At 40.9% G+C, this 288,358-nt stretch overlaps 4 protein-coding genes, 1 long non-coding RNA gene and 1 pseudogene across 13 annotated transcripts; 4 read left to right on the plus strand and 2 right to left on the minus strand.

Annotated features, from left to right (window-relative positions):
- The first annotated feature begins 1,382 nt into the window (after positions 1 to 1,382).
- Positions 1,383 to 131,334, plus strand: Adgrg4 (adhesion G protein-coupled receptor G4). Its single transcript, XM_087601038.1, has 22 exons — positions 1,383 to 1,969; positions 65,510 to 71,419; positions 73,424 to 73,518; positions 75,133 to 75,197; positions 76,659 to 76,697; positions 77,868 to 77,921; positions 79,579 to 79,742; positions 81,630 to 81,762; positions 83,888 to 84,006; positions 92,676 to 92,892; positions 94,163 to 94,325; positions 102,105 to 102,239; positions 107,895 to 108,014; positions 110,107 to 110,152; positions 111,627 to 111,730; positions 113,060 to 113,181; positions 114,349 to 114,617; positions 118,943 to 119,021; positions 121,473 to 121,753; positions 126,676 to 126,784; positions 128,890 to 129,044; positions 131,055 to 131,334. The coding sequence occupies exons 1-22, from the start codon at positions 1,429 to 1,431 to the stop codon at positions 131,243 to 131,245; spliced, it is 9,111 nt and encodes a 3,036-aa protein (XP_087457164.1). The 5' UTR covers positions 1,383 to 1,428; the 3' UTR covers positions 131,246 to 131,334.
- On the minus strand, positions 73,845 to 105,959 carry LOC147998377 (uncharacterized). Of its 6 annotated transcripts, XR_015646783.1 has the most exons (6): positions 105,770 to 105,924; positions 83,724 to 83,904; positions 81,931 to 82,060; positions 77,566 to 77,653; positions 76,595 to 76,737; positions 73,845 to 75,273 (listed from the first exon to the last, which is right to left on the minus strand). It is a non-coding gene; the product is annotated as an uncharacterized LOC147998377 (long non-coding RNA). The 6 variants fall into 6 exon arrangements; XR_015646785.1 differs by lacking the exon at positions 81,931 to 82,060 and having other exon boundaries at positions 105,770 to 105,959; XR_015646786.1 differs by lacking the exon at positions 81,931 to 82,060 and having other exon boundaries at positions 105,748 to 105,951.
- Positions 131,335 to 173,600: 42,266 nt separating the features above from the next.
- Positions 173,601 to 199,116, plus strand: Brs3 (bombesin receptor subtype 3). Of its 2 annotated transcripts, NM_001433933.1 has the most exons (4): positions 173,601 to 173,833; positions 193,581 to 193,953; positions 195,498 to 195,849; positions 197,305 to 199,116. In NM_001433933.1, exons 1-4 carry the CDS (start codon positions 173,824 to 173,826, stop codon positions 197,716 to 197,718), a joined length of 1,149 nt encoding a protein of 382 aa, NP_001420862.1. In that variant the 5' UTR covers positions 173,601 to 173,823; the 3' UTR covers positions 197,719 to 199,116. The 2 variants fall into 2 exon arrangements, with proteins under 2 accessions (NP_001420862.1, NP_690058.1); NM_152845.2 differs by lacking the exon at positions 173,601 to 173,833 and having other exon boundaries at positions 193,400 to 193,953.
- A 3,104-nt stretch (positions 199,117 to 202,220) lies between these two features.
- On the plus strand, positions 202,221 to 216,402 carry Htatsf1 (HIV-1 Tat specific factor 1). Its single transcript, NM_001108259.1, has 10 exons — positions 202,221 to 202,422; positions 202,611 to 202,852; positions 204,204 to 204,384; positions 204,715 to 204,762; positions 205,168 to 205,322; positions 206,587 to 206,750; positions 209,179 to 209,278; positions 213,293 to 213,382; positions 214,166 to 214,303; positions 214,812 to 216,402. The coding sequence occupies exons 2-10, from the start codon at positions 202,667 to 202,669 to the stop codon at positions 216,078 to 216,080; spliced, it is 2,331 nt and encodes a 776-aa protein (NP_001101729.1). The 5' UTR covers positions 202,221 to 202,422; positions 202,611 to 202,666; the 3' UTR covers positions 216,081 to 216,402.
- Positions 207,594 to 207,876, minus strand: Hmgn4-ps5 (high mobility group nucleosomal binding domain 4, pseudogene 5; annotated as a pseudogene).
- Positions 216,403 to 242,322: 25,920 nt separating the features above from the next.
- Positions 242,323 to 270,386, plus strand: Vgll1 (vestigial-like family member 1). 3 transcript variants are annotated; one of them, XM_087600354.1, is made up of 6 exons: positions 242,323 to 242,532; positions 244,208 to 244,297; positions 246,440 to 246,681; positions 266,892 to 267,308; positions 269,117 to 269,167; positions 270,200 to 270,386. In XM_087600354.1, the coding sequence occupies exons 3-6, from the start codon at positions 246,468 to 246,470 to the stop codon at positions 270,256 to 270,258; spliced, it is 741 nt and encodes a 246-aa protein (XP_087456480.1). In that variant the 5' UTR covers positions 242,323 to 242,532; positions 244,208 to 244,297; positions 246,440 to 246,467; the 3' UTR covers positions 270,259 to 270,386.
- Positions 270,387 to 288,358: the final 17,972 nt, after the last annotated feature.

Raw genomic sequence — 288,358 nt, forward strand, 5'->3', positions numbered from 1 at the left:
CCAGGCAATTTGGAGGGTCTTAAGCCCATGCCTATAGTGACACACCTACTTCAAAAGGCCATAACTCATAATAGTGCCACTCCCTGGGCCAAGCATATAAAACCATCACAACTGGACCCATTAACATTCTATCACAGGGCTCATAAGACCTCCCTCTTCCCAGAGTAGTTATAGACTATTAAAAGTTATACAGAGAGTGAGTTGAATTCCTCAGTGGTATAGACACTGGTGCATTGTCCTCACTTGAATAAATATATCCCATGTACTCATGCACACAATCCTTATTAAATGGAGTGGATTTGCAGAAAATAGACAGGAAAGTAGGGAAGGAACTGAGGATAAAAAAGATTTGGTGGGAGGGGGAAGTAGATAAGAGAGGATAATGGAAACTTAGAACAAGGAACCATTATAGAAGAATAAATAAAAAAGAGTACCATTGAGATGTTTAAGCGATGTTTGGGGAGACTCTGTGAATGCCATCTCACTTAGTCTTCGAATATTCTCAAAGACCTTGAAGGTAGGGGTTATCTGGTATGGATTCTAATGTAAATAAGTGGTGGCTCCTTCTGGAGGCAGATGCATAAATAACCCTTTTCATTCCAAATCTTCATTTTTCCCAAGCAAACACTGAGGCCAAGTTCAGAAAGCTGATGAATGCCAGAGCCAGACCTCCCATGCTGTTTGTAACTGGTTCTGTGGATTCCTTGAGGTCTTTAAGTCTATGTGGGCCTCAGAAAGGATATGCAAGGATGCCATTGGGTCGAGCTATGTCTACTATTCCTGAGGCCCAGCAGACACCCCAGAGCTTCTGTGTTGTCCAGTTATGCAGGCTGCAATCCTTTGTCAGGGCTGCTCAGTGAGAAGCAGTCTCCAGAGGCAGAAGCAATCTGTAATTTGGCCCAGAAAAAGGCATCTGAGAAACAAGTTGCTATTGCATCATGAATGTAATAAGGCAGTTAGGTGGGTGGAAATAATTCTCTTTTGATTATATGCATGAGGATTGTGAGCAAATTTGAAGTCTGGGCTGCCTTCCCTCAGTCTTCTCCTACCACTAGCCATTTACTATCAACTATGTCTTCAAATCGTTCAGCTGGTGTGTGCTTGGGGGACACTAAGCTAACTTTTCTTATTAGCCCAAGCAAATATAATTAGGGAGAAATTCTCCTGCCAAAGAATCACACGTCAATGTCAATGTCAAATAGAGATGATTTTTGTGTATCTACCATTTCCTTATTTGCATCAAGACTGACTCATAATTTTATTGTACAATTTGACTATACTGCCAAAGATGATAGAAAAAAATTAACTGAAATTTCATTTGTTTTCTCTTTTTCTTTTCTCCAAATTTGGACAGATTCACTTTCACTGAAAGGAAAAAGGCTGGATTTTTATGGAGAATGCGAGACATATGTCAGCCTGGCCAACACCATGCCAGAACTCAGCCGACTCACAGCATGTATTGATCTGATATTGATGACTAACAGCTCACATTACTGGATGGCCTTCTTCTATATTACTAATAACACTCTCCTGGGCAGAGAAGATATAGACCTTGGACTTGCAGGAGACCATCAGCAGCTGATACTGTACAACCTTGGCAAGACCTTTTATGTCAGTTATCGCCTGATTCCGTTTCATTGGCATACCCTCTGCTTGGTATGGGATGGTGTGAAGGGCAGATTAGAGCTCTTCCGGAACAAGGAAAGGATACTTGCAATAATGGATCAGCCACACAGTTTGTCTCCAAATGGGACATTGGTCTTGGGGCACTTTCGGAGGAATGGAGAGGGCCAGATTAAAACTGTGGTACCTCGCTTTACAAGCAGCCTCTATTACTTTCAGCTTTGGGACCGCATCCTGGAAAATGAGGAGTTTATGACATGTTTATATGGAAATGTAGTTAGTTGGGAAGATGATGTTTGGCTCATCCACAAGATAAGTCCAACTGTTGATAGGAGACCGCGCTGCTGTGAGTAACTTCACTTTTTTTTTTCCTCAGCGAGAGTAGAATTGGTATATCACAGCTCTGCTCACAAACAAGGCTAAAATTATCCATTCCTAGATCAAGGCTCTGCCTTCCTCCAAGGTGCCCAAGGTTCCCATCATTTTGCCACCTGCTTTTTGATGTAGAGGAAAAAACTTGTTTTCTTTTCCCTTTTGTTTTAATACAACTTCAAACTCATAGGCAATATATAAGAACAAGAAAATGTATAGATTAATTTCCCACACTTGTTAATGGTTAACCCTTTCCACTCACAGGCTTTGTCATTCTCCCCGTCCTCATCTTGGTCCTTAATTTTCCTGCTATGCACTTTCTCCTCTCTCTTTCTCTGCATCTCTCTGTCTGTAACACACATGCACTCACATGCATATGCACACACACACCCTCCATATCATACCCTTTATTTGTTTTTGAGTCATTTGATCATATGAAGAAAGCATAATTCCTAATTATTACCATTTGTCTCAGAGTGTGCTCCCCAAGGATAAGGAATTGTCTTAACCATATCACAATGGACAAAATAAAAAACTTGAACATGGCTACAACATTAAATTCCTAGCTGATCTTAAAAATTTAGTCAATCATCTTAATTTCCCTTGTAACTATGCTTTTTGCTTGGCATAAGATTTGTTTTACAGCCATTCATTGCATCTAGCTACCAAGTCTATTTAGATCCCCAGTCTTTCCCCCCTTTTAAAAACCTAGGCATTTCTGTTGTGTAGTCCAGTTGTTTTGTAGATCATGTATTAGTTTGGATTTGTTACTTCTTTGGTAACTAGATTCTCGCTGTGCATTTTTGGTAAGAATACTGCCTTCAGATTTTGTCTCTGGAAATGGATTGTCTTTTTCCTCTTCAATTATTAATTTCTATGGAGGTGCTTGGAGACAATGTAAATGCCCTCTAATTTAGCTTCCACCCAATAGTTTTACATTATAATCATGGCTCTTGCTTAGATCACTCACAACTAGGATGGTGGTAAAATGATGATGGTAAAGTTTCACATTAGCTTCTGTTTATTCCATTTAAGGGAGACTTCTTCCAAATTATTTAACTAATTCATGTTTATTTATGTAGGCATGGAATTATAGATTCAAGTTTTATTCACTAGGTTTTCACCTGTTAGCATTGTTTATTTTGATATGACAATTGGTCCATATTTGGCCAGTGGGAACCCTTCAATCTGGCTCCTGTACCTTTGACACATTTCATCATTCTTTGCACATTTTCTGGCCTTCTGGGAAAAGAAGAATACTGCAGGTTCATTTTGTATTTTTTTGTGTGTGTTCAGCCTAAGAATTAGTCATTTTGCCAAGGAGTCTTGGTTCCTTTTGGTGAAGACATGTATATATATATACATATATGTATATATGTATATATATATAAATTGTGTACGTGTGATTGTGATAATTTATTATTTTGTTGGTTTAATGATGTTAATCAAAGTCTTCTTGGATATATATATATATATATATATATTTTCTCGATACAATGTCATTTTCCTTTCAGTTTTCATCATGACCAATAGCCTGAAGTATAGATAATCAGTGACAATAGAATTTTCCACATTTCTTGAAATGTGTGTGTTTTGTTCTTTTGATTTTGGGGGCCAGTTACAGAAAGAATGGTACCTAGGTCTAAACCCAGTAATGTTCTCACATGTTGTGGGGATATTATTTCCCCAGTAGTCTGGGTACTAATTGGGTTAAAGACAGAAACACATTGCACTGGGGTTCTCTTTCTTTGACACTAGTGTAGAAGAATAGAAAAAGTTGAAGACATTGATTTCGTTCTCATTGTTGGTCTACCTCTTTTTTGAGGCTTTCCAAATATAGGAGACTAGTTCTAGCTGACTCTAATGACAAAACTGAGTTAGACAGTGAGAAATCATGCCTGAATAGCCTATGCAATGTAGTTTAAAGTAATGTTACCTTTGTTCTAAGGAACCAGAAGTCTAGCCCTTAGAAACACACAAACTTTACAGCAGCCTTTGAACATAATTGAGCCTTCCCCTCCCTCACCATATGGCTGATAAGTAACAAAGTCTAATTGCTGGTAAGGTTCTGTACAACCCCCATTTATTTTTCTTTCCTGTATAGCTTTTAATATGCACCCCACAATCTTGAGCTGATTGAGTCCTAGTGGATAAAATATTCCAACATAATAAACAGAAGAAAAACATTACTGAAAATGACAATTAAGCAAGAGTAGAACATGTTCTCTCTACTATTCATGATTTTACAAGTGTTCTTTTTAAACCTTTGAATAGAAGGTCCTAAGCTGAGGGCCAGAGTAGCCTAGACTGAGTTGAAAAGGCCCTTGAGGTCCTCTAAAGCAGATTTTTCCCTTGAAGACGGGGGCTCTAGTTTCGAATCCATTTTAATAATATTGGCTGCTGCCCTTTACTAAGTTCTTATCAAGGACAGGATATTTTAAAGATGAGAAAAGAGAGGTTACAAGCATTTTCTAAGGTCACCAGTCATGTAAGTGGTGAAGCTGGCATTTGTAGAGAACTGTGTCTATTCACAAGATCCATGTATCTTTCATTCTTACACTATGCAGGGCTGTCTAAGGCAGTGGTTATCAACTTTCCTCATGCTGTGACCCCTTAATAGAGTCATCATATTGTGGTGGCACAACCAAAACATTATTTAATTGCTACCTCCTAACTGTAATTTTGGTGGTTATGAAATAATACAATGCAATTATTTGTGTTTTCTAGTGGTCTTACATGACCCTGTGAAAAGGTCGTTTGACACTTCCCAAGGGGTTGTGATCACTGGTTTAAGGAGGCTATGACACCCTCTTACAAACTTATATGGTCTTAGGGGCTTCCTTTATAGGGAATTTCTGGTGCCAATAACCCACCTGTGGGAATTAGGCAAGCAGCTCGAGTCACTGCCATCCTCATTAGTAAAGGCAGAGTAATAGAATAAAATGTCTATTTCTCTTTTGACTGTATGACAGCTAGGAAAATGGTGGATAAGTATGAGTGATTACAACATGCCTAGCCTTAGCTTTTGTCTAATAAATTGCTATTTATGGTCCATAGAAGGATTATGACCCTTAAAAATAAATTTTAATGAGCTTATTACTAGGTTACAAATCTCAATAAATCTATTTACACATAAAATATATACATATATATTTATATTCATGAGGACAAGGCTTTGAGAGAACATGTAACAGAAACCACGAACTCTATCTGGGTTTAAAGAACAAGTATTCATGACAGTTGAAGATAACTCAGGAATATTTAAACAGCATGGTGATATATGTATATGGTTTACCAGTACAGATTGGTGATATTTCAATTTCAGAAAATGTGGAGTTCCCTGATTATTTTGGGGGTATAGGCTGAAGGATATAGTAAAGGCCCACAAATTCAAATCATCTGATGAACCTTTTGCTTCTAGTTTTTTTTTCCTTTCACCAAAGTTCCATGATTTTTAAAAAAGTAATAAGTGGTGACAGAAATCCTTGAAGCAACTATAAGCACCAACGAGAAACTTCAGTTCTCTTAATTCCCATCCAGACACATGACGTAAAAAAGAATCTGTTCTAAAGTGTGAATATATGAAGACAACGAGTCTTCCAAAGATATAGAAATCAAATTCATCTTAGTTATGTATTTGAGAATCTCCTCTATTGAACAGAATGAAATTATATGAATTGAGTCCATCGTGGGAAATGTACAGTCTATTAAAGGCAGAGTAGTCCTCCATCTGTGGAGGCATTGATTTGTTGAGCTTTATCAATTGGTAGAATGTTCCATGTGCCCTGGATTACTTTATGAACTGTCCGTTCTTGAGAATATGCAGAGATGGATTGTATTGTCCATGCACTTTCTAAAGGCCTTTGTTTGCCTCACATTAATCCCTCTATCCAATTATCAGTTATCATACGGACAATTTTGTGGTGATGGGCTCTGCTGCTAAGAGGCAATTTGGTCTTGCCCTTGTACATCAATTCTGTCTGCTATCCCTTTACATCAGGAAAGATAAGCATGAAGAGTTTGTAGTTCACTTTGACCTCCCTTATTGGTATTCTCCTGTACAGGGTAACATTCTATAGATTTCCAGATGGAGTCTGTAGCCTGTCTCTCTCACACAAGATTCATTTTTCTCATTTCCTTACTTGAAAACTGAAATCAAGCACAATTTTGGCCAGCTTCTTATTATTCCAAGATACTCATTTTGGATTTTCATACCTCATGGGTAAATCTGTTTGTGGCAGTTTCTGGTCACCATTAGTTCTCACAAATCTAATCAACACCTTGAATTATATTTACAGAGGTCGTGATTGAAAAAAAAAGCCAGATGCAGTGTGTGAGTTAGAACAACACACAGATTTAATATGAGTTGATATATCCAAATCACAACCAGAATTTGGTATCTTACTAAATGTTCTACTTAATATTCTGTTGGCAGGTACATCTGCCACAAAATGCCTCATAAATATTCAGCTACTCTATACCTCTGGTCTCCAGCTCCAAATGATTATACTAACACAATTTAATCCAGAGTGAAAGAGCAAATGACAATTAAGTCCATGGGCCCCTGTGAATTTGCGTGGATTATCCGTACCTTAACATACAGTGAGGCTCATGGACATAATGTATGAAGTGCTCGCTTATTTATAAAAAGAATCAGAATGAGGGTGAAAAACTAGGGAGGCTGGATCCCATGGATTTTGGGGTCCTTGCAGTATGAGGATATTTGATATCACTATACTACCTGGGCAATATGAAACTTCATATTTGCTCTGTATTTAGAAATTATTTATTTGTTTATTTATTTTATGTGAATGCCAGTTTTGCTTGAATGCATTTCTGTTACTATGTGCATGCCTAGTGACCAAGGAGGGCTGACGAGGGCGTTGGATCCCCTGGTAGAGTTACAGATGGTTGGGAGCAGCCATGCGGATACTGGTAATTGAACCTGGGTGCTCTAATCCATGGAGCCATCTTCCCAACCCTACACTTTGCTTTATTTTTCACCAAAACTTTTAATGAAAGACTTGTAGATTGCAGTGCAGCTGGAGATCCCTGGTGTGCCTTGTTGCTTACCTTAATGGCTACAATATCTAAGACTTCAATATAAGAAAAGGGATACTGATGTTGCTCTAATGGATCGGTATGTTTCCGAATTCTCTAGTTACACAGTACATATTTATGTGTGCTTTGCTATACTCACCATTAGAGTCAAATTTGAGTAGTTTTTTTTTAAAGACTGGTTTATTTTATGTATGTGAGTACACTGTAGCTGTCTTCAGACACACCAGAAGAGGGCATCAGATCCCATTACAGATGGTTGTGAGCCACCATGTGGTTGTTGAGACTTGAACTCAGGACCTCTGGAAGAGCGGTCAGTGCTCTTAACCACTGAGCCATTTCTCCAGCCCCAAATTTGAGTAGTTTTATACTATACACCTTTCTCATGCCGAACTTTTAATAACTGTACCCAGCTCCTGTCTATCCTTGACCACCACACATATTTTTCTCAAGTCTCTGTCATTTGATAATGATGTCCTATATTTATAATTTTTTGTCATCTTCAAAACATAAAAAATATGGGGCTTGAGAGATGACTCAGCTCTTAAGAGACAGGGCTGCTCTTATATAGGACCTAGGTTTTGTTCCCAGCACTCACCTCGTAGCTCAATAATTATCTGTAACTCCAGTTATGGGGAATCCATTGCCCTCTTCTCACCTGCGAGGGTAGTGGGTATGCATGCAGTGCACAGACATTCATGCAGACAAAGCACCCATACACAGAAATAAATTAAGACATAAAAATAAAAATACTTATGAATGCAATTCTGCAGCATGTGGCCTTTAAAGTGTGACCTCCCCCAACCACAGGCTCTCTGTGGAGTATGTGGTTATGTGTATTCACAGTTTGCATCTTCTTTGTAGATGGTGCGGATGGTTCACAGATGTTCTCCTAACCTTTGAACTTGTGGAGAATACCTGGACTGATTCCAATTTGGGATATTATAAAAATGTTCTGGGTGTTTTGTATAGGGTTTGTATAAATCAAAACTTTTGTTCCTCTGTGGTTAAGTGCTTACTGCGGCTTGTGGACCATATGGAAGTTACAGGTTTACTTTTATAAAGAACCGGTGTACAGGTGGACATTCATTCCTACCCACAATGGCCGAGTAACCCAGTTTCTCTGCATCCTTGACAGCATTTTGTGCTGCCTATATGAATCATGTTTGTAAATGTGTAGTGATATTTCATATAGCATGCTTTTCTTTCAGGGGTGGAATCTAGAAAATGGTCCAAATGAAAATAGAAGTTGGCTATTAGAGAGGAAGAGCAGGCCCAGAAAGAGGTGGGGTAGGGTCATGTAATAAAGGGGCAAATATGATTAACATACACTATATGCATGCATAAAAATGCTATGATGAAAGCCATTACTTTGTACATTTTTGGCAATAAAATTAAAGAAACATCTTTGTCAAATAGTTCCAACATCTGATTCCTCTTGATGTTAGTATGACTGTCTTTTTCCTCATTCTTTTTTTTTATTGGATATATGTCTTTATTTGCATTTCAAACATTATTCCCTTCCCTGGTTTCCTGTCCATAAGCCCCCCCATATTCTCCTACACTGGGGGGTCTGAGCTTGGCAGGACCAAGAGCTTCCCCTTCCACTGGTGCCCAACAAGGCTATTTCTGCTACAAATGCAGTTGGAGCCCAGGGTCAGTCCATGTATAGTCTTTTGGTAGTGGTTTAGTCCCTGGAAGCTCTGGTTGGTTGGCATTGTTGTTCTTATGGGGTTGCAAGCTCCTTCAGCTCTTTCAATCCTTCCTCTAATTCCCCAAGGGGGTGTGTGTCCCATTCTCAGTTCTGCTAGCATTGACCTCTGTATTTGACATGCTCTGGTTGTGTCTCTCAGGAGAGATCTATATCCGGTCCCTTTCAGCATGCATTTCTTAGCTTCATCAATTTTATCTAGTTTTGATGGCTTTATATGTATGGGCCACATGTGGGGCAGGCTGTGAATGGCCGTTCTTTCAGCCTCTGTTCTAAACTTTGCCTCAATGTCCCCTCCTATGAATATTTTTGTTCCCCCTTTTAAGAAGGAGTGGAAGCATCCACACTTTGGTCATCCTTCTTCTTGAGCTTCTTTTTCCTCTAATTGGGTTCTAATTGGGTTTGTGTCCTGGATGTTTTGTTAACGTGTGGAGAGTCTAGGTCTTATTAAAATTTTTAATTTCATCAGGTAGTTCTTTAGCACACAAGCCTTAATCTACCTTTGCGTGCTATACTTCTAACTACGAATTGACTTTTTGAGTCTCTGCAGTGTTACTTTGTCTTACATTGTTTATTATGTGACTCAGTGGCTCCCATTGGTCCTTGGTGGTGCTGCCTGTTCGAGAAACATAAACGATTCTCCTCAGGAAGGGCATCCAGATTATCTCAGAGTGGGGCTGGGTGGTGCTATGATTTATTGGTGATGTCTCATGATTTAGCTTTTCCTGTGTCTCTGAGAAAAACGAAGCCTTCCATCAAGCTCCCTGGGCTATGCCACCTGCTGCTCCCGGGTCTCTATTGCTTGTCTCTGAGTGGGGAGAAAAAATGTATGGGCTACAGAGACAAAGAGTCTCAGAGCACTTGGAGCGATTGGCTCCATTGTTCCTCTCTTTTTGGGTTTGTGTTTCTCTATGGGTACAGACACTCTTGGGGCAATGGGAGAAAAGGTCTTCCCAGATCACGTGCTATTAAACAAGTGCTTACTGGCGAGTCAAGGGAACTCAGTCCTGACAGGAGCAGAGAGCTGTTTTTTGGCTGCTTATTTGGATGCCCAGTTACTTTCCTCTGCCGATGGTGTCGGGCTTGCAGAATTTTGATAGAGAGTCTCCTATTTGGTCCAGAACGAGAATAAACCTACCTGGACTATATTCTGTTGCTAAAAAAACTATTGGAACCATGTAACTGCATTATCTACTTAAAATATTGCAAAAACGGAGCTTTTAGCAACAAGGGAAAAAAAGACCACTTGTTTGTCTAATGATGAATTGGTAGGTGCTGACCAGGCTTGCTTTCTTAAATCTTAGTCCAAATGCCTCCTAATTATTGTTGTAGTTGTATGTTCCTAATGCTGTGGCCCTTTAATACAGTTCCTCATATTGTAGTGACCCTCAACCATAAAATTATTTCATTGCTACTTAATAACTCTAATTTTTCTATGGTTATGAATTGTAATGTAAATGTCTGATATGCAGGATATCTGATATGTGACCCCTGTGAATGGGGCCGTTTGATTCCCCAAAGGACTTGTAGTTGTACTTAGTGGTGAGGTGCAGGGGAAAGCGATTCTACGTCATCTTGTTCAGTTGAGAAATGTGCCTTTCCTTTAATACCAGTTGTCAGGAAGTAGAAGTTCATGTGTGTGTGTGTGTGTGTGTGTGTGTGTGTGTGTGTGTGTGGACAGCATGTACCAAAATGAGGGATCTGACATGGTTAGCATTGTAGCTGCTTCAATCACTTGCGAAATTTTATTTCTGAGCAGGACACCCATTATATTCAATGGCGATAAGTATACCATTTAGAGGCCATAAGAAAAAATCTTTACCACAAGGAGAAAAGAGACAGACTTGATGAAGTGGAAGTCCTGTAAATTTAACATCTCTGGAATGATGGCTATAGAGAAAGTCTGCACTGCTTAATTTAATAAAACACAAAGTACACGTGGATTAGGAGCACCAATGAAATTATCGAAGCGGTTTATGTTCACAATCAGCTCATATTACACGCTAATGACCCTGAACACATTCGATAACCCATTGTCACAGATTGCTAGACTTAGCAGTTGAAAATACCAGAGATTGTCTAGGGAATAACACTTCTTATATTGCTCTATTTTAACCATGGAAGTTTGTGTTCGTATATGTCAGAAAAATCTCCCAAAATCTCCCATTCAATCTTTTTGATGTGAAATCCACCCCCTACCCAGGATGACTGCTATATCAATCCTCCATTCTTAACAGAGTCCTGTTTTAAACAGCTATTGATATTTGATTGGTTTCTATGGGAGATACGAACAAGTTTAAGGTGGATATTGTTCCAGGGAATGGCTGTAATTTGAGCTCCCCATTGGCTTTCAATTCCTGGGCTAGCAAGTTCACTGTAATGTTTTAGTTTAGCAGTGTGATTCCCTCCTTTGAAATGTATATCTTCAGCTATTTGGATGATTGCTGTTTTTTGTCCTTTTCAGCATTCTAGAACTTAGCTTCTTAGTATCGGTGGTTGTTTCTCCTTGGTTATTTTGAATACAATCTTTGTATTTCTTTCTCTTGGCTTTGAAATATTTGGGGGGCACGCATTTAGGGGTGCTAGTGTATCCTTCCTCTTTCTCTGTCTCTCTGATCTTTTCTTCTCCCAGTATTTTCATCTTTTATTATATATGTATAGATGCATATAGTTTTTGTATCTATAAAGAATTCTAGGACTCACAAATGAGAGAAAAGGTGTTGTATTTGTCTTTCCTTGCCTTACTTATTTCCTTTAATACGATGGTCTCTGGTTGCATTCATTTGTCTGCAAAGGACATAATCCTTCGTTAAGGATAAATAGAACTCCATTCTGCACATATAGGATGTTTTCTTTATTCATCCATCACTTGGCAGGCACTTAGCCTCATTCCACAGCTTTGCTATTATAAATAGTGCTATGGTGAACAGGGGTGTGCAGATGTATCTGTGGTATGCTGACTCGGATTCTTTCACGTAATACATAGGCATGGCAGAGCTGGTACATATTTTTTTAGCTTTTTTTATTGGGTATTTCTTTATTTACAATTCAAATGTTGTCCCAGTTTCCTGTCCATATTCCCCCCTTCTTCTATAAGGGTGTTCCCCTCCACATCTAGCTCCTTCCTGCCCCCCACCCAACATTCCCCTACACTGGGGGTCTAGCCTTGGCAGGACCAAGGGCTTCTCCTTCCATTGGGCCAACAGGGCCATCCTCTGCTACCTATGAGGTTGGAGCCCAGGGTCAGTCCATGTATAGTCTTTAGGTAGTGGTTTATTTCCTGGGAGCTCTGGTTGGTTGGTATTGTTGCTCTTATGGGGTTGTAAACCCCTTCAGTTTCTTCAATCCTTTCTCTAATCCTCCAACAGGGTCCCGTTCTCAGTTCAATGGTTTGCTGCTAGCATTCATCTATGTATTTGACATGCTCCAGATGTGTCTCTCAGGAGAGATCTATATCTGGTTCCTGTCAGCATGCACTTCTTAGCTTCATCCATCTTACCTAGTTTGGGTGGATATATATATATATATATATATATATATATATATATATATATATATATATATATATATATATGGGCCACATGTGGGGCAGGCTCTGAATGGCCGTTCCTTGAGTCTCTGCTCTAAACTTTGCTTTCATATCCTCTCCTATGAATATTTTTGTTCCCCCTTTTAAGAAGGAGTGAATCATCCACACTTTGGTCATCCTTTTTTGAGCTTCATGTGACTGTGGATTGTATCTTGGGTAATTCAAGCTTTTGGGCTAATATCCACTTATCAGTGAGTGCATACCATGTGTGTTTTTCTGTGATTGGGTTACCTCACTCAGGATCATATTTTCTAGTTCAATCCATTTGCCTGTGAATTTCATGAAGTCATTGTTTTTGATAGCTGAGTAGTATGCCATTGTGTAGATGTACCACATTTTTTGTATCCATTCCTCTGTTGAAGGGCATCTGGGTTCTTTCCAGCTTCTGGCTATTATAAATAAGGCTTCTATGAACATAGTGGAGCATGGGTCTTTGTTGTATGTTGGAGCATCTTTTGGGTATATGCCCAAGAGAGGAATAGCTGGGTCCTCAGGTAGTTCAATGTCCAATTTTCTGAGGAACCTCCAGACTGATTTCCAGAATGGTTGTACCAGTCTGTAATCTCACTAACAATGGAGGAGTGTTCCTCTTTCTCCACATCCTCGCCAGTATCTGCTGTCGCCTGAGTTTTTGAGCTTAACCATTCTGACTGGTGTGAGGTGAAATCTCAGGGTTGTTTTGATTTGCATTTCCCTTATGACTAAAGATGTTGAACATTTCTTTAGGTACTTCTTAGCCATTCGGCATTCCTTAGCTGAGAATTCTTTGCTTACCTCTGAAACCCATTTTTAATAGGGTTATTTGTCTCCATGCAGTCTAACTTCTTGAGTTCTTTTTATATTTTGGATATTAGCCCTTTATTTGATGTAGAATTGGTAAAGAACTTTCCCCAATCTGTTGGTTACTGTTTTGTCCTAACAACAGTGTCCTTTACCTTACAGAAGCTTTAACATTTTATGAGATCCCATTTGTCAATTCTTGATCTTAGAGCATAAGCCATTGGTGTTTTGTTCAGAAAATTTTCCTCAGTGCCCATGTGATTGAGACTCTTCCCCACTTTTTCTTCTATTAGTTTGAGTGTATCTGGTTTGATGTGGAGGTCCTTGATCCACTTGGACTTAAGCTTTGTACAGGGTGATAAGAGTGGATCGATTTGCATTCTTCTACATGCTGACCTCCAGTTGAACCAGCACCATTTGCTGAAAATGCTATCTTTTTTTCCATTGGATGATTTTAGCTCCTTTGTCAAAGATCAAGTGACTATAGTTGTGTGGGTTCATTTCTGGGTCTTCAGTTCTATTCCACTGGTCTCTTTGCCTGTCTCTCTACCAATACCATGCAGATTTTATCACTATTGCTCTGTAATACTGCTTGAGTTCAGGGATAGTGATTCCCCCAGAAGTCCTTTTATTGTTGAGGATTGTTTTCACTATCCTGGGATTTTTGTTATTCCAAATGAATTTGCAAATTGCTCTTTCTAACTCTATGAAGAATTGAGTTGGAATTTTGATGGGGATTGCATTGAATCTGTAGATTGATTTTGGCAAGGTAGCCATTTTTACTATATTAATCCTGCCAATCCATGAGCATGGGAGTTCTTTCCATCTTCTGAGATCTTCTTCAATTTCCTTCTTCACAGACTTGAAGTTCTTGTCATACAGATCTTTTACTTGCTTGGTCAGAGTCACACCAAGATATTTTATATTATTTGGAACTATTGTGAAGGGTGTCATTTCTCTAATTTCTTTCTCAGGTTGTTTATACATTGAGTAGAGTAAGGCTACTGATTTCTTTGAGTTAATTTTATACCCCAGCCATTTTGCTGAAGGTTTTTTTTTTTTCAGGGTTTTTTTTTCATTTTTTTTTTATTAACTTGAGTATTTCTTTTTTTTTTTTTATTAACTTGAGTATTTCTTATATACATTTCGAGTGTTATTCCCTTTCCCGGTTTCCGGGCAAACATCCCCCTCCCCCCTCCCCTTCCTTATGGGTGTTCCCCTCCCAACCCTCCCCCCATTGCCGCCCTCCCCCCATAGACTAGTTCACTGGGGGTTCAGTCTTAGCAGGACCCAGGGCTTCCCCTTCCACTGGTGCTCTTACTAGGATATTCATTGCTACCTATGGGGTCAGAGTCCAGGGTCAGTCCATGTATAGTCTTTAGGTAGTGGCTTAGTCCCTGGAAGCTCTGGTTGCTTGGCATTGTTGTACTTTTGGGGTCTCGAGCCCCTTCAAGCTCTTCCAGTTCTTTCTCTGATTCCTTCAATAGGGGACCTATTCTCAGTTCAGTGGTTTGCTGCTGGCATTCGCCTCTGTATTTGCTGTATTCTGGCTGTGTCTCTCAGGAGCGATCTACATCCGGCTCCTGTCGGTCTGCACTTCTTTGCTTCATCCATCTTGTCTAATTGGGTGGCTGTATATGTATGGGCCACATGTGGGGCAGGCTCTGAATGGGTGTTCCTTAAGCCTCTGTTTTAATCTTTGCCTCTCCCTTCCCAGCCAAGGGTATTCTTTTTCCTCATTTAAAGAAGGAGTGAAGCATTCACATTTTGATCATCCGTCTTGAGTTTCGTTTGTTCTAGGGATCTAGGGTAATTCAAGCATTTGGGCTAATAGCCACTTATCAATGAGTGCATACCATGTATGTCTTTCTGTGATTGGGTTAGCTCACTCAGGATGATATTTTCCAGTTCCAACCATTTGCCTACGAATTTCATAAACTCGTTGTTTTTGATAGCTGAGTAATATTCCATTGTGTAGATGTACCACAGTTTCTGTATCCATTCCTCTGTTGAAGGGCATCTGGGTTCTTTCCATTTTCTGGCTATTATAAATAAGGCTGCGATGAACATAGTGGAGCACGTGTCTCTTTTATATGTTGAGGCATCTTTTGGGTATATGCCCAAGAGAGGTATAGCTGGATCCTCAGGCAGTTCAATGTCCAATTTTCTGAGGAACCTCCAGACTGATTTCCAGAATGGTTTTACCAGTCTGCAATCCCACCAACAATGGAGGAGTGTTCCTCTTTCTCCACATCCTCGCCAACATCTGCTGTCACCTGAGTTTTTGATCTTAGCCATTCTCACTGGCGTGAGGTGAAATCTCAGGGTTGTTTTGATTTGCATTTCCCTTATGACTAAAGATGTTGAACATTTCTTTAGGTGTTTCTCAGCCATTCGGCATTCCTCAGCTGTGAATTCTTTGTTTAGCTCTGAACCCCATTTTTTATAGGGTTATTTGTTTCCCTGCGGTCTAACTTCTTGAGTTCTTTGTATATTTTGGATATAAGGCCTCTATCTGTTGTAGGATTGGTAAAGATCTTTTCCCAATCTGTTGGTTGCCGTTTTGTCCAAACCACAGTGTCCTTTGCCTTACAGAAGCTTTGCAGTTTTATGAGATCCCATTTGTCGATTCTTGATCTTAGAGCATAAGCCATTGGTGTTTTGTTCAGGAAATTTTTTCCAGTGCCCATGTGTTCCAGATGTTTCCCTAGTTTTTCTTCTATTAGTTTGAGTGTGTCTGGTTTGATGTGGAGGTCCTTGATCCACTTGGACTTAAGCTTCGTACAGGGTGATAAGCATGGATCGATCTGCATTCTTCTACATGTTGCCCTCCAGTTGAACCAGCACCATTTGCTGAAAATGCTATCTTTTTTCCATTGGATGGTTTTGGCTCCTTTGTCAAAAATCAAGTGACCATAGGTGTGTGGGTTCATTTCTGGGTCTTCAATTCTATTCCATTGGTCTATCTGTCTGTCTCTGTACCAATACCATGCAGTTTTTATCACTATTGCTCTGTAATACTGCTTGAGTTCAGGGATAGTGATTCCCCCTGAAGTCCTTTTATTGTTGAGGATAGCTTTAGCTATCCTGGGTTTTTTGTTATTCCAGATGAATTTGCAAATTGTACTGTCTAACTCTTTGAAGAATTGGATTGGTATTTTGATGGGGATTGCATTGAATCTGTAGATTGCTTTTGGTAAAATGGCCATTTTTACTATATTAATCCTGCCAATCCATGAGCATGGGAGATCTTTCCATCTTCTGAGGTCTTCTTCAATTTCTTTCCTCAGTGTCTTGAAGTTCTTATTGTACAGATCTTTTACTTGCTTGGTTAAAGTCACACCGAGGTACTTTATATTATTTGGGTCTATTATGAAGGGTGTCGTTTCCCTAATTTCTTTCTCGGCTTGTTTCTCTTTTGTGTAGAGGAAGGCAACTGATTTATTTGAGTTAATTTTATACCCAGCCACTTTGCTGAAGTTGTTTATCAGCTTTAGTAGTTCTCTGGTGGAAGTTTTGGGATCACTTAAATATACTATCATGTCATCTGCAAATAGTGATATTTTGACCTCTTCTTTTCCGATCTGTATCCCTTTGATCTCCTTTTGTTGTCTGATTGCTCTGGCAAGAACTTCAAGAACTATATTGAATAAGTAGGGAGAGAGTGGGCATCCTTGTCTAGTCCCTGATTTTAGTGGGATTGCTTCAAGTTTCTCTCCATTTAGTTTAATGTTAGCAACTGGTTTGCTGTATATGGCTTTTACTATGTTTAGGTATGGGCCTTGAATTCCTATTCTTTCCAGGACTTTTATCATGAAGGAGTGTTGAATTTTGTCAAATGCTTTCTCAGCATCTAATGAAATGATCATGTGGTTCTGTTCTTTCAGTTTGTTTATATAATGGATCACGTTGATGGTTTTCCGTATATTAAACCATCCCTGCATGCCTGGGATGAAGCCTACTTGATCATGGTGGATGATTGTTTTGATGTGCTCTTGGATTCGGTTTGCCAGAATTTTATTGAGTATTTTTGCGTCGATATTCATAAGGGAAATTGGTCTGAAGTTCTCTTTCTTTGTTGTGTCTTTGTGTGGTTTAGGTATAAGAGTAATTGTGGCTTCGTAGAAGGAATTCGGTAGGGCTCCATCTGTTTCAATTTTGTGGAATAGTTTGGATAATATTGGTATGAGGTCTTCTATGAAGGTTTGATAGAATTCTGCACTAAACCCGTCTGGACCTGGGCTCTTTTTGGTTGGGAGACCTTTAATGACTGCTTCTATTTCCTTAGGAGTTATGGGGTTGTTTAACTGGTTTATCTGTTCCTGATTTAACTTCGATACCTGGTATCTGTCTAGGAAATTGTCCATTTCCTGAAGATTTTCAAATTTTGTTGAATATAGGTTTTTATAGTAAGATCTGATGATTTTTTGAATTTCCTCCGAATCTGTAGTTATGTCTCCCTTTTCATTTCTGATTTTGTTAATTTGGACGCAATCTCTGTGTCCTCTCGTTAGTCTGGCTAAGGGTTTATCTATCTTGTTGATTTTCTCGAAGAACCAACTTTTGGTTCTGTTGATTCTTTCTATGGTCCTTTTTGTTTCTACTTGGTTGATTTCAGCTCTGAGTTTGATTATTTCCTGCCTTCTACTCCTCCTGGGTGTATTTGCTTCTTTTTGTTCTAGAGCTTTTAGGTGTGCTGTCAAGCTGCTGACATATGCTCTTTCCTGTTTCTTTCTGCAGGCACTCAGCGCTATGAGTTTTCCTCTTAGCACAGCTTTCATTGTGTCCCATAAGTTTGAGTATGTTGTATCTTCATTTTCATTAAATTCTAAAAAGTTTTTAATTTCTTTCTTTATTTCTTCCTTGACCAGGTTATCATTGAGTAGAGCATTGTTCAATTTCCACGTATATGTGGGCATTCTTCCCTTATTGTTATTGAAGAGCAGTTTTAGGCCGTGGTGGTCCGATAGCACGCATGGGATTATTTCTATCTTTCTGTACCTGTTGAGGCCCGTTTTTTGACCAATTATATGGTCAATTTTGGAGAAAGTACCATGAGGAGCTGAGAAGAAGGTATATCCTTTTGCTTTAGGATAGAATGTTCTATAAATATCCGTTAAGTCCATTTGGCTCATGACTTCTCTTAGTCTGTCGACATCACTGTTTAATTTCTGTTTCCATGATCTGTCCATTGATGAGAGTGGGGTGTTGAAATCTCCCACTATTATTGTGTGAGGTGCAATGTGTGTTTTGAGCTTTAGTAAGGTTTCTTTTACGTATGTAGGTGCCCTTGTATTTGGGGCATAGATATTTAGGATTGAGAGTTCATCTTGGTGGATTTTTCCTTTGATGAATATGAAGTGTCCTTCCTTATCTTTTTTGATGACTTTTAGTTGGAAATTGATTTTATTTGATATTAGAATGGCTACTCCAGCTTGCTTCTTCTGACCATTTGCTTGGAAAGTTGTTTTCCAGCCTTTCACTCTGAGGTAGTGTCTGTCTTTGTCTCTGAGGTGTGTTTCCTGTAGGCAGCAGAATGCAGGGTCCTCATTGCGTATCCAGTTTGTTAATCTATGTCTTTTTATTGGGGAGTTGAGGCCATTGATATTGAGAGATATTAAGGAATAGTGATTATTGTTTCCCTTTATATTCATATTTGGATGTGAGGTTATGTTTGTGTGCTTTCATTCTCTTTGTTTTGTTGCCAAGACGATTAGTTTCTTGCTTCTTCTAGGGTATAGCTTGCCTCCTTATGTTGGGCTTTACCATTTATTATCCTTTGTAGTGCTGGATTTGTAGAAAGATATTGTGTAAATTTGGTTTTGTCATGGAATATCTTGGTTTCTCCATCAATGTTAATTGAGAGTTTTGCTGGATACAGTAACCTGGGGTGGCATTTGTGTTCTCTTAGGGTCTGTATGACATCAGTCCAGGATCTTCTGGCCTTCATAGTTTCTGGCGAGAAGTCTGGTGTGATTCTGATAGGTCGCCCTTTATATGTTACTTGACCTTTTTCCCTTACTGCTTTTAATATTCTTTCTTTATTTTGTGCGTTTGGTGTTTTGACAATTATGTGACGGGAGGTGTTTCTTTTCTGGTCCAATCTATTTGGAGTTCTGTAGGCTTCTTGTATGTTTATGGGTATCTCTTTTTTTAGGTTAGGGAAGTTTTCTTCTATGATTTTGTTGAAGATATTTACTGGTCCTTTGAGCTGGGAGTCTTCACTCTCTTCTATACCTATTATCCTTAGGTTTGATCTTCTCATTGAGTCCTGGATTTCCTGTATGTTTTGGACCAGTAGCTTTTTCCGCTTTACATTATCTTTGACAGTTGAGTCAATGATTTCTATGGAATCTTCTGCTCCTGAGATTCTCTCTTCCATCTCTTGTATTCTGTTGGTGAAGCTTGTATCTACAGCTCCTTGTCTCTTCTTTTGGTTTTCTATATCCAGGGTTGTTTCCATGTGTTCTTTCTTGATTGCTTCTATTTCCATTTTTAATTCCTTCAACTGTTTGATTGTGTTTTCCTGCAATTCTTTCAGGGAATTTTTCAATTCCTCTCTGTAGGCTTCTACTTGTTTATTAATGTTTTCCTGTGTTTCCCTAAGTGTGTTCATCTCTTTCTTGAAGTCCTCCAGCATCATGATCAAATATGATTTTGAAACTAGATCCTGCTTTTCTGGTGTGTTTGGATATTCCATGTTTGTTTTGGTGGGAGAATTGGGATCCGATGATGGCATGTAGTCTTGGTTTCTGTTGCTTGCCTCTCGCCATCAGATTATCTCTAGTGTTACTTTGTTCTGCTATTTCTGACAGTGACTAGACTGTCCTATAAGCCTGTGTGTCAGGAGTGCTGTAGACCTGTTTTCCTCTCTTTCAGTCAGTTATGGGGACAGAGTGTTCTGCTTTCTGGCGTGTAGTTTTTCCTCTCTACAGGTCTTCAGCTGTTCCTGTGGGCCTGTGTCTTGAGTTCACCAGGCAGCTTTCTTGCAGCAGAAAATTTGGTCTTACCTGTGGTCCCGAGGCTCAAGTTCGCTCGTGGGGTGCTGCCCAGGGGCTCTCTGCAGCGGCAGCAACCAGGAAGACCTGTGCCGCCCCTTCTGGGAGCTTCAGTGCACCAGGGTTCCAGATGGTCTTTGGCTTTTTCCTCTGGCGTCCGAGATGTGTGTGCAGGGAGCAGTCACTTCTGGTTTCCCAGGCTTGTCTGCCTCTCTGAAGGTTTAGCTCTCCCTCCCACGGGATTTGGGTGCAGAGAACTGTTTATCTGGTCTGTTTCTTTCAGGTTCCTGTGGTGTCTCAGGTAGGTGTCCTGCCGCTCCTGGGCCCTCCCCCAAGGGAGCCCAGAGGCCTTATACAGATTCCTCTTGGGCCAGGGATGTGGGCAGGGGTGAGCAGTGTTGGTGGTCTCTTCTGCTCTGCAGCCTCAGGAGTGCCCACCTGACCAGGCGGTTGGGTCTCTCTCTCACCGGGTCTGGGAGCAGAGAGCTGCTGCGGGCCGGGATCCGAGGGTGAAGGTTTTTTTTTTTTTAAATCAGGTTTAGTAGTTCTCTGGTGGAACTTTTTTCTTTTCTTTTCTTTTCTTTTTTTTTTTTTGACAGACACAGAAGAATTTCATTTTCTTCTGAAGGAAACTTAGATAACAGCACGAATTCCATGAGAAAGGTGACACAATGGGAGGGTTGGACAATTTTTTCCAGTCAGCCCTCATGAGACAACTGCTAAGCTGAATTGGCACCTAGAAGCATTGGAGCCCACATCCCTCTGCTCCAGGACATCAGTGCTGCCTTTTGAACCGATTCTTCCTTTTCACCTATGTTTTCAGTTTAGTGGGAACTTAGAAGAAGTCACACTCAACTGACGTGCTCACCTGTCACTCATGCTGGGCGTTCCGACCTCGGGGTGTTGGAGAGCAAACGAAGAGACATGCTCACAGTTCTTTAGCCCATCATGATGCTCTGTGATTTTCTTAAGCTGGGTGAATCTGACAGTGCTGGCTTTTTCTTCTACGCTGTTAGCAGTGACATAGAATCCAAACCACCGCAGAACTTTGATCCCCATCTCCAGAGTCTGCATGAACCCCACCTTTGCCCTCAACTCTCCTACACAGCGTTTTCTCTCCCCTTTCCCTGCCACCTTGTGTCTTCCTTCCGAAAACTGCTCCCCAAGAGTGCAGAGTACTATCAGGGTGTTGTTTGTTTGTGGGTTTTTGGTCCTCACAGCTTCAGGGAAACATTCTTGCTCATCTCTAGTTCCTGGCAGTGGACTTGACAATCAACCTGTGTTTAGTGAAGTAAAGCATGGAAGATTTTTAGTGTTTCTCATGCCAGGAAATAGAAAAAGAGAGCAAGGTAAAAAATATCCCATGGCAGGCATCTCAGGATACAAAGATGGCTTTTGTTGGCGTCCTGAAACTTCTTTAAGAATTCCCCTGGATTGTACACCTTTGTGGTGTCTGCTCCTGGCCATCAGACCCAAGAAGACTTCTTTCTATTTCAGTTTGATCCATATCTCTACTTTCTTTTCTGTCTCCTCTGTTCTTTTTTTTTTATTAACTTGAGTATTTCTTATTTACATTTTGAGTGTTATTCTTTTCCTGGTTTCCAGGCAAAAATCCCCCTAATGCCTCCCCCTCCCCTTCTTTATGGGTGTTCCCCTCCGCATCCTCCCCCCATTGTCGCCCCCCGCAACAATCTAGTTCACTGGGGGTTCAGTCTTAGCAGGACCCAGGGCTTCCCCTTCCACTGGTGCTCTTACTAGGATATTCATTGCTACCTATGAGGTCAGAGTCCAGGGTCAGTCCATGTATAATCTTTAGGTAGTGGCTTAGTCCCTGGAAGCTCTGGTTGCTTGGCATTGTTGTACATATGGGGTCTCCCGACCCCTTCAAGCTCTTCCAGTTCTTTCTCTGAGTCCTTCAACGGGGGTCCTATTCTCAGTTCAGTGGTTTGCTGCTGGCATTCGCCTCTGTGTTTGCTGTATTCTGGCTGTGTCTCTCAGGAGCGATCTACATCCGGCTCTTGTCGGTCTGCACTTCTTTGCTTCATCCATCTTGTCTAATTGGGTGGCTGTATATGTATGGGCCACATGTGGGGCAGGCTCTGAATGGGTGTTCCTTCAGTCTCTGTTTTAATCTTTGCCTCTCTCTTCCCTGCCAAGGGTATTCTTGTTCCCCTTTTAAAGAAGGAGTGAAGAATTCACATTTTGATCATCCATCTTGAGTTTCATTTGTTCTAGGCATCTAGGGTAATTCAAGCATTTGGGCTAATAGCCACTTATCAATGAGTGCATACCATGTATGTCTTTCTGTGATTGGGTTAGCTCACTCAGGATGATATTTTCCAGTTCCAACCATTTGCCTACGAATTTCATAAAGTCGTTGTTTTTGATAGCTGAGTAATATTCCATTGTGTAGATGTACCACAGTTTCTGTATCCATTCCTCTGTTGAAGGGCATCTGGGTTCTTTCCAGCTTCTGGCTATTATAAATAAGACTGCAATGAACATAGTGGAGCACATGTCTTTTTTATATGTTGGGGCATCTTTTGGGTATATGCCCAAGAGAGGTATAGCTGGATCCTCAGGCAGTGCAATGTCCAATTTTCTGAGGATCCTCCAGACTGATTTCCAGAATGGTTGTACCAGTCTGCAATCCCACCAACAATGGAGGAGTCTTCCTCTTTCCCCACATCCTCGCCAGCATCGGCTGTCCCCCGAGTTTTTGATCTTAGCCATTCTCACTGGTGTGAGGTAAAATCTCAGGGTTGTTTTGATTTGCATTTCCCTTATGACTAAAGATGTTGAATATTTCTTTAGGTGTTTCTCGGCCATTCGGCATTCCTCAGCTGTGAATTCTTTGTTTAGCTCTGAACCCCATTTTTTATAGGGTTATTTGTTTCCCTGCGGTCTAACTTCTTAAGTTCTTTGTATATTTTCGATATAAGGCCTCTATCTGTTGTAGGATTGGTAAAGATCTTTTCCCAATCTGTTGGTTGCCGTTTTGTCCTAACCACAGTGTCCTTTGCCTTACAGAAGCTTTGCAGTTTTATGAGATCCCATTTGTTGATTCTTGATCTTAGAGCATAAGCCATTGGTGTTTTCTTTAGGAAAATTTTTCCAGTGCCCATGTGTTCCAGATGCTTCCCTAGTTTTTCTTCTATTAGTTTGAGTGTGTCTGGTTTGATGTGGAGGTCCTTGATCCACTTGGACTTAAGCTTTGTACAGGGTGATAAGCATGGATCGATCTGCATTCTTCTACATGTTGACCTCCAGTTGAACCAGCACCATTTGCTGAAAATGCTATCTTTTTTCCATTGGATGGTTTTGGCTCCTTTGTCAAAAATCAAGTGACCATAGGTGTGTGGGTTCATTTCTGGGTCTTCAATTCTATTCCATTTGTCTACCTGTCTGTCTCTGTACCAATACCATGCAGTTTTTATCACTATTGCTCTGTAATACTGCTTGAGTTCAGGGATAGTGATTCCCCCTGAATTCCTTTTATTGTTGAGGATAGCTTTAGCTATCCTGGGTTTTTTGTTATTCCAGATGAATTTGAATCGCTTCTCGGCCTTTTGGCTAAGATCAAGTGCAGATGAATTTGCAAATTGTTCTGTCTAACTCTTTGAAGAATTGGATTGGTATTTTGATGGGGATTGCATTGAATCTGTAGATTGCTTTTGGTAAAATGGCCATTTTTACTATATTAATCCTGCCAATCCATGAGCATGGGAGATCTTTCCATCTTCTTAGGTCTTCTTCAATTTCCTTCTTCAGTGTTTTGAAGTTCTTATTGTACAGATCTTTTACTTGCTTTGTTAAAGTCACACCGAGGTACTTTATATTATTTGGGTCTATTATGAAGGGTGTCGTTTCCCTAATTTCTTTTTTTTTTATTTTTTTTATTAACTTGAGTATTTCTTATATACATTTTGAGTGTTATTCCCTTTCCCGTTATCCGGGCAAACATCCCCCTCCCCCCTCCCCTTCCTTATGGGTGTTCCCCTCCCAACCCTCCCCCAATTGCCACCCTCCCCCCACCAGTCTAGTTCACTGGGGGTTCAGTCTTAGCAGGACCCAGGGCTTCCCCTTCCACTGGTGCTCTTACTAGGATATGCATTGCTACCTATGAGGTCAGAGTCCAGGGTCAGTCCATATATAGTCTTTGGGTAGGGGCTTAGTCCCTGGAAGATCTGGTTGCTTGGCATTGTTGTACATATGGGGTCTCAAGCCCCTTCAAGCTCTTCCAGTTCTTTCTCTGATTCCTTCAACGGGGGTCCTATTCTCAGTTCAGTGGTTTGCTGCTGGCATTCGATTCTGTATTTGCTGTATTCTGGCTGTGTCTCTCAGGAGCGATCTACATCCGGCTCCTATCGGTCTGCACTTCTTTGCTTCATCCATCTTGTCTAATTGGGTGGCTATATATGTATGGGCCACATGTGGGGCAGACTCTGAATGGGTGTTCCTTCAGTCTCTGTTTTAATCTTTGCCTCTCTCTTCCCTGCCAAGGGTATTCTTGTTCCCCTTTTAAAGAAGGAGTGAAGCATTCACATTTTGATCATCCATCTTGAGTTTCATTTGTTCTAGGCATCTAGGGTAATTCAAGCATTTGGGCTAATAGCCACTTATCAATGAGTGCATACCATGTATGTCTTTCTGTGATTGGGTTAGCTCACTCAGGATGATGTTTTCCAGTTCCAACCATTTGCCTACGAATTTCATAAACTCGTTGTTTTTGATAGCTGAGTAATATTCCATTGTGTAGATGTACCACAGTTTCTGTATCCATTTCTCTGTTGAAGGGCATCTGGGTTCTTTCCAGCTTCTGGCTATTATAAATAAGGCTGCAATGAACATAGTGGAGCACGTGTCTTTTTTATATGTTGGGGCATCTTTTGGGTATATGCCCAAGAGAGGTATAGCTGGATCCTCAGGCAGTGCAATGTCCAATTTTCTGAGGATCCTCCAGACTGATTTCCAGAATGGTTGTACCAGTCTGCAATCCCACCAACAATGGAGGAGTCTTCCTCTTTCTCCACATCCTCGCCAGCATCGGCTGTCCCCCGAGTTTTTGATCTTAGCCATTCTCACTGGTGTGAGGTAAAATCTCAGGGTTGTTTTGATTTGCATTTCCCTTATGACTAAAGATGTTGAATATTTCTTTAGGTGTTTCTCGGCAATTCGGCATTCCTCAGCTGTGAATTCTTTGTTTAGCTCTGAACCCCATTTTTTATAGGGTTATTTGTTTCCCTGCGGTCTAACTTCTTAAGTTCTTTGTATATTTTCGATATAAGGCCTCTATCTGTTGTAGGATTGGTAAAGATCTTTTCCCAATCTGTTGGTTGCCGTTTTGTCCTAACCACAGTGTCCTTTGCCTTACAGAAGCTTTGCAGTTTTATGAGATCCCATTTGTTGATTCTTGATCTTAGAGCATAAGCCATTGGTGTTTTCTTTAGGAAAATTTTTCCAGTGCCCAATGTTCCAGATGCTTCCCTAGTTTTTCTTCTATTAGTTTGAGTGTGTCTGGTTTGATGTGGAGGTCCTTGATCCACTTGGACTTAAGCTTTGTACAGGGTGATAAGCATGGATCGATCTGCATTCTTCTACATGTTGACCTCCAGTTGAACCAGCACCATTTGCTGAAAATGCTATCTTTTTTCCATTGGATGGTTTTGGCTCCTTTGTCAAAAATCAAGTGACCATAGGTGTGTGGGTTCATTTCTGGGTCTTCAATTCTATTCCATTTGTCTACCTGTCTGTCTCTGTACCAATACCATGCAGTTTTTATCACTATTGCTCTGTAATACTGCTTGAGTTCAGGGATAGTGATTCCCCCTGAATTCCTTTTATTGTTGAGGATAGCTTTAGCTATCCTGGGTTTTTTGTTATTCCAGATGAATTTGAATCGCTTCTCGGCCTTTTGGCTAAGATCAAGTGCAGATGAATTTGCAAATTGTTCTGTCTAACTCTTTGAAGAATTGGATTGGTATTTTGATGGGGATTGCATTGAATCTGTAGATTGCTTTTGGTAAAATGGCCATTTTTACTATATTAATCCTGCCAATCCATGAGCATGGGAGATCTTTCCATCTTCTTAGGTCTTCTTCAATTTCCTTCTTCAGTGTTTTGAAGTTCTTATTGTACAGATCTTTTACTTGCTTTGTTAAAGTCACACCGAGGTACTTTATATTATTTGGGTCTATTATGAAGGGTGTCGTTTCCCTAATTTCTTTTTTTTTTATTTTTTTTTATTAACTTGAGTATTTCTTATATACATTTTGAGTGTTATTCCCTTTCCCGTTATCCGGGCAAACATCCCCCTCCCCCCTCCCCTTCCTTATGGGTGTTCCCCTCCCAACCCTCCCCCAATTGCCGCCCTCCCCCCACCAGTCTAGTTCACTGGGGGTTCAGTCTTAGCAGGACCCAGGGCTTCCCCTTCCACTGGTGCTCTTACTAGGATATGCATTGCTACCTATGAGGTCAGAGTCCAGGGTCAGTCCATATATAGTCTTTGGGTAGGGGCTTAGTCCCTGGAAGATCTGGTTGCTTGGCATTGTTGTACATATGGGGTCTCAAGCCCCTTCAAGCTCTTCCAGTTCTTTCTCTGATTCCTTCAACGGGGGTCCTATTCTCAGTTCAGTGGTTTGCTGCTGGCATTCGATTCTGTATTTGCTGTATTCTGGCTGTGTCTCTCAGGAGCGATCTACATCCGGCTCCTATCGGTCTGCACTTCTTTGCTTCATCCATCTTGTCTAATTGGGTGGCTATATATGTATGGGCCACATGTGGGGCAGACTCTGAATGGGTGTTCCTTCAGTCTCTGTTTTAATCTTTGCCTCTCTCTTCCCTGCCAAGGGTATTCTTGTTCCCCTTTTAAAGAAGGAGTGAAGCATTCACATTTTGATCATCCATCTTGAGTTTCATTTGTTCTAGGCATCTAGGGTAATTCAAGCATTTGGGCTAATAGCCACTTATCAATGAGTGCATACCATGTATGTCTTTCTGTGATTGGGTTAGCTCACTCAGGATGATGTTTTCCAGTTCCAACCATTTGCCTACGAATTTCATAAACTCGTTGTATTTGATAGCTGAGTAATATTCCATTGTGTAGATGTACCACAGTTTCTGTATCCATTCCTCTGTTGAAGGGCATCTGGGTTCTTTCCAGCTTCTGGCTATTATAAATAAGGCTGCAATGAACATAGTGGAGCACGTGTCTTTTTTATATGTTGGGGCATCTTTTGGGTATATGCCCAAGAGAGGTATAGCTGGATCCTCAGGCAGTGCAATGTCCAATTTTCTGAGGATTCTCCAGATTGATTTCCAGAATGGTTGTACCAGTTTGCAATTCCACCAACAATAGAGGAGTGTTCCTCTTCCTCCACATCCTTGCCAGCATCTGTTGTCCCCTGAGTTTTTGATCTTAGCCATTCTCACTGGTGTGAGGTGCAATCTCAGGGTTGTTGTGATTTGCATTTCCCTTATGACTAAAGATGTTGAACATTTCTTTAGGTGTTTCTCAGCCATTCGGCATTCCTCAGCTGTGAATTCTTTGTTTGGCTCTGAACCCCATTTTTTTTTATTTTTATTTTTATTTTTTATTAACTTGAGTATTTCTTATATACATTTCGAGTGTTATTCCCTTTCCCGGTTTCCGGGCAAACATCCCCCTTCCCCCTCCCCTTCCTTATGGGTGTTCCCCTCCCAACCCTCCCCCCATTGCCGCCCTCCCCCCATAGACTAGTTCACTGGGGGTTCAGTCTTAGCAGGACCCAGGGCTTCCCCTTCCACTGGTGCTCTTACTAGGATATTCATTGCTACCTATGGGGTCAGAGTCCAGGGTCAGTCCATGTATAGTCTTTAGGTAGTGGCTTAGTCCCTGGAAGCTCTGGTTGCTTGGCATTGTTGTACTTTTGGGGTCTCGAGCCCCTTCAAGCTCTTCCAGTTTTTTCTCTGATTCCTTCAATCGGGGACCTATTCTCAGTTCAGTGGTTTGCTGCTGGCATTCGCCTCTGTATTTCCTGTGTTCTGGCTGTATCTCTCAGGAGCGATCTACATCCGGCTCCTGTCGGTCTGCACTTCTTTGCTTCATCCATCTTGTCTAATTGGGTGGCTGTATATGTATGGGCCACATGTGGGGCAGGCTCTGAATGGGTGTTCCTTCAGTCTCTGTTTTAATCTTTGCCTCTCCCTTCCCTGCCAAGGGTATTCTTTTTCCTCATTTAAAGAAGGAGTGAAGCATTCACATCTTGATCATCCGTCTTGAGTTTCGTTTGTTCTAGGGATCTAGGGTAATTCAAGCATTTGGGCTAATAGCCACTTATCAATGAGTGCATACCATGTATGTCTTTCTGTGATTGGGTTAGCTCACTCAGGATGATATTTTCCAGTTCCAACCATTTGCCTATAAATTTCATAAGGGCATTGTTTTTGATAGCTGAGTAATATTCCATTGTGTAGATGTACCACATTTTCTGTATCCATTCCTCTGTTGAAGAGCATCTGGGTTCTTTCCATTTTCTGGCTATTATAAATAAGGCTGCGATGAACATAGTGGAGCACGTGTCTCTTTTATATGTTGAGGCATCTTTTGGGTATATGCCCAAGAGAGGTATAGCTGGATCCTCAGGCAGTTCAATGTCCAATTTTCTGAGGAACCTCCAGACTGATTTCCAGAATGGTTGTACCAGTCTGCAATCCCACCAACAATGGAGGAGTGTTCCTCTTTCTCCACATCCTCGCCAGCATCTGCTGTCACCTGAGTTTTTGATCTTAGCCATTCTCACTGGTGTGAGGTGAAATCTCAGGGTTGTTTTGATTTGCATTTCCCTTATGACTAAAGATGTTGAACATTTCTTTAGGTGTTTCTCAGCCATTCGGCATTCCTCAGCTGTGAATTCTTTGTTTAGCTCTGATCCCCATTTTTTAATAGGGTTATTTGTTTCCCTGCGGTCTAACTTCTTGAGTTCTTTGTATATTTTGGATATAAGGCCTCTATCTGTTGTAGGATTGGTAAAGATCTTTTCCCAATCTGTTGGTTGCCGTTTTGTCCTAACCACAGTGTCCTTTGCCTTACAGAAGCTTTGCAGTTTTATGAGATCCCATTTGTTGATTCTTGATCTTAGAGCATAAGCCATTGGTGTTTTGTTCAGGAAATTTTTTCCAGTGCCTATGTGTTCCAGATGCTTCCCTAGTTTTTCTTCTATTAGTTTGAGTGTGTCTGGTTTGATGTGGAGGTCCTTGATCCACTTGGACTTAAGCTTTGTACAGGGTGATAAGCATGGATCGATCTGCATTCTTCTACATGTTGCCCTCCAGTTGAACCAGCACCATTTGCTGAAAATGCTATCTTTTTTCCATTGGATGGTTTTGGCTCCTTTGTCAAAAATCAAGTGACCATAGGTGTATGGGTTCATTTCTGGGTCTTCAATTCTATTCCATTGGTCTATCTGTCTGTCTCTGTACCAATACCATGCAGTTTTTATCACTATTGCTCTGTAATACTGCTTGAGTTCAGGGATAGTGATTCCCCCTGAAGTCCTTTTATTGTTGAGGATATCTTTAGCTATCCTGGGGTTTTTGTTATTCCAGTTGAATTTGCAAATTGTTCTGTCTAACTCTTTGAAGAATTGGATTGGTATTTTGATGGGGATTGCATTGAATCTGTAGATTGCTTTTGGTAAAATGGCCATTTTTACTATATTAATCCTGCCAAACATGAGCATGGGAGATCTTTCCATCTTCTGAGGTCTTCTTCAATTTCCTCCTTCAGTGTTTTGAAGTTCTTATTGTTCAGATCTTTTACTTGCTTGGTTAAAGTCACACCGAGGTACTTTATATTATTTGGGTCTATTATGAAGGGTGTCGTTTCCCTAATTTCTTTCTCGGCTTGTTTCTCTTTTGTGTAGAGGAAGGCTACTGATTTATTTGAGTTAATTTTATACCCAGCCACTTTGGTGAAGTTGTTTATCAGCTTTAGTAGTTCTCTGGTGGAACTTTTGGGATCACTTAAATATACTATCATATCATCTGCAAAGAGTGATATTTTGACTTCTTCTTTTCCGATATGTATCCCCCTGGCCTCCTTTTGTTGTCTGATTGCTCTGGCTAGAACTTCAAGAACTATATTGAATAAGTAGGGAGAGAGTGGGCAGCCTTGTCTAGTCCCTGATTTTAGTGGGATTGCTTCAAGTTTCTCTCCATTTAGTTTAATGTTAGCAACTGGTTTGCTGTATATGGCTTTTACTATGTTTAGGTATGGGCCTTGAATTCCTATTCTTTCCAGGACTTTTATCATGAAGGGGTGTTGAATTTTGCCAAATGCTTTCTCAGCATCTAATGAAATGATCATGTGGTTTTGTTCTTTCAGTTTGTTTATAAAATGGTTCACGTTGATGGTTTTCCGAATATTAAACCATCCCTGCATGCCTGGGATGAAGCCTACTTGATGATGGTAGAAGATTGTTTTGATGTGCTCTTGGATTCGGTTTGCCAGAATTTTATTGAGTATTTTTGCGTCGATATTCATAAGGGAAATTGGTCTGAAGTTCTCTTTCTTTGTTGGGTCTTTGTGTGGTTTAGGTATAAGAGTAATTGTGGCTTCGTAGAAGGTATTCGGTAGTGATCCATGTGTTTCAATTTTGTGGAATAGTTTGGATAATATTGGTATGAGGTCTTCTATGAAGGTCTGATAGAATTCTGCACTAAACCCGTCTGGACCTGGGCTCTTTTTGGTTGGGAGACCTTTAATGACCGCTTCTATTTCCTTAGGAGTTATGGGGTTGTTTAACTGGTTTATCTGTTCCTGATTTAACTTCGGTACCTGGTATCTGTCTAGGAAATTGTCCATTTCTGGGAGATTTTCAAGTTTTGTTGAATATAGGTTTTTATAGTAAGATCTGATGATTTTTTGAATTTTCTCTGAATCTGTTGTTATGTCTCCCTTTTCATTTCTGATTTTGTTAATTTGGACGCAATCTCTGTGTCCTCTCGTTAGTCTGGCTAAGGGTTTATCTATCTTGTTGATTTTCTCAAAGAACCAACTTTTGGTTCTGTTGATTCTTTCTATGGTCCTTTTTGTTTCTACTTGGTTGATTTCAGCTCTGAGTTTGATTATTTCCTGCCTTCTACTCCTCCTGGGTGTATTTGCTTCTTTTTGTTCTAGAGCTTTGAGGTGTGCTGTCAAGCTGCTGACATATGCTCTCTCCTTTTCTTTCTGCAGGCACTCAGCGCTATGAGTTTTCCTCTTAGCACAGCTTTCATTGTGTCCCATAAGTTTGGGTATGTTGTACCTTCATTTTCATTAAATTGTAAAAAGTTTTTAATTTCTTTCTTTATTTCTTCTTTGACCAGGTTATCATTGAGTAGAGCATTGTTCAATTTCCAAGTATATGTGGGCATTCTTCCTTGATTGTTATTGAAGACCAGTTTTAAGCCGTGGTGGTCCGATAGCACGCATGGGATTATTTCTATCTTTCTGTACCTGTTGAGGCCCGTTTTTTGACCAATTATATGGTCAATTTTGGAGAAAGTACCATGAGGAGCTGAGAAGAAGGTATATCCTTTTGCTTTAGGAAGAATGTTCTATAAATATCCGTTAAGTCCATTTGGCTCATGACTTCTCTTAGTCTGTCTACATCTCTGTTTAATTTCTGTTTCCATGATCTGTCCATTGATGAGAGTGGGGTGTTGAAATCTCCCACTATTATTGTGTGAGGTGCAATGTGTGTTTTGAGCTTTAGTAAGGTTTCTTTTATGTATGTAGGTGCCCTTGTATTTGGGGCATAGATATTTAGGATTGAGAGTTCATCTTGGTGGATTTTTCCTTTGATGAATATGAAGTGTCCTTCCTTATCTTTTTTGATGACCTTTAGTTGAAAATTAATTTTATTTGATATTAGAATGGCTACTCCAGCTTGCTTCTTCTGACCATTTGCTTGGAAAATTGTTTTTCAGCCTATCACTCTGAGGTAATGTCTGTCTTTGTCTCTGAGGTGTGTTTCCTGTAGGCAGCAGAATGCAGGGTCCTCGTTGCGTATCCAGTTTGTTTTTTTTTTTTTTTATTAACTTGAGTATTTCTTATATACATTTCGAGTGTTATTCCCTTTCCCGGTTTCCGGGCAAACATCACCCTCCCCCCTCCCCTTCCTTATGGGTGTTCCCCTCCCAACCCTCCCCCCATTGCCGCCCTCCCCCCATAGACTAGTTCACTGGGGGTTCAGTCTTAGCAGGACCCAGAGCTTCCCCTTCCACTGGTGTTCTTACTAGGATATTCATTGCTACCTATGGGGTCAGAGTCCAGGGTCAGTCCATGTATAGTCTTTAGGTAGTGGCTTAGTCCCTGGAAGCTCTGGTTGCTTGGCATTTTTGTACATATGGGGTCTCTAGCCCCTTCAAGCTCTTCCAGTTCTTTCTCTGATTCCTTCAATGGGGGTCCTATTCTCAGTTCAGTGGTTTGCTGCTGGCATTCGCCTCTGTGTTTGCTGTATTCTGGCTGTGTCTCTCAGGAGCGATCTACATCCGGCTCCTGTCGGCCTGCACTTCTTTTGCTTCATCCACCTTGTCTAATTGGGTGGCCCTATACGTATGGGCCACATGTGGGGCAGGCTCTGAATGGGTGTTCCTTCTGTGTCTGTTTTACTCTTTGCCTCTCTATTCCCTGCCAAGGGTATTCTTGTTCCCCCTTTTAAAGAAGGAGTGAAGCATTCACATTTTGATCATCCGTCTTGAGTTTCGTTTGTTCTAGGGATCTAGGGTAATTCAAGCATTTGGGCTAATAGCCACTTATCAATGAGTGCATACCATGTATGTCTTTCTGTGATTGGGTTAGCTCACTCAGGATGATATTTTCCAGTTCCAACCATTTGCCTACGAATTTCATAAAGTCGTTGTTTTTGATAGCTGAGTAATATTCCATTGTGTAGATGTACCACATTTTCTGTATCCATTCCTCTGTTGAAGGGCATCTGGGTTCTTTCCATTTTCTGGCTATTATAAATAAGGCTGCGATGAACATAGTGGAGCACGTGTCTCTTTTATATGTTGAGGCATCTTTTGGGTATATGCCCAAGAGAGGTATAGCTGGATCCTCAGGCAGTTCAATGTCCAATTTTCTGACGAACCTCCAGACTGATTTCCAGAATGGTTTTACCAGTCTGCAATCCCACCAACAATGGAGGAGTGTTCCTCTTTCTCCACATCCTCGCCAGCATCTGCTGTCACCTGAGTTTTTGATCTTAGCCATTCTCACTGGTGTGAGGTGAAATCTCAGGGTTGTTTTGATTTGCATTTCCCTTATGACTAAAGATGTTGAACATTTCTTTAGGTGTTTCTCAGCCATTCGGCATTCCTCAGCTGTGAATTCTTTGTTTAGCTCTGAACCCCATTTTTTAATAGGGTTATTTGTTTCCCTGCGGTCTAACTTCTTGAGTTCTTTGTATATTTTGGATATAAGGCCTCTATCTGTTGTAGGATTGGTAAAGATCTTTTCCCAATCTGTTGGTTGCCGTTTTGTCCTAACCACAGTGTCCTTTGCCTTACAGAAGCTTTGCAGTTTTATGAGATCCCATTTGTCGATTCTTGATCTTAGAGCATAAGCCATTGGTGTTTTGTTCAGGAAATTTTTTCCAGTGCCCATGAGTTCCAGATGCTTCCCTAGTTTTTCTTCTATTAGTTTGAGTGTGTCTGGTTTGATGTGGAGGTCCTTGATCCACTTGGACTTAAGCTTTGTACAGGGTGATAAGCATGGATCGATCTGCATTCTTCTACATGTTGCCCTCCAGTTGAACCAGCACCATTTGATGAAAATGCTATCTTTTTTCCATTTGATGGTTTTGGCTCCTTTGTCAAAAATCAAGTGACCATAGGTGTGTGGGTTCATTTCTGGGTCTTCAATTCTATTCCATTGGTCTATCTGTCTGTCTCTGTACCAATACCATGCAGTTTTTATCACTATTGCTCTGTAATACTGCTTGAGTTCAGGGATAGTGATTCCCCCTGAAGTCCTTTTATTGTTGAGGATAGCTTTAGCTATCCTGGGTTTTTTGTTATTCCAGATGAATTTGCAAATTGTTCTGTCTAACTCTTTGAAGAATTGGATTGGTATTTTGATGGGGATTGCATTGAATCTGTAGATTGCTTTTGGTAAAATGGCCATTTTTACTATATTAATCCTGCCAATCCATGAGCATGGGAGATCTTTCCATCTTCTGAGGTCTTCTTCAATTTCTTTCCTCAGTGTCTTGAAGTTCTTATTGTACAGATCTTTTACTTGCTTGGTTAAAGTCACACCGAGGTACTTTATATTATTTGGGTCTATTATGAAGGGTGTCGTTTCCCTAATTTCTTTCTCGGCTTGTTTCTCTTTTGTATAGAGGAAGGCAACTGATTTATTTGAGTTAATTTTATACCCAGCCACTTTGCTGAAGTTGTTTATCAGCTTTAGTAGTTCTCTGGTGGAACTTTTGGGATCACTTAAATATACTATCATGTCATCTGCAAATAGTGATATTTTGACCTCTTCTTTTCCGATCTGTATCCCTTTGATCTCCTTTTGTTGTCTGATTGCTCTGGCTAGAACTTCAAGAACTATATTGAATAAGTAGGGAGAGAGTGGGCAGCCTTGTCTAGTCCCTGATTTTAGTGGGATTGCTTCAAGTTTCTCTCCATTTAGTTTAATGTTAGCAACTGGTTTGCTGTATATGGCTTTTTACTATGTTTAGGTATGGGCCTTGAATTCCTATTCTTTCTAGGACTTTTATCATGAAGGGGTGTTGAATTTTGTCAAATGCTTTCTCAGCATCTAATGAAATGATCATGTGGTTCTGTTCTTTCAGTTTGTTTATATAATGGATCACGTTGATGGTTTTCCGTATATTAAACCATCCCTGCATGCCTGGGATGAAGCCTACTTGATCATGATGGATGATTGTTTTGATGTGCTCTTGAATTCGGTTTGCCAGAATTTTATTGAGTATTTTTGCGTCGATATTCATAAGGGAAATTGGTCTGAAGTTCTCTTTCTTTGTTGTGTCTTTGTGTGGTTTCGGTATAAGAGTAATTGTGGCTTCGTAGAAGGAATTCGGTAGGGCTCCATCTGTTTCAATTTTGTGGAATAGTTTGGATAATATTGGTATGAGGTCTTCTATGAAGGTTTGATAGAATTCTGCACTAAACCCGTCTGGACCTGGGCTCTTTTTGGTTGGGAGACCTTTAATGACTGCTTCTATTTCTTAGGAGTTATGGGGTTGTTTAACTGGTTTATCTGTTCCTGATTTAACTTCGATACCTGGTATCTGTCTAGGAAATTGTCCATTTCCTGAAGATTTTCAAATTTTGTTGAATATAGGTTTTTATAGTAAGATCTGATGATTTTTTGAATTTCCTCCGAATCTGTAGTTATGTCTCCCTTTTCATTTCTGATTTTGTTAATTTGGACACACTCTCTGTGTCCTCTCGTTAGTCTGGCTAAGGGTTTATCTATCTTGTTGATTTTCTCAAAGAACCAACTTTTGGTTCTGTTGATTCTTTCTATGGTCCTTTTTGTTTCTACTTGGTTGATTTCAGCTCTGAGTTTGATTATTTCCTGCCTTCTACTCCTCCTGGGTGTATTTGCTTCTTTTTGTTCTAGAGCTTTTAGGTGTGCTGTCAAGCTGCTGACATATGCTCTTTCCTGTTTCTTTCTGCAGGCACTCAGCGCTATGAGTTTTCCTCTTAGCACAGCTTTCATTGTGTCCCATAAGTTTGAGTATGTTGTATCTTCATTTTCATTAAATTCTAAAAAGTTTTTAATTTCTTTCTTTATTTCTTCCTTGACCAGGTTATCATTGAGTAGAGCATTGTTCAATTTCCACGTATATGTGGGCATTCTTCCCTTATTATTATTGAAGACCAGTTTTAGGCCGTGGTGGTCCGATAGCACGCATGGGATTATTTCTATCTTTCTGTACCTGTTGAGGCCCGTTTTTTGACCAATTATATGGTCAATTTTGGAGAAAGTACCATGAGGAGCTGAGAAGAAGGTATATCCTTTTGCTTTAGGATAGAATGTTCTATAAATATCCGTTAAGTCCATTTGGCTCATGACTTCTCTTAGTCTGTCTACATCACTGTTTAATTTCTGTTTCCATGATCTGTCCATTGATGAGAGTGGGGTGTTGAAATCTCCCACTATTATTGTGTGAGGTGCAATGTGTGTTTTGAGCTTTAGTAAGGTTTCTTTTACGTATGTAGGTGCCCTTGTATTTGGGGCATAGATATTTAGGATTGAGAGTTCATCTTGGTTGATTTTTCCTTTGATGAATATGAAGTGTCCTTCCTTATCTTTTTTGATGACTTTTAGTTGGAAATTGATTTTATTTGATATTAGAATGGCTACTCCAGCTTGCTTCTTCTGACCATTTGCTTGGAAAATTGTTTTCCAGCCTTTCACTCTGAGGTAGTGTCTGTCTTTGTCTCTGAGGTGTGTTTCCTGTAGGCAGCAGAATGCAGGGTCCTCGTTGCGTATCCAGTTTGTTAATCTATGTCTTTTTATTGGGGAGTTGAGGCCATTGATATTGAGAGATATTAAGGAATAGTGATTATTGCTTCCCGTTATATTCATATTTGGATGTGAGGTTATGTTTGTGTGCTTTCATTCTCTTTGTTTTGTTGCCAAGACGATTAGTTTCTTGCTTCTTCTAGGGTATAGCTTGCCTCCTTATGTTGGGCTTTACCATTTATTATCCTTTGTAGTGCTGGATTTGTAGAAAGATATTGTGTAAATTTGGTTTTGTCATGGAATATCTTGGTTTCTCCATCAATGTTAATTGAGAGTTTTGCTGGATACAGTAACCTGGGGTGGCATTTGTGTTCTCTTAGTGTCTGTATGACATCAGTCCAGGATCTTCTGGCCTTCATAGTTTCTGGCGAGAAGTCTGGTGTGATTCTGATAGGTCTCCCTTTATATGTTACTTGACCTTTTTCCCTTACTGCTTTTAATATTCTTTCTTTATTTTGTGCGTTTGGTGTTTTGACAATTATGTGACGGGAGGTGTTTCTTTTCTGGTCCAATCTATTTGGAGTTCTGTAGGCTTCTTGTATGTCTATGGGTATCTCTTTTTTTAGGTTAGGGAAGTTTTCTTCTATGATTTTGTTGAAGATATTTACTGGTCCTTTGAGCTGGGAGTCTTCACTCTCTTCTATACCTATTATCCTTAGGTTTGATCTTCTCATTGAGTCCTGGATTTCCTGTATGTTTTGGACCAGTAGCTTTTTCCGCTTTACATTATCTTTGACAGTTGAGTCAATGATTTCTATGGAATCTTCTGCTCCTGAGATTCTCTCTTCCATCTCTTGTATTCTGTTGGTGAAGATTGTATCTACAGCTCCTTGTCTCTTCTTTTGGTTTTCTATATCCAGGGTTGTTTCCATGTGTTCTTTCTTGATTGCTTCTATTTCCATTTTTAATTCCTTCAACTGTTTGATTGTGTTTTCCTGGAATTCTTTCAGGGATTTTTGCGATTCCTCTCTGTAGGCTTTTACTTGTTTATTAATGTTTTCCTGTGCTTCCCTAAGTGTGTTCATGTCTTTCTTGAAGTCCTCCAGCATCATGATCAAATATGATTTTGAAACTAGATCTTGCTTTTCTGGTGTGTTTGGATATTCCATGTTTGTTTTGGTGGGAGAATTGGGCTCCGATGATGGCATGTAGTCTTGGTTTCTGTTGCTTGGGTTCCTGCGCTTGCCTCTCGCCATCAGATTATCTCTAGTGTTACTTTGTTCTGCTGTTTCTGACAGTGGCTAGACTGTCCTATAAGCCTGTGTGTCAGGAGTGCTGTAGACCTGTTTTCCTTTCTTTCAGTCAGTTATGGGGACAGAGTGTTCTGCTTTCGGGCGTGTAGTTTTTCCTCTCTACAGGTCTTCAGCTCTTCCTGTGGGCCTGTGTCTTGAGGTCACCAGGCAGCTTTCTTGCAGCAGAAAATTTGGTCTTACCTGTGGTCCCGAGGCTCAGGTTTGCTCGTGGGGTGCTGCCCAGGGGCTCTCTGCAGCGGCAGCAACCAGGAAGACCGCGTATCCAGTTTGTTAATCTATGTCTTTTTACTGGGGAGTTGAGGCCATTGATGTTGAGAGATATTAAGGAATAGTGATTATTGCTTCCCGTTATATTCATATTTGGATGTGAGGTTATGTTTGGTTGATTTCATTCTCTTTTTTTTTTGCCACGACGATTAGTTTCTTGCTTCTTCTAGGGTATAGCTTGCCTCCTTAGGTTGGGCTTTACCCTTCATTATCCTTTGTAGTGCTGGATTTGTAGAAAGATATTGTGTAAATTTGGTTTTGTCATGGAATATCTTGGTTTCTCCATCTATGTTAATTGAGAGTTTTGCAGGATACAATAACCTGGGCTGGCATTTGTGTTCTCTTAGGGTCTGTATGACATCAGTCCAGGATCTTCGGGCCTTCATAGTTTCTGGCGAAAAGTCTGGTGTGATTCTGATAGGTCGCCCTTTATATGTTACTTGACCTTTTTCCCTTACTGCTTTTAATATTCTTTCTTTATTTTGTGCGTTTGGTGTTTTGACTATTATGTGACGGGAGGTGTTTCTTTTTTGGTCCAATCTATTTGGAGTTCTGTAGGCTTCTTGTATGTCTATGGGTATCTCTTTTTTTAGGTTAGGAAGTTTTCTTCTATGATTTTGTTGAAGATATTTACTGGTCCTTTGAGCTGGGAGTCTTCACTCTCTTCTATACCTATTATCCTTAGGTTTGATCTTCTCATTGAGTCCTGGATTTCCTGTATGTTTTGGACCAGTAGCTTTTTCCGCTTTACATTATCTTTGACAGTTGAGTCAATGATTTCTATGGAATCTTCTGCTCCTGAGATTCTCTCTTCCATCTCTTGTATTCTGTTGGTGAAGCTTGTATCTACAGCTCCTTGTCTCTTCTTTTGGTTTTCTATATCCAGGGTTGTTTCCATGTGTTCTTTCTTGATTGCTTCTATTTCCATTTTTAATTCCTTCAACTGTTTGATTGTGTTTTCCTGGAATTCTTTCAGGGATTTTGGTGTCTCCTCTCTATGGGCTTCTACTTGTTTATTTATGTTTTCCTGGAATTCTTTTAGGCATTTTTGCGATTCCTCTCTGTAGGCTTCTAGTTGTTTATTAATGTTTTCCTGTGTTTCCCTAAGGGAGTTCTTCATGTCTTTCTTGAAGTCCTCCAGCATCATGATCAAATATGATTTTGAAACTAGATCTTGCTTTTCTGGTGTGTTTGGACATTCCATGTTTGTTTTGGTGGGAGAATTGGGCTCCGATGATGCCATGTAGCCTTGGTTTCTGTTGCTTGGGTTCCTGCTCTTGCCTCTCGCCATCAGATTATCTCTAGTGTTACTTTGTTCTGCTATCTCTGACAGTGGCTAGACTGTCCTATAAGCCTGTGTGGCAGGAGTGCTGTAGACCTGTTTTCCTCTCTTTCAGTCAGTTATGGGGACAGAGTGTTCTGCTTTCGTGCGTGTAGTTTTTCCTCTGTACAGGTCTTCAGCTGTTCCTGTGGGCCTGTGTCTTGCGTTCACCAGGCAAGTCACTTGCAGCAGACAAGTTGGCCTTACCTCTGGTCCCGAGGCTCAAGTTCGCTCTCGGGGTGCTTCCCACGGGCTCTGTGCGGCGGCAGCAACCAGGAAGACCTGCGCCGCCCCTTCTGGGAGCTTCAGTGCACCAGGGTTCCAGATGGCCTTTGGTGTTTTCCTCTGGCGTCCGAGATGTATGTGCAGAGAGAAGTCTCTTCTGGTTTCCCAGGCTTGTCTGCCTCTCTGAAGGTTTAGCTCTCCCGCCCACGGGATTTGGGTGCAGAGAACTGTTTATCCGGTCTGTTTACTTCAGGTTCCGGCGGTGTCTCAGGCAGGGGTCCTGCCACTCCTGGGCCCTCCCCCACGGGAGCCCAGAGGCCTTATACAGTTTCCTTTGTGGGCAGGGGTGGGCAGTGTTGGTGGTCTCTTCCGCTCTGCAGCCTCAGGAGTGCCCACCTGACCAGGCGGTGAGGTCTCTTTCCCACGGGGTCTGGGAGCAGAGAGCTGCTGCGGGCCGGGCTTGAATTCCTTTTCTTTCCAGGACTTTTATCATGAAGGGGTGTTGAATTTTGTCAAATGCTTTCTCAGCATCTAATGAAATGATCATGTGGTTTTGATCTTTCAGTTTGTTTATATAATGGATCACGTTGATGGTTTTCTGTATATTAAACCACCCCTGCATGCCTGGGATGAAGCCTACTTGATCATGGTGGATGATTGTTTTGATGTGCTCTTGGATTCGGTTTGCCAGAATTTTATTGAGTATTTTTGCATCGATATTCATAAGGGAAATTGGTCTGAAGTTCTCTTTCTTTGTTGGGTCTTTGTGTGGTTTAGGTATAAGAGTAATTGTGGCTTCATAGAAGGAATTCGGTAGTGCTCCATGTGTTTCAATTTTGTGGAATAGTTTGGATAATATTGGTATGAGGTCTTCTATGAAGGTCTGATAGAATTCTGCACTAAACCTGTCTGGACCTGGGCTCTTTTTGGTTGGGAGACCTTTAATGACTGCTTCTATTTCCTTAGGAGTTATGGGGCTGTTTAACTGGTTTATCCGTTCCTGATTTAACTTCGGTACCTGGTATCTGTCTAGGAAATTGTCCATTTCCTGCAGATTTTCAAGTTTTGTTGAATATAGGTTTTTATAGTAAGATCTGATGATTTTTTTGAATTTCCTCTGAATCTGTAGTTATGTCTCCCTTTCATTTCTGATTTTGTTAATTTGGACACACTCTCTGTGTCCTCCCGTTATTCTGGCTAAGGGTTTATCTATCTTGTTGATTTTCTCAAAGAACCTACTTTTGGTTCTGTTGATTCTTTCTATGGTCCTTTTTGTTTCTACTTGGCTGATTTCAGCTCTGAGTTTGATTATTTCCTGCCTTCTACTCCTCCTGGGTGTATTTGCTTCTTTTTGTTCTAGAGCTTTTAGGTGTGCTGTCAAGTTGCTGACATATGCTCTCTCCTGTTTCTTTCTGCAGGAATTCAGAGCGATGAGTTTTCCTCTTAGCACAGCTTTCATTGTGTCCCATAAGTTTGGGTATGTTGTACCTTCATTTTCATTAAATTCTAAAAAGTCTTTAATTTCTTTCTTTATTTCTTCCTTGACCAGGTTATCATTGAGTAGAGCATTGTTCAATTTCCACGAATATGTGGACATTCTTCCCTTATTGTTATTGAAGACCAGCTTTAGGCCATGGTGGTCTGATAGCACGCATGGGATTACTTCTATCTTTCTGTACCTGTTGAGGCCCGTTTTTTGACCAATTATATGGTCAATTTTGGAGAAAGTACCATGAGGAGCTGAGAAGAAGGTATATCCTTTTGCTTTAGGATAGAATGTTCTATAAATATCCGTTAAGTCCATTTGGCTCATGACTTCTCTTATTCTGTCTACGTCTCTGTTTAATTTCTCTTTCCATGATCTGTCCATTGATGAGAGTGGGGTGTTGAAATCTCCTACTGTTAGTGTGTGAGGTGCACTGTGTATTTTGAGCTTTAGTAAGGTTTCTTTTATGTATGTAGGTGCCCTTGTATTTGGGGCATAGATATTTAGGATTGAGAGTTCATCTTGGTGGATTTTTCCTTTGATGAATATAAAGTATCCTTCTTTATCTTTTTTGATGACTTTTAGTAGAAAATTGATTTTATTTGATATTAGAATGGCTACTCCAGCTGGCTTCTTCCGACCATTTGCTTGGAAATTTGTTTTCCAGCCCTTCACTCTAAGGTAGTGTCTGTCTTTGTCTCTGAGGTGTGTTTCCTGTAGGCAGCAGAATGCAGGGTCCTCGTTGCGTATCCAGTTTGTTAATCTATGTCTTTTCTTTGGGGAGTTGAGGCCACTGATGTTGAGAGATATTAAGGAATAGTGATTATTGCTTCCCGTTATATTCATATTTGGATATGAGGTTATGTTTGTGTGCTTTTCTTCTCTTTGTTTTGTTGCAAAGACGATTAGTTTCTTGCTTCTTCTAGGGTATATCTTGCCTCCTTAGGTTGGGCTTTACCATTTATTATCTTTGTAGTGCTGGATTTGTAGAAAGATATTGTGTAAATTTGGTTTTGTCATGGAATATCTTGGTTTCTCCATCTATGTTAATTGAGAGTTTTGCAGGATCCAGTAACCTGGGCTGGCATTTGTGTTCTTTTAGGGTCTGTATGACATCTGTCCAAGTTCTTCTGGCTTTCATAGTCTCTGGCGAAAAGTCTGGTGTGATTCTGATAGGTTTGCCTTTATATGTTACTTGACCTTTTTCCCTTACTGCTTTTAATATTCTTTCTTTATTTTGTGCGTTTGGTTTTTTGACTATTATGTGACAGGAGGAGTTTCTTTTCTGCTCCAATCTATTTGGAATTCTGTAGGCTTCTTGTATGTTTATGGACATCTTTCTTTAGGTTAGGGAAGTTTTCTTCTATGATTTTGTTGAAGATATATACTGGTCCTTTGAGCTGGGGGTCTTCACTCTTTTCTTTCTTTTTTTTTTCAGCTTCTTTTTTTTTTCTTTTCTTTTTTTTTATTAACTTGAGTATTTCTTATATACATTTCAAGTGTTATTCCCTTTCCCGGTTTCCGGACAAACATCACCCTCCCACCTCCCCGTCCTTATGGGTGTTCCCCTCCCAAACCTCCCCCCATTGCCACCCTCCCCGCATAGTCTAGTTCACTGGGGGTTCAGTCTTAGCAGGACCCAGGGCTTCCCCTTCCACTGGTGCTCTTACTAGGATATTCATTGCTACCTATGGGGACAGAGTCCAGGGTCAGTCCATGTATAGTCTTTAGGTAGTGGCTTAGTCCCTGGAAGCTCTGGTTGCTTGACATTGTTGTACTTTTGGGGTCTCGAGCACCTTCAAGCTCTTCCAGTTCTTTCTCTGATTCCTTCAACGGGGGACCTATTCTCAGTTCAGTGGTTTGCTGCTGGCATTCGCCTCTGTATTTGCTGTATTCTGGCTGTGTCTCTCAGGAGCGATCTACATCCGGCTCCTGTCGGTCTGCACTTCTTTGCTTCTTCCATCTTGTCTAATTGGGTGGCTGTATATGTATGGGCCACCTGTGGGGCAGGCTCTGAATGGGTGTTCCTTCAGTCTCTGTTTTAATCTTTGCCTCTCCCTTCCCTGCCAAGGGTATTCTTTTTCCTCATTTAAAGAAGGAGTGAAGCATTCACATTTTGATCAACCGTCTTTAGTTTCCTTTGTTCTAGGGATCTAGGGTAATTCAAGCATTTGGGCTAATAGCCACTTATCAATGAGTGCATACCATGTATGTCTTTCTGTGATTGGGTTAGCTCACTCAGGATGATATTTTCCAGTTCCAACCATTTGCCTACGAATTTCATAAACTCGTTGTTTTTGATAGCTGAGTAATATTCCATTGTGTAGATGTACCACATTTTCTGTATCCATTCCTCTGTTGAAGGGCATCTGGGTTCTTTCCAGTTTCTGGCTATTATAAATAAGGCTGCGATGAACATAGTGGAGCACGTGTCTCTTTTATATGTTGAGGCATCTTTTGGGTATATGCCCAAGAGAGGTATGGCTGGATCCTCAGGCAGTTCAATGTCCAATTTTCTGAGGAACCTCTAGACTGATTTCCAGAATGGTTTTACCAGTCTGCAATCCCACCAACAATGGAGGAGTGTTCCTCTTTCTCCACATCCTCGCCAGCATCTGCTGTCACCTGAGTTTTTGATCTTAGCCATTCTCACTGGTGTGAGGTGAAATCTCAGGGTTGTTTTGATTTGCATTTCCCTTATGACTAAAGGTGTTGAACATTTCTTTAGGTGTTTCTCAGCCATTCGGCATTCCTCAGCTGTGAATTCTTTGTTTAGCTCTGAACCCCATTTTTTAATGGGGTTATTTGTTTCCCTGCGGTCTAACTTCTTGAGTTCTTTGTATATTTTGGATATAAGGCCTCTATCTGTTATAGGATTGGTAAAGATCTTTTCCCAATCTGTTGGTTGCCGTTTTGTCCTAACCACAGTGTCCTTTGCCTTACAGAAGCTTTGCAGTTTTATGAGATCCCATTTGTCGATTCTTGATCTTAGAGCATAAGCCATTGGTGTTTTGTTCAGGAAATTTTTTCCAGTGCCCATGTGTTCCAGATGCTTCCCTAGTTTTTCTTCTATTAGTTTGAGTGTGTCTGGTTTGATGTGGAGGTCCTTGATCCACTTGGACTTAAGCTTTGTACAGGGTGATAAGCATGGATCGATCTGCATTCTTCTACATGTTGCCCTCCAGTTGAACCAGCACCATTTGCTGAAAATGCTATCTTTTTTCCATTGGATGGTTTTGGCTCCTTTGTCAAAAATCAAGTGACCATAGGTGTGTGGGTTCATTTCTGGGTCTTCAATTCTATTCCATTGGTCTATCTGTCTGTCTCTGTACCAATACCATGCAGTTTTTATCACTATTGCTCTGTAATACTGCTTGAGTTCAGGGATAGTGATTCCCCCTGAAGTCCTTTTATTGTTGAGGATAGCTTTAGCTATCCTGGGTTTTTTGTTATTCCAGATGAATTTGCAAATTGTTCTGTCTAACTCTATGAAGAATTGGATTGGTATTTTGATGGGGATTGCATTGAATCTGTAGATTGCTTTTGGTAAAATGGCCATTTTTACTATATTAATCCTGCCAATCCATGAGCATGGGAGATCTTTCCATCTTCTGAGGTCTTCTTCAATTTCTTTCCTCAGTGTCTTGAAGTTCTTATTGTACAGATCTTTTACGTGCTTGGTTAAAGTCACACCGAGGTACTTTATATTATTTGGGTCTATTATGAAGGGTGTCGTTTCCCTAATTTCTTTCTCGGCTTGTTTCTCTTTTGTGTAGAGGAAGGCAACTGATTTATTTGAGTTAATTTTATACCCAGCCACTTTGCTGAAGTTGTTTATCAGCTTTAGTAGTTCTCTGGTGGAACTTTTGGGATCACTTAAATATACTATCATGTCGTCTGCAAATAGTGATATTTTGACCTCTTCTTTTCCGATCTGTATCCCCTTGATCTCCTTTTGTTGTCTGATTGCTCTGGCTAGAACTTCAAGAACTATATTGAATAAGTAGGGAGAGAGTGGGCAGCCTTGTCTAGTCCCTGATTTTAGTGGGATTGCTTCAAGTTTCTCTCCATTTAGTTTAATGTTAGCAACTGGTTTGCTGTATATGGCTTTTACTATGTTTAGGTATGGGCCTTGAATACCTATTCTTTCCAGGACTTTTATCATGAAGGGGTGTTGAATTTTGTCAAATGCTTTCTCAGCATCTAATGAAATGATCATGTGGTTCTGTTCTTTCAGCTTGTTTATATGATGGATCACGTTGATGGTTTTCCCTATATTAAACCATCCCTGCATGCCTGGGATGAAGCCTACTTGATCATGGTGGATGATTGTTTTGATGTGCTCTTGAATTCGGTTTGCCAGAAATTTATTGAGTATTTTTGCGTCGATATTCATAAGGGAAATTGGTCTGAAGTTCTCTTTCTTTGTTGGGTCTTTGTGTGGTTTAGGTATAAGAGTAATTGTGGCTTCATAGAAGGAATTCGGTAGGGCTCCATCTGTTTCAATTTTGTGGAATAGTTTGGATAATATTGGTATAAGGTCTTCTATGAAGGTTTGATAGAATTCTGTACTAAACCCGTCTGGACCTGGGCTCTTTTTGGTTGGGAGACCTTTAATGACTGCTTCTATTTCCTTAGGAGTTATGGGGTTGTTTAACTGGTTTATCTGTTCCTGATTTAACTTCGATACCTGGTATCTGTCTAGGAAATTGTCCATTTCCTGAAGATTTTCAAGTTTTGTTGAATATAGGTTTTTATAGTAAGATCTGATGATTTTTTGAATTTCCTCTGAATCTGTAGTTATGTCTCCCTTTTCATTTTTGATTTTGTTAATTTGGACGCACTCTCTGTGTCCTCTCGTTAGTCTGGCTAAGTGTTTATCTATCTTGTTGATTTTCTCAAAGAACCAACTTTTGGTTCTGTTGATTCTTTCTATGGTCCTTTTTGTTTCTACTTGGTTGATTTCAGCTCTGAGTTTGATTATTTCCTGCCTTCTACTCCTCCTGGGTGTATTTGCTTCTTTTTGTTCTAGAGCTTTTAGGTGTACTGTCAAGCTGCTGACATATGCTCTTTCCTGTTTCTTTCTGCAGGCACTCAGCGCTATGAGTTTTCCTCTTAGCACAGCTTTCATTGTGTCCCATAAGTTTGGGTATGTTGTACCTTCATTTTCATTAAATTCTAAAAAGTTTTTAATTTCTTTCTTTATTTCTTCCTTGACCAGGTTGTCATTGAGTAGAGCATTGTTAAATTTCCACGTATATGTGGGCATTCTTCCCTTATTGTTATTGAAGACCAGTTTTAGGCCGTGGTGGTCCGATAGCACGCATGGGATTATTTCTATCTTTCTGTACCTGTTGAGGCCCGTTTTTTGACCAAATATATGGTCAATTTTGGAGAAAGTACCATGAGGAGCTGAGAAGAAGGTATATCCTTTTGCTTTAGGATAGAATGTTCTATAAATATCCGTTAAGTCCATTTGGCTCATGACTTCTCTTAGTCTGTCTACATCTTTGTTTAATTTCTGTTTCCATGATCTGTCCATTGATGAGAGTGGGGTGTTGAAATCTCCCACTATTATTGTGTGAGGTGCAATGTGTGTTTTGAGCTTTAGTAAGGTTTCTTTTACATATGTAGGTGCCCTTGTATTTGGGGCATAGATATTTAGGATTGAGACTTCATCTTGGTGGATTTTTCCTTTGATGAATATGAAGTGTCCTTCCTTATCTTTTTTGATGACTTTTAGTTGAAAATTGATTTTATTTGATATTAGAATGGCTACTCCAGCTTGCTTCTTCTGACCATTTGCTTGGAAAATTGTTTTCCAGCCTTTCACTCTGAGGTAATGTCTGTCTTTGTCTCTGAGGTGTGTTTCCTGTAGGCAGCAGAATGCAGGGTCCTCGTTGCGTATCCAGTTTGTTAATCTATGTCTTTTTATTGGGGAGTTGAGGCCATTGATATTGAGAGATATTAAGGAATAGTGATTATTGCTTCCCGTTATATTCATATTTGGAAGTGAGGTTATGTTTGTGTGCTTTCATTCTCTTTGTTTTGTTGCCAAGATGATTAGTTTCTTGCTTCTAGGGTATAGCTTGCCTCCTTATGTTGGGCTTTACCCTTCATTATCCTTTGTAGTGCTGGATTTGTAAAAAGATATTGTGTAAATTTGGTTTTGTCATGGAATATCTTGGTTTCTCCATCTATGTTAATTGAGAGTTTTGCAGGATACAATAACCTGGGCTGGCATTTGTGTTCTCTTAGGGTCTGTATGACATCAGTCCAGGATCTTCGGGCCTTCATAGTTTCTGGTGAAAAGTCTGGTGTGATTCTGCTAGGTCGCCCTTTATATGTTACTTGACCTTTTTCCCTTACTGCTTTTAATATTCTTTCTTTATTTTGTGCGTTTGGTGTTTTGACTATTATGTGACGGGAGGTGTTTCTTTTTTGGTCCAATCTATTTGGAGTTCTGTAGGCTTCTTGTATGCCTATGGGTATCTCTTTTTTTAGGTTAGGAAGTTTTCTTCTATGATTTTGTTGAAGATATTTACTGGTCCTTTGAGCTGGGAGTCTTCACTCTCTTCTATACCTATTATCCTTAGGTTTGATCTTCTCATTGAGTCCTGGATTTCCTGTATGTTTTGGACCAGTAGCTTTTTCCGCTTTACATTATCTTTGACAGTTGAGTCAATGATTTCTATGGAATCTTCTGCTCCTGAGATTCTCTCTTCCATCTCTTGTATTCTGTTGGTGAAGCTTGTATCTACAGCTCCTTGTCTCTTCTTTTGGTTTTCTATATCCAGGGTTGTTTCCATGTGTTCTTTCTTGATTGCTTCTATTTCCATTTTTAATTCCTTCAACTGTTTGATTGTGTTTTCCTGGAATTCTTTCAGGGATTTTTGCGATTTCTCTCTGTAGGCTTCTACTTGTTCTCTAAGGGAGTTCTTTATGTCTTTCTTGAAGTCCTCCAGCATCATGATCAAATATGATTTTGAAACTAGGTCTTGCTTTTCTGGTGTGTTTGGATATTCCGTGTTTGCTTTGGTGGGAGAATTGGGCTCCGATGATGCCATGTAGTCTTGGTTTCTGTTGCTTGGGTTCCTGTGCTTGCCTCTCGCCATCAGATTATCTCTAGTGTTACTTTGTTCTGCTATTTCTGACAGTGGCTTGACTGTCCTATAACCTGTGTGTCAGGAGTGCTGTAGACCTGTTTTCCTGTTTTCTTTCAGCCAGTTATGGGGACAGAGTGTTCTGCTTTCGGGCGTGTAGTTTTTCCTCTCTACAGGTCTTCAGCTGTTCCTGTGGGCCTGTGTCTTGAGTTCACCAGGCAGGTTTCTTGCAGGGGAAAAATTGGTCCTACCTGTGGTTCCAAGGCTCAAGTTTGCTCGTGGGGTACTGCCTAAGTCCTCTCCGCTGTGGCAGCAACCGGGAAAATCTGTGCCGCTCCTTCCGGGAGCCTCCGTGCACCAGGGTTTCAGATGACGTTTGGTGTTTTCCTCTGGCGCCTGGATGTGCACAGAGTGCAGTCTCTTCTGGTTTCCCAGGCGTGTCTGCCTCTCTGAAGGTTCAGCTCTCCCTCCCACGGGATTTGGGTGCAGAGAACTGTTTATCCGGTCTGTTTCCTTCAGGTTCCGGCAGTGTCTCAGGAGCAGGGGTCCTGCCGCTCCCGGGCCCTCCCCTACGGGAACCCAGAGGCCTTATACAGTTGCCTCTTGGGCCAGGGATGTGGGCAGGGGTGGGCAGTGTTGGTGGTCTCCTCCGCTCTGCAGCCTCAGGAGTGCCCACCTGATCAGGCGGTGAGGTCTCTCTCCCATGGGGTTTGGGAGCAGAGAGCTGCTCTTCACTCTTTTCTATACCTATTATCCCTAGGTTTGATCTTCTCATTGAGTCCTGGATTTCCTGTATGTTTTGGACCAGTAGCTTTTTCCGCTCTACATTATCTTTGACAGTTGAGTCGATGATTTCTATGGAATCTTCTGCTCATGAGATTCTCTCTTCCATCTCTTGTATTCTGTTGGTGAAGCTTGTATCTACAGCTCCTTGTCTCTTCTTTTGGTTTTCTATATCCAGGGTTGTTTCCATGTGTTCTTTCTTGATTGCTTCTATTTCCATTTTTAATTCCTTCAACTGTTTGATTGTGTTTTCCTGGAATTCTTTCAGGGATTTTTGTGTCTCCTCTCTATGGGCTTCTACTTGTTTATTTATGTTTTCCTGGAATTCTCTCAGGCATTTTTGCCATTCCTTTCTGTAGGCTTCTACTTGTTTATTAATGTTTTCCTGTGTTTCTCTAAGGGAATTCTTCATGCCTCTCTTGAAGTCCTCCAGCATCATGATCAAATATGATTTTGAAACTAGATCTTGCTTTTCTGGTGTGTTTGGATATTCCGTGTTTGCTTTGATGGGAGAATTGGGCTCTGATGATGCCATGTATTCTTGGTTTCTGTTGCTTGGATTCCTGCGTTTGCCTCTCGCCATCAGATTATCTCTAGTGTTACTTTGTTCTTCTATTTCTGACAGTGGCTAGATTGTCCTATAAGCCTTTGTGTCAGGGGTGCTGTAGATCTGTTTTCCTGTTTTCTGTCAGCCAGTTATCGGAACAGAGTGTTCTGCTTTCGGGCCTGTAGTTTTTCCTATCTACAGGACTTCAGCTGTTCCTGTGGGCCTGTGTCTTGAGAGAACCAGGCAGGTCGCTTGGAGCAGAAAAGTTGGTCTTACCTGTGGTCCCGAGGCTCAAGTTTGCTCGTGGGGTGCTGCCTACGAGCTCTCCATGGGCGTAACAACAAGGAAGATCTGCGCCGCCCTTTCCGGGAGCTTCAGTGCACCAGGGTTCCAGATGGCGTTTGGTGTTTTCCTCTGGAATCAGTAATGTGTGCAGAGTGTAGTCTCTTCTGGTTTCCCAGGTGTGTCTGCCTCTCTGAAGGTTTAGCTCTCCTTCCCATGGGATTTGGGTCCAGAGAACTGTTTATCCGGTCCTCTGGTGGAACTTTTGTGGTCACTTATATATACTATCATATCATCTGCAAATAGTGATATTTTGACTTCTTCCTTTCCAATTTGTATCCCTTTGACCTCCTTTTGTTGTCTGATTGCTCTGGCTAGGACTTCGAGAACTATATAGAACAAGAAGAGAGAGAGGCAACCTTGTCTTCTCCCTGATTTTAGTGGGATTGTTTCAAGTTTCTCTCCATTTAGTTTAATGTTAGCTACTGGTTTGCTGTATATGGGTTTTACTGTGTTTAGGTATGGGCCTTGAATTCCTGATCTTTCCAGGAATTTTATCACGAAACAATCATGTTTTTTTTTCTTTGAGTTTGTTTATAAAGTGGATTATGCTGATGTATTTTTGTATTTTGAACCATTCCTGCATCCCTGGGATGAAGCCTACTTCATCATGATGAACGATCATTTTGATTTGTTCTTGGATTCGTTTTGTGAGAATTTTATTGAGTATTTTTGCATCAGCATTCATGAGGGAAATTGGTCTGCAGTTCTCTTTCTTTTTTGGGTCTTTGTGTGGTTTAGGTATAAGAGTAATTGTGGCTTCATAGAAGGAATTCGGTAGTGCTCCATCTGTTTCAATTTTGTGGAATAGTTTGGATAATATTGGTATGAGGTCTTCTATGAAGGTTTGATAGAATTCTGCACTAAACCCGACACTGGACCTGGGCTTTTTGGTTGGGAGACTGCTTTATGACTTTAATGGCTGCTTCTATTTCTTTAGGAGTTATGGGGTTGTTTCGATGGTTTATCTGTTCCTGATTTTACTTTGGTACCTGGTATTTGTCTAGATAATTGTCCATTTCCTTCAGATTTCAAGTTTTGTTGAATATAGGCTTTTGTAGTAGGATCTGATGATTTTTTGAATTTCTTCTGATTCTGTTTTTATGTCTCTCTTTTCATTTCCGATTTTGTTAATTTGGACACACTCTCTATACCCTCTGGTTAGTCTGGCTAAGGGTTTATTTATCTTGTCGATTTTCTCAAAGAACAAGTTCCTGGTTTTGTTGATTCTTTGTATAGTCCTTTTTGTTTCTACTTGGTTGATTTCAGTCTTGTGTTTGATTATTTCCTGCCTTCTCCTCTTGGATGAATTAACTTCTTTTTTTTTCTAGAGCTTTTAAGTGTGCTGTCAAGCTGCTGACACATGCTCTCTCCTGTTTCTTTTTGCAGGCACTCAGAGCTGTGAGTTTTCCTCTTAGCACTGCTTTCATTGTGTCCCATAAATTTGGGTATGTTATGCCTTCATTTTCATTAAATTCTAAAAAGTTTTTAATTTCTTTCTTTATTTCTTCCTTGACCAAATTATCATTGAGTAAAGCATTGTTCAACTTCCATGTATATGTGGACTTTCTGTTTTTTTTTTCTTTTTCTTTTTGGTATTGTTGTTATTGAAGACCAACTTTAGTCTGTGGTGATTTGATAGGATGCAGGGGATTATTTCTATTTTCCGGTATCTGTTGAGGCCTGATTTGTGGCCAATTATATGGTCAATTTTAGAGAAGGTACCATGAGGTGCTGAGAAGAAAATATATCCTTTTGTTTTAGGATGTTCTATAAATATCAGTTAAGTCCATTCAGTTCAGAACGTCTGTTAGTTTATCTATGTCTCTGTTTAATTTCTGTTTCCATGATCTGTCCATTGATGACAGTGGGGTGTTGAAATCTCCTACTAGTATTGTGTACGGTGCAATGTGTGATTTGAGCTTTAGTAAGGCTTCTTTTATGAATGTAGATGCCCTTGCATTTGGAGCATAGATATTTAGAATTGAGAGTTCATCTTTGTGGACTTTTTTCTTTGATGAATATGAAGTGTCCTTCCTTATCTTTTTTGATGACTTTTGGTTGAAAGTCGATTTTACTCAATATTAGAATGGCTACTCTAGCTTGTTTCTTCGGACCATTTGTTTAGAACGTTGTTTTCCTGCCTTTTATTCTTAGGTAGCTTCTATCTTTGTCTCTGAGGTGTGTTTCCTGTTTGCAGCAAAATGCTGGGTCCTCTTTACGTATCCAGTCTGTCAGTCTGTGTCTTTTTTTATTGGGAAATTGAGTCCATTGATGTTAAAAGATATTAAGGAATAGTGATTGTTGCTTCCTGCTATTTTCATTGTTAGAGGTGGAATTATGTTTGTGTGTCTCTTTTCTTTTGCTGTCATTGCAAGGAGATTACTTTCTTGTATTTTACAGGGTGTAGTTTCCCTCCTTGTGTTGGAGTTTTCCATTTATTATCCTTTGTAGGACTGGATTTGTGGAACGATATTGTGTAAGTTTGGTTTTGTCATGGGATATCTTGGTTTTTCCATCTATGTTAATTGAGAGTTTTGCTGGATATAGTAGCCTGGGCTGGCATTTGTGTTCTCTTAGGGTCTGGATGACATCTTCCCAGGAACTTCTGGCTTTCATAGTCTCTGGTGAGAAGTCTGATGTAATTCTGATAGGTCTTCCTTTATATGTTACTTGACCTTTTCCCCTTACTGCTTTTAATGTTCTTTCTTTGTTTTCTGCGTTTGTTGTTTTGACTATTATGTGATGAGAGGAGTTTCTTTTCTGGCCCAATCTATTTGGAATTCTGTACCTTTCTTGTATTTTCATGGGATTTTCTTTCTTTAGGTTAGGGAAGTTTTCTTCTATAAAATTATCGAAGATATTTACTGGCCGTTTAAGTTTGGAGTCTTCACTCTCTTCTATAACTATTATTCATAGGTGTGATCTCCTCATTGTGTCCTGGATTTCCTGAATGTTTTGGCTTAGGAGCTTTTTGCATTTTACATTATCTTTGAAGGTTGTGTCGATGTTTTCTATGGAATCCTCTGCTCCTGAGATTCTCTCTTCTGTCTCTTGTATTCTGTTGGTGATGCTTGTGTCTATGACTCCTGATCATTTCTCTAGGTTTTATGTCTCTAGGGTTGTCACCCTTTGTGCTTTCTTCATTGTTTCTATTTCCATTTTTAAATCCTGGACAGTTTTGTTCAAGTCCCTCACCCGTTTGGTTGTATTTTTCTGTAATTCTTTCAGGGATTTTTGTGTTTCCTTTTTAAGGACTTCTACTTGTTTACTTGTGTTGTCCTGTATTTCTTTAAGGGAGTTATTTATGTCCTTCTTTTTTTTTTTCGGAGCTGGGGATCGAACCCAGGGCCTTGTGCTTCCTAGGCAAGCGCTCTACCACTGAGCTAAATCCCCAACCCGCATTTATGTCCTTCTTAAAGTCCTCCATCATCATTATAAAATGTGATTTCAAATCTAATTCTTGCTTTTCCAGTATGTTTGGATATCTATTATTTGCTTTGGTGGGAGAACTGGGCTCTGATGATGCCAAGTAGCCTTGGTTTCTGTTGCTTAGGTTCCTGCACTTGCTTCTTGTTATCAGGTTGTCTCTGGTGTTAGCTTGTCTTGCTGCCTCTGATAGTGGCTTGACCCTCCCAAAGGTCTGTGTGTCTGTGTGTTTTCTTTCAGCTGGATCTGGCAACAGAGAGTTCTGCTCTCAGCTGTTTTTTTTTTCTTTTGTTGTCCCATCTTTATTAAATTGGGTATTTCTTATTTACACTTCAAATGTTATTCTCTTTCCCAGTTTCTAGGCCAACATCCCCCTAACGCTTCCCCTCCCCTTCTATGTGGGTGTTCCCTTCCCCATCCTCCCCCCATTACTGCCCTCCCCTCAAAAATCCCGTTCACTGGGGGTCCAGCCATGGCAGGACCAAGGGCTTCGTCTTCCACTGGTGCCTCTACTAGGCTATGCACTGCTACCTATGAATTGGAGCCCAGTGTCAGTCCATGTACAATATTTGGGTAGTGGCTTAGTCCTTGGAAGCTCTGGTTGGTAGGCATTGTTGTTCATATGGGGTCTCAAACCCTTTCAGCTCTTTCAGTCCTTTCTCTGATTCCTTCAATGGGAGTCCTGTTCTCAGTTCAGTGGTTTATTGCTGGCATTTGCTTATATATTTGTCAAATTCCGGCTGTGTCTCTTAGGAGGGATATATATCCGGTTCCCACCTCTTTGCGTCATCCATCTTATCTAATTGGGTGGCTGTATATGTATGGGCCAAATGTAGGGCAGGCTCTGAATGAGTTCCTCCTGCATCTGTTCTAAACTATGCCTCCCTATTCCCTGCCAAGGGTATTCTTGTTCCCATTTTTAAAGAAGGAGTGAAGCATTCGCATTTTGGTCATCCCTCTTGAGTTTCATGTGTTCTGTGCATCTAGGGTAATTCAAGCATTTGGGCTAATAGCCACTTATCAATGAGTGCATACCATGTGTGTTTTTCTGTGATTGGGTTACCACACTCAGGATGATATTTTCCAGTTCCATCCATTTGCCTATGAATTTCATAAAGTCATTGTTTTTGATAGCTGAGTAATATTCCATTGTGTAGATGTACCACATTTTCTGTATCCATTCCTCTGTTGAAGGGCATCTGGGTTCTTTCCAGCTTCTGGTTATTATAAATAAGGCTGCTATGAACATAGTGGAACACGTGTCTTTGTTATATGTTGGGGCATCTTTCGGGTATATGCCCAGGAGTGGTATAGCTGGGTCCTAGGTAGTTCAATGTCCAATTTTCTGAGGAACCTCTAGACTGATTTCCAGAATGGTTGTATCAGTCTGCAATCCCACTAATAATCCAGGAGTGTACCTTTTTCTCCACATCATGGCCAGCATTTGCTGTCACCTGAGGTTTTTTTTTTTTTAAATCTATATTAACTTGAGTATTTCTTATTTACATTTCTTTTTTTTCGTATTTTATTTTTTTCTTTATTAACTTGAGTATTTCTTATTTACATTTCGATTGTTATTCCCTTTCCCGGTTTCTGGGCCAACATCCCCCTATCCCCTACCCCTCCCCTTCTATATTGGTGTTCCCCTCCCCATCCTCCCCCCATTACTGCCCTCCCCCCCAAAATCCCGTTCACTGGGGGTCCAGCATTGGCAGGACCAAGGGCTTCCCCTCCCACTGGTGCTCTTACTAGGCTATTCATTGCTACCTATGAGGTTGGAGCCCAGGGTCAGTCCATGTATAGTCTTTAGGTAGTGGCTTAGTCCCTGGAAGCTCTGGTTGCTTGGCATTGTTGATCATATGGGGTCTTGAGCCCCTTCAAGCTCTTCCAGTCCTTTCTCTGATTCCTTCAATGGGGGTCCCGTTCTCAGTTCAGTGGTTTGCTGCTGGCATTTGCCTATGTATTTGCTGTATTCTGGCTGTGTCTCTCAGGAAAGATCTACATCCGGTTCCTGTCGGCCTGCACTTCTTTGCTTCATCCATCTTATCTAATTGGTGGAACATGTGTCTTTGTTATATTTTGGGGCTTCTTTTGGGTATATGCCCAGGAGTGGTATAGCTGGGTCCTCAGGTAGTTCAATGTCCAATTTTCTGAGGAACCTCCAGACTGATTTCCAGAATGGTTGTATCAGTCTGCAATCCCACTAATAATTGAGGAGTGTTCCTCTTTCTCCACATCCTCACCAGCATTTGCTGTCACCTGAGTTTTTATTCTTAGCCATTCTCACTGGTGTGAGGTGAAATCTCAGGGATGTTTTGATTTGCATTTCCCTTATGACTAAAGATGTTGAACATTTCTTTAGGTGTTTCTCAGCCATTCAGCATTCCTCAGCTTTGAATTCTTTGTTTAGCTCTGAACCCCATCTTTTAATAGGGTTATTTGTCTTCTGCAGTCTAACTTCTTGAGTTCTTTGTATATGCTAGATATTAGTCCTTTATCAGATGTAGGATTGGTAAAGATCTTTCCCCAATCTGTTGGTTGTCGTTTTGTCCTAACAACAGTGTCCTTTGCCTTACAGAAGCTTTGCAGTTTTATGAGATCCCATTTGTTGAGTCTTGATCTTAGAGCATAAGCCATTGGTGTTTTGTTCAGGAAATTTTTTCCAGTGCCCATGTGTTCCAGATGCTGCCCTTGTTTTTCTTCTATTAGTTTCAGTGTATCTTGTTTGATGTGGAGGTCCTTGATCCACTTGGACTTAAGCTTTGTACAGGGTGATAAGCATGGATCGATCTGCATTCTTCTACATGTTGCCCTCCAGTTGAACCAGCACCATTTGCTGAAAATGCTATCTTTTTTCCATTGGATGGTTTTGGCTCCTTTGTCAAAAATCAAGTGACCATAGGTGTGTGGGTTCATTTCTGGGTCTTCAATTCTATTCCATTGGTCTATCTGTCTGTCTCTGTACCAATACCATGCAGTTTTTATCACTATTGCTCTGTAATACTGCTTGAGTTCAGGGATAGTGATTCCCCCTGAAGTCCTTTTATTGTTGAGGATAGTTTTAGCTATCCTGGGTTTTTTGTTATTCCAGATGAATTTGCAAATTGTTCTGTCTAACTCTTTGAAGAATTGGATTGGTATTTTGATGGGGATTGCATTGAATCTGTAGATTGCTTTTGGTAAAATGGCCATTTTTACTATATTAATCCTGCCAATCCATGAGCATGGGAGATCTTTCCATCTTCTGAGGTCTTCTTCAATTTCTTTCTTCAGAAGCTTGAAATTCTTATCATACAGATCTTTCACTTGCTTGGCTAAAGTCACACTGAGGTATTTTATATTAGTTGGGACTATTATGAAGGGTGTCATTTCCCTAATTTCTTTCTCGGCTTGTTTCTCTTTTGTGTAGAGGAAGGCTACTGATTTATTTGAGTTAATTTTATACCCAGCCACTTTCCTGAAGGTGTTTATCAGGTTTAGTAGTTCTCTGGTGGAACTTTTGGGATCACTTAAATATACTATCATATCATCTGCAAATGATGATATTTTGACTTCTTCCTTTCCAATCTCTATCCATTTGATCACCTTTTTTTGTCTGATTGCTCTGGCTAGGACTTCGAGAACTATATTGAATAAGAAGAGACAGTGGGCAACCTTGTCTAGTCCCTGATTTTAGTGGGATTGCTTTAAGTTTCTCTCCATTTAGTTTAATGTTAGCTACTGGTTTGCTGTATATGGGTTTTACTATGTTTAGGTATGGGCCTTGAATTCCTTTTCTTCCCAGGACTTTTATCATGAAAGGGTGTTGAATTTTGTTAAATGATTTCTCAGCATCTAATGAAATGGTCATGTGGTTTTTACCTTTAAGTTTGTATATATAGTGGATTATGTTGATGGTTTACCATATATTAAACCATCCCTGCATACCTGGGACGAAGCCTACTTGATCATGATGGATGGTTGTTTTGATATGCTCTTGGATTCGGTTTAACAGAATTTTTTTTTTTTGGTTCTATTTTTCGGAGCTGGGGACCGAACCCAGGGCCTTGCGCTTCCTAGGCAAGCGCTCTACCACTGAGCTAAATCCCCACCCCTGGTTTGACAGAATTTTATTGAGTATTTTGTGTCGATATTCATAAGGGAAATTGGTCTGAAGTTCTCTTTCTTTGTTGTGTCTTTGTGTGGTTTAGGTATAAGAGTAATTGTGGCTTCGAAGGTATTCGGTAGTGATCCATCTGTTTCAATTTTGTGGAATAGTTTGGATAATATTGGTATGAGGTCTTCTATGAAGGTCTGATAGAATTCTGCACTAAACCCGTCTGGACCTGGGCTCTTTTTGGTTGGGAGACCTTTAATGACTGCTTCTATTTCTTTAGGAGTTATGAGGTTGTTTAAATGGTTTTTCTGTTCCTGATTTAACTTCGGTACCTAGTATCTGTCTAGGAAATTGTCCATTTCCTCCAGATTTTCAAGTTTTGTTGAATATAGGCTTTTGTAGTAGGATATGATGATATTTTGAATTTCCGCTGATTCTGTTGTTATCTCTCTCCTTTCATTTCTGATTTTGTTATTTTGTACACACTCTCTGTGTCCTCTGGTTAGTCTGGCTAAGGGTTTATCTATCTTGTTGATTTTGTCAATATCCAATTTTTGATTCTGTTGATTCTCTGTATAGTCTTTTTTGTTTCTACTTGGTTGATTTCAGCTCTGAGTTTGATTATTTCCTGCCTTCTACTCCTCCTGGGTATATTTGCTTCTTTTTGTTCTAGAGCTTTTTGGTGTGCTGTCAAGCAGCTAATATATGCTCTCTCCTGTTTTCTTTTCCTGAGATTCTCTCTTCTATCTCTTGCATTCTGTTGGTGATGATTGTATCTACGACTCCATGCCTCTTCCTTTGGTTTTCTATATCCAGGGTTGTCTCCCTTTGTGCTTTCTTTATTGTTTCTATTTCCATTTTCAATTCTTTCACCTGTTTGGTTGTGTTTTCCTGTAATTCTTTCAGGGATTTTTGTGATTCCTCTGTAAGGGCTTCTACTTGTTTACTTTTGTTTTCCTGCATTTCTCTAAGGGAGTTCTTTATGTCTTTTTTAATGTCCTCCATCATCATGATCAAATGTGATTTTAAATCTAGATCTTGCTTTTCTGGTGTGTTTGGATATTCACTGTTTGCTTCGGTGGGAGAATTGGGCTCTGATGATGCCATGTAGTCTTGGTTTTTGTTGATTGGGTTCCTGTGCTTGCCTCTCGCCATCAGGTTGTCTCTAGTGTTACTTGGTTTGCTATTTCTGACAGTAGTTTGACCTTCCTATAGGCCTGTGTGTCAGGAGTGCTGTAGACCAGTTTTCCTGTTTTCTTTAGCCAGTTATGGGAACAGAGTGTTCTGCTCTCAGACGTGTAGTCATTCCTGTCCACTGTCTTTCAGTTGTACCTGTGTGCGGGAACCAGAAGGGCCTGCCCCTACTTCTCCTAGGTCTCTGTGCACAGGGGGCCCAGATGGCGCTAGGTGTTTTCCTCTAGAGTCAGAAATGTGGGGAGAGAGTAGTCTCCTTTGGTTTCTCAGGCGTGTCTGCCCCTCTGAAGGTCTAGCTCTCCCTCCCATGGGATTTGGATGCAGGGAGCTGTTTGACCAGGTCCTTTCAGATCCGGGCACAGTCTGGACTGCAGGGCTCCTGCAGCTTGACCGCTACAATCTTCCCGAGCCCAGACGCACTATACAGTGTCCTCTTGGGCCAAGAATGTGGGCAAAATTGGGCAAAAGTGGCGGTCTCTCCTGCCTTGCAGTCTCAGGATTGCCCACACTTCTGGGTGATCTGCTATCTCTCCCATGGTGTTTAGGAGCAGGAATCTGTGTGCAGGGATCAGCGAGGTCTGAGTGCCAGGTAGAAACTGGAAGTGTCTGGTCCCAGAGGAATTTTGCCTTTGTGTGTCCTGAGTCCACCAGGCAGGTCACTTGGAGCAGAAAAGTTGGTTTTACCTCTGGTCTTGGGCCTGAAGTCACTCACTGTCAGCTCTTTATGCACTCCTGGCAACTTGGCTTTCAGTTATTGAAGCATTCAGAAACCCAAAGCATCCTGCCCCTGACTGCTCCTAGGTCCTTCTGCCCCGGGAGCACAGATGGCACTAGGTGATTTCCTCTTTTGCCAGGAATGTGGGCAGAAAGTAGTTGTCTCCTCTGAGTTCTTAGGAGTATCCACACTTCTGAGGGTCCAGCTCTCTCCCCCATGGGATTTGGGTGCAGGGAGCTGTGTGACCAGTTCAGTTCAGTTACAGGTGCAGGCAGAAACCAGCAGGTTTCTGCTGCTGACTGCTCCTATAAACATATTTATTTTTTTTCTTATTTTATTTTATCTGGAAACTTCCATTACTCTATACTGATTTTTATAGTGCCTGGACCAGTTTTCTTTTTTACCAAGACTTGTGTAAATATTCCCTTTTCTCCATACCCTTGCCAGCATTAGCTGATCCTTGTTTTCTCAAGGATTGAAATCATGACTGGGTTGTGATAAGATTTGTATGGTTTTAATTTGCTTTTCCCCAAAGATACTTAGCAGGTTTTTTATGTGCTTATTGGCTGCTGAAGAAAAGTAGAGTGAAAGCACTTCAAGGGAATAGGTGTAAGGAAGACTTTCCTGAACAGGACTCTAATAGCTTAGGAAGTATTTATTGTTAAGAATGGGCAGATTAGGTAGTTTCAAATGAAATGACTTTGCAAAGGAACCTCTCGAGAATGAGGTAACTCCTACAATGAGAGAAAATCTTCATTACACTCCTGCCAGAAGTTATAATCAAGAATATACAAAGAACTTAAAACCCTGAATACTGAAAACCCCAACAACTCAATCAATAAGTGAGCTAAAATTCTGTGATTTTCAATGAATACAGATTTCAATTTTTATTAATAATTTTATGGAGAAAAATAATAGAAGTCTTTGCATCTAAAAGATCCAATGGGACGTTTTCTGAAATTTACAAACCCAAGCTTCTTGTCTTGATCCATGTCAACCTAAGCCATCTCTGCTATTTAAAAATGCCAACTACTTGGCAATCATCTAAGTTTCATTTTGGTTTTTGAAACACAGCATCTCTATGTAGTCATGGCTGTCATGGAACTCACTGTGGAGATCAAGCTGACCTTGGACAAACAGAGTTCACCCACCTCTGTCTTTGGAGAACTGGGATTAAAGGCATGCGTCTTCTTTTGCATTTATTTTCGTTTTTAGTAAGATTTTTTTCCTAAATGTTCATTTTCTTTTTGATATGCTTACAGGAAATAGTAAAAATAGTTATAGTTGTGACTCAGCTCCTTCTGATAAAATTACTTCTGAGTCTTATCCCCTCTTTTGTAAAAATCAAGACTGTTTCCCATTACGTATTACAGGTTGCTTTAATAGTGCTCTGAATGTTGTCTAAGCAGGTAACAGGCTTTTTTGGGGTGATATTTAAGGTCCTTCCAAACGAAAAAAAAAAAAACAAGCAAACACCCCAAAAATCTGAGTGTAGCTCATTTACTAAGGGAGTGGGAATTGTAAACTCTTCCCATCAACATATTCATAGAGTGATTCAAGCTTCCGGTTGCACATTCCTTTTATGTGTTAGAAGTGATGCTTTAGGCAGAGAGTTACAAATCTAATAGGCTGAAATGAAATCATTGTAAAACTGGAACCCAAATCTTGCTGTTCTTCCTTTTGCTTACAGTTTGGCCACATTTAAAAGCAGAAATCTTAAAATTGTGTTCTAATGAAACAAAATGTCCCTCTGACAAGCCTTGACAGGACATCACTCTGATGGTGAAAACAATGTCCTCATTAGCTTAAGATAAGATGTACCTCTTAGTTAGTTTTGCCTTTCCCCTTTACTAATGTACTTTAATTAACTGGTCTATATAGTTGATTGAAAATGTCTGATTCTTTAACTTTCTCTTGACAACACGATCTTAAAGCGTTCTATACACAATTCAGATTTTCTGTATAGCAAGGAGAATTAATTATGATCCAGGCTGTGGCATAAGCTGGTAGTTGTCTTCTGCTACAATTATTTCTACATCATAGATAATATGCTTCTCAGGAAGATGAATTCAAAATGCCAATTTGTCTAAGATAAATACGCACGATTTTATTTTGACAGACTTGAATTGAAGAACGACTGTGACTCACTTGTGCAGTTTCCCGAGTGCCATTTTCACTCCTACCTCAAGTTGCACACATGCAGGTCTAACAGGACGGTTTCTTAATTCTGTTAACATTATCAGTCCTCTGTGATTTTCCCCAAAAGTGAAATGCATGGCATCTGAGCGTTCTCTATCTTCTTTGTTTCTTAATCTTCTTTGGTAACATACCAGGCCAGCAGTTCCTCTCCAGTAGGAGTAGATGCAGAGGTCTTCCTACTTTTTTGACCTCATTCTTTCTGTTTATTTAGTAAGCCGAACATTCTGTACTGAACACCCATCAAAGGCACTCACTGGAAGCTTAGTTTACAATAGTGCGCAGTAAAAAGATGATGCTTTGGTCCTGAGGAAGGCAGCCATGAGAAACACAAGTAAAACTGTAGCTCTGATAACTGCTACAAAGAACAGGAGAGTGAGATCACAGCAGTCCTCTGTAGATTGTTTGAGTGCATTATGGACATGTGGGAGGGGAGGCTTTTCTGAAGAAGGGACAGATGAGCTGAAATCTGAAGGCTGAGTACATGTTACTGACAGGAAGAACCATGGCAGAAGCTGTAAATAGAGGCAACGTTGGGATTAAACATTAAGTACTGGGGGAGATGAGAGTTGTGGGTGGAAGCTCAAAAGGAAGGGTAGGGTTTAGCACACATTTATAGGAGCTGGGTCCATAGGACCTCACACTCTTTTAATGCTCCTTTAAGTAAAATATTCTTTTAATCTGTGAGTAATGGAAAACCTTAAAAGGAAACTTAGTGTGTGTGTGTGTGTGTGTGTGTGTGTGTGTGTGTGTGTGTGTGTGCGCGTGTGCATGCTCAATTGTGTATGTGAGATTCACATTTCCAAATGTTCTTTCTTTTTGCATCTGACACAGAATGGAAGACACTTAACAGTAGTGGCCGAGACTTCACAGGTAACTAAGGAGGACTTGAAAGCAGGAGAAACCATCTTCTCCAGGCTATTGTACACCAATTGGTTAGCCAATACCAAATGGTCAGCCCTCAAAACAGACACACAAGTAATATTATACAGACTGAACAGATTATATTTAGGAATATATTTGTATATACATATATGCATATAACAACAGTTAATAAAAAAAAGTCCACGAATTTGAAAAAGAGTAAGGAGGGGTGTATGTGAGGATTGAGGAGGATAAAGGGAAAGGAGAAACAAGAACCTATTATAATCTCAAAAATAATAGGAAAACAAACAAACAAAAGGAGGGCATGAGGCTGTTGGAAGGTAAGTGATGGAGACTGAGAGAAATTAATGTCAATAAGGCTATGCAGTAGGTATGATAACTAGGACAAAATGATAGATTAGTTATAACACAGGAGGGAGAGAATGGAAGCGCACCTGGAGAATGTTTGGGCCAGCATAACGGAATGGACTACTCAGTGAGGAAATCCTAGAAGACCCAATGTGGGCAAAAGATAATGTGTTTAGGGTAAGGTGGGTTCAGTCTGAGATACTAAGGAGCTAGCCAAAAGATAATGCCAAGAAAGTTGTTGGTTCTTAAAAGTGTGGAGTTTAGAACTGAGAGCTGGCCTAGAGAGGGATGAGACTCATTGACGTAAATTGCTAATGTGGGTGGGTAAAAACCATAGAATAAAAAGGAAGAGGGATTAGAACAACGCTTGTTCCAGGTCAGGAGCCAGGGGAGTGGGGACTTCGGGCATAAATAACGTTAAAGAATTTTAGATGTGATGAGGAGAGCTGGGGCAGAGGGATGGGGCATTTTCAATTCTATTGCAAGAGAAATGAATATGTTTTAAAGCAGGAGGTAAAGGCTCATTAGGGAAAAGAAAAGCAAAGTTTGAGAAATAGCGGATGACAGGATCTAAATTACAGTTGAACTTCTGTCTGATGATCTCAATTACTTTTTCCTTTGAAGCAGGAGGCATGATTATCTGATAAACATGTGGAGGTGGTATTTGACAATGGGGCATGTTTGAAAGGGTTATTGTAGAATAGCAGCATAAACTGAACAGAGAGACGTAGTAGGAGGCAGTATGGAAGACTCATTTGAGGTTGGCGATCCTGAGTTTTTCGGAGAAATGTATCCTCTTGTAACTGGGTCCATCAATGTTTGAATATGCAAATAAAGGCACAGAGGAGACGAACAGATAGGGAACCTTGAATTTCCAAGATGAAATTGGGCCAAATGTGTGAACTTTCTGGTGCTCTATTTCTTCTATTTTGAAATAGAGATAATTATTATATTTTCTACAAAAAGTGGATTAATCAAGATGGCATGAGGAACAGCACTTGGCTGGGAATATGTGTTCCATACATTAAAGCATGTTACCGCCCCTTCAGACCCCAGAGTCATCTGTAAACTTATCACCAGGACTCAATACATAATGCCTCTCCCTCCTATCTAGACTGACCTTTTCCTCCACCCATCCATATTCACGTCTCATTATCTTTGAGTCAGTTTTGCTCTTTTGCTGTACTGATCTTCTATTATACATAAAAGATATTTGGAGCTGGATTATATCCCATTGTTGGCATTATTAGAAATCCTATCATTTTGCTCTTGCTTAAAATACTATTTTGTCTACTTTTTTAAAAAGAAAATGATTCAACCCAGGTGTGGTAGCACATACTTGTGCTTTCCAGTGCTTGGAAAGTTATGAGTCGATCTTGACTTAGGCTAGCCTATGTAGCATAGTGAGTTTTAGGTCTGAACTAAAAATAGTGTGACCCTGTTTCAAAAGAATGAACAATCATATTTCAATCATGTGTAACTTTTCCAATAAGAGTATGAATTCTTTAAAGTAAGGAAACATGCTAGAAATCTTTCTGTTTCTCAAAGGACTTCTAATAGTATTCACCATATTTGTGAAGTTTAATTGACTTGAAAGGGAACATAAACTATGCTCCTATGGTCGTCAAAGTACTGTCATATGGGGAAAACAGACACTATGATAGGGTGCTAGAAAGTATTAAAGTTTGTATTTATTTTACCACAGCCTTTGAAAATCCTACTACATGTATTTATAATGTTTGTACTATAGATTTACAACATATACAAGGCATCCTACATCCATCCATAATCATTAAATATATATTCATAATCACACCATAAAGTGTCAAGACTATTTAACTCTGAGGTTCCAGATAAGACCATTTTCAATCTCCTGTGTTCAAATGACTGATAGAAATTTGACCAAGGCAGCTGGTCATAGGAGTGTGAGCCTGTAATGCCTTGACCAGAAAGGTGAGGAATCAAGGCTGGCCTAGTCTACATAGCAGGACTCTGCCTTATGGGTAAAAAGAAAGAAAAAGAGATTTAATCAATTCAAAATCAAAGCAACTATTTTTTTTATTTTTTATATGCATCAGACACTAAACTTGATGTTTCACATGTGGTAACTCACCCAAGTCTCAGAGAAGTCTTATAAGGTAGGATTATAATTTTTATACCAAAAAGGAAGGTGCTAAAAGCACAGAGAGGTAGACTGAGGTTATAATGGTGTAGGCTATGGAGTCAGCATCTAAAGCTGAGTCTGCTTCTAAACCTGAGGTTTGAGGGAAGATTTTAAACTTCACAATTGAATTCCAGTAATGGATGTGAACTAATCAAGCTATTGATTTCTTCTTCCAGGAGTTTTGATAGGTCCCTTTCCAAAGGTGAATCACCTCAATCAGTGTACAGTTTTGTACAAGTGCCCATATCTTTTATGCAGATACTATGTAATAGATGTCATCCTACTAGTTATTTACCCAGGGTACTATGAAAATCAGATAGAGATTTACAAAGTAGAAAATCATCTTAAGAAAAATTAAGTAATCAAACAACATGATTATATCTGATACCTACCCCTCTTTAAAATGAAAAGAAATTATAGAGCTCTTTCTTAAAGAATTGCCCCTAATTTCCAAGGCTGAATCTAAAGTAACACATGCTTTCTGATTTTTCAGTTGTTTCTGAAAATATGACAATTCAAGAAACAAGTGCAACTGTTTCACAGCAAATAGAACTACCAACTCCTTCCCAAAGTACTGGGCTCAACCCACACAAGACTGCCTATTCATCCACAGTGTTGCCAGAAGACATGTCTGTTTCTACAATCAGTCATGCAGTCACATCATATTCTAATACAGTACCCTCACCTCTAGCAACAGTAAGTGCATCCAAAGATTTAAAGACAGCTACATTTTCAGCAGATACCTTGTTTACTTCAACAGCCATCCCTCTGCCTACCCAGAGGACACCTATTCATACAACTAGTGACTCTACGAATGTAACAGAACACTCAGATCTAGGAAAAACAAGGACAACAAAAATGGTGGAGGCCATGGCTACTGAGATCTTCCATTCAACTACAGCTACTGATTTCATTGACACATCTGTATTTACAGAGAATTATACTGTATCTGAAACTTTAACTAAATCCAAGCCAGCTGCTGGGAAGACAACTTTATTCTTGATGAATGAATCAACATCCATAGCTACAACACTTTGTCCCAAGCACAAATCCACAGAAGTTGCTATACTTCCTACCTCTAAATCTCAGCAAGAATTTCTTGTATCTTCAGCTGCCAGAACTGTGTCTTGGTCCACATTAGAAGAGACTTCACCTATTGCTACTGTTGTTGGGATTGTATCAGCCTTACCACCAGAGTCTTTGCTCACTTCCACAGCTGCTCCTGTAAATTCTACATCTCCTGAAATTCAGGTTGCATCAACCTTGTCAACAACTGATGTAGAAACACCATTCACAGTCCATTCAGTGCTGCCTATGGAGAGCATATCTGCCCTAAGAACAGTGAAACCAGAGTCAGTGTCTGAAAATCTCCAAGATGTCTCTTCACCCAGTATGAAGGATGCTATATCTGCCTCCGTGCCTAAAGAGACCTCTTTCCTGGCCTTTTCTTTCATTACCTCCTCTCCAATCACTGGTACTCAAGGTAAACAGATAGTTGTTGATGCTGAGAGTACATATCCAACCTTAACCCCCAGAACCAAACTTGTCCCTACATTGGCTGATGCTTCACTCTTCCCTACCATGGAAGGGAGAGTGTACAGCCCGAACATACCCACAACTGATGAGCCCATGCATACTTTGATTTCTACTAAATCACCGTCTACATATAATGCATTGGAATCAGGTCTCACATCTCTAACAATTAGAACTGACTATCAGTTCTTCACCAACGACACCACTTGGACTTCTAAGTCAGGTCAGACCTTGTTGACTTCTATGAAGACAACCACCATACCCACATTCAAGCCTAATGAAACTCTCACATTACCATTCCAAGGTAATACTACTGATATAGATCATTCATCCATGACTACTAACATCACGGCAATTGAAGCATCCATAGAGAGCAAGGCTACTACCAGCTCTGGTGTTATTATAGCCAGTTATACAACAGCTCTATTCAAACCAACATCCCAGTGGCTTAGTAATTTCACAAGTGTTTCTGGAATCACATCTATAGCCAGTCAGCCTGAGTCTAAACTCACTACCTTACTATTGAAAAGCAACTCTATGACCACAGTAGCTGCAAATGAACTTCCCTCAATACCAAGGGAGACAGTTGTTCTACCAGTGGATACGTCTACCCTCACTGACATTAAACCAATTTTTTCTACTGAAAAGAGCATTTCTGAGACAATACAAATAGAAACAAATGGTGTGAGCACATTTGGTGATACTATGGCTCTTCTGCCTGTGTCTGAAGCAACACGGAGAGTCTATACCACTGTGACCAAAGAAACCACTTCCTGTCATCCTAAGGTAAAGTCAACTATAGCAGCAGTAGCTGAGGCTTCTCCATTTTCAGCAATGCTGGAAGCGACAGATGAATCAGCACAAATGGTGACAACTTCTGTCACTGTTTCCCCCTTTCCAGATATAGAAAAATTGACTACTGCATTGAGTAATGAAACTGCAACTACCGAGGTGGGAGTGAGTTGGCTTTCAACAAAATTGAAGGAAAGCACACCTGAGAGTTCGCACAATGCAACTGCAGAAAGCTTTAACTCGACCCACACTTACATGGTAGATTGGACTTCAGAGGCATCCAAGGGGAATTCAGCTTCATCACCCAATTCTGTGAGCACCCAGGCACTAACTGAACTTCTGAGTTCTTCAACAACAAAGACATTGGGAGTCACTTTCTCCAATAATCCTTCCCAGAGGACAGCTGCATCTTTGTCTGCTGGTGTCTTGTCTCCACAGACTGCTGCTACTCATTCTTCAGTAACCTCCCAGCCGATTACACACACGTTTTCACTGCTGGTTAATATCTCTGCTGTCACCTCTCCTGTCACCACTATGCTGCTTTTTGATGAGTCTAAGGTGACCCTGTCTCAGCCTTCTACATTGGCCAGGGATTTTACTACATCTGTGCACTCGGATGGTTTAGCTCTACCAACAGTGACATTGACCACAGAGTTGGTGCCACTGGCTAGTCCAACAACTTCCACAATCAGTTATACTATGTCTACCCACAGAGACTTACTTCATACTACTTCAGAGGTCACAGAGATCTCTTCCACAACTGCACTCATGGTAGATTCCTCTCTGAGTGAGACTTTGGTATCCTCACTGAGACCTCCCACTTCTGTGATAACTAAGGCTATAAGTACTATTCCCTCCATCTCAACTGACTTAGTAAGTCCATCCATACACACTCTTGTCAGCTCAAGGCCTTCCCCTAATAACATTACTATTGTATCCTCTACTTATGTTAACTCAACTACATCTACATCAGTAGTAGCAACACCATCTGCCTCTCAAGTTGAGGGTTCAACTTATAGTTTTAGCTTTCCTTATGCTTTTAGTAGTGGTGGTGATGTCAGTATGGCTTCTGGACCTACAGAAACCTCTGCTGCTGGTGAGGTCATGCCTCCCAACACCTTTGCCAGTAAATTTATTACCTCGGTAGACCATGAATCTACCACATATTTTGTAAACACACCAGTCTCCACACAGTCAGTGTTACCCACCTCTATGGTATCTTCTGACAAAGAACAGACCAACATCTCCAGGGAGAAAACCCCCGGAACTATGGGGGTGGCAGAGATTTCCCCATCCAAGAATTCCTTTATTTTGGACTCCCAGAGCACTTTCCCTTGGGAAATTACAGACACAGAACTTTCTGAGACCACAGAAATATCTAGTCACCAAACACATTTGCCTTCAGATATTCTACTGAGTTACTCATCTTCTGGGAATTCAGCTGCCCCAACCTTGACCTCAAGCACCATAGTAGGTGTTCATGTTTCAGAAGGGTCTACTAATCTTGAGAAAACAGCATTCCCTTCACAAGTTCAGACAGCAACCAAATGTTTGTCTCATGATAAAGAAAGGACAAGTGCTCTTTCAGAATATCCTTCCAGGACTATGGAAAAGATTGTGAGTTCTCCTGTGACTCGTCAAGCCACAGGTCACCTAGCTACTTCGTTTGTAGACACTTCTAAGACAACTAGAATATCGCATTCCATGCTCACCAACACAACTCTTTCACACCTACTTTCACTTAATACGCAACCTGAAGCAACACGAATTGCTTCTTCCACTTGTGCAAGCACAGAGAATTTCCCTAAGTCCTTTTCTCATTTCACAACTGGACTACTAGGCACCAATTTTACAATGATTACTCGTGACAGGAGCACTACAGTCTTTTCTGTTCCAAATGAACCAACAAACTTTTCTAAGGAGACTTCTATGGAGGCGTCCACTCCCATTTACCAAATGGCTTCATTGCCCCTCAGTGTCACTGCTTTCACCTCTAAAGTAGTTCCTGACACTTCAACAATGCTCATGACTAAGTCTTCTAGAACAATACATTCAGGCACTTTGAAAAGTGTCTCTATAGGTACCTTTGGGCTTAAGTTTGAGAAGTCCTCAATGCCAGTTAATAACCCTAATTTCTCAACTACAGCGCTTTATTCTGACACTTCCACAAGACTTGGGGCATTCTTTACTTCATTGTCTTCACCTCCCCATAAGACTACTAACACTACCCAAGCATCAACATTGGATATCACACCAGTGGCACATGCTGGGTCTACTTCACAAAGCACAGTGGTTTCCTCTACTTTTACAAATTCCTCAGTGGTAGAGGTACCATTCAATTACACAACTGCATATGTTTCCTCTCCAATACAGAGAGATTTTTTATCTATGAAAACAATTCCAACCATTAGTGTGACTGGGACAATGACTTCAGTTAAAAGTGCCACTCCCTCTTCTCTGCCCAGTTCTAAGAATACTGAAGCTATTTCTTCCATCCCAAAGACCAGGTTTTCACCTTTACTTTCAACAGCGCAGCAACTATCACAAGAAAATGAGGCTTCCACTCTGGACCTGTTACCTGGGATCACCAAGAGTTTCCTAGTTACTTCGAGCGGTGGTGGAGTGACAGAACTAGTTAATACCCATTCCAGAGCAACTGTCCCTACAAGTGGGCTTTCATCTACTCCTTCAGATAGTGTTTATACTTCCTTGAATATTCAGGTTTCCCCATCTTTAACTAACTTTAAAGGGACTCATAGACCTACAGAAAGTGTAAAACCCACACCGACACACCTTTTCCTTGATACTGGAAAGACAAACGTTTTAAGCAGTGAACTAACAAAGAGCAGTTCATGTGTGACTGCTCCTGTTTTCCATCCTTCAGGGACTGAGACCAGTACAACTCTACCCTCTTCGACATCACATCTTTACTCACCTCATAGTGCCAAGGCCACGTTTCCGCTTGCATCTCAAATGACTGAATTTCCAGCATGGGCAACAAGAATCACACCCAGTATAGCTCAGGCTCTGCTTACAACGTCCAGAAACACACCCGGAGTTGAAGACTCTCATTTTCCAGTTTTCACAACAAATGTAATGACACCCAACAGAACGGAAGCAGAGACTCTGCACTTTCCTTCTGGGACTTTGTCAACATCCACAACATCTCAGATCGGTTGGGGCTCTAGGGACGTTACAGCGATGCCATCGATTTTCACATCAGAAAACCTTCCAAGTTTGGGGGTTTCTGAGAGTCCTTCCTTGTCAATATCTTCCACGTTTCCCCCTACCACTTTGACTGCCGCTCTGCACACACTTGAGGAAACAGCCATGCCTGTGACCCCTGGAACTACACTCTCAGCAAAGCCTTCTGTAATTTCCAAGGCTACCTCCCCCACTTGGAGTTTAGCTAGTCTCCCTTCAGACTTTCAGACATCTGTATCTACTCCTCAGCTTTTAGCTTCATCTTCAGGAGAAATGTCAGAATCCACTCTTCCAGCTTCTGACACGATAACAACGTCCCCTAACTTTACAATGGGACCCCTTTCTGACGGAAGTGCCATACCCACCCAAGCCACTTCTGCAGCTACACTAGGCATCGCCACTCCTGACTCTTTGACTTCTCTACCCCTATCTGCAAAAGCCAGAGATGACAGTCTGCGCACTTCTACATCCCTTGAACCATCCTCCAGAACTTCTGTGGCTGTCAACTCCACAGCTATGTCTGAACCCGTGTCCTTTAGTGTGTCACCTATAACAAGACATGACCTATCTATGGGTTCTCTGACTGTATCTAGCCCTACAAACACATCTGTGTGGAGTGAAGTCCCAGCTACATCAGAATCTCACACTTTAATTCCTTCTAAATCCGCGCTGGACCCTGTTATGAGTATAACCACTAAGACATCCACAGCTGTAGGAGCCTCATTTCCCCTGATGTCTAGTAAGATGACACACCCTTCTACAGCAACTGGATTTTCACTAGTCTCTTCATCTTTTGAGACAACTTGGATGGACTCCATATTTTCTTTTGTATTTACACAAACATCAACTTCACCAGTTGCCACAGTGTCTACAGGTATTTTATTCATATATCCTTAACAAATTGCATGGACAATGGGCCATGTGTTCTCCATGATCTCTGAAGGCAGAAAAGAGGGAAAGGGTGCATATGTTTGATCCCAAGAACATTGGTATACAAGTACCTTGTCTAGCTAGCACAGAACTCTCTACCGATATTTCTTGTCTTTATTGAAATATATTACAGATGGATCTTTTCACTCAGCATGCAATTTTGAAGCTTTCCTTACAGCTGTTCTTGATGTCATGACTGTGATGCTGCCCATGTGAACACAGACTAAGACACTCATCTTTACCCCGTAAAAGAATCATACTGGGGGTGGGAAGGCTGGCAAGATGGCTCAGTTATGAGAACTGTCTGCTCTTCCAGAAGATCCTGGTTCAATTCCCAGTAGCCACGTGGAGGCTCAAACCCCTGTGTAACTACAGTTTTAGGAGATTTTACCATTCCAGGGGATTTGATTCATTCTTCTGGAATCCTCAGGGACCAGGCATGAACAAGGTGCACAGATATACATGTACACAAAACACCCATATGTATAATAAATACATAAATGGTCACATGCCATTAGGTCTGATGGTACTTAACACACAACAGAACACACACACACACACACACACACACACACACACCAAAATAAAAACAACTACACATACAATTGTACCTTGTATTTTGAATTTCTTTTTTTTTCTTTTATCTTATGTCAGAATAACATTTAATCAATCTAGATTATTTTTTGTATTTTGAATTTTTCTGTGCAGGTTTGAGTTCTCTCTAGTCCTTATATCTAGCTGGCTAGAAATGGTTATACATATTTAGGGAGTACTTAGCTTCCATGTTGTTCAAATGTTGAACAGTTCTGCAAATTTTGCTAAACATATTTCATTTATGTTATTTTATATGATTATTTTTCTTACATGTATGTATCTTTGCCATATGAATGCTTACTGACCAAAGAGGACAGGAAAGGGGGTCAGATCCCTTGGAAATAGAGTTACAGGGGTTTGTGAGCCATCATATGGGTGCTGGGAACTGAACCCAGGTCCTCTGCAAAAGCAGCAAATACCCTTAACTGCTGAGTCATTTCTCCAGTCCTTTGTTTGTTTATCTCTCTGTGTATGCTTGTGTGTGGGCATGTGCACATCCCTGTGTACTTGTGGAAGAAAGAGAACAACTTGTACAAGTCACATCTTCTTTCCAGCACCTGGGTTCCAAGAATCAAACTCGAGATAATTGGGCTTGGTAGATAATTGGGCTTGGTAGCAAGTGCTTGTATTTGCTGAGCCTTTTCCTTGGTTTGGGTCTGTAACTTTTAAGATTCAAAATAAAGATATAACAGGACAAAATCAAGAGGAACATAAAGAGAGAAAACTCTAAAGGAGGAAGGAAGGCAATGGGGAGAAATTTTTTTAGATTAATTTATCTTAAAACATAGCATTTACTGTGGCTGTTGAATAAGCTGGAAACCATTTGGTGAATGAAAGAGAATTTATGGGGTTTGCCACAAGTCCATCAACTCTTTCGAAACACAGGGAAATGGGCAGGTAATCAAAGCAAAATTAGGATTGTAGCATCTTGTATGTTTTTCTCTTAGTTATGTAGCCGAAATCGCTGATTCTTGATATTAAACTAAGCAAAATTTAGGAATGAAAAAAGTTATTGTTTTGTTTCCGTTATAGTGGAGAGCAGTTCTGATCTAATTTTCAGAAGTCAAATTTCTTTCTTCATTTTTTCTTTTTCTTCCTTCCTTCCTTCCTTCCTTCCTTCCTTCCTTCCTTCCTTCCTTTCCTTTCCTTCTTTCCTTCCTTCTTTCTTTTCTTTCTTTTTGAGATGGGGTTTCATTTTGTATCCTCAAATGTCCTAGAACTAGCTCTGTAGACCAGGCTAGCCTTGAACTCACAGAGATCCACCTGCCTCTGCTTCCTGAGTGCTACTGCTTGTCAAAAAGTCAGAATTCTTGATGTAAATAACTAAAATTAACCTGTTTATTTTTAATTACAGTTTCCTTCTACAATATCAAAATGAGCTTCTCTGTCTTTGATGAAGAGCCAAGGGTCCTTATTACAACTGTTATACATGAATTTACAAAAGATTGGGTAAAATTCTTTTTAAAAATACTTAAGGTGCTTGTTAAATACACGGGACAAGGACTGGATAGATGGAAAGTAGACTCTGTTTTCTACTGAAAATCCATTTCATAGATAATCAGTTTTGATTGTTTTTACTGCAAATGTATTTACTCTGTAGGCAACACACTGAAGATATCTGCACTCTCTCTTATAGTAGCTGTGGTGAAAGCTTTTATGAGATGTTATTATTTTCATTTGTTGAGATCTGTACATTTTCCTCCATGGACACAGACTCTGAGTCATTGCTAAATTTTCCTAGTTGGTGAAAACAGAGCAGTGATCACACACTCTATGGCGTAGTGTTTCTGTGCCTTTATTTTCCATACTTTAATTTTTCCTCTCCAAAACAGTGACCAGTTTACTTGTCCTTACATTTTTGATTATAAGAGTAATACATGCTGAGCCATTGAAGTTCACAGGCAGACATCTAAAATAGGTAATATCAGTCCACTACTGCTGCTCTTAATAAGTTGAGGTATATTCTGTGACATTTTTCTACACAGTCACAGATGTGTGTTATTCAATTTTGAGGAGCAAAACAAGCTGCTTGTACAGATTAGGCAACCTTCTTACATAATCGATAACACTGCGAACATTTTACAATGTATCATTGATCATATACGTGGTCATGAATGTAGCCCTACGACATACAGCTTAACAGAAGCATAAGATTTTACTATGTGTCTGCAATGGAAACTTGCATTTCGTTTTCAAATCTAGATGTGTTTCCGTAGGCATTTAGGTTCTGTTATTTTTTTTTCTCTAAATAGTTCAGAAACCAGTGTTCTTCCAATTATTTTAGAGGTCCTTGAAATTTTTTATAGGATTCATTTTCAAATTTTAAATCATTGGCTCAAAATTCATGAACATTTTTACATTTTAAAAATTATTACAAAAATGGTCTTCAGATAAGTAACAATACCAGTGTGCACCTTGGACCCAGCAGTGAATGAGCAGGCTGCTTTTCCTTTACTCCATTATGTTCAAGTGTGTACGACCCAATTCTAAGTGCTTGAAAATAAGCAAGTGTTTCAAAGTGCTTGGGTTGCCTTACAGAGACACACTGACTAGATGGCTTTAAAACTGTTTGTTATCTCCCAGTTGTAGGTGGGAGTCACGTTTGGGGAGAAGGAGTTAGGCTGGGGTAGAAGGAGTCGGGGTAGGGGTAGAATTTGAAGAGAAAAGGACGGGAAGAGTTGGATTTTGGTGAGATTTTGTTCTTTGGCCTTCTGGGTGTGGCTTCAAATAGTATTTCTTTTGGGCACATATGTTTGTACTTTCTCTTTGCCCTCTTATAAGTATAATAGTTCATGTTGGATTTGGACCCTCTAATTTTAATGGCTTTGTACACAAGTATGATCAGATTACAGATTAGGGCTTCCATATTTGAAGTTAGGATGGAGGTCAGCTTAGCTCCTAACAGTGTGTAAAGATGGGAACTGAAAACCTGGAGCAGGTTTGGAAAGGCTGGGCTCACTGATATGACGACTGCAGCTCACGTTGTTCCATGATGTCACTGGGTGACAGCAGAAGAGTGGCCACACAAACACTGACCATCTGTTTTCTTTTTCTCTTTTACAGTTGAACTCTATGTTTCAAAACAGTGAATTTTCTCTTGCTAACCTGGCTATTCAAATTAAAAGCAGGTGTGTAAATGACATCTTCTATGAGTTGAAGGAGATCAAGGGACCACCTGGGTCTGTGAGTTTCCTTTGTTGATATCTAGGAATGAAGAACACATTTATTTCACTGTAGGTTGTAAAACCAATGGAAGAACACAATAAGACAAAACCCCAAACTGAGATAATACAGAAGAAACAGGGAAACCTGAGAACCATTTTGCAACATTCCACTCTCAATGTAACAAATCCAGTTTCAGGAGAATGGCAATTCTCACGGAAGAAATGCTCAGGCAGATTCATAATGCATCAGATTTCAGGACCTAGACATCTTTCACCAGGTGCTACCTCTGAACACTGCCACATGTGGCTTCTCCTCCATATGACGTCCTACTTTATGTTAGCTCTTTGGTTTCTGTTATGTGTTCAAATAAAAATAGGTTCGCGAAGGTTTATGCATAAATGAAGGTTACCATAAGTTATTGACTTAGTTTGATCTACGGAAACAGAATACTCCCTACTGGTTGGCTTCAGTCCCAGCAAATGTTTTCCTCAGACTTCGTCTTCACACACCAAGGAGCACCAACATTTTGTCTTTACTTACCATGTTCACTAGTTCATAAATACTGTTCAAGGGGGCTCCAGCCTCATTACCTAATTACCTCCCAATGAGCTCATCATCTAATATCATCTCATAGCATATTAGGCTTGAACATAAGAATTTTGACTAGATACAGAGATTCTGCTAGAGTAATAATGCAGCCGTTGTGAAGTCTTTGTAGAAATAATGTATAAAAATCTATAACATGGATATTGAAAATCTACAAAAAATATCTACTCACAATTCCCACAAAAGAATGCCCGCAAATATCTAACATCATATATTCCTATAGTTTTTGTAATGTATTTAGAGAGTTCCTACTTTGTATACTGTTAAACAATGTTCTTGTCTTTCATAATTCATCATCTGCTTATGTCAGGCTATAAAAACTAGCCTTTCTTTCTTTCTCTCTTTCTTTCTTTCTTTCTTTCTCTCTCTCTCTTTCTTTCTTTCTTTCTTTCTTTCTTTCTTCTTCCTTTCTTTCTTTCTTTCTTTCTTTCTTTCTTTCTTTCTTCCTTTTCTCTTTTTGATACAGGGTCTCACTCTAGTTCTGGCTGTCCTGGAACTTACAATGTAGACTGAGGCTGACCTCAAACTCACAGAGATCCACCTGCTTTTGCCTCAGGGGTGATGGAATTATAGGCATGCACTGCCACTCTCAGCTTAGCTTATTTATTTTAATGATTGCATAGATATTTGAATAGTTCCCACCATTGTGCATGCTTATAACATCATGGGATTGATTGCTGAGTAAGTCTTACCACCACTTTAGTATGCAAATAGTAGTTGGATCTCTGCTACCCCCACCTGTCACTGTTCTTACCTTGTGATTCATGGATTGGGTGCTTCATTTATTGTTCTCTAATTTTGTGACGCTATTGATACAGAAAGACTTCCAAAGAAGAGATGGCCATGTACAGATATATTGTAAGTAATTTTTCAAATTGAAGATACTTGTGACCCATCCTAAAAATAATTAGACATTAGTAAATAGCTCTTCTACCCAGGAGCATATTTCTAGGCAAGTTCAATGGTGAAAGTTGAGGGTCAAATTAAGTTATTCCCTTTAGGGTTGGCCCAAGGACCTGTAAAGAAAGTATCTCTCTGTTTCTTATGAACTGACCATTGGTAGTTTTTTGAGGAAGATTTTGTGGGCTGGGTGAGGGGAAGGACTTAGGGATTATAAACAGCAGTATAATTTTTTGATTGTGGACAACTCACAAAAAAGCCTCCCTCCTCCAAGGTGCAATTGTTTGTAAGTCTGCCATTCACCGAACAAAACTAAATCCCTCCTCTAAGGTACATCTGTAGAGTAAGGCAGAATGATCTTCAATCTTCTTTGACCCAAATTCGAGTAGTTATTTCAGCTCCTCAGGGCTGTGCAATGGTGTACTCAAAATGGTTGGAAACCACATAGCTTTCAAGGTATTTAAATATGAGGTAAATGTTTTGACTATATGAAATACAGTAAATCCTATAGCGCATTTGAAGTCAGCTGCCATCATTTCAAATACTTGCTGTAAACAGATGTCAGAATCTTAAAATGTAACACACAGCTAACACGATATAACTGAAATTTCTCTAAATACTAGGTGTAAAAGCTCTCATGTGGTAATCTGCCAAAGCTCCCAGATCCTTCACATTCTGACTGGGGGACCTGGGGCGAATGAATCAGCCTTTCTGTACCCCTGTTTCCTTATTTGTCAAATGAGTGCTGTTAGACGGTCAGAACTAACTAGTATTTAGTAAGTGCTTCTTTAAGTGCCCAGGCTTAGGGTTGTTTTAGCCACTTACATTTATTATCATCAACATGCCAGTATGCAGAAGGGCTGGATGGTGCTGCAGAGTAGATCATTAACTTCCCAAGTGTCAACAGCTGCATCTAGAAAGTGGACAGACAGTCTTTGTATTATCCACCCTTCAGGCTTGGTGTGAACACTAACATGTTAATGTGCTTAAGGGATATTTGAAGAAGGCAGTGGCTGTGTAAATGTAAAGAATGATTATGATTTTCTTGTTAATGATAAGCCCTCTATTTAAATTTGATGTTTGTTCAAAGATTTCAGTGACTATGCACTTTTTTTTTCTTGGCATCGCTTGGAACAGAAAAAAGGGCAAGGAATGGATACAATTTTTCATGTACCATACAGGTAGGAGCTGAGTTTATTCATAGCTGGTACATTTAGTTCTGATTTTCCTTCCATTTAATTCTGTATGTGCAATGAGCGGCCTTTTGGTCAGAGTTGTCGGAGGGAGATCAAAGTACCTGGTGCTTATTTCTCAGATGCTCTAATTAAGCTTTTGCATTCACCGACTAAGTTGTTCCAGTTGGTCACAGCATAGCCTTAGCAGCCTCTGCCTCTTTATAGTGAAGAAATGGGGTTCAAAGTGGATATGATTTAGGGGAGGGGGAGTGTTTGTTGTGGTCAACATGGTCAATAAAATGCTGAGAAAACACCACCACCACTACTATGAAAAAATACAAGATAGTGTTCACACTCACAGTCAAGCTCCTCTTGGAACAATGGCTATTGTTGCTGGTCTGTTTGATACCTACCATGAAGGACATAGAACACTGGTTCTTAACCTCTTGGTTGTGGCCCCCTTGGACAGTTGAAGGCATTCACTAGGGTCTCATAACAGATATTGCCATTATGATTCATAACAGTGGCAAAATTACAGATATGAAGTAGCAACAAAACAATTTTATAGTTGCAGGTCACCACAACACGAAGAGCTGTATTAATGGGTCATGGCATTAGGAAGGTTGAAAATGAATTATCTAAGCCCAAAGAAGGCTCATGAAGAGACTATTGATATGTCTAAGGTGCTAGATTGAGTGTCAGCTGCAGTGAAGGGTCTCTTTTACAGTGGAAATATGAACATGGAGAAGAAATAGGCTGAATCAAAAGGGGTACCACCTACAGGTCAGGGGAAGAATAAAGCAATCTTGACTTGCCATATGGAGAAGCTTGACATAAAGACAAGAGCATCTAACATCTAATAATTCTGAGGATGCTCGGCAAGCGTGTTCATCAAAGGCTATATGTAAAATCGAGATGGAAATAAAGATGAAGGCAAGTTTGTGAATTTGAAATCTTCTTTCTATTAGAATACCAGAGTAACCTGGACTATTTAAAGACCTTATTGTAGAGTTTAAGGTCAAGGACAGCTCTTTTCTTTATTCTTTATTAATGGGTAAAAATACTTTGTAGAGAGTTCAGGAAATGTTATCTCTCAGCTCCCACATCTTGTAGGATGGGAATAATAACATCACTACCTAATAAGGTTGTTGTGAGAATTAAATGAATCAAAACATATGGAGCAAGAACTCCACAAATGTTAGCTATCATTAACATCATTGTTAGTATTTTATAGGACTCAGCCTCCAGCAGAACACTTCTGAGTAATTGGACATGGGCTTATTTGCCTTATTGCAGTAACGATGGATAAATTGAAGGACCAGACCAATAAAAGGTTTTCTCTGAGATAATAACTCCCGAGTACTCCATCTTCCCTATTAATTATTACAAACTCTTAGAGAAATCTCTTGGCGAGGCAATTTCAACATAGTACAAATGCTGTGGACCATTCTTTTGAAAATAGGTTTTGAGTTGTCCTTTTTGGATGCATGTAAGAAAACTTCCACCTGCTTTCATCATTGTTCAACAGCTATCATTTAGAGGGTATAGAATATTTACTACTTGCAGACTACCAATGATGGCCAAGTCTATAGAAATGCAGCAGCACCAGGCAAATTACACTCTGTTGACCTGACTAGTGCTTCTTTTTTGCCCTGTTTTGCAGTTGTGCCTGTTGGGTCATTATAAAAGCCAACTCTTCTTTAGAATCTGTGGAACTGATCAGCAGGATCCGAACTAAAATACATGGGAACTTCACACATGGGAACTTCACACAAGATCTACTGACTCTATTGGTAAAGTCTGACCAAATTGCAGTGGAAAAGATAGGTAATTATTTTGACAAGGCATTTCAGTATGAATTCACTTTTAAAAAAATATATGAAACTCATAATAAACATACTGTATCGATTCTTAAGTTCAAAGGGAAGAAAATCTTTTGTTTGTTTAGACAAGGTCTCCCTCTGTAGCCCAGGATGGTCCGGAATTTATTACATAACCAAGTAAATCTTTAACTCATTGAAACCCTCATACCTCAGCCTCTGCCTCCTAAGTGGCGGGTGCTGGGCTTATAGGTATGAGTCGCTCTGCAGAACTGAGGTAGCATCTTTCCACATAACCTTATGCTCACATGTCCTCAAGACTCTTCTACCTTTAAGGGCTTATAAATGCATAGAGCAACAAAGAGTTTACAAGGGACTGTTCCAAGCTGACTCTTGGTCAGACGTGAATATCAGCAGTGGCTTGCCTCTCTGATATAAAAACCTGGAAATATGGTGAGCTTCATCATTACACACAATACATGCAGTATAGATAACTGCTAATTTATTGACTGATTCAGCCAACCTATTCATCTTAGGAAATGATCTGGGAACTGTCCCAGATTTCCCTCCTGAACCTTTTCTTTTCTAATTAGGAAAGATTCAGTGGTGAAAGAGAAAGGCTACCAGGCCAGTTTACCTCCTGACCATCACTGCTGACTTGTTCCTTTCCCCCAGTAGATGGCTGAAAAAACTGAGTTAACACACAAGCATTAGAATGGACAGTCTTGGGCTGGAGAGAAGGCTCAGTGGTTAAGAGCACTGACTGCTCTTCCAGGGGTCCTGAGTTCAATTCCCAGCAACCACATGGTGGCTCACAACCATCTGTAATGGGCTCTGATACCCAATTCTGGTGTGTCTGAAGACAGCTACAGTGTACTCATGTACACTAAATAAATAATAAATAAATAAATAAATAAATAAATAAATAAATAAATAAATATTTAAAAAGAAAAGAAGAATGGACTATCCTTGGCAGCAAGAAAATAGCAGAGACTTGTGGATGTACAGGGTTAGAGTGGGATGAAAATGGAGAAGACTGGAGGCCACAGGCAGAACTCACCATGTAAACGACACTAATCTGTCTGTCCTGAAAGCGAGGAGGTGATTTTTGTGCATTCATAGAGGAGATTGGACAGACCTGGATGAATCACTTATTGGGTCACTCTGTCACCACCTAAGGGAAACATGTCTAGGCACACTGTAAGGACTGGGAACTTTCACATAGACTTAGCCTAGACAACATCTCTCTTAACATGACCAAGCCTGGTATCAAAAATGTGTTTCAGCAGCCTTTCATTGGGGAACCACCATCAACAGGACATTGGGGTTCTGGGTATATTGGTCATGGCAGACATGTTGATTTTACTGAAATCAAATGTACCAGAGACCATCAAGAAGGGGGATGACTATCATGGGAAGAGATGTCGCCCCAACCTCCTGTGTTTACATAGCAATTTCTGAGGAAAGAGAACCTGCAGACAGATGTTCCAGATGTGTTTGCTCCTCTAGGACCCCTTCCCTGGATTAATTTCCCCTATGCAATACATTTATAGCACATTTAAAAAAACCTCTAAACTTCATTATATATATTGTAAAATGGTCAAAGAATTTTTTTTAAAGTGGAGAAAGGCAGCCTCCCTCTCCCATGGTGGGGGGATTCTAATGAAAAGAACTAAACATGAGGTCATGCATGCTGAAAGGCTTATTTAAACAAAGGCTGCCTTTAGAACTCATTTCCATGAAGCTTAGTTTAAATATTCTGGTTGAAATAGTTTCCTCTTGTATGTGCTGATGGTTATGCACAGGGTAATAATGATGGGTCATAATGGATGTTCATGATACTTTTAAGTGCCTTTTGCCCTTGAAAAATGTTGCATACATTTTTTCTCTGTAGAGCCAGGAAAATGTGAAGCAGATGAAACACCCTCAAAATACAAAGGGACATATAAGTGGCCATTAACTGACCCTACTGAGACAGCCCAAGAAAGGTGCATTAAAAATGAGAATAGGAACGCCACAAGAATTTGGTATGTGTCTGTCAAGTTCCAAATGCTAGCTTACCTGCAATGTCCTTTTTTAGTCCCTCTCCTTCTCCTCTACTGCCAAGCCTCTTTCTGGCTCCCTTTCTCTTTTCAGAGTTAAACATGCACATAAAATAGAATACAAATTTCATGAGGACAAAAGAGAAAACTCACCAAAAATCCAGCCACTTCAACATGGCTGCTTTTAGGTTGGCATGTTTTGTTGTTGTTGCTGTTGTTGTTGTTGTTGTTTTGCCTCTCTCTGACTTCCAGCCTGGCCCTCCTTTGAATGCCTTTAGGTTTTCTGTAGCAGTAACCACGGTTTACATACCAAATAATGTAATTTGCCCTTTCATTCAATGGTTTATCAAACATTCCATGCTTTGCATTCATCGTTTTAATGATCAATTCGAAGGCAGCCCGAGCTGCTGCCTCATGGATGGGCCATCATAATTTACTCCATCACTCTTGTATTGTTCGGTTGATCATTTCCCCTTTTTAAATCATCAGCCTTGTTTCTTACTCTGTTGCTAATGGTGTATGCCAAACAACTTAAACGGGCAAGAACAGAGGGGCAGCAGGTTTCAACAGAGGCTTAAGAGCACAGGTAGAAAGTCACATCTCTGCCTGTATGGTATCCACCCCTGCTCACACCTAATAACCCAAGAAAGCAAGCAACCTTGGCAGTTCCAGTGGAAACTCACACGGAGCCTCTCCTTTGTAGCCAGCTCCTTAGTCCAAGCCTTTTCCTAGCTCTTGCCTACATCAGAGCTGTCTCCGTGCTTTCTCGCAGTCCGCTACTCCCCAACAGCAATTCACCCTGCTGCCAGCATGATGTTCTGGAGTCTGGCTGCTACATGGCAGACTTTTGTTAAGAAATGAAGTGCAAACCTCTAACACAGTCATCAAGACAGCAGGTTGCCTTTCCTGTTACCGCTTGGCTCCATCCTTTCACCATGTACTATAGCCTAAGAGATAATTTGTTATTGCAGACGTGACAGCCATTTCCATGTGTCTCTTTCTCTAGTTGGTGGCAGCAGGGAAGGTATATCAGGCTCTGCTCACTTCAAATGCTCAAAGTTCTCCTTAACCAGACAGGAGTGCTTTATATACCTGGAACTCCAAGAGCTGAGACAGGAGAATTGCTGTGAGTTTAAGATCAGCTAGCACTCCTTAGGAAGTTCCAAAACTAGCCTGATTTACAAAGGAAGATCGTGTTTACATATAAGCAAACAAACAAACAACTCCCCCCAACAAAAAGCCCAAATCAAAACTCACTACCACTACCACAACAAACACATAGAAAGGACGAAAGAAATAAAGAACAAATGAAAGAAGCAAAAAAAGAAAAGAAGTTCTTGAGTGGTGTTATGATAGATTCCATTTTGTTCACATAAACTTTCTTATGTTTTGTATAAATCCGAGAGCAGGACCACTCAATTCCAAACTCCTGGTGAGGTTCATGCCCCGCCCTGTCTGTCTATATGCCCTGCTACCATTCCTAGAGTCTGTAGTACTCAGCGCGGGCATTGGCTGACTTGAACTGGCCTGAAGTAAATGAGGCAAAGGTGTGGGTTGATAGTGAAGGACAATGCACTATAGAAAGTCCTTAATCACTTACAGTCATTTATTGTATAGAGACAAGACTATTCCAATAGACTCCTAAAAACAGGCAAGAAAGGAAAGTGATAGAAAGGAGTTATATATGGGCAAAGACTCTTTATTAAGGAGTCTTTATTAATAAAGACTCTTTATTAAAGGAGCATGGCAAAGACTCTTCCTTGATTCTTGGTGAGCTCAATCTTGCCCTATTCCATTATTAGTTTTCTGGCACCCATCTAGCCCTACAGGCTAGAAATGGACATGGAAACCATGCCATAGGCATGGAGAAGTCTTCCATTATTGCTCTTATTTAATTGATTTATAAGTTAATAATAATTATTACTAATTTTGAGACAAGGTCTTACCCTGCATTCCAGTCTGGCCGGGAACTCATGGTGACCCTCTTGCCTCTAGAGTGTTGCAATTACAGATGTGAGCCACTGTAACATTTCCCTTAGGATTATCCTTGTCTGTTACTTTAATGAAAAGCTGGATAATTCCTCTTCTTCCTCCATTCTGTCTTTTGCAGTTCCATCAGCATCCAGACTGGAAAGAGTCAATGGGAAAAACCAAGGCTTAAGCAATGCAAGTTGCTTCAAGGACTCCCTGATAAGATTGTGGATCTTGCTAATATCACTATAAGCGATGGTAAGACAGGTTTGTGCACATAGAGATATCCTGGGAGCCCCCCCCCCTTAGCTTGCCTACTTGATCTGAGATAAGAGAATATAGGCAGAAGTCACTCTATGAAAATTCACCTTACAGCAGTCCTGTTTGTTGGTCAAGGTGGCAGTAGGGCAGGAGTCAGGACTATCAGACTTCTATATTTTATTTTACAGATTTTCATTTTATCATTTTTAGTATTATTTTCCCATTCTTTTCTACATTTAAAAACTCTAAAGAGGCTGACCTGGTGGCATATTTGTGTAATCCTAACACTTTGGAGACTGAAGCAGCAGAATCTTGGGTTCAAGGCCAGTGCCTCAGCCACATAGTGAGAGATCCTGTTTCACAAACAAAATAAAAGAATACACACACACACACACACACACACACACACACACAAACACACACACACACACTCACACTCACAAAACTCCCAATTCAGACGTTTATTAATTATAGAGGAGAAAGATTTCTCTAGTGAATATTTCACATGTCACAATATTTTGCAAATAGATTATTTAATTTTATAAACTATTTGGGCAGTGTAAATGAGTTCTAAGCATAAATTCTGGAAAGTGAGATTGCTGAAGTCAATCATATAGTGTCAAATACATTTGTAATAGTTGCATTAATTTATAATCCAGTTCATAGAGTATGGATTGTATCTGGTTCATAACTCCTTCATTAACAAAGTATGTTATCAGGCTTTGGAGTCTTGGGTCATTTGACTATCAAGACCTGATATCTCAAAGTAGAGTAAAACCTTTTCAGTGGTGATATCACAGGTTCCCCATTTAGCAAAAACGATCTACTGGGTTGTTTTACTTGTGAGTTTGTTTTTTGTCAGTAACTCAGTTGTGCAACCATCTCTGTGAATTCCATAGAGGAGAGTTGTAAACGGACCATTTCATTATACAAAGAATCCTTGTACCTGTTAACAAAACCTCTATTTCTCTCTCCCTATAATTCCTGGCAACCATTGATCCAATTTCTACCTGTGTGGATTTTGCTTACTGTAGGCATCTCAATATGTTTGTGATGCTTCTTCATATTGTAGCATGGGCCTGTACTACATTTTTAATGGTCGAATACTATTGTGATAAATTGACATATTATATTTTATTTAGTTACTTATCAATTGCTGGCCATTTGGTTGTTTTCGTGTTGGTCTATTATTTATAGACAGATTATGAATATTGGTGGTGCAAATGACTGGTAGACATGTTTTCTTCACTTAGGACATACTGAAGAGTACAATTATAGTCACCTGGTAACTCTATCTTTAGCCTTTGAAGGAACTGCAAAACTGTTTTTCGAAACTGCTGAGCCATTTTGCATCCCTGCTGATGCTACATGAAGGTTCCAATGTCCTCACATTCTTGTTAAGCACACAGCCATCTTTTAGTTACAGTTGGTGGCAGTGCCTCTCCTCCCTAGCACATATACTTTTATTTTGGATTTTAGTACTTTGTGTCTTTTCTCTTTTTGTCCTGGTTAGTTGAGAGAAGAAGCTTTGAATTTCTCATAAAATCTATTTGTTTAGATGAAGAAGCAGGCTAATAGCAATATCTAGTCTTTGGAGGTAGAGTCACGGTAGATGTGGCCTGTAAATCTCTCTGTAGCTCATGATGGCCTTGAACTCCTGACGCTCTTGCCTCAGTCTTCTAAGTGTGCCCAGCAAGGTGAAGAAAATACAGAGCTCCTCTGTGCGCTTACAATACATTCAGTCCTCCCACACTGTCGCCAGAGAGTTAGCTTTGTTACAATGATGGCTCTACCCTGACTCAGTTGAAAATTTATATTGGGGTTCACTCTTGACACTGCCCAGTGTCTGCCTTAATTATGGCTTTCATTCCTGACACCTAACACCATGTCCAAAACCGACTTGGGGAATAAAGGGTTTATTTCAGCTTACAACTCTCAGGCCATTCACCATCATTGAAAGAAGCCAGAACAGGAAGTCAACATAGCCACCTGGAGGCAGGAAGTGAAGCAGAGGTCATGGAGGAATGATGCCTTCAGGCTTGCTAAGTCTGCTTTCTTATAAACCCAGCACCACTTGCCCAGGGATGACATTACTCACAGTGGGATGAGTCATCCCACATTAATCACTAATTAAGAAAATGCCTGACAAGTTTACCTATGGGACAACATGACGGAGGCATTTTCTCAATTGATCCCAAATAACTTTACTTTGTGTGACCTTCACATAAAACTAACAAGGACAATGGATCCTTGTAACTGTAGATATGAATTTACATGACATGCATCTTAGTTAGGGTCACTGTTGTTGTAACAAATATCATGAGCAAAATGCAAGTTGGGGAGGAAAGAATTATTCGGCTTACACTTCCACAGTATTGTCCATCATTTAAGAAAGTCAGGACAGGAACTCAAGCAGGACAGGAACCTGGAGGCAGAAGCTGCTGCAGAGGCCACGGAGGGGTGCTTACTTGCTCCCCACAGCTTGTTCAACCTGCTCTCTTGTAGAACCCAGGATCACCAGCTCAGGGATGGCACGACCCACAATGGGCTGGGCCCTCCCCCACCAATCACTAATTAAGAAAATGCTTTATAGCTGGACCTTTTGGAGGCCTTTTCTCAATTAATGTCCCTTCAGATACCTCTAGTTCGTGGGTCAAGTTGGCATAAAAGTAGCCAGCGCAACATGTATGTACAGAACCGTACCCCCTTAAAGACTCCTTGTGGTACGTTCATTCATTCCTTTATCCCTTCTAGTTTCTGGCACTCCGTGGTTTTTTATTGTTTTCATGGTTTTGTCTTCCCCAGGATGTTACACACTTGAAATCATGCAATGTGTACTCTCTCCAGGTTGACTTCCTGCCTTTCTCAATGTTCATACCCATCCCCTATGTCTTGTTAGGACTTTCTAACTCATTTCTTCTTTAGTTCTGGCTAGTATTCCATTGCCTGGATAAATGACAGTTCATTTATCCATTCTTCTCCATTAGGGCATCTGGCTTGTTTCTAAGTTGTTCTCTTGCTCTGCATCCTCTGCGGCATATGCTGCTGTCAATGCTTTGGATTTAGGCCATTCTAATAGCTTTGGAGTATTACCAGATTACTTCTTCTTTTTTTTTTTTTATTAACTTGAGTATTTCTTATATACATTTCGAGTGTTATTCCCTTTCCCGGTTTCCGGGCAAACATCCCCCTCCCCCCTCCCCTTCCTTATGGGTGTTCCCCTCCCCACCCTCCCCCCATTGCCGCCCTCCCCCCAACAGTCTAGTTCACTGGGGGTTCAGTCTTAGCAGTACCCATGACTTCCCCTTCCACTGGTGCTCTTACTAGGATATTCATTGCTACCTATAAGGTCAGAGTCCAGGGTCAGTCCATGTATAGTCTTTAGGTAGTGGCTTAGTCCCTGGAAGCTCTGGTTGCTTGGCATTGTTGAAGGGTCTCGAGCCTCTTCAAGCTCTTCCAGTTCTTTCTCTGATTCCTTCAACGGGGGTCCTATTCTCAGTTCAGTGGTTTGCTGCTGGCATTCGCCTCTGTATTTGCTGTATTCTGGCTGTGTCTCTCAGGAGCGATCTACATCCAGCTCCTGTCGGTCTGCACTTCTTTGCTTCATCCATCTTGTCTAATTGGGTGGCTGTATATGTATGGGCCACATGTGGGGCAGGCTCTGAATGGGTGTTCCTTCAGTCTCTGTTTTAATCTTTGCCTCTCTACCAGATTACTTCTTTAATTTGGAACTCCCCAGTGACATATGGATTGAGCATCTTTTCATGCACGCTTATCTGTCCTTTACATGCCTCTTTCTGTGAAATATTTGCTATAGACTGAATGTTTCTGCTCCCACGCCCAACCTCAGCCAAATATATATGTTCAAATCCTAATCCCAAAGTGATTGAGGCATTTGGAAGGTCATGGGTGTTGGTCCTTTATGAATAGGATTTGTGTTTCTACAAGAGAGTCCTGAAAAGGCTTGTTTTTCTCTTCTACCATGTAAGGTTACAATGAAAAAAGAACTGTCTTTGAACCAGGAAGTAGGGCCTGAAAATATAAGAACTCTATTTTCTTTATAGAATTTCAATTTCTGAGTAATTTTGTAGATGCACTGGCTCTACTGCCAGATTGGGTCTCTGCTTCAATATGTGGCCACTACTTGAGGCATAGGTACAATGGCAACTTACAGAAGGACCAAAGGATTGGTCAGAAGGAAGAGCACTTCTTCGGATAATCTTCCTTATGGAAGATTCACATTTGAGATCTTTAGCAAAGAAAATGTGGCTGAGTTAGAAGAGTCAGCCCAACTCTGATGTCCTAGACAGGGAATCGTGAATCAGAACAGGACGTGGCGCTGCAGGCTATAGCGAGTGGGAGGAGAGACAGAGGGCCTGCCTCATGCTGACCTCCCTCCTTCTGAGTGACACATTTGTTTTAGACATGCTAATCGAATTTTCTCTTGTGGAGGAAAAAGGCAACAAAGAACCATAACAAGAACAAAAGCACTGTACTGGGTTGAGGATTTTAGAAAATTAACTGAGAAGTTGCCACAGAGAAAGGGAACAGTCGGATGGATGCTGGCTCTGCTGCGTATGACTGAAAGAAAACTCTTACCTTCGGAGGAGTCCTCTTCTTTTTAAACCAGGAACTTAACAGGGATGAGTACTGTGTAAATGAAAGAAATGAACTCATACTGAAACGGTTTATTGTATTCCTTTTTAATGCTGGTGACAAACATTAGCCATCTTAGTTGGAGAAAAACTCTATAGATCTCCCATATAAATCCTTACTTTACTCAGCTCCCTTATATCACACTACTAGAAAAAGGATTCTTTCTTTCAGAGTTCTTTGAGTTCTGTTTGATTCCCTGGTTTTGTTATTCACATGATACCGAAGAAGGCCAGGCCAGGATGAAGTTGGCTGGTATTTTCCACCATCATGGTAGGTAGGATGATGAGTGATTGACAGGGAACAGGGACTGTGGTGGAGCTCAGGGATGAATACATTACTAACATGTGGAAGGCTCTGGGTCCCTTCACACCCTGGTCAAAGCAGAATGATGCCCTATGACCCCCAATCATATGGCCAAAATCAATGAAAGGCTACAGAAACTATCAAAAAGCCATGCAAAAGGACTCAAGCTCTGGAGTCAGAGAGTGTTAGATGGTCTCTATGTCTTCATGTCTTAATCCTTGTGAAGGTGGTAATATGAATAACCATTGTGTAAGGTGGCTAATGCTTTGCTGTTATAGCCCATCCTCAAAACGCCCAATATCATTCGATCCACTAGAACTGGCTTCTGGCTGCTCTAGTGGTAGATTTTGACAAAAGCAACACTGTCAATAATGGTTCTAATGCTTCTATCATATAATAACATGCCAGCTGCAGTTGCCTCTCCCTCCATTGCTCCCAGTTCCCCCTCCCCCACCCCATAGCCTCCTCCCGGTTCCACTCCTCCTCTATTTCCCTTCCGAAAAGAGCTAGCCTCTCAGAGATATCAATCAAACACACACAACAAATTAGAATAAGATTAGGCACAGACCCTCATATCAAGACTGGATGATACAACTCAGTAGAAGGAAAAGCACCCAAAAGCAGGCAAAGGGGGCTAGTGTTCAAGGGGACTGAAGTGTAGGCATTCCTTCTCTTGGTAATTCTCATTTAGGGTGCTTCCTCTCAGGATACGGTTGCTGTGCTTTGAGAAGTCAAGTGATATGCTGAGAAATATTTACTAACCAATTCTACTCTCAAAGGGTGATTAATGATTTGTAGCATTTGCTATTTTGTAATATTCTCATTCAAATACCAAGTCAGTCAGTGACCTGTGAAGTCAGTGAGGGGTGCTCACAGAGACCATGGATGTAAATAGTCCAATATGCACTAGTGGAAGGTAGCCAAAGATTTGGCAGATGTTTTTTTAGAATCCTTATTGTTTTTAATAATTTCATTGTAAGTTTGTATTTTTAATTAATTATTCTATTTAACTTAGTAGTTGCCTCTGTTTAATAACCAGACTATGAAAATTCTCAGAAACTCACAAATTGGGTTCTTATAAGCTTCTACAAGCTGGCTGTTGTATACACCCTCGATTCAACACACCTCTGAACCCAAGTCACTGGAAAATGACATATGGAGGGAGTGCCATTCACAGCCCCAGATGATTAGCATCTGTTTAGCATCAACTGCTAGATGTGAGAGGAACCCTTCCAGGGCAGCCTAGCCTTCAGATGAGTCCAGCCCTGGCTTCAATCCCACTGCAACTTCTTGTGAAGTCCCAAGAGAAAATTGCTCAGTTGAGCTCACTCAACACATAGACCCACAAGAGATAATGGCTAACCACTGTGTTAAGTTACAAAGTGAGAATGTGTGTGTGTGGGGGGAGGGTGTTATGAAGCATTGGCTCACAGCAGGAGCATCATAAAAAAAGCAAAACTATGCCCTTATTGTTTGATTGTTTAAATTCTTGGCAGATTAACTGAAACGATGGTTCAAGCAACGAGAATCTCCTCTGCCACCCTTAGAGGAAGATTTCTTTTTACTCTTGTTTAGGAACCTAGAATTTTTATGCAAGGACTATAATTCATATTGAAGTTAAAAAGTATCTAACTCCAGATGAGAAGTCTATAATTACTTTCCTCGGTGTAGTTAGTTTCCCATTGGCCTGTTGTTTACTTTCATTCTGCCACAGCAGGGACAGCGAGAAGTGAAGTCGCACCACAGAAGCCCGAAGGATCGTGACTAGGCAGCTCTGACTTTTCCATTTTCAACAAAACCTGAACAATTTCATAACAGCAGTAGAAAGATCTGGGAAGGAGTGTACAATTTTTTTCTCCACCAATAATTTGTTTTCTTAGTCTCTTTTCACCGTTTAATATTAGTTTGTGGTTGTGCATGTGTGTGTGTGTGTGTGTGTGTGTGTGTGTGTGTACAAGATGTGCGCGCACACACACATACAACTTGTATGAGTTGGTTCTCTCCTTTCACCATGTAGATTTCAGGGATCAAACTCTGGCAGTCAACATTGGCAGCAGGCCAAGTGCCTTTACCCACTGAGCCATTCTTAAGCCTGTGTTTTCTGTTCTGAATGGACCATAAGATGAGTACTAGCAGGGATGAAATATTCATTTAGAAGCAATTACAAAGTTAGTCACTTTCTTTCCTTTGTGTCCCTTCAGAGAGAATTCTGTCATTGCTTGCGAACTTGTTTCTAAATAAGCCATGGGGATATTGGGGTAGTGGAGAGAGGCTGAAGAAGACCTTGGTTAAAATTTCTGCACTTCATCGATGACCTCAGAGTCTTTTGTAGAAATAAAAATGAATAATGGGAGAAAACTGGGGGAAATGATGAGGGTAAAGAAGAAAAGCAAAAAAAAAAAAAATCCTCCGTAAGGAATAAAGTTGTGGGGAGCTTGAAGTGGGGGAGAGGTTTGGACTGTTGCTGACAGCTGTGGGGGATGATGAAGAAAGAGGAGAAGGAGGAAAAGAAGGAAGAGGAAGAGGAGAGGGGGTATAGAAAATTTAACACTCAAATTGTTTTTCCCCCAAACATAGCTGGTTATTCATAATATGAGCTGAAGTAAATACATCATGAGTCTCTCTCTCTCTCTCTCTCTCTCTCTCTCTCTCTCTCTCTCTCTCTCTCTCTCTCTCTCTCTCTGTCTCTCTCTCTGTCTCTCTCTCTGTCTCTCTCTCTGTCTCTCTCTCTGGAATCTTTCTTAGCAGATCAAATTTTTTGGCCAGGAAGATCAGCTTTATATGGATTTTAGTTCAGTAAAATCTAATTTGCATTGTATTTTCTTAACAGCATCCTTCCCTTAAAAAGGGGGTGATGATTCCCATAAATGGATGATTTAGACCAGCATTTAGGACACAACTAAGGACAGTTGAGCACTAATTGTGCATTTGGGATCATTTTCACCTTAATTTTAATTTGATTATGGTTATGGTTAAGATGAAAGTTGTCTAGTTTTAAAGATATGTAATGAAGTATGTGTGCGTGAAACTATAGGATGTGGGAGATGGGGCAATGGTGGGTGAGAAGGAATGCGAAATAAGGTTAGCTTGTCACTGCCACGTGTTGAAACTGGGTGATTTATGAAGTATATGACGATTCATTAGGTTATCCTTTTGCCTTTTTAAAAAATTCTTTTGCTTTCTTACTGTACTTGAAAATTTCCATAATAAAAAGTGAAGAAAAAGTGGGCGAGCTAATAGTTATTGTTCTTCCTCCTTAGAAAAATCGTAATTAATTGCTTCTTATTCTGTGGTCCACATTTGATTTCTACCTGTGGGTTGCCAGTTCTTGACAGGAAATCATAATCACCACCCTTGATTATAAAAACTTAGACTCAATGTTTGCTGATATTTGAGTATAGGTGGGATCTTAACTCAAGCCAACACTCGAAATGTCTTAACTTAATTAGCATCAAGTTTCAAGATAATTCTTCAGTGACAAAAAGATTTCCCTAGTGCATTTGAAATAAGACTTAATGAATACAAAATTGACTTTTGTTCTTCTTCCCAGAACTTGAGCTTCAATGGTTTCCTATGGCGAACTTCATTTCCTTGTTGTGTGTTTCCCTTTCACTGGTTTGTCTTTTTAAAGGGAAGGAGGCCATCCAACATAGCCTCACATTAAGGGCCAAAATGGAGGTCACCCATTTCCACTTTGTTTCTCCCAGAGAATGTGGACGATGTTGCAGAGCACATTGTAAATCTGCTCAATGAGTCCCCACCTTTGGATGAAGAAGAGACAAAGATTCTTGTGTCTAAAGTAGCTGATATTTCTAACTGTGATGAGATAAGTATCAACCTAACCCAGATCATACTCCAAATCATCAGCACTGTGACGGAAAAGCAGAGTGATTCAGCTTCCAACCTGGCTCCAGTAAGCAATGAGTAAGTCAGAAGGCTCTGCTCAGGAAACGGAGATCTTATCCCATCACTTCCTCAGCACACAGACAGTTATGCATTGACAAGGTCCAGAGCAGTGGCTAGCACCATTTGAATGTGAATGAACTCTCAGCGATAATGACTTTTCAAATATGTTCCTACCCAAAACCCAGCCTGAAATAAATCTCTCTAACTGTTGGATATAAACTGATCCCAACCCATGGGATCCTGAAAAACTTAGGAGTTGTTCTGGTTGACACATTCTACTTCACAGTCAATAACAAGTTTTTGATTTCCCCTTGGGAAGCTGACTTATAAATGTCTTATTTTTATTTACTCTTTTATTAAATGTTTATATATTCTCTGAAAACTTTCTATATTATCCAATATAATTTGACCCCCATCTTATGTAGCATTAATTAAATAAGATGCAGGGGGTTATTGATAAGAACATTAAAGAAGAAAATAACTGTTATATAAAGTACTGTCCTTACACCCTTTAACCTCTTAGAGCAGTGGCTCTCAAACTTCCTAATGCTGGGACCATTTAATATAGTTCCTCATGTTGTGGTCATCCCCAACCATAACATCATTTTGTTGTTACTTCATAACTGTAATTTTGTTACTCTTGTGAATAATAATGTAAACATATGATATACAGGATATCTGATGTGTGACTCTAGCAGTCACAAACCACAGGTTGAGAACGACTACCTTATTCTAGTAGAATCAGTGAATCCATCCATCTCTTCCTCTCTCGGTTCTACTTTTATTTCCTTCCCTTGTCCATCTACTTGAGCTTCCGATCCTAGCCTTCTGCTTGTACTGTTGCCACTTTGTGGCCCATTTCCGACACGGCAGTCAGACATACATTTTGATGTACACATCGGATCACAGCATGCTGTTCAGACCACTTGGTGGCATTCCTTTATAGGTTTGATAAAATCTGAACTTCTCAGGCAAATGAGGCCATGATGGATCTGACTTTATAAAAGATAATTTCATCTGATTTTTTGAAACAACCCTCTAAGATGCATGTTGGTACTACCTCTGACTTCGCTTGCAGGGAAAACACAGGCCAAGGAGGTCATTTTGCTTACCCCTACAGAAATTAGAGGCCCTAAGATGCAGACCTCGGTTTGTTGGGCTCTTAAACCAAACAACATCAATGACAAGGAAATCACAAAGTCAAGCTTCACAGTGGGGATGTCTTGTAGGGAGGATGAGTTTTACCAACAAGGCAGAAAGAGTGCTGTTTGCCTGTGATTCTTTTCAGGATTCTGAGGATAATCGAACGGGCTGGTCACAAGATGGAATTTGCAGGGAGAACAGCAAATCTCACTGTAGCCAAGCTGGCTTTGGCTGTGCTGCGGGTAGACCACAAGTTTGAGGGTATGGCCTTCAGCATCAACTCCTCTGAAGAAGTCACATCCCCCCAGGTGAGTGCAGCATAGGAAACTGAAAGCCAGGCAACCAAATGCTGTCCTAGATCTCACCCACGAAGTTCCTGAGAAGGAAAAAGTGCGCCCTTGGAAACTTTTAACATGAATGGGAATATTAGGAAAGTATAGAGACCCCAGGGAAGCTTTGTGTATAGCCTTGGTAGGCTAACATCTTACTTGTACTAATGTCTATGTGGTGTGCAATGATGGAAATCCTCCAAAATATCCAGTGACTATTGGCTACCATATAGGGATAATTTATTGTGTGTTGGATGTTATGCTACTGAGTATTGTTGGAACACATAAGGTAACAGAAAATCAAGGGATGTGCCCCAAGGACACAACCTAGTAGCTAAGCTGGAATTCAGATCTGTGTCTGGCCATATTTTAAATTCTGGGTTCAAGTTAGGTAACAGAGGCAAATGTCAAATGTTTGATGTGAGGTAGATAGTAATTACCGTGATTCATCCCACTGTATTCCATAGATAAATGCAACTATCATGTATCAATTAGAAGTCTCAGCCCTTTCTACCGTCTAACAGGAGTTCCACCTCTGGCAGGTCATATGCAACTTCAAAGCAATCTGAGGGAGCAGATTTTATTTTATGCCTTAAAATTGTAAATTTATTATGTGGAAAGTATGTACATCCTAAGACTGGGCTTTCTGAATTTAGCTAAGGCTTATGCCCATATAACTCAAGCCCTATCAAGTTATGGACTATTACAAGTGCTCTTGAAAGATCCCCCTTTTCCCAGTTAATCTCTGAAGCTGTTACCTCCAGGGCCACCACCACCCTGACATTTTTTTCAGCCATAATTTGTTTCTGCTCTAGAACTTGATTCCTCCAAACAAAATCATGTGATATGTACGTGATTCTATGCTAGAAGTCTTCTTTCAACCATATTACATTGTTCTGAAATTCATCATTTTGCTGTCCATATTTTTAAATTGCTGAATAATATTTGATTGGATAAAAATGTCCTTTTTATTTATTCTACACTTGCTGTTTATTTGTTTGTTCCAATATGGAGATATTACAAATAACACTCCTATGAATATTTGCATACATGTCTTTGTGTGGACATGGTTTCATGAACCTTGAATAAATAGTTAGAAACTGAGTAGCTGGCCATAGGGTATATACTCCTGTTGGTAAGAAACTCCTGTGTTCTTGTCTTTTGTGGCTAATGATGGACACGAAGCTTTCATTTTCATCTTGATTGCTCACAGAACTTCTTTGTTGACTTGGCTGTCAATCTTTAGTTCATATTTTAATTGGCTTGTAGTTCAGTTTTGTAACTTCCCTATCATTTTCTCAGTGGGGTCTTTTCATAAACACATGTTTACAATTTTTCTCTGAAATCTAATTTGTACTTCTTTTACCTTTCTAGTAACCATATATGATTTCTCGGGGGAAAAACTCTTTGGCATGGGGCAGTCATGAAACCATTCTTTTTTGCTTTCTTTGAAAAACTCTTTGGTTTTAAATTTATGCTTAGGAAGAAGATTCCCCAGTGAGCTAATTTTCTTACACGGTATGAAATCATTTTGTTACATATGAATATTTAGCTTTTAAAACAATACCACTTACTGGGAACTTTCCCTCTCCTACTGGTGTTCTTTGTTACCTTTGACAAAAAAAAATCAAGTCATAATACGTTTTTAAAAGATAAATAAGAGGATCTCATAAAACCTCAGCCTTACATGGAGAGCTGCAAACAGTTAACAGCGGCTGAGAGGGGAAGATTCAGTCTTCTCCAGGGACGAGCCTCTGATAGGCAGTCCAATCCCATATCATCAGCCCTGGGCACATATGTGAACTCAGCAGGCTATATTTATAAATGTGTGTATATCTACATTTCTCTAGATATGTAACAATAATTTAAGAACAAGAGGTCATGAAATTTGAAAGGAGTGGGAAAATCGTAGGAGGATTGGAAGGAGGGGGAAATAATATAAATATAGTTCTCAAACATGAAATTCTCAAAAGAAGAGTTGGGAAAATAAACCTATTTTTAGACTTTCTGTGTTGTTACAGTTATTTATTTTTTATATATTCTTATGTTATTGCTACTCTCTTTTGGTACCTATAATCTGTGTGCATGTGTATTATATATATATATGTGCATACATATGTATATGTGCCCAGGCCAGAGGAAGATGTCAAACTTCCTGACCCATCATTCTCTGCCTTATCCCCTTGACACAAGTCTCTCAATGAACCTGAGGCTTGCTGGCTTTTTGGGGGATGATTTTTAAATTTACATTTGAAATGTTATCCCCTTTCCTGGGTTCCTTCCATAACCCCCCTATCGCCTTTCCCTCCCCCTTCTTCCATGAGGGTTTTCTTCCACCCAACCACCCACCCCTTACTGCCCTGACATTCCCCTTCACTGAAGGGTCCAGCCTTGGCAGGACCAGGGACTTCTCCTCCTATTGGTGCCCAACAAGGCCATCGTCTGCTACATATGCAGCTGGAGCCATGGGTACAGAGCTAAACAAAGAATTCTCAGCTGAGGAATATCGAATGGCTGAGAAGCACCTAAAGGAATGTTCGACATCCTTAGTCATCAGGGAAATGCAAATCAAAACAACCCTGAGATTCCACTTCACACCAGTCAGAATGACTAAGATAAAAAACTCAGGGGACAGCAGATGCTGGCGAGGATGTGGAGAAAGAGGAACACTCCTCCATTGTTGGTGGGATTTCAGACTGCTACAACCACTCTGGAAATCAGTCTGGAGATTCCTCAGAAAATTGGACATTGAACTACCTGAGGACCCAGCTATACCTCTCCAGGGCATATACCCAAAAGATGCTCCAACATACAACAAAGACACATGCTCCACTATGTTCATAGCAGCCTTTTTTGTAATAGCCAGAAACTGGAAAGAACCCAGATGCCCTTCAACAGAGGAATGGATACAGAAACTGTGGTGCATTTACACAATGAAGTACTACTCAACTATCAAAAGCAATCAATTCATTAAATTCATAGGCAAATGGATTGAACTAGAAGATATCATCCTGAGTGAGGTAACCCAATCACAAAAACACACACATGGTATGCACTCGCTGATGAGTGGATATTAGCCCAAATGCTTGAATTACCCAAGATAAAAATCCATAGACCACATGAAGCTCAAGAAGAAGGATGACCAAAGTGCAGATGCTTGAGTCCTTCTTAGAGGGGTGAAAAAATATTTATAGGAAGAGATATGGAAACAAAGTTTGGAGCAGAGACTGAGGAATGTCCATTCAGAGCCTGCCCCACCAGGGGATCCAGCCCATATACATACAGCCACCAAACCCAGACACTATTGCTGATGTCAAGAAGTATATGCTGACAGGAGCCTGATATAGCTGTCTCCTGAGAAATCTGCCAGAGTGTGTCAAATACAGAGGTGAATGGTAGCAGTAAACCACTGAACTGAGAACAAGGTCCCCATTGGAGGAGTTAGAGAAAGGATTGAAGGAGCTGAAGGGGTTTGCAACCCCATAAGAACAAAATTACCAATCAACCAGAGCTCCAAAATACCACCACCTAAATAGTACACACGGACAGACCCAAAGCTTGCTGTTTTTAAGGCTAGATCCTTTTGGCCCTCTCTTCATTTCTTTGCTACCTGTGGTGTGAACGTTAGGTAGCATGAGCCCTTCAACCTTTTGTTTTACTTAAGATTGCTACTCTAAGCCTTTTCTAGTCTATATGAATTTTTACATCTGCTTGAATATTATTATTAATATTTACTCTTTATATATCTTAAATAAACAAATATTAGTTTACAAAATAATTTATTTCTTTTATGACACTTTCATTCCATGGATTTTGATGACATTTACAGCCACCCTCTGCTCTTGTTGCCACTTCTATTGGTTCCTTTAGATAATCTCCTTTATACTTTCATGTCTTCTAAAATTTAGCATTTGTTTTTCCGAATCTGACGTATTTCAATTGATATGACAATCTCTAGTTATACTCATTTCCTGTGGCATATTTCATTCTTCTTCATGGCTGAGTAAGATTTTATTGGGCATGTATAACTGCAATTTAAATCCACTTTTATATCTAGTCACCTTGGCTAATTCAATATCTTAGCTGTTACGAAGAGTAGTATCACAATAAAGGTAGGAATACAAGTATCTGCCTTACATATGACTTTGATTCTTTTGGGTATAACTCAGGGGTTGTATCGGTAGATAATATATATGGGGTTGTATCGGTAGATAATATATATGGCTGTACTATTCGGTTTATGATGGAACTTCCGTACTGATTTCTATAGTGGTTGAACTATGTTATATTCCATCTACAGCATTTGTCCTTTTAATCACACTGTCTTAGGGTTTCTATTCCTGTGATTAAACAGCATGATCAGCAGCAAGTTGGGGAGAAGTTGCACTTCTTTGGCAGTCAACATCAAAGGAAGTCAGGACAGGAACTTCAACGGGGCAGGAATCTGGAGACAGGAGCTGTTGCAGAGACCATAAAGGGGTGCTTACTGGTTTGCTCCCTATGACTTACTCAGCCTACTTTCTTATACAACACAGGACCACCATCCTAGGGTTGGCCCCATCCACAGTGGTCTGGGAACTTCCCCATCGATAACTGTGATGGTGGTGCGTGCCTTTAATACCAGTACTCAGTAGGCAGAGGCAGGAGGATCTCTGAGTTGGAGGCCAGCCTGGTCCACAGAGCAAGTTCCAGGACAGCCAGGGCTACACAGGGAAACCCTGTCTCAATAAACCCAAACTAGATAAAACCAATAAGAACAAGAACAACAAAAGAAAATGCTGTAGGATCCTGCCTCCGACCTGATTTTATTTAATTGAGGTTCTGTCTTCTCTGATGACTTTAGTGGGTCAAGTTGACATAAAACCCAGCACACACATATATAATACAATTTTCTCACACTAGATTAAAATGCAATTCTTGATACTGTCACAGTCTAGTTAAAGTGAATATTAGCTGCTCCCCCCAAAACATAGAGCTTTAAGACCTTAAATACCTAATTATACTACCTGTTCTCTAGTCCCTAATTTTTATATGTGGGGTATTATTTTTTAACCAGGGAACACTATAGATTCTGCAAGAGAATATTATAATCACTTATTTATTTTTTGAGTTGTTGAGAAAGGGTCTCATTGTACAGTCCAGGTTGCCCTGGAATTCACTATGTGGACCAGGTTGGCCTCAAGCTAATAGAAATGCACCTGCTTCTGCCTCCCAAGTGCTGGGATTAAAGGCAGATGCAACTGTGCTAACGAAGTTGACAGAAAGTTGTTGGTTTTTGTTTTGCTTTGCTGTTTAACATCACCTGGGCACTCACTAGGTTTGTTCCTCTTTGAAGAGCAGACTTCATCCAGCATCAATTCCCTTTAGCTTCATAAACATCACTGTCTTCTGCCCTTAACCCTTTCCTGGGGAGAAAGCAGTCTCACTTAAGTTTTTGTTTTTCTATATGAGATGTGGAATATATCATCTGCACCTATTGACTTTTAATATTTGCCTTTGATTTTTCTGCAGTTTGACTAGTAATGTGCCCTCATGTGTTTTTCTTTGTATTTATTCTGTTGGAATTTGCTGTTTCTGGAATTCATTACTTATTATTTCTTCAAATCCTGTTTTTTCACCACGTTATTTGTCCATTTGAGACTGCAGTTTCATGTGTATGTGACCTTTTAATATTGCTTCAAGAGTCCTTGAGATTCTTTTCATATTCTAATTATTTTATTATCTGTTTTCTGATAGAATAATTTCTATTCACTTATCATAAAATGCAGTGGCATTTGTTGTTCTCATATAATTGTTGAACTCATCAGGCACAACCAGAATTTTTCAAAATTTATCCTCAAATTCTCTTTTCTTCCTCTTTATCCTTTTTATTCTTATTGATTTGTTTTATTATTTTTGTAGTATTATTCCTTCTGTAGTATTAGTCCTTCTCTTTGCATTAATTGAAAACACGCTTTCTTTTACACACCTAAGCACAGCTGTACTTGAAGTTTTAAAATCACTGTATATTAATTTTAGTATATTTGATTCGTCTTTGCTTATCTTAGTAGTTGCATATGGATCATGTGCATTCTTTCTCCATAGACTGAGAAATCTGGATTACATGTTGATTACATACTATTGTGATTGCATACATTCTGAATTTTCTTATGTGAAAATTCACTTCTAATATATTTCTCTGAAGGCTATAGATTTGGCTATAATGGGCAATGAAACTGTCTGGAATCAAAGTAAACTCCGTATCTTGGGTGGCAGTTCAAATCTCAGTTGAGTTCCTTGATTTTTATTTGGCCTTTGGCCTATGCATATATGACTCAGAGACCATGCATATAATCTGTGCAGAGTTTAGCTCTCTTCATTCCAGATGTTCTCCATCCTGTCCTTCCAATGGCTGTTGTTCTCTTGACTTTTACTTCTAATTCTTCACAACAAAAATAAATAGACTTTCCTAGCAGCAATTTTTAGATTCCCTTCAAAGCCAGAGTAGTTTCAACCAAGCATCAGCTGAACAGCTGAAACAGGTAGTTCACCTTGTATTTTTACCTTTTTTACTCGCTCTAGAATCTCTCTGCTAGTGTTCATTTTCCTGGGCTTTCAAATGACTGTTCGTTTATCTGGCTGTTATATGCAGGAAACCCCTCATCCATTAAGACCCTTTTAGCTATAGCTGAAGCAGATGTTGACCTCTCTGTTTACATATGAGGTATCCATTATGAGCATCAGCAGATAAACAGACCATCAACCCTAGTCACATTCTTGGTACCAAATTACCTATATGCTGAAGCTAAATTGTGATCTCTAAGGTCATCAATTGACTGGGCATGGGTCATCTGTGCTAGAAAGTCCATATGGGTTTTAGGTTCAAGAAGTCATTCCATAAACATTATACACTGTCACACACACACACACACACACACACACACACACACACACACACACTACACTCAACTAGGTAATAGCTCATTGAGCAGCATCATGAATAATAGGAAAAGTTCAGTCCTAAATCACATATTTTTGTTCAGTTACTTCTTTAATTTGTGACCTCTGGATATGACTTGTAACTTCTCTGAACCTCTGTTTCTTAATGCCCTACCATGACACGTTTCAAGCTTGCAAAGATATTAAATAAGGGAATGTATTTAAGGGTGTCCATACACCCCTTTTTGCCTGAGAGATCCAGGTTTGTGTTTCCAATGAGTGTAGTTTTTTAAAAAGCTCATTTTCATCTCAAAAATAATCTAGATTATGCCAAATACTATTTATGACCAATGTAACTAAAATATCCATCTAACTATGAGTCTCTAGCAGAATTCTAAAGCCAATTACCTCCCTTTCCAGGCTCACATGTAGTGAAAGCATTGCTCAATGTACTGTGAGGCAAGTGCCTAATACTACTGCATTTTGCTGTTTCTGCTTTCAGAACTATAAGAGGGAAGGTAGTCTGATGTTTCAACTCACTTTATTTCTCAATATTGGGACAAATAATGTAATCTGTTAGTCTCCTTTTCACCTCTGTTATTACATATGTAGACTTAAGTTAAAGGAAGAGAACCTTGGAAGGAGAAGTTTGTGCGCGCGCGCGCGCGCGCGCGTGTGTGTGTGTGTAGAAAGTGTGTTATAGTTCATCCATGGAAACAGGCTACAACCCCCAGCTTCAGTCCTCTGTGGGAACTCTGAATTGGTTGGGATGGGAAGAGGAGAGGATGTCACTGTGATGGGTGAAGACTCCTGTTTTCATTTCCTGATTTTTCTTGGCAGATTTTTCTCGGTGACATCCCTCTAAGGAAGGCTTTGGCTTCCATATATTTGCCTAAGTCAGTGAGCGAAAAGGTTCCTCTTGATGGCTTGCAAACCATCTTGTTTAATTTTTTTGGCCAAACCTCACTCTTTAAGGTAAGTTCCTGCCTCTGGTAACTGTCATGAACTGACATGATGACTCACTGGAATTATGAACTCCTGCTACTTTCATGATGTTCTGTTTATTTTAGAATATGCTCTGGTTGATTCCAAAGTCTTTCAGCATAACCCCTGGCCCTCCACATGAATCAGCTTCACTTTAATGATGTTTTATGCATATGAATTTTCACAGCTCCAAAGCTTTGGATGGTAACTTAAGGATTACCTGGTGACCAAAGAGGCCCTAAGATGTTTCAAAGCCAGAAAAGAATACCATGCACTCCTGATGAGATGGCCTTTCAGCTTATTAATCTTCCCCACCCCCTCAATCTTTCCTGACTTCTAGCTCTGAGTGCTCTAAACCTTACCTTAAACTGGAGGCAATGAAATGTGGTGAGGCATGGATCTAGGGGCCCAGATGCTGAGAGGCTGATATTGCTGTCTTCTACCTGTGTGATTTCTGGCAAAAATCAGTTTGTATGATTCAGCATCCATGTATCATAGGGGTTTTGTTTGTTTGTATTATTTTTGGCAATGTGAATTAGTCTAAGAATCACATTTTATTGGCCTGTTAAAAGATTGAACGAGTTAATACAAATAATGTGTTCGTGGGATTGCCTGGCATATCCTAAGCACTGAGTAAATGTTTGCATTGCTGATGTTATGATGGGGAAGGTTCTCTACCTACAACCACTATATCATCTCATTTTGCTGTTCAGATGACAGCAACCAGAGTTTTCATGAAGTGCAAAACAGTGAGTGCTATTTTTTTTGAGACAAGGTCTTACTATGTACCCTGGCCTAGTACTTGCTATATAGACCAAAAATGGTAAAAATCCTATAACTTCTGTCTCCTGAGTTCTGGGATTAAAGGCATGTGCCACCCACCATGCCTAGCTTAGTTGTTACTGTGTATGCCTACTACCTCATCTGCTTCTCACGGGAAACCGAGGCAAAGTTAAATAGTTTTGCCTAAGGGCACACACGCATGTGTGGAGGCTGCACATTCACATGATGTCAAGAATTATCCTCAATAGTTCTTCTGCTTCATTCACTAAGGCAAGGTCTCTTTTTAAAAATGTTTTTAATTTAATTTTTTTCTTGAATATTTTATGATTAACATTTCAAATGTTATCCCCTTTTCCTCTTTCCATACTGCCTCTCCCATCCCCATTTCTATGAGGATGTTCCCACCCCCACCCACCTACTCCCACCTCAATGCCCTGGCATTACCCTCCCTACATTGGTGAAACGAGCCTTCACAGGATCAAGGGCTTCTCCTCCTATTGATGCCAGGCAATGCTATCCTCTGCTACATATGTGACTGGAGCCATGAGTCCCTTCATATGTACTCTTTGGTTGGTGATTTAGACCCTGGGAGCTCTGGGGGGGGGTCTGGTTGGTTGATATTGTTCTTCCTATAGGGTTACAAACCCCCTCAGCTCCTTCAGGCCTTTCTCTAGCTCCTCTATTGGGGTCCTGGTACTCAGTCCGATGGTTAGCTGCAAGCATCCTCATCTGTATCAATAGGGCTCTGGCAGAGCCTCTCAGGAGACACCCATATCTGGGTTTGTCCATGTGTACTCATTGCTTGGTGGTTTAGTCCCTGGAAGCTTTGGTGACATCACAGACTGGTACAACCATTCTGGAAATCAGTCTGGAGGTTCCTCAGAAAATTGGACATTGCACTACCTGAGGACCCAGCTATTCCACTCTTGGGCATACACCCAAAAGATGCTCCAACATATAAAAGTACACGTGCTCCACTATGTTCATAGCAGTCATAATAGCCAGAAGCTGGAAAGAACCCAGATGCATTACCCAGAACTCAGGAGGCAGGAATGGATACAGAAAATGTGGTACATCTATACAACGGAGTACTACTCAGCTCTTTAAAACAATGGTTTCATGAAATTCTTAGGCAAATGGATGGAACTAGAAAATATCATCCTGAGTGAGGTAGCCCAGTCACAAAAGAACATACATGGTATGTACTCACTGATAAGTGGGTATTAGCCCAAAAGCTTGAAATACATAAAGCAAGGTCTCTTTGTCAAAAACCCAGAATTTGCCGAAGAAACTAGTCTGAGGATCCCATGTCACTGCCTTCCAAGGAAAGAAACTTGGAACACCATCCCTACCTGGAATTTTTCAGGGGTTCTGGGGGAATCCAAACAATGGTTTTTTGCTTGAATAGAAAGAAATTAACCACCAAGCCATCTCCCCAACCACAAAGTCCTTCTATTCAAAGGTAATGCATTAATTTGCCCAGATGTGTTTGAATTTGTAAGGAGTTATCCACATGAATGAATTCTTAGTGGTCAAATATTTAGAGATTTGGGGGGTATAATATACTATCTGATCGTATAGGTGAATCCCAGAACTCAGGAGGCAGGAGGTGTAGGCCGATAAAAATATAACAGATACATTTAGCACCTACCAATTTATGTGGACCACACTACCACCAAATGTGTTTGCAAAGTATTTTGTTTCTTGAGCTTTCTGTGGACAGTCTTCACTCCCACTAAATTCTATTTGTTTCAGTGGGTTTAGTTCAATTTCTACCAAGGATGCCTCCCCAGAATTAATAAGTCCATTCTCTATTCTCTGTGCCCTGGAAACATTAGTGGACAAAATTTTGTAGTAATGATTTAAAATGTGTCTCATAGCTCTCTCAACCTTTTGATATTCTTGTCACTGCTTTGCATCATCCGAGATGCTATTAGTTTTCAGTCTTAATTTTCCTCCTTCCTTCAGAGGACTGTGCTTGTCTCTCAGAATAAGAGATAAACTTGCTTTGCATAGATTTTACACTTAATAAGTAATTTTGATTCTCTAGCACCTTCCATTGAAATAGACTAAAGACCTTTGCAAAAATTAGCCTACAGACGTCATAGTGCCAGATGAAGATGGGTTAGATCCAGTTATGCATCAAATGCCTAGCTGGAAGGGCCCTCATAAACTCACAGTGTCCATCTTTATTTTGTCAGTGAGGTCACCAAGACCCAGAAAGGGGAAGGCATTTTGCTGAAGGTGACACAATTCATCCTTTTATTCACCCAATCATTAATTTATTTATTCAGCAAATAGCCACTTTGTTCCTACTGTGTATCTTCCATGATGCTGGTACTGGGGCTATAGTGCTAAGCAAGAAAGACCTGGGCCTCCTCTCATAGAAAACAGTGAATTAGGAGAGAACAGGAAGTAGAAGGTTCCAACACTAAAAGAGGTACATGGGGTAGGGCCTGTGTCACTGGTGGCTGAGGAGTACATGACTGAAGACATGCTACCCTGTAACTACCTTTCTTTTCTTTTCTTTTTTTTTTTTCGGAGCTGGGGACTGAACCCAGGGCCTTTCGCTTCCTAGGTAAGCGCTTTAACCACTGAGCTAAATCCCCAGCCCCACTACCTTTATTTTCAATGCCCAGGCCCCATAGCTTTAGTTTTACACAGCTTCCTCTAACATCTTTTGATCAATATCTTGACAGTCATTACAACATATTACCTTAGAAATTGTGATAACATACCACTCTTGAGCTCTTAAGCCTTCTCCTTTCTTCCACTAGCTCCGGCTCTCAGGGAGGAGCAAAGGCACAAGGCAAGCGCACTGTGGCATGGGGACTCTGGGACTGCAGAGGAGGGAAAAGCAGGGGCTTCCTGAGTTAGGGGAGAGCTCAGCTGTGAAGGGGTCACAAGACGAGTTAATAGAGCTGACACAGAGGAAACATGTCTGTAACTGGTCAGAGGCAAAAGTTGTAAAACCAGTACAACTTCAGTCCAGAGGAGTGAGAAATGATTTCCCCTTTCCCACATGATCACCATGGTGTAGGTAAGAAACATGAATTGAGAGAATAGGTTACTTAGGTCCTTAGTCATTGTGACTAAGTCATTTTGGCCTTTCCACTACAGACAGCTGTTTATCTGGGAGGATAGCTACAGGTCATCTAGTCTACTGTCCTTCCTCATGTCACCAATGGCCCAGAGAGGAGGTCTTGAAGGAACCGGGGGCTTGGGCTAGCACTTGGTCTTTTGGATGTCAGTAAGACCTTACCAATATTATAGTTTGTTGACGTTCACCCTAAGTAGTCTGCCTCAGGGAACTCTGATGAGAAAGGAGCACTGACATCAGGAGTGTATATCTGTTATTTGTGTATTTATTGTTTGTCTCATTGTTGGAAATTAGAAAGGTTTGATTTTGGTTCACAATTTGAGGGTCCAGTTCACTATAGTGGGAAAATCCAGATAGTGGTAGCTTGAGAAAGCTTGTCTGTCACATAGTGTCTGGAGCAAAGAAGCTAACAATGACCCGTGTTCAGCTAGCTTTCTCCTTTTTTAAAAAATTCATTCTAAGACTCCTAGTTGAAGTAATGGAGCCACCCACATTTAGAGTGGATCTTCTGCTTCAAGTAACCTAATCTAGATAATCTCTAACAGGTATACCCATTGGCCAACCCAATCTAGATGTTCCTTTTGAGGCATGCAAAGAAGTTTATCTCCTATATGATTCTAGATACTGTCATGATGACAATATTAACCATCACAATATTGTTTAGCATGAACACAAATGGCTATGAACTGAAAGTTGGACACTTCCAAGTTGAGCAAGACCACATTCCTGGTTACTCAAGCACACACTTTCCTTGGTGGAGTCTTCTGACCATGTGCAATATGCTCTTCAAGGGATGTCATCTAAACATCAGACTTTCTTGGAAAATCATTATAGGATTTTTTTCATCTCCCTTCCACCTTACTCCAGCTCTATCTGTGGTTTTGTACATGCAATCCTGGAAGAAATCACTCAACTATCTGACCTTCTGGAGCTTTGGCATTTGAGACTTTGGCCTTGTTAATAAGGGACTCTCATATCTCTAACTTTTAGTTTGTTATTTTTAAGTTAACATTGTTAAACACCCATTCCCTGCCACTCATTGGTTGTGTGATCTTTGTACATATAGATTCTGAGCCTACAAAAGCCTCCGTTTAGCTGGATAAAAAGGCCATACGATGTCAGAGGGCTAAAGAGTATGCATGAAAATCACTTACCCAACTATCTGGATTACAAAAGGGGAAATACGTTCTGTATATTAGGCTCTGTGGGCCATGCTAGGATATAATGTGCGCACTTTGGCCTTGGAGTGGAGGTAGTCATCAATGTTTTCAGACATGTTCCAAGATGGGTGTTTGTAAACATACTTTCCTTTTCCTATGGGTTATAGACCATGAAATTAGTTTGTAACTAAATCATAATGGATTTAGAGTCCTCATTATAAAAGGTATTCTTATAAGGATGGTCAAGAGTTAAAATTACGGTACACTGTGAAGTCTCTGAATGTGGCAGAGTCTCTTATTAAGGCAGAGAATATTTTGCTATGCTGGGAGGGCAGAATTGAGTCGCTGGTGTAAACCCAATGTTGGTTCGATAGATAGGTTTTGGATAGATGGATGAGTGGGTGAATGGAAAAACAAATGAATAAATTTTTCTAATTTTTATTATTGAGCTTTATGTGGTGAATCTGAATGACTCTGAGAATCCACCCTTAGATTGTGATTCTTCCACACTTCTGTGCCAAAACTGTGTAGTTCATCACCCATTCTAGAGTGATTGTGCTTATATAAGAAATGAGATGTTCAGAGTCTTTGTTTCATCTGCAGGCTAAAAACATCACTCCTGAATTAATGACATATGTTGTGAGTGCGAGCATCTCAAATGCATCCATTGAAAACTTGGCTGATCCAGTGATTATCGTTCTGAAGCACATTCGAGGAGACTGGGTAATATATCTATTTTCATTTGGTTCCCAAATGACCTCAGGACCCCAATGTGATTTTCCTGGGGGAAAAATGACCAATTAGCATTCAATTCAAAAACTTCATGAGGACTCTTGAATTTGAGGTAGCAGAAGTATGTTATAACTGCGATTTTCTAGAAACAATGCAGTATCCTCAAGGGATCCTGAATAGTGGGTCTATTCTAGCAAGACAGTAACTAAAAATAAATAGATCTCTTAGTTGTAACAGTAAATGCCATTTAATTCATTCATTTGCGTGAGATACACAACTTCATTGAAAATAAGATTTGCATTCTTTGATTTTTTTCCATGAAAATTGGTAAAACGTGTATTAATTAGCTTATTTCATTCCCTATCTAAGGGATCATATATTTTCCACTAGTCTTAAAGAGAAGAGAAGGGAGATTAGGAGAGGGAATTTATTTCTTTATTTAGTCTCTGTCTTTTTTATTAAAATTATTTGTCCACTTTATTCCCCAACAGCAGCCCCCTCTCTTCCCAGTATTCCCTTCACTCGGATCCTCCCCTCATTCCATCCTCCCCTTCTGCTTTGCAAAGGTGGAGACCCCCCCCCCCCCAACAAACATACACACAAGTTACTGAGGACTAGGCACATCTGGGAGAGGGAATTTTAAAACCAGACTGAAAATAAAACATGTTACGTGGGTAAAATCTCTCAATTTGAACTGGGACTTTAACTGTCAGATCATTTCCAGAGACTGTAGGAGCCAGGGGAGTTTTAGAAATTTTCAACAGGCTTAATGAGGAGGCACCTTAACTGTGTGTTCATAAAGGATGATCCTAGATGCGAGTCCCAAATTCCAAAGCCTTCTAAAGAACATCTAACATATGTCAGTCTCTCACTGGTTCTCCATAGCTTCCCCCTGGGTCTTGTACCAATTAGCAGATCCCCAAACTACTAAATGACAAATGCTGTATCGTCATGCAGTGACATGCTGTTTTCTTCCTTGGAAGTCCAGAGCCAGGTGGAGTTAGACTTAAAACCAAACTATAAAAGATCCTCTCCCAGTCCGTCCCTGTGCATGACTCTGTGAGTGTTTGAGTGTGTGAGTGTGTGAGTGTTTGAGTGTGTGATTGTGTGAGTGTGTGATTGTGTGAGTGCGTGAGTGTATGATTGTGTGAGTGTGTGAGTGCATGATTGTGTGAATGTGTGTGTGATTGTGTGAGTGCGTGAGTGTATGATTGTGTGAGTGTGTGATTGTGTGAGTGTGTGTGTGATTGTGTGAGTGTGTGAGTGTGTGATTGTGTGAGTGTATGATTGTGTGAGTGTGTGATTGTGTGAGTATGTGAGTGTGAGTGCGAGAGTGTATGATTGTGTGAGTGTGTGAGTGCATGATTGTGTGATTGTGTGAGTGTGTGAGTGTGTGATTGTGTGAGTGTATGATTGTGTGAGTGTGTGATTGTGTGAGTATGTGAGTGTGAGTGCGAGAGTGTATGATTGTGTGAGTGTGTGAGTGCATGATTGTGTGAGTGTGTGATTGTGTGAGTGCATGAGTGTATGATTGTGTGAGTGTGTGATTGTGTGAGTGTGTGTGTGAGTGTGTGAGTGTGTGAGTGTGTGATTGTGTGAGTGTGTGAGTGTATGATTGTGTGAGTGTGTGAGTGCGTGATTGTGTGAATGTGTGAGTGCTTGATTGTGTGTGTGAGTGTGTGAGTGTGTGAGTATGTGAGTGTGTGAGTGTATGATTGTGTGAGTGTGTGATTGTGTGGATGTGTGAGTGCGTGATTGTGTGTGTGAGTGTGTGAGTCTGTGAGTGTGTGAGTGTGTGAGTGTATGATTGTGTGAGTGTGTGAGTGCGTGATTGTGTGAATGTGTGAGTGCGTGATTGTGTGTGAGTGTGTGAGTGTGTGATTGTGTGATTGTGTGAGTGTGTGAGTGTGTGATTGTGTGATTGTGTGAGTGTGTGTGTGTACACGTACATGGGTGCGCTTGCATGTACTCGCACTCACTTGTTGCTCTACTGGCTAAAAACCTTGAAAACACTTATGTGCATTGTTTTTGTTCAGTAAACCTTACAAGGAAAGGTATTTAACTATAATTCTTAATTTTGCAGAATTATGATCAAGCTTACTGTGCTTTTTGGGATTTTGACACTAATAGTAAGTATGTATAGAATCAGACTTTGACTTTGCCCCCTCCCTAATCGTTTTCCCAGTTGATGGTTAGAGAGAGAGCTTGTCAGGCACTACAGAGGATTCTGCATGACCAAGATACCTTTTGTGGTTTTTAGGGTGTAAAAATTAAGAATACTCCTTTTGGTAAGACAGTTATTATAGAAATCATAAAAATACTCCAACTTTTGGGAAAGCAAGGTTGGAAAAATGAAATTAGAAGGCCCAGTACAGAATAACTGTAAACTATTTGAAGAGGATTGAGGTGTGCTTTCCTACAGGAATGACCACTATTTACTCTCCCCCATCTTTTATTGATGGTGAGCCCTGGGTAAACCCTATGTACTGTAAGGGACCCAATCCGTTAATCATCTCATTAAAGAGATGAGACGTCATTAGTCCCACAAAGACTTTCCTGCTTGGATAACTATGCCATGTATGGGTGTGCTTACTCCTGACTGGGTTTCTCTTAGGTTTGCTACTGGAGTCTCTATAGTTAATACCAAATCTCAAAGAATTCTCCCACACAACCAGAATCTCCTAGGAATGTCATGGTTAGTGGTGAGAAACGTTCTTCTACCTAGGGAGCTCTGCTTGGGTACTTTTCCCATCTAGAAATCTGAGAGAAAAGAGACGACACTGTCTACTTAGCTCTTCAGGGAACAGAATACCACCTCTTTCTGACAAACAAAAACAATGTATCCTCTCCTGATTGTCCAAGTCTGTCAAAAAAAAAATAGTCCTACAAAGTGACAAGCTCTGTCCTCTTCAGCTTTAATAAGTTTATCCCTGTGTTGATTCATGGCAGTTGCTGGAACACCCCCAGGAGACCCTGTGCCCCGGCTCTCTATGCTGTGAGCCTAGAACATCTGACATCTATGGTATCTGCTCATACTTGTATACCTGTCGTGAGATAAGTCTTTTGGTGTACTAGTGCCCTAAACCAGCACTGTAACCCAAGATCTACAAGGCTCGAATGGGTTGTACGGATCTTCAGGACAGGACCACTTGAGCCTATTTGATTTCTGGGTGGAACTGCTAATATAACTTAGCCAGTCCCAAGTTGGCTAAGTGGCAGCCTATATTCCAAAGGTCTAGGTCTTCCCAAAACTTCCAGATCTATTTCTTTTATTGCTTACTTACAAAACATGTTGTCCAGCATAGTGACAGGAGCAATTGCTCATGATTAGAATCTACCTTGATCTGTAATGATGTAGTATAGAAACAGAAGTGAGTGACAAAGAAGCCCACCTCCCCCCCCCCCACGGCCCTGCACCCCTGATACACACGTCAATTTGGTCTATTAAATGTAATTGAATTTTGCTGTTCAATTGTATCTCTACCTTGCTGTCTTAACAAACAATGCTAATTATAACACACGTTCGGATGCAGCATGTAATGAAAAATTAAACATTTCTGAGAAAAGCAAAATTGCTTTGAAATTCCCTTCTGTCCCCCGCAGATGGGCTAGGTGGATGGAATCCGTCAGGCTGTGAATTAAAGGAAAGCAATGTAAATTACACAATCTGTCAGTGTAACCACCTCACTCACTTCGGAGTCCTGATGGTGAGTGGTCTCCATCACTCTTCAATGGGATTTTGACAACTTCTACTAGGTTCAAGCTATTAATGAACTTGCAAACTAGACAATGGAGAAATTTTATACCAGTAGAAAAAAGGCTCTCCTCTGTCATGCTTACCCAAATAGAGCACTGTGATAGCTGAAGAAGCTCTATGTACTATACACTGTCGGTAAGTAGCCCAGGTTGGCCTTGAACTCATGGTCCTCCTGACATACTCTCCCAAGTACTGGGTGCATAGCAGTGCACATCTATACCTGAGTTAAGCATTCTTTATATTCCCTTTAAAATTTTATTTGAAACACAAAAGCATTTAATCAGCAATTTTCAAATTATGATGCTTTTGTTTGGCTCACTCCCAACCAGGTAGCACCTTACAACGGGAGTCAAAAAGCCCCATGCTCACACTTCAGCTCTGCCAGCTCAAACCAGCTTTATAGTCTGGATTGACGGGCCTTACTTGCTTGGAAATTAGATCTTTCTTCTGAGGTGTGACAAATAGAAGGGAGAAAATCAGTTTTTCTCTTATCGAAACACTATTGCTATTTGGAACACATAATTCTATGATGTGGAAAACAACTCTGCATATTGTAAGATGGTCAGCAGCAGTTCAGGTCTGTACCGTACCCCTAAGTACTGCTAAATGCCGCAGCAGGGGATACAAATTCCTTCTAGCTGAGAACTTCCAGAATAGACTAGCACTTCCTAGCTTAAAAAAAAAAAACAGTCCTAACGTTTTATGAGCCAGAAAACTATAAGCATCTAATGAAAGCTATGGATCTCTTCCCAAACCAGTGCACGTATATATTCAAATAATCTTGCATGTCATTTCAGATCTTTTGTGGTCTTCAGATCGGGACATTACTAGATCATTACTTTAGACTAAGGACCACTTTATCTCTTAATTTTATAAAAGTCATTTAAGGTCTAAGGAAAAGGAACATCTGTTTTTCTGTTCTGTGTAGAGTTTTGGGACACTCGGTTCAGATAAGGATTCACTTTGCATCCCAAATTCAAATCCATTAGCTTGGTTATATTTCCAAGTGCTGAACATGTTAATGACAATGAAACGAAGGACTAAATGTACTTTCACTCTTGTTGATGGCTTTCTATGCTCTTCCACAGGAAGATCTACTAGGCCTGGTCAAACCATATATGGTCTTATCACATAGCCATCCACATCATTTGGCTATCTAAGAGTTACAACAGGGTTGCTATATGCCCAGGCTGGGGACCAACTGTTCATACATACCAGAAGCATTTTATTCTAAACTTGTTCTGATGACTATGTAAAGTACTGTATATTGCAATTCTAGGATTTGTCCAGGTCTACAGTGGATGCAGTGAATGAGCGGATATTAGTGATTATAACGTATACAGGATGTGGGATCTCCTCCATTTTCCTGGGGATTGCCATGGCGACATACATAGCTTTCCAGTAAGTTGATACAACTTAGCTGTGAGTAAAGTTGAACTTGGCCTGATGATGCATTGTCACTGAAACCTTGTCAAGTTCATGGATATAACACAACAGGGAGTGGCTAGATCATTAGCTCCTGAAATGGGCAAGTGAGAAATAAAGCAAATAACTATTACCAGAGTATTTTAAAAGTAAGGAGCTTGCAAGTAGGAGTAAAAACTCTCTACCCTGATACGAGGACAGGAGCCATAAAAGGAAAAGTCTGAAGTTTTATTAGACTTTTTGTATCTGATGAAACAAGATACTTTCATCAGAGGAGAAAAGTTAAGATAATGAAAGTGTAACTAGAGATTGGGAGAAGATTTGTGCCGTGTGGTGTGGTGTGGTGTGGTGTGGTGTGTGTGTATGTGTGTGTGTGTGTGTGTGTGTGTGTGTGTGTGTGTGTGTGTGTGTGTAAGTGGGCATGTATACAAATTAACAAGCAAGACAGAAAATTGAAAGGTGAACACAAGAACTGAATGAACACTTCACAGAAAAAAATTGCCCATGGGCAGCTCTAATTTACATCCAAATGGTTAGTAGTGTATTATCATATGGTAAGAACCTCAATTTTGGTTGGGGATTTAGATCAGAGGTAGAGCACTTGCCTAGCAAGCCCAGGGCCCTGGGTTCGGTCCTCAGCTCTGAAAAAAAAAAAAAAAAAAAGAGAACCTCAACATCATTGCTCATCACAGGAAATGCTAATTGAAACCATAATTATTTTAAAGATGAACTTAAATTAAGTTGAGAATGGGATGAGTTGAGGGAGCATGGAGGGAGTTGGAGAGGAAATGGAGGGAGAATGATATTTCATTGCAGAGCTGCATGAAATTCTCAAGAACAAACAGAAATTAAATGGGCAACTAATTTAATTTTATTAACAAGTAAAAACTAACCAAACAACCGATCAAACAAAATATCCAAACCCTAGAATTGTATGACTGGGAACCCACCAGGATGACAAACATTTAATGTATCAGAAGAAAGTGTTCACAAGAAAACAGAGCCACTCTAAGGCTCATAGATTGCAGCAAGGAGACTTATGAGCCCCTAAGGCACACCTCTTACTATCTAGATTAGATGTGGCAATGCTGAATTTGAAAGGGAGACCCTGTGTGGACTAATGTTTGTTTGTTTGTTTTAAAGCAAACTTCGAAAAGATTATCCTTCCAAAATCCTGATCAACCTATGCACAGCATTACTGATGCTCAACCTAGCATTTCTGGTTAATTCCTGGCTGACATCGTTTCAGAAAGAAGGACTCTGTATCACAGCGGCAGTGGCACTTCATTACTTTCTGCTCGTGTCTTTGACTTGGATGGGCCTGGAGGCAGTCCACATGTACTTTGCTTTAGTCAAAGTCTTCAACACATACATTCCAAATTATATCCTTAAGTTTTGTCTAGCTGGTTGGGGTGAGTATTCTACCATTGCACTTGATGTCTCTTTTAAAATACTGTCTTTTAAAAATTTTTAACGCCACCTTTGTTTTCCTCTTCCTCTTCCTCTCCCTTTTCCTCTTCCTCCTCCTCCTCTTTCCTCTTGGGTAACTTACAATGAAAGGTATTCTTTCTAAGTTCCAGAAGATGGGAAGTAAAAGATCAGAGAGTCCACAATTGGCGTGGACCATTCTACTGTCTTTATGACGTGAGTGAAGGGAAGAGAGCAGGACTTACCCTTTTTATAAAAGATCCAATGCAGAAAAAGTAGGAACCTGTTTATTGCAATAGAGAAGACATTCCTAAAGGCAGGTCCTTTATTACTGAACCAACTATTGAAGATTTAATTTCTCAATGCAGTGGCAATGGGGATCAAGTTTCTGCAATATATTCTTGGGAGGACCTGTTCAAAGTACAGGAGACAAAATATTTCAGACCCAAACCTCTTACTAGTGTAGTTTAGGAAGGAATGCATCAGTGGAGTTTGGATATGCATTTCTCTTCCTGCTTATGTAGTTCTATACATTCAACTTTTAAACTTAGAGTAAAGAATTTATGCCAAATATTTTTTCAACAGCAGCTTGTGTGGCATTTTAGCCCTCCCCTTATAGAAGTTGCAAAACCACTTCCCGATGTGACAGTGAATGGTCAGGTCTCTTTTATAGGTGCCAGCTGATATTCTAAAGTGCTTTGCATGTCCACATAGTTAGTCTTCACAGTATCTGTATGAGTCTCATTATTATTTTCACTGAATATACGAGGAGGTGTGTGTTGAGGGCATGGCTTGTACTTGGTAAAACACACACCCAAGGTTTGAACTACGGAGCCTGTCTCCAAAGTTTGGATTTTAATACCAATGATCAGGCCATATTGCCTATGAGACAGGAAACAAGACCCCATGTTGACCCTTACCATACCTTTTCACAGACACAACCACTGTTTCCCTTGGGAGATGCTAGGAATGGAACTCAGCATAGATAGTTCCTTCCCTTTCTCCCACCCTTCCTCTTCATCAGTTCCATTCCAGATCCTTCTTCCTTCTCTTGGTCCATACCATATAGTTCCTACAGCTTACATCTTGTCTCTCAGAGCATCTCGTTCTATACTACCAAGATACAGGGAAAGGCAGGAAAGTCTGAGGACTACACAAGGGCAGGAGAATCTTGAAAAGTGTCAAGTATAATCACAAGCTAAGGTCAAGAAGCCATGGCCAAGGTCTGACTGACGAACCAGTCAAGAAAGATACAATGAGCTACACATAGATACAGTTTATTATTTTCACAGCCAAAGGGAGAGTAGCTAAAATGACAGACCTCTACTTCTCTCAGCTCTGAAAGGAGTAACACCAAAGAGAAAGTGAAATGATGACACTGTACACATGGTGGCAGTCTCCATGGCTCAGGGGTCAGTTCCAAATGGAAGCTATGTGCATGTCTACAGCCCCATTTAAAAGGGAGCAGGGAACAAAGCCCCGTACCACTGAAAAGCCAAGTGTCTCATGACAACTTTCCAGAGGAAGGACGGAGATAGGCTATCCCACCCCAAGGTTCTTGTCTGCTCCCATTGGTAAAAGACTCATGGTACATTTTGTCAAACCTCAGCAAGCCTCTGTTGTGGATGCCTATAAGGTCATGGAGGATGGGCTCGCTAAGTCACTGCATGGAGTCTGGAAGACAAATACTAGGATCTCTGTAGATTTAACAGTTGGCCTTCTTAAGCCAAAGCAATATGTTACAAAGGTGTATGCTTTTAAATTTCTAAGAAAGTAATTGTGTCCACATTTTATCAAAACTAACAAATGAGCATGGAGTCTCATGCCTGCTATCCCAGATTCAAAGCCATCCTAGGCTACACCGTAAGCTCTTCTTTAGAAGGGTTCCCAGTGTGATTCTCTGTCTCGGAAACCCAGCCTCCAAACAAAAAGCAACAAAACGAGTCATAGAGCTACTTAAAAGAATTTCTTATATTGATAAGTATTATGTGGGTGCATGTGTATGTAGTGTGGTGTACAAATGGAGGTCAGAGGACAGCCAGAGGGTATTCATTCTCTCCTTCCATCAAGTGGGTTCCCAGGATCAAACTTAGGCTTGGAAGTGAGTGCCTTAACCCACTGAGGCACCACTGTCAGCCCCCAGTACCCTCTACATTATTTAATCCTAAATACGAGGCCTTCTTTCAGACCTGTCTTACTGCCTCTGAAGGCATTAAAAAAGCTAGCATAGAGCCTTATTTATAATAGCCAGAAAATGGAAAGAACCCAGATGCCCTTCAACAGAGGAATGGATACAGAAAATGTGGTACATCTACACAATGGAATATTACTCAGCTATCAAAAACAACGAGTTTATGAAATTCGTAGGCAAATGGTTGGAACTGGAAAATATCATCCTGAGTGAGCTAACCCAATCACAGAAAGACATACATGGTATGCACTCATTGATAAGTGGCTATTAGCCCAAATGCTTGAATTACCCTAGATCCCTAGAACAAACGAAACTCAAGACGGATGATCAAAATGTGAATGCTTCACTCCTTCTTTAAATGAGGAAAAAGAATACCCTTGGCAGGGAAGGGAGAGGCAAAGATTAAAACAGAGACTGAAGGAACACCCATTCAGAGTCTGCCCCACATGTGGCCCATACATATACAGCCACCCAATTAGACAAGATGGATGAAGCAAAGAAGTGCAGAGCGACAGGAGCCGGATGTAGATCGCTCCTGAGAGACACAGTCAGAATACAGCAAATACAGAGGCGAATACCAGCAGCAAACCACTGATCTGAGAATAGGACCCCCGTTGAAGGAAGCAGAGAAAGAACTGGAAGAGCTTGAAGGGGCTCGAGACCCCATATGTACAACAATGCCAAGCAACCAGAGCTTCCAGGGACTAAGCCACTACCTAAAGACTATACATGGACTGACCCTGGACTCTGACCTCATAGGTAGCAATGAATATCCTAGTAAGAGCACCAGTGGAAGGGGAAGCTCTGGGTCCTGCTAAGACTGAACCCCCAGTGAACTAGACTATGGGGGGAGGGCGGCAATGGGGGGAGGGTTGGGAGGGGAACACCCATAAGGAAGGGGAGGGGGGAGGGGGATGTTTGCCCGGAAAACGGGAAAGGGAATAACACTTGAAATATATATAAGAAATACTCAAGTTAATAAAAAAATAAATAAATAAATAAAAGGGAATTAAAAATAAAAAAAAGTAAAAAAAAAGCTAGCATAGAAAGTAATGAGTTTCAATATTGCATTTTCATACTCTATGCATTATACTATATTATTGTTCACCTTCCTCTTCCTCCAGTAGACCCTTCCTATCCTTCCTGTTCTCTTCTTGATGGTCCTTTTCTTCCCACCAATAGAGCCCTTTCTTTTTTCATGTCCCTGAAACACACACACACACACACACACACACACACACACACACACACACACACACACACATATATTAGGGTAGGTCCTGTAGTAGGTATGGGCTAGCAGAGTTAGAAGGGATTGGTCTTTTTATCACAGTTGGGACAATGGAGGACTTTTCAAGATGCTTGCCACTATGGGGATTGGGATAGCTTTCGGGGGTATTTTGCAACTCCTACATATAGTGTGTATGTATAAGCATATGTGCTCCTAGTAGGAGAAATGCAAGCTCAGGAATAAAAGAGTAAGCTCAGGTTTGAACTGTACTTGAAATTGAATTTGTGTAGCCCATGCCTGTAGTCCCTTCATGCTTGACCATTTTAACTGAGCCGATTGCTTTATTATAGTTTGGCTGAATTGAGCGGCTGTTAACTGGTCGATCTAGTCAAAATGTCAAACTAGTAACAAGTGTCTAAATGACTTGCCTGTCAAAAAAGTAATGAAGGCTGCAGCTGATGGTCTGTGCCCTTCCTCCAAGGTGACCTAGACAAAGACATAGTGAGAATGAAAGGGCAGAATTGAAAAGGAAGGAACAACTGATAGCCCATCATCCGAGAGAAGAGGAAATGCTTTGTGTAGATTTGTATTCTGATCAACTAAACGCTTCTATTGCCAAACTGGGTTTTTGGCACTTGAGCTATTTTAATAGGTATCGAGCATCGCATTGGAGCCACTGGCATGCTGCTTAGTTTAGCAGATTGGAAAACTCCTAGAAATATTTAACTTGGAAGAATTCACAAATATTTTGCAAACAGTGGTATTTTGATGTCCACACATCTGTGGCTCATTTAAATAGTGAGTTAATGTAACAGAGCCACAGCTGTTTGATTAGGACCCTTCTTCCTGGATTTAACAGGTTCTTTTGCCTTGCTTGTCCACTCTAGGAATCCCAGCAATCACAGTGGCCATTATACTCAGTGTAAGAAAAGACCTATATGGAATTCTGAGCCCAACGACTCCATTGTAAGTACCCAATATCATGTGCTTTTCGGGTGGTGGGGGTTTTAGGTATAGTGGGATATTTCTGGCCAGGGACTTAGTCTTAGCACTGGCTTTATGGAAAACTCAGTGTTGGCCTTTCTGTTCTTTAAACTTGATGAATAAGCCATCTCAGATTCCCAAGAACAGCTTTGTATTCCACGCCATCTTTTTGGAGCCTTCTTTTACCATGGCCTCTCAAAACTCACATCCACTATAGATTTCTCGTCCCTCTGCATTGGGATCAAGTGTAGAAAGTCCCATATCTAGTGGTCCTCTGTCTTTAATAGTGAGATGGCAGTTGCCAGTGGGTCAAAATTACACTGCCCTCTGTAGCAGAGGCTTTCTAATTAAAATTCCTGCTTCTTCCTTATTTTCCTCTCTTTTCTTTCCCCTTCTATCTTGTCTCCAGCTCTGTCTTCCCTCTTTGCCTATTTCGTGACTTAAAAGGTCCCTAGTATCTGTCTCATAGTGATTCTTCTTCAAAGATCAAAAGCAAAACAAAACCAGAACAAAATCAACTCCACGCTCCCCCCACAAAGAGCCTTTTTATATGTGGATTTGTTAGTAAGAGGCAGATGGCTCTAAGAGTTTTGTTTTGTAAATAATTATACTTTGAAAGGTAATTCACCACAGGCTACAAAATCCAAAAGTACAAAAGGGTAGAGGCTGAAAAGCCTCTTCCCAGCCCCCAGCTATGAAATTCTGCTCCTTTCAGGTAACGCCTATTACCAATAGTCAAACATGTGACTATTTCCTTACACAGAGTTTTTGGCTTGTTCGCATTATTTTAAATGTTATTTTATTATTACCACTTTTTATTTTGGAATTTTGTCTTGCTATATAGCTGAGGATGTCCTGGAACTTAGTGTGCAGCCCAGGCTACACACTCAGTAATACCCGTGCCTCTGCTTCTCAGATGGCTGATATTACAAGCCTGAGCCCAGATAGTTTTTTTATTTTTGACACATTTATTGTACTTATTTATGAAATATAGCAAAATATTTGAATACATATTTACATTATAAAATGGTCAAATAACATTATCTATTATCTCAAAATTTATCATTTCTTTGTGTAACCAACATCCAAACTCCTTTCTTCTTAGTAATCTGAACTATACAACACATATTGTTTGCTATAATGATACTTTGTGCACCTGAACACAGGAACGTATTCCTCCGGTCTGCTGGAGCCTTGTACTCTCCCCCCTACTCTCTCTAGGTTCTGATGACTGCTGATCTGCTTTCCCATTCTATGTGATCAACATTAACAATTCCTTTAGATTGATTTATTTTATGCATGTGAGCATTTACATGCATATGTGAATTGCAGCATGTGCTTGCCTGATGTCCAGGGAAGTCAGAAGACATACAATTTCTTAGAATTGGAGTTTTCGGTGGTTTGTGAGCCACCATGTGTGTGCTAGGAATCAAACCTAGGTCCTCTGCAAGAGCAACAAGTGCTCCTGAGCCATCTCTCCAGCCCCAGTCATTTATATCCCAAAATCTAGTGTTGCCTCATTTTTAGAGTTTTCTGTAGTTTTCTCTCAGGCTGAAAATGATAGACTGAGAATCCTAAGTATGAGACTCTCAGGGAAATTAAGTTTTTCCCTCAGCCTCCTAATACACAAATACACACACACACACACACACACACACACACACACACTAATATGTACCAGTGTCCCAAAGGATTATTTTTTTTTTTGGATTCAGAAAGAGATTCCAGCTAATTAGACACGCAGTTGATTTAGTCAAGCTTGTCTGCCTTCAAAACTCAGAAGCAATGTGTCTCGTAGTTAGAAATGTTGTTCAATGAAGCATCTGCTCACAGGAACCACCGTACATCTCTTCTATAATAGAAAATGTAGGGTCATTAAGCCATCCAGTAGTCACTGCTGCCTTTTGTGGTCCAAATGCATCATATTTTAAAGTAGCACAACGAGAGCTTTTTGTTGCATTTTTCATTAACTCTGATCATCTCATCATTGTTTGATATAGCATTCAGGAATGTTCTTGCTCGCCCCTGCCCTTTTATTGTGATGTTTATCATGCAAAACAGATTTCATCTTTCAAATCAAAGCTCTGTTTTAAGGTGTGCACAGGGTGGGGAGGAGAGCTCCTTTGGGGAAAAACACATAATTTTCTTTTCTCTTGTTGAAGAAGAGAATAGTTTCTCAGGGACATTTACTGCAGTTGCTGTACATGTGTGCCCTGCAAGATGTGAGCTTGCATTGTAAGGTACCCAGAACTAGGGCTCCGGAGAATAAGGTTTAAGCCCAACCCTGCTTCCTCGGGGTAGGAGCGGACGCCATTGTCTTGCTTCATCTTTCTAGGTCTGGTTGAAACTGGCCAGGGACTTTAGTGGGGTCCCCAGGAAGGAGTCATTGATGTTTACAGCTCACAAGAGTTTTCTCTTTCTTGCTCTGTGCAGTTGTTGGATTAAAGATGATCACATCTTTTACATCTCGGTAGTGGCTTATTTTTGCCTCATATTTCTCATGAATCTCTCCATGTTCTGCATTGTTCTTGTTCAATTGACTGCGGTGAAGTCCCAAAGCCAGAAGACTCGGAAGAAAATGATCCTGAATGACCTTAAAGGCACCATCAGCTTGACATTTCTACTTGGCCTCACCTGGGGCTTTGCCTTTTTTGCCTGGGGACCTGTGAGGATCTTTTTCATGTATCTTTTTGCCATTTGTAATTCGTTGCAAGGTAACTAACTGCATGTTGGCCCTTTCTGTGGCTAACTAGATATCCAACAAAGAAAGCTTTGTTGTTTTGGAAAATAATCTCACATAACAGAATTTAAAGAAGAATAAAGGAATACAAAAACAAACAAACAACAAACTTCAGGAAATCCCTGCTCCCAGTAAGTGAGTCAACAGGTGGTCTTTGGACATACCTGTTAGGTATTAGCCTTCATTGAGTGAGCACATGTTGCCTCCTCTTACTCAACAGTGGAAGGAGCATTACAACTAAGCTAGCACAGTTCTCTCTAGTTGTGATATTGGCATCAGATAGCAGCATGGTAAGAGCTCTTACAGTACTCATAGCACCAACACACTGCATTTGCTGATATACAGGGTCACACTTCTGTTTAAATGGGGGAGTGAGTGGTCTAGTTGAAAATATCTATTACTAGACAGTAGAGACATTACATTTTGAATTCCACAGGCTCCAGTTGCATCATATAATCTTAATATTTTATTAAACCAGCAGGACAGAAAATTGCAGAGTCACATAGCTGCTTCAGTGCAAAGAGCCAAGGACCAAAGCTCTGAGTAGGGTGGGAAAACAAAATATGCTGGTTCTCTTCTGTGTGCTGTGTGCTGTGTGCAAGTGTGTGTGTATGCTGTATATGTATGGTGCTGTGTATGCATATGTTGTATATGTGTGTGTGTGTGTGTGTGTGATGTACATGTGTATGTGTGGTATATGCCTGTGTCTGTTGTATGTGTGTGTGCTATGTATGTGGTGTGTGTGGGTGTTTATGCATGTGTGCATGTGAGGAATGTGTGTAGGAAAGAGACAGAGTGACAGACACACACACACACACACACAGAGAGAGAGAGAGAGAGAGAGAGAGAGAGAGAGAGAGAGAGCGCTATGCATGTGCATGTGGAGACTCACAGGCTAACATCTTCTAGCGCTTATTCCTTATTCATTTGGGACAAGGTCTCTTACTCAACTGGGAGATAGGCTGACAGGCAGCATGTTCTAGCAGTTCTCCTGATTCCACCCCACATAGCACTGGGCTTCCAGGTGTCTATGCCATTCTAGCTTTTAACATGAATGCTAAAGGTTGAAAAACAGACCCCCATGTTGGTACAGAAAGCACTCTTATCTGCTAAGCCACCTCCCTAGCCACTCATGTGCCTTTTGATTGCATCTGGTGATAGAAATGAACTTAGCAACTCTTGGCACATTCTTGCTTGGTGCTTTGTAATTATGACGGAGGTTGAAGGATGAGGTAATAGATCTACAGTGGACGAATCCACCTGACTCAGACTGAGGTGCTTTAACTTGATAGTCTTCATGTCACAAGAACTAGATAACCTCAATAGAGAGTGTCTGTAGACGTGGATTAGGATCGTGGCAGGCTCCCTTCTCAGTGCTAACTCCAGGATGCTTTCTGGCTAACTAATCTGAGGAGAAATTTGTCCCAAGTATTAAAAGTGGGGTTGAAGAAAGACTATAAAGCTGGTTGAAACTTGAAAGAAAGATGTTTTTGAAAAAGCCAGTGTTCCATCCCTTGGCAGAGGGAAAAGAGTATGTAGAATATAATCAAGTGTTCTCTTGAAGATGAAAGCAAGAGTCTCACAGAACCAATGTTGAACAGAGGCATACCGTCTGTGTGTCAGACACGTTTCATGTTAATTATTCCTTGTCCTGCCTATAGATAGAGTATGCTGTCCTATATAGTAAGGGTGTTTTCAAAACCCTGAGTTTCTAAGTCAAGTTGTGAGTGCTCACTCACGCGCACGTGTACGCACACGCATGCATGCGCGTGTGCTCGCGCACACAGACACAGATACACACACACACACACACACACACACACACACACACACACACACACTGCAATGAAACAGGTGAACAAACTAGCAATTTGAAAGACAAATGGTCGATTTGTAGCCATGACTGAATGTTGGATGTCCTGTGGCCAGGTGAGAAAAAAAATTAAGCTTATCATAAGGCCTTTGTGAAGGAGGGGGGATCCAGATGGAAATGCTAGTGGAGAAACCCAAACAAACAAACAAACAAACTTACAACCCTATACTTTCTTTCACAAACAAACGTACAACCCTATACTTTCTCTGAAGCCTATCTTGCAGCGAATGAGCAGGTCAATGTGCTGTGGGAGAGAAAGGAAAGCTTCCAGGGAAAGAGGGAGAGCTGGCAGTCTGCTCACTGGAATTCACAGAATAAGCTTTAAGTATAAGGACTCACAAAGCTGCATGCGGTGGGTCAGAGTAGCCATAGGAGATCATTGTCCTAGCTGCCTCTTAATCATGCTGCAGCTAGGCATCTCCCTGCTCTGAGGCTTGCTCTCTTCAGGTTGCTGCTCCGCCTTCCGGGTGGCTGTTGCCCAGTGACAACACTACTGAATCCATCACTGCCATTGTTTAGTTCCACATAGTAATAAAGCCCGTGGGAGAGTTAATGAGACAGGCTTCCAGATTGCTGCCTCCCACCTGGAATCAGGGAGCCTCAGGGCTGGGACCAGGGAAACAAGATCTTGCCAATCCGACTCTCCATCAAGTGACAGAAAGTCACTTGGCTCTTCTGCAACTTCCCAGGGACTGAAGGCTCAGCCTTCCATGAAGCAGAGCATTTAGCTTCTGATCCTCTCTGATTCTTATCCCACTGTTCTTCCTTGGATGGCGGGAAAGTAAGATGGTTAGGACCTTGGTGTCTGTAGTGAGCCTTGCTCAGTGCCGATGTTCCAACTCCAGATGAGCTCTGTGATCTGGGGAAAGTTTATTAAAGATCATGGAGTCCACAGCCTCTTACCTATAACCAGAAGAACAGCAACACAATACCTGTCATGTTGTCAGTCCCTAGTAAACACTAGCCGTGCTTTGCTAGCACATGGCTGCTTTGGCACCTCCTCTTATCACTCCTAATTCAGACCTGGCAATCACACAGAGAGCAAGCATAGTTTGCCCTCTTCATGACAACCCTCTCTGATCTGTAACTAATGTCATTGCATCTCCTCTTCCTCTATTACTTACCACAAGCATTTCCTTACCTAGCACCCCAAACGTTTTCCATGCCCATCATTTTGAGTACTTCCGTTTGTCAGCATCTTCTTAAAACATAGTCCTGACTTTGAACCCAACTGGTGGTCAAATTAGGGTCAATTTCAACAGCTTATCACTTTCCTCAATCAAAGACTCTTGATTGTGCTGGACCTCATGGCACAGACCTGTAATCACATCTATTTTGAAGGATTAAGCAGGAGAATTGAAAGTTCAAGGCCACTACCGTGGGAACTTAGTAAAACCTTGCTTCTAAATAAAAAGCTTAAGAAAGAGGGCCGGGATATAGTTCAGTGGTAGAGTACTTTCTGAACATGTATAAGGACTCATGTTCAATGCCTAATATGAAGCATATAATAATAATAATAATAATAATAATAATAATAATAATAATAATAATATATTTCCACTAAGACAGTAGCTGATATAAGCTTTGAAATTATTCACCCCCTTTGACTTGTGCTCAGTTTTCAATGAGTGCTAGGAATAATTTGCCCACAGGACAACTTTCCAATGTTGAGGCAAGTTGAATTTTTGTAGAGAACAAAGATTTCCAAATAGCACTTGACCCACAAAATATATTTTGAAGTCCAAACAAGTATTGCTAAGGTTACAGATGACAACGAGAATTTATGTGTCACCTGCCTAGAAGGGCAAGTCAACCACTCTCTACTGAGTTGCCACACATAGTCCTGGGGGCAAAGAGAAAAGTGCTATGAAGATGAAAAGGAGACCAAAGGCAGACATTCAGAGGCTTGACAGCAGGAAGATGGGTAACCTGCAGAACATGGTGTGGCTAAGGAGGGCCCATATTATGGAAGCAAGCATCATGGCAGCTCACAAGTAGGAAGTGCTTTTCAGGTTGAGGTATCTGCATGGCTTTGATGGATAATGACTTTGGGCATGGACCGTAAATAAAAGTCAGAGCATTGAGCAGAGTTTCTTTTGCCAATTCTACTCCCATCTTGAAGAAATCCGATAGTCCTCCAGGGACTTCTCCATTAGAATAAACTGAAGTCGTACTTTCATTTCCCCAGGAACTATTTCATAGGATAGAAATGAAAAATGTCCCAGATTAATGACTGATATCTCCAGCACTTCCCTCTCACTTGCCAGACGAAGTCAGAGCTGGAAATGCTTTACACATGCTTTGGTTACGCCAAAGAACATATGCATGGGATATTTATGGCTGTGTAACAACATATCCCCAAAATTCAGCACCTTAATACTGTATACATTTTTAATCTCAGCAATGTCCAAGGGTCAGGAATCCAGACATAACTTAATGATTCACTTTTGGTCAAAGACCATTATGAATTTGGAGTCAAGCAGTCTACTGCTCCTGTAGCCATCGGAAGACTTGTCCAGGGCTGGGCTGTCTGCTTCCTAAAAGGCTCAGCCACATAGCTGGGACCCACCATGCGGGCATCTGGATAGAAATACCAAGATGTTGCCAGGACAAAATAAATGATTTCTTGAAGTGTGAGTGGATGTTTATAGCCCAATGAAGTGACACACCATGACTTTGTTCATGTGTCATTGGTAATGTGAGAGGGCGCAGCATGTCAAGAATATGAATAATTCACTACACAAAGATGAGGATCACTGAGCACTATGTCTGGGGCTGGGTATCCTAACGGCACTTGCATCTCATGCTCTAGTATGGATAGCAGCCTAGGGGGAAGACAATGGAGTCTTAATACTGACTTTGTGCTATGATCACCTTTTGGGAGATCATAAAGAAATTAGAAAGACATCGTGCCCCGGGGGTTCACTGGAAGCAGCATTGATGGTGAGAATAGGCCTGAGTCAAGGAATTGGTGCTCACAGGTGGAAGAAGGGAAAAAGACTGACCTTGTTCTCCCGGCTTAGGGTTCCTCATTTTTGTGTTTTCCTGTGTGATGAAGGACACTGTGCGGGAGCAGTGGCACATGCACCTCCATTGCAGGTGGTTTCGGCTGGACAACTTTTCAGGTAAGATGTCCACTTAGATGTGGTTTTAAATTGTACATATTGTACAGAGTTGATCATATCAATTGGTGTCCTGATGACTTCATATGACAAGACTACCAAAATGAAGTCTGCTTCCTTGTCATAAAAATGATTGTATTTTTGTGCTAACATGAGGAAGGCAAGGGAAGGTGAGGCAAGGAAGGGAAGGTTGGGTCCCATTTGAACTCAGTAGAGCTTTGGTTTGGGCCCAGATTTCTTGGATTGCTTGTCATCTCACCTGTGGTTCAGTTAGAAGAATATTGGCCAAGTACTTAATGCATTTCAGGAACTGGGTCATAGGGCCTTTTGGCCAGTAGCCAACAGTAGGTTGCATAGATGTGAGAAGCAAGGCATTGTGACAGGTGGAGTGACGTGTCAGCATTTCTAAGATGCTTCACAAGTGAGCTGCCTGGGCGGCTTGTCTGATGGTACTCGGCCAAACGTGAGATATTATGGCCTCTAATGTTTCTCAACAGTGGCCCTTCACTCTAGGACATCTCCAGTGAAGGCAAACTGATGTTATTTTTTTTCTCTCTCTCTCTCCCTTCCTCCCTTCCCCTCTTTATTCTTTTCTTATATAATATGTCCCAACCACACCACACCTCACCTCCCCTGTTGACTGCTCCTCCATTGCCATTCAGAAAAGAGCAGACCTCTCAGGGATAACAACTGAACATAGCAAAACAAGCTACAATAAGCCTAGGAACAAGCTGTCTTATCAGGGTTGAACTAGGCAACCCAGTAGGAGGAGAATGGTCTCGTCATGAACAGGCAAACGAGTCAGAGACAGCCCTCCTCCCACTGTTAGGTGTCCACAAAAACACCCAGTTAAATAACCATAATGTACATGCAAAGGGCCTGGGTCAGACCCATACAGGCTCATTGATTGTTGGTTCAGCCTCTGTGAAGCCCTATGAGCCCTGCTTAGTTGAATCTATGGGCCTTGTTCTCAACCACTCTGACTCCTATAATCCTTTCTCACCCAGTTCTATGTGGTTCCCCAAATTCTGCCTGTTGCTTAGTTGTAGGTCTCTGCATCTGCTCCCATCAGTTGCCTGAGGACACCTCTCTGATGTTGATGGGACAAAGCTACTATCTAAGAAAGGAACACAAAGCAATTCCACTAAAATTAGGAACTAGACAGGTTGTCCACTCTCTATATATCTATTCGACATAGTACTTGAAGTTTTATCTGGAACAAAAAGACAACTGAAGGAGATCAAGAGGATACAAATTGGAAAGGAAGAAACCAAAGTATTGTTATTTGCAGATAAGATGATAGTTTATATAAGCAACTTCAAAAATTATATCAGAGCATGCCTACAGCTGATAAACAGTGATATGGCTGAGAACAAGATTAACTTGAAAAATCAGTATCCCTTGTATATACATATGCTAAACAGACTGAGAAAGGAATCAGGAAAACAGCATCTTTCACAGTAGCCTCCAAAACGTAAAATATCTTGGAGTAACGCTAACCAAGAAAGTGAAATACCTGTATGACAAAAACTTCCAGTCTTTGAAAAAAGAAATTGAAGATGATATCAAAAGATTGAAAAATCTCCCATGCTCATGGATTGATAGAATTAATATAGGAAAAATGACCATCTTACCAAAAGCAATCTACAGATTCAATGCAATCTCTATCAAAATTCCAACATAAACTAGTGTCCTATTATCAAATGATCTTCTCTTCAATTCTGGCAACTTCTATCAGTCTCCACATAAAGGCTAGTCTTCTTTCTTCAGAGAGACAACATTCTTACTTTAAGAATCTACAAATAGTACCCTGATATCTTTTATACTGGATATGCCGGTGACCTACAAGTCCTTATGTTCTAGGAAAAGCAGACATCCTTAGTAAGTGCATTGGCTTTTAGTGTGTCACACAACACAGGACAAATTGACTTCTCACAAGTTCACTGAAAAGCTAATGCCCGGAATGAACAGCTATTAAACACTGAACCTTATATTTAGAGGGATTATTGAAGGCGGTACAATTACTATGTCACAGTCTCACCTATTTTAATACAGAATGTGATAAATTTTACATGTTTAATTTTTTTCTGGTGTTCTTTCAGGTGGGAGAAACAGTTTTGGAATAAATGTTAGGCATAAACAGAAGAGACTGAAGAAAATCAGTGAGCCCAAATTATTGACACCATCACTCAAGTCAGCAACAACCAATTGTACTTTCAAATCTATAGGATCTGTACCCAGCACTCCTTCAGAAATAAACTTCCCAGATGGTAAAGTACAAGACACTTTTGTTTGCATTTGTATTCCAGAGATACTCAATAACATGAGACTATATGTTGAATCTTGGATAATAAGTCTCCCTTAAAACAAGTACATGTTTTATATATAATTAATATTTATTATGTTATGATGATATATACAATATAATACCTATGATATATATCCAAGTAAGCACTAAATATAATCTATATTGTAACTGCATGTAGATTTATGTGATTTTCTATAGATACATGGAGATACATATTTGGAGGTATTCTTGGCTGAGAAAGAATGTATAGACTGATGGGCCATTAGACTAATAGGGATGAGAAGAGACAGAAGGTTTAAAAACTTCAAAGGCTCTTCAAGTTATCACAGACTGTTGAAGCCAGAAAGAACCTTAGACATACTCTCGTTCAATTTTCTCACTTTATACAGAGAGAAACTCAATCATGGTAAAGGTGCTTATGAACAGTCATTAAGACCATTGGCAGCAGACTGGGCTAGAACTCAGGTCTTCTGGCTTTCATGGCTACCGCCTCCTAGCCCAAATACCCCTTGAGTTACTACCACAGGAATCAATACTTGCAGATGGAGACAGATGTTTAGCTAAGGATGGGGTGTTAGTAGGGAAATTGCTGGGGAAGGAAGAAGATGAAAACAACAACAGGAAAGCAAAAAGGATGAAGAACATTTGAAAACTGTAAGTTAAAGGCTGGGTGTAGAGGCACCTGCTGTAATTCCAGTCCTTAGGAGACTTACAGGAAGATTGTCCCAGTTGAGACTAGCCCGGACTGTGGAATGAAGCCCTATCTTGAAAATCTGAGGTGGGGGGAAGCAAATCCCTTAAGCTGATGCTGTGATGACTGCAATTTTTGCTACTTGGACCATGATGCAATAGCTCATGTTTGCCTTTCTAAGCCCAAACTCAGGTACACACATGCACAGATCAGCTTAGATAGCCTGATTGTGTTCAACTTGCCACTTCTCAGGGCTAATGATAGGACTCTATCACTCACTCCTAGTTTTTATTACACTGACTCCAAAAGCTCATTCTATTTTCCAGGCCTGAAACTGATTTGAAAAGTGCATAGTGTGTTAAAAAGGCCTTTGGCTTAAGATCGGGCTGTGTCTCTTTTACTTGTTTAGAGCTGCATTCTTTCTAGTGTTAGGATGTATAACTCTACCAGTTAACTGTAAGTCTGGATGAGCACGTGATTCCGTTCTGGTTGAATCACACTAGACAGTCAGTCTCCATTGTTGTTTGGAAAAGTTAGGGGTATCCATGAAAACCATCTTTCCTTAGCCACTGGTACTCATTGCCCTACAACTAGCTAACTACAGATATTTATCGCTCTTCTGGAAACCCTGGAAAGTCATGGTATAAAGAGTTCCTGAGTTGTGGCATCTTCTTAGTAACTAATAGGTGGGGCTGATTGGGAAATGCCAGTTTTGCAAATAGGATCCCAGGGGTATTTTCATTCATTAGCATTATGTATCACAAATGGAAACGTATTTTTCTTTAGAGGAAACAGTAGTAAATATTAGACAATCCTAACACTTTAATACCAAGCAATAATCCTGCAGACCCATAGATTGTGACTGTTTCTCTGCAGGAAGTGCATATGTACCTGTTACTCAGGCAGTGCTGTCAGAATGAGCTCATCTTCCTCACACTTATGCTAACCATATCTTTTTCTTTTAAAAAATTTATGCATTCATACATGTATGATGCCTTGTCTGCATATGCAACTACATGCTAGAAGACAGCATCAGATCCCTTTTATGAATGGTTATAAGCCACCATGTGGGTGCTGGGAATTGAACTCAGGACCTCTGGAAGAGTAGCCAGTGCTCTTAACCGTTGAGCCATCTCTCCAGCCCCCCCCCAGTATCTTTTTCGTAACTTTCCTTTTTTTATACATAATATACATCACATCATTCTATGAAATTTTCATCTGTTCCTTCCTTGTGCAAAATCCTTAAGGTCCCTAGCTTAAATATTCTTTGTTTTCATGCAGGTGACTTTGATGACGGTCCCTATACTTTCTCTTCCTTGAGTTGTGAAACTGCACCTACTTTTATAAGAAGAGCATTGCCTACAGAAATCAAAACAAATTCCATTCAGAAACAAAGATCATTTCCCATAAATGTCAACAGAGATGCTCACCTGACTCCCAGCCCTGGACTGGGGGAAATGTTCAATTTGTGAATCAAATTTGCCTCTACTTTGTATTCTAAAGATTGCTTTGGGAGAGACAGAATTAAATCATATTTAATAAATATCAGCCTTGGAAAAAATTCTTCTCTTCAGTCTTATTTTTTACTTTAAAAAACTTTTACAATTCAATATATTGTGATAGAAAGAAGACAATGAAGAAAAAGATAGTCCTTTCAAGTTTACTTATTTATTATTTTTTCTGAGTATGAGTGTGTACCTATGTGAATGGATGTGTGTCACATGATCCCTTAGAGGCCAGAAGACGGCTTTTGATCCATTGACATTGGAGTTGCAGGTGGTTTATGAGCCACCTGTGGATGCTTCATACTGAACTTGGGTCCTCTGCAAGAGCAGTAAATGCTACTGTTAATTGGAGAGGCACCTCTCCTCCTCCAGTGTTTTGTTTTCCATTTTTTAAGGAGGAGATTGACATCTATGTGTAATACATTAATTGGTAAGTACCTACACCATTGGGGATTTTGTTTAACATACTGCTGAATGTATGTCCTAAAACACCAAACAAACCAAGGCAAAGATCTATCTTGCTCTGTCCTGAGAGGCAAACAATGTTAAGTGACCAAAGTATCAGGACCTCTAGCTGGCTAGATACCCACAGAAGTAGGTAGGAAAGGCACAAGGTCAGAACTTCTGATAAAAAAAAAATCCCTCCCTGCTTTGCCTGTCACTAGAAATAAACAAAACCCCCAGAAAAGCAAAACTAAAACCTCCAGCATTCAAGTCTTTTTTTTTATTATAACTCTTTATTTAAACATGTTGTGCGTAAAGGGTGAATCATCTATTCACACATGCAGGGATTCCTTGGTAGAGACAATTTCTCAGCCAAGACAGTCCCTCAGGAGGGCAGCAAGCAGGGTCCTGAAGAGTCTAACAGAACAGAAACTAACTGAAGCTCTTGGATTTTCCTAAGAAGTGAGGGGTAGGTCAGGGCAATCATTACAGAAGGGTCTTGGACAACAAAGAACCATCTGAAGATGACAAAATGAGCAAATAAAGGGAAGTCCCGTGATTTTGTGTTCTGTGGCTAAGCAGGCTGAGAGATTTTTTGAATTTGTTTGGGGTGGATAGCATGCCCCCCACACTGTGTGTGTGTGTGTGTGTGTGTGTGTGTGTGTGAGAGAGAGAGAGAGAGAGAGAGAGAGAGAGAGAGACAGAGACAGAGACAGAGACAGAGACACAGGGACACAGAAAGAGACAGAGAGACAGAAAGACAGAAAAAACAGAGAAACAGAGAAACAGAGAGAGAAGACTAACAGAAATGATGACCAAAGTGCCCTGAACGTTATATGTCTTTGAGATTGATAGCATTAAGTTACTATTACCCAAAAATAGTTAAATAAAGGACAAGATTTGGTTGCAATCAGAAATCCAAAACACTACCACCAGTACCATCAACAAAACAACCTATGCAGATGGGCAATGGTGGCACATATGTTTAATCCCAGCACTCAGGAGGTAGAGGCAGGTGGATCTCTGACTTCAAGGCCAGCCTGATCTACAAAGCTAGTTCCAGGATGGCAAGGGCTACACAGAGAAACATTAAACAGACAAAAAAACCAACCCCGAAAACAAAACACAACAAATATCCAAAACAAAGCCAACAACCAAACCAAACCAAACCAAACCAAACCAAACCAAACCAAAAACAACCTATGCGTTCTGCAAATAATTCAGTGGAGGTGGGTGGGTCTTTTGACTATACAATATCTGTGGTTGTATTTATTGTCAACAAGTAATAGGATCCCTTCCGGTTGTTCTCCTGTTCCTCGAATGGTGAGTGCACAGCTTGCCCCTAATGCCCTGACATACTGTGTCAAGCAGGAACATTATTTTATATAAGAGTTCATGATTCATGTCATGACGTCTCTTGTTAATTAGCAAAAACAAATGAACAAACAAAAACAACAAAAAACCAGGCTTTCTGTAAATTAGATAATATGAAATAGCTTGGAGAGCCAGAGATTAAATATCTGTATTTTATGTGTTTATTTGTCCTTCTTGGGTCATGAAATGGTTTGTTTTATGAAGACAGGGCAAAAAACTTCTGGAAAGGAAGCTTTCAATCAGCAGCCGACGCGCAACCACTCCTTTCTGGTGGCTGGAAATTTAGTCGACTACCTTTAGCAGGTGTTTGACTAGAGAGACGGAGCACACTTACTGCAGTAGAGAATGACATGGGTGTGGTTCAAGACAAGTGGTTCAGAGTGATACAGAGTCTAGTTGGGTTGGAAGTGGAGGGTGGATAGCTTAAGGAAGGCAAGGCTCCAGTTCCAATACTACAAGCAAATGCTTATAATTCAGCCCTGGGTAACAAACTTACAAAGCCTGCTACAGCTGCAGAGCCTGTGATCTGGCTCCCCATTCTCTTCTGTACCTGTGGGCATGCTGACAAAACCAAAATGGTGCTAAACACTAAGGCTCGAAACGTTCTTGACTAGGACTCCAGCCTTTGCTGTCTTTATTTTCCCCCAGAAATTTGAAAGGTAACCATGACTACCTGGGATGGTTCATCTACACTCCATGTAGGGATATGGGAAGGTGCAGGGGTGGGGTGGGGCGGTAACAGGGCCTGGGAAGATAAGGGTTCTATTTATATTGTCAACAGCTCAAGCTTAGGGTTAATTGGTGTGCTCCTGGTCTTCGCTTTTAAGCAACTGAGAGACACAAAGAGTCTGGACCACTAGAGAAAGGTCCAGCTTATACTGTTGTTGATTAGGTAAAATATGTGACATGGCATAAACTCACACTTTCAATGCCCAGCATGTCATGGATAATGTATATTTTTCATGTGTGTATCAGGCTATGTATGACTGAATGGTGTGAAATTGTGAATGAGGGAGAAGAGGTCAGACAGTGCCCTTGCTACTTCCCAAAGCAATCGTTTTCCAAGACAGAACACTACTGGAATTTTCCCCCAAACACTCAAGGGTTGAGAGTCCTTGACAGTCACTGAGATAGGAACAGATGGTATGTCATCCTTCCTTAGTTGTTATGTTTAAATGAGTGGGCACGGGGTGACAACGATAATTGCTTTCACCAATTTCTGCCAGATTTGGTCAATGGATAGACTCTGCTTGCCTCCCCTTATCTGAAAGTGTGGGCAACTTTATCTTTTCAATATGTCCTTAAAAATTTCCTTTAGAAAGCTGAAGAGGTCATAACAGTAAGCATTTATCTATTCTTAACCAAAATCATAAAGTAAGATTTTTTATACAGAAGCAATTTATGCTTAAATAAACAAATGAGTGAGCAATTTAAATTCCCAGATGAACTTTGATATTGGAAAACCAATCTGTAATTAAGTTTGATAGTTAGGTTAGCTATCAAATGAAACAATTATTCTCTGCTCATATTCTTTACAGTGTCTATATATGTGACTCAAATGATAATAAATAATTATAGTATATGAATTAATACATATGAAAACTATTTTTCATTTGATATATTTGATCAAAAGTAGTTAATCATGATGGGGTTAAAAGTCCTTTCAGCCTGAAGAAATTTTAGGTAGATTTCTTCTTGATCATAAGTCCTGAACCCCCTTTTCTGTTTTTATAGAACCTTTGGATTTGTGAATTCTTTATGTCATTAAAATGTAAATCCTTTGGCAGTCTCTAGAAGCCTTTTTGGTTGTTTGTCTTTGCAGTGCTGGGACGGCACAGAAGGCTCTGTACAGTCTAGGCAAGTACTTTATCTCAGAATTGTATTTCTAGCCCTTGTTTTGTCTTCTCTGTATACGTGTATAGTGTTTATGTATGTGTATATGTGTTCCAATTTGTGTAAGTGCATGTTCTGATGTTGAGTGTCTTCCTTGATTGTGCCCCACTTTAGATACTGAAGCAGAGTCTCTAGCTTAATTTACCAATTCAGGCTAGCCAGTTGACCCCATGGATCTCCTGTCTCTGAGTCCTAAGTGCTGCCATGGCTGCCTATGAGTTTGAGGGTTCTGTACTGTGCCGTCCTCAGACTTGAATGGTAAGTGCTTTATTTGAAGAGCCTTTTCCCTAGCACACTCTGTATTTGAAAAAAAAAAAAAAACAGTCTAACTTCATAACCTAAGCTGGCCTGGAAATCGTGATCCTCTTACCTCAGCCTCCCAGGTACTAGAATTGAAGGTGTGAGTCACCATGGCAGGAGGGTATTTTTAAAGACAGACGCCATCCCTTTAAAATGAGTCATCATGAAAGCTGGTGTTTCTGTCCCCTAGTCTTCATGGGACATGATGAGCCTAGCCTCAGGTAGATGTTTTTGCAAACACAGATTTCTAAATCAAATGGATGCTCTCTTCCTCAGCTTTGTCCAGTGATTTTTCTCTAGCTCGTTGCAGCACTTAAAAACTCCTTCAGTTAGTTTAAACAGAGTTGAATTCAAGATTTCTCTTCTACTACAGTAATTCTGATTGTCATATTGTCATAGTCCTAAATAAAATCTTCCTTGCCCACTTAAAAAATAATGATGCATAAGTGTATGGAAACAATATAGAATTTTCCAAAGTGAGGATGGTTAAGGCTGAGTAAACACATACTTTCCATTAGTAGATAAGCTTCCCAAAGGAGCCCTCCCTGTCTGCACAGTTCAGCTGTGCCATCAGTGTCTGCAGGACAATGCTTCTGGCAATGTTCTGAAGTTGCCAGCAACAGAAAAACAGTTGTCTCTGAACTGACCGCGTTGTCCACTCCAGTTCATCAAGCAAAGGGACCTTGCTGAAAATATTTTGGCAATTAGACTCATTTGTAGAAAGGTTATAGAATAAGGCACAATATAGGGTATAGGTGGCTAAAGCAAGACACTTAATAGTCTTAGTGGGCAGGGATAGCTTCCTGGCCAGGGCACTTCTCATGAGAGCAGACCACTTTGGAAGTATAAACAATAATTTCTTATATTCCCACATTACCAGTTTAGATTCAGTTCAAGGGGACTGTGTCTGAACAACTGAACTGTGCTATACTAAACAGTGACTGGGACATGTGGCACCAAAACCTTTAGGGGGCCTTTCAGGTTTGGTAGGGGAAAAAAACCTCTCTACTTATTGTTCCTCGAAGAATACCTACAATGTACAAGGCATTCTACAAGGAAGTGGGAGTAATGTTGGGAGTGAAGAAGGAGAGGATTTGAAAAGACTGTATAGCATTGCACACGAGGTAGGGCTCGGCAGCGTCTCAGTGGACACACTTTTTCAGGGAGGGGAAGAGTGCTTAGATGAGAAAGTTTCTTTTCAAATAGTCCGAGGCCTCATCCCTGTACTCACTTGCTTTTCTAAGACAGAGGTGAATCGGGAGGTACTGAGCAGGCTGAGGAGTGTAACATAAGCATGCTGGTGTATGACCAAAGAGTGTTCTTTAGAAAAGGCGATCCTGCCAGAGTGTGGTGGCTCAAGTCTGTGATCCTGCACTTGGTAGGCAGAGACACAACAGTTGTCGCATGTTTGAGGCTAGCCTAGTCTACATGGCAAGTTCCAAGTGTGTCAGGGTTACATAATGAGCATGAAGGAAGGATGGAAGAAGGGAGGGAGGGAGAGGGAGAGGGAGAGGGAGAGGGAGAGGGAGAGAGAGATGACTTTTAGAGATTTGTGGCACCAGCTTATAAAAACATGCTTACTTGTTTGTCTAGCCATAGCTCTCTGTGACAGTTCACACTAAAGCAAACCTTTTAAAGCTCTTCTCTTGATATCCCCTAAAGGTGTCTTATAAGAATTTCCCTAAATGCCCGATCCTTTTAGAGGCCTTCAGCTTGGGTTAGGAAAGGCTATTGTTGCAGACCTTTTCCATCCACTGTGCTAACAGCATAGTACTCCCAAAGTGAGAGTTAGGGAAAGGTGGGAGCAGGTGCTGCTCTGGGCTCTGCATCAGACAAACCTTTGTTGTATGTTAAAGTGGACTCAAGCCAATGCATGGTGGTGCAGGCCTATAATCCAAGGACTCTAGAGGATAAGGCAGGAGAAGGGTGAGTTCAAAGGTCTGCCTGCATGCCAGCAATATAGAGTAAGTTCCATGCTCTCCTGGGTTTAAAAGCAAGGTCTTGGACAACCAGAGCTATATAGAGATTTCCTTAAAAAGAAAAAACAAACAACACAAAAGCAAATGTTGCTGATTATGTCATAGCTATAGTTCACAAAGAGCCCTGGCTTCTATCCTTTGGATAGAAAAAGAGATTAAAACAACAACAACAACAACAACAACAACAACAACAACAACAAAACAAACAGGCTCCAAAGAAATCAATAATAAACAGTGACTTCAAATATTGAAAATGCCTTCTCATCTAAACGCACAGGGAACATACAGATGTTTCCTGAGCGTATACATCCCTGTGAAAGCTATGATATAAATTGAACAAAAATTTGGACTGGTAAATTTCCAAATTTCTAAGATTTACTTATATTAACTTCATGCTTATTATAGAAAGTTGAGGACTTTTGCTTACATCGTGTGTTATTTAGAGGTGAAGGTGGGGAGGGTAAGATTGAAGGATGTGGTACATTAATAGGGTGACCGCACTCAAATCACGGAACAAGGTAGATAGATGGTTAGATAGTTATCTCCTTCAAATTGTTATCCAACTCATCCATCACGCTCACTTGGTTGTGGGTAGCAATGGGACCGGAAATGGAAATGAGTCTCAGTTGCAGTGAATTTTGATGAAGGTCTAGTTCATGCAAGAAAGATTGTTTTTGAATCCTCAGCCCACAAACCCCCAGATGAATAGACAATTTATCTGCAGCTACAGGGAAAGGATAAAGACCAAGTAAAAAAACTCTTCAAACCCTGGTCCTTTCAAGAGGAGAGGGAGAAGGCATACATTAGAATGAACCATTTCCCTTACGTAGATTACCTTGCAAATCAGATTGTGGACTTGGGTGGACAATTTCCTTGCATGAAGGCTGGCGACGGTGCAGTGAGGGAGAGAGAGAAGAGAACTTCTTTCTCTTCTCTTTATTTCCTAAAGACTCTAATCCAGAAATGGAACAGATAAAATTCAGATAAATGTCTCAATGATGTTTGACATTATTTAAATCTGTTATTTAATCGAGCGTGGCACACAAACAGCAATGGGCGTTTCGTTGTGCTCAGTCCTGTACTAAGCCACTTAAAGGAGTATCTGGTAACACAAAAGATATAGTTCTATCCATAAAAGCAGGCACTGCCCTTGAAGTGATAGCATATTTACATCTGCAACAATTTCTCCAAAGTAGCATATGTTACCTCTTTAAATCATGTGGTAGAGGCCTTTAGGCATAACTCAATGTAGCTTTTCAATTATTCATCTAATTTGAGAAGTATTTATTGAGCATGCACCGTGTTCAAGGCATTGGAAAAGGCAGGCAAAGCTTGTACAATTGTCTGGGAAGTAGACAATTAGATGTGATAATACAGTGTATGATTCACTCATACACCGTTATCAGAGGTTTTAATTAATACAAATTAATACAAGCAGAAGATTAACAGGTTCAGCCCATTTGTAAAGTCTGAAGTTTCTAATTAGAGTTAAATATACCCTATGATCCAACACTTCCACTCCTGTGCACAAATCCTAGAGAAATAAAAAAATGGACTTATCAAAATATTTGTATACAGATTCATAATAGCCCCAAGAAACAAACAATTCAAATAAGCTTGTGGTAAAGGACAATTTGTGAGATATTCATTCAGGAGAATATTGCATAGCAGTAAACAATGAACTATGGCCGAACAGGACAATATAAATAAATTCAAAGTGTCAAAGAAGCTAGACACCAAGTAAGTTTTACATGATTTCACTCATTTGAACAGGGAAAACCTGTGAAGGGTTAAATAAGTCAGAATAGTTGTGACCTCTGGGGAAGACTTACACATTTGAAAAGCTACAGGAGGGAACCTTCTGAAGTAATAGAAATGGTAAACAACTTTACATAGATCATGGCTACAGAAGTATGTGTATATGTAAAAATTCATCCAGTAGCATACTCAAAATATTGCACCATATCACATACAAATTGTTCCTCAATTAATAAGCAGAGGTTGGAAACATTTCTGAGCACACCTCAGTAGTGCACACACAAACTTTAATGTATAATATAGATTCAGGTTGGACATCCCATGTCTAGCACTATACCTAATAACAAGGATACAAAATTTGTAGTAAATGTTATTTATTGCAACCTTGAGATAAGGAAAAGGAAAGATCATAAATCTCAGATGTGGTCTGTTAGTAGCACAATAATAGCACATGGCCAACAAAAGACTGAATTATGGCAACGTGGTTTAAAATTCAAAGATATGCACAATGTATTTTCTGCTAAATAAAATTTGCATTATGATACATACATGATAAATAAAACATGTATACATGTATATCTACATACATATACACAAAAATGTGCAATCACGCACATATCATAATTGACAGTTGTTTACCTCTCAAGACAGAAATCACTGAGGCTTTTACTTATGTATATTTTGTATTGCTTTAATTTTAATATAAGGAACCTTAAAGTTGTATATTTTAATATTTACTGATAAGATTATAATGAGTAATGAGTTTTCTTGAGATAGTAACAGTGAAAGTAACCAAAGGTAACTAAAAGAGGGTTGTTGAAAAACAAGGCAAATTCAATCCATTCACAGAGGATTTCGAGATACCTCAGGGTGGGGATGTTAAGAAGAAAGCCAGCTGGGTAGGTCTTTAGAAGAGACCAGTTAGGAATGGGGACAGAGATATGGGTAATATACACATCAACCAAAGGTACAGTGAGATTTCAAAGGGTGAATGATGAAATGAACTGATAGAAATGAGCTTATCCTGAAACAGAGAACAATGAGAAACAGGTCTAGGTAGATCAGCCTGAGAAAAGGCAGCTTGCAAGACAGGCCAGAGAATTAGTCAGATAAACTAGGAGAAGTGGGTGCTATATAAACCAGGAAAGAATGATTTATAACAGATGATGTGCTCACTCGATGGTGACAAATGCTGTTGAGGGTGTAAGTCCTTTATGGAGAGAAATGCGGCTTCCGGCGCTAGCCACAAAGGAACTTTGATGGGATCAGGCACCATTGAATAGTGGTGGTGAGTGCAGGCTTAAAATCCTTTGTGCAGCTGTAGCTACTAAGTTGCTGGGGCTGGGAGAAAAGACGTCAATGGGTTGAATTGAGGTTACAAGAAACTTTGGTTTGATTTTAGTTTTTAAATTGGCATAGAAGCCGGGTGTGGTGGCACATGCCTTTTAATTCCAGCACGTTGGAGGCAGAGGTATCCGTTCCATGAGTCTGTGAATTCAAGGCCAGCCTGGTCTACAAAATGAGTCCAGGACAGTCAGGGCTATTACATAGAGAAACTCTTTCTAGAAGACAAAACAAAAGGTGCCACAGAAAGTAATAGGTAGCAGAATGGCAAAGGCATCTTTCAAAAATGCAGTATTAAAATCAGTGAGACCCAAACAATTTCACAGGGTCATAGAAGCAGTTCGTGGAGATGGAGCCTAGATCTTGTTAGCAATAGAATTTAGCCAGCAAAATAAAGACTCTGATGCCGTGTGCAGTACAGATGGCTGGATTCCTCTCACACAGGAGGTAGGCACCCCATTGTAACAGGGAAGGAGGCAAGGGTTGGCGTACATATAGGCAAATTTATAGACTGGTAATAATTCCAGAGAGAACTCATCTGATAAATTCTATTTTCTCTCTAAAGAAGGAGGCAGCGTAAACTTCTGGGAAAGGGGGAAGAAGTGGTGTGATGGAGAAGGTTGGAAATAGCTGCCACAGAGAACACATGGAAGACCCAAACAGAAACACACTTGGCAATCCTCCTCGAAGATCTGCTTGAAGGTGCAGACCATTGTTCGGATAAGTCCGTTTTTGGAAGTGAGGGCAAATGTGGAATGCGATGTCAATAGATTCAAATAACAACTTTGTTATTATTTGAGTCAAGTGTGGTGGCTTACACCAATGTTCCCAGCACTTAGGCTGATGCCTGAGAATTTCCATAGATTTTATAGTGAGCTTGTAGGCCAGTGTGGGTTGCAGAGTGAGAGACTATCTCAAGCGCACACACACACACACGCGCGTGCGCGCGCACACACACACACATACTACACACACACACGCACACGCACACACATACAATACACATATGCACGCACCCACTCACACACCCACCCACATGCATACACCATACACGTGCCACATGCATGCACACCTGCACTCACACATGCATGCAGCTCACCACACCAGACTAATTCAATAACGATGCAAAAGAACAAGGCCACCTGCTAATTATCACGTCAGCTGAGGAATTGGATTTAAGCCCATCACCCAAAGCTCTATGGCATATTGGGGCAAAGGAGTCCCTGGCAGACCATTCTAATCACTGCTCAGCGGCTTCCCTCTCATACTCTAACCTACAATTCTTTTCTAAATCAGAGTGCCTCACATTGCAGCAGCATTATTTCTGGCGATAGAGATTTGCAGACAATCTGACATCCATCACTGAGAGTGGATGCTTCAAGTGCGGCGGTACATGCACATTCTGGAGTCACATGCAGCAATTGAAAACAAAGGATTAGTTGTAACAGCAGCATGTATAGATTTTTAAAAAAATGTCATGATGGGTAAAAATGAGCACGATAATATATACGGAAACAGTATCTCACTTACAGACATTCAAAATCATTCTTTAAAACATGATAATGAACATTTAGTAGGAACATATGCAGATAAAATATAGTCATTACGCAGAAAAGATGAGTTGCTAATGAGAAAGCAAGGAGAATTTGAGTGAAGTGTGGGGATGACAGGAATAAATAAGTTAAACAAGGCACCAATGATGATAAATGTGCCATGAGCTGAGTGTGATGAATTCATCACTCTGCACATAAGGCACCAAATAAATGCAGAAAAAAATACGTGAATCAAAATGCTTGCCTAGCCTGTTGTAGACTTTGTTGAAAGCAACATTTTTATTTTTGACCAAGCACAATAGCCTGGTACAGGATCAGGGCTAGAGCAGAATAGGAGGGTGGGCATGGACTGACCTTCAACTAGCACTTATTTTTCCAGCTTTATTAATAATTAAAAACTGTGCATGCAAAATATACACAACACGACATTTTTTTCTGGTTTTTGATTTGGTGGCTTTCTTTTTTTTTCATCTTTATTAAATTGGGTATTTCATATTTACATTTCAAATGTTATTCCCTTTCCTGGTTTCCAGGCCAACATCCCCCTAATCCCTCCCCCTCCCCTTCTTTATGGCTGTTCTCCTCCCCACCCTCCCCCCATTGCCGCCCTCCCCCCAACAATCACGTTCACTGGGGGTTCAGTCTTAGCAGGACCAAGGGCTTCCCCTTCCACTGGTGATCTTACTAGGATGTTCATTGCTACCTATGAGGTCAGAGTCCAGGGTCAGTCCATGTATAGTCTTTAGGTAGTGGCTTAGTCCCTGGAAGCTCTGGTTGCTTGGCATTGTTGTTCATAAGGGGTCTCGAGCCCCTTCAAGCTCTTCCAGTTCTTTCTCTGATTCCTTCAACGGGGGTCCTATTCTCAGTTCAGTGGTTTGCTGCTGGCATTCGCCTCTGTATTTGCTGTATTCTGGCTGTGTCTCTCAGGAGAGATCTACATCCGGCTCCTGTCTGCCTGCACTTCTTGCTTCATCCATCTTGTCTAATTGGGTGGCTGTATATGTATGGGCCACATGTGGGGCAGGCTCTGAATGGGTGTTCCTTCAGTCTCTGTTCTAAACTTTGCCTCCCTATTCCCTGCCAAGGGTTTTCTTGTTCCCCTTTTAGAGAAGGAATAAAGCATCTGCATTTTGGTCATCCTTCTTGAGTTTCATGTGTTCTGTGCATCTAGGGTAATTCAAGCATTTGGGCTAATAGTCACTTATCAATGAGTGCATACCATGTGTGTTTTTCTGTGATTGGGTTACCTCACTCAGGATGATATTTTCCAGTTCCATCCATTTGCCTACGAATTTCATAAAGTCATTGTTTTTGATAGCTGAGTAATATTCCATTGTGTAGATGTACCACATTTTCTGTATCCATTCATCTGTTGAAGGGCATCTGGGTTCTTTCCAGCTTCTGCCTATTATAAATAAGGCTGCTCTGAACATAGTGGAGCACGTGCCTTTGTTGTATGTTGGAGCATCTTTTGGGTATATGCCCAAGAGAGGTAGAGCTGGATCCTCAGGCAGTGCAATGTCCAATTTTCTGAGGAACCTCCAGACTGATTTCCAGAATGGTTTTACCAGTCTGCAATCCCACCAACAATGGAGGAGTGTTCCTCTTTCTCCACATCCTCGCCAGCATCTGCTGTCCCCTGAGTTTTTGATCTTAGCCATTCTCACTGATGTGAGGTGAAATCTCAGGGTTGTTTTGATTTGCATTTCCCTTATGACTAAAGATGTTGAACATTTCTTTAGGTGTTTCTCAGCCATTCGGCATCCCTCGGCTGTGAATTCTTTGTTTAGCTCTGAACCCCATTTTTTAATAGGGTTATTTGTCTCCCTGCGGTCTAACTTCTTGAGTTCTTTGTATATTTTGGATATAAGGCCTCTATCTGTTGTAGGATTGGTAAAGATCTTTTCCCAATCTGTTGGTTGCCGTTTTGTCCTAACCACAGTGTACTTTGCTTTACAGAAGCTTTGCAGTTTTATGAGATACCATTTGTCGATTCTTGATCTTAGAGCATAAGCCATTGGTGTTTTGTTCAGGAAATTTTCTCCAGTGCCATGACAACACGACATTTTAATTACATTTATTTCTTACATCATTGCCACTATCAAGGCATTGATCATATAGTTGCTTTCTTCACGTGATAAAGGTACTTGAGATACATTTCTTTCAAAATTTAGTGTGTATGTGTATGTGTGTGTGTATGTGCACATCTACACACACGTACATGTATGAGTGCTTAAGTATATGCACATACATTCACAGATGCCTGAAGAGGCCAGAGACATCATTATCCTCTTGTAGTTAGACTTCCATGTAATTGTGTGTTGCTCCACATGGGTGCCGGGAATTGAACTCAGGTCCTCTAGCAAGAATAGGATACACAATTAAGCAATAAACCATCGCTTCTGGCCTCCCCCATTTTTGAATTAAAGTCTCACTATGTAGCTCTGGCTACTTGGAATTCCCTATGTCGATTAGGCTGAATTCAAACCCACAAAGGTCTGCCAACCTCTGCTGCTGGAGTACAGCGATTAAAGGTGTGAACCAACAAGATGCACACTTAAGTACTCTTGTTATCAAACTTCAAGTACCCAATATGATGTCATTAACTATAATCATTAAGCTGTACAGCACAGCCTCAACACCAATTCAGTCTGTATCTGGAAATAGATATCCTTAGAGTGGTGTTTTCCCATTTTCCATAACCCCAGGTTCTGCTTTCATAAATTCCATTTTTCAGGTCCTACATGTAAATACTGTCGCACAGCACTTTTCTTGCAACATCTGGCTTATTCTACTTAAATAATACAATTCGGATGCACTCATATTGTTACAAAGGATGGGGATCTTTCTTGAAAACAATTTCACCATGTATATGTTTTCATCTTATCTTCCTCATCATCATCATCTTCGAACCCTCTTCCACTCCTCTCCTACAGACCCTTTCTTTCCTCAACTATTTCTCCCTATCACAGCCATGTCAGTTTTGGTGCATATCTTATGCAAGGAGCCACAGTTGCTGTGGTCATGATTGCAGTGGTCATGTCATATCAGGAAGGCAGACCTTAGAGCACTCTTCTCCATTCCATTGTGTGCATACAGGATAACTTCTTCTGTTGTTGGATAACTAAGTTTGCATTAGTAAACAATGCTGCTACAAACATGGCACTTGAAAGGTACATTTGACACAGTGACTCTTTCTCAAGCTGGTTTGATTTCTGATCGATGAGTGCACAGGCTTGGGATTACTCACTCACACGGTAGTTCTAATTTTCATCTCACCACAGATTTTTTTCCATCGAAGAAACTGGGGACTAAGTAGGAAAACGACCTAGTCAAAGTTGCTCATTTAATTGCAATGTTTGGACTAGAGCCAAGTGTCTACTGCTCTGTTCCCTGTGAGCATTTGGGGAGATTCGGGAGGAATCTCATAGCTTTTGTGCTTATTGCTTGGTTGTTGTTCACTTCTTAAATAGACTCAATTCCATGATACTTGGAAAAATGAAACCAAGTCCAGGAAACAGTATGTTCTTCTACTCTGCTCACAAGAAGGACATATTTAAGCCAGGAACACTGACCCAGAGCTGAGAGCTCATCTTTTTCCCTGGTAACTTTTTGTATTCTATGCTCAAATTTTTATTTTCATTGTGTTGATTTATGGAGTGCTATATGATAAACTGGTGCCCATAGGTAGTGTACGATGCTCAAATACTTAACATTCCTGTACTAAACATAAAACGATTAGCATAAGCCAGCTGGATATACTTATACTGTATAGGCTGTCAACTTTTCCTAACAATTCTTTTCAATCTATGCCACAATGTTGAGTGCTAGACTTTTATTCAGTCTACTGGAATGCCTTTTAAAAGTTCAGTTAACATGTTGGTCATAATAATAATGCCAGCCCTAATTTACTATAGCAAGGCTTCATGGGGCCTGAGAAAGCTTGAATGTTTGTCAACAGGCCTCAGTATTATATTGTAATTTGTGCTGAACAGTTTTCTGTCTTAATCATACTTCTATACCCCTAAGTCACGCAAGCATCCAATCTTTCTATATACCTCAGTGACATTTTTTATGCCTGTTAAGTTTTGTTAAGAATGTAACAACTTTATTGTAGTATAATTGGTATGCAAAGGAAAACTATTTGTGTAGTGTAATGAGTTGAGGTGTATAAACACCTGTGAAGTGCATAAACATCGCCACAGCAATGGACATATTGAGTCCTGCAGGTTTCCTTGTGCCCCTGCCCCTATTTTTGGTAAGAACATATAACTTGAGAGCTATACTCTTAGTACCTTTTTGAAAATCACAATACCATATCAGTAACAAAATATATTTACTGTGTTGTGCTGTAGATTTTTAGAACTCATTCAGTTAATGTAATTGGTATTTCATATTCTCTGAATACCAACTACTCAATTGCCATGTCTCCATCCCAGGCAACTGGTTTGACATCCTATATCTCTTTACAGTAGCCTGAACTCGAGATTATAGTGAATGGCCTATTCAAACCAATGTTCTAAAGTCATCAACACATCACAAGAACACATTGCCTCCTTGGATGAGAAAAGGGTTTCACGCACACACAGCACACCTTCTGAGAACCAGAGCTCCCTTGAGAAGTAGAAGGCAGAAGACTGGAATCATCAAAGGCCTGAGTCTTAGTGTCAGAGAAATTAGGCATTAGATGCTAGATTTGTCTCAATATAGCAAACCTTGAGCAAGATACTAGAGCTGTCCTGGCCAGCTTTATGTCAACTTTACACAAGCTAATGTTATCTTGAAGGAGGGAGTCTCAACTAAGAAAATGCCTCCATTAGATCCAGCTGTAGGACATTTCTGCAATTAGTGATTGATATGGGAGAGCCCAGCCCATTATGGGTGGTGCCACCTCTGGGCTGGTGGTCCTAGGTTAAGAAAGAAAACTAGGGGCAGGTAGAATTCTAGTGCATCGGAAACTCCCAGGATCTATGAGGGTGACCCTAGTTAAGAGTGCTAATAACTGAGGATATGGAGCCTGAACATCTCCTCTAACCAGGCAAGATTTCCAGTGGAGGTACTGAGACACCAACCCCATCACAAAACCTTTGACGTACAATTTGTCCTGCCTGAAAGGTGTGCTAGGTAAAGGTGGCACAGAACTTGTGGGAGTGACCAACCCATGACTGGTCCACTTTGAGACCCATGCCTTGAGAAAACACCCAGACTTGACTGTCTGGATGGCCAGGAACCAGAGGCTGGATAGCCCAGAGGACTAGGATAGAACCAAACATAACTGGACAAACAATAAACAAACACGGAAGTGATTCCTAATGATATTCTGCTATACTCAGACTGGAACCTAGCATAATTGTCATCAGAGAGAGGCTCCATTAAGTAACTGATGGAAATAGATGCAGAGACCCACAGTCAAACATTAGGTGGAACTTGGTGAATCCCATGGAAGAAGGGGAGGAAGGATTGTAGGAGCCAGAGGATTCAGGGACACCACAAGAACAGGGCTCAAGAGCAAGACTGAAACAACAATCAGGAATCCTGTATGGGTCTGACTTATGTCCTCTGCATATGTGTTATAGTTGTGTAGCTTGGTGTTCTCATGAGACTCCTCTAACAGTGGAAGCAGAGGCTGTCTCTGACTCCTTTGCCGTGGGGGGGGGGTGCAGTTCCTACTGTGTTGCCTTGCCCAGCCTTGATATAAGGTATGTGGCTAGTCTTATTATAACTTGTTATGTCATGTTTGGTTAATATCCCTGAGAGGCCTGCTCTTTTCTGAAGGGACACAAAGGAGGAGTGGAACTGGGAAAGGAGGGCAGAGAGGAAGAGAGGGGAAGAGGAGGAGAGGGGGAGAGAGGGGGAAGGGAGGGAGGGAGATGGGGGGAGAAGGAGGAGGAGGAGGAACTAGAAAGGGTTGAAGAGGGTACTTTGGTCAGGATGAAATATTTGAGAGAAGAATAAGTAAGTAAATAAATTAAATTACTTTAAGTCATTTCTAAGCCACATGCACACACACACACACACACACACACACATACACACACACACACAAACACACACACACACAGAGTCAACTGAGCAAGTCCTGTGAAACATACATGGTAGTAAGCAGTGCCACTCCATGGCTCCTGTATCAGCTTCTGCCTCCCAGTTCCTGCCCTCCTTGAGTTCCTGCCCTCACTCCTTTTGATGATGAACTGCAATGTGGAACTGTGAGCAAAATAAACTCTTTCCCCCCACAAGTTGCTTTTGGTAATGATCTTTCATCACAGCAAAGTAATCCCAACTAAGACAATAGCTTTCTATTATTTATTTATTTGTTTATCTACTTACTTACTTATTTGTTCTACGTGTGGGCAATTTGTGTGTGTGTGTGTGTGTGTGTGTGTATGCGCGTGCGCGTGTGTGTATGCGTGCATGTGACAGTAACTATGGGAAAGTCAGAAGACAAACTGAGGAAATCAAATTTCAACCCACCATGTAAACTCTGGGAATCAAACTCAGGTCTGGCTTGGCCGCATGCTCTCTAACTCACCGAGCCATCTTATCAGCTGAAGATGTTTAAACTGTCTAATTCAATCCAACAAATGCTTATTGGAGCCTTTATATGGCCAGGTACTACTCTGGGTGCTTGGAACACCAAAGTGAAATGAATCGAGTATGTAGAAGTCTCTGCCCTCATGAGGATTGTATTCTGATACGAAGAAATAAATGATATAATTGATACAGCTAGGACATAGATTATGAGCTGTGTTTAGCAGGTGGCGAATGGCAAGGTCTAAAGTACAAGTTAGCCAGGTGGAGTTTTTACGAGTAAGGCTGTTGGGAGGAGTTGGTAGTATTAAATGGAGGTAAATTGGCCTTGTAGAGAAGGTGGCATTTGGGATAGGGGAGAGGAAACTAACCACATGACTATGCGTGGTGAACAGAAGTGTCACTGGTGACATCAAGAGATGAAGAGGGATGAAGAAGGAGAAAGGTGTGAGTTCTCAGTCCTCAGCAGGAAGCTTGTACTTTCCGCAGATCGGGGTTAATGCGGAGCCCCATAACTGGCCAAGGTGTGGAGAATAAGAGACTACATCATTCTCAGCCCTAAATGGGATATTTGCATTGACCCTTTTCCTCCAAAGGCTCAAGGATCATTAAGGAAGAGGGAACAAAAAGACTGTAAGAGCCAACACTGGTGAATGCGTACAAGGAAACAATGTCCTCTCAACACAACAGGGCAGCCACACACGTGTCACAGTGCAATCTCAAAACAGACTATCTCCCAGCATGGAGGGGGGCCAGGCATGAAGTCTCACCTCTAACAGATGAATTATTAGTATTCCATAGTTGTTGAGAGAATTAGAGTCAATTTTCTTTAAGAATATTGCCACCGGTGGGTCGACCACACTCAAGCGAAAGGCCACACATTCGTAAATATGTAGGCAACACAAAGGAATTTTGGTAGATCTTGGAGGAGGTAGGAGAGTGATGAATATGGTTGAAACTTGTACAAAATTTTCTAAGAATTTAAAAAAAAAAGAAAAAATTTCTCCAAGATGGGTGATTACTTCTAGGCCCATTGGCTAAGACTGGATGTAATGACATCAAGGTTTTATTCTGAACAATCAAGATGAAGATGATGTCTATATGTGATATAAATTATGTTATAATTGGATATTTTATTATTTTACAATTTATGCCAAGCAATGTTATGCTGTATGCACTACAACTTATTTTAGATTTTAAATGTGGAGCAAGATCATGGAAGCGTTTAGGACATGTATGTGATAGAAAGCTCCATGGAACTGATGAACAGATAGTTGGATACCCACATTTAAAGTTCAAGGGTAAAGTTCTGCCAGGAATATAAACAAGGGGATCATAGGTATACTGATGGCTTACAAAATGATGAGACAGGATGAGGCTACTTGAAGAGTGGTAGAACTAGAGGAGGTCCACCTACTCAGAAAGGAGAAAAAGGAGCCTGGGGTGATCAGCGAAGCTGCAGGACAATGGAAACAGTGATTTTCTAAAAACTAAAGAAAGAAAATATGTTAAGGAAGACTGATTTGTTCTCTTAAGTGCTACAGCTCAGCCGAGGAAGATTATGACTAAGAATGGACCTATGGATTTAGACCAGCAGCACATCTGCAGCAAGTCTTGTTTAGTGGTAGACACAAGAGGCTCAATAGCATGACTTCAAGATAGAAGCCATGAGCAGGAGGAGTACAGGCAGTTCTTTAATGGCTGCTGCTGTGAATAGGAACAACTAAGTGGGAAATAGCTGTGAGATGAGACTTTCATTTCTTCCTCTATTCAAAGGCGTTGCCTATCTCTTCAGATTATGGAAAACATGAATACTTAGTCAATAAAGATTTTGAATGCTATGATATTATATGTAATGTGTGTATCACAGAGTAGATGTGTAATAAATGGCAATTATTCTTATAATGCCTACACAGCAACTCAAAATATATTTCAATGCTAATGCTTAAAAATTATACAGACTTGGGGTTGGGGATTTAGCTCAGTGGTAGAGCGCTTGCCTAGCAAGCCGCCAAGGCCCTGGGTTCGGTCCACAGCTCCGAAAAAAAAGAAAAAAAAATTATACAGACTGTATTGTCTCAAACCAAGAAATTATTCGTCATGGGGGAGCAACAACGACAACAACAACAACCACCACAACCACAACCACCTTCTTAGACTAAGTTTTGTTGTAGTGTACATTAAACCACATCTCAGCCGTGGCCTCCAAAGGATACATCTGCTGTGCTCATCAAGACAGAGTTTCCTAAGATACAGTAACTATCTGTAACTACCAGAGGCCTAGGATATAGCTACATCAAAACACAGTCTCACGTGCTCCACTATGTTCATCGCAGCCTTATTTATAATAGCCAGAAGCTGGAAAGAACCCAGATGCCCTTCAACAGAGGAATGGATACAGAAAATGTGGTACACATCTACACAATGGAATATTACTCAGCTATCAAAAACAATGACTTTATGAAATTCATAGGCAAATGGATGGAACTGGAAAATATCATCCTGAGTGAGGTAACCCAATCACAGAAAAACACACATGGTATGCACTCATTGATAAGTGGCTATTAGCCCAAATGCTTGAATTACCCTAGATGCCTAGAACAAATGAAACTCAAGACGGATGATCAAAATGTGAATGCTTCACTCCTTCTTTAAAAGGGGAACAAGAATACCCTTGGCAGGGAATAGAGAGGCAAAGATTAAAACAGACACAGAAGGAACACCCATTCAGAGCCTGCCCCACATGTGGCCCATGCATATACAGTCATCCAATTAGACAAGATGGATGAAGCAAAGAAGTGCAGACTGACAGGAGCCGGATGTAGATCTCTCCTGAGAGACACAGCCAGAATACAGCAAATACAGAGGCGAATGCCAGCAGCAAACCACTGAACTGAGAATAGGACCCCTGTTAAAGGAATCAGAGAAAGAACTGGAAGAGCTTAAAGGGGCTCGAGACCCCTTATGAACAACAATGCCAAGCAACCAGAGCTTCCAGGGACTAAGCCACTACCTAAAGACTATACATGGACTGACCCTGGACTCTGACCTCATAGGTAGCAATGAATATCCTAGTAAGATCACCAGTGGAAGGGGAAGCCCTGGGTCCTACTAAGACTGAACCCCCAGTGAACTAGATTGTTGGGGGGAGGGCGGCAATGGGGGGAGGATGGGGAGGGAAACACCGATAAGAAAGGGGAGGGGGGAGGGGGATGTTTGCCCGGAAACCGGGAAAGGGAATAACACTCGAAATGTATATAAGAAATACTGAAGTTAATAAAAAACAAAAACAAAAACAAACAAAAAAAAACAAAACAAAAAAACACAGTCTCCCAAAGTTCGACGAGCATATGCACTAGAAAGCGTGTCACTGGTCTGTGCCAGGTCATAAACTTTCACCTCTTTCCCTCATATATACATTACTTTTTCTCTTATCCCTCAATTGTTTGGTTGACTCCACTCCACTGCTGCTGCTCCTCTTGATGGTCATCCCATGGTCCTGGCCTCTCCAATATGCTGGGTCTTCTGCTGCAACTAGGCTTCATGGGCTCTCTTCATGGTGCCAAGCCTCAACTTCTGTGCATGATCCCTTCAATTTTGGGCTGTCAGTTGCAACTAAAGCTATATCTTCACCAATGGCCTTCCATGACCTCTCACAGTGCCAAGCCTCAGATGCTCTCCAAGACCCATACATGCCTTCAAAACTAGTACCACCTGGGGGACTCTTATACATTACGAAGTGCATCTGCACCATGAGTGTGATGGTTTGTATAAGCTTGGCCCAGGAAGTGGCACTATTAGAAGGTGTGGCCCTGTTAGAGTAGGTGTGTCATTGTAGGTGTGGGCTATAAGACCCTCATTCCAGCTGCCTGGAAGCCAGTCTTCTCCTAGCAGCCTTCAGATGAAGATGTGGAACTCTCAGCATCTCTTGCACCATGCCTGCCTGCATGCTGCCATGCTCTTGCCTTGATGATAATGAACTGAACCTCTGAACCTGTAAGCCAGCCCTGATTAAATGTTGTCCTTATAAGAGTTGCCTTGGTCATGGTGTCTGTTCACAGGAGTAAAACCCTAACCAAGACAATGAGGTACAACCTTGTTTATCTCTAGAACACAGCTTCTTTGAACTCTCAGAAAACATTTCCCAGAAGATTTCACCTCAGTGATGCTGGCCTCTTCTTAATCACTGCTAATTTCTTAGCTCCAGCTGACCAGCATCCATTGTCCCAGTAGTCCCTTCTGTTCTGGACTCTAAAACCAGAGTCACATGACTAAAGCTGCCCAAGATCTGCTTCTTGCTAGGGCTGGATCATGGCCCCCTTGTTCTGTTACATTATCGCCAGCTCCCTGTTTTCCAACTCCCTCACTGCCTAAGCTTGGCTGTCCTGGAGCTTGTTTTGTAAACTGACTTTGAACTCAGAGATCTGAAGTTCTCCTGAGTCTCCAGAGTTCTGGGATTAAAGGATTGTATCAACAGACCTGGACCTATGCTTTCTTCTACTTGGAACTTGCTTTGTACCCAGCTGGCCTTGAACTCAGAGATCTGCTTGCCTCTGTCTCCTGGGATTTACAGCTATGGCTGGGCCTAAGCTTTTCATAGGCATTATTTCTCAAGATCCTGATCCAAAGCCTATGTCTTCCAGCCTCAAGATCTGGATCACATTTGTGCTCTCCATTTCTGGATTGTAGTTCATTTCTGATTAAAAGTCCAAATGAAAACAATAACCCAAAATAATAACCAAGTCCCTTGGTCAACTGCCAAAGAGTAAATAGTAAGTTTAGCAGGGTGGGAGCTTGCCTTAAGGTTATCACTAACTTAATCTCTTTATCACCTTGAGCATAGAATTCACTTCCATTCTACTTCCTGCTGCCCCTTTAATACTTGAAACATACATTTTACATTTTTCCTTTCTATGTTTGCTATGTTTGTTCAAAACTCTTCATGAGACTTCCTTTGTCAGTGCACATAGTTGAAACCTCTTTTCCTTAGCCTCGGGTAGACTCTTTAGACAAGGGCAAAAAGCCGCCACATTCTTCACCAAAATGCCACAAAAACAATCTCTAGGCCAATAGTGAAATTCTTCTTAACTAAAACCTCTTGGGCCAGGTCTGCACAGTTCAAATTACTCTCAGAAACAATGTCTTCTACATTCCTACTAGGATGGCCCATTAAGCCACACTTTAAGCATTCCACTGCTTTTCAAAGTTCCTCAATCTACATTCTCCCAAACAAAAGCATGGTTAGGCCCATAACAGTAATACCCCTGCACCAAGCCCTGTCCAACTTTTTGACATTGCATCAGAACATTGTTTGTTACCTACCTCATCTTCAAGAACTGCACATTGAATTCTTTTAAATTACAGAAATAGTATCATAATGTTACAAGTACATCTAATATTTTTGTTGTCTTCAGGCCATAGGTTGGAGATGCCTTCTAGACCTTTCACATGAAACTAGTACTTATTCCTCCTGGCCTTCAACCAGGTTGACTGACTTCTGCCCTAATGGATTCCATAGTCATCGCTGGATTCCCAGCAATCTTTTTATGCCCAGGAACAGAACCTAACTTACATTTCTGAAATGTATTCCTCACATTATAGAAAATGTCATCTACATTCAGTTTACAGCAGATTTGGGTTACAAGTCATTCACACTGCACAACTGAATAGCCAGTACACAGAGACCCTGAGGCAAACATGTTGTAATGGATTTTGCTGCATCAACAGAGCCCAGCCAGATAAACCCCACTGGGTCCCTGTGACTTGCTCAGTCTGCCCCTCTGTGAAACTCTTTTGCAGACTGTAAGCGATAGGGTTAATGAATGCATTTCATTCAGGGAACTCTTGCCTTATTCTGTACAATCCATATTTGTAAAAGGAAAATGTCCATTCTCTAACCCAAAGCAAAATGGAACCCTACAGTGCACTGGGGAAAAAAAAATCAGAACAACAGCGTTTTTCAGTGGCCTCCAATCATCCCATTTAGAGAGAATAGACTTGATTGCAGGCTTGGTCCAGCTCATTGTTAAAGATTATTCATGTTTAACACAGGTGTGTTTTAAAATGTTTCTAACTTTCCTGTCTCATTTTCCATTCTGATAGAAAATACTAGTATCACACTAGATTTTTTAGCTTCTTCCCTAGCCATAACCAAATGTAACATATTATTTTGGGGGAAATTATAAGATGCTTCCACTTGCCTAGTTAGTCTGCACCCCTGTTATTTCTAGTGCCATTCATTCATGCTTTTTAGTCCTAGCCCTTAGTCAGTCAGTTACTGCTAGTGTTCATTGAGTGACAGCTACAGCTGTGCATTGGTCACTGGGCTAGGCCCTGCGACAGAGGCAAAGAGGACTGTGTAACCGGCTCCAGATTCACCATCCCAGCCCTGCCCAGGTGCACAGTTCTGTGGGGAGGTGTGCACCTTTGCTTGAGGAAACACTATGTATGGGAGCAGTCTTTTTTCTTTCACCACCCAACGCACATATCAGACAGTTACAGTTGCTCACTGCTCCTTTGTGCTCCTCCAGCACTCTGCATACACCTTCACTGTTCTTGTGTTGGTCTGAATGTTCTCTGTTATCTCTAGGCCATGACCTCCCCAAGATCTGAAGCTGTGTGGGGCTTAGTGAATTGGAGAGGGCTCAAACAGTGTCAGTCTAATGAAGGAAACCGGAAGGGAATTAAAAGCACTGATAGTACCTTGAGTTCCAGGCAGAGCCTCTTTCTCCAGGCCACTTCAGAGGTGATTGCTTACCTCCTGCTTGTAGTTTCTCTGATCCCAACCCCTTTGGGATTTCATGGAAATGCAAATTCAGAGGCAAAATAGGTTTGGGAGTGAGACCAGGATGCTGCATATTTAAGATGCCCCAGTAGAAAATGCTTGCTACTGAGCTGCAAAAAGCCTACATTTTTTTCTCTACTCCTAGGTCTCCTGGTTCCAGAACTCAACACCAGAATGTACTCAGAAAGGCCTAATATCAAGATATCCATTTGAAGAGAACAGTGATGTTGATTGAAACCCAAGCCCCGGCTGCAGGTAGGTACAGGCCACATCCAGTGAGAGGAAGTGCCCTATCTTCCAGCCTTTCCCTTTCATACAAATATGAGTTCCACGCATCCTCAGGACTGCATTCATTAAAACAGGACACCTCTCCTACCTACTTCACAATAACGGTACCAAGGAGCCTAGCAGTTCTGGACCTGGGTGACAGACACTGCAGCCCATCTCATCCTTTAGCTTCAGCCTGCTTTTAGGCTGATTGCTTGGGCTGGTAGTTTTTAATGCAACACTGTTTGGCTCTGATTCTTCTGTGCATGCCTCTGCATGGGTTGCTGTGGGAGAAGCAGCAGGGTGTAAAAGAGCACTGTACTCTTCCTCAAAGGACTGGGCATCTGCGCCCGCTGCTGCGTTCTTTTGCTAACTGACCTCAGGCCTACCGTCCAGGCATGCTGGCTCTCTGAGCCTTGGCATCTCATTTATCAGTGCTGAAGATGTATGTTACTGGCTCATCTAGGTTACTGTGGGGATAAAAGGGAGAACCTAGGAGGGAAACTCTTTTGTACATTGCAAGAGTCTGTGCAAATGTAAAGACTTATCACAGAGAGGATAGGAGGTATAGCTTTAAATCTCTTGGTAATTCTGCCTAGCTCGGGAGTGCAGCGCCTGCCTGTAAGTAGTAGCTTCCAAGGGAACCTATATTGGTTGACTGACCATGGGAAGGCAAACTGAATTCTTTTTAGTAAAACCCAGATCATCTTGGCGAAAAGCACCCTGTGTCCACTTGTAGGAGTTATAACTCTACTCTACCAGGTCTCCTATTTATCAAGAAGGTAATCTGTCTAGTGCAAACAGGATGGGATAGCTGGAAGCAGGAAGTATAGAAACACTGAAATGAAGACACCAAACTCCGAAATGGATGGCTTCCTGAGGAAGCTTTGGCTGACAATTTTTTCTTTCAAATTTGGAGGGTTGACTCACCTGTTTATATGCTAAAAAGAGCCCCTTTATTTTGATTGCTGAATACTTTCTCTCCTAGTAGTCAAACTTATTATGGAATAAAACATTTTGATAATTGCTTTTTAATATGATGAAAGGTTGGAACCTTTCCCAATGACAAGGGAATGAGGGAATATAATGGAATGATGTCTTGTAATTTTTATAACTTTCAAATAGCAAATGAGAGAATCGTTCATTTCTTCGCTGCAGTTTCCTCCCAGAATCACAGAATTACTCCTACACAGTAATTAGAAGGAGAAGATGAATGTTTGAGGGTTAGCTGTAACTTGTCTTTCTGGGGAGGAGGGGATGGATTTTAAGCAGTTTAATGAGAAAAGTTCATTAACAAATAGACAGTTTTAGATGTTTCTTCTATATTTTCTGAAAGGGTTTTCTACATTGATAAATAAACGATTATTGTAATTTACAAGGAAGCCAAAGTAAATAGTCTAATGTTTATATTTGAAGTGTCACTTTTCCCTTTAAAAATATGATCCTCAAGCCTGGCGTGGTGGTACATGCCTATAATCTTAGCACTAGGGAGCTGGAGGCAGGAAGATACGAAGTTCAAGGTCATCCTTAATTTCCTGGTGAGTTAAAAGACCAGTCCAGGTTACACGAGATCATGTCGCACAAACCTAATTACTTATACATACACAGACACATGACATACAAACACACAGATACAGACACACATACATGCAGACCCACACAGACACAGATACACACACACTCACACATGCATGTGCATGCACATCCTCATGCACAGTCCACACACTGAGATAGTGTAGTGATTTGGCACAAGGAACAAGCTGTTCCTCTACAGTCAGTGTCTTTGTAATACACTCAGCTTCCCTTTATCCCAAGCTCACAGCCAACCTGGCTTATGTGTGTCATAGTTCAAAAGAGCTAGTCAAGGGAATGATTTCTATCTTCATAGAGTTCTCAATGCAAGCGTCCATTTCTGATGGAATTGTTGGCTTTTCTCACCTTTCCCTTAACTCATCTTTCTCTGTCTCTCCCTCTTCTCCTTCCTCCCCCTCTCCTCCCTCTCCCTCTTTTCTTGTCTCTCCCCACTTCTTTCCTGTGTGTCTTGCAATAAGTCTCTTCAAATCTTTAGAATCTGGTGGCTGTTCTGTTTAAGGACAGCTGACTCATGTAATAGCACATCTCAGCTGGCAAAGGTTACTTTCTCAGCGGGCAAAGGTTGCTTTCTCAGTGGGCAAAGGTTACTTCCTCCCTTGACTTGAAACTTTATTTCTTTTTGACACTTCCTTCATTTCCACTTGACGTTTTTTTTCTCACCCATGTCCTCTAGCAGTTAGCACTGAGCAAGAAATAATGGAAAAGGGACACCATTTCTGTCAGTATTTTAAGCCTTTCAACAGCATTATTGTTTTAGCTGAGGGTTGTGTGTTTGTGTGAAGGGAGGAAAATCAGAGAAGGAGCTTGGAAGATGTATTTTATCATGTTTTAAATTAAGAGATTAGTCGTTGCAACAGAATTACTCACTTGTTCTCCTTTGCAAAATGTCCCTAATCCAAGCATTTTTAAGCCATACCAAATCTTTTTTGAAGAAAACAAAATGATGCAAAAAAATATTATTTTAAAAATCTTGCCCATGGTTTAAATGGTGTTTCACACCATACTTTGTCTCTGCCATTCATTCATGAATTCATCATCCCATAGTGATCCATTCACTCAATAAGCATTTATCAGGGGCCCTGCTTTGTGCTGGTCTATTTTTCAGTCTCTAAAGACCTGAAGACATATTAATAGAACAAAGATTAAAGTCCTTATCCTGTGTGTCTTAGTTAGGGTTTTACTGCTGTGAACAGACACCATGACCAAGGCAAGTCTTACAAAGAACAACTTTTAATTGGGACTGGGTTACAGATTCAGAGGTTCAGTCCAGTTTCAAGGCAGGAACATGGCAGTGTCTAGGCAGCCATGATGCAGGAGGAGCTGAGAGTTCTACATCTTCTTCCGAAGGCTGCTGGCAGAATACTGGCTTCCAGAAAGCTAGAAGGAGGGTCTTAAGCCCATACCCACAATGACACACCTACTCCAAGGCCACACCTTCTAATAATGCCACTGCCTGGGCCAAGCATATACAAACCATCACACTGTGTGTCAGGAGAAAAACAGAAAGGATTCTCAAAGAGCTCACGTAGTAGGAAACATGTCTTGCAGAAATAGAATTTATATGCTATGATATGTACAAGTAAAAGTTATGACAACATGGCGGATGTAGTGGATTAATTTGAAATTGGGGAGGATGAAGAAAACCTCACACAGAAAGTGATTTTGAAATTAATCATTGAAAGATGAGTTGATATTGCTGGACCAGGGTGTGTGTGTGTGTGTGTGTGTGTGTGTGTGTGTGTGTGTGTACACGCATACACATGTGTGGGTGTATGATGTATGTGTGCATGCCCACACACGTGTATGCATGCCCATGTTGCCTTCCACGATGAAGAAACAGCACCAAAGAGAAAGGACTGCTGCTTCTGCATTTGTGTGGTTACCCAGGGGAAGGTAGCAAGAGAGGCACCCAACAGAAAACTGGAGCATGCAGAAGGCCAGGCTAAGCTTGAAAGAGTCACTTTATAATCTCTTAATCGACTACCAGTCATTTCCCCACCCCGTTCCAGTTGCTATCTGCCATTTTCTGTGACAATCTCTTGGGGGAAGGCTATGGTGACTAGAATGCTAGGCATACCCAATTGTACACCCTCTCCACTTCTGAATTCCCTGCCTTATTCTTCCCCTTCATCTCCAGCCCTTGGTTGTATGTTAGTCATGCATTTTGAAGTCTCAATAATCTAATCCTGAGGACAAAAGCCACAATAGCACAGGACCGCTTTCTTCTTGGAAAGGGGCACAGCAGAATGTGTTATTTAGGAGCAATGACACTAAGTTGATTTTCTTTTTTTCCTGAGCTCCTTGGTTATATTAGATATGGAGAAATAAGTGAAGATACACTGTTGATATCTTCAGGCACTTTAATGTAATCATTCATATTTTATCCGTTTAGATCTCTTCTTTTTTCTTTCTCAGAGGTTAACAGAGCAAAGACTTATAGGGAGAGTGTGATTAAAACAGAGCTGAATTTGGATTCCATCTCCCATGTATTAGTCATGTGACCTCAACCCATTTATTTAATTTCTTAGTGCTTTAATTTGTTCTTTTATTATACAGATATAGTAAGTGATATCTATCTATAAGTATGGTTTAAAGATTAAGATAATGTATTTAAGGTCTGCGGAGCCTGATTGTCTCATTATCATTTCATTATGCTCCTTCTTATAGCTTCATTCTCAATTCTTCTTTTAAAATGTTGCTTCAGTGTCTTCAAAGTGACCAATATTAGAGAGGCCAATCACAAACTCCCAAAACTGAAGTTAGTAGAAGAAAGGGTCATTGGCTATTTGTACTTCGAAGTTCACTGTGGAAACTGTCATCAGTTATAGAAGAGATACTGATCATCAAGTTCCTGTAATTGCTCTGATCATATATATCCCCAGGAGGTGATCCAGGAATGATAGCTAGCCAGGGTTTCCCTTGGCATGAACACAAGCTTTTCTACACAGACTATATATCTAAAAGGCTGGGAAGTAAATTTGTTCTAAATTTACATGGGAAAGAGCTCTTTCCTTGGGCAGAGTTACTTAAATAACCTCACAAGGTCCCGCGGACTGGAGAGCTGCTGCCCCACCCTGGATCTCTTTCACTGGTTTGGTAGCCTAACTACTGTGCTCTTATGTAAGAGGACTCCAACTGAGTCATAGCAGACAAGATTGCTCTTTCATGCCAAGGAAGAAAATGTGTGTGGCCCAGGTAACAACCAGTTTTTCAATAAAAGTATAGAATTTTCCCATACTAAAAAAGATCTATTTTTAAAATTCCAAGCAATTGATAATGGAGCAAAATAGAGGATCATCCTTCTGTACTGATTATGCCTGGCTTAGTTAAGGGCCTTGGAAAACTAACAGAAAATGTACTGACATGTACTCCCCTTCAGGGACTCCTCTTCCTCTTTACATTTAGCTGTGTAAATGCTATTGTAAGACAGTTGACATTCTGGTCCTTATTAGTCCCTTTGCAAGATGGAGTCAGCCACAGATTTCTAACCTAAGAGGCACAGTTAGAGATCCTGTAGAAGAGCCTTGACGACACTGAGAAGGAATTTCCAGTTGGAAAGGAGGAGGAAAACCCACAAAATATAGTGTTCTAGACACCAAGAAGGGAGAACGTTTCAGGAAGTAATTAACCCATAGCCTCTAATGCTAGAGACGGTTCTGGTAAATTCAAAAGTGCCTATTGTATTTGCCATAACAAAGGTTGTTGTTGAAATGGTTCCAGAACTCTCTTGGTGTAATGATGAATAAAGAGGTCAGATCTGATCAGGAGTGGTGTTTATGGAAATGGAGACAGCACAGCACACAAAATTAGTGGGGAAAGGGAATTCTTGGAGTGGTTTCTGAACATGGAAAAATATAAGACAGGAGATAATAAAATATATCTTTACCTATCGCATCTGATGGCCCTGTACAATACTCAATTGCAGACTGCATTTACTCACTTTCCAGTTTGGGAACCCATCCTGAAGGGAACTGTTTGTAGCAAAGATGTTATTCTGGGCTTCTCTGTGGTGCCTTGGTCTGTCTTTTCTGGACATTCAATTATTTGTCTGTCCCATAGTACTCTCATAGATGAACATGAGGATTCCTAAAACACATGTTTGGAAAATCTCAGTGAAGTAAAAAAAAAAAATATTAGACGTATAGATCCTAGCTTAGATTCAATCATCAATTCTTTTTCCTTCCACCATCCTCGACAGAGCCAAATCCTAGCACCTACCTATCCAGCTGAGAATATTGTAGAGCAATCAATTGTTAAAACAATTACACAGTGCTGAGATGACAAAATATTGAAAACTGCTACATTATTATACAGACTTTAGCTAGGTCTTAGCTACATGAATACGAGTTCATGAAACCTAAACACTAAACTTTGGGATAGGCAAGTCCATCCAAGTTTTGTAGACTTTGTGTCTGAAGGTCCCACACATTTGAGTGGTAATCACTGAGTGATTGGACTCTGAATCCTTGTACAGTTTTGCCAGTAAAAATGCTTCCTGCCTTATGGATCTGAGTGACAGGGTGCTCGACTAATGCTACCTTGGCTAACAAATACAGTCTTAGATGAGTTTGAACTCAAGGCCTAAGGCACAAAGATATTTTTTAGCCATCCTCTTCCTTAGAGCGAGTTGTCCTGAGGACACCCTTTTCTCAGTCAGGTCAGAACAGTCTTCAGAACGATTCTTTCTCTTACAATCTCAATCCTGGCATTTTTTTTTTGGAGACTATGAATCTCAAAAATCTCCTTTGTCATTCCTTTCTCCAGGCAAAGGGTTCATCGTTTCCATAAGAACCTTTGTGTTCTGGCCTGTGGGCTCCGGGTTTCTGATAGGCCTTCTGCAGGCTGAGTTCTTACCGTTGCAGTTGATCCACTTCAAAAGAAAACTGTGAGGCACTGAAAGGCTCCTTAAGCCAGTTGTTGACTATAGCTCCTGGCTAGTCTGGGAATTATCGAGTTCTTCCATACAGACTTTGCAAGGAAGCAGACCAGGTCTCTGCCGCTTATTAACCATGGTCTCCAGTGAGTACCTTAACCTCTCTAAGTCTGACTGTTTTCATCTGTGCAGTAGGGCTAATAAGAGCTGGGTGGGTCGAAAGAGGCAGGTCACATGGATTATATATGGAATATTCTGACTTTCCCACTATTATTATTGTCTTCTATAAGAATGCAGGCATTGTGAGAGCAGGGGTTTTGGTACAGTGTAGTCACCTATTATTTCTGGAGAGAATGAATAATTCAATTATTCCTGTAATTCTTACCATTCATCACATGCAAATACCTACTAAATGCCTACTAAAGCCTTTAATACTGGAGTGGGAGAAATGGTTCTATAATTTTTTTGGCATAATATGAAGATTTTCTGCCTTAATCTCTTAGGTAACTCTAGCCATAGCATCAAAGTTTCTATGAGTGTGATTTACATATGTGTTGGAAGGGTGCATGTACGTGTGTGTGTGTGTGTGTGTGTGTGTGTGTGTGTAGTGTTCTTTATTGTGGCTCTTCACCTCATTCCTTTGTAGGGTCTCTCACAGAGTCTGGAGCTAGACTGGCAGCCAGCAAGAGCTAGCACTCCCTTCCTCAGTACCCATGCACAGGTTTTCTGTGGGTGCTAGGACCCAAACTCCAGTCCTCAATACTGGCCTTGAACTCTCAGACTCCAAATCCGGACTACACAGACTGATTTTCCTTTTAAGAACTTTTAAAGCTAGCACTGAACAAATGAGTGAATGAATGAATGATCGTATGGAATGGAGAGCCCTTACCACGGTACATGTTTACCTGGAGGAGTTGGTGGTTCCCTTCTACCATATGGGTCTTGGGGACAGAACTGTCCCAAGGACTGTCAACAAGCTCCCTTAGCCATGAAGCCATCTTCTCTGGCCCAGAGATTAATTTTCTAACCTCCTGATTATTAGTTATGTGACTTGTGCAAGTTGTTTCACTTCTCTCTATTTCAAATTTTTTACATGTAAAGCAAGGATAATAATTATCTTGACACACAGAATATTGATGAACACTAGACAAATTAGTATGCATGTCTGTGTATAAATAAAGATGTTCACAATATCCTTATTTATTTTTATTATAATTATCATTTATTTTCTTATCATTATCATTTATTATTGTTAATCTCTTTTTACAGTCCAGTCATTATCTCCCTCCTGTTCTGCCTTCTGACAGTTCCTCATTTCATTCCTTCTCCCCCAACTCCAAGAGGATGTCCCCAGACCCCTACACATCCCAACAGACCTCCCACTCCCTGGGGCCTCCAGTCTCCTGAGGGTTAGGTGCATCTTCTCTGACTGAGCCCAGACCCGGGTTGTCCTCTGCTGTATATGTGTTGGGGGGCTGATATCTGCTGGTGTGTGCTGCCTGGTTGGTGGTCCGGTGTGTCTGAGAGATCTTGGGGATCCAGGACTGGTTGCCCTCCTCCTCAGTTTCTTCTAGCTTTTCCCTAATTCAACCACAGGGGTCACCTGCTTCTGTCCATTGGTTGGGTGTAAATATCTACATCTGACTCTTTCAGCTGCTTGTTGGGCCTCTCAGAGGGCAGCCATGATAGTCTCTTGTTTGTAAGCACACCATAGCATCTGTAACAGTGTTGGGCCTTGGGGCCTCCTCTTGAGCTGGATCCCACGTTGAGTCTGTTGCTGGACCTTCTTTTCCCCAGGATCCTCTCCATTTCCATCCCTGCATTTCATTCAGACAGGAAAAATTATGGGTCTGAGTTTTTAACTGTGGGATAGCAACCCCATCCCTCACTTGATGCCCTGTCTTTCAGCTGTAGATGGGCTCTATAAGTGCCTCTCCCCACTGTAGGGCATTTCACCTAAGGTCCTTCTTTTTCAGTCCTGAGAGTCTCTCACCTCCCAGGACTCTGGTACACTCTAGAGGGTACACCCCCTATCTCCCGAGGTTGCCTGTTTGCATTCTTCCTGCTGGCCCTCAGGGGAAACTCCTGTCCACCCCAATACTTGATTATGTTCCCCCTTCCCCCTCCCTGGCCCCTCTCCCACCGAGATCCCTCCCTCCCTGCTCCAGTGTTTGCTTTCTTCTCCCTCCCAAGTGGGATTGAGGCATCCTAACCTGGGCCATTCAGCCTGTTAACCTTCTTGAGTTCTGTGGACTGTATCCTGGGCAGTCTGTACTTGTTTTTGGCTACTATCCACTTATCAGTGAGTTTATACCATGTATGTCCTTTGGGGTCTGAGATAACCTCACTTAGAACAATATTTTCTAGTTGATATTACTTCCAGAGTTAGGAGTCTTTATCCTTTGCATCTAATACGCTAGTTGAGATAATCAGTAAGTTGAATTAGGAATTTTCAGCTGAAACCAAGACAGCCGTCCAGTTTTCTAAAAACACACAATTACTTCTGTGAAAGCCATAGCAGACGAGTCTGTCTCAGATCACCGTGCTATGCTTGACGGCTTTTCTTTGTGACACTCAGATTTGAAGTTTCTCTTTGTTTACTCTGTCATATGAAAATCTGTTGTTTCTCTTGTTGCTGAGAGTATGTTCCAGACAAACGCTATTCTGGACCTCTGTGATCTTTTAATTCCCAATTCTTGACAGTTATTAGAGCTCAGTGCACTATTACCTGCTTGTTGAATAATGATCATTCAGAGAGAATAGGAGTCCCCAAGGTTTTTTTAAAAATTATTTTTACATTTTATTTTTTGTAAAAAGGCCAGGAAATATTTCAGTTCAGTGTTCCCAGTTACAGCTACTTGGCTGTGCTCTGAAAGCAGTCACAGACAACACAAAACCAGGCTGTGGCTGTGTTTCCTTAAAACTTTACCTACAGTGATGAGTGGCTTTCCAGTTTCTAGAAGTAGCACACTCAAGGAGGGCCATGGACTCAAATGTACTGTTTCTATTTTCCACTTAGTGATGAGCAGATGTTTCGGCTGTAGGCAAATTCATCAGAGTTCTGGGCTTTTCTATTAGATGTTATCTAGATTGCTTCACCTACAGTAGGGATGGATTAAGAGCAAAAATCAAAATAAAATTTAAAAAAATCAATGAACCAAACAAACTTGGGTGAGGGTCAAGGGTAGGCTCAGGTATAATGCCAATTTATTCTTTGGCATTCTTTCAAAAGCATTTAAAAATTTTACTCAACATGTTCACAGGTGGATGTCAGAGGACAGCTTGCAGTAAGTCTCTTCCTAACACCACATGGGTTCCAGAGATTGAACTCAAGGTTTCAGGCTTGGCTACAAGCCCCTAACCTGCTGAACCATCTCTCTACTCTCTCTTCAGGATGTTGTTTTAGTTTGTTTTACTGTTTATTTATTTCTCATATATTACATCCTGACCACAGTTTCCCCTCTACTCTCTCCTCCCAGCCCCTCTCCCCCACCTCCCCTTCCCCATCCACCGCTTCTCCCTTTCCCTTCAGAAAAGAGCAGGCCTCCCAGGGATATCAGCCAACATATCCAATGAAGCTATAATAAGACTAGGCACTTCTCTTCATATTAAGGCCGGACCAGGCCACCCAGTAGGAGAAAATGAGTCTCCAAAACAGGCAAAAGTGTCAAAAACAGACCCCACCCCCTCTGTTGGGATTCCCCCAAACCGCCAAACTACACAACTCTAATGTAAGTGCAGAAGTCTTAGATTAGACCCACACCGGCTCCCTGATTGTTTGTTCAGTGTAAGCGTCTATGAGTCCTGATTCTTTTCATATGTCAGTAGCTATGACCATACGATTTACAGGGGAGTTCATTAGAGTCTGCAAAGCAATTTCTGCCACTTCTACCCTGAAACCTATGCATTAAATATTCCTGCTTCTGCCAATGCTGGACCCCCAGTGTAGGGGAATGTCAGGGCAGAAGGCCTGTTGGGGAGAGGGAACACCCTCATAGAAGAAGGGGGAGGGAGGCTGGGATAGGGGAGCTTATGGATAGGCAACCAGGAAAGGAAATAACATTTGAAATGTAAATAAAAAATATCCAATAAAAAAAGAAAAAATATTTCTGCTTAAAAATTTTTAAAGAGTTTGTAATTTTTAGTTTTTGAGATTTCATGCACAAGCACTGTCTTCAGAACATTTCCTCTCCTCCATACCCCCCCCCCGTTCTATAACAACTATCGTTATGCACAGTTCCACATGTGAAGGAGGAGAAGGGGCTCTAGAGACTGGGATAGCAGGATACTATGAAAAGGGAAAGGGGGAAAACAAGGTGGGGTATTATAGCTGGGAGGGGAGGGTAATATCAATACTCCTGCTTTTTAAACTGTGACAGAAAACAGCAGTGAGGGATGCTTACTCATTAACTCATTCAACAACCGACTGCACACATTTTCTATGCCAATGTTTGTGGAAGCAAAGACAAGACAGGTTAAAGAGTAAAAATGCTACACCGTTCAACCTAGGGTTTTAGCACTCCCAAGCTGATAAGGGGGACAACATGGCAAACAGGCAGGGATACCATATGGACACCTTAATGTCATTGGAAAACATTGTCTAGTCTTCATGTGCACATTATTTGGCTGGTAGACGTTTCCGTTGCATGGGAGAGCGGAACTGATATTTAATGCAAGTAAAATTCATTACTGTTGTAGAGTTTCCGTGATACAACGTGTACATACTTTAGTTTTCATCCTTAGAAAGAATACACTCTGGAAAGAAAGGGCTTTTAAATGATCATTAGCTTATAGAGGAACCATTAAGGACCCAGATTTCATTTGGTATTTGAGGAGGAAGGCTGCTTTGACAAACCGTCAGTAACCCGGGGAGACACAGAGACCTCTCTCTCTCTCTCTCTCTCTCTCTCTCTCTCTCTCTCTCTCTCTCTCTCTCTCTCTCTCTCTCTCATGAGCAATCCTAAGCTGAAGAGAACATGGTGCAGAAAATAAGAGGAAAATATCACTTGTTGTAAATATGTGTAATGACTAACCTCTATCTGATGCATTTGGCATAGGAGAATAATTAGAAATTTGAATTATACTCCTATTTATGCTTCTACTGCCAAAAATAATGATTCCACATAAGTGAGAATTTTTGCCTATATTCATTACCAGCTACTAAACTAAATGTGTTTGCATTTCTATACATTTTGCTATTCACGGCTAAGTCCTAGAGACTCAGTCAAATTGTATTCAATCACTTATAGTTTTCTATTTTTATTAACAACTAATATTTATTTATATTTCTGAGATTATAATTTAATAATATTTCTCTCTTACTTTTTCTCTCTCCAAACCCTCATCACATGGCACAAATAAGGTACAAAAGGATATAATATACATAGACGTTTTAACCTTTTACCCGTTTCCAGAATGTGAACCACTTCCTTGTTCCAATGCAAAATAACCTGGTATTGGATGTTGGATTTAACGCATTTCTCTTATTTACATTTTACCTTTTTCTAACATTTTATGGGCACAAAACTATGCTACAATGAATGTAGGTTTGGAGGAGAACAGAGGAGAGTAATGGGAGATAAATACGAGGCAAATAAATTATACACTTGTATGAAAATGTCATATGAAAGCTCATTATCTTGTACAATTAGTAAATAGCAAAAGTTGTTAAGTACCTCAAAGACTAATCTTGGGTATAGATAATTTTACACATGAATGTGCACCTCTCTGGAATACATGTCTAGAAGTGTTAGATCAAAAAGCAGGTGCATTTTTATTCACACAGAGAAAATTATAATGCTTCTACCAGCAATTGGTAAGAGTGCTTGTTGCCCCAAACTAATGTCAATAAAGCATGCTATGTTGACTGGGTCAACATCACAGGTCAATGTGGGGTTGTGGAGGCTTTCAGATTTGCATTTCTTACTATCACCGAGGCTGAGCACCTCTTTAACATTTCAGCAGCCATCTGTATTTGTTCTCCTGTAACCTGCTTGCTCGTCCTCGCCGGTCTTTCTCTGATGTGTTGTTCTTGTTCTTACTGATTTATAAACACAATTCATTTGGGGCAGTGTTTTCTTTCTCTGCTATTCATCCTCTTTTGTGCTCCCCCACCCGTGCAATCAGTTGTCATGTTCTTTTTGGGTGTTTCTTGCCACGCAGAGATTCTTTATTATTATCTAGTCAAATGTATCAGCTTTTTCTTTTATGGTCTGTAGGTTTTATGATTCAATTAGAAAGATCTTTATTTCAAGTGTAAAAACAACACACATTTAAACAAAAATGTGATTTCTGCATCTCCCTGCTCCCTAGTCTAAAGATCATTTTTACCCGTGGCATCTTCCCGTTTAACCCTCATCCCTGAACGGACTGGACTGGATATAAAAAAAAGGATTCTGCACAGTGAACCTTCAGTCTTGAAGCACAGTTGCTATGGAAATTTGATGTATCTCTGTTGTTTTAAAAACACTCATTATTTGTCTATTTACTCTGTTATGAATAAACTCCTGCGCTAGGCACCCCGTGGGATAAAAATATGAAACAGAAATTAGACCTTGTTCTCCTTGCTGTGCACTGGGGGATATCAGTGTGATTTTGAAACCTAGAGAAGGCCATGAGGGAAGTGGAGGGAGCGGGGTGGATGGTTAGTAGTGAACTATACGTTGAGTAGACTTGCCTATTACGGATTATTGATGCTTTTATTGTGTGGAGCTGGACTTGACAAGCTTTATCTGTACAGGGCCAAATAGCAAGTAGTTAACCTTTACTGCCACTTGATTCTTCCTGAACAAGGACAGTTGCTGTGTTCCAACGAAATGCTTGGCTGTTGGACACTGAAATGTGAGTTTCATAGAATGTTCCCGTGTCATGATGTTTTAAGGAATTTTTCCCCAAGCATCAAGAAATGTAAAATCAACTCAGCATATGGGTCATACAAAAGCAGATGGCCCACAGGTCAAAGCTTGCCAATCCTACTGTAGGAAAACAACTGTGAAATTTTATTTTTGAAGACAAAATGGTTTCAGAACGATCTATAAGTTATTGATAACCTCAGAAAACTAGCCCCGAATGCATAGCTTTATTAACATTTTAAAAAGGAGATTGAGAAGTAGTGACCATTAATGGGGTCATGGTGATATTGTGACCTGCTTCTGGCTGTTCAACTAAACACTGATTTGAAGTGGAAAGGATGGAGTTCTTTGAATCCAGTTCACAGATTCCTTCTGTTAAACTGCCTTTCACCTAATATTTCTGTCAGAGAAGCCAGAAACTATGGTGATTGATGCCATAGAAACACACAGCGAGTGAGCTGGGTGATGAGCTTGTGGATCGTGGCATGGCTGAGAAGCAAAAAGCTTTTTAGCTGCCAATCTAGAGGTAAAGTAATGGAATAAACTGCACTGTTGCTAGCATGCAGGGAGCTTACTGTTTACAGAGAACTTTGCACATACATCATCACCCTTAATTTTAGCTTACAGTCACAGTGACTCTATGAGGAGGGTACCTTGATGATTATATAGATAAGGGTTCGAGACATTGTCATAAATTTAGGGACCAGATGTCTTTCAATGCTGAAGCCAAGACCACAACTAACCAATCATTATCTGGAAGATAATGCTAACACTAAAAGGATGCTATTCACTATACGCTGGTTGTAGCTCAAGCGCAGCTATACAACTGGCATGTGATGCCTCAGTTGGCCTCACAACTACCCAAGTATGGGTCTCTGGTGGTCTTTTGCATAGGGTCACAAGCTTTGCAGTCAGATAGAACCCTAGATTCAAGATTCCTTCCTGCCATTTACAGCTTTTTAGTCTAAGGCAAGCTATCCAATGTCTCTGCATTGCAAGTTTCTGGAAAAGTCACAATGACAAAATGCTGTCTACTTCTTCTGAATACAAGGCACTGGATGTAAAATGCTTATCCCAGTGGCCCAGTAAATCCTGGTTATCATTAAATAGGGTTGATAATACTTCTGCTAAACCTGCCAAAGGCGATTAAAATATGGTATCCATGCCATTTACTTGCATATTAACTTTTAAATTTGAAATAATTATATCCAAAGTTGCAAAATGTAGAAACATCTTATTTTCCTTGCACCCATATTCCTCCCATGACAATTTTGTATAGAGCTGTTGTACAATATCAAAGCCCGGAAAATTCACATTCACCATACTGTGGATGAAGAAATGATTCCATTTTTGTTGTTTTATATGTCTTTACACATATATGAATAGTTTTGTACATGTGTAGATTTGACCAACTACCTCTTCAAAAAAATATGCACAGAGGCTGTGTCCATCACCACAAAATAACTCCCCCGTGCTAACTCTTTAGATCTATGCCTGACTTTCCTCCTTGTTTCATTGAAAAGCCTAATTTGTTGCTTTTGTCACTATTAAAAATGTTATACGAATAGAATCATAGAATATACCACTTTTCGAGATATGTTTTTATTGAATATAACGCCACTGAGGTCTAGCCAGGCCACTGTCTGCTTCAGTCGTTCACTCTGCTTAGTTGCTAAGTCATAGCCTACTGTGTGGCTATAACAGAGATTCCATAACTGATGCCCACTGAAGGAGATTTCCAGCATTTTGATATGATAAGTAGATCTGCTATAAGTAACAGTGACCAGTTTTTATGTGACTATGTGTTTCCATATCTGTCTGTCAATTGCTGGGCTGTATGGTAAATGTGTTTGAATTTAGGAAACTGAGGGAGACTTTCCAGAGTCCATACTATTTCTCCACCCTCCCAACACTTCGGCAATATATGAGGGATTCAGTTTTCTCCACATCTTTGTCAGTTTTTAGCATTATCATATTTCATATTTCATCTGTTTTAATAGGTATGCTGTGCTAGCCCATCATCGGTTGAATTTGTATTCTTCAAATGGCTCTGCCATCAAACATTTATTCCTGTGCTTATTTGATTCCCATATCTCCTTTTTGGTGAAATATCTGTTGGTATCTCTTGCCCATTTTATGTCCTTTATTTTTACTGTTTTGATTGTACTTTATACATTATTAGTATAAGGTCTTTAGTGAGTACATATTTTATGTGATTCCCTGAAATATTTTAATCCCCAAACAAGTGCAAGTCTCTGGTCCTATTTGGAAATATGGTATTTTAAAGATATATTCAAAATTCTCAGGGGTATCAGTGGGTTCTGATTCAAGGGCTGGTGACTTTATTAGAAGAAGATTGGGATGTGTCTGCACAAGGAGAATACTGTTACAAAGCAGACAGAAGGCTGGGTAGTGTACCAACAGTGCTTCAGAAACCACCAGAAATCGGAAACAAGGAAGACTCTTTCCTCTACATTTTTCCTAGAGAATTCAGATCTGCTAGCAACTTCCTGTTGCTCTTCAAGCTTCCAGTACTCTGTAACAATGAACTTCTCTTGTCTGAAGGAAGCAAGTTTTTAGTCATATGATCATTTATGATAGACCTAGAGAACTGATTTAGTTAATGAATATTTTCTTTTAGTATCTAACTGCTATTTTCTCTCTTAAAATATTTACAGGAAAAATAATTTTAATGAAGCTGAGCTTGTTTTTGCTCTTATGTGTCATACATTACTACCATATCTAAAACTATTTTTTTGTCTAGCCCTAGATCGCAAGATACCCTTCCAGTATCTAACTCCTTTTACATTTTGTCACCAACCAATGACCATATTTATTCAGACTCTTCATTCTATTCTGTTGATTTATGTGTTGTCTTATCTGGCCATACCACATTGCCTTTGCCACTGAAGCAAGTCTTAACATGAGGTAAAGACATTCTTTCTATTTTGTTTTCCTCCAGGACTGTTGTTAGCTATCCTAGCTTTGTTTTTTTAAAGATATTTTTGAATAATCTTATTTCTATCATAAAACATATTCCTGGGATTTTGATAGAAAATCCATTCCACCTAAGAGGATAGTATGGTGAGAGAAATGGCATCTTTACAGCGTTTCCTAATCTACAGACAATTTCTTTATTATTTTGTATCAGTATTCTAAATAATTTTCAGCAGAGAAATCCTACATATAAATAACAAGATTTTAAAAAGTTTTTTATTTTAACTTAATTTTTTTACTTATTCACTTTATATCCTGCTCACTGCCCACTTCCTAGTCATCCCACCCCCCACAATCCTTCCCCCATCCCTCTCCTCTTCTCCTTTGAGTGGGTGGGGGCCCCCCTGGATATCCCCTCCACCCTGGAACTGTGATTCTAGGTGTATCCTCTCCCACTGAGGCCAGACAAGGTCGCCCAGCTAAAAGAACATATCCCACATATAGACAATAGCTTTTGGAATAAGTCCCATTCTGGTTGTTCCAGAATCACATGAAGACCAAGTTGCACATCTGCTACATATGAGCAGAGAGGCCTCGGTCCAGCCTGTGTATGTTCTTTGGTTGATGGTTCAATCTCTGAGAGCACCAATGGTCCAGGTTAGTTGACTCTGTTGGTCTTCCTGTGCAGTTCCTATCCTCTTTGGGACACACAATCCTTCCTCCTATTCTTCCATAAGAGTTCCCAAGCTCCACCCACTGTTTGGCTGTGAGTGTCTGTATCTGTCTGAGACAACTGCTGGGTGGAGCCTCTCAGAGGACAGCACGCTCCTGTCTGCAAGTATAACAGAGTAGCATTAATAATGTTAGTGATTGGTGCTTGCCCATGGGATGGGTCTCAGATTATTGGTTGGCCATTCCCTCAGTCTCTGCTCCATCCCCCTTGCCTGCATTTCTTGTAGAAAGAATACATTTTGGGTTGAAAGTTTGTTGGTGTCTCTATTGCTCCACTATGGTTCCTGCCTGGCTCTAAGAGGTGGCATCAGGTTCCACATCCGCAGTGCTGAGTCTCAGCTATGATCATCCTGGAGATGCCCCCCACCTCCTTACCTCTATCAGTTGAGACTGGGATAGGCTACAGGAACTTTTGAAATTAGACTAAATGTATTTTTGCATTATGCTACAGCTAGGTATGGCCTCCATAGAGTCATGTATTTGAACAAACCTGTGGGGCCAGAGAGTGGGCATAATACATTATAATTATTTTTCAAGATTCTAGTAAACAAACAAATCAGAATTTATGTTATTTAATAACCCCTTCGCATTAACCCTCCTTCCACTGTTACCGTTTATTCACATTTTTCTGGTATATTTATTGCTGTCCTTGCATATGAAAACCACATATTTTTGTATCCTGTCTGTTATGTAAATACTATAATTTTTAAAAGTCTATAAATGTTTAAAATGTAGCAGCATATGTTGAGACCCTACTACTGAAGACACTACATACTTGGTTTCAGGATACAGAGAACTCAATCTTACCAGAAAACTCTTTCCTTGCTGGCTAATGCTTGAAGGTGCTGCAGGCTGCTGGGAGAAAAAGCATAGCAATGGTCTTATCCAGGGCTGGACCCTGCATGATATATACAGACCTGCCAGGCAAGATGTGCCCACTGCTGCAATAGTAACAAGAGTGTTTATGGGGGTAACTAATTGCTCTCCTGGGTGGATTTGAGCTCTCTTCCACACTAGGCATTTCATAGTTGGTTCTATAAAACAGGTCAAATGTCTATGCCCAGTGAAGTCATAGACTAGGGTATTCCATAGAACACGAAGCAGAAAGAATGTGAGAACAGGAAGATGGGAAGGAGGACAGTGAAATGCTGTCCTCTGGTCATACGATGACTGTTTCACATAGGGATTCAGAGCAGCTGTGTAGTCTTACACAAGAACAAGTCAAAAAAACTGCAGCCTGGATAGAAGTGGGGCTCCCAATGCCCCACTTCTAGTTGAAGACCTATTGGCAGTTAGTGGCTTCCAGGAGAGGAAGAATCACTTATCTCTGAGGATATGGCAACTGGTAGGTGCCCATGCCCAAGGGGATGATCCAGTACTCATGTACGTATGAGCAGGACTAACCAAACTCAATGGGTTAAAGGCATAAATAAATAAACAAAGAAATAAGAAGGTATCAGATTGTGAGGGAGATGTGATGGGGGTATCCAGTGGGGAACTGGAGAGAAGTGAGAGTAGATATGATCAAGAGATATTGTATATATGTATTAACATTTCAAAGGATAAATAACTTATTACTTATTATTTAATTGTTATTATAATCATTAATATAATTATTACCATTTAATTATTAGTATTTAATGAATAATTTATTTAATAAACACATGAAATTTAAAAAGAACATAATTATAATTATTACAGATAAATAACCAGTGATAATCATCTACCACAAAATTTAGACTATTAATCTTACATTATAAAGTTTTCGTAAGCTCATTTATTACTTCATAGTTTTTAAAATACCATAGCCTATTCTTTCATTCTTTCCAATTTTCTATCTTTTCCCCCTTGATTTATTGCAGTGGATCGAATTCTAGGGCCATGAGGAATAAGACTATTAAGAGTAATTTTTTAATGCCTTATTGCTGATCTTATAGAAGAAAAGGTTCAGTCTTTCAGTGTTCTGTATCTGAGAGTGTCAGGGTCTTTGTGGATGCTCTGTACAGTAATAGAGAAGCATCTTCCCCTCTAATTTAAGAAAAATTGAGAATTCTTCCTTTTGTTACATGGATGTATGCTGTATTCTATCAAATGCATTTGTGCTTAAATTGGTAAAATCTTGCGGGCTTTCTTTTTGGCCTATTAAGATGGTGGAGTACACGGAGTAATTTTCATGTATTAAGCTACTCTTGTGCTTCTGGAATAATATCTGCTTGGTTGCTTAGTGTATTACTGAGCTCTATTTGTTAGTATTTTATTGAACAGTTGTATTCCAAAGTCCACAAACCCTATTAACCTTCTAAACCTTAAAAAAACAAATTCAGTTTTTTATTGAGAGAGGGTCTCATTGCATAGCCCACACTGGCCTGGAACTCATTATACAGCCCCAGCTGGTCTTAAATTAATAATCCTACTGCTCAATGTTCAAAATACTGGGATTGCAGGCATGTGATATCACACTTATTTCAACTCTATTTTCAATTTTTTATACATAAAATTGTCTGATTTATCAGTTACTATGTGATGCTTTGATACATGTATGCATCATACGATGTTTAAATCAGGCTAAACATTTCTGTCTCTTCAATCATTAATTAATGGTAGAGCAATCAAAATATTTCCTTCTAGATTTTAAGTATATTATTTTTATCTGTACCCAACATACAGTGCTATTGCACACCAGAACTCCTTACTTTATGTAAACGCATCTGAGTTCACATTCATCAATATCTCCCTCCTCGTTCCTCCTTTACTAGGTTTTCTAGCATCACTCTGATAGATGAGAGTTATCATTCTTCTATCAATTTGTATGAGATCCACTTATGACAGTGTGATGCTTAATATTAATTGTCAACTTGTCAAGACCTCCATGGATGTAAACTACCTATACAATTAAAAAATAAAACATTAATAAAAGTAGTTGAAGAAAACACAAAAGTTAGAATGATATCCTGTGGACATGGTTTGGAAAAATTAAGATGTTAAAGCGTCTATACTACACAAAAGGATGTGCTCATTCAATGCAATCCCTATCAGAATACCAAAGATTTATAAATTGAGCTACAAAAATGTTAAAGTGGGTATGGAAACACACACACACACACACACACACACACACACACACACACACACACACACACTAGCCAAACAAAACTCAAGCAAAGAGAACAAAGCAGAAACAACTGTGACTACTTGACTTTGACTTCAAAATACTGCACAAAGCCATAGGAATCAAAATAACATAGCATTTGCACAAAACCGTCACAGGCTTGTGTGGAAAAGAATAAAGAACACAGAAGTAACACATGCATTCAACAGACAATATTTTTTTGACAAAAATGCTAAGAACAAGCAATGGAGACAGAATTACCTTTTCAATAAATTGTGTTGGGAAACTAGAGCTTCCACATGCAGAAGAATTACCTTTATCAGCCGTTACAAAAGTCAACTCAACAGACAACTGTAATTTCCTTCCTTCCTCTTTCCTTCATTCTGTCACCCCAGTCTTCATGTTAGGACCTCATATTTTAAGTTGAGATCTGGTGTCGCTTGTTCTGCTTTCTGGAAGAGACTGTGTAGCATTTGTATCTTTTCAGGTGCTTCAGAGTATGTATTCAATTTTGGTACTACTAATAGAGCAATTCAAATAACCATTTTCATGTTGGGTGAGTTTTGATAGTTTGTGCTTTTTGAAGTATTGACCTATTTAATCTGACCTGTTAACTTTGTATGTGTGGACTCGTTTATAATAATCCCTTCTTTGCATTGGCTAGAAGGTCTATAGTAGTATCTTAGATGGTGATTGATCATCTCTTTTCCTTTGTCAGTCTCACTAGAGGATGATCTATTTTAGTATCACTGTAAATAGATCACATTTCCCAAATCACTTGCTTCTGACTGTCATGTTTGCAAGTGTTTTCACATGTTTTTACTGTGAGTTGAATTGTCATTTCTTTACAAAATGACACATTTTCTGTTTGCTTTCATGATTTGCCCCTTACCTTTAGGTTTCTCAGGTGTTTCATTGTAATTTTTTCATGTATTTCTTTGGGTCTATACTGTTTGGGGTTTGTTTTGCCTCTTGAATGTAACACTACATCTTTCTATAAATTTGACATGTTTCAAACATTATTTCTTCAAATAGTCTTGGGGATACAGTCTTGCACATAGCTCAGGCTGGCCTGGAACTCATGCTGCCCTGACTTCTAGCTCCCATGAGTTAATATCAGGGGCATGTACCATTGCCCTCAGCTTCAAACATTTAGAAAAATCTCACTCTTCCTCTTCTTTTCCTAGGGATACAATACTCTAAAACTTCAAGCTTTTGTTAGCGTCCTGTAATTCCTGATGCTTTAGTCTTCCAAATCCCGCTGCTTTTCTCCAGTGTTCAGACTGGGTGATTTCTATTGAGCTGCTTTGGATTTCACTAATTCATTTCTGTCTTGTCTCAACTTTCCTTTTGAGCTGCCCAGAGAAAAATTTAATGTTTTAATGTTATTTTGGTTCTAACCATGTCCAGTTCATTTTCCTTTTACGGAGTTTTTATTCCTTTACCGAAACTTTCTTTTTTCCATTTCAAGATAATCCCTAATTGCTTGTTGAAGTACTTTTCATAACTTCTATTGTGAAACAATTCAGATAACCAACATCTGAGTCATCTCCGTGTTGGCATCCCTGTATTATCTGTTCCCATTCAACTGCAATTGCCCTGGTTCTTGGCATAATGAGTGGCTCTCTATTGTTTCTTGGACATTTGAGGTATTGTTTTAGGAGAATCTGGTTCTTATTTAACATTCTATATTGGCAGGTAGGCACCATCCCTTGTTAGGTATGGTGTATAAATTCATGTGAGAAGAGATTTTTAGCCAATATCCACTGGGCCCAGCCAAAGTGAAGAATCATTATTTTGCCCATGTGATTCTGTGACAAAAGTGGATGTGTGTCATGCTCCATCATTTCACCTTGTTGATACTAACTATAGGTGAAAGATGACCTCTGACATTAGGTCCCATTGATTTCTCAGTGGACCACTAATCAGAATGCAGACTAGCTTAACAGCACCTCCAATATATTCATTCAGTATAGTTAATGCCTAGTAAGAGGGGAAACCTTGACTCCCTGCTGGGCTCTCATTGGAGGGATCTGCAGGACTCACCACCATGAGATTTTCCAGTGCTGAGCTCACAAGATACCTCACAGTATCCCTTTGCAAACCTCTATCCTTGTTTATTCTGCTGTGTCTGATGTTTTGAAGGATTTGTTTTTATATTATGTGCACAAGTGGTTTCCCTACACGTGTGTGTATGTACTGTGTGCATGCCCGGTACCTGCAGAGGCCAGAAGAGGATACTGGATCCCTGGTGACTTGAGTTATGGAGGGTTGTGAACTGAGCTCTGAATGATGGGAATGGAACTCATATCTTCTGCAGGAGCAGCAAGTGCTCTTAACTGTTGAGTCATCTCTCCAGCGTCTAGTAATTCTATAAGCTGGGAGAAGAAAGGGCTTTGAAGAGATATGCTATTCCATCTTGCCCAGAACAGAAGTCAACGCTTCCGGTAGACTGTTAGTCCTCCCAAATCTGCAAGGAAATGTAACTGGGCAGAGGAGTGATGACCTTGCCCATGGCTCACTTGCATTTCTTTTTTTAATGTGGCAGCAGGGCTACATTGAGGCTTGTGATAATGATGACAACAGGCTAACAGTTGTCAAATATTTTCCAAGTGTCAGGCACTATTCTAACCATGGCCCATTGAGAATTGCCTATTAAAGGTCCATAATCTCATATCCACAAGCCCAAATATTCAAAAAGATCTGCAAATTTTAACATTTAAAAATTCATTTGGTGGCAAAAAAGTCTGTCCTGAAATGACATTTAGCTATTTATATTTTTTATCTATCATGTTTAATGTGAATATGCATCCATTTCACAGCAGAAATATTAATGCATTTTTTCTATGGGATATTGCCCCAGAAGCCATTAGGGATGAGATGAAATATACAGCATATGCACCATCTTATCTTTCTAAAAATCTAAAATTTTCTGAATTCTGAAATGCAGCTGGCCCCCAAGGGTTTTGGATAAGGGGTTGTAGATTGGTTCCAGCTTATGTGCCTGCCTCTAAGATTCCATTAAGGGAACATTTTCCCTGATGCTTTAAAGCTCTTTCCAAATTATAACTGGACTGACATAAGTGAGCAGAAAAGGAAGAAAGAGTTGGATAAACCTAAGCGAAGAGGCTAGGCAAATGCATCTTCTATCAGCAACGTGATCTCTTCATGCCAGAGTACAAATGCCTGACCCAACTGTTTTCTTTATCATTAATAATCAAGCTGAAAATTTTCAGAGGCCTAATGACGCCTATTCAAGTAGGAATAGCATGCTGTTGACAGATGAGCATATAGTCACTTCAGTCTCTTCTGAGCTTACTCCAGTGTTCTCAGCCTATACTACACATGAGAATTCTTACTCCCAACAGTTTATCTTAATTAACATTTAGCCACTAATAGAAATCCAGGAAGCCTTCTGCACACACACCTCTCGACTTGAAGATGTCTTAGAAGCTAAGGTCACTCTCATTGATTTGTGAGGGAAACCATGGTCATTTCATTTCATTCATTTAATAAATAATTACTAAGAACGTGGTCTTCAGGAAATACTGTAGTAGATTGAGTGCACTCTGAATTAATAAGACTGAAATATTCTCCTGTATATTTGATAACAAACATCTTGAGTTCAAAGTAGACATGGAAAAAGGATGTTTGTGCCACTTCTAATTTCTTGAATATTGAATTATTCATTCCATTAACCAGTGACTTTCAAAAATGGGTTACGATATGGCATTTCTACTGGGAAAAGCATGAAAAAGAACTCTGTGATGCTAGTTATTGATGTAATGCTGTCTGTCCCCTTCACGGGAAAAGAGAAAGAGAACAACAGACAAAAGCCATAGCATCCCTGAATCCTACTTTGAAAGCCTTAACTTATTTTTAGAGTATGCAAGCTTGCTTCTTATCAGGCAGCGTTCATTTGAACCTTCTGATACCGAGTTAGGCTTTTCTGAAGCCCCTAACAAACACTGCTTTCCAACCCTTTGCTGTACATTAAAGCCCACAACAGAATGATTGATTCAGAGCCCCTGAAGCTTGGTACCTATGTAGGCAGAGACACCTCTTAAAAACTTCCTGATGATTCTGAGATTCTGTGAGGACTAAGAGCCACTACAAATATCGATTAACCCACAAAACTGCAGAAGTCCAGATTTGTGGACTCAATTGTATGCCCAGAATTTTATAAAGTTCACTTCACTACATGCCAGCCACCGTGAGGAAGAACTTGATGGACATTCATTTTCTTTTATTCTCAGACAGTCTTGGATCAAAACATTTGCTTATGGGGCAGTTGGTTTACCTGCCTCTTCATTTCCATAAAATCCTTGAAAACAATTTCAAATATACAGATACACAATGAAAACACAAGGCTTTCCAGGATACTAAGGAGAAGGATCACTGGCTGCTCTTTCCAGCTAATGTTGTTAATTAATTTCTATTTGGGGATCCTGGGACAGCCTTAAAATGATCCTGGGATGTAAGTACTATAGTTCCCATTTTAGAGGTGGCAAAAAAGAAATCAAATCGTGATTGAATGACTTCCCCCAGGTCACATACAGCAGTAGTAGAACTGAACCCCTAACTTCACAGGAGCTGGTGTGATGAACTAGATATGCTCCTTCAAAGCTCATAGGGTTGAAACTATAACCTCCAGTGTGGTTCCATTGGAGAAAGGGTCTGTAAGAAAGTAATTAAGGAGAAGTAAGTCCTAAAGGTGAGGAAGGCCTCAATTTGATAGAACTAACATCCGTATAAACAGGAACACCATCCACACACTAGTGGCACAGGCCTTTAATCCTAGCACTTGGTAGGCAGAGGCAGGAAGATCTCTGTGCATTCTAGGCCATCTCTGTCTACAGAACAAGTTCCAGGACAGCCAGGGCTACATAGGGAGGCCCTGTCTTGAAAACCCAAAGGTGGGGTGGCTGGAAAGATGGCTCTAGTGTTAAAGGCTGGGCTCACAACTAAAGAAATAAGAAACACCAGAAATCAGTTACTCCTCCACCCCCCACTCCTACCTTGTGTCTTTCTCTGTCAAACTAGCAGTGTCCCTCTCCCTATAAGAGGCAAGATACACCAGAGAGTCCACAGCAAGAGTGAGATATATGAAAGAGGAGCCAACAGGCAGGAGTTTTGAGCAACTGAATAATTCCAGAGGTGAACAAATTTCAGGCTATTATCCATGGAGTTGACTGTAGATCTGAAGAAACACATCACGTTGCCCTTCTAGGCAAAGTGTGTATGGCTGGGGCTTCTGATGGTTTCTGAACCAGCAGATGTAAGTAGTGTCATTAAATATTGTTTTACTGGGAATGACTTGAGGCAATTACTCCTATTTTCTCCACAAGTCATCTCTGACTTTGATTCATTGTACCAAGACCCTGCTAAGGATGCTTGTATGTAAGTGGTACTGCTTTACCATGCCCAGCTCATTATGAAAATTTATCTGATGTCAGTAGGGATTCAGGAACAAGATGTACCAGCAATTATCCCTAGCTGCAACAGACAGCTAGTAGAGGAGGTCAGGGAGTTCAGGGCAACTTACATAAGCATTTGCGGTTTTTGGTTTGATTTGGCGTTCTATCTGAGGACTAGTTATTTGGCCAGATCTAAAATGTTCTATAGTTTGAGGACAGTGATTCTAGAGATCTAGCCAACAGAGAAAATCTCAACTGTCAGTTTCTATAATAAAAAGCAATGCTCGCAGGTACTTGATAATTAGGGTCTCCTGGGTCCTGATAGGAATTCGTTATTCAAATGGTTTGTTCTGTATTAAAATTTGGTAGACTTATATTGGGATAACCTCATTGCTTCTCAACAGCTCTATTCCTCAAGGGTCTCTTCACAGGGACTGCTTGTCTTATTATGGAGGAGCAGAGGTGCCCTGCAATTTGCAGAAACAAACACCTCTAATAGTCAGATCTCAATCATCTGGATCTAGGTCTGTCTCCTGGGATCCTGAAAGGGGTATTTCTGTATTCTACTAAAATGGTAGACCTACTCAGCAGTTGTTTTCCTTCTCCTAAAGGGGTTTGGTGAGTGAAATCACTGGCCATGAGTACTCCTGCGGTGGAAGTGGACTATCTATTGAGCCACAAAACTCCCATGCAGGAGATAGAGCACCTTTTAAAGGAGCGTATGGTAGACAAGCCCTTTTAAAGAGGTCAATAGAAGCATGCTGCACAGGTGCATGCCTTTAATCTCATCACTGAGAAGACAGAGGCAGGGGCATCTCTGTGAGTCCAAGGCTGGCCTGGCCTTAAAAGCAAAAAGGAAGTCAGTAGAAACTTCAGTGGGGGAGCTAATTAAAGGCTGTTATGTGAGAGGCCACTTGGTAGATCTTGGAAAGAGACAATTTTAGCTTAGATTACAGATCGTTGAAAATCTGTAATCAAAGCTGGAGAGCCTAGTGGTTAAGAATGTCCAGCGCATGCAGAGGATCCAAGGTTGGTTCCAAGCACCCATATTGGGCAGCTCACAGCTGCTTATGACATCAACTCCAGGAGGACTGGACACCTCTGGCATCTGTGGGCACCTGCACACACAGCATGTATCACCCTGCAACCCACATTTACACATAATTTAAAATAAAAGTTAAAAGCTATAATAGCTAATCTTTTACTGTATGTAATCTCTTTTGTATGTAAACTAATCCAATTGAAATTTTCATTGCCAACAAGATAAAAGAAAATCTTAGGTTTCACATGGCATTTTTGTTTCTTAGCTTCTCCTCACCACGTTGTGTTGTGCCTGGCTTCTTCCTCCAGGGAGTGCTACTTTATGTCTTCTGATACCCTGCCACCTTCTTTTATTTTGCTGTCTAAATGAAGGAGTTTTGTCTGAAGTTCAGCCAGGGTCTCAGAATGTTTTGGAGCCATAATAATCAAAGAATCCTGGTCAGTTAGCTTTGTCTTGTATACTAATTGATGTACACTAGTGTCCGGTAACTTCTTTAAGGGCTTATGCAATCAACAGGATTATATCAAGGTTTCTGCCACAGGACATCAAAGGTGGGCTTCACTATACTCAGGAGGATTCGGACCTTTCTGAAAGTGGTAGACACAGCATCTTTAGGCTCTAAGGCATTGTAGAATCTTTTGCAGTGACATTCATAAGTAGATGAGTAGTCCATAAATATACCTTAGGATACTTCAGCCATTGCGGTTTGGGCAGTTTGCCTTAGGAACCCCAACAAACATAGCAATTTGAAGGTGAGACAGTGTCAAGGGGAAGACTGAACCACTTTACTATGAGCTCATCACCCTGAGCAGGTCACCTGCCACAGTAACCATGCTTTCACACTCTAGACTCCTACAACCTGGGTAAGATAAACCCCAAGGCAAGTAGCAGACTGTGATGCAAATAAGGACAACTTTCTATCGGTAGCCAAGAGAGTTGTTCCAAACCTTTTAGGTCACTGTACTTAGCCAGCTGAGAAGCCAAGAGTAAGAACTGTTGTAAAGCCAGCCTACCCTTTTTCTTTGATTATTTACACTTTAGAAGTTCAGGACCACTTTTATTGAAGCTCAAAAGAAAAATCTCAAGGCAAGCTAGCTAAAAGTCTCAGCAGTTGCCTGGTGGAAGAAGTTGGAGAAGAAAAAGAAAAAGCCACGTGGAGAAAGGGGATAACCTGAGAGAAAACAAACGGACAAGCTCAGAGTGTCCACAAAAGCATTCCAAAGCTATCGCTCTACAGGTTTTCTTGTCCTGTTCAAGCACTGTAGCATCAGTCTGGATCTAGTTGGCTTTTCTGTTAGGGACTAAAGTCCTTCTAGATTTCGATGCCTGGAACACGTTTCCTGTTCAAGCCAGGCATAGTGACACACACCTGCAATCCCAGCACTCAGAAGGCAGAGGTAGAAAAGTTGCTTTGAGCTCAAAGCCAGGCTGATCTACGTAGTAATTTCCAGGCTAAAGAAAGCTAGCCCATCTTAACACAAACAAATGAACAATCAAGCAAGCAAATTAATAAACAACCCCCAACTGCAGCCTATCAAATCAAAACCATTTCATAGCCACCTCTCTAGATGTTCCTTGTATTTCACTAGTGTATTCATGATCCCAGTACTTCACCTCCTTCCCTCCTCCAAAGCCTCTCCATGTCTTGAAGCATAGATATGTATTCCAGTGCTCACATGCCAACCGCCTGCTGTGGACACTCTGTGCCTTTTGATCTGGCCTTGATGCAGGTTTGAAGTAACACAGAGCAGAGGTATTTGTAGTGAAAGCTTTCAAGTGTTATCAGCTCCCGCTTATGGTTAGCACCACCTGCTCCCACTGCAGTTCTGAGTTAGTCCAGCCCACCTAAGTCGCAGCCAAGAGGTCAGTTCACTAAAACTCCATCTTCCTTTATCACTATGATGGGATATAGAGACTGTTCTGGAAGAAAACAAATACATAGAATGCCCCCTCCAAAATATAGATGTCCCTCCTCCCTGGAAGGTGCCATTAGAACACCAACCACAGCCAACACACACAGGCCACCTGACCAGGCAAAGTGAGTTGTTTTTTCTGGAGACATTCCACTAGTTCTCTGGTGAGGTGCTAGAGCACCTCATGCTGAGCTGCAAGTGGTAATCTAGAGGTCAATCAATGTCACTAGCTAATTGATAATGGGAGAGCAAAGACGAAATGATGCTGGAAAGACAGGAGGAGGATGGGAGAATGAAGAAGGAGCAGAAAGGAGAGGGAAGGAAGAAGGGAGAAGGAAGGCTCTGCTGCTTCCGTCTTCCTGAGAACTTCAGTGCTGAGCCATGTCCTGCCACTGGGTCTTCCTCCTGGAGCCAGGAAAATTGCAGGGAAGGACTGGTTCCCATCAGCCTTACACTGTGGCACAGAAACCAGGCTGGATCACACACTGCAAAGCAAAGCCCACAAACTCTAAGGAATCTAATCCTACTTTCCACCACAGATCCTCCTGCTCAGAGTTCTTCCCTGATACCCGCTGGCCTCCTGAGTAGGACAGCCTTTCAAAGGAGATCACAGGGCTGTGGTTGTAGATTTGGCAGTCTATCTTGCCTACCAGAGAAAAGTCAACAACTGACCTGAAGGTGTCCATAGAAATCTGTAAAGAGGTGAAGCTGAAGTTTATATTGAATATCACTAGAAATGGCAGTCAGGTAGGATTCTTGATGTAGTGTGGAGATGGGAGAGGGCACTGGGGATGAGAACTTGGCTGCCCATAGGAAGGCAAGGCTCATGGAACTGCTTACTCAAAGTCCTACAAAATGAATTTTACTCCTAAAATGAAGACTACTTTAGCTGGGGGTGGTGATGGTGACGAGTGCAGTTCCCTCTTTGACTTTAGGCTACATCAACAATATAGTTCCAGAATTTGTGGGTTAAGAAAAAATGAGATCTAGTGCTCAATAATGCTTAAGAATTTTAAGACAATGAAAAGAGGTACATAGATCTTCTAAACACTGAGCTCTGTGTGAACATACAGGTCACGTGCCCATGAGGCTGTTCATATAGCTAGGAAATCTTGTCAACCCCCAGGAGATACTGGTAAGGGTAGGAAGAAAAAGCAGAGGTCTAAGAAGCAGAGAGACTGGGGTTGGGGCTTGATCTGGCCTTGATGCAGGTTTAAAGTAACACAGAGCAGAGGTGTTTGTAGTGAAAGTTTTCAAGTGTTATCAGCTCCCATCCAGGATAGGCAGGAGTGGGTGGGGGAGAGACTACAACCTGACAAAAGATGACCATATTTAGTCATCTGCAGGACTGTTTCCCAAACACAGGAACTCTGAAGCAAACCTGGGCTGAGAGGAAACCTAAAGTCTAGTCTTCAAAGTCTGCTCCCATGGAATTTTGCTCCCTGGTACCTTTGTGTGGAAGAAAGGTAGAGGGATGGAGTTAGGGAGTGGAAGGCTTGATTGACATGGATTGCAGGCCACACTTCCGTTAGAGGAGCGGTAGTGAATAGTAGCAATTACAGAATAGAAAGTCATGGGGCGGGGTTGGGGATTTAGCTCAGTGGTAGAGCGCTTGCCTAGAAAGCGCAAGGCCCTGGGTTCGGTCCCCAGCTCCGAAAAAAAAAAAAAAAAGAAAGAAAGAAAAGGAAAAAAAAAAAGAAAGAAAGCCCTAGAAGCCATATACTAACAAACCCATTTCCCTTCTTAAGCAGCACACTTCTCCACAAAGCAAAGATAATCAGGGGAAAAGGGCTTTTGAGGTTCCTGATTGTGTGAGGTAAAGGCATAGAAGTGACAGTCACAGTGGGCATAGTCAAAAACACCCGAGAAGGAGGTGCTATTGGGGACAAGGCAACAACTTTTCCATTACTGTTCTTCCCAGTCCACGAATACTTTCAGAAACGTCCCTAACAGGGCCAGCCTCTTTGGCAAATCAGCCTTTGAGCTGTCTTTCAGCCCATCACATGAGGCAAGGATCACTATTGATGCACATTTTCTATCACAAATTACCACCCACACTTAGCCCTTCTACATAGATAAAGCTCAAGGATGACAGAAAAGCTATGAGTAATTCCAGACACCTGCCTCTGTGAAGGCAGAAACACAGCTGATCTAGCCCAGAAAACAGATCTCTGACACCTTGTGTTCAGGGTCAGAAGGCATTCTCTATTATTTCTGCCGTAGTTGGAGAGTGGAATAAAGGAACTTCCTGCCTGCTTTGTGCACTAAGAAGTCTCCAGTTAGGCTAGCATCAGTAAAAAAGAGGGAGTTAAGCAGGGACAGGAAGCTATGGTGTCTTGGCTGTTCCCACTGTTCCCTTGGCAATGCTAAGTTTCCTGCCTGGGTAATTCTACCCATTCCCTCTCCTGGATTTCTCCAAAGAACCGTTGAGGCAGGGAGGTCTGGACCTGAGCTCCTAAAAGCACTTCTAGTCTCTCACATTTGTGGAGGCAAGGGGCAGCAGCTTGCTCCTAACCCCTAGGAAAGAGCACTGCAGAGGCCTAGGCACAGAGGAATAGAATCCTGTGGGGCTTCTCTAGACCTCACAGAGAATGTTGCACTTCCCACCATTTCCTGCTTTCTTGAGATGATTCTAAATCCCAGTAAGTCTCACTTCAGGTGGCTTTCTTCCTCAACAAACAACAAGAATGATTTTTGGATCTATCCCCCTGATAATCCATGAGCAAATGCTTCTCTGAAAAATAGAAGAGGCTGCGGGAACATGGGAAGGCTAACAGTGTTGCCTGCCCTGAGCTCTGCAGAGGTGCAGGTGCAGCTGTGCCATCTCAGTTAACCAGAAAGAGAGAGAGAGAGAGAGAGAGAGAGGGGGGGGGGGGAGTCTGGTAGTCAGAATCTAGGCTTGGAACTGAAAGAAGAAAACACAATACAGGATTTTGGAAAGAGTTTATCAATCCTTGTGTAAAGACAATGGATTGCTTTCGGGGAAGCTTGAACCCTTGTTTTCCAGTTTCTGCTTTCACGCATTTTTAAAGTCATGCTTATATAACCTTCTCAAGTCCTCATCACTGAGTGCCATTAAGTCACTGCCAAAGGTTCAAGTATCTGTCCCAGATTCATTATCTTGAAACCCAGAGAAATAGCAAAGAGTAATAGTCACCTAAATTCAATATCCTAGCCTTGTAAAAGTCAAATATAGCTACTTTCATGTGTAAAGGGAACTAAAGAACAGATCAAACCAGGCAGCTTCAAGTACCCAGGACTGTAACAAGTGGAGATTGGATTCAAGAGAATTCTAGAGTAGTGACACTAAATTGATTTTCTGGCTTCACCAGCTTACCCACTTTGGTAATTGGGGTTTGTTTTTGTTTTTGTTGTTGTTGTTGTTGTTGTTGTTGTTGGTATAGCATTTTAAAGCTCTTCCAGGGGTCCACTTTTTGAGGTTATATCTATAATTTAGTATAGCAATAAGCACTAAAACATGTGTTGTGTACAAGAGATCTTGAAAATGAATCATTGTCTTTTCTTTTTTTCGGAGCTGGGGACTGAACCCAGGGTCTTGTGCTTCCTAGGCAAGCACTCTACCACTGAGCTAAATCCCCAACCCCATCATTGTCCTTTTAAATGGTGTCATATACCCTAAGAGACAAAGAAAAGTGTACCGGGGTTTGAAGGATCTTGGCAGCTTTTTATCAACCCTTCTGTTAAGAAGTCTCAACTTACTGCAGGGAAGTCCATTCCACAACCTTCTGTCCACACAGGCCCCTATCTGACCAAAAGTAAGATGTCCAAAGAGCCCTCACTGCCCAGAGGCTCTGCACTATTGGCCACCATACAGTCTTCTCAGCTTTTCACCACTTGTATAAATGGTACCAGCATAGTGGCTAATTTCTAGGAGAGAGATCCGGCATCCTTGAACCCAAGTGAGATGGAGGGACAGATCTTCGTGTTTCTACAGTGCTGTACTGGGAAGTTACTCCTGCATGAGGACAGTCCTGCCTAAAAAAGGCAGGATGTGCAGCAAACACCCAGTTTAGTCTTCACTCCTTACAACTGCTTCCAAGGCAACATGGTACCTGCTGAGGACAGACAGAGACGGTCCCTCTTGTTCTCATTTGAGCTAGATGGTACACAGAACTATTTACTCAGCCAGAAGGAAAATGGATTATGTGAAGCCAAGGCATCTCAGAAGTAACAAAAGAAAGAAATATGAATGGAAGCATAATTATAGATTCACAGTGCTGCGGACATTTATTGTGCTTGTCAGGAGTCCAGAGTCTTCTTCTTGCTAGGATTTCTGTGTGTCTTCAAACCTTCAAACTCTCTTTATTAGTCACAGCTCATCTGCTGCATGTTTATTTTCCTCTAAGTGATATTTACTTTGCATCTCATTGTGTTTGATATGTTTTAATATGCTCTGAGTTTGTACTAGGACTGTTTCTTAGACACCAAAGTAACGGGTAATAATGAAGATATTATGGACATAGTCCCACAGCCAAGAAGTCTAAACTCTAAGAGAGAGTTCTTTTGAGTGTGTGAGTGTAGTCTGGGAAAGTAATTCTCTTGCATTGTACTGCCAAGAGTTTGCATGGCCCTGGAAAGGCACAATATAGATCCTGTCATCTATCCGATTATGACATCCTCCTGTCCCCATTTTTGGAGGTCATAGGTCTTCTACCTTTGCATTCAGGCCCTCCCTTAGTCCATTTGATTAGTGCTGCGTTTAAGGCAAAAGAGTGTTAAATAAGTTCTTGGCCACTCTCTGGTCTTAGTTTCAAGTTGTTTTTCTTACTTTTGGGATTTTTCTCAACACTGGGTTTAGGACTCCACACTTGTCTTTTTCTACCCATTTCTAAATTTGGAGCAAAGTCACTCTCTTGATAATTTGTGAAGTCTGCTTCATCTTTGTGGTGGTTTGGATAGAAATGGCTCTCATAATCTCAGGTGTTTGAACGATTGGTCCATGGAGAGTAGCACTATTCGGAGGTGTGGCCTTATTGGAGTAGGTATGACCTTGTTGGAGGAAGTGTGTCACTGTGAGGGTGGGCTTTGAGGTCTCCTATGCTCAAGTGAGGCCTAGTGTGGCACACAGCCTCCTTCTTCTCCCGGAGGATTAAGGTGTAGAACTCTCAGCTCGTCCTTCAGCACCATGTCTGCCTACAAGATGCCATGCTTTCCACCATGTTGATAATGGACTGAACCTCTGAAACGATAAGCCAACTCAAATTGAATTTTTTATGAGTTGCTGTGGTCATGGTGTCTCTTCACAGCAACAATATCCAAACTAAGACAATCTCATTCTCTAGATACGTGATATAAAGGGTTTTTTTTTTCCTTCTCATACAGGAAGAGACAGAGTCCAGGTAGCTCAAGAATGTTCTGGTTGAGAATGCATTGTCATCCTAAACACCAAGTGAAGGTTCTACAAAGGCATGAATTTTATCTAAATCTCTAAAGAGTCAGAATTCATGAGGGTCTGGGGATTTCACTTAGGACATCTTTGACATTAGTCAAACAAAGTACAAATGACATCTTGAGAAACCACCTTGATTAACATGGGTTGAGAAAGTATGCTATGTTAGAACTAGTCAAAGCTCGTGGCTTAGTTGAAACTCTCTCTCTCCTCTCTCTCTCTCTGATAGGGGAGTGCTTAGGAACACAGGCTTTGAAACCTCTACTCATGGTCCATGGCTCAGGTTGGTGCCTTGATTTTTCCAGACCTCCAACTTCCCCAAATACACTCAGGAATAGTAAAGTCAGTCAAGAGAAAGCAGTAGTGAGATCTCCCTCATTCTGGCAGTTGTGAAATGCATTGCAGGAGGTGAGAATATGCTATCCACCACCCAGTGGACTGCAGTGAACAAAGGAGACTGATGGATAGGAAAGTAACTCTAGAGATTCTTTAGCTCTGTTTAAATAAGAGCATCATTAGAATCCTTTTTCTCAGAAAAATGGGTAAGAGAGGATTACATGCATTCATAGGTTGGAAGGAAAAGAACAAGGGCTAGCATACCAGTGACCTGGAAAAACTGTAAGAAAGAATACTAAGATTGGAAGAGTAACATGGAGATTATGTGGAAGTGGTGGGACTCCAAGCAACAACAATACTGGACAAAATGTCCATTTATTAGCACAATAAAGATGCGTTGAAAGACCCAGAAGGCTTCAGACATTGCCAATAACTCTAGCTGGGACCTTCTCACAATCGGTATAGGTATTCAAAGATGCTTGCGATAGAAGACTTGGCAAGAAACTGAATATCCCATGTGGGCAAGCATGTGCTCCTGCCAGAAAGATTCACATTGTATGGATGCTTGTGTACTTTCCTTAATTTTTGCATTAAATTTTAAAGCTAGGTGCTAAATCTTTCTCATCCTTGCATCTATTATAAGCATGAGCTTAGTCTTCATGGAATCCTCTGGAGACTGCTGAAAATGTCTTCCTCATCCATATCTTCTTGGGGCATCTTTCCCCAGTCTCGTGTTCCCTCCACATTTTCAAACTTCATTGGTATCTTATTTTTATATCATGAATTAAGCCAGCTGAGAGTGTCCAGTCTGCATTTTAATCAACCTCAACAGACAGGCAACCATTATTATACCATATAGCACATAGCTTTAGAACACCCCAGCATGCCTCACTGCTTCCTGTGCTCCTTAGTACTCATCCCCATTTCAATCTTGCGACCAAGGCTAAATATGTTCCATATATGTCACATCTGTGTTTCAACTTTTTCTGAATTTTATACTAAGGAATCATAGCATATGTCTGGTGCACTTCATTGCTCATATGGTTAACATTCATCCATTTTGTGACAAGTAGGCAAAGTTTGTTGTTTTTGTTGCTGCGTACTATTCCACTATTAAAAATTAATTCTGCTCTTTATTTTCTCACAGAAGAGAATTTAGATATTTATAATTTGTTTTTATGAAAAAACTCTCACATTCATGTGCATATTGGTCTCTGTGTGGACATATGCTTTTCATTTATTTTTGGTAGATACCTAAGACTAGAATTGTGCAGCCATATGGTAAGCATCTGCTCTTCATTAATTGAAGCACCTTAAACTGGGAATAGTAAGTAAAAGGCTGTAAGTAAGTTGTATAGGACTGGGACATGTGATTGGGGGTATGGAGGAAAATTCCTGAAAAAGAAAGATCACTGACAAAAGAGGTAAAATCACACGAAGATAAATTCACTTGCCTTGTAATTTGAACCACAGTGTTCAGAAAGCCTAAAAAAATGTATGCAATGCAAAATTTCCTTAATCAGTTTTAATTGTAGTTCATACTAATCACAGCCTGTGAGATTAGGCATATGTGAACGGTTGAGTATTGGGGGACAGGTGGCTACATCTGGGAATAGTCTCCATAAACGTCCACTTTTAGGGAGGCATTAGATTTAGTCATGCCAAGAATTTGCTTTTAACCAAACACTCCACATAGATGATTCAATTGAAAACTCCAACTCTTAGCATCTACCACTACAATTTGTGTTTATTTCATTTAGCCTCTATAAAGGCCTTTCTGAATATTTGTGTCTTCTTGAAGTAGCAAATTGTGCGGATAAGATTTGAGGGGAGAGCGCTTGCCTAGGAAGCGCAAGGCCCTGGGTTCGGTCCCCAGCTCCGAGAAAAAGAACCAAAAAAAAAAAAAAAAAGATTTGAGGGGAGGGGCATGCAATTACAAATGTGAACAAAGAGGCTGGTCATAACAGGATTCACTATTGTAAAGTACATTCACAAGTTGAACTGTTGTTCTTATAATGGATCAAATCCCATTAAGTAATAACGAAAAAACCCTACACTTTTTTTTCATCTTTATTAACTTGGGTATTTCTTATTTACATTTCGATGTTATTCCCCTTCCCAGTTTCCAGGTCAACATCCCCCTAACCCCTCCCCCTCCCCTTCTATATAGGTGTTCCCCTCCCCACCCTCCCCCCATTGCCGCCCTCCCCCCAACAATCTAGTTCACTGGGGGTTCAGTCTTAGCAGGACCCAGGGCTTCCCCTTCCACTGGTGCTCTTACTAGGATATTCATTGCTACCTATGAGGTCAGAGTCCAGGGTCAGTCCATGTATAGTCTTTAGGTAGTGGCTTAGTCCCTGGAAGCTCTGGTTGCTTGGCATTGTTGTACATATGGGGTCTCGAGCCCCTTCAAGCTCTTCCAGTTCTTTCTCTGATTCCTTCAACGGGGGTCCTATTCTCAGTTCAGTGGTTTGCTGCTGGCATTCGCCTATGTATTTGCTGTGTTCTGGCTGCTACACTTCTTCTTAACACAGAAGTATCAGAGCAAGCACTCTTCTCCACCCCTGTTCCACCTTGTCACCTTTTAGTACCTTGGACTAGAGTCCTAGTAGTCTCTTTCCACTTTCCTGTAACAAATATTCTATTTTACACCTCCCCATAGAAGACACACACACACACACACACACACACACACACACACACACACAGAGGTATGTGCCTCTATGTACATTTTCTGTATAAATTGGCCTTTCTTTCTGGTGCCAAAGTGATGGCCTTAATTTTTTTTAAATCCTTTTAGTTGATGAAAACATCATCTACATACTCCTTAACTCAGGGGTAATTTACATTATTTTTTCCACTGGAGAAAGAATAATTTTCATTCTTACAAAACTAACTATTTTGGTCAAGACCTCCAGAGGCATTATTCTGTGTTATTTTGGTTGTAGAATAAGGCAGGTACATTTGAATATTTTTTTAGAAAAAAGAACTCCTTTAAAAGCTTTTCGGAAAAGATTTCTATTTAAACAGACAGTCAAATGGAAAACCTGATTTTATTGAGACACTAGGAGACAAAATGACTGGTGATCTGCTTGGAGTTTTCATCGCTTGTAGGTTGCTCCAGGGACATGAAGGTTGGGAATTACCATGTGTCACAGTTAGATAGTAAGTCCAGGTCACTGGATTATTGCTTTTGGGAGGTGACATGAGCTCTGTCAATGTGTGATTGATTTGTTGTTTCAGTGTCTTTCTGATATTAAATTTTGAGGAGTGGGCTCAAGTTTGTGCTTTGGGGGCCATCTATCTGTGTTTGTCATTTCAAAACCAGTGCATTTGAGCACCATGTGATGGGAGATGGTAAGGCTTTTTTTTTTTTTAATTCACTAAGTTCTATCTAGACCATGCTGGGTAGAAATGAAGATATAAGAGATTCTAATAAATAATTAGATGGCTTAATAAGCCTAATTATTCAAAGGACTAGCCACCCCCCCAAAGGGAAAAGCAAATACAGGGCATTTCTTTAGCCCTCTTCCTCATCTCATGTCATGAGAATGCCAATGAGACTCGTCCATCCTCCACCTCCCACTTCCTGGTGCCAGATCTGTAAGCGCTTAGCCAAGCATGCTGGGAGACACAGAACAACTAAAGGGAAGGAGTAGCCGGATGTCTTGGGTTTTCTTCCCATTCCGTTCTGTTCTGTTCTCCTGACACCACCTCATTGCTAGACGTAGGCACTAGACGTGACAGTCAACTACATCTGAACTGAGCAGAGAAGAGGTAGTGAAGGCAGAGTGTGCAGGAGACATGTCTCAAAGGCAGCCTCAGTCACCTAATCAGACTTTAATTTCCATTACAAATGACACAGAAACATCAAGCTCTGCCGTCTCCAACGATACTACACCTAAAGGATGGACCGGAGACAACTCTCCAGGAATAGAAGCACTGTGTGCCATCTATATCACTTATGCTGTGATCATTTCAGTGGGCATCCTCGGAAATGCTATCCTCATCAAAGTCTTTTTCAAGACTAAATCCATGCAAACAGTTCCAAATATTTTCATCACCAGCCTGGCTTTTGGAGATCTGTTACTCCTGCTGACTTGTGTGCCAGTGGATGCAACCCACTACCTGGCAGAGGGATGGCTGTTTGGAAAGGTCGGTTGTAAAGTGCTTTCCTTCATCCGGCTCACTTCTGTCGGTGTATCAGTGTTCACGCTAACAATTCTCAGCGCTGACAGGTGAGTTTCTTTTCTCTGTTCTATTTGCCGGGATATGAAATTAGGGAAGAGGTGGGGGGGGGGGGAAGAAAGAAAAGCGTGTGCTTAGCATTTACTGGCTACCGGTTGGCTTTTTCTCACACTCTGTAACCTAAATGTACGATTGAAAAAGCAGCAGCATTTAAATAAAAGTTAGAGTAAAAATGTTAAAATGCCTCTGTTAGCATCTGAAGAGTGCTTGAAAAATATGTGCTTTGGGCTGGGGTTTCCTGTCTTTGAAATGTAATTGTTTGCCTGAAAGAATAGCAAACGGTGTTTTTATTTTCCTCCGGCTTATTAAGTCAGGCAAATTGTTGCAGGTGCAAAGAAAAATACTCATGCTTTATACATCAGTGCAGCCTAGTGGTATAACAGAGTCAAGATGAAAACATTGATATAGGTGGGAAATGGACCGTGTATGCACTACCATGTACCAGAAGGATGGTAAAGAGAGAAAATGCATCTAATTTATTTGAAAGTCTCCAGATTATCTAACGGGAGGTAAACAGTAAGGCTTCCAGCTCCCTGGCAATTCAGTGTCATGCCATCATTTAATTCCATTTGTTTTCTTGAAAAGCATGGGGTGACATTATCATTCCCAGAGAAATAAGTTAATTCTGATGGACTTTTTAAAAGTCCTGTGGCTTTAGCCTGTGAAACAGTCTCACTGTCAGGGAGTTGGGGCTCTGCGTTAGGGTGTTTTTGGTTTGAATACTGTATTATACTGTATAGGATATTTATCGCTGAATAGCCACAAAAGCATGAAAAAATGAGGCTCCAAATATTACATTTTTTGAAGGAAGCCCATAGGTAATTGATGCCTGGCAGTACTGACAAAAATATCTTTATGTGCTGAAATCTGAAAGGTGCAAAAGCTTGCTCTCTGTAAATATTGTTATTACAATTTATTATTATTATTATTACTATTATTATTATTATGCTGTTGCTGTTGTTCTTGCTGTCTATATTCTTCTTGAGGGCAGACTCCCATAAAGACTACAGGTTTTACGTTGTCTCTGTCACAATGAGGAGGCATCATTCCATGGGCTTAACTTCTGTTTTTATCCTAATCTCCACTGATCCATTAACTTAGGGGATGAAGTAGCCCTTATGAATGGGGAAAACATGAGCTCTCTGGAAATCTTTTCTAGAAAGACTAAAGACTACTTATACTCTTCTGGGGGAATTAATTTGATTAACATGAATCACATACATACAGAAATTTCTTAGAATACTTATGACAACACATAGGTGGTGAATTATTCTCACACAGAAAAACATGCTTAAAATGTCCTAAATAAAAAGTCTTCCATAAAATTACAAAATTGCAGTTCTGGAATGCCTCATGGGAGTGAATATGGGACAAGCTGATTAGCATAAGTAAAATCACCAGGCATATTCTTTGCCTTTAGATCCATATCCAGTTCTTGTTGGTTCTATATGACTGGAGACGAGGAAGAACTGAATGATTGCTAAAGTCCTATGTGTCACTGATTTCAACTCTGCCTGTGATTCTGTGTTTCTAGATACAAAGCAGTCGTGAAGCCACTTGAACGACAGCCCTCCAATGCCATTCTGAAGACCTGTGCCAAAGCTGGTGGCATCTGGATCATGGCTATGATATTTGCTCTGCCAGAGGCTATATTCTCAAATGTATACACTTTCCAAGATCCTAACAGAAACGTAACATTTGAATCCTGTAACTCCTACCCTATCTCTGAGAGGCTTTTGCAGGAAATACATTCTCTGTTGTGTTTCTTGGTGTTCTACATTATCCCGCTCTCGATTATCTCTGTCTATTATTCTTTGATTGCCAGGACTCTTTACAAAAGCACCTTGAACATACCGACTGAGGAACAAAGCCATGCCCGAAAGCAGGTATGTATAAATTGGTACTCCTGCAAATACAGCCTGAATTTACGAGTGAGCCCCCTCCAACCGCTCTTTAGTGAGCTGCATGGCATTTATCTGTGTAGACATCAAATAGCAGTCTACTGCTGTTGGTATGAGGATGGCCTCTTACTTCAGTCTGAAATTTATCACACACGTGAGCAATGCTTAGCAAGTTATTTGACCTCTCTGAGCCCCAATTTCTTTATCTGTAAAATGAAGAAGAGGACTGAATGGCATAGATAGATAAAACTCCCAGCCTAGTTCCTGATGGTACTCTAAATTCGATCACTGGTGAGACTATTAGTATTGTAGACAGTGGCAGTGTGCGAGCAGTCAGAGCTATTTATCCTATAGATGTGGATCTGCATAATGTAAAATTATAGAGCAAAGAATTGTTTGCTTTAGCAAGTATCACAGAGTAGTAGAAATGCACAGAACAGTAAAACTGGCAAGACTCGCCACAATTACTCAATGCCAACTACTTCTACATAGATAAGCAACCTGAGGTCTGAGGACAGTGGAGTGAAGTACCCATAACAAGAGAACACAGTGACTCACACACACTTGATTAAGATGTTGGTAGAGTGAGGTGTGCTCTCCTTTCGTAACTCTGTTCAGAATGAAAGGACAGTACCAAAACATTGTCCTGTTTTCATTGGAGATTGGAGAGGCTTCCATTCTGAAGAAGAGGGACGTGGTGTTTTACCAAGCAGTGAGAGGGAGAGCGAGAAGAGGGGGAGAGAGAACTATTCTTTTCTGTGTAGTTTAGCAGTCAGTTGCAAAGCTGTGTTCATGAGCTTCATAAGCTATATACCTAGTGTCCATGTGATCCAGCTACCTTTGTTCTGCCCATGGTTCTCTGAGGTGCATCTCTTGTACTAACATGTGAATAGGAGGACTCTCATATATGCTGGATGGCACGTTTTGTTTTTATTCCTCTTCTGAGACGATTCAAATCCCTATAGACTAAAAACAACTTTAGTACCGACCTGACAACGTCCCTAAACTGCTGAAGACTGCTCTCCTGTCAGCTTGTGCGGATGCAGTGAAAGCTGTTCTCAATAGTATCACTCCTTTTAGTGAGATTAAATCACTGGGGATTCCACAGCACTTCTTGACTTAACTAGAGTATCTCAACTTCCAAGGACGGTGGGAGGCCTCAGAACGAGAGTTAATGAGACCAAGATCATAGGTTACCATGCCAATTAGCTTGTCACATTCTGTATCCACAGGCAGACTTCCCATGTGTCCCAGCTTATAAGCATGTGTTCAAAGAGAGGCCAGCTTTTTAACTGTAAATTCCTATGTCAATCTAGAGTACGGTATTTGTTAAAACATTTCTGCCAGCTTAAATGATTTTGCTTCGTTGTGTGTGTGTGTGTGTGTGTGTGTGTGTGTGTGTGTGTGTGTGTGTGTGTGTTTATTTTTCTCCCCATGTAGATTGAATCCCGGAAGAGAATTGCCAAAACGGTACTGGTGCTGGTGGCTCTGTTCGCACTCTGCTGGTTGCCGAATCACCTCCTGTATCTCTATCACTCATTCACTTATGAAAGCTACGCAGAGCCTTCTGATGTCCCTTTCGTTGTCACCATTTTCTCTCGGGTGCTGGCTTTCAGTAATTCCTGCGTGAACCCCTTTGCTCTGTATTGGCTGAGCAAGACCTTCCAGAAGCATTTTAAGGCTCAGCTCTGCTGCTTCAAGGCAGAGCAGCCTGAGCCTCCTCTTGGTGACACCCCCCTTAACAACCTCACTGTGATGGGGCGGGTTCCAGCTACTGGGAGTGCACACGTCTCTGAAATTAGCGTGACCCTGTTTAGTGGCAGTACTGCCAAGAAAGGAGAGGACAAAGTTTAGATGTTCCATTTAAAATGATTTTAAGTCTCACTGTGTGTATCCAGCTTTAAGCTGTGCATAATACGATGTCTTGGCTTTTTGTTGTTCATGAATTGTGTTGAAATTTCCAGAAAGAATTATCCTTGTAAGTAATAGACAAACCATCATTTTCTTCAAGGTGCAAACAGTAATGCCATTTGGGTTTTCTAAATACAATGAAGCCCACCAAGTAGAGAAAAACAGGTTTGGAAATACCAGACAACTGTGAAGAAGGCTGTATAGAAGGGATGGCAAAGAAACAAGATAAAGGTTTAAAAATTGAATTGGATCCCATCTCTCTGATGCGCCTCATCTCTCATGCACTTATGTGGTTGTCATAAAATAGTGTTTGTGTTTATTTGTGCTGTAAATTTAGGGATTCTACTCTGAAGATCAAAAAGAGAGAAAACATCTCTTGCAGTGTTTTGTAAAATATCTATCTATCTATCTATCTATGCTTTCACAGAGTGATTGCCCTTTTCCTTCAATTGCCATTCCATTATAAGAAATCTTACAATTGAAACAAAAATGTTTTAAGAGTTGGAGGGTATTTAGCGCTGAGTCTGGGGCAGGGTGCTTCCCTTACTGGGTCAACATGTCCTGAATTTATGTAATTCTACTGCCATTTGATTAATAACTAGGCAAAGCCATGTCTCACAAGTGTTGTGAGGAATTTATCTTATTCACAGGACGACCAGGGGCCCCAGAGGAAGATTTTTTTGTCCAAGTTTCTAAGCTGTCACTGTCAGAAATTCTTTGCTCTAAGGAAACTCATTTCATTTGGGTGAGCAGTGCCCTCTTTCTAAAACCCTGAGGAACTGCCATGTGACAGCTTCAGCACCTGGCTGTGCGAGCACCATCAGATCATCTACCTGCTTGATTTTCCTCAACTCGATGGGTGCCTAAGTCCTAGAGCTCACCTCTGTTTCTAGAAGTCAGACAGGAGGCTCTGACTCTCTATCCTTATCTCCAGCTTGCTAACACAAATGAGCTTGTTAATAACTGTAATTGGGAAAACAAAATCCTTGTAGTCAATAGATTTGTCAGACTTCTGTTTGTGCTTTCAGAAAATGTATTCTTGAAGTAAATAGAAGCTTACCTTTGGCACTATAGTTACATTCGTATTTTTAAAAACTTGATTTTTTTCTTTTAGAGTGCTTTTGGTATTTTTGAGCTTTAAATGGCTTGTGCCGTTGTGAACTTCTGCTAATTATGTGGCTCAAAAGGGGCGGGGCATACATCAACACTGAGCTTTAAATGTCCTTACAGTTGGCTTACTTAAAGTGGGGGTGCTAATATTGTATTAACATTGCTTTAAAGTGAGCAAAATTGTTGTAAAAAATCTGGAGGTGAGCAAATAAATAAAAAATAAAGTATGAATGGCTTTGTGTAACTTTTTACTCTAAAAATAATGACAGAATATAAGAACCCATTTCAATTCCAAGACTTTTGTACTTTCAAATCACAAAACTATAAAATAGTTGATTTTTCTTAATTAGAAAAATGTTGTATATTTACTCTCCTGGGCCTAACACTTGAGAAATAATTTTATAAATGTACCAGGCTATGGGCCTGAGAGAGAGCTAGGCAGTTAAGAGTGCTCCCTGCATAAGCATGAGGCCCAGACTTTGGATTCCAGCACCCACCAGCCAGATGTGGTCCTGTATACACCTGTAATTACAGCACAGAAGGGGGTTGAGATAATAGGATTCCTGGCACTTGCTGGCTGTCAGCCTTGCTAGAAAAGACAAAAAGAAACCAGAAACCCTGGGTTCAGCAAGAGTCCATACATCAAAAGGAATAAGACAGATAGTGATAAAAAAAAAAAAAAGATACATGACACCTTCCTCTGGCCCTAACATACGTATATGATCAATAAGTAATTAGAACCCTAATTTTATTTTACCTCATGCCTTTCTGAGAGTGTGGGCCCCCCCTAAGTATCCCACAACCCTGGCACATTGCCTTTGAGGGGCTAGGCCTATCTTCTTTCACTAAGGTCAGATAGGGCAGCCATGAAGAATGAGCGTCCTGTTTGGTACATAGTCGCTAGGGGTCCTCGTTCCAGCCGAGGATAGAACTCCAAGTTTAAAAAGTATCAGGCTACAAAAGTCAAGACAGTACTTTCCTGTTTCACAAAACTAGGCTGCATGAGTTAGTGATGAAATATGTTTAAAGTAACATCTTAGTTTTCAAGGGCATCAGCTCCCTCCACTTTTTTTTTTTTTTTTGGTTCTCTTTTTCGGAGCTGGGGACCGAACCCAGGGCCTTGTGCTTCCTAGGTAAGCGCTCTACCACTGAGCTAAATCCCCAGCCCCATCCCTCCACTTTTGTAGCAGAAAACTGTGATTAAAATTTACGGGTTTGGGGGAAATGAACTCATTTTCTTTCTTGGGGTTAACTTTATTAGGTGCCTATAATAATAGCCACAATTACATTGTTTTTGTGAGATATTTCATTTCTTTAGTGAGAGTTCTAGATAGGGAGAGATTTGGACAAAGGCAAAACATACTGTGAACATGTCCTAATTTTGCTCAAAATTTCGAATGTGGATCACAGCAATACCCTAGGAAGTAGGAAAGTCACAAAGTCATGTACAACCACAGCATATGCAGAGGGGAAGTGCCCCCAATTTAACCCTGTACATCTTCTGTAAGCAAATTTTGTTTTTAAGTAATTCTGTGTTCATATTACCTTAGGTTAAAGATACATCAACCTTTTTATCAGAAGAAATCCCCTCCCAACTAGGATTAGAGATTACAAGATGTGGGGACAAGAAAACTCCCAAACATAAGGATAGATGTATGTGAGCGTGTGTGTGTGTGTGTGTGTGTGTGTGTGTGTGTGTGTGTGCGCATGCGCGCGCACGGCGTTAAAAGTGTGTGCCATGTGCAATATCATCCAGTGCACTATCTCTTCTATTGTAAACATACTCCTGAATGAAATGGAAGCATAATAACAAATTAGTGAAAAGTGCTGTATAGTTTTCAGATCAAAGCAAGACCTACTTAGCAGCATTTAAAAGAACCTAACAAAATCCACAGCATGCATATAAATTCAGTTCTCCAATAGTTCTACTAAAAACAGAACCTCATAAAAATAAATATATTTGGAAACAAAAAATACTGTTTTATTTTTTTAACATCGTTAACGTGGGATCAGATTCAGAGATTTGTGAGGAGCCAAGATGTTCTAGAACCTAGCTTGAACCACTGTGTTTACAAACAAAGGTGACTGGAATGGAAATAATTTCTAAGAAGCTTTTCCCTACAGTCAAGTCTTGATTATAGTACTGATGTCTACATGTATAGTTTATTGCTACTTTTAGTGATTAAAATTTTACTTGCATAGTTAACATTATGGCAACAGACGTTGTTGTTTGTTGATAAACGTAGTCCACACACCAAAAAAAAAAAAAAAAGCTGTTTAGAATTGTCTAGTTTTTGAGTATTAAAGGATGCTGAAAACAAAATAAAACAAAGTAATTGCTGCTGTCCAGCATCTGGTGCTTCCACCCTATTGTTCGCCAACTATAATTGAACCTCCCTTGATCTGTCTTCTCAGCAGCTGCCTCAGAATCGCCCCCTGGCACTTAATAGTTCAGTAAATGCCTGTCTGTTTTAAAAATATGGACCTCTTCCCTTTTCGAGGTACATGAAACATCTAAGAGAAAAGTCCCGCTTTTCTTAGTAAGGCAGTAGGCTGTCTTACTAAGAAACAAGGAAATGGGGCCACATGGTTCATCTCCTATTTGTACAAGGGGATGTTTACAGTCAAGCTTCAAATTCCAGGCTGGAACACCTCTGACACGTTGCAGTAAGCCGCAGGCAAAAGCTACTCTCACCTACTGCAGTCTGAGGGTGGTACCAGAAGCATAAAAACGGGGTGAGATTTAGCTCAGTGGTAGAGCACTTGCCTAGCGAGCGCAAGGCCCTGGGTTCGGTCCCCAGATCCGGAAAAAAAACAAAAAACAAAAAAAAAAAAAAAACGGGGTGAGATTAGGAAGCGATGGCTTCTGCCCACTTTTCTTTCACTCCTTCTTCACTAGACGCCAAACAGTATATTAGGTGTTTGGGTTACTAAGGTGAACAAAAGCCGCGTGTACCCTAGGGCAAGCATTTAAAAATAAGTAAACCCTTGGCTTCTGCGCAGGGGCGGGGATTTGCGCGAAGGAGGCGCAAAGGTTTCGCGAAGCGGGAGAAACTTGTCCCACGGTCCCACCCACCTCCCCAAGATGGCGCCTGCCGCAAAGCCCAAACACAGCCAGCTCGTCTGGAAGAGTTCCGCGTCCTTTTTCAGGCAATCGCTGCGGCGAAATTCGTCCGGAGTGCAGAGGAGCCCAAGGTTCCCGAGGTGCCACGCATTTCTGCAGGTTGCGTCTCTAAGGCGAGTTACCATTAAGTATGGACACGCGGCGGCAGCCAGGCTTTGAAACCCCGCCCCTGTCCGCGCAAGCGTCGCGGACATATGACGCCACGTGGGCGTGTCGAGCGATCCTTACGTCGCCACGCGCGGACAATGGCGACCGCATCAGTCTGAGGCGGACTTCGTTCTCAAATAGTTGCCTGACGTGGCGGAGGAAGCTGTAGTGCCCCCGGAGCCAGCCGCGGCGGTAACCGCGCGCTTGCGCGCTTCCGCCTCGCCCTAGACCTAGCGGTGGCGTTGAGACCCCGCGGAGTCCGCCAGGTGGGTGGCGGCGACAGCGCTGGCAGTTTCTAGACGCATGCGTGCGCGAGTGGGGCGGGCAGGAGGGCGGAGTTGGGGTGGTACCGCTTAGACTTCCCAGGGTCTGCTGGGGCGCTGCGGGAGGCGGCCGGGGAGTTGCAGTGCACGTTCTGAGCTCTGCAGACCTCTCTTTCTCTGCTCTCTTCCAGCGCCCTTTTGGCCTCTTCACTTCTCTGACCGTTGTGTCCGGGACTACGTGAGAACCATGAGTGGCAGCAACTTGAGCGGGAACGATGAATTTGATGAGCAGTTGCGAATGCAAGAATTGTACGGAGACCCCAAGGAAGGTGACACCCAGAATGAGCCCTCTGGAGAAACTGATTCTTTGGGACAACCACCAGATGACACTCCCTACGAGTGGGACCTTGATAAGAAGGCTTGGTTCCCTAAGGTAAGAGAGTAGCTTGAGTCCCACTGTGGAGCGGGACATAGGGCTCCCTGACCACCTTTGCGGGACATCCCTCTTATGTTTGCTCCGCTGAAGTACTTGGTCTTTGAACTGGTGGTTGGTGGCTAGTCTGTTCAGTCTATTGCAGCCCCGATGTATAAAGAAAAGTAAATCTTAGAGTGGTGCCTTAAGTGTGTTTTTTTAATGTCTTATTAATTTGTGTATGTGTGTGTGTGTGTGTGTGTGTGTGTGTGTGTGTGAAGGTCACAGTTCATTTTTATCTGGATATTTTTACTGCAAAGAGGAAAAACACCAAGAAAAACACATTAATAAGAGTTTTATCCTGTATAACCAAACTTAACTTACGCTTCGTGTACATGCTTGTGCCTAATGTAGCTTGTTGATTTACCGGGTCAGAAAGCAGTCATTCAGCTCATTCTGCCGAATAAACTTTTCTTGATTCTTGTTTTGTTTTATTATTCTACTAAATTTTGTTCCAGGACATCTAAGTTTGGACCCTCTAAGCACAGGAGTATGACTAGGAATGCGCAGGAAATGGATGAAAGAGAACTCTACATTTGTTTCCGAGTACTTGGGAATTGCTAAGTGTTTAGTTTCAGCATGGAAATAACACAACTGGTGTTGAACCCGGTGTTATAAACTGTAGGGTGAAAGTACTCTGTTAGTTTTAGCCTCATGGGAACTTTGGCATCAAAGGGTACTAACAGCACACCAAGCGATTGGAGAGCCAATCACACACAACTTTTCTCCATTGTGCAGGGGGATTGATTGTTGGTTCCAAAATTCTTTATTTCAGCTATTCTTTCTGATTTTGTATTTGCGCATATTTCAAGCACCCCAAACTGTAAAAATTTACAATTGAACTTCTGGACTTGCAATGCCTTTTCGAATGTAGATGAGATTTCTTTCTGAGCACTTATAATAGTCTGACAAACTATTATTTGGTATCTGGGCACCCAAAAGTAGATACTGCAATAGATTGCTAGTGGACTTTGGGTTTTACCATCTTGTTATTCGATACTTCTTTTGTTTTATGTATTGGCCACTTTTGTTAAATATACTGTAAAGAAGTAGTAGTTTACAAGAATGTAGAAAAAAGTGGTAGCATCACTTAAAACTATGCGTGTGGTTTTGGCAATCTGAGCACCCTTGTCCTACTTTGATTGCACTACACGTTTTCCGTATAAGGTGACTGGTCTTGGATTATATTTTAATTAGTAGAACTACTTGTGGTATAAACACTTGTTTAAGTCTTAGCTTATATTGTTGAATGTAACACAGTTTCCACAAGTGAAGTCACCTTGTCCGTCCATGTGTTGACTTATTTATCTAGATCACCGAAGATTTCATTGCTTCGTATCAGGCCAACTACGGCTTTTCTGGTGATGGTGCACCCAGCTCTACTGGGAATGTCCAGGACGCCAACACTAAGACTGTAGAAGAGCCGCCACAGAAAGAAATCCCGGAAACCACTGACTCCAAAAAGAGGGGAGAAAAGAGAAAGGCTGAATCTGGCAAGTGGTTCTGTCTTTGCAAAGTCCGGGTTTAAAAATGAGATAGGAAAAATGAGTGAGTCCATTGTACATGTTGGAGGCAAGAATGATAATGTGAGTTTTCACTTTAAGATAGGGTTATAGTCATGAAGGATAGAAAGAACGCTAAAGGTAATTCTCAGTCAAAAGGTTTATGTCTTTTGGAAGATACGTAGGGATTTGAGTTAGGCGTAGTTGTCTGAGATAAAGAGGACATTCTAAAACTTTGAAGAAACTGCCTTTGCTAAGATTTCCTAATGTAATTCTTGTTGTTTGTTTCAAGTGTTTTATTTATTTCCCTTTGATTTTTAGGATGGTTCCATGTTGAAGAAGACAGAAATACAAATGTATATGTGTCAGGTATTTATCCTGTTGCAGTGCAGTTTTCACGTTGGTATCCTTTAGTGTTGAAACTGCGCTAAGTGAGTTTTAGTTTCGGTGTGTTTTGTTCACCTGCTTATGCTAGCTGGAATTTAATGAGGAGGGATTGAAGAAAAGTTATGCAGTGTTCCATGCTGTTTTGTATGCCTGCCTTAGAGAATTCACAGCAATTTGTTCCTTTACATTTAGTGAAACATACGCATAGCATAACTGATATTTTTAATATATAAAATGTGAATCCTCTTCACATTTATAGATAGGAAGTTGTTGTACTCATTTACCCAAATTAGCCTTGTATTCACATAAGTTTCAGGTTTCTCATTGGTAAATGCTAAAGTCTTTTACTGTCATTAAACACTTTAAAATTGTTCTCTGAAAGTACAGGTCTCCCTCCAGACATCACAGTGGATGAATTTATACAGCTTATGTCCAAATTTGGTATTATTATGAGGGATCCTCAGACTGAAGAATTTAAGGTCAAACTTTACAAAGATGATCAAGGAAATCTTAAAGGAGATGGACTTTGCTGTTATCTAAAGGTTGGTATTTGGTCCAATAAGTCTCTTATCCTCCAGTTTTTAAACCAGGAGCCAAAGCTAGGATTTTATAGATACTAACCTAAACCACAAACTATCCAAAGCAGAATACAAAGGAAATTGGGTTTTCGGGGTATTACTATATGTAGGCCATGCTGTATCTTTTCTCATTTTTTTTTACATATATATGAATTACTGCTTCCATAGAGTATACTCACCAAATCCTGCAAATACACGACACAAAAGAAGTATTTAGTAAGACAGAGGAAAACCCAGAAATCAACTTAGTGACACTAGGGTTATTTGCTTGTTTTAAGAAACTTTGCTACAAGGTCAGTATGTTATGCAAATATGTAATTTTGAGGCTTGTCATGTTCAAAAATCTCACTGCAAAGACATCTTCATCAGTGTATATAATCAAGAGTTTAAAAATCTGAGAAGGAAAAAAGCTAGTGACATTTTATTTGCACATGGGAATGAACTGGAATGGGGTTTAGCAAAGTCGTGCCCGCTGCCTGTTTTTGCAAGTACAGTTTTGTTGGAACACAACCCCACTGGCTAACTTAGGCTTGTGCGGCTGCTGCTTTTGTCAGTAGCATTGAGCAGTTGCAGCAGTAACCCTAACCCTAAGGCCTAAGCTGTTTACTAACTGATGTGTTTGTGTAGGACCCAGGATCCATAACTGCATTTAATATATAAGCCATTAAGTAATTCTCTTCTACTAAGCATTTCCTTACAGATGTATATTTGGTTTGACGAAGCTGAATACTAAAGGCTGACTGTCTTCTGGTCGCTTAAATCACCCACTATTATGTGGATGATGGTACAGAATCTCGCAGCTGGGACATGCCGCAGATATCACTCACTTTACTCCTCCCATTCTACACATGAGGAAATCGGGTTCCTGGACATAAAACTTACCCAGTAGTATAATTCTAGTAATAGAATAGTAAATATATAAATATAATGAACACCTACTGTATGTTATACCCATACCTTTCCATATACTATTTCATCTAATTTAAGGGACTCCGTGATGAAGATATTTTAGCTTTACACAGATGGAGAAGTTGGGGGTTTAGAGAACTAGTCCTGTACCTAAGTTAACACAGGTGTGTGAGATATATGTGTGTTTCGAACAGAGCTTTCCTGATTTCTACTTTAGGATTCTTTATACTAAAGTAGGTAGCGGGCATGTTTTTTAATCAAAATCCCAAGTTTCATTTCAGTGCTCAACTTAATGAGTATTTTATTTTACCTTATAAAGAAAGAATCTGTGGAACTTGCATTAAAACTTTTGGATGAAGATGAAATTAGAGGCTACAAATTGCATGTGGAGGTGGCACAGTTCCAGCTGAAGGGGGAATACGATGCCTCAAAGAAGAAGAAGAAGTGCAAAGACTATAAGAAGAAGCTGTCTCTGCAGCAGAAGTATGTCTTTTGTCTTTCTTGGAAAGATTACATATTTTTTTTCCAAGCCTAACTGTAACCAGCTTTATTAAAGATACTTTTCATAAACAATCATGGTATTTCAGGCAGGACATGGGCAGACAATGAACAATATATAAGAACTTTGAAATTCTCTTCTTATATAGACTACCTATATCAGAAATCCACTATAAAAACCAATGAAATCTTCAGTCAATGCTTTGGAAAGGGGAAAGTAGGGTAGAGTGAGGGTTGACATTTCATATTAAGGATGGTGTTTAACAACTTTTCACACACCAGCCCTGATTTTCAGGAAATGAACATGGCAGATTTATCAATCCGAAACTCCACAATCTTTTATAAAAGGAACCAGCGCTCTTCTGAGACACTGAGGAAGTCACTGCAGAGTCCACATCACCCAGTAGACTAGAAAATCAATTTTGGGGGTCAGGTTCCAACAGGACTCTGGTTTTAAGGGAATGAAGTCTATGTTGATGGTACAGGGGGGAAAGGATATAAAAATGGATTTAGAGTTTCCCCAGACCACAAGGCCATTTTTTTTTTTTGCCCTGGTGGCCACGTATGCAAGACTAGGATGTCTCTCCAGGAAGCCAACAGGAGCCTTTCAAAATTACCATGGAAAGAGGTTTTCTGTTCTCAATCCAGCATTGTTAGTGACACATGATCCTCTCCCCCACCGCCACCAATGAAGTGTTCTGTGTGCTAACAGTATAGTTTTTTAAAAAAAGTAAAACAAAATTCTGCATTTTTTATAAAACTTGATAAAAATAGTATTCCAAACTATATAGTCACCAGAAGTTCACAGCTATCAAAAATGCACACACGTCACTTGGCGTCTGCAACACCTTCAGCTTTCTGTGCCTGGTCTGTGTTGGCATCTCCATTCTCTGCAGGATTGCTCGCATCCTTATCAGCACTGGCCTTCCTCTTCTTCCCCTTGGGAACCTTCCCTCCCTTCTCTGCAGGGCCCTTTTAGGCCTGGGCTCTGGCTTTGGAGGAGCAGGTTTAGCAGACAACCTTGCAGATCTTGTAGAGCCATAGAGGAGGCTCATCCTTCACCTTGGCTTTGTCCTCCTTTAGCATCCCCTTCAGCCTTTCTTTTGGGCATGGTGGCAGCCACAGGGGACATCAGTACTGACCACTGGTATACAGTGGTGTGTGGGTTTGGTCCGCTCTCTGCTTCTTCACACTGCTCCTACATATACATATACATATTTTAGAGTGTGTTTTTGATAATAGGTTCTTAGTTTTGTTTTATCAAACATGTCTACAAATTATTTTAAAGGAATTTCATTAGCTAGTCAGGGATCATCAGCAGTCTCTTCCATGGACTGATTTGGCAGTAGTGAGGACGGTTGTCCTAGTGATAGGCTCCTGATGAACTGAATGTCATTGTCCCTCCATCCTCTCTTCTCATACTTCCTGCCCCTACCCTTTATGCTTCCAGTGGTCAGTAAATGAAGAACTTAACTTTGGGGATGATTATTTATGATGTAAAAGGGAACTTAATTTAGGTCAGTATTAACCAGCAAATGAAGACTTGAAGCTTTTGTTGTAGAACCATGACTTCATTTTTAATGTGGATTGAGATCAACTGCCAGGAGCTAAATTTCCTAGTTTTAGGAAAATTAGTCAAAATAATAAATGCTTTCACCTGTGAATTCTGTTAACATTCTAGCATTATGCTTAAACTCATGATAAAATGACCTTTTCTTTGTGTGGCCCCATGTTTTTTACAGACGTAGTTAAAATAGATACCTACAAATTTTTCAAACAATTTTAGGAAAATGTAAGATTATTACAAAAAGCTAGTAATATACTATTCAGTGCAATTTGTTCTTCATAATATTATAAATTACATATAAGTTTAAATTGGTGTTTGGTCTCGAACTATAGTCAACCATAGTCAACATGGGTTCTATATATGTGGATCCACTCTACTGAATCTGTACCAATTTTTTCTTGTCCTTAGTGTCTATACAGTGCAGCATGACAGCTACTTACATAGCATTTACATTGTGTAAGGTATTATAGTACCCAAGAGATAATTTAAAGTGCATGGGAGGACAGGCATAAATCGTAAGCCAATATAGTAGTGTTCTGTGTGACCAGGAAGTTTGGTACCTAGCTGGGGATGTCTGTCTGTCCTGAACCAAAGCTCCACTGAAAACTGAGGGATGCTTCTTCATCTTCCTAGAAAGTTGTACATACTAACTCATTAGAAGACTTGAGAAGCCTAACTGTGGTGTTCTTTAATGGAACCCCAGTTACTTTGTAAAGTCCTGTGGAAGTATGTTGGGATTAGATAATGACCATTTGTAAACTGTTACTGAAGGAGTACATCCATCACTTTTCTCTCCTACAAATCTGAACCCCAATTTCAGGTCACTGTTCCTTTTTGTTACATTAGGCAGTTGGATTGGAGACCTGAGAGACGAGCTGGGCCAAACCGGCTGCGCCATGAACGAGTTGTCATTCTCAAAAATATGTTTCACCCCATGGATTTTGAGGTAGGAAATGGCGTTTTGACGTGTACAAATGGCGTTTTTACAAGAGGGTGCAAAGCTTACCGTCACTGTGGAGGCATATTTCTGAAGTCATGGGTAGGGTAGGAAAGTGGAACAAAGACTCAGCATTTACAATCCCCTGTGTTTATCCAGTTGTTCTTTTGATTGTATCCCAGATCAGACTGTTCCTAGTCATGCTGTGGGCCAAACTCCCAGCTGCTTGCTGTCTGCAATCAAAGATTGATGGGAACAGCCTGTGGGTTTGTAGTACGGCTGATTTTGGTGGAGAATAACAGTTCCATACTCGCATCTGAAAACTGAGAAAAGTTTGATCTTTAAAGGAATCTGATGTTCCAATAGAGGAGGTTACTTTTCAGGACCACATTTTAATATCCATGTAAAGTCCCCTAGCCAGCAAATAAGGTGTTAAATGGGAATTGGTACCATAGCTCACATTCTGTTGTGCTTCCTGTATCATGTGCTATCATAGATGGATACTATCAGTAATGGAAAAATAACTTGCTTTCTCTGTCTACTCTAGAATTAGCGATAGCACATTGCACACAAGGAAGAAAATGTTCATAATGTAAAAATTCAGATTTGGAAACATTTTAGTTGGAATCTCTAATCGTGTTCTTTTCATTCACATTGTTAAGAGTGTCACAAGGGCTGCTTCAGTTTAACCCCTTAGCAAGAGCCTTAAAATGGACAGGTCATTGCTGAACTGGAGTCTGAACATCTTTTCATGATTAGATGGATTCTGTAGTCTATTTCTAAAGTTGCTTAATGTCTCTTTTCACTTGAAATCCAGTAGGCTCTTGAAATGTATACCATCTATTCAGATTTATAATAGTACTGAAGTAGAGTTGAAAGTCAAATGCATACTCCATAGAGAGTCTTTGACTTACACAGGCTTGGCTTGAGGTTTCTCCAACTGTAACAACAACAGTTGTGCATGCAACTGGGGCCATGATTCACATTTTGGATTTTAGATTTTTGTCAGGCCAGTGACATTTGATATGATCCTTTCTCAACACTAGGCAGCAGCTGCAAGCTTCAGGGCTCCACCGACCATTTGCCATGAGGGTCAACAGTGACAATGAGGTCTACAGTGTACCTCTCCGATGTTCAGTAAACTAGCTGAAGTGTTCAACACTGTATCAGAAAATCAGAAAACTGTTCTGTGAGATGCTTTTGCCCAGCTGTGGGCTAACACATGCTGTATGTTTTAAAGGCGGTGCATGGTGTACTTTATACTCCATAAATTTTCACATTTGCCTGGGATTAGTAAGATAGGTGGGCTACCTGGACTTGCTTTCTGAAGTGTGGCATTGCCAGAGGAGGTTTTAAAACCACTGCATGCAATCCACTAGGTGTTCCGCCTTTTATCTCTGGAGAATGAGTGTTTGGTTTACCAGGTGATGTGCATACATCCATCCCGCTTATCCTCCAAGACGTAATTGTAGACCTCATCCCAACCATCTGGTCCTCTGCAGGGGAAGTCTAACTGCATCTGTTCTTTCTTCTTCCTCTGACCTGCTCACTGGGAGAGCTTTCTCCAATAAAACTCTCACGCGTGTACATGTAGTTTTTCCTAGAGCAGCCCAAATGATTTCTCTCCTAAAAACTAGTTTGGTTTTTAGTTTTTAGTCTTTTATTATTTTTTTTGAGCTGGACCTTCACTGTGTAGCTCAGGATGGTCTTGAAGTTGCTTTGAAGCCCAGACAGTCCTCAAACTCAAAATCATCTTGGGTCCACCTCCAAGATGATTGCTCCAGCCTTATGCTGTGTTCCTGGCCAGTACACATTCTTTCTGGTGGACGTTTTTGAAGACAGAAGCTTCACACTTACAAATTGGTGACTGTTTCAAAATAAGTCCAGGACCCAGCAAGATGCTTTACTTAGTTATTTACCACCAAGCCTGACCACCTGAGTTTGATCTTTTGAACCCACACGGTAGAAGGAGAGAACCAACTCTCATAAGTTGTCATCTGACCACTGTAGGTGTCCTTTTGTGCATGCCCATGTATGCATGCATGCATACATGAATGAATGATGAGCTAACAAATGAACAAACATACATATGTCAGTATATATGTATGTGTGTAATGAAAATCATTAGTTTGTTTCAAGCTGGTACTTTGAAGTTACAAAACTTTCATCTTTCTGTTTTGGTTTTCCTTCCTGGATTTTGTCTACTTTGTTGTTGTATTTGTGGTGTACACAATATTGTCTTTCACTCCTCAGTACTTGAGCACATGTGTATTAATATGTCCGAATATGCTTGTGGTGCTCAGATTTAACCAGGGCCTTGAAGAAGCACACATTCCACCAGTGAGCATCACCCCAACCCTTCCCTTTATTTCTGTGTGAAGAATAATTGAAGGGACGAGGGAGGTCCTGTTACTTCTAAGACAGGCTTTTCATTGGCTAATGGAAGAAACAGTTTTTCTTTAGCATCTTTGTAGTAAGGGCATACTTCTACCTCTGGTGCTATGCTGAATAGAGGGGCAAGAGAGTCTCTTCTTGTAGTGATAGACCAGCATTTGCAGGGAAAGAAATCCTTCGCAGTCTATGCTCTTTGTTTGCACAGACGCCTGACTGATCTCCAGTGATCCTACTAGCTTGATAAGAACCTGCTAACAAGAACAATGGCAGTTGTCTTGCTTTTTGGTTCAGGGTTTCTGGACCTGGACCTCAAACCATGTCAGTTGTAGACCTGCATAATCTAAGTAGTCTAGCCACAATTACTATTAGAATTAATTAAAATTCATCTCTGCAGTTAAACAAGACATGTTGTAGCCCCTGTGTTCAGCAATACAGACTCATAGAAGGACTGTGTCATCACAAAGAAGTGCTGGATGATATTGCTATAGATGTTACCATCTCCTGCCACTTCCCCTGAGCTGAGATAATAGGCACAGTCCTGTGGTGTTATACAGCTCTTGATAGAAGGATTCAGGAGGAACTTTAGGGACTGCTTAATTTGACGAGGGCTGGTTATGAACCTAAAGAACAGACACCAACATTCAACATTTTAGAGGAAAACAAAAACAACATTGTTGGTTTACCCCAACATATCTGAACTCATATTTGGAAGGGTGGAGTATGTTTTATTCCAAATACTTGAGTAATGTTAGAAGTTGCATACCTCAAAATCCTCTGTGGTATCAGGGTAAGTAATGAAGGTTAATTTTGTAATGTAACTTCCAATGTTCAGTGTTCAGTTCAAAGTCTTATCTAAAACTTTCCCCTGGAAAGTTTGACTATCAAGAAATGAAGAATCAGAACTCTAACATGAAGGGAGGTTTCTTTTTGTGCACATCAGCATGGCCCAATACAACATGAGAAGCTAAGATGAAGCTAGGGAGATTAATTTTAATAAGGACAAGCCTAGCAATGCATAGTCATTGTCCACCATTTTAGTCAGCGTGAGGTTTAGATCAGAGAGTTCCCTGTGTGGCTTACTAGGTTAAAGAGTCTTAGAGACAGGAAGCATTGGGCTACTGTAGAGCACAGGTGAAGGATCTGTTTCTGGCCTTTTCATGCCCTGAAGCTTGGTGTTCTGTTTTTCCTCACTGGAAGTCTTGAATACTTCCAGAGGTCTGGGAGGAGAATCCTCCCGAACCAGAGACAGCACTGGGATCAGCAGTGCTTCAGATTTTTGTAGCAAATTCAGTGGGAAAGCAACAAGAATATTTTACTATGTGCTTTGAGAACTCCATACACACACTTATGTATGAGTATATAGTTTTCCTTTGCTCTTGTGGACTGCTTCTCTCTGCCACACTTGTCCATTACTACCTTCTCACTTAGAGGAGGCCTGAGCTAGTAGCAGTGAGTGAAGGCATCAATCTCTAGTTTTGATTCTTTCATTATTATTATAGTCTGCAGACAGATATAACTACTTTTAAGCAATGTGCTGTTTTTCATTTGTTAATTTGTCCCAGTAATAAATTTGGTTTTTGAATTATGAAAGAGGAGGGAACTCCATTTTAATCGTGTTTGTGTTTGCAGGATGATCCATTGGTGCTGAATGAAATCAGAGAGGATCTTCGAGTAGAATGTTCAAAGTTTGGGCAGATTAGGAAGCTCCTTCTGTTTGATGTAAGTTCATGGCTTGTACTGTGAGTGCTAAGGACGTGACTGAAAGTGCCATGGGATTTAGATGGGTGTTTTTATATCGCAGGCCTGCTGTCTGTCAGCAGTAGTTCAGTGAACATGATTTATAAGGCACAGCTTTGATTGATTTGATATGCGGACCTTATTTCCCTTCCTCCTGACTCTTTAAAAGAGCCAGAGCAGTAGAAGAAAAATGTGTGCAGCGTTAGTTTTCTCAAGGTTCTTGACTTTCTCTGAATTATTCACCTGATCGCAGTCAAGGAACAAAAGCTCCCTTGTGTATTGTCCCAAAACTGATAGGAAGTTCATAAGTGACCATTTATTACACTCTATTGCTGATGTGCTAATTGTGAGGGACTTTATGCATCACAACCCTCAGAACTCTTTGAAGTGGTTAGCTATGAGCCCTACAGATGAGGAAGCCACATCTTTCCCTGTGTGATCCCTTGCTCAGTGTTCCTTCAGCTCCCGATAGGCAGGGTTTAATCCCAGGGCAAATCTGATCTCATTTCATACTTAAAAGTCACATGGTCTGGCCTCTTGGGTAGTGTTGCTAACAGAACTATTTTCAAGAACACTGTACTGGTCCTTGCTCTGCTAAACAAGATACAGCTACAGAAGCAACTGACCACTGGGATAAAAGGGAGAAAGAGTGCTTAGGTCTTGTAGCTCGGAGTGTCAGGAGAATGCTACTCCTAACCCGGCTTAGGCAATGTGTGTCTGATTGCTAATCTTGTCATTCAGTCCTTCTTATTCTTCTCTTTTTAGAGACACCCAGATGGTGTGGCCTCTGTGTCCTTCAGAGAACCAGAGGAGGCTGATAATTGTATTCAGACTCTGGATGGAAGGTGGTTTGGTGGCCGTCAGATCACTGCTCAAGCCTGGGATGGGACTACAGATTATCAGGTAAATCCTGTAGCTATCAAGGGCATTGGAACTGCATTGTCAACTGCACTTTTAGTGTGGGAGTTGGCTTAATCTGTTTTGTATAATATAACTTACAAATAATGTTTTATATTGGAGGATAGAGAAAAACTTTTCTGAGCTTCTAAATCTGAAATTTTGAGGCTTTCTCAGAATTATAAGGAAGGAACATATTAAATTAAAGTAGTCCACACCCTTTCTCATTGCAGTGAATGGACAGAGCTGAAATAGTAATGCTTTGAGAAATAAAATATTTCCACGATACCAATATTTACTTATATTTATGTGATCTTATCTAAGGTTGACTGTGTAAGGTTGATTAACCAAGATATATGGTTTTGAAGACTGGAGAGTAAGGAAGTGCTTGGATTGCTTTGGAAAAGTTGCTTTACAAACAAGGCTATTTATGTCAGTATTAGAAAGCCTCAGAGAAGTTATTGCTTCTTTTTGCCTAAAACTCATTTTAACAATAGTTCCTGTTTATGCACAGGTGGAGGAGACCTCAAGAGAAAGAGAGGAAAGGCTAAGAGGCTGGGAGGCATTCCTCAATGCTCCTGAGGCCAACAGAGGCCTTCAGCGTATGGATTCCATCTGCGGTTCAGAAAGGCCAGGGCCTTCCAGAGTGAGGCATTTTTCAGAGCACCCAAGTATGTCTAACATGGGTGCTCAGGAAGCTACGACTGGAATGGCGTTTGAAGAAACTATCGATGAAAATAAGTTTGAAAAGGCAGAAGATGATGGGGGAGAGTCTGAAGGAGATGCTTCTGAAAAAGATGCTAAAGAAGGTGAGTCCGATGGAGACTACCCTGAGAGAGAGAGTGATGAAGGCTGCTCCAAGAGACAGTGTGAAGAGGGCTGCCCTGATAGAGAGAGTGGAGAAGGCTGCTCCAAGAGAGAGAGTGGAGAAGGCTGTCCTGAGAGGGAGCTTGAGCTAGAAGAGGGTAATCCTAAAAAGGAGTCTCAGGAGAATGGCCCTGAAAGAGAATCTAAGAAGAAAGGTAAAGAGAATTATGAAAAGAATGGCCTTGCAAAAGAATCTGAAGACAATGACCTCAACAGAGAGTCCGAAGGGGAAGATAGCCCCAAGAAAGAATCAGAAGAGGATGACTCAGAGAGGGAATCTGAGGAAGACAGCTCAGAAAAGCAATCTGAAAATGGCTCTGACAAAGAACTAGAAGAAAATGGTGTGAAAAAAGATTTTGACCAGGATGCCTCTGACAAGGAGTTCCCAGAAAATGTTGAGAAAGAGTCAGAAGAAAATGAGACTGACAAGTCAGAATTTGATGAAGGCTCTGAAAGAGTGTTAGGTGAGGAAGGCTCTGAGAGAGAATTTGAGGAAGACTCAGATGAAAAGGAGGAGGAGGAAGATGATGATGAAGAGAAAGAGGTCGTATATGAAAGAGTTTTTGAGGATGATTCTGATGACTTCGAGGAGGAAGAAGAAGCATATGAAAAGGAGTGTGAAGATGCTGATGAGAAAGAGGAAGACGATGATGTTGATGAAAAGGTCTTTGATGACTCGGATGAGAAGGAGGATGAAGAAGACACAGATGTAAGGAAAGATGACGATGCTAGTGACAAGGTATTCGAAGACAATTCCAATGAGAAGTTGTTTAATGAGGAAGAAGGTCCCAATGAGAAGTTGTTTGATGATTCTGATGAAAGAGGGACTGTGGGGAATGTGAAGGAAGATGGGTCTCAATCCACAGACAGCAGCTTTGCCCTCAGTAGTAGTGATGATGATGGTGATGAAGTGTAATCTTTTCCACTTGCTTCTTAGAGAGAGCCCTGTATCTCCATTTGCCCATGCTTCAGGGTCAATAGTAGTGTTACATCAATATGTGCTTAGTGGTAGGAAGCCATCAGACTAATGTCTCGAAGGTTTTTGTTCTCACCTGTACCCATGGATTTAAATGTTTATTGGTTCTTCAGTTAAAACTTCATAGTTACCATGCAAGTAAACTGGATACCTCTCATTTTGTTGGATTTGTTAATTGCATGCAAAAGCATATTTTTAAAGTATTCTAATTGGAGTTTGTGATATTCAGAAATAAAGATTAAATTGGTAATATGCAGAGCTGAAGTGTGAACTTGAATTAACTTGTGTCTTAAATCAAACATTGCTTAATTCCTCCCACAGCCATTATTTCCAGCTGTGTTAACCATTTGGGATAACGTTTTCCCATTCTGCACCACAGCATGGTCCTAAAGTCATAAAGAAATGACATTTAAACTCCCTCCCTCAATCCTTAGACGTTATCCTTTTTTTTCCCATACCCTTTCTACTAAAACCAAGATATGCACAACTGAATTCTGTGAGGTCCACAGCTTCAGCTACTGAAAGGCGATCAGAGTTGCACTGATCTAGATGATAACTAGAGGTTACCAGTCCTGTCTCCAGAAAGATGTGTGCTCAAACATTACACAGCGGCTTATTTACACTTCGGAGAAGTTCATGGATTCTGCTGCAGATTAATAACTTCATAAAAATATAGTTGGTTTTTATTGTAGCAATCACAGTTCCTAGTATTGTGCCAAATCAGGTTGTTCCCGTGTAATTAGGATCATCCTTGATCATGTTTTCTCAATTCAATATTGGTGAATTTATTACTAATGTAGTGAGTGGTAAGTTCTGTTGGGAGCCATGAACTGCATCAGTGCTCAACGAAACACTTATTAAAAACTACCTCTAAAAAACTACCCGAGTTGTTTCAGGTATTAAGGAGTAACACTGCTTGGCAAAGATTTCTTACCATTTGCAAATTGGAAATATGGCAATAATAGGACTTTTTGGACTCAAAGCCTTTCCAACCCTAGCAGGTTACCATCTTTCATGTTAATCTCTCTCTCTCTCTCTCTCTCTCTCTCTCTCTCTCTCTCTGTGTGTGTGTGTGTGTGTGTGTGTGTGTGTGTGAGAGAGAGAGAGAGAGAATTTCAATTAGGTTATGCTGTCCCCATAGACTGACCAATATTCCCAAGTTCTTTCATTTGGTAGATTAAAAAATATTCACGCTCTTTTTGTGTGAACAGTAGAAGTCACACATGACTGCTATGTCACAAGACAGCTATGAAATGGTTAATAGCTTGTGCAGTGTCAAATTAGCGAAATCTAATGGGTAAACATGATGAAAATATATACACATACGAAGTTTATCAAATTTAAAAGCACACAACACTTCCCAACAGTGGTCTCAGCATCTGCCTTTAATGTTCCATAAAGGCTGGAGAGTTGGCTCAGAAGTTAAGAGCACTTGTTGCTTCAGCAGCAGACCTGGTTTCAATCCCACCACTCCCATGGGGGCTCATGGTCATCTGTAATTCCAGTCCCGGGGGATCCAAAGTTGCCTTCTGACCTTCACAGGCACCAGGCACACAGGCCGTGTGCATGTATACATGGAGGCAAAGCAACATGGAAATCTAAAAACAAAACCGTGTTCCTTAATGTTTATCAAGTATACAGAATTCAGTCCCCAGGTTGAAGTGGGTTTAGGCATAACTTTGAATGGCTTGAACACCCTGCTCCCTAGTCCATGAGTACATTGGATTAAGAAGAAATTCCCGGTGCTGTGGAGATGGCTCTGAACAACGTACTTGCCATGCAAACACAAGAACTTGAGTTCTGATCCCCAGCACCCAATGTAATAAGCCAGCCAGAACAGTGCCGGGCTCTAATCCTCATGCCAAAGAGGTTGAAACAGGAGGAGCCCTGGAGCTCCCTGGCCAGCTAGCTAGTCTTGTCAAATAGGTCAGTTACAGGTTGAGTGAGAGACTCTCAAAAAATAAAGAGCGCAATAAAGGAAGACACCCAACACCAACCTTTGGCACTTACACTTAGATGGATATAATACTCCTGACACGTAAATACGTATACATACATGGAAGAACAAACTTCAAACTATCTTAGGAGATAATTGTATCAGTCTTTGGCACTATTACAAGAATTTCTTCCCTGGGGAGATGAAAACAGTATCTATCTCCTTTTAAGGTCCTAGCAATGAAGTATAAGTGCATCAAAGTTCAGCTAACCTGGAGACCTAATGAGTTCATCTGCTTTGCTCCACTCAGAACATGGGGAAAGGGTGGTTTAGAGCTGGAATTACCCCAAAGCTGTGCATGTAATCTTCACACAGCATGGTTAGTGGTTTCCCCCAAGGTAATCTCCCCCTTAGTACCTCCAGAGCCCTCAAGACCACATGCAGTCAGAGCAGAACTGAATCCAAAGGGCTGAGGAGCGGCTGGAATCAGAGGTGAGGGTCTAGGAACAAGCTATGCCCCCTTCTTTGAGGGATCATCATGGCCAACAGGCCTGCTAGTGACAATAGTTTGCAAGTAAAGTGGTCTGTGGAAGATGGCAGCTGTTGTATTTGGAGCACTGAATTCCACCACACGTAATTCAAATGAAATACTAAAATCACGGCTTTCTACAAAGGAAGCCTAGCAAAGGAAAAATTGGGGTAATATGTTCTGAGTCCTTTTCTTTGTCGAGAAGTAATTAATAATTAGTCTTTTTGGAGTCCCAAGGAGCTAAATCCAGTGTAGTTGAAGCGGTTGCCTTTTCTATTCCTTAATGCAATCTATTTTCCTAACTTAATTACCTACTAACTCCCAAGGACTGGAGAGGAGATCAGAATTAGCTCACACTCTTATTCTACCTTTCTTCTACCTTTCTTCTACCTTTCTTGAATAATGGCAATCTTGCCTTCTAAAAGTAAGCCAGTCTTTTGAGGTGCCTCAGTTAGTAAAGGTGCTTCTGACCCAATGACCTATGTTCAATCCTTGGTTTCTACATGGTGGAAAGAGAAAATCAATTCCTCCAACTTGTCTTCTGGTCCCTCCACACACACATGCCATGGCATGAACACACACACACACACACACACACACACACACACACACACACACACACACACACACACACTGTGTTTAAAAGCAAACCAAACATTTCCATGTAACTTACAGTACTGTTCCTTATTAGTTTGAACAAAGCCATGGCTTGGGGAACTGTAGGCTTATACATTTGGCCTTTGGATTTGATTCATTGCTGCTTCATGCATCCTTGAACTGTAACTCACTATGTAACCGTATATGACCTAAGACTCCTGGCCTTCCTGCCTCCACTTCCCAGGGGCTGGGATGCATGAGTCACGGCACCTATCTCATACGTTTGCCCTTTGTGAACATTTATCTGTGTTCTTTTGGGCTGATTCTTTCCCCCTTACTGAATCTCTTCGAAATACATGGCTTCAGAAAAAGAATATAATGTAATATGTATATACGTGTAACTACATATGAATAGCCTGCTAAATCTAACATGTATAATGCCACCTGTATGTTTATGTTTCAGGGCTGACCAGAGGAGTCATGAATTTGAAAAATAGGAAGAAGGGGCATGTGGGAGGGTTTGGAGGGAGGAAAGGGAAGGAAAAATGGCTCCAATCTCTACAATGAAAAAATATTTTTAAAATAACTTCTTTAAAAAAGTATCTTTTAAAATCATCTTGCTCAAAAATTCCCCCACTCATCACATCTCATTTACATGACTTGGCTTCATTTATATCTTAAAGTAAAATGCTTCCCTGATTTAAAAAAAAAAAAGGTAACACAATCTCTCCCTTTGAAAAACCTTTCTTTAATTAATTAATTGATGCTTTTTCTTTGTTCCTTCCTTCCTTCCTTCCTTCCTTCCTTCCTTCCTTCCTTCCTTCCTTCCTTTCCTTCTTGCATGAGTGCTTCGCCTACACATATCTCTGTCTATTTGTCATATGCATGCGTTTTGCCCAAGGAGGGCCAGACGTGGATGTTGGATTCCCAGAGCCAGCATTACAGGAAGTAGTGAGCTGTCAAATGGGTGCTGGCAATTGAACCTGGGGACCTCTGGAAGAGCAGTACGTGTTATTAACCATCTCTGGATCCCAATCATTCCTTAAATCACAAATTGCAAATGCAAATAGCCTAAGTCCTGGATTCCATTCGTCACAGGAATGACTGTTTGACGGAAGAAAAAAAGCATGTTACTGGGTGAAACGGCCGTTAGGCGGTCAATGTTCTAGTTCCCCCTTGAAAGCATGAGCAAGGGTGTGCTACGCCAGATTCATCAACTTCCTTTGGAAAGCATGAGCTGGTGGTCTTAGCTTAATATCTTGGGCATGTGTGGAACTTACAGGCGGTGATATTAAATGCGATTTGTCATTCCAGTTGAGGTAAAGAACACTACCTGCCTGCATCCTACTGTCTGCATCACCTCAAAATAATGATGATTTCAGAAGAGTCAGAGTCTACGACGAAAATGTTAACTGATTTCTCTTTTCAGCTGACCATGACAATTAGACTTAAATAACGATAAACCTGTAACATCTTAATTCGAAAATGTCCAGATTCAACAGTATATCTGACATTCAACTTTGAATTGTTTTCTTACTACCTTTTAACTAACATAACATTTGTTTTCTAGGAGATTCTAAAAAATTATAGATCAAGTTACTAAAACTTTACACTGCATTTTGACACCATCTTATAATGGGGGTGTGTAGATTTTCATGCTAAGACACTTGTAAGGTCAAATTATTGGTTTAACATATTCACACCTAATATAATGTCTGGACAAGTGTTCTACCATTGAGTTATAGATCCTTATAGAACCTGAACTATAATTTGGTTGTGTCAAATAGCAAGTATGTATTGGGCTGGGGTCTGTTCCATATGTTAGATAGGGTGGTGTGGATATCATGTCTATATGAAGTGCTAGAGACTAAGCAGTGCCTGGCCCACAGTAAGGGTTCAGTAGGTATGTGTTAAATGAATGACTGTTCTTCCAGCATGCACACACACTCCTCCTTGGCCACTTTAAGTAGATGGTTACTGCAGGACTAACTCATTACTGTTCTTCGTGAATCAACATCAAAGTCAATCATGTTGCTCTTCCTCAGCAAGCTCTGTAACATCTGGTATTGCACAATGCTTTATATTTGGTAGCATAAATAGCATTAAAACATCATTTTGGGGGAGTGTGAGATGCTCGTAGGGTAACAGTGCTTGTTGCTAAGCCTGACAATCGGATTTCAGTGCCAGAGCCTATATGATGGAATCAGAGATCAACACCTGGGAGTTGGCTTCTGACGTCTACATCCATCTCCTGCATGTGCACACACAAATACAAATGCTAAATAAATAAATAAATAAATGTAAATAAAAAAAATTAAAATCCGAGAGGAGAGACCCTTGGTCCTGGGAAGGCTCAATGCCCCAGTGTAGGGGAATGCCAGGGCGGGGAGGTGGGAGTTGGTGGGTGGGTGGGGGAGCACCGTCATAGGAGCAAGGGGAGGGGGAATAGGAAAGGGCGTTTCCGGAAGGGACACCTGGAAAGGGGATAGATAACATTTGAAATGTAAATAAAGAAAATATCCAATAAAAAAAGGAAATACCTTATAGCTTATGCTTGGCACTTCTGAATTGCCCGTGTTAATTCGTAATTAAATAAAATAAATATTACTTGAAGAAAATCTAAGGATCCCTGTGAAAGCTCGTTTCCCCAGTGTAAGGGAATGGCTGGGCGTTGAGATGGGAGTGGGGGGAGCATCCTCATAGAATCAGGGCCATGGGGTGTGGGAGAGGGGAGAACTGGGAAAGGGGACAACATTTGAAACGTATATACATAAAATATCCAATAAAAAAACAAAAATTTAAGGATTACCTTTTATTTTTCCTTCACCTGTGCTTCAAAGTATTGTTGGCTTTGGAAAATTGGAATGTATGCACCTATCTGTTCTCACAAGCTTGGTCCGAATCCATCACTTCATGCCTGCTTCTCTGAAGTAACTTTCACATTGACCTCTTCACCTCCATTCTTGTCTTTTACTGAGCATTCGTTTGTTTGTTTTGCACAAAGCTTTGTGAATTTAAAACAAACAAAAGCCTGGGTAGGCAAGATGACACAGTTGGTAAAGACATATGCCATCAAGCCTGACAACCTGAGTTACATCCTCAGAGCACACGTGATCGTTAACTCCAACAAAGGTCTCCCGCTCCCACATGCACCTTGTATCATGCAAATGGACAGCCAATAAAAATGTAAATTACACTCTGTGGTTATCCTGTTTGGCATTCCCCTCCCCGTTTCCGATCACCCTAGCTTCAATACAAGCTCTGGACCAACCACGACGTTGGTCAGGTCTCTGCTGCAATGTGTAACTCATGCCTGAAAAATTAAAACCACTTCCCCAAGGCCCGAGGTCTTTTTGTTTAAATGTTCCAGTAGTACTTAGAAAAAAATTCAAACTCCTTACATGCTTTTCCCACCAGGCCCTGATGGTTTTGTCCTTGACTCTTGTCCAGACTCACCTCAGAATGTTATTTTTGAAATAAGTCATGAATTTGTGTTTATTTCTTGTTTGGGATTCTATGTCTATAATTTTCATTGTCAAATGAAAACTTCACATAGACATCTTTATTTCAGATAACTACCGTATTTCAGAAAGAAGATGGTAAGTGCTATGAGGAAAGCTCAGGCAAGGTCTGAGTCAGGTCCTGGTAAGTGCAGGACCATTACTCACAAAGGGGAGGAGATAGGTGCTGAACAGCCTCAGATGGAGTGGTGGGCCCTACCCCAGGGCTGGGTGGGGTGAGAATGCTCTAGAAGGACAGGCGTAAAGCTAATGGAGTGCAAACCACTCCCGAGATCCGGAAAGGGTCTGGCCCTGGACTGGAACCACACTTTAACCTTGAGGAATGTTCACTGGCCAATCAAAGCCTCCAGGTGGACCTGCCAGTCAGATAAAGAGGCGGATTCTTCCTGGCTTTATTCTCCCAGTTCTCTGTGTCTGTGTAGGTTTGAATGGTCCTCTGTCCCGCTCTGACCTGTGAGGGGACCTCAGATAAAAAAAAGGAAATGGCAAAGACAATAAATGATTAGAATAGAAGAAGAAGAATATCAGCCCAAAGATCTAGAAAATATTCTCAATGAAATTATAAACAAAAAATTTCTATTAAGGCACAAGAAGAATCCAAAATATCAAATAGATTGGAAAAATAAAAGTCCCTTTGCCACATAATAATCAAAACACTAAACATATAAAGAAATATAAAAAACTGCAACAGATTAAAAACAACAAAACCAAAATAAACAAGTAATGTATAAAAGCAGACCTATTAGATCTATAACTGTCTTCTCAATGTATATTATAAAAGACAAAAAGGTTTGGACATGTGCTGCAGAGTTAAAGAAATCGTCCATGTTTCTACAAGCAAACCAATGGCCCAAATGTTTTGGGCAGATTAGCCCTGAGAGTGAAGTTATTCTGAGGTAACTGTTTGATCTAGCACAGGAGGAGCATCACAAGGGACCTCATAAGTGGTCACATCTGACTGATGCTTTCCAACCTCAGAACATTCTATTACCTACCACTCTCTAGTCACACAGGCATTATTGCCATTTCTCTTGCCCACCCCAGGACCTTTGTACATGCCTCTGCCTCATATGCTTTTCTGAAGCCTTCAGTTGGCTTTTAAGCATTATCTCTGTTTTCCCAACATCCTCACCAACCCTATACCCACCAGAGAGCTAATATCCAAAATATATAAAGAACTCAAGAAGTTAGACACCAAAAAACCAAATAACCCAATTAAAAATCAGGTACAGAGCTAACCAGAGGATTCTCAACAGAGGAATTTTGAATGTTCAGGAAGCAAAGAGATGTTCAATGTCCTTAGTCATCAGAGGAATGCAAATCAAAATATTGCACAGAACTCGGGGAGTCTTATGGGAGAGTTGGGAGAAGGATTGATGACCTCTGAGGAGATAGAATCTTCACAAGTAGACCAACAGAGTCAACTAACCTGTAACCTTAGGCCTCTCAGAGACTGAACCACCAACCAAAGAGCATCCACGGGCTGGACCTAGGCCTTCCACACATTTGTAAATATGCAGTTCAGTCTTCATGTGGCTGTCCCAACAAGTGGAGCAGAGGCTGTCCTTAAAGCTCTTGCCTGCCTGGGGATCCCATTCCCCTAACTGGGCTGCCTTGTCTGGCCTCAGTGGAGAAGGAGGCGCTTGATGTGCCAGGGTGGGAGATACCCGGGGGATGGGGTTGGAGGTGGGGGAGGGCTCCACACTCTCAGAGGAGAACTCGATGGGAGGGGTGATGGGCGGAGGGACTGTGTGAGGTGGGGGACTTCGAGGAGGGAGGGACAGTGACTGGAATGTAAAGAGGATAAATAAATTTTAATTAATTAATTAATCAATCAATTAATTAATTTTTACATTCCAGATTGTATTCCCGGTCCGCCCTGCCCCCAAAACCTCCCTTCCTGTCTCTACAAGGATGTCCCCACCCGATCTCTAAACTTCCTGGAGCCTCCAGTCTCTTGAGGGTTTGGTGCATCTTCTCTGACTGAAGTCAGAGACGGGAGTCCTCTGCTATATATATGTTGGGGGCCTCAAAACAAACAACAGTATTACCTACTTACTAATTCTAACTATCATGCTTATTGTAAGCAGTCCCTCCACCCTCTCTAATGTCTCTAATATTTATTCTTCTTCATAGCAGTCATACTCTGATTATCTTGTTCCTTTGTTTTTTCAGATCCTCCTCCCACCACCCTAGCAGTGTGAAAGCTTCTGTTGTCCTCTGTTGTCATGCCTAGAACTGTGATACAGTCGCTGGCCCATAAGACATCAAAATGTTGAGAGCTGGGCACAATGACCAGGAACGTGTTACATTATTAGGTGCTTTGTGTTTTCAGAAGATTGTAAAAACCTTTGACTAGGTCAAGGCAAGGCAAACAAGTTATTTGTCCCAAAACAGTGAGATAAATTTCAAAAACCACAAAGCTCAACTAAAAAACATGATCACTGTTTGGGGACATTAAGATTATATAATTACAATTTCACTACATTTTTCCTCTTCATTTTCATGGGAATGGAATTTCAATCACAGTAAGCCCTTGTGAGCTACAATAAGCTTTTGACAGTCATCTCAAGGGTCTCTCATGGGAATCCTCACTTCTAGAAATCTTACTAGGTAAGGAACATCTTTCTCAAATGAACTACGTGAACTTTCCTGTGTGATGGCCTGTTTCTAAATGTCTCCCCTGTGATTATCTACACTCTACCATGGAAAAACATCAAAAGACCTATACATCAAGTATGGTGGCACACACTTATAATCCTAATTCTTGGCAATGGGAGGCAAGAATATTAAGAATTTAAATTCATCGTTGGTTATACAGTAAGTGTGGTGCTTTAAGTATGCTGGGTCCATGGGAAGTGACAATATTAGAAAGTGCAGCATTATTGGAGTAGGTGTGGCCCTGTTAGAAGAAGTGCGCCACTGTGGGGAGTCACCTTTGAGGTCTTTCTACTCAAGCTCTGCCCAGTGCAATGCCAGCTCCTCTTGGTTGCTTGTAGAAGACATAGTCTCATCCTGGGTGCCTTTGGATCAAGATGAGCTCTCAATTCCTCCAGCACCGTGCCTGTCTGCAATCTGCCATGATTCCCGACAATGATAATGGACTGAAACTCTGAAACTATAAGCTTAAATTAAATGCTTTTCTTTATAAGAGTTGCCTTGGTTATGGCGTCTATTCATAACAATGTAAACCCTAAGACTAAATTTGAGGCTACTTGACACTCTGTCTCAATGGCAACAATACTAGACAGACTTAGGGATTGGCTTTTCTTTAGTCACTGAGTCTCATGCAACAGGAGTTTGCTGATTATACTTCCAAACCACTTGAGGGTGTCGCTCAGTGGTGGAGAACTTGACCAGCATGCATAAGGTTTTAGTTCCAGGTTCAATCTCTAGCAGTGGCAAAACCAAAACCAAGTCAAATCACACAAAATCCATCCTTCCCAAATCAACCAACCACAACTCGTCCTACCCAAAGTGATAATGTTAGGTAGACCCAATCATTCATTCAGTGAATATAGACTATGGATCAGACACTGTTATTGATCTAAGAATAAAAGAATCAATGAAGAGAATAAGGAAAGATAGATAATGCGTTTAAAAATATACCAAAAAGGCAAGGTCTGGTAGCTACTGAGAACAAACACTATGAGATTGCAATGCTAAACATGACTAGGTCAGTGAAAGCAAGCACCAGGTGAAGAGCTAGAGAAAGACAGTTTCACCCAGAGAAGAAGGAAAAAGAAAAGCCAGGAACAAGATACAAAAGGAAGGAAAGAAAAAAAAGAAAAGAAAAAAGGAAAAAAGAGGTCAACAATGGACGAATGTGGGAAAACATGAGCTTCAGGAGGTGCTGGGGCCCAGGGACTTGAGAGTCTTGGAAATGCAGATTTATAAGAATGAGTTCTACTTAGAGAGCGGATGTTTTTAAATAATTCTTGGACACTTTGTGATTCATGTTTAAAGGCAAATTTTTAGGCTATGTAATTTGATATTTTAGAATTATGCTTTAATTAACATACAAGGCAATGGACTTTATTATGGGATTTTCATAAGCATTTGTTACTGTACCGTGTACTAGTTCATCCCCGACTTGTTGGCCCTCCACCATACCCTCTCCCGCTGGCCTCCTCTCACTTCCCAAATGTTCCCTCTCTGTTTTCATGTTACTGTCTTCTTGTTCCCCACCAAGTAGACTTTTTTTTTTAACCTGAATGTGAAGAAAATTCAGAAGATTAGAAAAGATGTTGTCTCAGCAGCCCAAGCGAGCTTTGGGTTAGAGTAGAAGTTACAGGCTAGGACTGGATTCAGGACATATTTTGATAGTAGATAAAAATGAGAGGGGCTATTAGAAATTTGGGTTTTTAAAAGTACTGGTCTTCCTATTTTAATGAATCTTAAGACAAACTTCATAGACTGCTAAAATTATTCTCTAACGGAAAAACAGGGTTAGGGCAAACCACTCAAAATCCATTGAACTTTGCAGTTAGACCATCCAGACGAATAATGCTCAAGTCTAAAGACAGTAACTGTGTTTTTTTTTTAAACCTCCAATGACATGTCTACCCTGTGACACAGCCATTTAATCTTTTGGAAGTCTTTAAACACAGAGTCAGCTTCCTTCTCTAAGACATGAGTCCCCATTCACATCTAACGGAGGCAGTTTTCAATAAACTTGTCAAAAGTGATCTGGAACAGAGCCTTTCCGCCTATTCGATGTTAAATGGTGACATTATTTAACACTTACACTTTGGTATTATTTTCACCCATGCCCCAGCTTTGACAGATGGCTTAACATGGGGGGGGGGGGCAGTACATAGCTGATATTTAAACCACTCGACTGGCCAAAAGGAGGTCTCTGAATACATTTCTTGATTTTATGTTTAGAGTCTTCATACATTGCTAAAAGCTTCTGGTGTGCAAATTAGTTATTGGTTACTTCAAACTGTTATCTTAGAAAACTAGCGTGTGAACCAGAACCATTTCTTTGTTATACCAAGCATTGTTCCGCCATTTCTTAAGTAATTACCAACAGATACAAACTATAGCAAACAAGATACATAAAAGAAAGACTTTGGAGTTTTTAAAGTATAGGAGTGACATGGTCAGATTTGTGCTTCAGGGAGATGATTCTGACTGCAGAGAGAAGGACAAGCAGAGCAAAGGTTAGTGGAAACAACTGGTCATAAGGGATCATGGTAATAGTTCAAGTAAGAGTTTATGGTGGGTCACATTGGGCTAATAGAAGAAATGGTGTAGAATGATTGGATTCACTTTGGATGCATTTTGTAGGCAGAGATGATAGCATTTCCGGAGTGATGGGATATGGAGATTATGGGAAAGAGACGAAGGCAAAAGATTAAGAGACAGTGACAGAAAATGGCCCTCTAGGATTTTGACCTGAGAAGCCAAATGACTCACAAACATTCGCAGGGTAGGAAGATCAATCTCTAAGGTTCTCAGGCATTAAAGGTGAGACAGAGGAGGAAATGGAAATGAGAATTAGTCAGTGATATAGGAGATAAAGAAGACTCCGCATTTCTGGAAACTAGAGGAGAAAATAGTTTGTGAAGAAAGGAGTAATAAACTGTATCAATCAGTGATTGTCTTCCTTAGGGTTTCCATTGCTTTGAACAGACACCATAAACAAAGCAACTTTTATAAAGGACAACGTTTAATTAGGCCTGGCTTACAGGTTCAGAGGTTCAGTCCATTATCATTAAGGTGGGAACATGGCAGCATCCAGGCAGGCATGGCCTAAGACGAGCTGAGAGTTCTACATGCTGTTTTGAGGGCAAACAGGAGAAGATTGGTTCCCATTTGGTCTCAAAGCCCATTTCCACAGTGACTTACTTCCTCCTAAAAGGCCACACCTACTCCAACATCTCCTAATAGTGCCACTCCCTGGGCCAAGCATATTTACACCACCACAGTGATAGAAGATGAGATAAGGGCAGAAGGTTGGACATTCCATCTATCAAGTTTGAAGTTGTTCATGATCTTTGTAAAGACTAATTTTGGTAGAGTGCTGGAGAAGAAACCCAAAAGAGAGGTTGAGAAGAAAGTTTGAGAAAAGAATATGGAGAAAGAAACTATAGGCAGCTTCTTTAAGAAGGTTTATGCTGTGGAGGACATAAAGACTGACACAAATTCTAGAAGAGAGTATGAGATTTTATTAAACTAGGATGCATGAAAATGGGATACAGTAGATGGGAGAAATGGATGTGTACAAGAAGAGAGGACAGTCGTCTAGGGGAGATGATTTAGTTTGTAATGTGCCTGTTAAGAAAGCATGAAGACTTGAATTTGGATCTCTAGAGAACAAGGAAAAAAGCTAAGTGTGGTAGCATGCACTTATAATCCCATCATCCCATCACAGGAGAATGGAGACTGGCAAGTTTAGCCAATTGGAGAGCCCAAGGTTCAGTGAGACATTTTACCTTAAAAAAGATAAGGTGGAGAGCAATTACAAAAGACAATGCCAACCTTTGGCCTACACACACACACACACACACACACACACACACACACACACACACACACCACACAAATATGTGCACAAATACACACACAACACACACATAATTAAAACAGGATAGCTATATGACATATAGAATATAAGCTATTTTACTGAACTGAGAACGGGACCCCCATTGAAGGAATCAGAGAAAGGACTGAAACAGCTTGAAGGGGCTTGAGACCCCATATGAACAACAATGCCAAGCAACCAGAGCTTCCAGGACTAAGCCACTCCCCAAAGACTATACATGGACTGACCCTGGGCTCCAACTGCATAGGTAGCAATGAATATCCTAGTAAGGGCACCAGTGGAAGGGGAAGCCTTTGGTCCTGCCAAAACTGAACCCCCAGTGAACGGGATTGTTGGGGGGAGGGTGGTAATGGGGGGAGGATGAGGAGAGGAACACCCATAGAGAAGGGGAGGCGGAGGGGTTAGGGGGATGTTGGCCTGGAAACCGAGAAAGGGAATAACAATTGAAATGTAAACAAGAAATACCCAATTTAATAAAGATGGAGAAAAAAAGAAATGTAAGTAAAGAAATTTATCTAATAAAAAATTTTCAAAACAAAAGAAGTAAGCTATTTCAATTGAAGAGATATAACCAAATAGCCTTTGGCTGAGCAATTAAAATTAACAGGATATCTTGCAGGACAGCTAACATAATTTAGCCTTGCACTGTTCCCAGTGTTTTCAACATCTCTCCCACATCAGCACACACTGTTCTTTTGTTCACTTGGGAGAACTGGACTCAAAGTCAACTGTTTAGTAGCAGTAGACATCAGGTACAGAGGAAATGAAGACCCACCATCCCTCCTCAATTCTGGGCCTTACAGACTTCTGGAAATACTTTGAAGTATTTGAATACACATTTGAAAGGATTTGGAGACCTACAAATATAGGTGAGCAAAGGAGTTAGTGTATCTAGGCACAGATGTAATGATAAACTTACTGGTACCTGGAAGTTGATGAAGTTGGGCAAAGTGTTCTTAAGTCAGTGAGTCTTGTGTTTTATCATACAAACCTCAAAAGACACCTGCCCTTAGAGACTGTGACTTTAGAGGGCTGGAGTGAAGCATGAAATTCCTCATACTCTCTTACGGGGTACTAATGACACTGGGCCAGAGACTACATTTTGCAAACCACTAACAAAAGAAAGGAACCAACCTTTGATAATGGAAAAGCTACATAGCAAATGTATATGAGTGCAGGCCATCAGTGGGAAGAACAAAAAGGCTTTTCTCTGTTTCTTTGGATGGCATATGAAGGTAAATTAATCATATGACGATCTATACAGATTGCTAATGTAATAAGGAACACAACAATTGTTACCATCCATCCCAAAGAAATGCTGAGTTTTAGTAATATGGGCTTAAAGAGCGCCTGCATTTTGCCACATAAGCATGAAGAGGAAAGGGTGAATGACAGTAGGTTACTTTTGTACTATGAATTTAGGGTCTATGGCTATTACATCATCTATGAAGGAGAAAAGAGGAACACAGGTGGTTTTCATTTCCTACCTTAAAATATGACACTTTATTAATCACCATTCCAGAAATATAGCCAGTCTTTATCCTCTGGGAAGCTATGACTGAGTTAATAGCATCAGGCTCTACCCATCTGATGAAGGGGCTTTTACTGTGCCTCCCTGTTGGCTGACTCTCTTTGGTTTAATATTTAGATTCAGCCAGGCCCTGCACTGGTTAATACTAACCTCTGCCTGGAGGTTTGCACAGATGAACAGTTTTCACGAAGACACTTTTTAGTTGGTTGGAGTTATCTTGTTATAAATCGGAAATATGTTTTGCTTGAAAGCATATATTTTTAAATGCCTATATGTAGAGAAGTAGAATGTCTAGACTTCAGAGTGCTTTGTTGCATCCTATATCATACATTTTAAACTTCGCTATGTTCTGCCAAGTTACCATGGGACATGTTAAGCTGATTTACACCCACAATCATGAAAATAATCAGGTCCAATCTTTTTCCTAATACTAGCTGTTTCTGTTTGTTCAAACTTAGGCCAAGCTAAATGTTGAAAATATTTTAACTTGTATTGCACCAACAACCAGCGAACATAGGTTAAATGAGATTTTTTGTTGATTCAACCTTTCTTCCTCTGATTTGCCTTTTCATTGTTTTATTTGCCCGTTCTTTATGATTTGTAGTTCTTTTTACATAAGCACGTGCGCGCACGCACGCGCACACACACACACACACACACACACACACGCACGCACAAGCACGCATGCGCACACGCACACGATGCACAATACACTGCGGCATGAACACACATGTACACACTAGCCACCATTATGAGGTACCACCTTTCAGTTGACATTTTCAGTTGGTATTGAATTTCTTTCAAGCTGGACATTTATCTTTTAATTTGTGCTTTGGTTTGCTGTGTTTCACTTGGGAAAGGTTTTCTTTATTACTTCTGAGCATCGTGTCAGACTTAGAGAGACCATTCCCTCCTTCTCAATGTACGTATTGAAATATATTTCCCATATACACATCTCTATATATTCTTTGATTAGTTTAGTAGCATATTTTATGATTACATCTTTAGCCTTACATTTCTTTTTATATAAAGTGTGATGAACAAATTAGTGTGGAGAAATTAAGAAAATTTTAGACACATTAGCATGTCTGTTACAAGAGTTGAGTTATAAGACTTTTTAAAACTCTGAGCTAGGATCATAGAAGAAAGGGAAAACCCAGAGGGGCTAGTACTGTAGAGGCCAAGGGGAAAATGTTTAAAGAGTTAAATGAAGTGTCCACCTCTGCTCTGTGACTCTAAGAGGACAGAGCTATGTTACTGTACTTAGGAGTTTGAAGAGAAGACATGGGATAATCAAAGAGGAAACCCTCTGCAGTGGATTCAGGGGAATCTAAGGTGAAAACAAAAGAGATCCGGACTAACCATTGACAAATTCAAGAACTCCTGCTGCAAGAGGACCTAAGAATGGGAATGGGGGCTGAGGGTGAGGCTTTGGTCAGACTTGAATGAGAGGAAAGAAGACTTTGAAGCACAAGAGAAAGAGAGAACAGATTCACTATCTACAAACCTTAAGCTCAATTCTTTCCTCACTGAATAGACGATTGTCTCAAATCACTTGATTTATCTAAAATTTCCTCTGATTTGAAAACAGTGTAAGACAAATTTCAATAACTTCTATGGCCCCCTATTTGTTTTATTGGTTAATTTTATTTTTAAAACTATGCTTGTAATTCTGTAAGAACTGTATCTTTTTCTCTTATGATTTCCTTTTCCTAGCAGAATAATTTTGTCCTGTAGATGTCCTCTCTTGGACATTTCTTAAGACACTAATTAGAATTTTAAGCGGTATCTTTCTTTCTTTCTTTTTTTTTATTAACTTGAGTATTTCTTATATACATTTCGAGTGTTATTCCCTTTCCCGGTTTCCGGGCAAACATCCCCCTCCCCCCTCCCTTTCCTTATGGTTGTCCCCCTCCCAACCCTCCCCCCATTGCCGCCCTCCCCCCATAGAATAGTTCACTGGGGGTTCAGTCTTAGCAGGACCCAGGGCTTCCCCTTCCACTGGTGCTCTTACTAGGATATTCATTGCTACCTATGGGGTCAGAGTCCAGGGTCAGTCCATGTATAGTCTTTAGGTAGTGACTTGGTCCCTGGAAGCTCTGGTTGCTTGGCATTGTTGTACATATGGGGTCTTGAGCCCCTTCAAGCTCTTCCAGTTCTTTCTCTGATTCCTTCAACGGGCGTCCTATTCTCAGTTCAGTGGTTTGCTGCTGGTATTCGCTTCTGTATTTGTTGTATTCTTGCTGTGTCTCTCGGGAGATATCTACATGCGTTTCCTGTCTGCCTGCACTTCTTTGCTCCATCCATCTTGTCTAATTGGATGACTGTATATGCATGGGCCACATGTGGGGCAGGCTCTGAATGGTGTTCCTTCTGTGTCTGTTTTAATCTTTGCCTCTCTATTCCCTGCCAAGGGTATTTTTGTTCCCCCCCTTTTTTTGGGGGGTTCTTTTTTTTGGAGCTGGGGACCGAACCCAGGGCCTTGCGCTTCCTAGGCAAGCGCTCTACCACTGAGCTAAATCCCCAACCCCTCTTGTTCCCCTTTTATTTTTTTTTTACATTTTATTATTATTTCTTTTTATTAACTTGAGTATTTCTTATATACATTTCGAGTGTTATTCCCTTTCCCGGTATCCGGGCAAACATCCCCCTCCCCCCTCCCCTTCCTTATGGGTGTTCCCCTCCCAACCCTCCCCCCATTGCCGCCCTCCCCCCACCAGTCTAGTTCACTAAGGGTTCAGTCGTAGCAGGACCCAGGGCTTCCCCTTCCACTGGTGCTCTTACTAGGATATTCATTGCTACCTATGAGGTCAGAGTCCAGGGTCAGTCCATGTATAGTCTTTAGGTAGTGGCTTAGTCCCTGGAAGCTCTGGTTGCTTGGCATTCTTGTACATATGGGGTCTCGAGCCCCTTCAAGCTCTTCCAGTTCTTTCTCTGATTCCTTCAACGGGGGTCCTGTTTCTCAGTTCAGTGGTTTGCTGCTGGCATTCGCCTCTGTATTTGCTGTATTCTGGCTGTGTCTCTCAGGAGCGATCTACATCCGGCTCCTGTCGGTCTGCACTTCTTTGCTTCATCCATCTTGTCTAATTGGGTGGCTGTATATGTATGGGCCACATGTGGGGCAGGCTCTGAATGGGTGTTCCTTTAGTCTCTGTTTTAATCTTTGCCTCTCTCTTCCCTGCCAAGGGTATTCTTGTTCCCCTTTTAAAGAAGGAGTGAAGCATTCACATTTTGATCATCCGTCTTGAGTTTCATTTGTTCTAGGCATCTAGGGTAATTCAAGCATTTGGGCTAATAGCCACTTATCAATGAGTGCATACCATGTATGTCTTTCTGTGATTGGGTTAGCTCACTCAGGATGATACTTTCCAGTTCCAACCATTTGCCTACGAATTTCATAAAGTCGTTGTTTTTGATAGCTGAGTAATATTCCATTGTGTAGATGTACCACATTTTCTGTATCCATTCCTCTGTTGAAGGGCATCTGGGTTCTTTCCAGCTTCTGGCTATTATAAATAAGGCTTCTATGAACATAGTGGAGCACGTGTCTTTTTTATATGTTGGGGCATCTTTTGGGTATATGCCCAAGAGAGGTATAGCTGGATCCTCAGGCAGTTCAATGTCCAATTTTCTGAGGAATCTCCAGACTGATTTCCAGAATGGTTGTACCAGTCTGCAATCCCTCCAACAATGGAGGAGTGTTCCTCTTTCTCCACATCCTGGCCAGCATCTGCTGTCACCTGAGTTTTTGATCTTAGCCATTCTCACTGGTGTGAGGTGAAATCTCAGGGTTGTTTTGATTTGCATTTCCCTTATGACTAAAGATGTTGAACATTTCTTTAGGTGTTTCTCAGCCATTCGGCATTCCTCAGCTGTGAATTCTTTGTTTAGCTCTGAACCCCATTTTTTAATAGGGTTATTTGTCTCCCTGCGGTCTAACTTCTTGAGTTCTTTGTATATTTTGGATATAAGGCCTCTATCTGTTGTAGGATTGGTAAAGATCTTTTCCCAATCTGTTGGTTGCCGTCTTGTCCTAACCACAGTGTCCTTTGCCTTACAGAAGCTTTGCAGTTTTATGAGATCCCATTTGTCGATTCTTGATCTTAGAGCATAAGCCATTGGTGTTTTGTTCAGGAAATTTTTTCCAGTGCCCATGTGTTCCAGATGCTTCCCTAGTTTTTCTTCTATTAGTTTGAGTGTGTCTGGTTTGATGTGGAGGTCCTTGATCCACTTGGACTTAAGCTTTGTACAGGGTGATAAGCATGGATCGATCTGCATTCTTCTACATGTTGACCTCCAGTTGAACCAGCACCATTTGCTGAAAATGCTATCTTTTTTCCATTGGATGGTTTTGGCTCCTTTGTCAAAAATCAAGTGCCCATAGGTGTGTGGGTTCATTTCTGGGTCTTGAATTCTGTTCCATTGGTCTATCTGTCTGTCTCTGTACCAACACCATGCAGTTTTTATCACTATTGCTCTGTAATACTGCTTGAGTTCAGGGATAGTGATTCCCCCTGAAGTCCTTTTATTGTTGAGGATAGTTTTATCTATCCTGGGTTTTTTTGTTATTCCAGATGAATTTGCAAATTGTTCTGTCTAACTCTTTGAAGAATTGGATTGGTATTTTGATGGGGATTGCATTGAATCTGTAGATCGCTTTTGGTAAAATGGCCATTTTTACTATATTAATCCTGCCACTCCATGAGCATGGGAGATCTTTCCATCTTCTGAGGTCTTCTTCAATTTCTTTCTTCAGAGTCTTGAAGTTCTTATTGTACAAATCTTTTACTTGCTTGGTTAAAGTTACACCGAGGTACTTTATATTATTTGGGTCTATTTTGAAGGGTGTCGTTTCCCTAATTTCTTTCTCGGCTTGTTTCTCTTTTGTGTAGAGGAAGCCTACTGATTTGTTTGAGTTAATTTTATACCCAGCCACTTTGCTGAAGTTGTTTATCAGCTTTAGTAGTTCTCTGGTGGAACTTTTGGGATCACTTAAATATACTCTCATATCATCTGCAAATAGTGATATTTTGACTTCTTCTTTTCTGATCTGTATCCCCTTGACCTCCTTTTGTTGTCTGATTGCTCTGGCTAGAACTTCAAGAACTATATTGAATAAGTAGGGAGAGAGTGGGCAGCCTTGTCTAGTCCCTGATTTTAGTGGGATTGCTTCAAGTTTCTCTCCATTTAGTTTAATGTTAGCAACTGGTTTGCTGTATATGGCTTTTACTAAGCGGTATCTTTTAATGTTAAATTTTTCCTTCGCTCTTACTTGCTTTGGCTTATCATCCTAGTGTGTCCATTTCCCAATGCCATTGAGAGTTGTTCAAGGAGACGACTGAGTATTACAGAAGAGTTCTGCTTATCAAATATAGACAGAAGCTTGATCGAAGTCTGGATACCCAGGAGTTGAGAATTTGGGAAATCATCTACTAGGGGATGTAACTGTAGTATTAATATGCCCTTTGGTACCGTATCTTACATCGACCACCAAATTACCTGGGTATTCACCTTCTCTCTTTCTAACCAGAGGGACTACTGTAGGCCCCCTTTCTGTGCATGAGAAAAGCTTATTTAGAAAGTCGTTGTTTCTGGATGTAGCCAGAGGTGACCGCTATAAGCAAGACTGTGTAAAACTGGAGAGGGCCAGCTTGGGTTGGCAGACCTTTGGCTTCATTAGCTGCTTTTTGCATCATGACTCACTCTAGCTCCAGGCAGCTGCCAACTTAGAGCATTTTCTGGGGTTTCATTTAGAAGATTCATGATCATTTCATCAAAATCTGTCTTCTCATCGCTGGCTTAGCAGAATGGGAGTTCCAGAACTTTAGCCCTGCTTCCGGGAGTTTGCCAGTGCAGTGATGTGACATATAGACTAGAAAGCCAGGCTGTCTGGCTTGGGCAAATTGCTTATACTCACTGTGACTCTGTTTACTCCATTTTAAAAACATAGGTAATCATAATAGTTGCCTTGTAGAATTAGTTGAATGGGTTAATATATGCAAATGTATTAATGTAATATATATTGTACATTAATACTAACTGGCTGTCTATGTTATATTCTACTCTTGAGATTTTTTCTAGTATTCTCCAGATTGTTTTATTTCTCTATTTCTTTTGAAAAAATATTTAAAAAAAATCAACATTCTGAGTTCTTAATCTACCTACATTTGGAACTGCATGTTTTATTTATTTAACCATTGTTAGAAACTTTAGATTGCAGGTATACTGCTACGTGGGTGTAGTCTCAAAATTTGGGAGACTAAGGAGGGAGGGAGGGAGGGAGGGAGAGAGAGAGAGAGAGAGAGAGAGAGAGAGAGAGAGAGAGCTGAGAAACAGTGAAAATTTGTCTCACACAAAACGAAATAAAACAAAGCATTCAGTATTCATCTTAAAGAACATTCTTACTTTCAAACTAGGCAAGGAAATAGGACAGACAGAATATGTGTATAGATGGATGTCACACAGTAAGGCTGAATTGAGTAAAGGTCTCTTGTTTCCTAGTTCAATCCCATGAGTTCTAAAAGTATGGAAATAGCTGCTCCCTAGCCTATGCACTCAGGCCTTAAGTTCTGTTTTGTCTAACAGCTTTCTCCCTAAAACAACACCATGCCATGCCTCTTTCTATTGAAATCTAATCCTTCCACTTACCACTCAAACTCATCCTCTCATACTGACTTCTGGCTATTTTTTATTGTTAATGTCACTTTCATTTTTAAAATGATATTTTTCCTTTCAAATGTTTCACACAGGCTTATATTGTATGTTGCACACCTTCTCTTTCTCCATTCCCCCAACCTCTCTTTTCTTTTGCCTCCTAGATGTCTTCTTCATTCTGCTAGACGATTTTACTTCTGTTTTCATTTTACGTATATGTGCACGATTTTATCTAATGATACAAGGCTAAGATCGGCAAATGAGGGAAAACATGTGGCGTTTGTCTGCGACTGGTTTAATTTGCTTACTCTGATTATCTTTGCTTGATTAATTTTCCTGCAAGCAACATAATATTTCTAGTGTACTCACCGTCTTGTTCTCAGCTGGACCTGTTCCATTGGCCTTTAATCACACTAAAATCTATTCCTTTAATTAAAAGAAGCAATGATGGAACCCCTACTCCCACATTCTGTTCTAGTTCTCCCCTCTCTCCCCTTCAGACTCCTACAGAGCTCTTTCTACAGGACCAGAGCCTGCTCTGCCTCTCATCCTTTCTCATCTTCCTTTCCTCTTCCCTTGGCTTTATTACTCTAGCAAAAACCTCTCGCTAAGGTAATGTCTGATCCCCCAGGCTTCTAAATCTATCAAACCCTTTCCAGTCATAGGAACCTTCTGTGTCTTGGCACCCTTTTGCTTTGCATCCTTGTCTATGTGTGTGTGTGTGTGTGTGTGTGTGTGTGTGTGTGTGTGTGCATGTGTGTGTGTGTGTGTGTGTGTGTGTGTGTGTGTGTGTGTGTGTGTAAGCTCCCACAGTGATGTCTATCATTCACACATTTGTCCTGACAGCAATCTCAACACTTCTTCAAAAGAATATTCTTAAAGAGAAGCTTTATCCTTTCCTTTCAAACACAACACTCTTCCAGTATGTTGTGGTTCAGGAAGACACAGTCACTCACTGACTGATGGAATCCTTGAATCCAGGGGGTTATCCTTGACACCCTTACTTCCTTGTATGCAACTAAGTAGCAAGGCTGCTGATTTTATTGTGTAGAAAGCAATGTCTCAAAGTCATTGACATCTCTCTGTTACCATGTTGTTATCTCCTGTCCACACACAGCTAACATTGTGTCTTCCCTAAATCAAGAGAACAGCTCTCTGTTTATTTCTAATCACTGACTACCTTAATCCTTTTGCCTCACTGTGGCTGGACAGATGTTTTTAAAATGCACATCTGTCTGGGTGTGGTAATACACATCTTTAATCCTAGTACTCAGGAGAAAGAAGACAGTCTGGCCTACATAGCCTGTTAGGGTCACATACAGAGACCCTGTCTGAAAACATCATGCACCTGATGATGGGCCCTCTCCCACCCCACAACTCAGTAACTTATATTTCTCTACAACCTACCAAGAGCTTCTTAGTATTCAATGTAGCCTTAAAATTCTGTTCACTTTGGGTCATGTCTTCATTCCCAGCTCATTATTTTAAAACATTTTATGTTTTGAGATTAAAATTACATCATTTCACCTCTCCTTTCTCTGTCTCTGTCTCTGTCTCTGTCTCTGTCTCTCTCTCTCTCTCTCTCTGTCTCTCTCTGTCTCTCTCTCTCTCTCTTTCGCTCTGTTTTTTTTTTTTGCCTCTTTCTACTGAAATCTAACCCTTTTACCTGCCCTTCACTCTCATCCTCTCATACTGACTTTCTACTTTTTATTGTTAATGACACCTTAGAAAAAGAGAAAAGAGCTGCATGCACATATGGGACACACACAGACACACACACACACACACAGACACACACACACACACACACACACACACACACACACACACACATCCCATTTATCTTGTTATTCGAATCTGCCAGGCCTCTCCCACCTTAGGATTTTTGCACAAGCTGTTTCTTGAGCTTAGAGCAGGCCTCTCTGCTTGTCAACTCCTTTTCCATGTTCTGGACCTCACCGTCATACCTCTGCATCAGCATTCTTTGTCCTGGGAGAGTCCCCATGTTCAGCAATCACGTTGGAACTCCATACTACAGGTTTCTTAGTACAGGCCATGGATTCATCGCTTTTGCAGTCGTTCACTTCCTCATGTAAACACTTTAATAGCTCATCCCTCTTCTCATATCTCACTCATTCACTCAAGAAGTATTTACTGAGTCCTTACAATACCAGGCATGATTTTATAAGATGTGAGAAACTCCAAACAAACATGCAATGTGACCAGAAAAAGTGCCACGATAAAATAAACTGTGGAGGAACAGAACAAAGAATAAAAAGCACTGCTGCTCTGGGTAGGAGAATTATCGAGAAGTAACTGAGCAATCGTTTGAGGAAGTGAGGGAGCAAGGCATGTGGATGCCTGGAGAGGGAGCATCATGGAGGGCCAATAAGTTGGAATACAAAGCAGGGAGAGGAGTAAGGGGTGATGATAGAGGTATGGAAGTTTCTCAGAAAACCTGAAGGTAGAACCTACCAAATGACTTAGCTACAGCACTTCTGGATGTGTACCTGAAGGACCCTAAGTCAACATAGGACACTGACAATTAGAAATCCATCACCATAGCCAAGATACAAAACCAGCTCAAGTGTTCAATGGATGACTGGATAAAGAAAATTTGGTGAACACACACAATGGAATTTTACATAGACATAAAGAAAAATAAAATCATAAATAAAATAAAATAATGATAACATCCTTTGCAAGAAAATAAGCGACATTGCAAATATGTATGTTTCTCTCTGTCATGTGTGTCTCGTTATGAAGAATGTGTGTATAAATATGTGTGTTTCTTTCTGGTGTGTGTGTGTGTGTGTGTGTGTGTGTGTGTGTGTGTGTGTGTGTGTGTGAAAAGGAATCATTAGAGGGCAGGAATTGGTCTTAAGGGATGTGGGAAATACAGAGGGAATGGAATATGTGTTGTGTGAAAGCAGAGGGTTACTATCTCAGGGAAGGAAAGGGAAAGTAGAGTGCAGGAGGGGGACAAAGGACAACAGAACATAATGATTGTGTGATTGTGTGATGATAAAATCTGATACTATATGCTCTAACCAAAAATTAATAGCAATTTTTAAAAACTTGAAAACAGAGAGCAAGGCAGATTCTGACCATTGCAAGAGAAATTGGAACAAACTTTTACACAGGATTTCTTGGATTCTGTGAGTGTTCCGTAGAACCATCATGGTTGTCTTGGGATGGACAGGTTAGAAGGGGAAAAGAATAGTAGCAGGAATTTATTTAAGAAGATGTGGTGATGGCCCTGGGAAGGAATGATGCTGGCCTGGGGATGGTGGGAAAGCATTTGGGAGGCAGAACCTTTAGAATTTATGATGTGTTCCTTTTACACCCACATGGATTATTTCCTGCATACAAGAACAGCTGAAGGTGTTGTCTGGTGAGGACTTATGGCATATGTTCCCTCCTAAGACTTCCCCTCCCCCCATTCCCCAGCCACACCTCCTCTTTGCTGAACTATGAGCAGATAGTCTTCCTCCTTGGAAATAACGTTCTAAGAGATCAATGGGCCACATGCTTTTCTCCCTTCATGGTTCTGCTGAAAGTTAATGTAACTGCGAAGCTCTTTCTTCACTCCCCTTTATGAATGAGCACCTGATTTGATTTAAGCATTCGGCAATTCTAATTCCCTTACTGTCTTTGTCTTCACAGTACTTAACCCTCCTGATGTATGTGCAATTATACATACACACACACACACACACACACACACACACACACACACACACACACACACATATATATATATATTCATACTGAGAAATAGTAGAAACTTTAGGAGATGGAGCCTAGTGGAAACAGGTTCAGTCACTGGAGGTGTGCCCTTGAAAGGGACACTGAGACCTTTCACTTGCTTTCTATTTCCTTTTTATGGTTTTTTTGGTCTCCACAGGGCAAGAACCTTCCTTTTGGACTTGTACTCCCTACCCATGATATTTTGTTCCATCAGACTGAAACCTCTGAAATGTTTTTATTATTAACCAATTATTTTTATTTATTTAACTTCAAATGTTGCCCTCCTCCTGGTCTCTCCACCTTGCAGAGTTGTTTCCCTACCTCTTCACCTATAAGAGGGCACATACTTCCAGGTACCCCCTCCAACCCCTTAGCATCAAATCCTCTGAAACTTTTAATTCAAAGTAAATCTTTTCTTTTAAGCCCGTGGTTCCCAACCTTCTTCATGCTGTGTCCCTTTAATACAGTTCCTCATGTTGTAGTGACCCCCAAGCATAACTGTAATTTTGCTACTGTTATGAATTGTAATGTAAACATCTGATATGTATGATATGTGGTATGCAACTCCTGTGAGAGGGTCCTATAAGCCCCCAAAGGCTCGCCAACCACTGCTCTAAGTTGTCTTGCTGAGGTATTTCATCACACCCATAAAAAGCTGTTTAATCCAGGATCAAAGAAGAAATCTGAGGTTTGATACCAAAAAAGGTGCCACGTGCTGAGATAATACTGAAGATTTTTCAGATGAAGACAGGAGCCCCTTGCTCTGATCTCTTATGGTGTCTTTGTGGGAGTTACTTTAGACTCAGGGAAGTCTCCTTCTGTACAGCCCATGGAAAGCTGGGTCAAGACCAGAATTTCAGAGGCCTGGCTCCCCTTGCTTCTCAAGGAAAGAGAAGAAGGATAACACATGTGGAACAAAAGTCTTAGGAGGACACTTCCTGAGATTTGATGTGATGTCAGTTTCATGGAACCCCATAACAATATATCTTAGATGTGTCTGATTCTGTGCACAGAGTTTGGGGGCAAACAATCAGCTTCCAGTTGAGGAGACAATACTGCAATGTACTTTTTAATGGAAAAATAAAGAAATGAATAATAGCCATCCGTTTTCCTCATTCCTGCAGGTGCCCAACCAGGTTGACTCGCTGGAGTGCATTTTCTGCATTCTTAATAGATAGCTAGAAGGAAACGCCTTGCACAGCCCCAGCTAGAGGGGTAGAAAATTTCAAAGGGATGGTACACATCTCCGGCTCCTGCTTCCACGGTGGTTGAGCTACTCCAAAACTGGAGGATTGCTGTCTCGGGAATTGCGGTAGGAATTAAGGTAGGAGAACCTGGAGACTTGGGAGTGGGAAGAGGGATGGAAATTCACATGGGAGTGAACTGGAGGTCATAGTAGACTGTGCTATGTAAGATTTAATCAGGCTGTGGGGGGGGAGCTTTTGCTCCAGTTGATCATTTTGATAACCATCATCACTGACTCTGTACCCCAACTTAGGAATGCTGGGTGTATTTTTTCAGGAGTGTGGTAAAAGTGTCCGTAGAGTGTCCACGTGGCACAGCAGAGGCTACACTTCTGGCTTTGGATCACTTTGTCTGAGATGTTCTACTATAGTAGTTGTTTGGATAATATCTCTAGGTCATTATTTTTCTTCCTGATATCTCCTTAGAGTCAGCTTTGCAGTATCTTTTTCTCCTAGGGCAGATCGCCCCTCTCTTTACTCAGGAATACTTATACAAAGCTCATTGGAAGATGAGGCACTTGAGTTTTTCATAGGGATTAAACCATAAAATTCTCAGAATGTGTATCCTTTTAGAATCCATTTACTCCTCTCTCTCTCTCTCTCTCTCTCTCTCTCTCTCTCTCTCTCTCTCTCTCTCTCTCACACACACACACACACACACACACACACACACACACACACACACACACACAGGGTTGTATTACCCCGGCTTGTCTTTAACTCCTAGTCTCAAATGTCCCTCTTGTTCCAGCTTCTCAGCAAGCTAGAACCACATGGATAAGTCACAACATCCAACTTAACTCTGGATTTAAGTATCAACTGCAATTTCTTCCCAGTGGAGTGAGGTAGAGTCCAGAGAATCCCTTGTAGATTGGATCCTGAGAAGTAACACTAGCTCAGTGTGTGTTTCTGTGTGCAGAGAGTAAAAGAAATTTGGGGTCGATTCAGGGTCTCCACTTGCCTGCTTAGTCCTCTAAGTGAGCTGAGCTAAAACACGGCCTCTGGGGTGATCTCTAGCTTGTCCTTGGTCCGGTCATTTGCCATGTGCTTTCTTTGTCTATACCCAGTAAGACTGGAAATGTGATTGTGGCATGCTATTCCAAGAATCTGGCTAGTTCATTCTGTGTAGCTTCAGGGGAAATTAACAAAGAGACTGCAAGCTGTGTCAAGCCTAAACCAATCAGGGTGGCTGCTGGCTAAGTGGAGCTTAGGAGAACTGTCCTACAAAGGACTAAGAAGCATTAGGTAGTTGGAGTCTTCAAGGAAAAGCCAGAAGGAGCAAGCGGGGGTTTTGCATTCCTTGAGAGAATTCTATGGCTGCCTTAGGGTCCTGGCTCATGTCCCTTTGAAGATTACAGGTATGTCCTATCCCCACATTTGATAGATGGGGTGACTGTAGCTAGAAGAGGGACAGGGACTTTTCCACTCATCAGGTAAGGAGGAAGAAATAACTGGAAGCAGATGGAGGCTGGAGCTCAAGAGCTCAAATCTGGAGGTCAGCTTTGCCACTCTCTAATTTTATTTCATCCTCTCTACCATCTACTTTGCTTCTTTTAAAATGGGAATGCAATGCTTAGTTTGAAGGTCAAAAAACTGGAGAAGATATGTGGGCAACTTCCTGCATGAACAGGTATTCTATAGACTATAGCTTTAAAATGCTCCTGTCTCCACATAATCATTCCTCTATCCTTCCCAACACTTCTTTTTGTTCAGATTCACTCCATGAATCTGAATATGCATCATTTTTTTATCAAGGAAAAATTTGGCTACTGTGAAATAGATCTTGAGTCTACAACTTGATGAGTTTTGACAAGTGTCGTAACCACCACCCTCATCAAGACAAAAGTAAGACATGACCAGCATGTGGTGCTTCTGTGCCTGTAATCCTAGCTCTCAGGAGTCTGAGGCAAGATAAATGTACATTTGAGAGTAGCCTGGGCTACACAGAGAGACCTTCATGCACTGAGGGAGTGGTGGTGGTGTTGATGGTGGCGGTGGTGGTGGTGGTGGTGGTGGTGGTGGTGGTGGTGGTGATGGTGGCGATGGTGGTGGTGATGGTGGCGATGGTGGTGGTGATGGTGGCGGTGGTGGTGGTGAAGGTGGCGGTGATAGTGGTGTTGGAACCTATGGGACATTGGCAAAGCTGGTGAGGGCTCCCTCTTGCTTCTCTTCGGTCTCCATGCAACAAGCTCCCATGATTTCTGACTTCTAGCACCATAGATTATTTGTGTTTGTTTCATATAAGTGAAACCTTATGATATGTGATCTATTTTATTTGCTCTTTCCACTCAATCTAATGGGATTTACCTGCATTGTGTGTAATGATTGCTTGTTGTACTTTCTTGATGAGTAATATTCCACTGCATGTACACATCACAGAAAATGCACTTTCCTGGTTAGACTCATTTAAGCTATTTCATTTTGGGGGCTATGATGAACACAATCATCGTTAGTGTTTGTAGAAATATTTGTGTGTACATGGCTTGAGTAGAATGATTCTGAAAGGAGAGCCATTTAGAAAGAGTCCCTGAATCTGCCTGTGGTAGCACACTCTTTTAATCCCAGCACTCAAGAGGCAGACTCAGGCAGAATTCGGAGTTCTAAACCAGCCTGGTTACAAAGTGAATTCCAGGACAGCCTGGGATACAGAGAGAAACTCCGTGTCTTGAAAAAGGAAACAAATTAGAAACATCCCCTGCTTGTTGCCAGATTCCTTCCTGAAGTCTTCAGCATCACCTAACCATAAAAGAACCATATAAAACGGCTGAAGAATTCACACCTCACATCCTTTTAAGAACAATACAAAGCCTAGAGGAATTTATGGCCCTCCACCTCAAGGTTATGCACTGGTCACATCTTCTGACTCCTAATCTATGATTTCCTTGCATTTCCACTACAGGAAGTGGCATTCATTGTTTATTGAGCACTTATTTGTGCTCAGACCTCAAGAAATTTGTAAGACAACATGATGTATAGGATCTCATAGATGAGACAGAGAGGCAATCTAATCCTTATCTTTAGCCAGAGCACACAGCAAGTCAGGTTGTGTTCAAAGGTAACCAAGCAGTCCTGGGTAAAGGGAGTCAGGCCTTGGCCTTGATGCAAAAGGAGACTCTCATTGAAGGAACTGGCATGCTTGGCCATGCTGTTGTGGATGCTGCAGTCCAACTCCAAGGCAGCTCAGCAAATAGTTGGTGAGCAGTGAACGGAATGTGGCTATAGTGTACTACCATAGAAATGGAGTTTGGAAATCATTTTTATTGTTATGAATATGTGTTTGTGAAGACCTCAGAGCGGGTGTTGCTGTAGTCACTGGATTCTAAGATGAAGTGACTTCTGTGAAGGACAGTCTCCTGCAGCATAGGACATTGAAAGGTCCTTGAAGCTTTCATGTGATTTACTAGCTTGCATGGAAGTGGTCAGACTGGAAAGAAGTGCTGGGAGACAGTATCACCCTTGATTGTTTAGCCAAGCCCTCTAGAGAATCCGCCTGAGGTGGCTCCGCACTGACCTTGTATCTGGGAAGGACTTACTTCTGTTATTTGACCTCAGTGTTCTGACACCTCTTTCCTGGCTATTGTATAGTCTACTGTTTGACAATCCTTTTGTAAGAGAAGGCCACTCTCGGTGTGTGGCTGCGCTTTGAAATGTTGCTTTCTGAACCCTGATTATATTAGGCCTGTTTGTTTTTCAAGAACCCTGTGACTCCTTGTGGGATCCAGTGAGGCCCTGTAGCAAACTGTCCTTAAGAATGGGGGCGACATAGTCAAAGTACGTTATTCACCTGTATAAAATTTCCTTCTGAAACTCACTTGGGTTAATTAAGAAAGAAAGAAAGGAAGGGAGGAAGGAAGGGAGGGAGGGAGGGAGGGAAGGAGGGAGGGAGGGAAGGAGGGAGGAAGGAAGGAAGAAATTAATGCCATTTAACTAAACTAACCGACCCACTTGGTAAAATAGGACCAAGGATATTTTTCATTTGGTTGACAGCTATCATCACCTGTGTCATTCACTGACAATGGAAGAAGTGAAGAAGACTGGTGTCCAGATGCCTAAAAGCAGGCAAAAACCGATAAAGACGGAGTGGAGTGCCCGGTGTGTCCTTTTCACCTACTTTCAAGGGGACATCAGTAGCGTGGTGGACGAGCACTTCTCCAGAGCTCTGAGTAACCTCAAGAGGCCCCAGGAACTGAGTTCCTCAAGCCACAGTGAAAATGTGATCCTCAAGAATGGTGAGCACATTGGGAAGGAGGAATCTTTCACTGAAAGACCAGTTCTTTGACGTATTCTAGGTTCTTGGGTATGTGTGCATGGTAAAGGCAAATCACTGTTTACCGAGAAACCGCAGCACTTCTTAAGACAGTTAAGGTAAAATGGACAGTTCTTAGTCAACTGAGCCCACCTGTGTCACTGTTTCCATGACTGTTTAACAGGCTGAGTTTGCGGATCTGCATACAGTAAGAGCTCTACCATGGTCCACTTTGAGCTGCCTATCAGTGGTATTATTACGATTGGCTGTAGGGTAAGAACACAGAAAGATCTTCAATAAGGGGTGCCCCAGCCTCCTGCCAGTCAATAGTGGATGGAGGAGTCTTGCCACATGCTTCTCCCACCCCTCATGAGGATGGGGGTATCTATTGCTCAAAAGAGGTATGTCATAATGTGTAATTAAAACACTCAGGTTTGGGGGAGGAAGCCATGGACATGGAGCAGGGGCCATAGTATATATGCCTTTCACAGACCTTAGACACTTTTGCCTTCATGGATCCCTTCCTCCACAAAAAAAATGCAGAGTTTCATAAAATCAGTTTTATAAAGTCTTGGTTTTAAAATAAAAATGTCTGGACTTGCAAAAGTATTCCATGGACTCTAGACATTGTGGCCTCTGTGCCTGGTGCCATTAGGCAGTGAGTCTGGCTCCCGGCTACATTCCTGATGTGTATCTGCAGACCCGGGACTAAATGTTTTCAGGCGTTCACTATTTCTGTGGCCACACACACATGGCTTGTCTCATAAGAGGATTATGGACCACTAAATGGGGGAGATTCATGTAAAGTAGACACGTGAAGCCCCTGTCTATAGGCAAGGACATCTGTTTGTAGATTCCACCATCCTGATTTATTCTTCAGGAGTAGATTTGTGTGTACCTGATGAGCTGAACTTAGCACAATTTACCTTTTTCCTAGAAGTTAATTTGCTGGGTAACTGATGTGACTAGAATGATGTGGAAGAACATATAGCAGTGGATACTCAATCTGGTGTTGTTTCCCAACTACTTCCCATAATTCCTGACTCATGGAAGTTACTCAGTACTTGGGTGAATGGAACCGATTTGGAGCATAGCATAATAACACACACTAGTCATGCTGCAAAGAAAATGGGGGTGTGGTTTGGTTGGTAGCATAGTTATCTAGCATGCTTGGATTTGAGCTTCAGCACTGCATGAACTCGATGTCACATGCTTATAATCCTAGCATGTGGAACATGGAGGCAGGAAGACCAGGAGTTCAAAGACACTCTCAACTATATAAGGAGTTCAAGGCCAGTCTAGGAATACATGAGACCTTGTTTCAAAAAGAAGAAAATACTTTTTTGTTACAGAGTTGTCATCCAAGGGCCTACTTCTGTTAGTGCCTTCTTATTGACAGAGACCTGGTTGGGGATTTAGCTCAGTGGTAGAGCGCTTGCCTAGCAAGCGCAAGGCCCTGGGTTCGGTCCTCGGCTCCGGGGGGAAAATAATAATAATAATAATATTGACAGAGACCCAAGGCAGTGTCACATCACATAGGAAATTATGCATATTATCTGGCTACTCTCCTTCTTGCCATAAAGCCACATGTAATACCGATTTTGATGTCATTATCAAATCCCTAGTCATTCCCCAAAGGGCCCTCCTGTATTTCAAGAGACTAACTACAGTTTGACCCTCTTAGTACCTCACAAGAGAGATTAAGATCCAATGGGAGTTTCAGAGGACACATGTCACACTGACTCCTTAGATAAAGTCAACACAGAGAAGGGTTACTTTTGGATCTGTAGCCTTAGCAATTAGCCTGGTAACTACCCCCTTTCTCAGAACATGTCACTTCATCTGACTGCACCTATTTCCTCAATGCTAGAATTGACAATTATCGAGCTATAAGGTGTTTTTGAGACATCAGTGGGATAATGCAAGGTGGCAATGTGACACAATTTGTAGGGGTGGTGTCAAACAAGTATGACATGGTGTTCTAAATTAGATATTATGGATATGATAGCCTGCATTTAAAACATTAGGGTTAGAGAGTATCGGGCCCCTTCCCATGAGCTTTTGTGTTGTATGAAACTTTGCTATGTGACTGTTCTAGTGTTTTCTTGGCCTGTGGCCTTGCCGTGTTTTGTCTGGGGAGCTGCTGCCTACTAGGGGAGCTTGGGCCTAGCCTTGTTTCTTGGGCAAACCAGTTTCCACATGCCAGAGAGAGGTGGGGGTTTTCTTCTCCACTAGCTTTATGGATATTAATTACACGTTCCTCATGACAATCTTATAGACCCCCTACACATTTTCTCATTTGGCTTTGGGTTAAACAAATATTCCATCAGCTGACTGAGCAACTGAAGGAAAGACTGTCTCTCTCAAGGCCTTCCTTATCACAGGAGTCCCATTTCTACTAAGCTTGGTTACTTCAAGGGAGGGCCCCATGAAAGAAGTCCAGGCCAGTAGATGTTCTCATTGGTGGTATTATATGACACACCGCCAGCCTCAGACATGGTGGGAATCTATGAAGCAACCTTTCATTACTGACTGCTGCTTAGCATTCTGTTAACCCCTTCAGACCAACCTCAGGCAGTCCAGCCTCAGTTCAGTCAGGCAGAGAACAGACCCTCATTCACAGTCAACCATATGAGATTTGCCCACATTCTAAAGGCACTCTGTTAAGCCAATTATGCAAGGTCCAAACATAGAGACCTATATGGGAATGCCACTAAATATCCTGGCTTCTTTCCCCAAGTCAGAGTTATCTCCCCTTTTAGAGGACATTGGTGACTTCAGAGTCAGTTCCTGGTGAAGCTTCAATAGATGTGATGTCTTGAGGCAGGGTGTGGTCCTGGTGCTCATGGGCCTTATCTTAACCCATGTTTTCCCTGTTCTCCTCCTCTTAGCACAAGTCCCAAGTGTACTTCCATATACCTAGTAAACATGCCCAAGGGATGCTAGGAGAAGATCAGTTTCCCCACAGACATTTTCAAAGGCTTCCTATCTGGTACTGTTAGTGGGATTGGAAAGAAACACCATGTTTTTATCTTGTGGAGGATATCTATGTGAAATACAGTCCTGCTACCTGCTTCCTTTCTAATAAGAGTAAGGGACTTGTGCATATGTATGTCCCTAGCTTCTGTGAGGTACCAGATACCACACCAAAACAATTGCTTTCCTGTATTCCTCAAAATCAGCCACCATTTAGCTATTCTTCAAAGATAAGCAGGCTGACGGTAGCGCACACACAAGCAATCCCAGCACCGGGAAGACTGAGGAAGGATGACGGGATGACTGTGAGTTTGAGCCCTGGGTAGGCTCTGTGGGGGAGAATTTGTTTCTTTTTTATTTTTAAAGACAAGCTACCCAAATGCATGATGCTTGCCCCCCCCTCCGTGTGTGTGTGTGTGTGTGTGTGTGTGTGTGTGTGTTTGTGATCATGTGAAGGTTCTTGGCTGGAATATTGTATTGCACCTTTACACTACCTATCGATTCCTGTTCCCATATTAATGGTGAGGAAATGAAGATGCATACTCTAGACACCTGTCAATCTTACCACAAAGGTTAGATGCCCTGTGCCTGACGATACCAACACATTTTTCATCTCTGTCAGTTACAAAAATGAACCTTGGCATCTAGAAATCAGAAACTAGGTGCCTTGGGGGGTGACTATGAAGGAGAAGTTAGATCTGAGCAGGCCTCCTTGCTGTCCCAGAATATAAGTGTCTCGCTAAGCTAATCTTCCAATTGTGGTATGATTTTGTCAGTAGTTAGTTCAAATAGCATGCATTTTTGTTTTGGGGGGTGAATAAAATATGGAGGGACACCAGCCACACGGATAGAGAGTGCAAAGTCAATATGTGTAGACTGTGGTGGCCAAAAGTCGACATACTTTCCTGCTGTAAGGTGTGCATGTGAGTGTGCATCGATGGATGTGGTGTGCATGGATTTCAAAGAAAATGTCTTGTTAGATGGGGTGATAATGCTGTAGTTCTAAAGACAATGGAAGAGAAAGAAGAAGGAAAGAGGAGCAGAAAAATGGGGAGAAAAGAAGGAGGAGGGAAAAAAGAGTCAGAGGAAAAATAATCAGTCAATTATATACTTATCTTCACAGCTGTGATTCATATTTCGGACATCTACAAGTCAAGTCATTTTTAAAATGTTTTAGGATTTAAAAATAACTCAGTTTGATGTAGTGAAGTTTGCCTATAGTCCCAGGTACTCAAGAAGACGATGCAGGAGGATTGTTTGAGACTACTTCATGGCCAACCTGGGAAAAATAGTGAGAATATTTTTTAAAAAACTGGTTTTCATTGCCTTGAAAATAATCTGCACCTTTTGAAAATTTAGAAAACACAAATGGACACACTTCAGTTTTTATACAGAACCACTTTGCCTATAATAGGTTGTAATCTATATTTTATTTGAAAATGATCAGAATGATATATCTTTGGGTTGTTACATATTCTATGATTTTATTTTATTTATTTTTTCCCATTTTATTAAATTGGGTATTTCTTATTTACATTTCAAATGTTATTCCCTTTCCCGGTTTCCAGGCCAACATCCCCCTAACCCCTCCACCTCCCCTTCTTTATGGGTGTTCCCCTCCCCATCCTCCCCCCATTGCGGCCCTCTCCCCAACAATCACGTTCACTGGGGGTTCAGTCTTAGCAGGACCCAGGGCTTCCCCTTACACTGGTGATCTTACTAGGATATTCATTGCTACCTATGAGGTCAGAGTCCAGGGTCAGTCCACGTATAGTCTTTAGGTAGTGGCTTAGTCCCTGGAAGCTCTGGTTGCTTGGCATTGTTGTTCATATGGGGGCTTGAGCCCCTTCAAGCTCTTCCAGTTCTTTCTCTGATTCCTTCAATGGGGGTCCCGTTCTCAGTTCAGTGGTTTGCTGCTGGCATTCGCCTCTGTATTTGCTGTATTCTGGCTGTGTCTTTCAGGAGAGATCTACATCCGGCTCCTGTCGGCCTGCACTTCTTTGCTTCATCCATCTTGTCTAATTGGGTGGCTGTATATGTATGGGCTACATGTGGGGCAGGCTCTGAATGGGTGTTCCTTCTGTGTCTGTTTTAATCTTTGCCTCTCTATTCCCTGCCAAGGGTATTCTTGTTCCCCTTTTAAAGAAGGAGTGAAGCATTCACATTTTGATCATCTGTCTTGAGTTTCATGTGTTCTAGGCATCTAGGGTAATTCAAGCATTTGGGCTAATAGCCACTTATCAAGGAGTGCATACCATGTGTGTTTTTCTGTGATTGGGTTACCTCACTCAGGATGATATTTTCCAGTTCCAACCATTTGCCTACAAATTTCATAAAGTCGTTGTTTTTGATAGCTGAGTAATATTCCATTGTGTAGATGTACCACATTTTCTGTATCCATTCCTCTGTTGAAGGGCATCTGGGTCCTTTCCAGCTTCTGGCTATTATAAATAAGGCTGCAATGAACATAGTGGAGCACGTGTCTTTTTTATATGTTGGGGCATCTTTTGGGTATATGCCCAAGAGAGGTATAGCTGGATCCTCAGGCATTTCAATGTCCAATTTTCTGAGGAACCTCCAGACTGATTTCCAGAATGGTTTTACCAGTCTGCAATCCCACCAACAATAGAGGAGTGTTCCTCTTTCTCCACATCCTGGCCAGCATTTGCTGTCACCTGAGTTTTTGATCTTAGCCATTCTCGCTGGTGTGAGGTGAAATCTCAGGGTTGTTTTGATTTGCATTTCCCTTATGACTAAAGATGTTGAACATTTCTTTAGGTGTTTCTCAGCCATTCGGCATTCCTCAGCTGTGAATTCTTTGTTTAGCTCTGAACCCCATTTTTTAATAGGGTTATTTGTCTCCCTGCGGTCTAACTTCTTGAGTTCTTTGTATATTTTGGATATAAGGCCTCTATCTGTTGTAGGATTGGTAAAGATCTTTTCCCAATCTGTTGGTTGCCGTCTTGTCCTAACCACAGTGTCCTTTGCCTTACAGAAGCTTTGCAGTTTTATGAGATCCCATTTGTCGATTCTTGATCTTAGAGCATAAGCCATTGGTGTTTTGTTCAGGAAATTTTTTCCAGTGCCCATGTGTTCCAGATGCTTCCCTAGTTTTTCTTCTATTAGTTTGAGTGTGTCTGGTTTGATGTGGAGGTCCTTGATCCACTTGGACTTAAGCTTTGTACAGGGTGATAAGCATGGATCGATCTGCATTCTTCTACATGTTGCCCTCCAGTTGAACCAGCACCATTTGATGAAAATGCTATCTTTTTTTCCATTGGATGGTTTTGGCTCCTTTGTCAAAAATCAAGTGACCATAGGTGTGTGGGTTCATTTCTGGGTCTTCAATTCTGTTCCATTGGTCTATCTGTCTGTCTCTGTACCAATACCATGCAGTTTTTATCACTATTGCTCTGTAATACTGCTTGAGTTCAGGGATAGTGATTCCCCCTGAAGTCCTTTTATTGTTGAGGATAGTTTTAGCTATCCTGGATTTTTTGTTATTCCAGATGAATTTGCAAATTGTTCTGTCTAACTCTTTGAAGAATTGGATTGGTATTTTGATGGGGATTGCATTGAATCTGTAGATCACTTTTGGTAAAATGGCCATTTTTACTACATTAATCCTGCCACTCCATGAGCATGGGAGATCTTTCCATCTTCTGAGGTCTTCTTCAATTTCTTTCTTCAGAGTCTTGAAGTTCTTATTGTACAGATCTTTTACTTGCTTGGTTAAAGTCACACCGAGGTACTTTATATTATTTGGGACTATTATGAAGGGTGTCGTTTCCCTAATTTCTTTCTCGGCTTGTTTCTCTTTTGTGTAGAGGAAGTCTACTGATTTATTTGAGTTAATTTTATACCCAGCCACTTTGCTGAAGTTGTTTATCAGCTTTAGTAGTTCTCTGGTGGAACTTTTGGTATCACTTAAATATACTATCATATCATCTACAAATAGTGATATTTTGACTTCTTTTCTGATCTGTATCCCCTTGACCTCCTTTTGTTGTCTGATTGCTCTGGCTAGAACTTCAAGAACTATATTGAATAAGTAGGGAGAGAGTGGGCAGCCTTGTCTAGTCCCTGATTTTAGTGGGATTGTTTCAAGTTTCTCTCCATTTAGTTTAATGTTAGCAACTGGTTTGCTGTATATGGCTTTTACTATGTGTAGGTATGGGCCTTGAATTCTATTCTTTCCAGGACTTTTATAATGAAGGTGTGTTGAATTTTGTCAAATGCTTTCTCAGCATCTAATGAAATGATCATGTGGTTTTGTTCTTTCAGTTTGTTTATATAATGGATCACGTTGATGGTTTTCCGTATATTAAGCCATCCCTGCATGCCTGGGATGAAGCCTACTTGATCATGGTGGATGATTGTTTTGATGTGCTCTTGGATTCGGTTTGCCAGAATTTTATTGAGTGTTTTTGCATCAATATTCATAAGGGAAATTGGTCTGAAGTTCTCTTTGTTTGTTGGGTCTTTGTGTGGTTTAGGTATAAGAGTAATTGTGGCTTCATAGAAGTAATTCGGTAGCCCTCCATCTGTTTCAATTTTGTGGAATAGTTTGGATAATATTGGTATGAGGTCTTCTATGAATGTTTGATAGAATTCTGCACTAAACCCGTCTGGACCTGGGCTCTTTTTGGTTGGGAGACCTTTAATGACTGCTTCTATTTCCTTAGGAGTTATGGGGTTGATTACCTGGTTTATCTGTTCCTGATTTAACTTCGATACCTGGTATCTGTCTAGGAAATTGTCCATTTCCTGAAGATTTTCAAGTTTTGTTGAATATAGGTTTTTATACTAAGATCTGATGATTTTTTGAATTTCCTCTGAATCTGTAGTTATGTCTCCCTTTTCATTTCTGATTTTGTTAATTTGGACGCACTCTCTGTGTCCTCTCGTTAGTCTGGCTAAGGGTTTATCTATCTTGTTGATTTTCTCAAAGAACCAACTTTTGGTTCTGTTGATTCTTTCTATGGTCCTTTTTGTTTCTACTTGGTTGATTTCAGCTCTGAGTTTGATTATTTCCTGCCTTCTACTCCTCCTGGGTGTATTTGCTTCTTTTTGTTCTAGAGCTTTTAGGTGTGCTGTCAAGCTGCTGACATATGCTCTTTCCTGTTTCTTTCTGCAGGCACTCAGCGCTATGAGTTTTCCTCTTAGCACAGCTTTCATTGTGTCCCATAAGTTTGGGTATGTTGTACCTTCATTTTCATTAAATTCTAAAAAGTTTTTAATTTCTTTCTTTATTTCTTCCTTGACTAGGTTATCATTGAGTAGAGCATTGTTCAATTTCCACGTATATGTGGGCATTCTTCCCTTATTGTTATTGAAGACCAGTTTTAGGCCGTGGTGGTCCAATAGCACGCATGGGATTATTTCTATCTTTGTGTACCTGTTGAGGCCCGTTTTTTGACCAATTATATGGTCAATTTTGGAGAAAGTACCATGAGGAGCTGAGAAGAAGGTATATCCTTTTGCTTTAGGATAGAATGTTCTATAAATATCCGTTAAGTCCATTTGGCTCATGACTTCTCTTAGTCTGTCTACATCTCTGTTTAATTTCTGTTTCCATGACCTGTCCATTGATGAGAGTGGGGTGTTGAAATCTCCTACTAGTATTGTGTGAGGTGCACTGTGTGTTTTGCGCTTTAGTAGGTTTCTTTTACGTATGTTGGTGCCCTTGTATTTGGGGCATAGATATTTAGGATTGAGAGTTCATCTTGGTGGATTTTTCCTTTGATGAATAAGAAGTGTCCTTCCTTATCTTTTTGATGACTTTTGGTTGAAAATTGATTTTATTTGATATTAGAATGGCGACTCCTGCTTTCTTCTTCCGACTATTTGCTTGGAAAGTTGTTTTCCAGCCTTTCACTCTGAGGTAGTGTCTGTCTTTGTCTCTGAGGTGTGTTTCCTGTAGGCAGCAGAATGCATGGTCCTTGTTGCGTATCCAGTTTGTTAATCTATGTCTTTTTATTGGGGCGTTGAGGCCATTGATGTTGAGAGATATTAAGGAATAGTGATTATTGCTTCCTGTTATATTCATATTTGGATATGAGGTTATGTTTGTGTGCTTTCATTCTCTTTGTTTTGTTGCCAAGACGATTAGTTTCTTGCTTCTTCTAGGGTATAGCTTGCCTCCTTATGTTGGGCTTTACCATTTATTATCCTTTGTAGTGCTGGATTTGTAGAAAGATATTGTGTAAATTTGGTTTTTCATGGAATATCTTGGTTTCTCCATCTATGTTAATTGAGAGTTTTGCAGGATACAGTAACTTGGGCTGGCATTTGTGTTCTCTTAGGGTCTGTATGACATCTGTCCAGGATCTTCTGGCTTTCATAGTTTCTGGTGAAAAGTCTGCTGTGATTCTGATAGGTCTGCCTTTATATGTTACTTGACCTTTTTCCCTTACTGCTTTTAATATTCTTTCTTTATTTTGTGCATTTGGTGTTTTGACTATTATGTGACAGGAGGAGTTTCATTTGTGGTCCAATCTATTTGGAGTTCTGTAGGCTTCTTGTATGCTTATGGGTATCTCTTTCTTTAGGTTAGGGAATTTTTCTTGTATGATTTTGTTGAAGATATTTACTGGTCCTTTGATCTGGGAGTCTTCACTCTCTTCTATACCTATTATCCTTAGGTTTGATCTTCTCATTGAGTCCTGGATTTCCTGTATGTTTTGGACCAGTACCTTTTTCCGTTTTACATTATCTTTGACAGTTGAGTCAATGATTTCTATGGAATCTTCTGCTCCTGAGATTCTCTCTTCCATCTCTTGTATTCTGTTGGTGAAGCTTGTATCTACAGCTCCTTGTCTCTTCTTTTGGTTTTCTATATCCAGGGTTGTTTCCATGTGTTCTTTCTTGATTGCTTCTATTTCCATTTTTAATTCCTTCAACTGTTTGATTGTGTTTTCCTGGAATTCTTTCAGGGATTTTTGTGATTCCTCTCTGAAGGCTTCTACTTGTTTATTTATGTTTTCCTGTGTTTCTCTAAGGGAGTTCTTCATGTCTTTCTTGAAGTCATCCAGCATCATGATCAAATATGATTTTAAAAATAGATCTTGCTTTTCTTGTGTGTTTGGATATTCCGTGTTTGCTTTGGTGGGAGAATTGGGCTCCGATGATGCCATGTAGTCTTGGTTTCTGTTGCTTGGATTCCTGCGTTTGCCTCTCGCCATCAGATTATCTCTAGTGTTACTTTTTTCTGCTATTTCTGACAGTGGGTAGACTGTCCTGTAAGTCTGTATGTCAGGGGTGCTGTAGATCTGTTTTCCTGTTTTCTGTCAGCCAGTTATGGGAACAGAGTGTTCTGCTTTTGGGCATGTAGTTTTTCCTATCTACAGGTCTTCAGCTGTTCCTGTGGGCCTGTGTCCTGAGTTCACCAGGCAGGTAGCTTGGAGTAGGAAGGTTTGTCTTACCTGTGGTCCCGAGGCTCAAGTTTGCTCGTGGGGTGTTGCTTATGAGCTCTCCATGGGGGCAGCAACCAGAAAGATCTGGGCTGCCCTTTCCAGGAGCTTCTGTGCACCAGGGTTCCAGATGGCATTTGGTGGTTTCCTCTGGAATAAGTAATGTGGGCAGAGTGCATTCTCTTCTGGTTTCCCAGGTGTGTCTGCCTCTCTGAAGGTTTACCTCTCCCTCCCATGGGATTTGGGTGCAGAGAACTGTTTATCTGGTCGGTCCCTTCAGGTTCCGGCGGTGTCTCAGACGCAGGGGACCTGCTGCTGCTGCTGCGCCCTTATCCAAGGGGACCCAGAGGCCATATACAGTTTCCTCTTGGGCCAGGGATGTGGGCAGGGGTGGGCAGTGTTGGTGGTCTCTTCCGCTCTGCAGTCTCAGGAGTGCCCACCATTCCAGGCCCTGAACCCCATTTTTAATAGGGTTATTTGTTTCTTTGCAGTCTAACTTCATGAGTTCTTTGTATATTTTGCATATTAGCCCTCTATCAGTTGTAGGATTGGTAAATATCTTTTTCCAATCTGTTGGTTGTCATTTTGTCCTAACAACAGCGTCCTTTGCCTTACAGAAGTTTGTAGCTTTATGAGATCCCATTTGGCGATTCTTGATCTTAGAGCATAAGCCATTGGTGTTTTGTTCAGGAAACTTTCTCCAGTGCCCATGTGTTCGAGATTCTTCCCCACTTTTTCTTCTATTAGTTTGAGTGTATCTGGTTTGATGTGGAGGTCCTTGATCCACTTGGACTTAAGCTTTGTACAGGGTGATAAGCATGGATCGATCTGCATTCTACTACATGCTGACCTCCAGTTGAACCAGCACCATTTGCTGAAAATGCTATCTTTTTTCCATTGGATGGTTTTGGATCCTTTGTCAAAAATCAAGTGACCATAGGTGTGTGGGTTCATTTCTGGGTCTTCAATTCTGTTCCATTGGTCTATCTGCCTGTCTCTGTACCAATACCATGCAGTTTTTATCACTATTGCTCTGTAATACTGCTTGAGTTCAGGGATAGTGATTCCCCCTGAAGTCCTTTTATTGTTGAGGATAGTTTTAGCTATCCTGGGTTTTTTGTTATTCCAGATGAATTTCCAAATTGTTCTGTCTAACTCTATGAAGAATTGGATTGGTATTTTGATGGGGATTGCATTGAATCTGTAGATTGCTTTTGGTAAAATGGTCATTTTTAATATATTAATCCTGCCAATCCATGAGCATGGGAGATCTTTCCATCTTCTGAGGTCTTCTTCAATTTCTTTCTTCAGAGGCTTGAAGTTCTTATCATACAGATCTTCCACTCGCTTGGTTAAAGTCACACCGAGGTATTTTATATTATTTGGGACTATTATGAAGGGTGTCGTTTCCCTAATTTCTTTCTCGGCTTGTTTCTCTTTTGTGTAGAGGAAGGCTATTGATTTATTTGAGTTAATTTTATACTCAGCCGCTTTGCTGAAGGTGTTTATCAGGTTTAGTAGTTCTCTGGTGGAACTATAGGGCTCACTTAAATGTACTGTCATATCATCTGCAAACAGTGACATTTTGACTTCTTCCTTTCCAATCTGTATCCCTTTGATCTCCTTTTGTTGTCTGATTGCTGTGGCTAGGACTTTGAGAACTATATTGAATAAATAGGGAGAGAGTAGGCAGCCTTGTCTAGTCCCTGACTTTAGTGTGATTGCTTCAAGTTTCTCTCCATTTAGGTTAATGTTAGCTACTGGTTTGCTGTATATGGCTTTTACTATGTGTAGGTATGGGCCTTGAATTCCTATTCTTTCCAGGACTTTTATCATGAAGGGGTGTTGAAGTTTGTCAAATGCTTTCTGAGCATCTAATGCAATGACCATGTGGTTTTTATCTTTCAGTTTGTTTATATAGTGGATTACGTTGATGATTTTCCGTATATTAAGCCATCCCTGCATGCCTGGGATGAAGCCTATTTGATCATGGTGGATGATTGTTTTGATATGTTCTTGGATTCGGTTAGCAAGAATTTTATTGAGTATTTTTGCATTGATATTCATAAGGGAAATTGGTCTGAAGTTCTCTTTCTTTGTTGGGTCTTTGTGTGGTTTATGTATAAGAGTAATTGTGGCTTCATAGAAGTAATTCAGTAGCCCTCCATTTGTTTGAATTTGTGGAATAGTTTGGATAGTATTGGTATGAGGTCTTCTATGAAGGTCTGATAGAATTCTGCACTAAACCTTTCTGGACCTGGGCTCTTTTTGGTTGGGTGGCTTTTAACGACTGCTTCTATTCCTTTAGGAGTTATGGAGTTGTTTAAATGGTTTATCTGTTCCTGATTTAACTTTGTTACCTAGTATCTGTCTAGGAAATTGTCCATTTCCTGCAGATTTTCAAGTTTTGTTGAATATAGTCTTTTGTAGCAGGATGTAATGATTTTTTGAATTTCCTCTGATTCTGTTGTTATGTCTCCCTTTTCACTTTTGACTTTGTCAATTTGGACACACTCTCTGTGTCCTCTGATTAATCTGGCTAAGGGTTTATCTGTCTTGTTGACTTTCTCAAAGAACCAACTTTTGGTTCTGTTGATTCTTTGTATCGTCCTTTTTCTTTCTACTTGGTTGATTTCAGCTCTGAGTTTGATTATTTCCTGCCTTCTACTCCTCCTGTGTGTATTTGCTTCTTTTTTTCTAGAGCTTTTAGGTGTGCTGTCAAGCTGCTGATATATGCTCTCCCCTGTTTCTTTCTGCAGCCACTCAGAGCTATGAGTTTTCCTCTTAGCACAGCTTTCATTGTGTCCCATTAGTTTGGTTATGTTGTACATTCATTTTCATTAAATTCTAAGATGTCTTTAATTTCTTTTATTTCTTCCTTGAGCAGGTTATCATTGAGTAGAGCATTTTTTGACTTCCATGTATATGTGGGCGTTCTTTCCTTATTATTACTGAATACCAGCTTTAGCCCTTGGTGGTCTGATAGCACGCATGGGATTATTTCTATCTTTCTGCATCCACTGAGGCCTGTTTATATGGTCGATTTTGGAGAAAGTACCATGAGGTGGTGAAAAGATACATCTTTTTGTTTTAGGATAGAATGTTGTATATATACATGTTAAGTCCATTTTGTTCATAACTTCTGTTAGTCTGTCTACGTCTCTGTTTAATTTCTGTTTCCATGATCTGTCCATTGATGAGAATGGGGTGTTGAAATCTCCTACTATTATTGTGTGAGCTGCAATGTGTGCTTTGAGCTTTAGTAAGGTTTCTTTTATGTATGTAGGTGCTCTTGTATTTGGAGCATAGATATTTAGGATTGGGAGTTCATCTTGGTGAATTTTTCCTTTGATGACTATGAAGTGTCCTTCCTATCTTTTTGATGACTTTTGGTTGAAAATTGATTTTATTCGATATTAGAATGGCTACTCCAGCTTGCTTCTTCAGACCATTTGCTTAGAATGTTGTTTTCCAGCCTTTTACTCTGAGGTAGTGTCTTTCTTTGTCTCTGATGTGTGTTTCCTGTAGGCAGCAAAATGCTCAGTCCTCATTATGTATCCAATTTGTTAACCTGTGTCTTTTTATTGGGGAATTGAATCTATTGATGTTGAGCGATATTAAGGAAGAGTGATTGTTGCTTCTTGTTATCTTCGTATTTGGAGGGGAGATCATGATTGTGTGCTTGTCTTCTCTTTGTTTTGTTGCAAAATTATTAGTTTCTTGCTTTTTCTAGGGTGTAGCTTGCCTCCTTGTGTTGGGCTTTACCATTTATTGTCCTTTGTAGCGCTGGATTTGTAGGAAGATGTGTAAATTTCGTTTTGTCGTCCAATATCTTGGTTTCTGCATCTATGTTATTTGAGAGTTTTGCTGGATACAGTAACCTGGGCTGGCATTTGTGTTCTCTTAGGGTCTGTATGACATCTGTCCAAGATCTTCTGGCTTTCATAGTCTCTGGTGAGAAGTCTGGTGTAATTCTGATAGGTCTGCTTTTATGTGTTACTTGACCTTTTTCCCTTACTGCTTTTAATATTCTTTCTTTATTTTGTGCATTTGGTATTTTGACTATTGTATGAAGGGAGGAAGTTTCTTTTGTGGTCCAATCTATTTGGAGTTCTGTAGGCTTCTTGTATTTTTATGGGCATCTCTTTCTTTAGGTTAGGGAATTTTTCTTGTATGATTTTGTTGAAGATATTTACTGGTCCTTTGATCTGGGAGTCTTCACTCTCTTCTATACCTATTATCCTTAGGTTTGATCTTCTCATTGAGTCCTGGATTTCCTGTATGTTTTGGACCAGTACCTTTTTCCGTTTTACATTATCTTTGACAGTTGAGTCGATGATTTCTATAGAATCTTCTGCTCCTGAGATTCTCTCTTCTATCTCCTATATTCTGTTGGTGAAGCTTGTATCTACGGCTCCATGTCTCTTCCTTTGGTTTTCTATATCCAGGGTTGCCTCCCTTTGTGCTTTCTTTATTGTTTCTATTTTCATTTTCAATTCCTTCACCTGTTTGATTGTGTTTTCCTGTAATTCTTTCAGGGACTTTTGTGTTTCCTCTCTAAGGGCTTCTACTTGTTTACTTGTGCTTTCCTGCATTTCTCTAAGGGAGTTCTTTATGTCTTTGTTGAAGTCCTCCATCTTCATGATCAAATGTGATTTTAAATCTAGATCTTGCTTTTCTGGTGTGTTTGGATATTCAGTGTTTGCTTTGGTGGGAGAATTGGGCTCCTATTACGTTATGTAGTCTTGGTTTCTCTTGCTTGGGTTCCTGCGCTTGCCTCTTGCCATCAGGTTGTCTCTGGTCTTACCTTGTTCTGCTATTTCTTACAGTGGCTTGACCGTCCTATAGGTCTATGTGTAAGGAGTGCTGTAGACCTGTTTTCCTGTTTTCTTTCAGCCAGTTATAGGGACAGAGTGTTCTGCTTTCAGGCATGTTGTCATTCCTGTCCACTGGCTTTCAGCTGTTCCTGTGGGCTTGTGTCATGAGTCCACCAGGTAGGTCACTTGGAGCAGAAATGTTGGTCTTACCTCTGGTCTCGGGCCTGAAGTTGCTCCTCGGGGCTTGGTTTCAGTTCTCCATGAGGGCAGCAAGCAGAAGGGCCTGCCCCTACTTCTGGGTCCCTGTGCACAGGGGAGTCCTGATGACGTTAGGCGTTTTCCTCTAGAGTCAGAAATGTGGGCATAGAGTATTCTCCTCTGGTTTCCCAGGTGTGTCTGCCCCTCTGAAGGTCTATCTCTCCCTCCCATGGGATTTGGGTGCAGGAAGTTGTTTGACTGGGTCCGTTCAGATCCGGGCACAGTCTGGACTGCAGGGCTCTTGCAGCTTGACTGCCCCTATCTTCCTGTTCCTAGAGGCCCTCTTGGGCCAGGGATGTGTGCAAAGGTGGGCAGAAGTGGTGGTCTCTCCTGCCCTGCAGTCTCATGATTGCCCACCTGTCTGGGTGATGAGCTCTCTCCCCCACAGGGTTTGGGAGCAGGGAGCTGTGGGCCATGATCAGTGAGGTTTGGATGATTTTATTTTATACTTCAAGAGCATCACTTTTTAGATAGATGACATTTATTAATTTTCTAACATCTAGATTATTGTTAACCTTTCACATCACTTTAGGCATCCTTGCAGCTACATTTTTGCTTGTATCTTTGATTGTATCTTTAAACTGTGGGTGATGGAATAACCAAGCCTGTAGTTTGGTTATACACTGAATATGTCCCCAGTAAAGTTTCAGTGTGCTGATGTGAGAGACAGTAAGATCTTTAAGAGCTGGGTCTCTCCTCTCAGAGGGATTAAAGTAATTCTTAGATTCTGTGTTACCTGTCAATTCTCAAGACAGTGAGTTGGAATAAAAGAACAATCCTGACCCCTGAAGTGCTCCCTGGCTTCCTGTCCCCATGTGATCAGTCCTGAAATGAGATTATTCTCTAGGTGTCGGTACCAGAGTTTGAATAATCTGCCTGCCTCTTTGGAGATTACACCGCCTCAGGTTTCTTGTAACAGCAAAAAGAATTTAAAAAAAGCCATGTCAAGAGGTTGCATAAGTTGTAGAGGTGGGTTTGTGTGTGTGCATGTGTGTATAAAAATTGTTCACCAGGGATATTTATGCCAATCTGTTATTCCTTCAACTTCAATAATGTATGAAAGCGCCAAATTCCCTGCTAACCTTAAAGTAGTTCAGTGAGGAAGTGTGTGTGTGTGTGTGTGTGTGTGTGTGCACGCGCGCACGCATATTCGTGTTATTTGTATGTGCACACATACATTTATGAGTATATGTACATTTTTGCAATTACATATGTGTGTTTGTGCATATTCATATGCTCTAATAATTGTAACTGAATATATGAGAGTGCATTCATTGGAATATGTAGCTAGGACATGCTATGTGCAAGGCATGGTGAGAATTCTCAGGAATATCTTGGTGGAGAGGAGAAATAAACTAACCCTATGCATACTGGGTATTAGGAAAGAACAATAGGGAGTGAGTGAATGAATGAATGAATGATGTAACTACTTGTGTGAAGAAAACAAGCAGGTTACAGCCATAGAGAGTAACATGATAAACTGTAGATTGAAGATTTCTGAGAGGATGTTGTTAGAGTTTGTGTGCCCAGATTAGGAGGTCTGCGCTTCCATCCAAGCACAGAGGCAGGATCATTCCCTGATGTGACTGCTAACTTTATGGTAGAAGAAAGGACTTCTAGTAGGTTCTAGGGGTTGCAAAAGTGTGCATGGGTGGGAATGATGGTGTTTCTGGACGTTCTTGGGAGGAGGGAAGAATAGAATTTCTGACTTTCTGGACACTCCTGATCTTAGAACCAATGAGTCACAGGAATTCTAGAAGAAGAGTCTAGATGCTTACAGTTGATGTATATGGGGTGGAAGCCATCGATGTTCTTTTTTTTTTTTTTTTTTTCTTTTTCTTTTTTCTTTTTTTCGGAGCTGGGGACCGAACCCAGGGCCTTGCGCTTGCTAGGCAAGCGCTATACCACTGAGCTAAATCCTCAACCCCGCCATCTATGTTCTTACTGAAATAAAAATCCCTGAATCCAATACAGAAATAAAAACCCTGAACCCAAGTGTTCAAATACTCTCCAGCCATTCGTGTCATTTTGGACTTGAGAGAGAGCACTGCTTGGGCTTTCTTGCCCATGCACCAAGAGGGAATTAGGAGGGTAAGACTGTCACTGCAACAGCAACTTTGAGACAGTCTAAGGCATGGTTGAAGGTTCCACCCTATGCCCACAGATGAACATTGCTATAAATGTAGTTTACCAAGAAGTCTGAGAAAGAGTAGCTCACCCAATGCAGGGTCTGCACCCCATGGGCCACAAGCATCCAAGCCTGGTCTAGAAAAAGTGGTCTCTCAGGACACACACAACCATTGTGGTGGTCCAACTTCAGGGTACCATGGTGCACCAAGTGACTACATGGGACATTGGACAATGGTATACTACATAACTCCCCTTAAATGGAACAAAAACAGTTAATTGAAATATTCAGAGCCCCCTGTGTCCCTGCTTTCCACCTCTCAGATGTCCAGTGTGTACCTCAGGCATATGTATGAGGTCTGTAAAGCCAGTACAGACAAAAGCTTCCCAGTTGTCAAGGACTAAGCTATGTTTATAATTTGTGCTTAGGACATGCAGTACTCCCATTAAAATGAAACATGGACCCTGATTATATGAATTCAGCTTAATCATTCTGTTCCAGGGCACACAGTGCCCTGACTTACAAGTAGCTAGAAATATCAACTTTCAAAAGTAACATTTACCCCTAGGAATATATCCCAATATGTTTCCCTGACTTCAATTTCATTAAAAGGGCCAACTGTGGCCATTGTTCATTATGAGTGATGGGAGATGTTGAGTTAAATGCCTGTGTCTTGTGTGATCTGGCTTCTTTATATTTACTATCTGTATTCCAGGCAAAGCTACCATGAATAGAGACACCCTAACAACAGTGCATCAGCCTCTCTGATAGTTTTTCATTTTATACAAAATTCAGTCAAAGTGAAACTTCAGGAGAACTGGAAAGTGTCTGTGGAAGAAAAGGAAACCATTATCTCGGGCAGACCAATGCTAACCGATTCTTCTTTGTCATCAGTCATGGTCCTCTCCTTGCCCACTTCTCCATTATCTTAGATAGAGGAGAGACTCCAAGCTTTAAGCAGCATCTTTCCCTCCGACCTGGCAGTATGCTTTCCCTCCAGCGTCTTGCTTGAGTGGATGCTGAGATCGGGGAAACTATTCATTCATGTTCTAAGCTATGGTAGACATTTGAGATCTCAGAGTCAGCCGATTTCCCAGGTACAATTAGAATCGGGACTCAATGAGATCCTGTCCCCATTAGTCAGTCCACATGAATTTGACAAGTTGAAATGGTGTCACCTGTTGACCCCAACCATTCTGCTGTTGTAGGATGAGGAGCAAGTAACTACTTTCCTACTGAGCATTCATTGCTCCTGCTCGGTTTCCTAGCAGCCCAATAGAGTTAGCTACTATGGTCCAGTGTCTTACCCTTTTCATGTCTAAGATTAGCTTTCAGTTCCTAGAGTTGTGGGAAAGACCAATGAAGGTAAGCACTAGTCTTTTTATACCATTCTGGGGAGTCCTCCCATTTGCTGTATTTAAAATAGAAGCTGTAAAGTAGGGCTAAACATTACCAGCAACCGAACACAAACCAAACACGTCATCCCGGAAGGGGCCATTGGCTCAGAGGCAGCAAAGATGCACATGCAAAGCTGTTTACTGAGCTGTCAGTAACACGATTACAAATGTAAACTACTGAGCTGCCCACAAGTGCAATATTTACTTCAATTCTGCTGGGTGATAGAACAGCATACAGGCATTCGAAAGATACTGTTCATGTTAGCTGTGTGCTGGTTTCCTCTCAAATAACTTGATACTATTAAAGACTTCTTTAGTAAAAAGAACTAAAAATCCACCTTATTCCTGAAGCAATAGAGAATGATCCTGACCAAAATAAAACAAATTCTGTACCACACCCTGAAATGGGATGCTCTTCCATTTTGTCTTGCTCTAAATCATGTCGTAACTTCCTGTAGCCATTCTGGATTCAGTCAAAATAACGAATGCTTAGATTTTTACCTTATTTTTTTCTTGATTTAAGCTTGTGCATAGATCTTTTGTAAGGAAGTGATGACATTCAAATTAGTAACTTGGAAAAAAGCTTGTGTTTTGCAGAATGTTTGTTTTCTTTGTTTCTGGACACAGTGCTTACACTATTGCCCAGAATTCTCCCACACTCACTATGAAGCCAGACTTGCCGTGAACTTAAGCCAACCCTCCCGCCTCAGTTTCCTGAGCATGAAATTTAGGCATGTGCCAATATGCTCAATGATATTCATTATATCTTAATTAAGCAAAAATCAGTCTGAAGATTTATATAAACAAATATAGAGGGGAAGTAGCTATTTATGGACACTGTGGTTGGTGTGCGTTTTAAAAAAACATTTTTTTGTTTACTTCAAGTCAAAAAATATACCGTGAGGCTGGTGGGATTGCTCAGTGGGTAAAACCACTTGCTGGGCAGGTCTGATGACTTTAGCTCAATCCCTGGAACCCATCAAGAAAGGAAAGAACTGACTCCTGAAAGTTATTTTTGTGATCTTTGCTGTGACCCTTCTCCTGCACTTGTACACACACACTTCTTTCTAGTACACAAATAATAAAAATAAATTATATATATATTCATGTGTGTATAATATATTATAGATTAAGCAGAAATAATCAATTACTTCTATATTCAACATTTGGGAAAATGCTTAGCATAATGTTTAAATCTTTTCCAGATAGCAGCATGCCCCCGAATCAATGGTGTCTCTCTTCTTGGAAAAAGCCACAGCCAGAAACATCTCCTGCAAATGGCGCCAGTAGCAGCAGCTTGGATGAATATGGTCCTAAGGCCATGAATTGGCACCCACTGTCCTTGCCTAAGACCCCCTATGCACATCCTCAGGAGCTGTGGCAATTCCCCTCCTCAGCGAGGCCAGAATTCCTAGAGCCTGCCTACTTTCGAGTCTTTCCTGACAGGCATCTGGCTCCACAAGTCTATCCTGATGGGAGACATGGTTCCCTTCAACATTTAGTCCAGGAGGTTAGACACCAAAACCATCGTCTGGAACCTGCTGCCAAGGCGAGCTGCAGCCATGTGAAGACAGCCGGAAGCACAGCATCACTCTTGAACCTGCCTCCCAGCTCAGGCCACTGTAAGGAGATACTTACAGACACTTGCAAGGTTACTGTGCTTGACAGTGACTTGGCATGACATTAGGGGCTAAGACTAATTGCTGCCATTCTGGGCATGAATAGGGCTGCTTGCAAGGGGCATTATTTTATTTAAAATGTCAATTGTTTCACTAGGCCACACTCACATACACAGTTTAATGACTAAAGTAGTACATGGAGGGAGCTGACAGACAGATTGGCCTGAGATAATCTCCCCAGTCTGTTGACTTGGCTTTGTCCTAGGAAAAAAGGAAGGGCTCATGCCTAAAATCATGCTGTCTCATTTACCTCTATTCCACTAAACAATCTATTTGCAAAACAGAGCCTTATGACGTACCTACAGGCTCAAACTCTGTTCTCCAAACAGGTTGACAACTTGCAATGATGCCAGACTCCTGGGCAAAAACAAGGGCAATCTATACCAACCATCTGCTCCACACATTAAAATTCAAAGCAATAGGAGAGGCAGCCCCATAGCTGACGGCACACACAACAGTGTCTGGCTGTCTGTGACACCCTCCTGGATATTAGGCTCCTCTTGCTTGCTTTCCTTTGGGTTTCTGCACCCTCATAACTTCCTCACACCCTGCACTCCCCCCCAAAAACCCAACAACAACAACAGTCCTCTAGACTTGTTCATGTTTTCTTCACTCACTCACCCAATATTTTTCCACTCAATAGTTGCTAGATTCAAAATACTCTTCATAGAGCAAGAGTCCCTTTGTTATCACTGTTGTTTATTTGTTTCACTTAAAGAAGAGTGCATTATACCTTAACCAAAAAAGCAATGCACTCTGGCACTCTGCCATAGGATTATCCTTTCTTGTGAAGTGACATATATAGTTTGTATACATCACATAAATGTATATACATATCATATATATATATATATTTATAAAACAAGTCTGCATCCTCTAACATGCTGTACCCTGGGTGAATTATGTTCTTTCACAACCTTATAATCAGGCATGCAGTTTCATGCCTGAAGGAAGTCACTGGATATTCTGTTTGCTGTGATTAAGCATACAGCCCACAAAGGACCAATTCAACATAACCCACAAAGTTTTGCACTATGTTCCATGTTGCAAACAAATTTCCCATTAAAATAGGACTTTAATATTTCCATAGTTTGATTATCAGTATATATATATATACATATATATGTATATATATAAATGACATCATGCAAATTACATACTTAGGAAAATGCTAAAAATTTATACTCTTATACACACACATACACACACACACACACACACACACACATGCACGTGTACACAAGGCAGAACCCTGCTTCAACAGTTGCTTAGAAAACAAATGGCTCAAATCAGCATTTTCCAAACATATCAACTCTATACAGTTCCAATTCAATCCAGCAACCCTTTAGTGAGCATCTACTATAACTGACACACATCAGGGCAAAGGATGTTGCAGGCATTGTGTATTCCCGAGACTGTGACACACATTCATATACAAATGTTTATTATCGAAGTCTCTTCTGGAGAATCACTTCACATTCCACTACTAATGTTGATGTCCCTTTCATTCCCTAGTGTCTGATAGTTCAGAATTCAGTGAGCAAGCTAGAGAGCCTTCATTGGCTCTTCGTGGGAGATGGGAGTTTCCAAAGGATGTATGATGGGCAGACTTCTGTTTCTCAGAATGTGATAAGAGAAATCACATTTCGTGTCCATAATGTGAGGGCCAGGCAATCCACGATCTCTGGGGTGCTACAGGGCTTCTAGCCTAGCCTGTGGCCTCATTGCCATGTTTTTGTCTTCTTTTCTAGACAAGAAGATCTACCGTCATGGACCTGCCAGTGCCAGTCTTGATAATAAAAGTAGGTATAGGGTTCAGACCTTCACAGTGTAGCTCTGTGCCTTGAAAACAAATGTGAAGAATCTATTGTAGCAGCCAGAGTCTCCAGAAGCTTATAAAGCCTTGTTTCTACTCTCAGCTTTTCATAGATAGAATCGGTTTGCTCTCAGTTTCAAAGAGTCCATATTTGTACTGTATATTTTGCAAAATTTTCTGGAACATGCAACTCTACTGAATTCTTTCATCTGAGCCTGACTCAGTCAAGGTGACTTGGTAAGATGAATGAAACCATGAGGATTAGCTGTTCCAGATGTTCAGGTTCAGCCACCCAGGGGGACAGATTCTGCAATCAGGGAACATGTGTCTGAGGCCCAAGGGCAGGATGCTGAGCTGTACATTGAATTTGAAATTAGGAGCTTCAAAATGAAGACAGGTTGGATAGAAGAGAAAGAGAGCGTCACAGCCTAAGTTCGAGGTTCCAATTTCAGTTCTGATACTTACTAGTCTCAGAAACTCACTAAGATTTTTGAACCTCCCAGTTCCATAGTTGCTTCATTTATAAGCTAAGCATAAAACAATGACCACAACATAGGGGTTCTGTGGGAATTTAATGAAATAATGTGTGTAAATGCTTAGACTAATATGTAGCTATAGTTGGCCACTGAAACAGTACAGTACGGCTCTGGAGCACATCTCAGTGGGAGAGAGAGAGAGAGAGAGAGAGAGAGAGAGAGAGAGAGAGAGAGAGAGAGAGAGAGAGTTGCAGCCTGATCCTGTTTTCTCCCATGGATCCAGAATTCCTAGAGGCATAGAGGCATCACTGTTCCTTTCTGTCCCTTCTGCTAAGAAGTACCCAATGAGACAAAGTCGCTGCTCTCTTTTAAATCACGCTGTGCTTTTTTCTTAGCAATGGTGCCTGATGGCAGGGGTTTTCAAACATAAGCAAATTCCCAGCTTTTAAAATGTAGGAAAGAACTGTTGTGGTGTGGAATGCACAGAAACTTGCCTGCTATTCTTTGTTCTGCCTCATTGTGTCTACTGTCCTGTTTCTTAGGTGCTGTGAGTCCTCAGCATTGTCCTTTGAACCAGGATGGAGCCCACAGGATTTTATGAGCCTGCTTTGCTTCTCTGACTGAATCGTGGGACCAAGATCAGCCCAAAGCGTTACAGCTTAAATCAGACTGCAGTCAACCTCATTCCTTCCCCAGAGAAATTCCAAATAAAATGGTGTGAAAAAGGTTGCCCTTCTCCACCTAGAACTTTTTGAGTCTGAATTCCCCCATCTCTAATATCTCGACTATAGAGAGAAGCTGAAAAGTCTACATATGGGTCTGTCCAATGAAATATTTTGCTTAGAAAATTCAATTCTAGATAACTGATTCAAAGGGTAATTGTTGAGAGATCTGAGATGGCAATTGAACAAGTGTCCTGTTCTAGCATGGAGCAGAACTTATTCTAGAAGATTCAGGGTATTTCTTGGTTGCACTTTTATGAGTTTCTGTCACCTTTGCTCTGATGAAGAGAAGCCTAACTAGCTTCCACAAAACATGCATGTCCATCTTATAGCTCAGAGCTAGCAGTAACTGTACAAGGGTCACTTTTCTTTAAGCAGTGAGCTGTTGGGCTCATCCATGAAGATACCCCACAGTAGCTTTTGCTAAGTTGGAGCTCCTCTGATATACACAGGCAAACCCTTGTCTAGATTGACTGCTATTTAGTCTCTAATTTACACTTCTAGGCCTAACCTGTTCTTCCCACCTGACTCCAGAGAGTTCAAGCCTTTTTCCATTCACTTTGCCTTTTCACTTTTGCAATTTTAGGATGTGCCACCCTACCTCCTCACCAAATGTAGAGCATTTTTTTTTTACACACATGGGATAGCTGGGCCTCACTTATGCTCTGGTTGATCTTCCAGCGGTGTGGTAGTTGAGTGGGGGTGGGGCAGGATGTGCCAATTTCCCACCAGATTGATCAATCTTGATGCTATGGGAAGTCCTGCAGTTGGAAACAGTTGACAGCAGCCTGGTGGGCTCTGACTCATCACCAGTCTTGGCCCTCACACCACAACGCACACCCATTTCTGACCTTTACAAACTAAAAGAACTGAAAGTGCTTTAAGAGGGCTGAAAATGTTCACATATTTGAGTGATGCTTACTTCTACAGAAGCAAAAAGAAAAGAAAAGGCAACAACTGTAAGGTTTCCAAATAGAAGGCTTCCTGAGCACACCCCCCCCCCGGCACACACACCCAAGAAAGCAGGAGGGAAGGGGGCCCCTTGGGAAGTAAAGGGTTTCAGCAGAAGAGGGAGGGTGACGGAAGAGGAGTCAGAAATAAAATTCATTATAAACATGTATGAGACCTGACAAGAACATAAATAACAGTTCCAAGTAAAGGGCTGGGGGAAATTAAAAACACTGATCTTTCAAAGGTTTCCCACCAGTCCTGTGGGTGGGATCTCATACCTCTGGCTTCCATGAGCACTATACATGCATGGTGTAGAGTTAAATATACAAGCAAAACACCTATTTACACAGAATGAAAACACATCCAAAAAGCAAAGTTCCAAGCGAGAATGTTGTTGGCAGATGCAGCTGAAGCTTATGCTTAAAACAGTTTTCCACTCTAAAACACAGTACCATGAGTAACTCTGACAATGAAATCAGTCCTCTCCAAGCTAATTACAACAGTTTTTTCTCCCATGTAAAGCATATGTAAGGGTCTTTTCCTAACGAAATGTCCCCAGGTTAACATTATTGATTGAAAATCATTGTATAGTTTTCCATCTCTGCCTGACCCCTCCCAGTAACCCATGCTATCTGACCTTTCACATGAGTACTGGGGATATGAACTTGTTAGATCTTTATGCTTGCATGGCAAGAATTTCTCCAACACCACTTTAATGGGAATATATTGAAATAGCATGACACTGTAGTTTTATTTAAAGATCAACAGTGATTCTAGAGATGGATAGACATATTCCATTTTCATAGCATTATTTCTTCATACATGTGTAAATGAAATCTTAAGAATCTATGAAGGTGACTGTATAGAAGACTCAAACTAATGGGGTTTGAGGGCTATGGTGCCTGAACCAGCCATCTTCTGTAACTATGAAAGGCTTCAAGTGGTGGGACTGGGACATCAACTCAGACACAAAACTTTTGACCTACAACCTGTTCTGCCTCAAGACATGCTGGGGTATAGATGGCACAGAAATTGTGGGAATTGCCAGCCAATGACCGCTCCAATTTGAAGTATAAATCACACGAGGAAGCACACACCTCACACCTCCTGGGTGGGCAGGAACCAAAGACTACTGAATAGCCCAGAGATTTAGGACAGGGCCAAACATGACTGGCAAAAAAAGTCTATGAAGTGATTCCTAATGATATTGTGCTATACTCATAGCCCAATGGTCGTGAGGGGGTGTCAGCCAGCAATGAATGGAAGTAATGCAGAGACCCACAGCCAAATACTAGGCAGAACTCAGGAACTCTTGCAGAAAAGGGGAAGGAAAGATAGTAGGAGCCAGAGGGGTTGAGGATATCACAGGAACATGGCCTTCAGAACCAGCTAACCAGGGTTCATAGGGGCTCACCAAGACTGAAATGACAATCAGGGAGCTGGTGTGGGTCTGACCTAGGTCTTCTCTATATAAGTTATGGTTGTGTAGCTTGGTGGACTCAAAGAGGGAGTGTAGCATCTCTGATGCTTTTGCCTGCACTTGGGACCCTTTTCATCCTATTGGGTTGCCTCTTTCAGCTTTGATATGGGAAGTTGTGTCTAGTCTTATTGTGACTTATTAAGCCCAGGTTGATATACCTGGGAGGCCTGCTCTTTGCTGAAGGGAAATGCAGGAGGACTGGATGTGGGGAAGAGAGGAGGTGGGGAGTTGGGAGAAGAGGTAGGAAGGGAAACAGTGGGCAGGATGCAATGTATGAGAGAAGAATGAATGAAATTAAACTAAGTAAGAATCTTCTGAAAAGTAAGTTGTTTCAATGAGTTTGCATGTGACACTTCATTGGCTCTTTCTTTCTTTCCCTCCCTTCCTCCCCCTCTCTTCTCTCTTCTCTCTCTCTCTCTCTCTCCCTCTCTCTCTCTCTCCCTCCCTCCCTCTCTCTCTCTCTCTCTCTCTCTCTCTCTTATTTATTTTGCCCTTTTCAAGACACACTTTCTCTGTGTAGCATCTGACAATCCTGGAATTCTCTTTGTAGACCAGGCTGGCCTTGAACTCAGAGATCCACCTGCCTCTGCCTTCTGTGTGCTCGTATTAAAGGCATATGCCACCATTGCTTGGTTCCATTAATATTTCAAATTTGGAGGCCCTGGTGATTTCCTGAAGAAGTCAACCCCCACTTTTGGGTTTGTATACCTGATTCTTTCTTAAGTCAGCCTCTTTGTGACTGTCTCCTTTCCTCCTCCCATTATCCACCCTTCCCTCTTTCTTCCTCTGTCTCCTTTTTCTAGGCTGAAATTCATATTAATACTTAATCTTGCCAGGTATGTTGACACATACATTTAATCCAGCACTCAGGAGGCAGAGGAAGGCAGAAGTCTATGAGATTGAGACCAGCTGCAGCTGTAATACACCAAACAGACAAACAAACAAACAACAATAACAACCCACAAATAAACCAATAACAACAAACCAAAACCAAAACAAACCAGTCTTTTCAGCTTTTGAAACAGGGTTGCTTTTAGCCCAAGCAGAATGACATACTCTGTTTCAAGAAATATGGCCTTGAATGTCTGATTCTCTTGCCTCTATTCCCTAAAGGTGGAATTACATGTCTGGAGCATGATGCCCAATTTTAATGCTTATTCTTAATAAACTCCAACTTTCTCCAAAAGAAAATAAAACTATAATGCTTTCTTAATCTCACTGCATGCTTTTCCTAAGAGTTCGGTCACCTGAGCTCTGGTTGCCTCTTTCTAGTCAGTTATGCCATCTTGAATTCTCACCCCAACCCTCAGTAGTCTTAGTTTGCCTGTGTGTAAAATAAAGTGATCTCTAAGGTCATTTCCAGCTATGGGAGCCTGTATGTTTACAAGGTGTATCAACAATTGTTTCCTGGAGAAGAGACTGAAGGAAAGGGAAGTCTAATGACTGGCCCAACTTGGGGATCCATCTCATGGTGGTGGGAGCACCAAGGCCTGACACTATTACTGATGCTATGATGTGCTTATAGACAGGAACCTGGCATGACTGTCCTCGAGAGGCCCTACCAGCAGCTGACTGAGACAGATGGAGATACTGATACCCAACCATTGGACTGAAGTCAGAGACCCTATGGTTGAATTAGGGGAAGGATTAAAGAAGCATAGTGGAGGGTGAATCCATAGGAAGGCTAGCAGTCTCAACTAACCCAAACCCCAGCGAGCTCCCAGAGACTAAGACACCAACCAGGCAGCATACACTAGCTGATATGATGACCCTGACAAATATAGCAGAGCACTGCCTGGTTTGGCCTCTGTGGGAGAAGATGCCTATAATCCTGTAGAGACTTGAGACCTCAGGGAACAGGGAGAGAACTGGGGGAAATACCCTCTCAGAAAAGAAAAAGGGGAATAAATAAAAGTATTAAAAATAAATTGGTATGGTCTGAATGACTGCAGAACAGAGAAGACAAATGTAATAGAGAGATGCAGCCAGAATCAACCTTCACGATAGAATTTTCTGGGCTGGGTGTGGTGGAGCTCTCAGTCCTTTATTTGCAACACTCAGAAGGCAGAGAGAGGTGGATCTCTAAGGCTAGCCTGATCTCCATAGTGAGTTCCAGGCCACCTAGGACTACATAGGGAGACCCTGTCTCAAAAAGGAAGGGGACAGGGGTTCTGGAGGCTGACAGCTTTAGTTTGTTCCTGTTCTGGGGTACCTGGTGAATTAATTCATGGCCAGTCTAGGCTATGAGATGCCACTTAAAAAAAAACAAAAAATGTAGATACCTTTTTAAAATTTAAAAACAAAATCTTACACTGAATTGCAGAGATTGTAGTCATTGAGGTCCCCCACCTATTAGAACTGTAGGACCCTCTTTTCACCCTTGCTGTTTGAGAGCATGTCTTAGCCAACAACTATAGGACTACTGCTCCTACACAAATGGGGCTTCTCCAACGAGCAACATTTGCCCCAAAATTCCAATTTAAATGGTCAAGAATCAAGATTTTTCCAGTCATGTACAATGGTCAAACTCCTTGTTCAATCATGCCTCTTCAGCTGCTTTTTTCCACAGGCATTATTTGCTGAACCTTCACAAACCTCTCACACTCCCATATTGTGGAGCCTCCAACTAACAAATGCTTTTAGAAAGAACCCACAGACAGAAATCTCAAGACTCATTGAACAGATGGTCACTGTGTTGGAGTTGATAAGTAGTTGCAACTCAAACTCGAAACACGGGTTAGATTAGGTTTGCTGAAGCTCAGGACGTAGAGTTAAGTTCGATGTAAAAGTGGTGCCCCAACTTAGCTTCCAGCCACCTCTTCAACCACCATTGTAAACTATCATTGAAGCTAGCAAGTGACTGTATACAAAACAGACGACAGTTCTTCCAGACTCATGGTATCCACATCAAGGTCTCACTGGAGACAGCAGAATCACCATGGGACTCACTGAATATACATACTCCTTAGCTCCTCTGTAGACTACTGAGTTGGAGGCTCTAGGGGTAAGAACCACCCATGTCTTACTCCCATGGTATCAGTTTCCTATTCCCACAGTAACAGCTTAACTTGATGGCTTTCAACAATTCAACTGTGTTATCATAGAATTCTGGAATGACTACATCCTCTTCATTGATCAGTGAACATGGAGGGCTGGTTTCTTTTGGAGGCTCCAAGGGAGAATATAATTTCTCCTTGCCTTTTTCTCTTTCTAGAACAGTGGTTCTCAACCTTCCTAACGCTGTGATCCTTTAGGACAATTCCTCATACTGTGGTGGCCCCCAACCATAAAATTACTTTTTTCTTCTTCATAACTATTATTTTGCTACTTTTATAAATTGTAATGTAAATATCTGATATGAAAGATATCTAATATGTGGGTCACAACCTGCAGGTTGAGAACCGCTGTTCTAGTGGCCTTGTAAGTTCCTTGTCTCTTAGACACTCGTTTCCATCTTCAAAGTCAGCATCATCACATCTCTCAGACTATTCTTCCTTAGTCTTATCTCTTCTAGCTTCCTTTTGCCTTCCTCTCCAATTTTAAGGACTATTGTGATTACCCCAGATTACAGATAGCCTCCCTTTATTTAGGTCATCTGATGACCTAATCATGTGTTCCCTAGCTGATTTGTCTGTTACAATGTAAGATTAAGAGGTTTGAGAGGTCTTAGGACACCAAAACAGTTGCGGCTACTAGTTTGCCTACCGCTGCAGACACACAATTTAGAAACTGTCTACCTATGTGGTATAAATGTTTCTCCCCAGCTTATCATGTCTGACAATGTTTATTCAGCATACATGAAGGACAAAACAGACAGTTTGCTACTTCCTTTAAAAGAAGTGCTGTTCTTAATAATACAAAAATAAATTTGTCCAGTGCAAGGATTTAAGTGGACAGGTGTTCAACTTCATTATTTATTATAGAGAGAAATGAAGCACACACAAATGGCCAACAGTTGGGCATTAGTTAAACAAATTAGTTCTTTTGATGCAATAAATAATGAATAGTAATTAAAGTGATGCTATAGGTCTATATATATTCATGAAAATGAATATTAAGTAATATACATATGTAATGCACATATGCATATTGAACTCATGGTAAAAATCCATATGTATAATTTAACTAGTGATAATTGTTTATCATAGTAGTGCTTGTCATAGCAAGAATCCAGAAGTGACCAAAATTTTTTATAAAAAACAACTGGGCAAAATTAATCTTGAACATTTAAATACAATTGAAAACTATGGCACATTTAAAACAGATCAGGTAGATTTTTATACAGATATGGAAAGCTATCTAAAATGTACCATTAATTGATAAAGACAAGTTACCAAAATAGTTCAACTATTTACTACCCTCCTATTCGTGGTTTCACAGTGTGTGTGTGTGTGTGTGTGTGTGTGTGTGTGTGTTAGTGCTACTGGTTTACACACTGCTGTACCACTCCAGAGGGAACATTCTCATCCTACCTCATGCTGTTCTGTGTGCTTCAAGTTCTCTGAAGTCTTGACATTCTCTTGGTGCCGCCTTGTCATTTTTAAATGTTTACATTTTCATTTTTGCCAGTGACAGAATCCTGCCATTGATTGTCTCAAACCTTCAGTTTTGGGCCTTTGTGAGCAACAGTGGCTGTAACCATGAACATAGTAGCTCGAGTGTTAGCTTAGAAAAATAAGATTATATTCCTTTCAGAGTTCCTCTTAGATTCTTGAGATAAGTGGGAAGAAAATTAAGCTGTTTATAGTATGGTGATTAGTGGTTTTGTGAAAACACTGACCCTAGAGAAATGCCTATTGGTGATTCCAGGACATAACCTATAGGAAGATGGAGGAAATGGACAACTGTTCAATAGGTTGGGAGTTTCAGTTTTGCAAGGTGAAAATATTTTAGATACTCAATGCATAACATTGGGAACATTTTTAATACTACTGAGCTCTGAATCTCAATATGGTCAAGAATGCAGATTTTTCCGTTGTATTATAAAATGTTTAATTCTTTGTGTCATATGTACGGGGACTTTGCCAGCATGTGTTTCTGTACACCACATGTGTGCACATTGTCTTGAACTTACCATCCTCATGACAGGGTGAAGAATCTAACATTAGAGTTCACAGTAAAAATGGAATGAAGAGAGGACCGCTTCCTTGCACCTACGTATGAATGAGACAATCCACATGATGTAAACCTGTAATGATAATCTTAGCAATTAGCTTCCAACACTCACTGATATGCCAGTGGTATTTGGACACGTCACTATGTGGTTCAAAAATCTTGACTTCTGGTAATAAGTGTTTCATGTTTTCAAGGTTGTGAGCACATGTTTAATTTGATGTACTTTGAATATGTGTGAAATTGGAAAATTAAACATGGTAGAATAACATCTGGAACAATGTAGCATTTTATTTTCTTGTTCTGTTAGTTTACTTCCAGCTTGCTAATTACAGAAGAGGCATGATTTCAAACTTTCCCAGTGATATGGTTGAATGTTCGCATCCCTAAATCTAGCTAGCCACAATGGTACCATCTCCACTAGCAGTGGCGTAACCACAGTAACATCTAAAGCTGTTACAATGACAGGAGAAAAATCCGCATTTGAGGAGGAGAGAGTTTGATATTTTGAGGTATATCCTTTCCTGAAATGGATATTTTAGAGTTTCAAGAATGTGTATAGAATTCAAAAACCAATCTAAATGTACCTGAAATTTTAAATGTTCTAAATGGAATTAAACCAGAATTTTAAAATAAACACCAAATCCCTGAAAAACGAGCCCTTTTCACTGTAAATCTTAAAAACAACAACACATTTCTACTAAACAAATCTTTGTCAATTAGGGAAAAATCAGAAATTACAAATTTCCTGAAAAATAATTCCAATGAAAATATTATACAGTAGAATTTACTGGATACAGTTAAACCCCTGGCTAGAGGGAAATTCATAGCCCTATTCATATATGATAAAAATAAGAGAAGTCAATTTACAAATAAAACTAGAAATAGCATAAAATAAACAAAAGATAGCAGGGTGAATTGAGGTGGGATGCCATCCCAAAGATCCAAACAAAGACTGAGGTTTCCTTTGGCCCCATGGAGCATTGAGGAGTGGCCCCTTCATGCCTTCAAAACCAGTACCACCTGGGTGACTTTTACACATTACCAAGTACAGCTGCAGCACAGGGTACAACCTTGGCTCTCTCTGGAACATAGTTTCTTCTTTTCTTATATATTTTTCTTTTATTGGATTTGTTTATTTACATTTTAAATGTTATCCCCCTTTCTGGTTTCCCCTCCAGAAACCCGCTATCTCCCCCTGCTTCTATGAGGGTGCTCCCCAACCCTTCCACTCCCTCCCACCTCCCTGCCCTGGCATTCCCCTACAATGGGGCATTGAGCCTTGACAGGACCAAGGGCTTCTCCTCCCATTGATGCCTGACAAGGCCATCCTCTGCTACATATGTGACAAGAGCCATAGGTCCATCCATGTGTACTCTTAGGATGGTGGTTTTGTCCCTGGGAGCTCTGGGGGTCTAGTTGGTTGATATTGTTGTTCTTATGGGCTTGCAAATCCCTTCAGCTCCTTCAGTCCTTTCTCTAGCTCCTCCATTGGGGACCGTGATCTCAGTTCAATGGTTGGCTACAGTCATCTGCCTCTGTATTTGTCATGCTCTGGCAGAGCCTCTCAGGACACAGCTATATAAGGCTCCTGTCAGCAAGCACTTCTTGGTATCCGCAATATTGCCTGGGTTTGGTGTCTGTATATGGGATGGATCCCCAGGTGGGGCAGTCTCTGGATGGCCATTCCTTCAGTCTTTGCTCCATACTTTGTCTCCATATTTCCTCCTGTGAGTATTTTTGTCCCCCCTTCTAAGGACTGAAGCATCCACCTTTGTGGAATACAGCTTCTTTGTGCTTTCCAAAAACACTTCCCAGAAGATTTCACCTCAGTGATGCTGGTCTCTTCTTAATCACTGCTAACTTCTTAACTCCAGCTGACCAGCATCAATTGTCGCAGTCGTCCCTTCTATTCTTGACTCTAAAGCCAAAGCTAAACGGATGAAGCTGCTGTGTTCTGCTGCTTCTGGGACTGGAACATACCCCCCCATTCTATCACAAGCTTTCTGTTTCCTGACTAAGCTTAGCCCTCCTGGAACTTGCTCTGTAGATTGATCTTGAACTCAGAAATCTGCATGGCTGTCTCTTGTAATGCTGGGATGAAAGGTGTGTACTACCATGCCTAGATTTGAGCTTTTCTTCACCTAGACCCTATTTCTATTCCAGGCTGGACTTGAACTAGGAGATCTGCTTGGCTTTATCTTCTAGGATTAAAGGTGTGCACCACCATGGCTGGATCTAAACTTAGTTGGGAAGGATCTTGCCACAAAGTCCCAGTCCCTTAATTTTTTATCTCCTTGAACACAGGATTCAGCTCCAGTTCACTTCTTGGTGCCCCTTTAATATTCAAACCATATATTTTATATTTTTCCTTTCTCAGCTTACTGCATTTGTTCAAAATGCTGTTCCTCAGACTTAAACCAGAGAACAAAGTCTCTGCTGGGCTTTTTTGAGACTTCCTTTGTTGATGCAATTAATATAAATCTCTTTACTTTAGTCTCAGGCAGTCTCTTCAGACAATGGCAAAAAGCAGCCATGTTCTTCACATATTAAAGTTCTTCTCCCCTGAAACCTCTTGGGCCCAGGCCTACACAGTTCAAATGACCCTCAGCACCACTGTCTTCCTTATTCCTACTAGGTTGGCCCATGAGGCCTCACTTAAAGCATCCCATGGTTTTCCAAATCCAAAATCCCCAAATCCACATTCTTCCAAACAAAAACATGGTCGGGCCTATCACAGCAATACCCCAGTCCTTGGTACCAACTTCTGTCTTAGAGTTTTATTGCTGTGAACAGACACCATGACAAAAGCAAGATTTATGAAGGACAACATTTAATTGGGGCTGGCTTACAGGTTCAGAGTTTCCATCCATTATCATCAAAGCAGGAACATGGCAGCATCCAGGCAGGCATGGTGCAGGGGGAGCTGAGAGTTCTACATCTTCATCTGAAGGAAACCAGGAACAGACTGGGCATCCTCAGGCAACTAGGAGGAGGGTCTCCAAGCCCACCCCCACAGTGACACACTTCTTCCAACAAGGCCACCTTCTCAAAATGCCACTCCCTGGGCTAAGCATATTCAAACTATGACTATATATTTTACCATTAAACCTGTCATTATTAGGAGCATATATGTGAAAAAAGTCACAGTGATGATTTAAACATGTACCATACTTTAGAGTTTGAAGCCCCGAATCACTGATTTTCAGATATATGTAACACATCACCTGAGCCAGGCAAAGCTTTGAAGACCAGATGTGTATATGGAGGGTTTCCTTACGTGGTAATGTTAGCTATTAGCATCATAACAATGAGCAAAATACCTTACACTCAAGGGTGACCAACTACCTATGATTGCCCAGGACTTCCTTGGTCTTAGCATTGAAAGTCTTGTATCTAAAGAGTTCCTTCATTCCCAAGTCAATCAGGATAATCAATCACCCTGTATTACTTTACACTGATTACAACATTCTTATCAAGGAGGTATGGGTACTGTTTGCATTTTACTACAGATAGGATGACAATTCATGGAGATTAAATCACCAGTGTAAGGTCATAAATCTACAAGTAGGTGGCATCTAACCTCTACCCTTGGATGACTAACTATTCTTTCCACTTATACAGCTGAAAAGAACAAAATAGAGAGATTGCCTCAGGTATGGGAGACCCAAACTATTGTCAAAATTCAAGACAGCTGAGAGAAGTCAAATTGAGATTGCTCCCTTAGTCCAGAACTGAAAGCTGCGAGTTAGTGGAGCCACCATGGAACTGGCTCTGTAGAGCAGGCTGGCCTTGAACTCACAGAAATCTTCCTGCCTCTGCCTCCAGAGTGCTGGGAATAAATGGGTGTGCTGGATAAGGTGCTACAGTCAGATCTTGAATGTCTTATCCCCATCCACTGCCAAGACCAATATGCTGAAGGATGGTAGTCAGCCTGTAGTACTTCTGTTGGTGGGGGTGGGGATAGGGGTATGGAGAACTGTAGGCGGTTGGCTGAGAAGCTGAACTTAACATATTAGGGACAGGCCTTAAAGGAGATATTTGGAGTCAGTCCCTGCCCCCATCCTCCTGCCATGAAACAAAAGCAGCTTTGTTCCACCTTACGCTGCTGTTCTATCTCACTACAGGCGAGAAAGCCAGTGGGCCATGAACTAAAACATCTAAAACTGAGCAATGTTAATCAATCCTGGGCCAGCCATTTCATGGCAGTGAGCAATGGAAAGGAACCACACCCTCAAATCTGTGTATGCTTTACAGACTTCTTCTTAGGAAGTGGAGCAAGTCCTTATGGTCTACTAAGTCATTAGCAAAGGGGTACATTTCTAGAAGACTCGGAGGGTTTCCCCTGAGCACTTTGTAAATAATCTACCAAGCAAGGAGGGTCAGCCTCCACCCACAGTGAGAAATTCAGAATCACAGTCATAGCGTGAGCTAAATATTGTTGTTTTTCCCAACTCATCCACAAAGCAATAAAAATCTACCAGGAATATTGTTATAGTTCACTGGAGAATAAGAATCTGATCTTCAAGATCTGGAAGCTCAGGTTTCTATTAGTAGTGCAAAGACTCGGGAAGAAAGTCAGGGTTGAAAGCTCCAGGATAGAACATTCAAAGAATACCAGGTGAAAGGTGAAGGTGAGGAAAAGTGAACAAAGGCTGCAGAGAGAGAAGGACCAATCCCTGCACTAGCCAATAGAAGAAGGAGGAAGCCAATAGAAGAGGAGGCATCTGTACTCAAGTGCTCTTAGGATGGAATATTCTATTGTAAGCACAGCATCCAGCAGAGCACTTCCTTAGTTCTGGAGAAGCAGAGAAGACAGGAGTGCCTCAAAGCTCCGAAACAACGAGTTAGCTTGTCTTAAGTGCCACACTGTGGCTGGCTGAGGAAATATCACTGCTAGCATGTTTGTTAATGTCAATAATGTTGAGTTTCACTTCACCTTGGGAAGTGAGGCGCTCTACGTGTTCAAGATTCCATTAGTGAACTCCATAGTAAATAACCATATACGGGGTTAAATTCAGGAACAGTGCGATCGATGCCCCAAACCAACACATCTTGTGATGCAGAAATAAGGAAGATATTCGATGCTCAGTTAACCCGAGGGAAATTCAATAACTGAATTACTTAGTTGTATTGTTATCTGTTACTAAGTTAAGGGAGTTGGTAATTCTGAATAAACTCCTATGCACCACTCATCTGCTTGCTAAACCTTCTCTAGCTTTTAGAAACGAATCAGACCCAGGCTCAGCAAATTAGTTCAGCTGTTTTCCTTTAATACATAAATGAATAAAAATAGCTTCTTGCCACTGACCAATTGGTAATATGCTTGGCCAACAAAGACAGCAAGTAGCTTTTATAGATTCTTCTAAAACTCTTCCCCACTCCTGCCATCAGTGGTGGATTTCTTGCTGTCCTCTAAATGCTGATAGCTTTCAGACTACTCCAATGTTCTCCTGACCTAAGTTCCCATGCCACTGATATCAGTACTAACCATCTCAGCTGACAGTTTCTTGATCTGTCTTCCCTATCAGAGTGCGAATTGGGTTTCTCCTGACCTTCACTACACAACCCCTAACATCATTTATGTTTACTGATGGCTCTTTGCATAACTTATTATTTCTACTCTAAGTTCCAGAGGTTTGAGCTTGAAGCTAAGGAATAGCACATGCACAGCCTTTTGCAGGTCTCCTTTCAAAAACTGGGAGATTGTACGTGAATAGCTCAGCTTCCCGGAAACCAGACTCCATTAGAGCAGTGAGCTGAGGACAGAGCACAATCAGTCCCTCATACCAGGGCCCTGAACTAGGTTGAAAGCTGCAGGGTGGCGGGGTGTGGGGGGATGATTGCTCTTTCAGAACAAAGATGACAGGTAGATGCTGAGTCTTCTTGTGGCTAAAATAGAGTCTTGAACTTGAAACGAGTGATATCACAAGGCACATCTCCCATACACTTTTGAGTGACTTTGAGCGATTATCTCATCTCTCTGAGCCTAATTTCTTTATGGGGGCTTGGGTTCAGCCTTTGATCATTACCATCAACCATCCTTAAGGTGAACCAGGAATTGTGTGGCTACAGTATTCACAATGTTAGAGTAATGGAGGCTCTGATTTACTGAGCATACTACACGGGCCATCCTCCAGGATAAGTATTTCAGATGCACCATCTCATTGAATCGCAACAATAACCCTTTGAAGCAGGAATCAGTGTGCTGTTTTACAGAGAGGAAAATGGCAAATTAGAGTGGTTTGGTAAGTGGTTCAGCCCATGCAGCCAATAAATTGTAAAGCTAGGATTCAATCCTGGTTTTCTCTGAACCCAGAACCTAGACTCTTAACCCCTACCCACCCTCCCGCCCACCCATGACTCAACTTAGGCATAATTAAGAGCTATTCACTGAGTCCTCTGAGAGCCAAGGGATATAGCAAACAAATAAAATGGCTTTGGCCTCCTCTTGAAAGGCTGCAAATTTCAGCTGCACAGTAGTGTCCAATGGAAAAAAAGTAGACTTGGCCCACCAATAGAAGCGTTCCTTTCCTGACCATTTTCTCAGCATTCCGGGACCCTCTTCCAACTGGAAGCCGACATTATGGCCATGCATTCAAACACGTTAATGATTCTTGACCCACAAATGTGGAGCTTTTATTTAGCTCTTTAGATGTAGAACAACAAAATACAAAACCTTCCTGAGGGGACCATTTGCAAATACTATTTTGTTGTGTTTTGAAAGCTGGAATTATCACCTCTCAATCAACTGAAGCTGGGAATTTTTTCAGAATTCAGTTATCCCTTTGAATGAATTTAGGTTTGGATACAGGAAGTGGTAATCAATCACTTTCTGTACTGTCTTTTTCAGACAGTTTCTGGTTTTGCAGATACCACTGCTCTTGCCTGTTGGGGATGCTCTTGGTTACTTAAACATATTTGCTGTCCTGGTTTCATATCTAAGTTTTGGAATTGCTTAGGTGATAGGAAAGCACACTTTCACCAAATAAAGCATAATTCCATCCCTTCAGAAGCAGGTTAATTGTTGTACATACTTGAGAGAAGGAGATGTCCTGTTTACTAGCTGACCTAGACATAGGCTTATACTTCAGGGGTCTCTGCTGCTCTCTGCTGGTCATAAGCCTTTGCTGTAGTTGTCAAGAAAGTGTCAGTGCTAAACGAGATGTCTTCTCCAAACACCTCCCCTCAAGGCTCAGGGATCTATGGAGAAGAGAAGGTGGGAGAATTTTAAGAAGCAGACGTGGTGGATGACTCCAAAGAAGCAGTGACTTCCACATACAACAGGACTTATGCACATAGGAATTCACAGAGACTATGGCAGGACCCACAAGACCTGTCCGGATTCAACTCAGAACGGGCATTGAGAAGGAGATCTAGACAGGTTCCCATCCCTAACCAGTAAGCTAACTTCATTTGTTCACTTCTAACAAAGGGCAAATCAGTTTTTCCCAATGGTGTGTCACTGGGTATGTCAACCACACTCCAGGGCAGGTTCCTTGCTCAGGAGTAGTTGGCCAACATTAAACAAACTCAAGGGTATTTTTTGTGATACTTTTATTTGGTTTGGTTTGGCTTTTTTCTTTTGTCTTACTGGTGTTTGCCTATTTGTTTTGATTTTGTGTTATGTGGGGATTTAGTTTCTTGCTTTTTGTATATGGATGGGGAGGTGGGTGGACCTAGAAGGGGAGGGGAAAATCTGATTAAAATATACTGTATGAAAGAAATTTTTGATATTAGAATGGCTACTCCAGCTTGCTTCTTCTGACCATTTGCTTGGAAAATTGTTTTCCAGCCTTTCACTCTGAGGTAATGTCTGTCTTTGTCTCTGAGGTGTGTTTCCTGTAGGCAGCAGAATGCAGGGTCCTCGTTGCGTATCCAGTTTGTTAATCTATGTCTTTTTATTGGGGAGTTGAGGCCATTGATGTTGAGAGATATTAAGGAATAGTGATTATTGCTTCCCGTTATATTCATATTTGGATGTGAGGTTATGTTTGTGTGCTTTCATTCTCTTTGTTTTGTTGCCAAGACGATTAGTTTCTTGCTTCTTCTAGGTTATAGCTTGCCTCCTTATGTTGGGCTTTACCATTTATTATCCTTTGTAGTGCTGGATTTGTAGAAAGATATTGTGTAAATTTGGTTTTGTCATGGAATATCTTGGTTTCTCCATCTATGTTAATTGAGAGTTTTGCAGGATACAGTAACCTGGGCTGGCATTTGTGTTCTCTTAGGGTCTGTATAACATCAGTCCAGGATCTTCTGGCCTTCATAGTTTCTGGCGAGAAGTCTGGTGTGATTCTGATAGGTCTGCCTTTATATGTTACTTGACCTTTTTCCCTTACTGCTTTTAATATTCTTTCTTTATTTTGTGCGTTTGGTGTTTTGACAATTATGTGACGGGAGGTGTTTCTTTTCTGGTCCAATCTATTTGGAGTTCTGTAGGCTTCTTGTATGCCTATGGGTATCTCTTTTTTTAGATTAGGGAAGTTTTCTTCTATGATTTTGTTGAAGATATTTACTGGTCCTTTGAGCTGGGAGTCTTCACTTTCTTCTATACCTATTATCCTTAGGTTTGATCTTCTCATTGAGTCCTGGATTTCCTGTATGTTTTGGACCAGTAGCTTTTTCTGCTTTACATTATCTTTGACAGTTGAGTCAATGATTTCTATGGAATCTTCTGCTCCTGAGATTCTCTCTTCCATCTCTTGTATTCTGTTGGTGAAGCTTGTATCTACAGCTCCTTGTCTCTTCTTTTGGTTTTCTATATCCAGGGTTGTTTCCATGTGTTCTTTCTTGATTGCTTCTATTTCCATTTTTAATTCCTTCAACTGTTTGATTGTGTTTTCCTGGAATTCTTTCAGGGATTTTTGCGATTCCTCTCTGTAGGCTTCTACTTGTTTATTAATGTTTTCCTGTGTTTCCCTAAGGGAGTTCTTCACGTCTTTCTTGAAGTCCTCCAGCATCATGATCAAATATGATTTTGAAACTAGATCTTGCTTTTCTTGTGTGTTTGGATATTCCATGTTTGTTTTGGTGGGAGAATTGGGCTCCGATGATGCCAAGTAGTCTTGGTTTCTGTTGCTTGGGTTCCTGCGCTTGCCTCTCACCATCAGATTATCTCTAGTGTTACTTTGTTCTGCTATTTCTGACAGTGGCTAGACTGTCCTATAAGCCTGTGTGTCAGGAGTGCTGTAGACCTGTTTTCCTCTCTTTCAGTCAGTTATGGGGACAGAGTGTTCTGCTTTCGGGCGTGTAGTTTTTCCTCTCTACAGGTCTTCAGCTGTTCCTGTGGCCCTGTGTCTTGAGTTCACCAGGCAGCTTTCTTGCAGCAGAAAAGTTGGTCTTACCTGTGGTCCCGAGGCTCAAGTTCGCTCGTGGGGTGCTGCCCACGGGCTCTCTGCGGCGGCAGCAACCAGGAATACCTGTGCCGCCCCTTCCGGAAGCTTCAGTGCACCAGGGTTCCAGATGGCCTTTGGTGTTTTCCTCTGGCGTCCGAGATGTATGTACAGAGAGCAGTCTCTTCTGGTTTCCCAGGATTGTCTGCCTCTCTGAAGGTTTAGCTCTCCCTCCCACGGGATTTGGGTGCAGAGAACTGTTTATCCGGTCTGTTTCCTTCAGGGTCCTGCGGTGTCTCAGGCAGGGGTCCTGCCGCTCCTGGGCCCTCCCCCACAGGAGCCCAGAGGCCTTATACAGTTTCCTCTTGGGCCAGGGATGTGGGCAGGGGTGGGCAGTGTTGGTGGTCTCTTCCGCTCTGCAGCCTCAGGAGTGCCCACCTGACCAGGCAGTTGGGTCTCTCTCTCACCAAGAAATTTTTAATAAAGAAAAGAACATGGCTCAAAGTGTTGCTGCTGGAACTTCCGCTATTGCAACTTCACTGGCCCTACTATTTTTTTTTTTATTAACTTGAGTATTTCTTATATACATTTCTTTTTTTTTTGTTTTTTTTTTGTTTTTTTTTTTTACCCATTGAACTTTTTTTTTTTATATTTTTTTTTTATTAACTTGAGTATTTCTTATATACATTTCGAGTGTTATTCCCTTTCCCGGTTTCCGGGCAAACATCCCCCTCCCCCCTCCCCTTCCTTATGGGTGTTCCCCTCCCAACCCTCCCCCCATTGCCGCCCTCCCCCCATAGACTAGTTCACTGGGGGTTCAGTCTTAGCAGGACCCAGGGCTTCCCCTTCCACTGGTGCTCTTACTAGGATATTCATTGCTACCTATGGGGTCAGAGTCCAGGGTCAGTCCATGTATAGTCTTTAGGTAGTGGCTTAGTCCCTGGAAGCTCTGGTTGCTTGGCATTGTTGTACTTTTGGGGTCTCGAGCCCCTTCAAGCTATTCCAGTTCTTTCTCTGATTCCTTCAATAGGGGACCTATTCTCAGTTCAGTGGTTTGCTGCTGGCATTCGCCTCTATATTTGCTGTATTCTGGCTGTGTCT

Source organism: Rattus norvegicus, chromosome X (genome assembly GCF_021556685.1).
Source record: "Rattus norvegicus strain SHRSP/BbbUtx chromosome X, alternate assembly SHRSP_T2T, whole genome shotgun sequence".
In the NCBI taxonomy this organism is placed as follows: Eukaryota; Metazoa; Chordata; class Mammalia; order Rodentia; family Muridae; genus Rattus; species Rattus norvegicus.

Coding starts and splice junctions, on each gene's coding strand:
- Htatsf1 (NM_001108259.1), top strand. CDS start 202,667: ATGAGTGGCAGCAACTTGAGCGGGAACGATGAATTTGATGAGCAGTTG. Junction 204,385..204,714: donor AAAGAGAAAGGCTGAATCTG/GCAAGTGGTTCT, acceptor TTTGATTTTTAG/GATGGTTCCATGTTGAAGAA. Junction 209,279..213,292: donor TTCACCCCATGGATTTTGAG/GTAGGAAATGGC, acceptor TTGTGTTTGCAG/GATGATCCATTGGTGCTGAA.
- Brs3 (NM_152845.2), top strand. CDS start 193,520: ATGTCTCAAAGGCAGCCTCAGTCACCTAATCAGACTTTAATTTCCATT. Junction 193,954..195,497: donor ACAATTCTCAGCGCTGACAG/GTGAGTTTCTTT, acceptor CTGTGTTTCTAG/ATACAAAGCAGTCGTGAAGC. Junction 195,850..197,304: donor AAAGCCATGCCCGAAAGCAG/GTATGTATAAAT, acceptor CTCCCCATGTAG/ATTGAATCCCGGAAGAGAAT.
- Vgll1 (XM_087600354.1), top strand. CDS start 246,468: ATGGAAGAAGTGAAGAAGACTGGTGTCCAGATGCCTAAAAGCAGGCAA. Junction 246,682..266,891: donor AAATGTGATCCTCAAGAATG/GTGAGCACATTG, acceptor AATCTTTTCCAG/ATAGCAGCATGCCCCCGAAT. Junction 269,168..270,199: donor TGCCAGTCTTGATAATAAAA/GTAGGTATAGGG, acceptor CCTGTTTCTTAG/GTGCTGTGAGTCCTCAGCAT.
- Adgrg4 (XM_087601038.1), top strand. CDS start 1,429: ATGCCAGAACTCAGCCGACTCACAGCATGTATTGATCTGATATTGATG. Junction 84,007..92,675: donor TAATATCACTATAAGCGATG/GTAAGACAGGTT, acceptor TGTTTCTCCCAG/AGAATGTGGACGATGTTGCA. Junction 126,785..128,889: donor GACAACTTTTCAGGTAAGAT/GTCCACTTAGAT, acceptor TGGGAGAAACAG/TTTTGGAATAAATGTTAGGC.